Genomic DNA, 249417 nt, shown 5'->3' with positions numbered 1-249417 from the left:
ACATAATACAGGGCTTGGAACCGAAACCGATATTTGTCGGCGATGATTTTTTCGGTTCCAAATATTTTAATTAGATATTAAACTACTTTATATATTTAGGTAATAAATAATAATTGTCAATTCATTAAATTCTGGTGATGTTGTAAATGGATAAGTGTATTTATGATTTTATATTTTTATAATCTAACAGTTCCAGAAAAAGATAAAATATGAGTAGTTACCAAAATAAAAATATATAAGTATAAAGACATAAAGTAGTAAGTAATAACACTAATAACTAATAATTATTATTGTTATTCGTCGCCTCACCGGTTTGTTTGTAAAATCCTATGTTATAACCTCGATAATATAGGCTATAGCATATAATAATAATAGTTAAAAAAATAACAACATAAAATTAATTCCGCTAAACGTAAATTTTACGGAGACAAAACTTGCGGGTATGAAGTCCTTTATAATAAAAATATATAGTGTACAGACTAGTAAACTACATAATATCTAACCCATTAAGACAATTATAATTTTATATAATATTTATGATGTTGATAATCATTTTTTTTTATGAAAAAAAATATACCTCTAAATACCGGTATTTACTGGTACAAAACCAGAACCTTAGTTCTATAATTTTAAGAAATGGAACCGAAACCGGTAACGATTTTTTTTTTTTAGAAGAACCGAATTGGAACCGAAACCGTAAAATTCATAAAGGTACCAAGCCCTGAGTCATAATATACTGTATAATATATATGCAAGGTGATTCTTTTATAATTTAAAAAAAAATTGATGTCTTTGAAAATATTTTTTTACATGTTTCATGTTGTAAAAAATTATATTTTTAAATATTTTTTTTCAAGTTTTTACTTTTTTGAATAACTACATAGAGTTTTAATTTCATATTCCAGAGCAGAATATTTTTTTGAGTATTTTAATACATAAAAATCGAATTTAGGGAGAGTAGTTTATGAGTTATACCTTTTAAGTATTTAAAGTTTTGATGCGCGGAGTGGAGTGTTACCCCGCAAAATGATTGTCCACTACTCCGCTTGCCTACACTTACTTAAATACGTATAAACGTATAATTAAAGAAGAATAAAGGATTTAAAACGTTTCTAAAAATGTGTAAAATTATAAAAAGGAAGAAAAAGATGTTAATATTACTTTAAATCCGGGACAAATCACGTCATTTAAATAGGCTCCAACAACATCGTGGAAAGCAGTTTCGGCCAATTTAAATCTTCGTTCACATTCGAAAATTTTAAAAACATAATTTAATAATAGCATGTAATAATATTAACTAATATTTAAAAAAAAAATATTTTTGCATATTTGTTGTAAATAAAATGCATATTTTAAAATTTTTTACTGCATGGAAATCTTAACCCTACTCATTAGTCATTAGTTACATAATACAACATGATCATCACCCCGACATTATCGGTGACATTATGTAAAAGGTACCTAATATAAAATAATATATATAAAACGCAATAAGGCAAACTTTATTATAGTTGTAATTATAATAAGAATAAAAGATATTTAGATATAGGTATTAATTAAGGTGGGCAAGTTAATGAAAATAATTAACTCAAGTTAAGTTAAGTTAAGAGGACTTAACTCCATTTAAAAAAAGCTAATTAATTTTTTTAAATTAGCATGTAAACCTCAAAAAAAAAAATGAATGTGTCTTTCTATTTTCTTATTTTTAAATTATAAAAAATAATTTTATTGAACTTTTATCATAATGTACACTGCTATACACTTATACTTTCACTTTACTAATAGGTAATTATTATTTTATTAATTTAAATTATACAAAATTATGTTATCAATGAAAATAACAGAAATGATTGTGTATTGTGTTATTATAGTATTGGATTATTTTTATTTTATAGTAATATAATAATATTTACGTGTAAATGAAAAATTTCAAAATGTTCTTAACTTGATTGATTTTTTTTTAAATCAACTGAGAAAACCTAAGTTATTTCAACTGCAAATTAAACTAGTTAAGCTCATTAGTTTATTAGAAAATGAACTAACTAGTTAAGTTAAAAAGTTTTAAAAAAATTAACTTTTTAATTAATTAATGCCCACCTTTGGGTATTATGGCAATTAATTTAATTTGAAAACTAGTAGATGTCGAATCGATAAACTTTTTTTAATCATATCTAAGCCTTCGCGGTGTAGAAAGAGCAGAGGTGATTACTTCTAGTCAAAACTGAACGGTTAATTTTACATTAAAAAAAAAAAAAAAAAAAAAACAATTGATATTAACCAATATTTACCATCTACAATACAAATCTTCTAGACTATATTTATTATTTTACCATTTGTCTTACAAAATGCACTGTAAGATTTACTTGCAAACTATCCCAAAAAAAGACTCCAACATAAAACAATAATTTCTATGCAGAGTATCAGTTAACAGAGTATATAAATAACTTAAAATAAAAATGCAACCAAATCCAATTTTTTAATTAATATTTTTTTTTATAACATAACAAAAATGCATAATTTGTATTAAAATCTATTAGGAAATTGCATGTTTTAAGTTATATATCAGGAGTGGCTTACTTGCAGCTCGCGCGCCGAATGTGGCTCTCGTCATCGTCAGATCCTGCTGCGTCTTATTTATGAGATTAAAATTCACTTATTATAATATAACAATAATAATTAATATTAATTAATATTATTCATTATTAAAATTTAAAATTTTGGGTTCTTGGTAACCATTAATGTTGGCAATGCCTGTTATATATCAAAACTATTTAAACTTTGTTATAAAATTAGAAATAAGTTTAGTAACAAATGGACAATAGTGCTGATTTATAAATTTTATAGGTATAGGTACTGTTGTTATTGTGTATAGGTACATGAATAGATATTGAATTATGATTTGGGAATATTAATATTTGATTGACGATATTATAAAATAATACAAATAATAATAATGATAATAAAAAAAATGTATAATCACAATAATAGTTGACGAGGGAAGTTCTTTAAGCGCATTATTCTTAGGTCTGCATTAGTAGTACCACAAACATCCAACATACTTGTAATACGATGTAAATAAAGAAACAAATGCACAAATGATGCAACCAAAATAACCTGAAAACAACAATAAGATATACGTAACTACAAAACAATTGAACATTCAAAATAAAGACTCCTATATACTTTCGTTGTTTTGATAATGCTTTTGTTATGTTATTAAAGTCTTCATGTAGAATATGTTTCCTAACCCCGTAGACTATATTTCGTGTATAGAGCCTCCAATCAAATCCTTCGAAATTAAAGCGAAACGTCTTGCGATCCTCTTGACTTAGTAACGTCCATAATTTTCTAGTATTACTATTATCGAATTTCCACTCTTTCGTAGTAAACACACTAAGCGTATCCGTCATTTTTTCTGTTTTCGCATACATTTTCAACATTCTAAAAGTATAAATATATTTACAATCATAATTATTTAAAAGTGTTAAGATTTTTGGTAATCCGTGATGGTAAATGATTTGAATAAATAAGTAGATAAGTACTGTAATAAGTCTGACCAAAAAAAAAAAAAAAAATCGCCATGAACTAAGAATTTAAAAATATTGACCAATTAAAAGTCACTACATTATAATAGAAAATAGAAATGGATAAACAAAATCATAAACCATTGTTAACGGAAATCCTGATCTTGAACAGTACGGTTATTAGACACATTACTTACTTTGGATTTTTGCCACAAATAAATAATGACAAATCTACAAGCGCAGAAGGTATTCGGTGTAATAAAAACCTCATAATACTAATGATCCAACGATTTGCTGAAAACACACAACATATATACCATATTGATTGTAACGGAGGCACCTCATAGTAAGTTTCATAAACATAGTCAAGGAACGTGCCCAGAAGTAAGGGACTGTCGAAACTAGACACGTAATTATAGATTTTTGGTTCATTGTTTTTTTCATCACTATTTTTATATCTACAGAAAATCGGAATAAAACGAAGATGATTACGCTGTAAATATATTTCTAAATAAGTAATTATTTTACCTGATGACTGTATCCCACATTACACTAATTAGTGCATTGGCAGAGTAATCAACTGGGACAAAATCTGCTTTTTTATTTATTGAAATTGGTAATGCTCTTAAAAATCCAACGATGACTGAAGTAACTAGAGCGGCTAATCCTTGCATACTATCAAACCAACCTGGTTCTGGTTCAGATTGCGTGCAACCTACTATAATGTTATATCTTCGTTTAATATCTTCAATTAGGAATTTCATACAAAATATATACATTATTAACACATAAAATAAACTGTAGCTAAATATTAAATAGTTAAAAAATACTATTATCAAATATAATTAAACATAAAATTGTTATAAATCCAGAATAATCAAACTTTATTTTAAACATGATATCCTTACCAATTGATGGACGAAATATTGAAATCGGTAATTGTTTTTTTTCCGTTAATATCATGTTTTCTGTGAGTGCTTTAGTGAATGTGTATGTATTAGGCCAATCTTCCAAAACGCTATTTACCACGGAATATTCAAATTAAATATTAGTAAAGTAAAAATAATAAGAAATGAAAAATACAATTTTTTACTTGTCAATATTTTCATCTAATTTAATTAATTGTTTTAATTCTTTGACTGTTATTGGAACGTGATAGAATTCTTCTTTAATTTCATTTCTCGGACAGTGTGAATAAGCGGTTGATACATACACAAAACCCTAACGCAAATAGTACATTACCTAGTCGTGCCATAAGTTCTGTCCCTTATACAAAGGTGTATACTTAATAAATAAAATAAAACAAATATAAAAAAACTGATGTTATTTATTCTTTATTAACTTACTAACTAAAAAAAAATAAATACTATTCAAAATGTCCACCATTTGCATTTATACACTTCTTCAAACGATCTGGCCACTCGTCTATGACAGCACGCACCACTTCTAACGGTATTGAGGCAGCTGATTTTACCAAATCGGCTTTTAATGATTCGATATTTCGATGGGGCTTAGAGCAGGCCTTCTCCTCTAAAATATTCCACAGTCTGTAGTCCAAAGGATTGAGGTCTGGACTTCCCGAGGGCCAATCTTGAGCGGCGATAAATTCAGGTAAATTGACCTCTAACCAGCGTTGTGTGGTTTTTGCTTTATGTGCAGGCGCTGAATCCTGCTGAAAGGTCCAGTTCTTTCCTACAAACAAAGTATCACTTAAAGGCTTCACTACCTTTTCTAAAATATCGTTTTGGTAGTTAACCGCACGTGTTTTGACTCCCTGCTCACAGAAATGCAGTTGAGTAACACCCTCATATGACACTCCCCACCAAACCATCACTGAGGCTGGATGATGTCCTCTTTCTACTCTTTGAATATTTTCAGCAGCTTCCCGAGAGTTGTGAGCATAAACTCTATCATTTTGACGGTTAAATTTTTCTTCTACAGTAAAAATTTTTTCATCTGTAAACAGTATCTGTCTGTGGCCATTTTTTGCGTACCGCTTAAGTAACTTCTTCGCTCTTGTCGTTCTAATTTGACGTAAAGCGTCGGTCAACCGCTGACCGGTGCTTCTTCGATAAGCACCAAGACCAAGGTCTTCTTTAATTATTCGTGACATGGTTCTTGGTGGAATTTTCATTTCTCTAGCCATGATTTTTTGCTTGCGAAGTGGATTTCTACGAATCCTCTGTGCGACAGCTTTGACTGCTGCATTTGTTCTTATTTCACGTGGACGTCCACTTCTTGGCTTGTCATCTATAGTGTTGAACTCGTTGAACCGTTTTATGGTCCGATAAACAAATTTTTTCGTTATTTTCAACAGTTTCAACAAGTTGAAAATCTCTAATGGTGTTTTATTACACTTAAATAACGCAATAACAGCAACACGATTTTCTTTAATACCCCATTCCATGTTTAATACTTGACGTGAACTATCGTACTAACCAAAAATAGTAGATATTACAATTGTTGAAAATTATATTCATAAACAAAGTCATTAGTGTTATCGTAAAATATTAATGGAACAACTGATAAATAGGGACAGAACTTATGGCACGACTAGGTATAAAATGAATCATAAAAGTAATCCATAATATTAAATATTTATATTGATAATAAAAATGTTGGCTTGAAAATAATTATCTACTGTAGAGTAGGTAAGCAAGTGGACACTGTTTTGTTGTATATCAAATTTGGAGTAGGTCACAGTAATGGTTGTGTTAAATTTGACAAGAATACATTAAACGAAAACTAATTTTGAGTTAAAAAGGCCTGTCAGTGTATAAAAGGAAACATTTTATTTATAAAGCAATACAAGTCATTAAATTTACTTTTAAAATAACATTAGATTTTAAACGCTTTGTAAAATGATTAAGTATTTACGATTATCTGTTATTAAGTTAAATAAAAAAAACAATTGGTTTTATCAAAAACTGGATTTACATAAAAATATCTGTATTTCTTCATTTTTTTTAATAATTATTAAAAAATATTGTGAATTTTTTACTTTTAATTTTTAAAGTACCAAATTGATTTAATTTGCTACAATATAAGTAGTCTACCATCATTGTTGAAAACCATTTTTTACAGCCCAATGGCAAAAATTAAGAAAAAAAAATAATAATTATAATTGATGATCTATATTATTATATATTTTCTATTACTTTAAGGTTATTCATGTCCGTTGCTAGTGCTAATATATTTTCTGTTCCTTGAATGTTTATCTTTGTTGCTACTCGAAGAGTTTCATTAAATTTGACGGTAGCAGCACAATGAAAAACAAAATTCACATTTTTTATCAACCAATCACGATTTTCTGTTGAAATTTCTAATAAGTATTCTTCTAAACGTCCATCGATTATTTTTATCTTGGTCATAAAGTCGGGTTTTTCAGTTCTAAGGCCGTCAAATATCTTAAAACATAGAATAATCAATGATAAAATATGGTCTTGTAACATTAGTTATTTTAAAGATTCTATTATATTGTTAGAAAATATTATGTTAACCAAAATAAAATATGTTTAATAGATATTAAATGATATACTGTCAAATCATATGAATTGTTTTAAAATTACATTTAGGTTTTATTGGAGACCAAGAAACAAATTCACAATTATTATCGTATTTAATTGTAAATATTCTTAAACGAAATAAATTGTGTCTATTTTTTGTAACCGCTATAATATAGTATGGTATTAAATTCGATAATGATAAAGTACTTACCTGTTATAATTAATAGTCAGTTATAGATAATATTTATTAATTTAATTTAAAAAAAATTATTATTAAAAACAAAAAATTACTTACAGATTGTTCAAACATATTTTCTGCTCGTTGACTGGCAGTTAAACCATTTTTACCTCTAACAAGAATCGCAATGTTCTTTACGTCACATGTCCTAAGCAATTTTTCTATTAGTATTTTCCCTAGAAACCCCGTACATCCGGTAACGAAAACCGTCCCGTTCTGAAATGTTTCTGTAATACTCATTTAAATTTTTTTTCTAGCTTAATTAAATACAATACTAATATAATCGTTACACTGCAGTCACGCCTCCACACTGTTGATATATCGATTCTAAACTTATTAAATGTGAATTGTTTTTTCTCTTTTATGTATCGCCGTTGAAAATGCCGATTGTTGGTTCTAATGAGTCCCCACTATAAAATATGTAATTTTTACGAGTTTGATTGGAGGTCAACACAGATCCTATAAATGTATTTGTTGTTTCATAGCACTTTATATAATCATATAAATATATTGCTATGTATTTTTATAGTAATTTATTTTACTTTATTTAGTAACATACTATTAACTTTAATTTATAAAGTTATAATATAGCATCTATAATAATAGTTTAAGTTTAAATTACGAATATGATTTAATTAAACACTTATAATTCAAATAGTATTTTTCTGATTGAATTATAATAACACAACAAATTATCTATTATTATACTTAGTGGGGTCAAATACATAAAATATATTATAAATTGAAATAACTTTAGTAGAAATAACTAATATTTATAGTGTAGATAATATCTAAATATTTTATATGATAACATAATGCTGATTTTTATACTAAATATGAACTTATATTAATGCAAATATTACTAAATAATAGAGCTAGTGTCTATCTATAATAATTTAACTGTGATACTTTTGAAATACCGGCTAAATTGAATAAGAATAGTGATTACTCATTGCAATTTAGTGATAGCACGTATACATTATGCTAAGTAATTTAATTTTCTTCATAACATAGTAATATATTATGTAAAAGTTTTAAATCTTTTAAAAAGGAGTTCATACATATTATAATAGTTAAAACGTATGAAAGACTTTGTATTAAATTTTTAAACTTTTTATCGACTTAAAATTATAATTATGAAACGTTTGGTTTCATTAAATAAAACAAAATTAATTTTCTTTTATTGTTGATTCATGGTAACATTCTGGGTGTTCACAAATCAAATCAATGATCAATGGCCAAGAAACATTTACATGCCAAAGGTTTTATGAAGATAAATAAAATATGTGTAACAGGTATTAAATTATATACTGTCAAATCATAAAAATTGTTTTAAAATTATATTTAGGTTTTATTGGAGACCAAGAAACAAATTCACAATTATTATCGTATTTAATTGAAAATATTTTTAAACGAAATAAATTGTGTCTATTTTTTGTAACCGCTATAATATAGTATGGTATTAAATTCGATAATGATAAAGTACTTACCTATTATAATTAATAGTCAGTTATAGATAATATTTATTAATTTAATTTAAAAAAAATTATTATTAAAAACAAAAAATTACTTACAGATTGTTCAAACATATTTTCTGCTCGTTGACTGGCAGTTAAACCATTTTTACCTCTAACAAGAATCGCAATGTTCTTTACGTCACATATCCTAAGAAATTTTTCTGTTAGTATTTTCCCTAGAAACCCCGTACATCCGGTAACGAAAACCGTCCCGTTTTGAAATGTTTCTGTAATACTCATTTAAATTTTTCTTCTAGCTTAATTAAATACAATAATAATATAATCGTTACACTGCAGTCACGCCCCCACACTGTTGATATATCGATTCTAAACTTATTAAACTGGGAATTGATTTTTCTCTTTTATGTATCGCTGTTGAAAATGGCGATTGTTGGTTCTACTGAGCCCCCACTTTAAAATATGTCATTCCTACATGTTTGATTGGAGGTCAACACAGATTCTTTAAATGTATTTATCCTTTCAAAGCACTTTATATAATCATATAAATATATTGCTATGAATTTTTATATTAATTTATTTTACTTAAATTAGTAACAGTAATTTGTTTTTCTTCATAACATAGCAATATATTATGTAAAAGTTTTGAATCTTCAAGAAAAGAGTCCATATATCTTATAATAATTAAATCGTATGATAGACTTGGTAGTAAGTTTTAATTTTTTTTAAATTTCAATTATGAAAAGTTGGGTTTTATTAAATAAAACAAAATTGATTTTCTTATATTGTTCATTCGTGGACATTAGAAATGTCTGTTTTTTTTTTTGTTTTTATTCTATAAATATCAATAAGAAAATATAGCTTGAAAAAATAACAAAAAGTTCCGTATAAGCTGTTATCTATGTTTGTTTTATGTGAAATAAAGTATCACATTTCACAAATATAGTTATCTGTAACTTTAATATCCTATAACAGAGGGGCAGCGTTTCATAAATGTCCTAGTTGCCAAAATTCGAAATACGGCCTTACCTATTTTTTTTTTTAAACTTAGAACATTCAGGAGAAAAATACACACACGAGGGTGTACAAAAAAATTCTTTTAATATTGTCTCTGTATTTTGAGAAAGTATTATTTAAGTTCATAATCTTATTTAATAAAAATTTAGATTATATTGAAATTATAGTTTATAATATTATTATTTTAGTTATTTGTGTATATATATATATATTATATGATTAATTGTATTATTTAACTTTCGGATTTTCTTATGAATTAGATTTGAATAAAATAAGTATGTATGGAATATTTTAAAATTAATATATATGTTAATTAATTCTTGAGTGCAAAAGGATATAAATGTTTTTAAATAAATAGTTTTTAGATTCTAATGTGATAATTGATGTTGAATATTTCCAGCTAATTCGCTTATATCTACTTTCATATTGGATATTGATATTATTAAAACTGTGTATTTTAGTTTTAAAATGGGTTTTTCTATGTCTGTGCCTTTATACCTTTATGGGGCAGGTTCACATTTATGTATCGGTAACGTTAGAAAAGTTAATGATAGTGTTGTTGATTGGTAGATTGGGGGTCTGAGACCAAGTGACTTATGGTATGGTGACAGTAAAGGATTTTGAAGCTGGTAGTTCGTTTAGACCATATAACTATCAATACGAATCACATTTTTTTTTTACGCTCACGACGTCATGGTAACATTCTAGGCGTTCACAAATCAACTGAATGACCACTGACCATGAAACATTTTCATGCCAAAAAAATTAATATGAAGTGATATAGGTACTTACTTATTTTAGTAGTTTCACTTTATATTTTAGGTACTTGTTTAAATTGTATTGCATATAAACTGATTGGTAAGAAAATAAATACTTAAAAAGAATATATCTGTATAAAAAATTTAAATTTTTTTTATTCACGAGTGTTAGTGGTAGTAGGGTTACTAATCGTTTACCTGCGCGTTTACTATAGTAGAAAGATTGAATGTAGAAACCATATTTTACAGAATAATTGTCAAAAATTCACAGTTGAAAGTAAACTTGGGTTTTTATTTCATCCAATTATAATTTTTTTTCAACTGCCTGGTATGAAAAACTTAAAAAAACAAAATATGATTTGAAATGGCAGACGCTTGGGAAATTGTTCTGGTACTGTTTAGACATTCTTTTCATTATAATACTTTGGTAAGCATTTAATACTATTAAAATACGCTTTGAGGATTATCCGTGGTTTTCTGTGGAACAAACTACGTATATACATCTGTGAAAAAATTTTGTTCTAAAAATAACAATCGGAAATTAAAAAGAAGTTTATTCAATCAAAAACTTAACAACTTGTTTTACTGCGTCAAACAATAAATAGCATAATTAATATGATACGTTATATAATATATGAATTTTTTAATAAAATATAAAAAATGTTCTTATTTAATTCTCTTTAAATACAATACAACAAGATTTAATTATTTATAATTTTTTAAAATTTTTTTTTTTACGCTCACTACGTCATAGTAACATTATTAGTGTTCAAAAATCAACGAAATGACTCCTGGCCATAAAAGATTTACTTACCAAAAAAATGTTGACGTAATATTATTTTACCTGTACTTGTTAAAATTGTATTGCAACAAGTATAATTTGAGTAAAAATAATACAAATATAAACAGCAATTTGATGCAATGGTATCGTTCGTATTTTACAAGAGGTAGTGAAATCCGTGAATATCAAAAGTATTCCCAACAACTTTGATATACTCGGCTATACTGACTGCAGTCGTTTATTTGAATACCTTTCGCTCAAAAATACTTTTGGTACGTTCTTTATTATTTGATTGTTAATATAAGTTTCGTGATTTAGATCATTGGTGGACCATTGCTTACTCGGAAGATTTTGTTTCATACTGCAATAACTATAGTTACTTAAGTTAACTATTTACAGTGATACTTGCATATGCGTAAGCTGTATTTGTGCGTATTCAGCGTTTATACAGGATGATTCTTTTTTATCATTAAACACTCATAATTTTGTCAATTATTGACTTTTTTTTCATATTATTTTGTTTCAAACTTTTTTCAGTTTTTAAAATTTTTATTTAATAGTAAAACAACTATTTGGTAACCTATATTTAAAATGTACTTCGTTAATATGGCTATTTTTTTTAATGAATTTTAACGTACATATTATTATTATTATAGTACGTTGAACATTTAGTTCCACTTTAAAGCATTGTATTAATTTATATTTGTGACGATGCAAGTAGGTACCTATACTTCGTATGTGACAAAAATGTGCAGCAAGATAAAAAATGTAAAATAAATATTATTAATTTTGATATATTATTTTTGTTGTTTAAAAATGTATTTACCTACAAATATGTTTAAAACAAATAATCAATATTATAATTTGAAAAACGTAAAGATGTATGTTTTAAATAATCGTAGGAGAGTTAATTTATTAGAAGCAGTAAAAATTGTTTATGAATCCGAAAAATGTATCCTACACCGTAGAATGTTAAAATGTTTTGCTACAAAAAAATAAGCGGTTTATTTGTACAGACCATAATTAAACAAAATGAATGTTAGATGTCATTGAGTGGCAAGCGACTGGCAAAAATGCATTACCTATCGATAAAAACTTATTATGCAAGTCGAATATTTTGCATAGGTATATCTATAGAAAAGTGTATTTAAGTTTAATGAAAACATCGATATAATGCTACTTTGGTCAACTATTCGCAATGTTAAGCTTGAATATTACCGACCACTGTATAATGATGTACAAAAACTATAATTTATTTCTAGAAAAAGATTCATGAGAAATATAATTAAAGATCGTTTTAAAATATTCAAAAACTCTATCAATAAAGAAATAGTGGTCGATCAATTTATATTGAAGCATTTGGATAATCGTGACTATTTTTAAAATCATAAAGTTAAATTTAATTTCGTTATATATACCTATACTTTATTAGCCAAATTGTATTTTTTTTTTTTTGTATAAAAAACCCTCTCGTACTTTTTTTGTTAGGAGTCGAATATTCCCTCCCAGATACTCTATAATCTATTTTCACACCAGATTAGTAATTAACTAATTATATAGTACTAAAACGAAAATTTTTACGCTAAATTAATTTTCGATCAAATTTATTGCTTTATTTATTCTGACAGAAGATACATGAGATTCTTATAAAGTATTTATATTATATTTTTTTATACGTGATGGTATAATTTTTAAAATATTTTAACTTTTTTTTAAATTAATTAAATGCCTGAGAAATGTACGATTTATTTTTAGTTTTTGTTTTAATTGTTGAAAAAAAATATGTGTCAAATTCTTAAAAATGTTATACAGGATCTAAAATGAGATGGGCACTGATAAGGAATTATGTGAGATGCATAGGTAAATCTGTTAAACGAATTCATCATCCACGATGTAGATACGATAAGGTGTTACCACTTTTCTATCACACAATGCAAAAAATGGATGACAAAATGTACGGTAATTCAGGAGTTGGGAAATCTCTCAATGGAATACGCAACTATTTTTCCAAAAAAGGCGAGGTGTGCAAAAAAAAAGGTAATTAAATATTTTAAAATGCAGTTAAATGTAAATATAATTAATATTATATGGAAATAAAATAGGTGGAATATATTATTATTGTATAGATATAAATCAAGCTAATATATTATTATATCAATCATATTATGTTTAACAGGTTAGGTTAGGTTTTTTAACTTAATATAACAATTTTAACAATTCAATTATTGAACATTGATTTGAATAAATAAATACGATTTTCTAATATTAGTTTATTTATTTGTAAATAGCAGTAACAAAATTAGTTACTAAGCAATTCGATGACTAGATAACGATTTATGATTTAGATAAGATAACTTACCACAACATTAGAGTTTGAAAGCTTGTTTATTTATTAGGTTGTGAAAATAAAAATATGTTTACAACAATAAAATATTATGTGCCTGGATGGTTGGGTGTAAAACAAGTTATGCTAGTGAGTCAAAAAGATTAATATTGCAGGATAATGAAAAAAACCCAATTAATACTAAATACCTATTAGAACTATAACTGCAATGTATAATTGAGGGATTTTTTGTGTGTGTAGTGGGAGGGGTAAATATCAACTAATATTTTAATTTTCATATGTTTAAAACTTAATATAACATTAAAATCATAATATACCTTTTTAGCACCTATAAATGTAAAAATAAGAATTGTATTTTAAATTTTAGTTTGAATAAAGTTAGTATGAAATAAAATCATTATGTGACTTTTTGTGTAAGTCGAAATATTCTACTTTATTTGCAAAAAGATAACCAAGGTTCTGCACATAATTTATTACTATATATGTACTGTAGGCTATTGGTATAAATAAAATTCTTAGCATTTCCAAATCGGATGAAAAAAATCATTATCTAATTCGAATTGCGTTGCTTTGGGCATGGCGTTTTCATACTTTCATAGAAATAGTTGAGTTATGTGTATAATTTTTCTGTCGCAGAACTATTTAGTGGGAAATGCAATATTTACATACATATTTAATATTAAAAAATAATACCAGATTTAAGAAAGCTGAAACAGGTCGAAAAAATATGTAAAAGTAAAATAACTAAAATTTCAGACAAAAGTGTGAAATTTGTGTTTGATGGATTTTAATTTAGAAAACAGATTTGAATTTGTATTGTAGTCTTCTAGTTTTCAATCAATTATATTTGAAAAATCGAACACGTACTTAAGTCTTATCTTGTTACTTAATAATTAATTTGAATATCTAAAATTTCTTCGATAGAAACTTGCAAGACTAGATGACAAATTCAAATTTGTTTTCAAAAATAAAATTAATCAACCCCAAACCTCGTAATTTTGTCTGACTCATTTAGAGTTGCCATACTTCCCGATAAATCAGTACTGTCAATAATATTGAGTTATCTATGCCGACGTCCCGACAAAAGACCAAACAATCTCGATTGAAACTGTGTACATTTCGCTTTATTGTATATAAAAATTCATGAGTCATTATGTCTTTCCTATAAAAGTATAAACTACCATCTAAAGAAATGTATAAACATTTTATAAAATGTACTCTAGTAACTTTTACCTCAAATCAATTTTTCTCTAGGGTTATTTTAATCACGCAACATAAATACCATGTGTATATTTTAGATACAGCCCGTCAGAAAGTGTGATTATATGACGTCACACGTATAACGCAACTTATATTTAAAAACGGAAGCGATTATTGTTAGACAATCACATTTAAACCACCAACATTTTTCTTTTAAAACACTATATTTTCACACAGTAAAAAATTAGGTTTTTTTTAGTTGTATAATCTTTTAAGAAATAAAACTTTTAACATACCATTAAACTTATTACATACTAAGGCTTCAAGGATTTACATTGATTATTAGTTTGTCCCTTTAAACATAGATATAATAAAAATAGTATCTACCTATATACTACCGTATGTACCTGTGCAAACTAGAAAAAAAGCAAGGACATGTCAGAAGTGAGTATTTCTGCACCGAGAGGCGAGTTATAACAGAACAGTTGGTTTTAGATTTTAAAAAAAACAATTGATATTACTTTATCGTCTTTATCATCTGAAATATAAAACTACTAAATTATATTTATTATTTTAACCATTCGTCTTACACAATGTACTGTAAGATAAAAGGTTTATTTGTATAAGATCACAAAAAATGCTTAAATAATTAAAGTAAACAAGATTCTATCATAAAACAATGATCTATGTATAGAGTATTGGTTAACAAAGTATATTAATAGTTTAGAACAAAAATACAATCAAATCCATTTTTTAATTAATATATTTTTACTACGCCACAAAATTGCATATTTTGTATTCAAATCTAACAGAAAATTTTCTGTTTTAAGTTATACATACAAACTATTTAAACTTTGTTATACAATTCATTTCGACAGTTAAATATAGATTTTAGTCACAACATAATATATGACTACTTATAAAGTTAGATATAAGTTTAGTAACAAATAGACAATAGTGATGATTTATAAATTGTATATGAATAAGTAATATGATCACAACAATAGTGGATGAGGGAAGTCTTTAAGCGCATTATTCTTAGGTCTACATCAGTAGTACCACAAACATCCAACATACTTTTAATACGATGTAAATAAAGAAACAAATGCACAAATGATGCAACCAAAATAACCTGAAAACAATAATAAGATATACGTAACTACAAAACAATTGAACATTCAAAATAAAGACTCCTATGTACTTTCGTTGTTTTGATAATGCTTTTGTTATGTTATTAAAGTCTTCATGTAGAATATGTTTCCTAACCCCGTAGACTATATTTCGTGTATAGAGCCTCCAATCAAATCCTTCGAAATTAAAGCGAAACGTCTTGCGATCCTCTTGACTTAGTAACGTCCATAATTTTCTAGTATTACTATTATCGAATTTCCACTCTTTCGTAGTAAACACACTAAGCGTATCCGTCATTTTTTCTGTTTTCGCATACATTTTCAACATTCTAAAAGTATAAATATATTTACAATCATAATTATTTAAAAGTGTTAAGATTTTTGGTAATCCGTGATGGTAAATGATTTGAATAAATAAGTAGATAAGTACTGTAATAAGTCTGACCAAAAAAAAAAAAAAAATCGCCATGAACTAAGAATTTAAAAATATTGACCAATTAAAAGTCACTACATTATAATAGAAAATAGAAATGGATAAACAAAATCATAAACCATTGTTAACGGAAATCCTGATCTTGAACAGTACGGTTATTAGACACATTACTTACTTTGGATTTTTGCCACAAATAAATAATGACAAATCTACAAGCGCAGAAGGTATTCGGTGTAATAAAAACCTCATAATACTAATGATCCAACGATTTGCTGAAAACACACAACATATATACCATATTGATTGTAACGGAGGCACCTCATAGTAAGTTTCATAAACATAGTCAAGGAACGTGCCCAGAAGTAAGGGACTGTCGAAACTAGACACGTAATTATAGATTTTTGGTTCATTGTTTTTTTCATTACTATTTTTATATCTACAGAAAATCGGAATAAAACGAAGATGATTACGCTGTAAATATATTTCTAAATAAGTAATTATTTTACCTGATGACTGTATCCCACATTACACTAATTAGTGCATTGGCAGAGTAATCAACTGGGACAAAATCTGCTTTTTTATTTATTGAAATTGGTAATGCTCTTAAAAATCCAACGATGACTGAAGTAACTAGAGCGGCTAATCCTTGCATACTATCAAACCAACCTGGTTCTGGTTCAGATTGCGTGCAACCTACTATAATGTTATATCTTAGTTTAATATCTTCAGTTATGCAACAAAATATATAAATTAGAATAAGCAAATAAAATAAACTAGATCTGATAATTACAAAATAATATCATCTTATATATATAAGTACAGAATTTTCAAACTATAAACATGATATCCTTACCAATTGATGGACGAAATATTGAAATCGGTAATTGTTTTTTGTCCGTTAATATCATATTTTCGGCGAGTGCTTTAGTAAAAGTGTATGTATTAGGCCAATATCCCAAAATGCTATTTATCACGGAATATTTAAATTAAATACTAGAAAAATAAAAATAATAAGAAATGAAAAATACAATTTTTATACTTGTCAATGTTTTCATCTAGTATAATTAATTTTTTCAATTCTTTGACTGTTATTGGAACATGATAGAATTCTTCTTTAATTTCATTTCTCGGATAGTGTGAATAAGCGGTTGATACATACACAAAACCCTAATACAAATAGTACATAATGAATTAAAATTGTAACCCATAATTCACTGTTTTATACTTCCGTATAACAAACTTCTATTTCATGAAATTTTCTGTTTAACGAAATATTTTTAAGAATTATGACCTTCATTGTTAATAAATATGTAATTCTATTTAACGAATTCCTCCATATCACGAATTTTTTTGTTGTTGCTTATTCGATTTTGTTATATGCAAGTTTCACTCTATTAAATATTAATATAAATAATAAAGATGTGGGCTAGTAGATGATGATCTACTGTACATTAGTTAAGCATGTAGATACCGGTTTGTTGTACATCGAATGTCGAGTAAGTCACATTAATGGGTGTGTTAATTAATTTGACTACAATACTTAAAACCATAGGTTATTAACCGGGGATCCATACCATAGACCTCTGTTAATTACTTTGGATTAAATATTCCTTAAATTAACGAAAAAGTGATTAAAACAATATTACTCTTTTATTAATATATATTGGTATAGAATATAGATATTATGATTATACATCGATTTCATTGAATAAACAAAATTAATATCAAAATAATTAATAATAATTATCATTAATGATCTGTAATATTATATATTTTCTACAGCGCATTCAAATTGCGCCCCTAAATAATATTTTGTCCGAGTTGCGTCCGCGGTTTTATCACAGCACATCCGCGTTGCGTCCCCGGTTTTCTCACGATATATACTAGTTGCATCCATGGGTTTTTCAGCAACTGAGAAAAATGTTTGGTGACATACTCGTAGATAATCTCAATTATCGATATCTTATCTGTAAATACCATCTTACAATTTATTGTTGGAAATTAATTTTTTTCATGACAGCATTAGTTATACTTCGAAATTCTATTTATTCAACAATTCATCATAGTTTTATATATTTTTATTTATATTTATTTAACTTTGCAATGGAAAATCATGAAATAATTTAAATGTCCAGTGAAAAAAATAAATTATAATATTGTATTGAGGGATATAAATTTGCTTTTAAAATTTTTATAAATAATAATGTTCTGAGGTGGTCGAGTTTAAAACATTCATTCCAAGTGTTATTTTAAAATTAATGAAAATAAATTTTTTAGTGCTTCAAATCATTAACAAGACGATGACGACAAAAACGTCTTAAATCGTCAAAAAATTAGTAATGAATTGAAGTGTAAAGCTCTCGATGATCCATGTAAAAAGCTATGTAAAATTTTACATAGGAAATTGCGTAAAGGAGATGTAAGTACATTGACTACCACAAACATAAACCGTATAAGGAAAAATATTCATTATGCTTGGTCGAGTATTATTCCAAAATTGCTTACACATTTGGAAGAGTTGCATAAGCACTATAACTAATTTAGGTGAAATAAATATTAACAAGGATGAATCTTTTTTATTAATAAATAACACTGAAAAAAATATTGCAGGATTTTCAACGACGACAAATTTAAAATTTTTAAATGAGTGTACTACTTATACTCTTTTAGTATTTTTTTTTACTTATAGGCAAGACTATATAAATATATAAATATGCGTTTTATAGTTTATTAAAAAAATTGAACGATTTGAATTTAAATTTTTCAGGAAAATTTGTATATTATTAACCAATTAATCAATAATTATTATAGGACTTGGAAGTTGATGAGCTTAAAAACATTAAAAAATGACCTAAAAAAAATGCAAATATGACATAAAAATGACAAAAAGTCATTAAAAATAACCTAAACAAATTATAAATATTTGTTTTAAATTAATAAAAAATATATTTTTTTTAAATTGTGCTCTATTTTACTATAAAATTCTATATACATTTATCAAAGCTTAAGAATTACTCAAAATATGACATAAAAATTACAAAAAAATATCCTTAAAAATTAAATACAATTTTTTTTCACATTTCGAAAATACTACAAAATAATAATAAAATTTAGGTATATAATATTCACTACAACACGACAACGACGACTGTAATCGGTGAGATAAAATCGGATAGGTTCTAATCTTAGTCCGTGATTATTTTAAAGTTCTATGTAAGTTATCGTCATAATGATGAGAAGGGAACCAATGTGAAATCAGTAAAAATTACTAAAAATGTAGAAAAATGACCTAAAAATGTCAAAAAATGACTTAAAAAGTAATAAACACCAAGAAATATAAAATAAAAATTAGTTGTCCAGATTCACATACTAATTAAACACATTTGTAGCTAGAAAAGTATCGTCTAAACGGTTCCAAAAAAAAAAAAAAAAATATGCATCAACTTTCGAGCAACTTGCTGTCGCAAGAAAATCGCGGACGCAACTCGGATATCGCGATGTATATTTTTGTATTGTAGGACGAAATTCGTATTTAACTATTTTTTTTTACCTTAAGGTTATTCATGTCCGTTGCTAGTGCTAATATATTTTCTGTTCCTTGAATGTTTATCTTTGTTGCTACCTGAAGAGTTTCATTAAATTTGACGGTAGCAGCACAATGAAAAACAAAATTCACATTTTTTATCAACCAATCACGATTTTCTGTTGAAATTTCTAATAAGTGTTCTTCTAAATGTCCATCGATTATTTTTATTTTTGTCATAAAGTCGGGTTTTTCAGTTCTAAGGCTATCAAATATCTTAAAACACAGAATAATCAATGATAAAATATGGTCTTGTAATATTAGTTATTTTAAAGATTCTATTATATTGTTAGAAAATATTATGTTAACCAAAATAAAATATGTATAATAGATATTAAATTATATACTGTCGAAATAAATTGTGTTTATTTTTTGTAACCGCTATGTACTATAAACAAAAAATTACTTACAGATTGTTTAAAGATATTTTCTGCTCGTTGACTGGCAGTTAAACTACTTTTACTTCTAACAAGAATCGCAATATTCTTTACGTCACATGTCCTTAGCAATTTTTCTGTTAGTATTTTTCCCAGAAACCCCGTACATCCGGTAACGAAAACCGTCCCGTTCTGAAATGTTTCTGTTATACTCATTTAAATTTTTTTTCTAGTTTAATTAAATATAACAATAATAAATTGTTACACTACAGTCACGCCTTCACTCGGTTCTAAACTTATTAAAACGTGAATCAGCTTTTCTCTTTTATATATCGCTGTTGAAAATGGCGATTTTCGGTTCTATTGAGTCCCCACTATAAAATATGTTTTAATATTACAAGTTTAATAAGAGGTCATCACAGATCCTATAAATGTATTTGTTCTTTCATAGCTCTTTCTATAATCATATAAATATATTGTTGTTGATTTTTAAAGTAATTCATTTTAGTTTAATTAGTCACACACTATTAATTATAATTTATAAATAGTCATACTATAGCAGCTATAATATTAGTTTAAGTTTAAATTACGAAAATGATTTAATTAAACGATTATAATTAATATAGTATGTATTTTGATTGAAAAAAACCTGTGATACTTTTGAAACACCTGCTAATTTAAATTAGGAATAGTGATTACTCATTGAAATTTAGTGATTTTTTTTTTAAAAAACATAGTTATATATTTTGTAGAAGTTTTGAATTTTCAAGAATAGAGTCCATATGTCTTATAATAGTTAAAATGTATTAAAGACTTTGTATTAAATTTTCAAAGTTTTGTTACCGAGTGAAAATTCTAGTTATGAAAAAGTTGGGTTTCATAAAATAAAATAAAATTGATTTTCTTATATTGTTGATTCGTTGACATTAGAAACGTCTGATTTTTTTAGTTTTTATTCTATAAATATTAATAAGAAAATATATGCTAATTTTATAAGCTAGAAAAATAACAAAAAGCTCCCTATAAGCTGTTATATTTGTCTGTTTCATTTGAAATAAAATACCACAAACACAACTATAGTTATTTGTAACTTGAATACCCTGATAGAAGGGGTAGCGTTTCATCAATTTTATAGTTGCCAAAATTCTAAGTACAGCCCTACCTATGTGCGCCCATATCATCGTTGCTGGTGTACACCCGAGTATATTCCTGTTACTTTGGTCCTTGCATTTTTGGCTGTCCTTTGACCCGTAGATTTATGATTACGTATCGTTAATGCGAGAAAAGTTGATGAAGGAAGTTGCAGATTGGTAGATCGGGGGTTTAACACCGAGTAACGTATGTTATGGTGACAGTAAAAAATGTTGGAGTTGGTTGTTCGTTTAAACGAAATTGCTGCTAACACGAATTATTTGGCTACGAACGCGATGATTACTTAAAATGTTTTCAAATATTAAATTACTATAGTCACACATTTTTAACAGTACGACTGTCTAGTTACAAAATATAACGTAATTTTAACTTTTACTGGTTATAAACTATTTTTAGTGTAAATAATTGAAAAAACACACACACAAGTTTAAATGTTAACGTCTCGAGTTACAGTGTTACACGAGTAACATTTTTATTGTTAGACAGTCCTTTTAAAAGGTTGGAAGTATCATTGGTTTTTTTGCTTATTCATTTTTATTACTGTTCAACTTTATAGTTGTAATAAGTTGTTATTTAACTACAGATAAGTGGTATATTTATTACATTTTAATTAGACAGAAATAACAATAGATGGCATCGAGTGACAAATGATAAGCACAACTTTATTACCAAGTGGTAAATACCTTATCTATTGCGTATGCTGAATTTCTTGCAACCTAACCTTGCCACCATATTCTACAAATTGTATTGTACTATTGTCAAAAATTATTAGCACTTACGAGAAATACAATTTTTTTTTATTATATTTGTAAATTTATGATTTGAAATATAATTTTATTTCGTACAGCCATTATAAAATCTGTCAATTATATTTATAATCAAAAATGAAAACATATAACAAAAAAATTCTACTCACAATCTTTTAAATTATAAAAAAAATTCACAGTTTAAAGTAAATTTGGCTTTTATTTCATCTAATTATAATTTTCTTTCAAATGCTAGGTATCACAAACTTAGAAAAATAAAATATGATTTGAAATGGAAGACGGGAAAGTGACCTGATATTACTCGTATTTTAGACATCCTTTTCATTATAGTACTTTGTTAAGCATATAATACAGTTCATTAAAATACGCTTTGTGGATTATCCACGATTTTCTGTGGAACGAACCACGTATATACCAATGTGAAAAAATGTTGAAAAAATTTCAATCGTAAGTTAAAAGGAAGTGTTTTCATTCAAAAAAATCAACAATTTGAAACTGCGTCAAACAATAAATAGTATAATTAATATTATATGCCATATTATGTATGAAATTTTATTTTTTAAATAAAATATAAAAAATGTTCTCATTTAATTTTCTTTAAATACTATATAACAAGATTTAATTAACATTTTTATAAATATTTTTTTTTACGCTCACTACATCATGGTAACATTATCGGTGTTCAAAAATCAACAAAATGACTCCTGATTTCTGGGTATGAAAGATTTACATACCAAAAAAATATTGAGGTTATATTATTTTTATTTTAGGTACTTGTTTAAATTGTATTGCAACAAGTATAATTTGAATAAAAATAACACAAATATAAACAGCAATTTGATGCAATGGTATCGTTCGTATTTTACAAGAGGTAGTGAAATCCGTGAATATCAAAAGTATTCCCAACAACTTTGATATACTCGGCTATACTGACTGCAGTCGTTTATTTGAATACCTTTCGCTCAAAAATACTTTTGGTACGTTCTTTATTATTTGATTGTTAATATAAGTTTCGTGATTTAGATCATTGGTGGACCATTGCTTACTCGGAAGATTTTGTTTCATACTGCAATAACTATAGTTACTTAAGTTAACTATTTACAGTGATACTTGCATATGTGTAAGTTGTATTTGTGCGTATTCAGCGTATATACAGGATGATTCTTTTTTATCATTAAACACTCATAGTTTTGTCAATTATTGACTTTTTTTCATATTATTTTGTTTCATAGTTTTTTTAAATTTTTATTTAATAGTAAAACCACTATCAGGTAACCTAAATTTAAAATGTACTTCATGAATAAGGCTATTTTTTTTTATGAATTTTAAGGTACATATTATTATTTTTTGTTAATGTTTTAGCGATATATAGCATTTAAAAGTTGGGTGGTTTTCGGGTTTTATAATACTTCTTGTTTCTGAAGAACAGTAATCACATGGGCAATAAATAATAATAAATGGTATATATTTTCATATGTATAATAAACTCGTTATCGACTGTCGATGCAGTGATGAACTGTGTGCCTATAAAGTTATTGCTACGTTCAACCATTAATAACCTAAACGTTAAAAACTATAAAAAAAATAGTCCTACTATTTTATGACATTTTAAATGTAGGTTTCCATTTAAAAATTAAAAATTTATGGTAATTTAATTATTAAATATTAAGGTGAAAAAAATAAAAAATTTATACAGTTTTAAAATAGTATAAATCTAAAACTGTTGAAAAAAAAATTTAAAAAGTTAACACTTTGAATTCATGAATGTTCAATGATAAAAGAATCACTCTGTATACTGTATTTATGTGAAATCAGAATTTATTAATATATGTGTATACATATTATTACTATGTTGAAAATCTAGTTCTAGTTTAGATTGGTAATTAACTAATTATATATTACATAGTAATTAACTAATTAAATATTATATACTATATAATGATATATTTTTTTTTTTTAGTTTTGTTTTAATTGCTGAAAAAAAAATTATGTGTCAAATTCTTAAATATTTAATACAGGATTTCAAATGAGATACTATTATATATATATATATATATATTTATTATTAATACCTTTAATCATATATTTTATATGCATTTTTGTGATTTTGACAAAATTTGTCTAAAAATGAACTATTACAAGTATTTTGTTGTAAACATTTATAAAACCTTTAATTTTTATACCCAAGGTTTTTAAAATGTTATTCAATGTTCTTTTTTAATTGTCCAAGTAGGAACTAAAATATTTAAGAAATACATAAACACAATTATGAAGGATTTAAAATTTGAACAACATCACTTAGATTAACGATGAATAACCATGTTAATTATTTTGTTATTAATCAAAAACATTAATCAGGGGGACTTAAAAAACTTTTACATATATTATAGGAGTATAGTTACGATTTTTATTATAGGATATGATATTTTTTATTTATTTTAAGATATACTCTATTTATACTATAAACCTGTTTTCAGTGTTTTACGTTATTTAAAAAAATATATTATTACATTTTGAGTTATAGAAGTTAATATAATATGGTATAAATACACTTTCTAATAATTATATACTTATAATAAACGAAATATTTTCAAAAAATTATATTAATCTACTGTTATACCAAAAGTAAAATAAATGACTTAAATAAAAAACTACATATATATATACAATTTACTGTGTTATACTGTTATACATAATATATACATAATTAAATTCAAATTTAACACACCCATAAAAGCGACTCACTCTATAACTAAAGTACAGCCGAGCGCTATCCATTTGTCTACTTTTTAAACCTTATAAATATATCTATTTCTAATAATATTGATGAGGAAATATATTCAAAAATTATGTTTTGTTGTTTTATTTCTCTGCTCTAGTTTTTATGTATGATTTTCCAACTACATTTAAACAAGTATTATAAGCATCGAGACTAATATCTGTTTTCAATGGTAAAATTAATTTAAATAAAAGATATTATTATTGATAACAGTTATATTAGCTCCTTTTACGTTTGTGAAGAATTATATACTTTAAAATGTAAATTAACTACATAATATTTTTGAGTAAAATTAAATTTATGTATACAAATAATTACTATGAGAAATAGAATTAACAGTTTTAAATGGCCACAAAACCATTGTTTTCATTTACATGTAAAAAACTAAATAATAAAAAATAAACAGAGAAATATAAATTAAATATTTTTATAATAATCTTATACCTATATGGGTCTAAAAGTCTGACGGTTTCTCCACCAATTATGTAACGTGGTTGTATCATTTTGATAAAAATAATAATTTGGATAGAATTTTAAAGTTTCGAGTGTGTCTTTTTTGTTCGTCGATTATTTTTATAGTGTGTACTTAGTATATAATATATATTTATGTCGCATCCATTTCGCTTTCCGTCCAGTTTCATGAAATAGATAGAAATTTCATTCAGTTTACGAAACAGAACTTCTTTTTTTACACATTGCGTAATTACACCATATGGATAACTTTTTACGAAACGGACACAGATTTTTAGTAGTACGGAACTTGTTCCGTAATCTGTAAATACACATGATGAAACTAATAATACGTGTATAATTTTTATTAATAGAAACAACTTGTCGTAATAACCTGTAATAATAATTATAATAATTAAGCATTTCAGGAAACTTTAGATGAGTTTACACTGTAAATTATCAATAAAAAATAAATGAAAAATAATAATAGCGTTGGAAATCAACTTTGTTTTTGCTATTATTTGTAATTTTTGCAAAAATAATGAAAACATCATTGCATCGAGACAACATAGATTAACTGGTTTACAAAAAGTTGCGGAAAAAATGTTAAAGATAAAAACATATTAAATATTTTACTTAAAATTATTATAAAATAATATGAGTTCCATTCAGGGCTTGCGGTGCAGCACGTTTGGGCATTTTTACCTGTTTAGTATTCATAATCCATACAACGTTTGGGCACTCTATATCCCTAAAAAGATACCACGTTTAGGCACTAAAATATAAAATGTATATACCTTTGTTTAAAAAGTATATAAAATATGTACATACATGCATAATATATATATATACAAATATACATATATATCAAAATCATATAGGTAACATATATAGGTAAGTATATACTGTATATTTGTATATACCTTTAATCCAGCGCGACGGTAGTGGCGTGAAGCTAAGTAAAAAAAAAGCGGAGCGGTCACATACATTACATGAGCACGACAATAATAACCGCATTTGGGACTTCCTACAATAATAAATATTATAGTAGAAAGCGATAAAATGCGAAATCACAGACGTTATTGAAAATATCGAAAATCTATTTATCTGTAATTTCTAAAGTTGTATTAATAGTGTAAGTAACAAAATGTAATAGGTACCTATCCATATTTATTTCACCATAAGTCCATATCAGACAATCAGTCCGTAGTCGCTTGTCAAGTGTGTAGTGCCGTAGTTGCTTATGTAAATATTCTTACTATGAACTCCATAGATGATATATTTGTAACAAAAAGAGGAAGACGATGTGTTATAATACAGGGATATAAGCTAAGTGAAAATAAACAATTGAAGGACCGAACTTTTCACTTCAGATTTACAAATCGTCAATGTAACGTAACAGCAACCATTGGTGAGAATCTTGATTTAATAATTTCACAAAAAAATGATCACAATCATCCGGCCACTTCTGAAAATATTTTAAATCGACAAAAAGTAATGTCTACCTTTTAACAAAAGGCCATTGATGATGTGTTTACTAAACCAAATAGAATAATCAGAAAAGTACTTAAAGATCAAACTACTGTTAATATAAGTCATTCAGGTGTGCGTTTATTAAGGAAATCTATGAATGAAGCTAGGTGAAAACTAATATTAACTATTCCTAAATCAATAGACGAGGCTAAGCATCAACTGTTTTCAAATCAAAATTATATAATTGCTAATAATAAAGAACAATTTTGTTTTATGAAAAATAATGAAAGCATACCAATCAATATTCACTTGTTATACAAATTTAGTTATGTTGTGTGAAGTACGTGAAATTTTTGCTGATGGTACTTTTACATATTGTACGTCATATTTTTATCAACTATATACAATCCATATATTACAAAACAATTATTATCTGCCTTTGATTTATTGTTTTTTGAATTCGAAATCAACTGATAAATATAAGAAATGTGGACATTAATAAAAGAACTTTGTAAAAAATTAATTAACAAAGAAATACAAATTAACAAAATACATTTGGATTTTGAAAAAAGTGCACATATTGCAATCGAAGAATCGTTTCCAACTGTACAAATTATTGCGTGCCAATTTCATTTAGGTCAAAGCTGGTATCGTAAAATCCAATAAAATAATTATTTACCTAATTAGTATAAAAATAATACAGAAATAGGTTTATGGCTAAAATATTTGTTTGGTCTAGCATTCTTACCATCTGAACAAGTTGATGATGGTTTTGTTGAGCTCATTTCTATAGCTCCAACGGATAAACATACGTTTACTGATAATATTTTAGAAAATTATATTAATAAAGAGTCTCAATTTCCACCAAATATTTGGGCAGAAACTCCCATAAATAATAGTAGAATAACCAATGGACCCGAAACTTTCCATAAACATTTCAATGCACAATTTTACCATCCGCATCCAAACATACACCATGTAGTAGACGTTCTAACATTCAGGCAGAAACTGCATTAAAAATAAATAGCATAAAAAAAAATCAATTCAATTAAACTAGAAAAGAGGCTGAACTTAAAAGGAAATTTTCGATTGATAATTGGAATGCTTATGAGTTATGACAAAGGAGATATAACACTAATTGAATACTTAAACATTATGGGAATTCGTTATCAAGGAAATAAAATAATAAATAAATATTATAATTACATAATATATTATTATTATTTTTTTTTTTATTAAACTTGATACCTTCATTATTTTGATTAATATAATATTACTATTTTTATTTAACACGAGTATTAATAACTTACGTATTTTTTAAAACTTTGTAGGTACATTATTGTATATTTTTATTACTTATATTACTTTATTATTTACATTACATTATATTACTTATATTATTTTGATTATATGTATATTTGTAAATATATACTATGCATGCATGTACATATTTTATATACTTTTTAAACAAAGGTATATACATTTTACATTTTAGTGCTCAAACGTGGTATCTTTTTAGGGATATAGAGTGCCGAAACGTGTTGTAGCTTGGAAACTTTATGATTTTTTCGGTTCCAATTTGGTTTTTCAAAGAAAAAAAATCGGTACCGATTTCGGTTCCGGTTCTTAAAATTACAGAATTAAGGTTTTGATTCTTTACCAGTAAATATTGGTATTTATAGGTATATTTTTTTCAAAAAGAAAAAAAATTGATTATCAACATCATACATAATATTATCTTAAATTATAGCTTTTTTAATGGGTTAGATATATATGTTTTATATTTTGTTTTAAAAACGTCATAAAAAATTTAAAAAAATAGGTTTTGTTGAAGTTAAACAATAAAAATAAATAATAAAAAATAACATTATTCAATCTGCACTTTATGATTCGATATTTTATAATAAGAATATCAAAAATTAAGAGGATGTAGGACGTCATACCCGCAAGTTATGCCACAGTCTTACAAACGTGAGACATTGCAAATTTGAATTTGCAGAATTAATTTTATGTTGTTAATTATATTATTATTATTATATATATTATATATATAATTTAACAAATGTTGAATTGTCTAGCCTATTATTATAATTTTGAATATCATTCGGTCAGTTACTATAAATTTGTTTATTTTATTTCAGGATTTTTTTAATGATTTTTTTATGACTGCACAAACAATATTATCCTAACTCTTCTGGATTTTAGTAAAGAATTAAACTGAATACAAATATCGCCCATAATACAACCAAGTAACAATTTTCATTACACAATTAATTTTCTCACTGCATAAAATTTAACACTAAAATAAGGTTGTTTTATTTTAACATATTTTTTATATTGTTTTTGTTTGGTTAACATTACAATTTATTAATTGAATTATTTTTAAAATTATATATCTATTTTAGACTTCAAAATATTTTAGTGCTATTCATATTTACCAGCTTTTTCGCTGATTTAGCCCATTAAATCACAAAAAACCATTTTTGGCACCTTGGGTGTTAACACATGTTTCAAATGCATAATATTTTGTTCAAAATTAATATAGGTAAAATAATTATTTTCAAATAATATTTACCATAACTCTATTACCTTAGTTATTTAAATGGCATAAATAGCATTTAATTATAACTGTTTTTTGGATTATAATATTATACAGACCTTAATTATTTATTTTTATATGAGTAGGTGCACTAAACAATTTTCTTTCACCATTATTTGAAACAATATATGTTTCATTCTTAGGTTTTAGTAAAGTAAATTATTGTTTAGTGGGTAATTGCAATTTGCAACGTCGTTCTTTTTTAAAAGTTGCTACAGAATAATATAGTATATATGAATTCACTATTTTCTGACTCTTAGGTTTTAAAATTGTGCATCGAACATACGTTTTCCTTGTTTCTTAAAAAAAATGTTACACAAATAAATATTTTTTGTTTGTTTATTAAATACAACTGAATGTGTACAAATATGGCATTATTATATATTTTTTTTTCATATTTATACCCATTAAAAATACCGGTGATTCAAAAAATTATTGTCTTCTTAAAAAAATAATTGAAAATAGAGTTCACCGACAACAACATTCAATACTCCAAATTATTATTATCCATTCTAAGTACTGCATTTCCGGTTCTTGCTGTTATGCGATGATAAAATGATGGTACATTTAAGTAATTACGGTTGAAGTATGGGTGGCTGAAGAAATACATTTCTGTTTAAAAATGACGAAAAATTGACAAACAATCATGCTGCATAATTTATGACTCACGGTATCAAAATAATAATAATAGAAATACATAAATCATAATAATATTATATGTATGTGTATTATTCTGCAGCTTGTAAATGGTATATTACAAATGACAAATACATTTTATAACATTTGTTTTGAAAATCATCGTGTGTGGCATTACGATGATTTATATTTAAAAAAAAAGAGTATAAATAATTATAATAATACTTTTACCTGTACACAAAACACTTAAGAATTACAATCTTATGATAGTAAAAATAATAGTAATAATAGTAATAATGTATTCGAAAAACGAACGTATTAATAATGCAACGATGATATAATATCGTGTACACATATTATTTAAATAAATATATAATTTTAACATGAAAAAAAATGTAAATAGTTATTATTTAACATATAAATAATAATCATATGTAAATTAATATAAATTCGAGACAAACGGTAAACAAAAACGCGTTCACTGTTCGGCGTGAGTGTGATTCAGTAGGTGCTGGAGTATGATCAGATATAGTTCGCATTGGTGTTTGGTTTCTTCAAAGCCTGTGAACATAGTCTTGTGTCTTAGAGTTTGGCCAGGTCTTTGGTTTTTATTTTATGATTGCGATCAGCATCACAATCGCCATCCGAATCGACTACGTTTGAGCCCGTGACGTTCTTCCGGTTCAGCAGATAATCCAAGTCTTGCGATATTCGGTCAAGAACGTCGTCGTCGTCACTATCATCAACGGAGCCTTCGGACCGTTCGGGTGTCGCCGATAACGATTTGTCGGTCGCTCCGGATATGAATAGCATATGGGGCTGCCGGCATGGTTCCACGTCCACACTGCACACGACGATTGTCGGGGAGTCATCCGCAGTGATGGCATGCTGTTTGACCAGGCCGACTTCAACGCACACGTGAGTAGCCAACATATCAGGTGGTGGTTGTACCACGCACCGGATAGAAGTATCGCTTCCGGCTGGCAGTGGCGGCATCGAAGTCGGTTGCGAGGCATCCACGAAGTCCACCGGCTGCCAGTCGTCTACGATGTCTGCAGAATCGGTAACCGTCGTCTCCAATAATGGTGACCGACTGTTGTTTCGGTACGAACAACAACTCTTATCTCCATTTCCACAGTAACCACCACAACCACTGTCAGTGTCGTGACCATCGGATGACTTTTCGTGACACCCTGCATTATAAAACGGAACACATGATCGATGCAATTTTATAGAAATGTACATAAGTAAATCGTCAGATATAAATTAATGTAACAATAATATATATCGCCATAAAACATCTGTATACCTAACCTACATAGACCAGTAAATTGCAAGAAAATAAAACATAAAGAGATTTAAAAACTGATATCTGAGATCACAATTGGTTTTTAGAAGTTGTAAAATATAATATGTACAATGTTCTGAAATAATATTTTAACCATATTTATATTGATTATATAAAAGTTTTAGAAAAATTTTAACAGTACCTATAAGCATTAATATACTCTGGCTAATGGTTTAGTTAATTAAGAAAAACAAAGTTCCTGACCTGAAGTAATGAAAAAAAATACGCTTCATATAAAATATTAGTATGTTAAATAAACGAGACCAGGAATATTGAAAAAATTATCCTAACAGTCTAAAGGTGTGTAAGACAACTGACAAGGTTAGATTTACTTAATATATTGTTCAGTTTAATAAATTAGAAAGCAATAAACAGTTAAATTTTATTTAGACCAAATTGTATTTAATAGTTGTAAAAGTAAAAACCATTTACTGATGTTTTGATTTTCTGATAATCTAATTCTTTTCATTCTCCCAGAAAAATACTTACAAACAGCTGTAAATTAAATTAAGTGGTGACTCAGAACAAGATACATCGTCCAAATAATGCAGGAGGTGGTAGTTACTAGAAACAGTTCAAAAATAGGAAAAATAGAAAAGTAGTTTAAGGGAATTATATTTTTATAGTTAAATTTGTTATACATACATTTTCGAATTGAAAAAAAATATCGATCTTCATATGAAAATTAAATATGACAATTTAAAAATAAATTATAACTTGAATTGCAAGGGGTGGCGTAAAAAAACAGCCAACAGGTACTAGAGCTTTAAATAATTTCAATAAGAAAATATGTTATACCGATATATATATGTATAAAAAAAAATAAATATTTAGAACTATTAGAAGTATATTATAAAAGGTGTAAAAATCAATGAAGATATTGTTTCAACAAAATTATTATGTGTATTTAAAGCGGACAACGGAAACAAATTGTACCAAAATGTATTCAAATTATATTATAAATATTATATTATTATATTGTAGAGTATATAATGTGTATAATATAGACTGAAGTAAAGGGTTTTACAACAATACAGTACCAACGAATCAGCATATTAACGATATAGTTCTATCATATTTTGATCATCAATATGATTTAGTAGCACAATGAATATCAATAATATGTTATCTTTCAAAGTTATAAACATATTATATATATATATATTTAAGGTAAGGTAGATTATATAACTTACATTTACTATAGTATAGGTACTACATAGTAAATACGTTTTGTAAAAAAAAAAGATAGGTAATATTTCTCAAAGATTACGTAAACGTATTTTGCAATATAAAACATATCAATATTCTATCTATTTAAAAAACCAAATAAGTTTAACATTTTTAAATTATAATACAATAAATTATTAAATCAAATTAAATGCATATAAGAAAATAATGGTTTCAGATATATAAATTTATTACTATGGTTAAGGTATTTTAATTCATTAAATACGTTTCATGTATTAAATATTATATTGGTATACTATACAAATATAATTATAACATTAAAAATGTTTGAAAGTCGCAATAAGACAAAACGAATTTAAGAAAGCCTTTTATTTTTGGTTTGAATATTAATACTACAATAATGCAGCTGACAATAGTATATTTTACTATATTTACAAGTATATTGATTCAAATAGTTATTTAAATATATAAGTTATGAGATATTTTATAGTATTTATGAACTATATTCACATTATTATAATGCATCATACTATTTGAGTTTTATGAATAATTTAAAATATTTAAAGTTTGTATTAAATATATAATTTTCAATTTTGTGTATTTATACTATGAAAAACGTTTGCGATAATAAATCATTCGTCGATTAATTATAAACTTGAGTTGTAATATATTTCCGATACCATTTATAATATTATCAAACTGTAGTTAAATAATATTTAAATAATAATAATAATTAAAAATTAAATGGTGCCTTACATTTGTTGTTCTTATTTAATTTTTCACATTAATCAAAAAAATATTTAAAAATACTTATTAATTTTAATTGTTCGAAATGTCTTCTAAAATGTATTAATTAGGTAAGCTTTGAGCGATCTACGAACAATTACAGAATTATATCGAATATGTTAATTAATAATATTATATAAAATAATAAATTGAATATAAAAAATAATGCATCTAGTTTTATTTTATTAACAAACAATAAATAAAATATAATTAAAATAATTTTATTTATTGAAAATATATTAATTATATTATTCATTTTTTAAAATTAATCAATACTAATTAAAAAAACAATTTAAACAAGACCCGGGAATAAATGTAATATTATATTTTCGCATACAATTAAATATTTAATTTATTTTTTTTTACTACAATTTATTATTATTTTGAATCATCTTGGTTAAGTCAAACCTATAAATCATTACTAATTCTTCTTTAGAATACAAACAGCCCTCACGATCATATAGTTACATAATATGAAGAACGAGAATAAAAATAAACCACAATACCTATACACCGAATTACCATCAATGGTTCTTTCTTCATGTTTACAAGTTATTGTATATAATTATTGGTCTTTTTTAAGCTTATTGTGTTGAATATAAACATGTTGTATAATTATTTAAATGAAAAAATAAATACTAGAAGTAAAATTTATTTACTGTTTATGTTTTATTTTATTTTTTATTTTTTTACTTAATAAAATGCAAAATGTGATTACGACTACTCGTTTTAAATTTAAAATCGTATTTGAAAAGCCTACAGTAGTAATATTTATTATCTATGTTATATTGGTGGATAGTGAATTTAGTTAATTGTTTATAATCTTCTACATGCATACAGGTACTAAATTACCTACATATCGCGTTGATTATTTTACCTGTAATTAAGTCATGACGAAAGGTTACTGACTTTTTTGGCTCGGTATTATTATCAAGTTTTTTTAACGAGCTAGTAAGGTTGCTGACAATCGATACTGGTTTTTCTTGTGTGATAAAATACTCTTGTGGATTATCTGTTATTTCCAGTATATCACTTTTTATTGATTGTTTTATCTCGTAATCTATAGTGTTCTTAGAAAAATCTGAAATTTCAAAATTTTTATTAGACGAAATAATTTAATGTTATAAGTGTTATTAATATACAAATTAATGTCATCATAAGCTGTTTATTTAATTATTGATATTTTCTTATTGTCATGTTATGTATTACAGATCTATTACTTAAATGGCGTTTGTTTAATTTTCATCACGGTTACGTGTACACATCACAGTTGATGATTTATTCAATAATAATATACATTAAATATAAACCCATTTTTTGTGTGACGTTTTACAATAATATATTTAAATTTATCATAATACACACAATGAGATGATTTCAAAGTTATAATATTCACATCTAACGTTTTCGAATTATTATTTATTTCACTCAAAAATATTTTGTTAAACTTGCCTAATATTAAATGGAAAAAAAAATATTATAAATATTAGTACTCTCTATCATTAAAAAAAACGTGTGAATTACTTATACAAATTGACCATGCATTTTTACGCCATTACAATAATTAGCAAGGTCAATCAAGTAGTATCGACAGAGTTTTTAACGACTTATGTGTTGGAAATTAAGTTTACTAAATAGGTACTACTTATCGTTTAAATGATACTTATTTTTCTCTCCAATCTGTATTGATAATCACTATTCATACTTACGATTTAATGGACTTCCGGCAGAATCCGAATGGTTATCATCAAATGATTGTTGCGGTGACGATTTTGATCGGTAAACGGTTCTCAAGTCAAATGGATCTTCCGAGTGCAACACGTAGCAATACAATACGACAAAACCCTAAATTACAGAACACATGGTTAGGTAACAATTTATTATAAAATAAATATATTATATAGTTAAAACCTATTTTTTTATGTTTATTTTCACTTTATTCAATGGTTAAAGGAAAACAACTAATTCATAAACGTAAATATTTTTAGACAAACAGACAACGCTATCTGCCAGTGAATGTACGCAAATTTACAAGGAACGATTAATTTCTTAGATGGAGTACACTTACTTGTATGGCACACGATGAACTGAAAAAATACTTGGTAAAATCTCCCATATAGATTATGTGCAGGATACTGGAAACGGTCGTTACGATGACGGTTAACAGGATAGCTACTGATCTGATTATAAGTCCCATTCTAAGTGTAAACATATTAAATATTACGTACAAGATTATTAAATAGACGTGCTTCAAAGTGAAATGTATTTCATAAAAATAAGGGATTTTGCAATCTATGTACTCTAAATGTGATTAAATGCGTTTTGAAAGGCTATAGAAGAATATATTAAAAACTTTCTTCTTTGAGAATAACATGTTGATATTATGCACCGCGTGTCTTATGTTACATTCATAAAGTTTTGTTTAACATTTTTACGGAGAATTTATGAAGGGAAAACTCGTCTGTATCACTAACATTTAAGCATCAAACGATTTTTCTACACACATATCTAAGTAAAATATTTTTTTAAGCCGGTTTTATGGCTTAATATTTGAAAATTATTAATTTAAATTTTATGAAATTATAGTATGTTATTACATTTTATGTAAAATAACTAAATCAAGGTATTTTAACTTTAAAGTAATATTTTGGGTTATAAAATAAATTAATTATTATTGCTACTATTTAAAATTACATAAGATTAATCAATATATAAGGTTGGGTATGAAAAGACATTTTTTTTTCGATAAGTAGCTGTAACTTATTATAGCTAAAAATTATTCGTAATTATATTAAGATAATGCATTACGTGTGTGGAACGTCTTATTAAATATCAGAAAATAAATGTTTTTATTTAGAATATTTATTTAATATTTTTGTAGGAGCAAAAATTCAACAACATTGGTTTATACCACGGATAGCCAACTTGCGGCTCTCGTCATAGTCAGATACGGCTCGCGTCTTTTTATAACATCACTAATAACATCATACTTATTATTATTATGAATTTTAAGTTTGTTGGTAAATATTTATAAAAATTTATCAAATTATATAAAATGTATTTATAAATATTTTATTTCTTGGTATCATAGTATTTATCTATGTAGCTTGCAAATGCATTCGTATTGGCCACTCATGTATTATATTCATTTTATTTTCAAAGTATGTTTTTTCAATTGTAATATTATTTTAAATTTTTGTATAGGTAATTTTTAGTAATTCTTAAATTTTTATTTTTACGTTTTTTTTGATTATATTATATTCTCTTAAAAATGGATCAAAATTGTTTTATTTTAGATACTTTAAGCTAACAAAAAGTTGTATGGATTTTACAATTTTCTCGTACAAAAAATTCAGAATAGTTTTGAAAACTTACAGTATGATTAACAACTTAAAAAAACAAATTATATGTTTATTTTGAATGTGGTCGAATTTGAAAATATTCTACAATAAATTAATAATGGTACTAAATTATTCTGTAATTGTTTATTTGTCAGTATAAAAATAAACAGAATCTTAATTTTTCAAGAATCTTTATAAACAATTAAGATAATTAAGAATACGAATTTTTAAATTTATTGTTTTGTCATTGCAATAAAATATGCAAATATACCTAGTTATTTTCATTACATCGATTCTTAATAACTAACAGTTTAATTTTTAAAAATCTTGTGGATAATAAAATTTGTAAATTATGAACGAAACAATATGTGGTTTAAATTAATATTATGTTAATAATAAAATATACTACTAAAAGGATTAAGTTTAGTATCTTCAAAGGAAAAAAAATGTTATTATAGTTATAGTGTTTTAATGATTCTATTAATTTTATTGTGTACCTATCAACGCAATGTATAGTTATTTTTAACTGTTTTTTTTAAATATTTGACTTATTAAATTTAATTACTATTTAAGTTAATACAACTCTCTAGAGAAAATTTTAATTATATAATTCTTATTGAATATTTTGTAGTATTTGTTTTAGAATATCATAAATGATGTACTTAGAAGATGATAAAATTATTGTGGCGTAATTTCTTAGAGCATTGACATAGGTATTGCTTTTTTAACCATTTATATAACTAATATTATGTATTAGTATTCAATGATGTCGAAATTTGTACAAAAATAAATTATATCAATATATGTGTATATGTATATATGAATATAAACAAAATATAATAATATATTTTTACTTATTATAATTTTAAACAGCTGCAAATATTACAGTTTGTATTAATTAATATAATTATAAAAAAAAATAATAATAATTATAATCAAACAAAAGACAAAATATTGAGTATTTTAACTTTATAAATAATTTTTTTTTTTATTTTTACTTTTAATTTCTATAATTTTCCAATACGCTATATTACTATCAATACAGATTGATATAAGTAGGGAGTTTTTCAATATTTAAATAAGCAATGTTTGTTAGTTTATCTTTTCAAGTTTTAAGAACATTATGATATATTTATTAAATAAATCTATATTATCTTTAATAAATATACTTATATTCTTATTGATATTATTATTATTTTTTTTTAGTTTAAAACTGTTATTAATATAGAATAAGAAAAAAACGATACGTATAAGTATCATATTGTGACTGTTATTATAATTATTTTTAATAATTTACTTTATACATTTTTACAGTATTTAAACACATTTTAGTTATTTATTATTGTTAATATTTTTTCACCTTTTAACTATGAGTGAAATTACCAATTATATAAGCTATCGACCACAAATAATTTTGAAATGACTCATCAGTATTTGTAGGTTTGTTAAGTATAATGGTTACAATAATGCGTAGGTACTATCCTAATTAAATCTGACTTGTGGAAAATCATCACTTAAGTCGTTAAGTGAAAGTAAATGCGTTACTTGGAAAAGAGAAACTTGATAAATAAAATTACTGACAAATGCGTAATAAAAAAGTACGTTAGAAAAGTCTTACCTTTTTTTCATATTAGCTGGTGTGTTCCGTTGAAGTTTCTGTTTTATAAATTTCAACTTAGGCACGGTGATTGTTAATACTGATAAGTACATAATCATGAGCAGTACGAAGATTATTAAATAAATGTAGATAAATGCAGAGTTCTCCCATGACCACCATGGCCGAATAGGCTTAGCGCCAATAATATTCAAACTTAACATAATACTGAGCACAAATAATACAGGTGTAGCTGAAAAACGTTAAAAAAAGTCAAACATATATAAGTCAAAGATTGATGGTTTCAAAATAAGTATCTGAAAAAAAATCCCTACACGAATATTTGTATCTATGTTGAAATTGTTGACAAACAAAATAATCATAGTTAAAGTAGAATGTAGTTAATATATAAAAAACTAATAGACCAAATTTTATTTGAAAATTAAAATAATGATAGTTTGTTATACAATGTCGACTGAGAGGAATTAAAAATCAAAATAGTCTAAAAGTCCATATATCTTCAATAATATTTTTAATTAGCATGGAATATATTTATGTTTTAATCATATTTTAAAGAAATTTATTTATTCCTTAAGTATTGATATGTTTCTATAAATGTAAAAAATAATATTATATATAAAATAGAAAAATCACAAAATTGGTAAAGGGTCAACCAATTTCAATTTATTTTTTTTTCGTTTCAGAAAAAACATAAATAAAAAAAAAAATTATGAAACACGGCGACGGTTATTGATAAAACGTCAGCTAAATGGATAACGTAGTATTTTAATTATTTAAGATTATAGGATTTATCACCGAATGGAAAACATGAAAAATAAAAAACATCTCGCGTGTTACTTATAGATAAATTATCCTCACTTGTCGCTATGCCAATAATTGGAAGTTTAATATTGGAAAACTGCGGGAAACTAATTATCTCTGTGTAGACGATGAGCAACTGACTCAAGTGTGACGTTATCTCTACTATGGTCACTATTTGCAAGTACAGCGAAAAATATCCATAGTCGTTCTGAAAATGGTAAATTTGTTGTCGTTAAACATATTCAAAACAGAACGTCTTGAAAATAAAAACAGTAATTATTATAATTATAATTATAACGACGATCATTTACATTTTTCGTTGAGTAAAGAAACATGCACATCTGGATTATAATTGCGAAACACAGTTGTATCTTTAAGTACACAATGCACGTCGGGTGTTTAACCCATTGAGTGACCAGCAGCATTAGAGACATCGCCGATTGCACCAGGCAACAAGCACATCCGAACACAATTATCACATCTTGTTTTGAAGTACTTTGACCTCCTTCGTCCTAAGTAAGAGAACAAATAAAAAAAAAACAACATACATTATTCAATTAAATTCTAAACCGTTTTGAATTGCGGACGTTTGTTTTGACAAAAATATAGGTATACGTATAGTGTAACGAAAGTTATGTTCGAAATATTGTAAAAGTTGTGCATATTATTTTTAACACAGTGTTACACAGATAGTGGATTTATTATGAAATTATTTTTAGTAATGAACCGTACTCGCTTTATTGTTGTGATATTCTTGTATAATCAAAATGTAAAATATGTATTTGTGTATTTTAAAAACAAAAAATACATATTTTTACAATATCTATTAAGTGTTATTTTAGAAGTAATATTTGTTTTCATTAATATATTTTCTTTTCAAAGCAAAAGTCTTGTAATTTATTTTGAATGCACTTTTTTTACAATACAAAATAGTTTAACTCATGAAAAATCAAACAAATCCTGAGTTATTTTTTAGTATTTTTTAAGTATTTTGCTGACGATATTATAGCTAATGTATATGTCTAAAAGTAGAGAGACCATATATTCCGTTTAAAACAAGATTGTCCCTTAGGTCCTATTTTAATACCGTTTTATCTATGCTGTTATACTAATAAATATGTACGTAAAAGAAAAAACCCAATACGCAAGAAAAAAACAGTATTTTTATAATTTTGTATTGAGTTATTGTTAAAACTAAAGTTAATAGCTATAATTTTAAAATACAATTTTTATGTAATGAGCATAGAATGAAATAGTTTTCAGTAATAATCATGAGAAATATTACTGTCTATTATTGGTTTATTACTCAGTGTAATATTATAAACCTTTACATTTAAATTTTTAATGTGATGTGATACTATATGTAATACTACATGCGGTAATGTATGTATGTATAGTAAAAGAATTATTTTCATACTTTATTTTTATTTAAACAAAATTTTTAAATTTTTTCAGTAAATTGTTTTCCGTAAAAAAAGTGCGAGATAGAAGAATCTTTATGGATTTTGCATAAATACATTTATATTTGTTTATTATTTTGTATGTTTTCACTTGAAGAATAGGGTTGGTTTATTTGTGTTTATATTGGATGCATTTAATCTATAGATTTAAGAAAGTATAACTTTTATCTTATTAAAAAATAAAGTACCGTATAACAGGCATCTGGTAAACGGAGATTATAACAGTGTATCTTGTTATGTATTTTGTAATTAAAAATGTATTTTAAAAATAAAATAACAGATATTTAAGTTAATGAAAATATCACGACATGGTTATAATTTTATAAGTAAATTATAGTATGTAAAAATAATTAATAAAATACAGCGTACCTATGATAAAATTTCTAAAAAAATAAAAATATAAAAAATTAAAAATTTATTAAGTTTTGTACACATAATATATAGGTACACGCAGCTGTGCTATACCTATTTGTATTCCACATAATTAACTGCATATAATTAACGACCCAACAACTATTCGGTAGGCGAACCCTGTCTAGTTCAGCGTTATAGTGCTGTTTTACGACTTAAGCGTTTGCGGCAATTTTATATGAAATCCGATGACTATTGCCATAGTTTATATTTTCTAATGGTATTATAAATTCTTTTTTTTTTTTTATTTAATTATTTTAATTTATTAAATAATTTACGCCCATGGAGGGGAATGAGTACAATATCTAGTGTAATTTAATACGAATAATATAAATAATACGATATAAAAACATAAGATAAAAATTAATTATTTACTGTCATATATACTGTGTTATATATTTACTGTTTAATTATAAAATTAATAGAACGCTGCTTTAGTTTTGCACTTGTTAATAATTTATTATCTATAAATTAATCAAAATTATGTGAACCTTACAAGAATTTACGATTCGATATTTTTGGGGCTGTACAAGACAATGATTTAATTTATGGTTCGATATAGAAACAACGAACATTACGAGTATTGATTTGTGATGCATATAAAGATAATAATATACATTGCAATACATTTAGATTATCGATGTTGCTGTTCAAAAAATTATATGCACAGAAAATATACCAATAAAATTGCCTCTCGATTTCAACGAATTCATATTGGCTCAGAAATCGGATGACCAGCAAAATTAATTGTTTGTGTGACATAGAGAAGAAAATGGCGTTGCAATCTTAAATTTTTTACACACAAGACTTGATTGTTTAAACAACTGATTGGAGTTTTAGACGGTGTTTTGTCGACGGCGGTCACAAGTCCTTAGCATTTATATTTACAACTACGCGTGCCGTATACCATTATAATATATAATATTATTAGTATAATGCTAATCATATACTGACCAGAGGCATCACTCTGGCGAGTACGGTGAACAGACCGACTGACGGGCAGTGGCAACGGGTAACGTTGGACAATGGTGACCAGACGTTCACTACCCGACAGGACGACATGTCCCACTGGTGATCGGTTAGCCTGGCCGTGGTCACGCACGTTAAGTTCCACGTTCCGTTTACCAGCCACGGCAACGTAAGGTCGAACTCCAACTCAGTCACAATGGTCGGCCAGTATTTGCGTATCCTTTGTCCATCCTGCGCCACGGTGACCGACACCAGTGGTGTCATCACGTTGTACTCGATCTCGCCGTCTTTGCTGAAAACCCAAACACACACATGCACACACACATTACATAGCTGATTAAAATTCCGTTAGTGGTATTATTATAGCATACTAAAAATTATCCAGATCAATTATTTTTCCCACACACACTGTATCCTTGTTATCGACCACTCCTGCAGGATAACAATCTACATTTCATAAATTTACTATCACCAGAGAATGCAAATGTCAAAACTTTACTGCTGAAGGCTGTTACTTTAAGACTCTCTCGACATACCATCGCGCTGACCAATCGTCGAATTATTATTTTTATTCATTCCGCCATTTGAAATTCAATACACAGAAATGGTTTTATTTTCCAACCCATATCACTAATGCTAATCATCGAACGTGACTTATGGCGCGTACGAAATCAAAGTATTATTATACATGACATAAATAACAGTCAAGGGTATAAAAACGGTTAACGTTGGGGTATAGATTTTTTGATTCGGTATTTTTTATAAATAATATAATATAATAATATAAAATTATAAGTAAAAATGCAGGATTTCGAATTTAGTTTAAAAAAAAAAAAAAATGAATGAATAATAATAATAATAATAAAAATAAATAAAATTATGTACACGGAAAATGAATTGGATAAAGCGTACTCGGCATAAATATAATACATTTATATATTTGAAAATAAAATGGAAACTTCCAAAGGAAATGTTTTTTTTTTTGATCTCAACAACTACAATTTAAGTCACGTAATATCTGCACGCAATATTCAAAAATATCCTAATTCCGTTAGCTCTATTTAAAAAATAATATACGTATAGTTATTGAACAAAAACGCAGCATCAAATAATATCATTTTTGTTTACCTTTTGCTTATATAATATTTTCTCGGAAAAAACTCCGACAAATTTTTGAATATCGTGACTCCTACATTGAACGATTTGTTAACCCATTTGTCGATTTGAACGTCGCACATGGAAACGATTACTTTTGGTTGTTGTGAGGACCTAATTATTTGTCTGCAAAAAACATACATCGTACTTGGAATAAAGAAACTATCTCAAGTGATTTAAAAAATAAAATAAAATAAAATTAGCCTTATGTACTTGTCGTAAAACCTGTGCGTTACATTTCTACTATGATTTTTTACTACTTCTGAGGCCGACGCAACATATATATTTTCGATTTGGTTGATGTACTGTTTAGTTCCTTTGTTGGCGAACAAGTAGAACGCTTTCAACAGCGTCCACGTTTCGATCATATCCAGAAGTTGAACAATTTTCTGCCAGATAACAAAAAAAAAAAAACATACATTATTTAATATAATACGAATTCCCACTATATGTAAGTAATGTAAAAACCCGTAGCTGCTACTTAATATTTTGTTTAGTGTAAGAAAAAAAACGTAGAATCATATATATTCATATATTATGTTTTAAAATTATGATTAAAAAACAAAATGAATCAACAAGTTTGCTATCTATGACTCATCAGTTGCAAGAGGTAACCTCACGAAAAATATGATTAAGAAAAAAAAAATTGTGTCCAGAGTTTAAGGTATGATATTTTATTGGTTGCTATGGTAATGTAATTATAGCTACCTACATTCTACCTATATATAAAATATCTTATATAGTAATCGGTTTCTATTTGGGAAATTTAGACATTGTAACGCGAAATTAGTTAGTTAGTTAACGTGTTATTCTACTGTGGATCCAGTTGCTAGGAGCAACACAGGCAGGTATTATAAAGCGAAATCATAACATCATAATTTGAATTTATTTGGATGCCACGGCATTTATAACGGTCTCTTAACTAAATACTATTCATTTTTATTTGTTCAAATTTTATTGCAATTGCTAGTGTAACGCGAAATTGGTCAGAAAAAAACGTGGTAACCAGCCTAAAAATATATATGTATGTTAAAAAATTCTAACAGTAATAATATAATACAATGATAAAATAATACGTTCAGTGCTGAAATACACAAACACTTACCTTTTCATTAACCACCGAATCGTTTTCCAACAACATGCTGAGTATGCTGTCAAAACTATCAGAAGTTTGGTCTAGGTCTGCCAAATCGTACGATTTTTGTAGGTACGACGTGACGGACACAAGGAAATCGATGACAGGCTCGCCCTCACCTGGATACCATTTGGCTGTGGTGTGAAGTTCGTTGTACAGTGAGCTCAACGTTTTCGCGGCCGTCACGTTGACCTTATCATAACCCAACGTTTTTTTACGAAACTGAAAATTAATCGTGTATAATTCCGCTTGAAAATCGCATGATAATAATAATTGATTTAAACATTGTATATATTATAGCATAACATAACAGCTTACCATAGGTGTGTAGCGTGTATACAATATAATATTTCTTAATACAGTTTTGACAATATGCATTCACTACACAGTATATTTTTGTGATTGAATTGAATAAAAAAAAAAGAAAACAGAAAGTGTGTTGTTGAGAGGTTTACTGGAAATGTGACGTACAACGTCAGTGGCGGTGTCGTGAGTATCGCACGCGTTAAGCGCATGTTTTTATTTATTTATTTATTTGTTTGTTTTTTTTTTTTTTGTCTGTTTAACTACAAAAACAGAGGTGATGTAAAAAGCGTATAGTGTTCATCTATCGGAAAAGTTTTTTAATTAAACTGAAAATCCCAGAAACTCGGTCTTTGCAGAGGGATCGTTGTAAACATTTACATAATACTATATTTATACGCACATCCACATACCAGATACAAATCGACGCTACCTTACGACTAAATACGTCGGTGTCTTATTATTTGGGGATTATAAAAATCGACAGTGCGCGCTTTCGAAAAGAATGTGATAAACGGTTTTTGGTTTTGAACGAATAGTAATAACCTAAAAACCTATTCTTATTAGATATTCTAACATAGTGAAACAATAAATTGCGTGAAATCTCTACATATTATATTATAGACAGCGTGTTTCCTTTTAAAGGTAACACGAAAAATTTCAGTTATGTTTCAGTGACCTCAGAATAATATGGAGTTTTTTGGAGAAGATAGAGAATACCCAAACACACATTTTTCTATGATTTTTAAATTTGTATATTTTCCAGTGTGCGTATGCGCAATACAAATTGTATTTTTTAGTCACAGGTTTTTTCAATACTAAATTCAGATATACAGACATTTTTTAAGTCGTTTTGACCTCTTAACCATAACTCGAAAACCTAAATTAACTGAATGACAACGAGAAAATGTTTTAATTTAAATCATTGGATTTTTCGACGATTATCCTATGATTTTACAAATTTCTGGGTAATTTTACATACCTATTCTTTTTCACTTGCATATAATATATTTTTAAATATTAAATAAATTATTTCTAAGACTTTGTTTGATTTGAAGTATACGCGTTTACCTTAAATTTTGTTTTCTGTACTAGGAATAGTTTAAATAAATTGACACAACATTTGTAATTTCTATTATTTATTTAAAAAACGAATTAATACCATTACCTATTTTACGAGTTGTTTAAAATTTAGTCCACCATTACCTATGCATGACTGCAGACGACGCATTACTTCCATTTGGGTAGTTGCTAAAATGTGTTCTCTTTGAATTTCTGCACCAGCATTTTTTGTTTTTATGTTTATATTACGTGGAATCGCACAGAAATTTGTAAAACTATAGGATAATCGTTGAAATATGAAATGATTTAAATTAAAACATATTTTGCTCGTTGTAATTTAGTCAATTTTGGTTTTAGAGCCATCGTTAAGACGTAGAAATTCCTTAAAAAAAATGATCTATCCTAATTGGTATTGAAAATACCTGTTGCTATTTGAAAAAAATGCAAGTTATAATGCGAATGCTCACACTGAATGATATAAATTATTTGGAAATCATCAAAAAATGTGTATTTGGTATTCCCTATCTTCTCCTGAATACCCAATATCAATTTGATGTCACTGGACTGAAAAATTTCGTGTTACCTTTAAAAGAAATACTGTATACTATACAATATATTGTAATAAGAATACTCTTTTGATGCGACTCTTTCTGTTTTATTTTTATCCTGAAGTTTTAATTTAGAGACTGTTAGCTCAGAATGATGAATTTTTTTTCCACGAATTTCAATGATAAAATGGCTGAGAGACACGGCGTTATGAGTAGTTGAAATAGGTACATCATAACTCAGAGGTTATAATAATGCATTAGGTATAATACTTATTAGATTAGATTAGTAGTACATTTTGTTGATATCGCACTTTAAAACGTAAATATAAATTTATTAATATTCTCCGTCATTGCATATTATAAATTCTAGGTAACAAAAGAACTGTATTCGTTGACAACATGACAAAATACTTTGTAGCTCAGCCGCGTTTCGACAGTGATAGTCATAAATTGTTATATTACTCGTATAATGGTATTTACTGAAGGCCAGGTTTGTTCTTGTTAATATAATAAATTATACTTATCAACTTAACACTGGGCTTAAGTTTACGCCTATGTACATGCTCACATACTGCGATCTACTGTCATCATAATGACATTTGTTTTATGATGATAACATATGAGAACCATAATAACATTATAACATATTCATATTAAAATTATTAGGATATTGTAGATTATATTATTAATATTGTATAATATATTGTACAACACGCATGCGTTTTGCGCTTACAATATCTATTTTATAAAATTTTAGTGTGTTTCTGTTCATTATTTACTACACGTATAATAAAACACACTTATCTAGTATACCATATTTGGGTGGTTATTTTTTCGTGGATTTGGTGAACCATCATAAAATTCGAGAAATATTAGCCTTTTAATGTTCTGTTTTTAAATTTTTCTACAAAAATGGGTGCCTTTTTATAACAAACAATATTAAAAACAAAAACTTCTTTTATTTTTTAAAACATTTGACGATAGAATAGAACCAGACTGTTTAACGATATATCTTAAGCACTTATTAATATATACTTACGTTCATAGTAATTTTGCTTAGGTCATCTGGCGCGCACCCCGAGTAGTCAGGTTTCTGCCACTCGGTTCGATTGGCGGCGGTCAGCACGCACGCACGCGACGCGTAACTAGTCGACCTGTTTTTTGGACATTCTGAGGACGCCGATTTCCCGGCACCGGTCAACGGCCACACGCCATCCGCAACGCAATGTGCCATCACGTTCGTGTTGAGAACGTCTACGTACACGGTGGCATTACGCCTGCCCGCCCGGTTAGAAGCTTCGCACCTGTACTCGGCTGACGACTGTAAAATGTTCGTACGACATTAGAAAACCGTATAATAAATACCCCACAGTCGTTCGGATGACGATCACTGTAGTGGTTTGACAGGAAGTAATTTGCGTGTATACGTAGAGAGAATATATATATATAAATATAAATATATTTTAAACACCTTGTTGCGGAAATATATTGACAGTGCGTTAAGTACATAATATATTTATATACATAAACGAAATGTCTATTATACGAAATTAAACAATAATTTTTATTTGAACGCTAAAATAAGGTTCAGATTTTACAATAGATCTAAATGAAATGATTTGGATACATCACCCCAAGGCAAGGTATTTGCGAATGTGAATATTAGTTTCATGATTCATAATATTCTCACCGTTATATTCTTCACGTACAGCACGCTACCTCCGCGGTGTAAGTCTTCCCAGAATACGTTCTTGTCGATTTTCACCAAACGCATATCACTATCTAGCCACGTATTACCAAATTTTGTGAATTCGTTTTTTAAGAAACACATTATCGTCACATTGTCACCCTGCAAGTAACGACCGGTAAGTATAAAAAAAATTAATTTATTAAACTAAATGTGATGGTGTGTGTGTTAAATCACCGGCTTAACCGTAACAGACGGTTTCATTATGACTTCTGGTAGAGGGATTACGGTTAACGCGACTGATTGACATTGTTGGTAAGAATGATCTGACACTTGGCAAGTAAATTTTCCTGAGTCTAAGATATCAGCGTGTTCGATCACCAATATTGAAGACTTATAATCGGGTTTGTCCATTTTCTTGATTTTTGTCCAAATGTTTCTAATAAACAATAAAATACGTATTTCTTCAAAATTGTACTTGGTAAAGTTGACTGTTAGTGTTATAGGATTTATTGAAATCCTTTTACATTGTTAAGTTAATTTTTTAGATTGTATTGTTTTTTGTTATGATTTAAGATAAGTAAATTTAGTTACAATTATTTTTAAATGGAAATAAATTGATTTTTTTTTTAGTATTTTGGTAACTTGAAATATCTAAATTTCAACTGAAGCAGATATTTTTTTAACTATTTACTATCCTAATGTTATTGGTCTCGTATTACGCGTTTTTTGGGTTAAATAATATTTATAAACAGAATTTAAACTTTCGTTATTTAGTATATTATTTAATATGTATAATATAATATGTGTATTCAAATAATTTAAAGTACATACCCGAGTAACAAAACAACAAAAAATGCTGTAAAATAAAAATGAAATTTAAAGTATATCTATATAAAGATTTTTTCGCACACACAAATTATACTGGTCTACAAAACTTTTGTGTAGTGAAATACCATAAAAATCAAATTGTTAAATTGTTTTACAATTAATTATCATGATTCATGGTTATTAGAAATGTATTTTTTTTAACCAAAAAATACATTATATTTTAATATAAAGCAAATTATGTTTATTATATTTCTCGGAGTATCATAGGTTATCTTGGTATATATTTATTGTAATTAACTATATTATAGTCTAAATAAACTATAGAACATATACATGCATAAATGTTCGCATCATTAATTTAAATTTAATCAGTTTTACATAATTATATGTTCTTAAATCATACAATATAAAAAAAAATCCAATTATAAAATGTACCTGGTTGATATTGACGTATTAATTGGGATTCCATCTTTAAACCATTTGAACTGCATATCTGGCGGTCCTTGAGCTATACATGATATAATGAACGGTTCTCCTTCGGGTATGGAATCTCGATTTTTATTCACGTCCATTTTCTACAATAGTCAATGATAGTACAACCCATAAACTAATTTAAAAATAAATTATAAATGTCCACATACATTTAACCACAACGATGGTTCTTGCTGAAAGGATAGCGCCGTTTTTACCAGCGGCACAGTCCCAGATCCGAGAGAACCATTTGCTATCATATGGTTTAATAAGTCTTGTACAATTTTCTGATCCGTTTTACGTGAATAAAATTCAAAATGGACATCTCCAGTTTTTGGTCTAAATTCATTCCAAGATAATAAAATACAATGTTAGTTATTTGATTCAGTACTATAATAATTCTCAAACTGGTGGTAGGAGCAGGTAGTGAACTTTTTTATATACACATATGATAAATTACTTTATACTTAGATGTCGTGAAAAACGGATTATTTATTTTAAGTAGCGTTCACTTCAAAAAAAGTTTAGAATCTAAAATAACAGATTAGGTTAAACACTGTCAGTTTGAACATAATATCACATACTTAAAAACACAATGTATTTTAATAATAAAAATACAAACGGATTGAATTACAATTGAATTATAATATCTGTATGTTGTATAAATACGCATGAAAAACGGTAGTGATTAAGATGATAAGATTATTATTTTTTTTGTTCGATTAAGATAAATGAATATAAAATTATTTCATAGTACAATACGGTATGTTATATGATATTTAATTTTTTTCTGATAAAGGGTTTTAAAACAATATTAAAAAATACATTAGTATGACGAGATATGAACTGATAATATAACAATATTAAATAAATAAACATACAGTTGAGTTACAATGACTGAAACCTGAATAAAAATAAGGATTAATACTAAACAAAAATAGAGGTAGATATTGAATTAATATTTATATATTATTTATAATATATTTTATAAGACCTATTAGTTTATTCGAGTTGTTCAGATTCGAGTTATCGTATTTGCATGGTTTTACCATACAATGTCTGTTAAATAATATAATTATTTGTACTTACAAAATCGATGTTATTCTTAAGTCATATGGTTCATGCGAATTTGTTGGTAATTTCAAGTGTTTTCTGAACTATAAATAAAAACATAAAAAAAAAATAAACAGTTACAAAATTATTTATTGATAGTTATTTAATTTTATTATTTTCAGTACATTTAGGTACTTTAATTCTAACCCATTTGGAACTTAGATAGAATAATAACGTGTTTTCCGGTTGGAATGAGATTATGACCCGGTGGTGTATATATTTACGTCTTATTTCTGATTGGTTGCATGTGTTCCTGAACACGGTGACAATAATTACGCGTATTCTGTTTACTAACAGCAAAGAGCGCAGATGTATTCTCCATCTCTGTCGGATTTGTCCACAAATCAAGTAACACTGACACCGAATTGCCCGTGAACAGAGATAAACTCAAACCAAAATTACCAAAGGGGTGTGTTCGTTTATTTCTAGGCAAAGTCGGGTGATTTAGATAGTATTATATGAGTACGCTTTGTATATTAAGCCATTAGAATTGTTGTGGTGTCTAACAGCTTTAAAAAATTATTTATGTATAAGGAAATCACGCTGAAAAAAAATATAGCGTAGTGTTCGTGTTTCTTAAAAATCTCAGACATTCGAATTACAATTTGTAGAAAATTATTTATGCAAATGCCCTGATAAATATTTAATTTTATAATCTGTATTAAAACAATAAAGAAGTATAAGTGGGACGACGCTGGTAAAAGAAGAGTCTAACGTAAATGGCGGGGACATCCTCTATATGTAAATCGTATTATTATTATATACTTATAGTAAACACAATTCGTGTACATTCAATCATATTGCATAGAAAAAATAAAATATAAGACATACACCGAGCACTAGAGATTAACATACGTAGAATTATGGACTCATATGTTGACATCTATCGGACATGTAATATAACATGATATTAAAGCGATTAATCGTTTGTTTCAGCCTATTTAACGACGTATCATCAGATGTGACTATTTTTCACAAACTTATACTGTATAAATCATTCTTTTGTTGTGAAACACGTTTGGTCATAAATTTGAAAAGTATAGAAAAAGAAAGCGTTATTATTGTTATTATATTTTTTTCTGAAAACTATTCAAAGCGAACAATATATTATACATTATATTTTATTCTCATTTTGTTGGTTCGGAAATAAAACATTTAACTGTTTGTGTTTTTTTTTTTAGTGTATTATATACATATGTTTTGTTTATTTTATTTTATTTGTGTCTTATTGTTTGTTTAACCTTAACAATTTTATTTTAGAATGTTTACTTTCAGTAAAAAGAATATAGATTTTTTGTTGTAACTGATGAATATTAATGTAGTTTTTTATGTGTAAACACAAATTTGCATTTTTTTAAAAATATAATATTATATAAATTCATTTTTGAACATACAGACTAAAATTGGTTAAAATTTGTTTACAAACGTACAAGTGAGATATAACTAAGAGGGGCAAAATTCATTTTTTTAAATTATTTTCATTGTTAAATAATAAAATAAAAAAAACTAACGATTTGCTTTATGGTAAATTCATCGTAATACAGTACGTGTATATTAAAGGAAAAATATTTTATATTATTTGGACTCTTGTACGAAGTCCGTATTGTGTCAATATAGATTAAATTAGATTTTGGTTTAACCCATTTTATCAATACATCTCAACACACGTCTAAATCGCTTAGATGCCATCTCGTGTCATCATTTTTAATATCTTTCTATTTCCTATTTCCTTTACATAGGTTATACATGATAATATATATTCCTTCTGTAACCTTAAAGATAATTTTGTTTATTTATAGAAAAGGTTGGCTATCCTCATGTTCGTTTGAAAGTTTTGTAAAATAAAAATCATGCTATTATGTAAACTTTAGAATTAGAAAACTTACAACTTTACCGGAAATTCTAACAAATAAATCAATAATTTAGAGGGGTGGTGAATCATTAAAATTCCTCGGCTATGTGGTCACTGGGTCGATTGGGTTTTTGTCGGGAGTTTTTCACACCGACGCGATATACTTATAAGCGGTTTTACGGGTTCTATTTATATAATACTGATTTGAAGCACTGCTGGTATAATATGTTTAATACGGGCTACCGATATTATGCGTTGTCTCGATATAAAATAATATTTGATTAATATAATTATTACCGGATAATTCCGGTAAATATGTTTTTGTATCTGCACTGACTATTAAATCATATAATAATTATTATAATTCGTAAAATTGCTAGATAGCTGAATCAATTGATCGAACGGAAAATATAATGTCAAACGTTTCTGGGTTAATGGATTAAACGAGAAATATAGTACACTGTTATATTATAAGTCTTTAAGCCCGGTATCAAATAAAACTACGATAGTTTATAGAATGCAATCAGTACTTAGTACGATGAATATAACAATATAGTTCCCCGAAAATTCTATCCTATATAAAATAATATCGCCGGAAAGAGTTGATGTTTTCAACATTGTATGATATTCAATTGTATATCGGGGAAAAGGCGAAGTGCACAAATTAATATTTTTTTTCAATACACAGGTGATATAGAACGTCGAGAAGGTATTAATAAGTAGTAATATAAATATGGAGTTAAAGCATTAATCCTCAACGAACAATAACTGCATTCTGTAAAATAATTAAAAAAAAATACTAACGGTACTAAATACGATTGATCATCAATTGTATATTTTATGTACATATTGAACAATTTAATAATTATTCCAAGCAAATAAAATCACATTTCTTTTGTTTGATCTAGTTGTGACGTAAAATTAGTTTCACTACTATAATTTGTTAGTTGATTTTGAACTATAATATGATGCTAATAACTATAAAAATAATATTTTAATGAATTCATCTACTTTTATCGAACGCATAATTTATTAGATTATGTAAGGCATAATTGGTATCTTTATACGACTTTACACCATTTTATTTATACATTCATCTTTATTATCATCATATTTACACAAAATAATAAGACCACGATTATTATTTTTTGTGATTTTTTTTTTATTGAAGTTTACAGTTTTGGTTATTATATGTTATTATATAATCGTGTATTCATGTTAACATGTATAAAAAGGTTTTTTCATACCATCGTCACCAGGGACTGATGAAAATTTAGTAACAACAATAATACATTTAGAAGGAAAAGTTTTTTTTACAAGTGTGTATTTTATTAACATTACGTCCCCGTTATTCTATTACATACTTCATATAGTTATATATTTTCTTATATATATTTTTTTCGCCAACTGTAAAATAAATAATATAAGTATTTATTTCTAAACCAATCTTAAAATTAAGAAATATTGATTTGAATAAAAAACATATGATTTAAAAATTCCGTTTACATTTATTTTAGCATTTCTGCTATAAATACAAATATTTATATAAGTTTCAATTTTTACACTAGTAAATACGTTTATTGTCAGTGTTTGCAGAGAATTAAGAATATACTGCAAAATAACTAAAGTAAAATACACGCAATAAAATATATACATGGGATAATTGAAAGAAGTTGCAAATGAAATTTAATAAATACAATATAGAGAACAGTTTAGAAAAATAACACGTCCCACAGATAAAATAATCTTAAATAAATATAAAAAAAAAAAAATTGAAAACTGTGTCACAAAAAAATATCTTGACAATATTTATTCGTCTAAATTAGATAAAAAAATAATATTTTTTTTTTTTATGTAAATTATTTATCTATTAATAATGCAGATCACTGACACTAACTTACCAAGGTGTAATAAAAATAAAAAACTGCGACTTCCCGCTTGACAGTTCACAATAGAAAAGTTGGTTCTCGATAGAAAAATAAAGTCTGCATCGCCGCGGGACACTTTTAAAATGGTACAACAAATCTAAATGCTCGAAAACGAGGCCCCGAAGCATAATTAAGTGTTCTAAAAATCAGAATCTGAATAAATTCGTTATTAAAACGGAGTGATAACAAGGCGGCGAGTAGGCTTGTTTAGTCACCCTGCGTAAGCATAGAATAATAATAATGATTTTATTGCGTCAAAATCATATCGTATACACAGTGTCATCAAGCAACGAAACAAATGTACAATTGAACCGTTTGATAACGCGTTCGATGCAAATGGCTGGTCGGAGTCGTGCTGCGTTACGTTCTTTGTATACGCGCCTGCGCGCATTGAGTAAACGTTCTTAGTTCATATTGCTATGGCATACGACGACATGTAAAATGCTGTGTGCGCACAGGCAGTGTAATGTGTAACCAGACCCCCCTCCCCTACACTCGCGTTTTCAATACGATTACCCGCGCCGTGTGGATCGTCTACAAATATAATAGCGCGCCCGTGAATATATATATATATACAAACCCAATAGTGTTATAGTACGCACGGAAACGACGGGGCGCCGCCGACTGGTTACTGCCATGTATAGAGATACGCTTGGCGACGCACACGCGCGCGGCTGTACCGAAATTGCCTACACGGAGCGCCGGCTAATTGACTGCTCGTGTGTCATTACGGTCAAACTCGTCGATGTACACAAACATAATGGTACCTGGTTTATAACTTATTACAAGACATGTAATGATCATTATAATTTTAAAATGTAAAACAGTACGCGGTATGTGTGGCCGACACGAGACGGGCAATAGTGCGTACGGTACTTATGACATTATTATTAGTGTGTTGTTGTTGTCGTTGTTGTTGTAATAATAATAATAATAATAATAATAATAATAATAATGATATTATCATAAAACGACATTATGCGCCACAATAGGTTTTAATATTTTCGGAAAAAAACACACGTCGCGATGTACTTTGACATGAACAATGATATTATAATTTTTCCACAGTTTTTTAGTAAATAATAATATGTATATTATATTATTGTAAATCATTACAAAACCTATACATTGTTAACAATTATCGTTATACCGATTACGTGGCTAGTTCCATTTTCCGGTATTATTTTCCAAGAATATAACATTTGTAATATCGGTGCAGCCGTTAAGTGGACGTCATATCCGCATTAGTTGTCACCGTCTTACTAACACAATAACGTATATTATCATAACGAATTTGCGTTCAGCAGAACCCATTTTATGTCGTTGTTAGCTTGTTATTGTTATTGGAGTCAATTTACCCTTCATCAAACTTAAAGATAAGAATATTATCTAGAAAATTGCATATGCTTTTTTTTATATCGTCATTTTAATGTGAGTTATAGCTATATTAGCTGAGTAAAATATTACAAGTTGTAATTTACCACTTTAAAACGCTCATAACTCACATTAAAATTATAATATTAATAAAAGCATATGAGATGCCTTAAATAATATTCTTGCTTCAAAGTTTGATAATAGGTAAATTGACTCCAATATTAAAGCTAACAACATAAAATGGGTTCTGCTGAACGCAAATTTGACATGATGTACGGTCACATGTTAGTAAGACGGAGACAACACATGCGGGTACAGTGTCCTGTTAACTATAAATAAATTCCATATGCTATTTATTCAATTCGCATTCGACAATTATTTCGCATTAAAACGAGAATAAAAGTGCACTTATATTTGCATAATTGATTAGAAGAAAAAAATACAATACCTATTGTTAAATACAACTCCAATGAGCAACGATTTTGTTTTCATTTTGCTTTTTTTAATTCCACAGGACACCGCTCGCTGTGTGGTAAATTTAATCTACGAATGTCTGCGTAAATATTTTTTCAAATTTTAAATATTTTAATATATTGTCCGATTTCCGTCTTTTTCAAAAGATTGGCACTTTCATATTGCTATGAAAGTTTTGCCCGAAGAACACAGAGAATAATTATGGAATATAATTAAATTATCGACGGAAATTATATAAGCATTTTAAAATTTTGATAGTAGATGTCCCTTGGGTTCTGAAGTTTTAATTTCTTGGTATAAGATTCAGTAATTTTGTCTTATGAGAAAACCACCGTATAATTAAACTTTCAGTGCTATTTACATTGTTCAAAATTATATTTGATATATTTTAAGAACATAGTATTTTAATATGTTTACAATTAATGAAAATAAATTAATATTTCATAATACTGCTAGCTAACTGTACGTCTATTGCATATACAGTCCGTGTACGAATAAAAGCTGCATGCTCTATACATATATAAAATACATAATACATACATGTACACCTTATGCATACCTACCTACATACATACATACGATATATAAATAAATATAATTAATATACTTTGACAATTAAAAATAATAAACGTTACCGTTAAGGCATGTGCGACTGCATTTATAAGGAGTACTTATACAGTCCTTGTATTTTAATCTAATGGTATGATATTATTCCTTTGTGAAGTCATAAATTTAAGATGTTTAATAATAGTACTGATATTATTTTGCATAGAATATAAAGTTGTAAGCTATGACACATGATATTCACCATTTCCCTAATAAACATGAAACTAAAACAATGTTTCTATCGTCACAATTTAATATTGCCCATAAAAGATACTACTACGCTTATATTTTGTACTCACTAATTGATGATATTATTTTCAAAAATATTTAAAATCATTTTTTATCTAAGATTATGTATAAAAAATAGTTTTAACTTTACTGAAAGAAATTTGCGTAGAAGTAGACAGGGAATAATAATAATAATTGCCATAACATATTATTCTTTTTCCTTACCGTATTTTCTTTCGGTTTGGTAACATGACGGTGTACCACATAAATATGGCCATAGAAAATAAATTGTATACGACTCTTTTGTTGCTACAGTCTTATAGAAAGAACGGAAAGACAGAAACATTAACAAACAACGCGCCATTCGGTCGAAATAATTGAATTGACAGCTGTGGACATAAAAAGAGGAAAACGAAGAATACTGTTAACAGTAATACACTTTAAACGCATTATTCCACATCAATTTAAATATTCAACATTCCTGAAAATATAATATAGGTACATAGTGAGAAGAATGTTTCATATAAATTTGCGGAGATAATAAATTAAATAGACTTACGGTAATCTACAGTGACATAATTAAGAAGCAATTCTCAACGATACAATGTACCCATTATATTATTACGTATACATTGTATCGACGTCTATATATTATTAATATTATACGTAACAACAATATAATATTACGGTTTAGTATAGGCTACCTGTATATTATAGTATTATATATATTACATATTATAGATAGCCGCGGAGACCAATAAATTAATGAATACGAACGCGATATTTCATAATAGATATAGGTATAAACTATATTGTTAAACGTCGATTTGTAGAAGTTGATATTGTTATAATAATAATATATTATTAGGTGTATACAGGTACCATGCGACAACATTCATGATTGAAGTTTCTATGGTCGCAGCATAATTTTTGCTGTGAAAATTTATCTGTGTTTGGAACAATAAAATATGCATAATACACACACACACACACACACTTATAATATATAAAAATAAAACCAATTTCGCCCTGGTAATTATATGATAGATGGTGTGAATATCATTTTAATAATAATACCTTATGCATATGACGTTGCGCGTCTCAGATACGACAATAGACGGAGCACACTCGAGTTTAGTAAAATTAAATCCGTTGCGTCTGACGAGTGAAATTTTAAATTAACGTCACGTAGTTAACCGTAATTACCCCATAGGCTCTCGTCAAGGCCATTTCACGCCAAGTCACTTAATGTCACAGCATTTCATCACCAGAACAGACGAGCTATCAAAATATTTTATCCATGTGAAATAATTTTGACTATTAAGAGTACATGTTGCATTATTAAACGAGCCAGTACGAAGATTTTTTTGTAGTAGCTGGTCGGTAGAGTTGTATTTTTAATGACATTAAAACGTTGGCATTAATGATTATACGTATGAAAACCAAAACGATTATCGTTCTCATTGTCTCGAAAAATAAATAATTATTGATAGTGTTCGGTATTTAAAGTATCTCGAAAAGATAAATCGAATATTTAATATATTTATGGTAATGCAGTTATGAAGTGCACACACCAATGTTTCAACAATTCTATGAATCTGGTTGTCATCCATTTTTTTTTTTTTTTTTTTTATTGTTATATCGTTTGTTAACATTGGACATTGTCGGTGTATTTTTTTTTCCATTATTATTACGCTCGCGGGTATATTATTCACAACAAAAGTGTAAGACTGTAAAGAAAAATTAAGGTTCCTTTAAGGAAAAGTCTAAGTTACGCGTTGGTATCGTAATTCGAGGTTTTACAAAATTTATTGCTGTATGCATGTTTTGCATGGTTTTAAATATATATTTTTTTATCGTTCCGAATCATACATTCAGGGATATTATGATATCGTGAAAGTAAGTTAAGTTTTTTATGTACACATATAGTAGCTATACGTATTTCTCTATATATTTATGTATATAAGTACGTGCGTATACTTAAAGAAACGGACGGACGTGAGAGATCGAAAATCGCCCAGCGGAAAAGACCATAACACGGGCGCGTCATAAATCGGAGACGTAGGATTTTATTTTCCCGGCACGCGTTGACAACATCTAGTAGAGGTATAAAATCGCTGAAGAGTGTGGCCTTGTGTGTGGGGTGGAGTCAGAATCGATGAGACGGAAGGGTCGAATATTGTTATTACTATTCGTGATGTTGAAGTTAAAAGTCGATCTTGAGTGGTCGCTGCTACTTTAGTTCACGATAATGTTCAACGGGTTCATATTTACATAATATAATAGTGTATGCACACCAATACCATATTATTTAAAGAATAACACGTTCATTTAATCACTAGGTTTTTTAGTTTGCTTTTTTGGCAATTAAATTTGATATTTATCGTAAACTTTTAAACTAATAACTGAAAATTTTTCAAAATACCTGCTAACTAATATCTTACGTTCCAAAACGGAGTAGGTATTTGTCTACAAATTGTTTGTGCATATTAGGTATATCAAATATTGTTATTTATACACGTATAAAACGTGAAGTGTATAGGCAGTGGTATGCGGGCTGTCTTTCAAGATTAGGTTAGGTTATAGAATTCTAGCCTACTATACGATATGTAATAGTGAGTTATCCGCAGGTTTGTCGATTACAAATTCGTTTTACAATTTAATGAACAATAATGCAGAAATCGCGCAGCTAGAGAAATGTACGAAAACGTCAGCCGTAGACGGCGATGCAATAATAATTATACTACGTCGTTGGCTGTATTATATAAATTTCTGCTGAAGACCACTGAAACGATATCAATTTATTTATGCGGACCGATATAGGATTCCGCACACAACGCTACGCCGTTTAAACATTCATTTTCTGCTCACGTCCAAAAAACGTACAACGTCCGTAGGTGGTATACATTATATTATTATTACAGTATTTGCTATACATATATTTAGAAGCATTATAACATATTCGTATATGGACCTGCGACGGCAGCAGATTTTCTCGCCACCGTTGAAATTATTAACAACGTCGGACAAAAGGGAATCCGGCGGCGGGCGCAGGTACAAGCGAGTTTGTTTGTTTCATTACGTAAGCATTGTCGACGACGACAATATTTTGCCAAGACGATATAATTAAAAATAAATACGTTTTAAACATTTAAACGCGGCGGACGTTGTTTATTCGGGAACAGGCGGTCAGTTCGCGATGGTCACTAATTTTCCCGACGAGTGGAAGTATAAATACCACACGAAATCGGATGCGCGCGTAAACGTACCGAAACATACCGATTCAAAGGCAATACAGACATACCAGTATTATACGGTGTATACCTACTGTATAATAATATGTTTATTATAATAGTACGTTAATAGCGTATTTATATACAAATAAATAACAAGCTCGTTTAAAGTTCAGTGTAAAATTGAAATCAGTAAAGCCCAAGAATATACGCTATATTATATTATCGTATAGATCTAATGTTTTTTCGGAAATACTATACTACTTGACAGTCGTGCCGGTTCGGTAATCTTCCAACGTGATATCGTATATTTATCTATAATTTCGTTGGCTGATATTAGAAATATTTGGAAAATCGTGTTCTGTAGGTTCAGGATCCCGCTAGAATAAACTTATCGTATTAAACGGGAATTTAAGTATTTCACCTGCACATATTTCTACATTATATTTTGCTGTTACACAAATCACGTTTTTACATTATTATAGATAATTATATTAGGTATGTGTATTTATTAAATCGAAATTAGCGACCACAGTTTGAAATCAATCATTTAATTTTTAAATTTAAGTAAATTTAATTTAATATTTTTAAGTCACATATTTAATATTAATCATTTTTCATCTATGTGAAAATACGATAATTACTGGTTATATCATAATCACCACAATACGCATATATTTAATTTTTGAAAGTTCAAATTAATTTTTTTTTTTTAGCCTTTGCCAAATGCTATACTGACTTACATACACAATTATGTCAGTAACACACCAATTATTATTTCGAAAGACTTCTAAAGGTTAAAAATATACTTTACCGAATAATACGAATGAGCAATTCATAATTACCCATGCTCGTGAATATGTATTGCTGAAATTGGAATAATTTATTATGTTTTGGTTCGTAGAAACCGATTTTAAATATAAATTTCAAAATAACAAAATTAAACATATTATTATTTAATTATCAGAACTATATATTTTTAATGCAGAGTGTTCATTTTTCTCCGGCGTTAACAACTTAACTGTAATTACCCTTATTCGAATAAAATTATCTTCAAATGGATGCAAATTTTGTATTAATTAATTCACTGTACATTTTTGAAATCAATATTTAAATTAATAAATATAACATCTTACATAGTTAAATGGAGAATAATAATACATGTCTACACACAATAAATTAAAATGTACAATGTTGTACCTTAATCGATTATAATGTTGCGTAGTTATTTCAATTCATGTATACTTTCTTTTCTTTAAAGTTTAAACTACCATCGTTGTAAATATTTTTAAATTCATTCGATTTATCGTCAAAATTAACAAATACGATATTATATATACACTTAAAACAGTCAATAAATAAATAGTTACATTTTAATAAACTATAAAAATCTTCTAAACATTAAAACAAAGTTAAAACCTATGGAGAACTAGGATATTGTATATAGGTCTAAATTACAATACTTTATTATGGAAATCTAATTTTATTAATATTCGTTAGACCTGAAGACTCATAAATTTAGTTTTATGTTTATCACTTAGTCGATTTAATAATAATCATAGTTTAACTAAACTTACGTCTGATGTTAATGAGAAACAAACATGCAGTTTTGGCGAAGTTGAAATACCAATATTTTCAATCGATAACCAAAGAATAAATTATATATGAGTGTTGCATTTTTAAAATATAAATTTAACACGGACGAACGAATAGTATAAATGTATTCATAGATTAAATATATGTGTATAAATTGTAAATATTTTTAATTACTAATTGATTGTTAAATTATAATTATTTATTACTTTTTACGTGGCGTGAAAATGACTCTAAAATATAACGAAATAATTTGTTTTTAATTAATTTAACGAATTCAAATTCCAATCAAAATTTACCGTTTTACTAGAAAGATTCATTATAAGACGCTGCTTTTGAATTTTCATAGCTATGTATTTATTAAAGACATTACAAATTAATTCTGTTTGATCAGTTTATTCGTCGTTTAGTAATTAAATTTACCATTTTTTCTTCGTGTTTTGGTTCAATAATTGATTATAATTTATAATTGTAGATGAAAATATTTATTATAAATATTTAGATCCAAACAAAAGAAACAACTGCACTAATATACGTTATAATAGCAGTCGGTATGTTATTTACATAATACTCTGAGGAATGTAGAATTTCTAAAAGCTATTATAATACATCTATTGGAATATCTATAAATGTGTATAAATATATTTTAATGATATAAAATAATCCTAAAGGTATGGTAGTTATAAGAACACCACATTTTGGGTAATTTTATCGGTGTCGCGGACATTAACTCGTAACCGTACTCATGTTGGCCCCCGGTGCTCTATATTCATATTCATAAGATAATTATAATATACTATGCGTCCACATTTTATATACGTAGGTGCTTATAATAATAATACCACATTTAACAGTAGGTACAATATAATAACAATACACATTAGTCCTATAGTCAAGATCGATTAATATCGATTGCACGTGTATTAAAATAAAATATAATATGTTTAAAATAGCTGCGCCGATAAACCATTTTTTATCTTTATTTTTAAGTTGCGAAATTAGAGTGGGACGTTGACATGAAAACCGGACATTAAAGATTAAATTATAACGTTTATTATTAACTAGTCAAACAGTCGCAGTACTAGTATATCGAGATATTTAAGTGAAACGTACAATTTTTTATTTTGATTAAAGAAATACTTATTACGATATTATTGTGATTTCGTTGTGCATTATTGTTTTAGTAAATACGTTAAGAACATAACGCTAGTTCTACGATTGCACTAAGCTTCTAAAACAGCAATGTAACAGGTCAAGCCAATCATAATCGGATACCAGGGGGTTTTGTTGTTAATTTCTGAGTTTACATAGAACAACCACTAAGAGCCTCTGAATTCTATTACAGCCACTTAACCGGGACGTATGTTTTGTACATCGGTTTATACAACATAAAAGCACCTTTTGCGGTGCATTACCGAGCTACCGATTTTTCACTATATCCAAACTATTATATAAGATAACATTACTATCGTATCGTGTACAGTATTTTATCCAAAAAATTAATTGCGGTTTGACGTAGTTCGTTATTGATCATAGTTATTGATCGCACCATCACTGACCGACCATTTATGTGCGTGTCGTTTATATTAGTGATTTTCTTAGGTTTGTTATATCCTCAAAATGTAAAAAATGTAAATGTTAGTTTTTTATTTAATATTTAATTATTAACTTTTAGTTTTTAAAACGAAGACCAACATATTGTTTAGAAGAAGAATTCTAACGAAAAACTTGATGAAAAAATAATAAATAGTAATAATATTTTACTTATTACTTTATAAACACTTACTTATAAATAAGTAATTGTTAGTTAAAATGTTATCATATAATAATAATAGTAATGGTTTTTCGCACAGAAAAATAATAAATAGGCATATATGATGCAATTTTAAATGTTTTAATTGTTCTATAGAAAATGTTGATATTAATAGAATTGTTCTATATGTATAGTTTTTCTCCATCGGATTAAATATAATACATAATATACAGGATACAGGGTATTTTTTTTATCAAACAACCCTCATTATTTCAAAATTTATAAACGTTTTTGAAAATATTTGTTTTATATAATTCCCAGTTCAAAAAAACAACATTTTTTTGAAAAAATTATATTTTTATTATTTATTTTATAATTTATCAGTTTTTATTTTTTTGGATGACAAAATATATTTTTAATTTCTTATTATAAAGCAGAATATTTTTTAGTGTATTTCGATACACAAAAATTGAAATTTAGACAAGTACTCGTAGTTATAAGTTATAAGTATTTAAAGCTTAAATGAGCTAAATAGTAGATCAAAATTCTAAGGTATTTTCTCATACGGCCATACCACTCCAAAAATTTAAATGCTATTAACTCATGAACTACTCGTCTGATAAAAAATATTAAAAATATATAATTTTTTTTTAAGCGAACGTTGTTTCATTTTAACTGAAAATAATGTAAAAAAATATATTTTTAAAAAGTAAATAGATTTAAAATTAATGAGTGTTGTTTAATAAACGAATTACTTCGTATTTATAGATATGGGTAGAATTCGATTAACTCAGTTAAACGTTCATTTGAAGCTATTGAGCGTGGCCCGTGATCACGTGATCATATTATCTCCAAGTAGCTTTTGGCAGCGCACGCACGGCCGACTGTTCAAAACCCGCTAAATATAAACGGGTGTTTTGATGCCACCGCATTATTTGGCGATATTTCCGTGTCGGTAAATGAATCTAAATGAGCTGTAATACAATGTACATTACTATTATATAACCCTACCAACTGGCAGATGACTTCGGTGTTGATCGGCCATGTTGATAGAATCCAATAAGATTAAGTGTATTACTCAGGTAGCCTAATTCATAAAATATATGCATCCATTTTATTTATTATAATTACCTGTCTATTCATTAAGCCCTTTCGTTGACAAGACACCAAATTTTGTTGTGTTTATATCGATCAACGGATTATTTAAATGGGGAGCGAAATCGGTTATTTTATAATTTATACTGCAAGTAATAAAATACATATACTTATACAATACAATTTATAGTTTATTTTTGTACTTAAGTTTCTTTTCGTAAATTGTATTGTGCTCACATAATAGTCCTTCTTCTATTATTCTTTAGAATAGAATTCTTGGAAATTATTCATTTGATCATATTTGAATTTTATTTTTAAGACAAGGTTAGTTGTATATACAAATACTTATCATTATTATCAAAGCCTATTTAAATAAAAAGTTTGTTTAAATAAGATAATAACTATTATTATTTAGATACAATAATTATAAATTATCATCATTCAGTTCTATTGAACGCCAATAATATATAATTACAATGCGAGTCGGATAATATTAGTCACGCATCTGCTCGGAAAGTAGGAACGGACCAAATCCCATATTATGTTTGTGTCAAATTTCGTCGCATTTATAATTCATTAACGCTCGATTATATAATTTCATTTATATTATCAAACTGCTATATAAATACTATTTTTTATCGTATAAAATATTCTTTGTTTATAAAATCCAAATGATGAATCGCATATAATATTGCGGTGACTAAAATACAAGATTGATAAAAAAATATCTAAGGTTTAATAATATCACCCAGTACAACATAAGGGTGTATATAAGAAACCAGAATAATTTAGCAGAAAACCTGATCTTAGATATCCATAAAACGTCCGTCCTACGCAATTTTCTTTTAAAACGATATACCTACTGACTGTATCAAATATTTTAAACATTATTTATATTCATTGTACATTAAGATGCAAACAAATAAATAAACTACTTATTGCTAACATTTTAAAGACAAATAAAATTATAGGACCCAATTCATTTTTTTTTTAAATTTTCTATTACGTATTACTACGGCAAACTACTTAGCTCAGTGTTTGGAATGAGGTTTATTAAGTTTTAAAAACTACAAAATTAATTTTAACTTAATCAGGATTCTTGAAAATTATTTAATGCCTGTATATTAAACAAAAACAATATTATACGATTTATTATTAAACATTTTTGTAAATATTAATCGTTACATTTAATTTTTTTTTTCAAACAAATCAAAATAACCATTCCCTTGTCCGGCTTTTCGACAAGGAATTTAAAAGGATTCAATTTAAAAAAGTCCAGAATGAAATTAGCTACATGTTCTATTTACGAAACATACGTATATTGATGTTCATGGAAATAATGCCGTTACGGTGCAACCAAAAGATTCATCGCTAAATCCATGTCTATTATTACTCATGCCGTCTTTTTAAATGGCAATCTTACCTCCTTCAATTTCAAAAATAGTGTTACAAGTAGCTGTGTATACATCACGTTTACACAACGCTAGTAAATTGAATTGGTATTTTATGTTTACAGTGAAAATAGTAACAAAAATGTTCTCAACCAATAAATAAATAAGTAATAAGAATAGTACCGTTTTTTATCAGTGTTGTTGTTGTTGTTTTTTTTTAAAAGTAATTTAGTTAGTAAGTATACTTATTTATGGAATGTAAAAATTATGTTTTAAAAAATTATTTTCGTTTAAATCATAATACCGTAATAATAGTATTAAATAATTAAAAATAATAATGACAATAATAATACAATAATAATTTTATTTGTTTACAAAACGTTTTGTAATACGGTAATTTCTGTATTTTAGAATAATGCATTCATCGAAAACATCAAGTTAATATTTTCAAAGAAAGTTAAAAAAAAAATTAAAATTATATGAATAAGTTTACTATATTGATAAATTTCAGAGTAACTAATGAAAGCACAGGAATGGAACAATAAGGGGAACAATACAGGAAGAATAGCGGGCAACGCCTTCGTCTTAAACCAATTTAAGATTCAATTATAATGACATGTTCACTACAATGCCCTATCCCGCTTTTGTTATTGCTTATTATTGTTGTATGATATTATTGTCTCCAACATTTAGAGTAAATAAAATGTATACAACACGCCGCGCAGGTTTGGACGCAACTACGTGAATAAGACGGTCTATTGGTGCTACGATGAAAGTGTATATTATAATATGTATGGGAATTGTGTATTCAGTGTAGTGATATCATATAAAATTAATAGAAATGTGATTATCTGCACAAATTTTAATCGTTGGAATTATATAAATAAAATACACAACATAATACTCATTGCGTTTAAGGTATAAAATTGGAATGTTTAAATGGTAAATACGCGTGATTAATTTTACACGAAAAGGTTTCATCATTTTAATGATCATAGACATTATTTGAAGTTTTAATCCAATATTATGAAGTTAGCTCGATATAGCTTTAAAATGTTTAATTTTGAATTTTCAATGGGTGAAAAAAAATCAAAGTATAATTCAATTATTCAACTAGATGTTTGAACATAAAAAAAAAAATTAATTATTGTACATTTCACTCGTTTCAGTAAAAATTTTAACAAGATTTTCGATAATTCTTAACCAAAAGATAGTGAGAGAGAGGGAAGGAGGGAGAATAAAATATAAACTTAAATTTAAAATTAATGATAATTTTTAGGTCACTGAATATTTATCTAATTTTGTGTTTTAATATATTGTCCATTTAGCTACTATTCTTATAGAAAGATTTAACGAATACTTTAAATAGTGAATGTCCACATGCTAATAAAAATCTTTATATTATGTAAACCAATAATTCATACTTCAAAAAATATTATAAACCCTGTATTAATAATTAAGAAATACATGATAAACAAAATTGGGAAACTTGTTCTGCTGTAATGGATGTTACATTTTAATTTACCTACAAAAAAAAAAAATATTAATACAATTAAGTATATTTTATTATATAATATTTATATTCCTATTAGTAATTTTATTATACTATTAATAATGCGTACGGTTGATTGAGTTAACTTTTGAAGAAAACATCGCATTTGTTATATTCCCAATTATTATAATAGTATAATATTTATATTAAATATATTATTGTTATTAAAATTTAAATTAACATCGACTGACTGGAGTAATAGTGTGAATAGTTTGCAAACAGAGCATGAACAGCTTAAAATTAAAGTAAATATTTTGAATATATTATTGTGTATCAAGTCTCCATGAATAATATTTTTAAAATTAGAACAAAAAATAAAAATAAAAACAAACATTGTTATTTTTTGTTTGAAAACCCAATTTTGTCGTAATTTGAAATGTTTTTATATATATATACATATATTGTTAAACAAATATTAGTGTGTAAAGTAAATAATAACATACCTAGCGGGGAATAGTTTCAAGTCGTAGTATTTTATTAATATATATTTTATGTATTAAATTAAATACCCATAAATCATATGCAAATATTTCATTAGAATATGCCATACGTACATGATTTCCATTAAGCATTCCAATTTACTCAAGTGTTGTAGATATTTTCACCCGTTTCATCTTAAGCCTTTAAATGTATTTAATAGATGACTAATTATTGAGTTTAAAATTAATTGACTTTGTCGATAAGAAATACATTCTATTAAAGTCAACTTTAGCACGTTAATCGTAATATAATTTATATATATATATATATATATATATATATATATATATATATATATATATATAATATAATATAACTCCATTAGACGCTTATCCTATAAATTTAATTTCTGAATATGAAATTATTAATATGGTGGCATAATAATGAAAACCAAGAGAGATGCTAAATAAAATGAAGATATTACGCACTAGTTTTACCGCACGGATTTGTCGGTGTATACTCATGAATAAAAATATAGAAAAAATAAAAAGTTAATAAATAAAATCAACAACAATAGTATTATTATTTCATTGTCAATTTTTTGATACATTTTTTCAATTAATGGATAGTTTATAAACAAACAAGTTTATTTACGAAAAATAATATTTTTAGTTTTATCACTGATAGGATTCAAAATTATTCGATAGTTATAGGGTCTCTATTTTAGGATAATTTTATATATAATTGGCCATATGAAAAACATTATGTATATAGTGATATTCCAATATTCTTTAATGTGTGATTTTGGGCTCTTTTTATAGTGATTGCAAAAGACAATTTAACTGTAAATTGGAGACTTTACATTTAAATGGTAAATCGGTAGGAATCATTGAGATTTAAAAACTCTTTTTTCCAGCCCAGTTGGAATTATAATTTCAATAATATTGTTTTGTAAAGATTTATACTAATAAACATGCTGATTAGATATTATGTAATAATGTAATATGAGTTCAGACTATACAATTTAATTTATTTGAAGGTAAAGTTTAAGGAGCGAAAAAATTGAGAAATTTTTGCGGATATTCAAAAGAATCTTAAAAAAAGATAATAATATATACACATGATTCACCATCCAATTTTTGAAGAATAATTTTACTTAGGTATTTATTTTAGTAACAATCACATGTATGGTTGTATTCATTAACGGATATTATGATATTATGATAAGATGAATGAAGCTCATAAACTCTTTCTCAAATTCCACTTAAACCGTATAGCACAATATGTCAATATCAACTACATTTTTAATTTTGATCTCTATCAAATAATAATACATTAAAATCATTGATTAAGAGACTATTTTATTGACTTGTGTATTGTTTTTGAAGAAATCGATCAGAGTTAATTAATTTTAAATTGTTCAACTTATTGATCTACAGTCAATATCATATTTTTAATTTTATATAAGATGATTATATTATACATAATATAATTAATTAATCTAGAAATAATTTAAATATTTTCTATCATAGCATTATACAGCAATTCATTGAAGCCTCGTTTTAAATTTGGAATCATATTTGATATTGCAGATGTTCGATAAAAAAAAAAAATTATTAGCTCCGTAACTAATGTAAATTAACAACAATTATTTTCATTATTCTTTTTTTATCTGAGCACTTGTTTAAAAAGGCTGATAGAGGAGATAACAACGGATGCAATTGATATAAAAACTCCAGGAGATTCACAGAGATGAGAATGCGAAAATTCTAAAAATTGGTTTAGTATATTCTCGGGTTAGCGCAAACAAAATACAAGTTGATTAATACTGTTTATAATAGACTTATAAAATAATAAGTATGATAAGTATAATAAAATGTTACGATTTCAAAAATTATTTTCGTTATTATGTATAAATTAACGGATATCTATAATAATATAATAGTTATACAATATATTAGGCCCTATGTAATAATGATAATATTTTTATACGTATCAAAAAATGTTGACTAGCAGTTTGTTCTAATTTGAATATAGTAATTCATTACTTTAATGTTTTAAATTATATTATACATGTATATACAAAACATAAATATATAAATACTTTTTTTAGATGTCCTGTACATGGTATTAAATTTTTTTTTGGTTTCATTTATAAATAATATAATAAAGCAAAAAGAGAGTAATAAATGGGTTAACTAAAAAACTTAAAAATTTTAGAAATAACAAATAAACACAAATTTTAGAAATGAATTATTTACTAAAAATAAGCTGTTTAATAGGAATACATTCTGATAAAAAGTTATTACTATAACACAAGTTATTAAAATTAAGATCCAAACTACAAATTTTTAAATAAATTATTAACATTCATATCTATTTGAAAACATAATTAAATTCACGAGTATGAATAAATTTAATCTTTCACCAACTTGTTATTTTCATAGATAATTTTCAAGAATTACAGGTATGTGTGTATTATATAAATAGTAATTGACTACGAAAATAAATTTTTTTCGTATAATTTAATTACATTTTATCATTTAATTTTAGCTACAAACATTTAAATTAATTCACAGTAAAACATAAAAAAAAAATCAGGGTAAAGTAGTTGGGAAAGTAGCTGACAGGTCACATATGAACTTTTATCTTTTCCTAAGGGAACTCAACACATCTCTGAGTCACGCTTACTATAATTCATGGAGGTTTTTAAAACATCAGGAGGTAAATAACAGACAGAATAGTGAGAGGGACGATACGTTATATTGTCACGGACTTGTGCGTGTGTATATATACTATATAATAATATAACATTTATACGTTGTACCTATTACGAAAATCGTGTCTAGGAATTTGGGGCTTGAAAAATAATTAAATGAATCGCCAAATTGAAAAAAAAAAGTACAGATTTTAATCAAGTTTGATGATATTGTCTGACGTTTTGGTCGGAATTGACAGTTATAAATTACAACGTAATTATTCAATTTAATTATGGTCGTAGTATAAAAAATATAGTTGTGGGCAAATAAATATTAAACAATATATATATATACTAGGTACTAGCATACCTATATCAAACAGTGCCCAGTGGGTAACAATAACGTTATTGGCACATCTTATAGACCATTTTCGCCTAAAGATATTATTATTCCTTCGAATGAATTGACACTGAAATGAATGACAGCCCATCATTGTACCTCAGTCGGAGTTTTTCAAGTTATTTGGCATTTTATTCACATCATCATAGGATCAATCACATATCGAGTACAGACGTCCAGACATAAGGCATTGTTCGCGACCATCGGTGCGGTATAGTCATCAAGAACTATTCTAAATAAAATCTTACTTTTTTTCTGTCTCACGCCGAAACCATTTCAATTGCCATTGATAAATAATTGGTAGCGTGTGTGAACTATCTATTATATAACATATTTGACTCCAAAACTTTTGAAACTACATATAAAGGAAATTCACTGTGATTTAAAAGAATTTTTTTTGAAAGTGACATGCAATTATAAAAGGACACGAGTAGGAGTGAATTTATTATTTTTGTCTACAAATTAAAATAGTAATAAAATATAACGTTTTATGATTGATTTCTAGTTTTACATATAACTTTAGAAATACATTATTTTTAAATTTAATCGAAAAACTACTTCAATTATTTGATGTATTCTGTTTGTTTTTTTTATAAAAACTATAAATATTTTTGCACAAAATAAAAATATGTTTAATGTAATATTATTTCTTTCAACTATGCTTTAAGCATTCTAACGAAATATATTACTATATTTTTAATTGTATAAATTATAGTATCATGATCACGAAATTGATATTTTTAATATTCATACATTTTCAGATATTATTGAGTTTTACATATAAAATAGAAGAATGTATCTTAATTGCTTTTATAAAAAAAAAAAAAAAATATGGTTTTTACCCATTGGGAATCAGATTAATACACAACAATTGTTAATCGTTAAGTTTTTTTTTATTAGTTTGAATACATTTCGAAAAGTATTTAGGACGTTATAATACGGTATAAAAGATAGAACGGTCATCAGTAAGAGTTTGAATATACACTCAATATAGTATTTAATGGCGCAGTGATTGTACAACTGTTGGATGGACGATTGATATCAATTATGTCTGAAAAACATATATTCCTAAAATACGTACGTAAATAATAAAAATGCTATTAATTATGAAATAAAACATAAAAATAAATCCATTTGAATATTTTTTTAATCTATCACAGCGTGTTTTATGCATAACACACTTTATTAAAAATAGAAAAAAAAATCGTGTTCAACGCGCGAATGGCGACGAAAGGTATTGGACACGATGGACGGAGACGAATGACGGTTTTGGGTCAGTGAGTGGACGATGTGCTGATGCGGATGGCAGTTAGGTTGGGCGCATAGCTGGAGGTTTATGGACGTGTAATTCACTCGGGTCCAAATGCGCCCGTTGGCAAGACTACTGATTTATTCATCGAAATCGTGGACTCGGGTAAAACCGGCAGTAAAACCAACACTAGGTGGTGGCGTAGAGTTCACTGGTACAATCGGATATCTTAACTCATATTATACGTATAATATAAGGGTAAGTAAAATAATAGCACTAGCTATATTTTTTTTAAATATAACAAACAGTCCGCCCCAGTCGCACTCGTTGTATCTTCTTAGATTTTTGTGTACCAAGAATGATAAATTTGGCGTTACTTGTGTGGTAAAAAAAAAAAAACATAAACAGTAAAACGCTCATCCGGTGACGGCGGCGGATGAAACAATAATATTTTGTTTAAGTATTTGCGCGTACATAAAAATAAAAAACATGATAATTATACAGGGACTGATTTAAAACACAAACATATTTATAGGACTACACCTATTTCTAGGTAAGTATTTTGGCTATAAAAAGGTATTATCACTGCATCTCGAAAATGATTTTTAATGTTACAGTAAAATATGCAGCCGGCCTGCGTATATTTTCCGCTAAACTGCTCGTATTATTCACTGCACTTTTCACTCTATTGTAAATTACAATTTGTAATATCATATTTAAAATATATTCCAATAATATATATTATACACATACATTGGTAGAATGTTAAGTTTTTTTTTTTTTAATCATTATTATTTTAAAAGAAGGTTCATTTTAGAAACTCTAAATCACGAAATGTATGTAAGCCCGGTAACAAATTTTATTACGTTAACGAAGAATACGATAATGTTTACGTTTGATTAATACGCGTATTAAATTATTACATCGAGTTCCATTTGTAATGTGATCACAGGTTTATAGAATAAACAATTTATTCGATTCAAAAAAGAAAAACCCGAACCAAATCTAATGTTGCTAGTGTTAAACTGAATTTCTATTAAAATCACTAATAATGCTGGATAATTGAAACACTTTTATGAATTTTTTTTTATCAATCTTCAAACTGATTTAAGCTATTAAATCAATTTTATTTTTGAACTAATAAGTGTATCAGTGCTATACGTCATATTATTGGGTTTTTGACAAAAGTCAATATCATTCAGTTTATTTTTTGTGTTTAAAATGTTTTTCTTAAATTTCGGGAAAACGGAAAGATTTATTAAAAAAAAAAAAATATTTATTTAAACGTTTTAAAATTAGAAAAATGTATGCAAAAAGAAACCGCATAAACTGTAAAAATATTTTCATCTGCTTTAAACAAAATTTAAGAAAATCGCAAGTAAATTGTTATTTATAAAGAACAAAATGTTTATAAAATATCACGTATATGAGGTTTAATTTCAGACTAATAAAAATATCAAACTAGAAGACACTTAAATCTAAAATTGATAGTACTTTTCTTTATTTTAATGTATTTTTTATGTTTTTAAGTATATAATGTATTCTATATATGTATATATATATATTTTTTTTTAAATATAAAAATAGTTTATGGAATCAACCAGTCAATAGAATCAAAACGACTATGTGTATACATAATACTTACTGTGGTTATAAAAAACGTTTTACAACGAACCATCCGTTCGATCGAGTTTTGAAGAGTCGTTTATGAAGTTATTGTTTATTTTTTGAATATGACACGTGTCTCATTATTTATAATCGAGTTTCTTATTTTATAAAAAACTTTCTGATTATCAAATCAATGTCGTTTTTTCAGATATTTCAATAGCTTTTGATAAAGTTGATTATAATATACTTATTTTTTAATTCTACGCCATTGACATCTGAATCTATTTCTGTCATGGATTTTGTCAGACATAATAGGAAGCACATTTTTAAGAATAAAAATGCTTAAATTAATAAATTATTTTAGGAGTATTTTAAGGTTTTCATTCGGTTTTCATTCTATTGTTAACAAATCATTTAAATTTCTTAAACTCAAACAATTGTAATTTTACGATAGAATAAAATTTTATGGTATAATTACATTTTAATTAAAAGTATATTTTTGACTATTTTAGTTGATTGATGTGAAATTAATAAATTACTTACTATAAAATACTAAAAAATTAACAATATTCTTTTGCACCATGTATACAATAATTTTGATCTAATATTTATATCGATTTTTTTCTTTTAATAAACATTTCTTACAAAATTCATTCTTATACAATTGTCATATATAAACCAAATTATTATATTATTATTATACTATCACTCAATTTTCTGGTTTTAATTAACTTTCTTCTTTTTAATTGTTATTTAATTATTTTTATTTTATCACACTATATTATTTTAGTATCAAATATACATTGATGATTTTTATTCTTTTGGAAGTAGTAATTATGATTAACTATATTTATTTATAAAATGTATAACTAAATGTATGCCTATTAATAAATTAAAAAATATTCAAACTAATTTAATTTATATAATAATGCTATTTATTTAATAAAAAGTAATAGGTACATAAGTTATACTATTTTTGTAATTCTGAATTCATATGAAATTTTCAAATTTACAGCCACAATAATTGAATTTAAGTTATTATCTCTAGAATTATATTCGATCAAATTAAATTAATAGTATATATTCATCATCCATGCATAATAACTAATAAGAATATCAAACATATGTAGGATTCAAATAATATTAGTTACAGACAATAACATGTTTTTCGTATTATTTATAATTAAAATACAATGAAAGTATATAATAATATTATTTATAATTAACAAACGTAAGTTTTACTATCTATGTTCATTAATTCAACGGTTAAAAAAAAAGACCAAAATAAATAGACGAATGTATGACTATATGAGTAACTAAATTATACACAACATTAAAAAATAGCTAGTAATAGTCCGTACTATGTATATAAAATATCGGGGGAAATTATGATTCCAAAAAAGTTTTTCTTAAACTTAAGTTTCAATTCTTATAGATTTGTAGGTACATTTGAAACGACTGTGTTCAAAAATTGACACAATACGGTTGAAAAGTAAAACTTGTTAAGCCGAAAAATATTATTTTCAATTCTAAATGTGGTTTTTTGATCATAAATAATACCATAATTTATAAAATATACCAGAAACCTTCTTTATATATATATTATGTATAATATGTAGTATTACATTATGGTATACATTGTGAACGTAATTTATAGGACCAAAGTAAAAATAACTTTAGCCTTGTCACATTTTTCCTCCTTCTACGTTTATCAATTTAAATAATATAACTTCACACACGTTCTCAAAATATAATTCATCTGCTGAAAAAAACACTAGAATACGATATAAACAATGTTATTATTTAACATAGATTTAAGTTTTTGAGCGGAACGATGAAAGTATAATTGTAAAATGAAGCTTGTTTTCTTAAAAATTGTATTTTATATTCACATTACTGGGGTCCGGAAGTTGTAGAAGTCATAGTATATTATATTTTTGATTTATAGTAGACCGAGCAGAAATTGTTTCCATACAATATGTCTTAAAAATCAAACATTTTAAATGCGTATTATACATACATCGTCAACTTCATTCATTTCAAAAAAAAGTGCATACCGCATAGGTACTACATATTTCTCGTGTACAAATTGGTTATTTGTGAAAATATTTAATTTTTTCTAAAATATATTTTATTTAATGATTTGGGTATTTTAGTGTAATTTTTGAATACTTTGAGAACGAAAATATAATTTTATTTATTCTACTATTAGACATTGATAATAATTTTTAAATTTAATAATTAATATCAGCTCCTATTTCCCATTTTTAACGTATTATTATAAAATTTCAAAAATGTATGTAAAAAAAATGTTAATCAAAAATAGCTTATTTACTAAACATTTTTGCATATTTAATCTTTTTTGGGGGTATATTTAATTTTGGCATAATTACACCCGACTACTAGTCACATAATTTGAAATAATACAAACGTTTCAATTTTTGAATTTACTGTAAATTTCTTGTAGCAAGTATGACCTATAACGACCTATGTGAAAGGAGTGACGGAAATAGAAATCAAACTTTCCAAATAAATTTTGAACTAATGAGAAAAAACAAAAAAAAAATACATGGAAAACGAGAATACACAAAATTATTTGCAGTTCCAGTTTATGTATATAATCTAAAAATAAATATTCGTAGATACTTGGCATTTTTAATAAATATTTAAATTCAATTTTTCTAAACATTATATAATTTAAAAATATATTGGCTTTTTATTTTTTACTATTTATAGATAATTGAAATTATAGTTATTTTTTTTTTGCATAAATTAAATATATAAATGAAAAATTTTAAATTTAAATGTTGACAAAATCGTGAAAAATGTTAATTATTTTTTAAACACTGAATATTTACGGCACTGTTGAAAAGTCACATAAATCATCAAGCGTTTATATTTTTTTTAACGGTTTCAACGTAGAATATAAAAAAATGAAGTTTTTTATTTAACACCTATTTTGTCGGAAATAATAATATTCATTGGTACTTTTTTATGGCTCAGTCAAACACCAAAATGACCACTTGATACAAAAATTCCCTCTTTTTTTCAAAAAAAATTGTGTGTTTTTCAACGACAACACCAGACGACACATAGTAAATTAATGATTTTGGAGAGATGCTCACTAATTTACTCTCCTCCATAGTTGAGGTCATTACCATAATATATATAATATAAAAGGATATAATTTAAAGTTAAACACTTATTTTCTTAAAAAGTATGAACGATTTTGAAAATATTTCCTTACATAATTTAATTTAATTACAAGACAACATAATATAAAATATAAATATATATTGAATCAGAAATCAATAATATGAATAACTCTGAAATATTTATTAATAGTAGAAGGTAATTAGGATGGTCATATAATTCCATACGACATTGGTATTATCCAACTAATGGGAAATATTATGTATTTGATAGCTTACAGATAGTATTATGGATTATAAATTAATCTACAGATAAATCTATAAACTTTTAATTAATATAGACTACGAGTTTATAATAATTATTTAGATAATATTCGATGTATAAGTATTTAGGTTGGTGATAAAATAAAAATACAACTAACGAATATTTAGTATTATTTTATTCTAATGTTGAATATTTTAATTATTACGCATGATAGGAAGAAATGTGGATAAAATAAAACGTAAATAAACTGACACTATTATAAAATATAAATGCGTTTAATGCATTTCATTGGATTGTGGCCTAACGACTCTACACTGTCAAATAGTGGCAATTTATGCTAGAAACGGAGAAAAAAATACAAGAGAGACATACAGCATTTTCCCCTCCTTGAATAATTTTCGTACTGACGTCAGTGCTTATTTAAAGTTTTTTCATCTAACTCACACCACAAGCATATTTATTTGAATAGTACCATTACGTCGAATATGTTCGTATTTTGAGACTTAAAACAAATAAAAGAAAAATAAAGTTTTTATTAACTGTATTCCTGCAACGAGGATCTGTCATTAAGCTACCTTGAAAATGGACCCATTTGAAAACAAATGTCCAATAATATTCAAATGGGAGCAAAATTGTATGCCAACTGATATTAAACAGAATGTAGAAGCGGCCTAATTGTGTTTAGGTAGCAAAAAAGAACAGAATTGATTATTTCGTTTCAGTGGTTAATATAATATTAAATAGAACTCACGAGATAAATAACAAAAATTATTTTTATATAATTTATAAAATGTGTTTAAATGATCTTGTTTTCGACAAGATTTGCATCATAAATATTCCAATAACGCGTTGACCGAAAACTAACTGTATAAGCAGTAAGCACGTATACATTTACATTTATTTCAAATAGAATAGAAAATGAATCAAATCGAAAACGTTATGTGACAATCTTCAAATAACTCCACACATAAAAAGGAAATTAGGTATTTAATTTATATTATGTGCTGATTATATCGTATAGTCGAGATTTTTTGTTTCTTTTACATATCTACATAAATTATTCAAAGTAAGATGGTAAGTATAAAATCAGTATAATATCTGGTAGTATGATGTATGCTTACATATTATTATAACGAACTTAATATGTTATCAATTTAAAGACGACGTGTATTTTCGAAAAAAAAATATCTTACACAATACTTCGAATTTAATAAAATAAAACTGAATTTCAAATAAATAATTAATTACATTTAAGTGTTTAAAGTGTATACGAGTGGTAAGTTATAAATTCATATTATACACATATTATTATTAGTTATCTATAATCACTTGGAAGTTTTTTTTAAATTTATCACAGCCTTTTAATAAAAAAAAATTTAAACAAAACATGCTTGCTTGTGAAGTACTGAAGTGAGCGAGACAAGTTAATGTGACTCTCCGCACTTTCAGAATATCCAGTACGGCCAATGAGTACTATGAGTACTCATAAAGAACAATGGCATATTACTCGAGTTGTGAACAATTTTAAATTTTAAGTGATATAATAGTTGAAGTAGATTTATTAAAATAATTGAAATTTTTATTTTTATTTAACAGTATTTCATGGAACACGTCATATTAGCAACTTAAAATAGATTTAGTTTTAAAATTGCACTATTTTTTAAAATTTTAAAATTAAACATCAATTAAATGTACATAGATTTATTGCTCTTATAAATTATTAAAATATATCTTAAATAAGTAAAAAAAAAGTGTATACAGTGGTGTTTAAAGTAATTTGAATTCTAGACATGGGCGTTCCCAGGGGAGGGGGCAAGATGGAACACTTTCCCCCTAGAATAAACATAATTAAGTACTATAAATGTACTATAAATAAATTGTAAATATAAAATTTATAAAAAAAATCTTCATTCATTTTTAAATTAATTATGCTCTCTAGAAAAATGTCTGTGAGTGCCCATGATTCTAGAAGTACATTTGATAAACTATATTATAGACTCTTTTTAAGATTTATTAAAAATATTTAAATATTAAAGATAATATTATATTTTTTTTACTCTAAGGTGTATTTAGTATACCAATAATTATGTAACTATAAATGTTACTTAATACACAAATGTAGGAATTTCAAACGATTTTACAATAACACACTTATACTAAGAAAACATATAACATTTCATGCTTGAAACAAAGTAATTAATTTAATAAAACGGTGGACTCTTTAAACATGTTATATTTATTTGGTAGAGATTTTAGCAAATATTTTTACATACAGAATAAAAGGATATATTTCTAATGTTAATAAAAAGCCCCAGGTAATCTGTTTAACCTTTTGAAACGTTTTCAGTGCACTCGAGTGGTTTAAGTTTCATTTTTAGCCTAAAGCAAATAGACTATCATATGTATGTACGTCCTAATATAAACTGAATGTGCTCTAATGAAATTAAAGTAATACTTTTAATTAATTTACACGTTTGTATGCCATTTTTAAATCATCAAAAAACATTTTTATTTGCGGAATTCTATTCAAATGCTAAACACTTACTTTAACTTCCAATATTATTTTATTTAGCATATATACGTAAACTTATTATACTGCATAAATAAAAGTAAATGTATTGTGTTGTTGAATAATAAATAATAACCTAACCCTTCTCGTAATATTTTATTCGCCATTCAAAAAGATTTATAATGTGTACAAATGTATTCAAGCAAACCTGATGAACGTATAAGAACCATAGAGAACAAACCAATGTTTCGACTATAATTACTATAATATTTTATACATATCAAAATAAATTACGAATAATTATTCTACAATTACACAATAATCGGTCTTAATATTATAATTTATAGGATATTTTCATCATAATATAATACGAGTATGATAAGAGATAATTATCAATGTATTTTGTAACGATGTACGATGTTCTATAATAAATTATTTTAAGATGTATATGAAACAAAAAAAATCCCAGGATAAACTTGGTTTCATATTTTTAATATATGTCTAGTTTTTCAGTATCAAAACATTTTTTTTTTTAAATACGTAAATCGGTTGACGTTATTTTGTGCACATGTCTCAAGAAAAATACCAATAAAGTTTATTTTAACTGAAATAACTGACATATTATGTATATCTTTTTAGAAACGACCAAATTAAATGGGTTAAACAATCTGCTCTATATTCTCGGCATTGTTTAAAATGTGTTGTTTTACATTTTTTTTTATTGTATTTCAAATGTTGTGCTGTTTTGTTAAATTATTACCATATTACCAAAAGATTTCATTAGGCAGTTATTTTATACACAAATGCGTCAACAATAATTAACATAACTACATGCACCTTTACAATATTAAGAGAACATTATATATATTATAAAGCTACATATTTATCAATCAACCACAGACGTGTAGAATGTATGGACATTTTAAAACTGACTACAAACTTTTCGATAGTATATTAAGAAAGTAATTCAACTTTAAATGTCTATTTAAATTCAGTCGTATATAATCTAACACTTTAGTTTAAATGAATCTAAAAAGAATCTTAATAATGAAAGTCTTTAAAAAGTTTTGATTTTATTTTTGTTAAAATACAATATTCGACAATATGATAGCAATACAATAGTGGATTTTCATTTGAATACAGGTACCTAAATAAAATAAAAACGATAGTATTTAAATTGTAAAATTCAATTTTTTTTTCTTTACAAAAACAGCAATGTTATTTAAAAAATCTCCACAACAGTCCGTGTTTGTAAAACAAGTTAAAAATAATTTAAGTTGGTAAATAATAAAATACAATTTTTAATTTTACATATATTATATTATATTTAATAACTATATAATCATAATCGTTGATAACTTATAGTTATATTGTTTTATACTCAGTTTTGTAAAGTATTCAAAAAAAAAATATTTAAAATATATTTAGAATCTATTTTCTGTACTTTTTATTTATAATTTATTCCAAATCTTTTTCTAAACTCAAAAATAGTATTAAATTTCTAACCAATCAAATTGTAATAAATTTAATTGTATTATTTTAACAAGCACATTAGTTTCTAACCATTCTAAAATTATTTTAAGGATATTGGAATACGTATATTAAATTTTATTTCTTGAAAAGTATTCAAATACGTATACCAAATATATTTCCATTTTTAATGCAATTATTAAAATATAAAATAAAAATATTTCTTACGAGATAGGTAATAGTACAACCAATAACTTAAGAAATTAATAATGTAGAGTTTTTATAAATTACATTTAATTGATTGTAATAAACAAGAGTCAAATATCCAACGCAATGATGTAATATTTTCAATAATTCCTTGAATACGGAAGTGCTTAGAAATAGATACAGAATATGTCAAGGGTTCCTTAGGCTATTTCTGTAGTATTATTTTTACACAGCGTTATAATAGGGAAAAAGGTGTTAACAGTGTTATATTCACTCAACTCACAATTAATTAGTCGTCGGTGGAGAAGACGAAGGTAACAGTTTTAATATGGTGTTAAGTGACCTAGTGGTCATTGTCGGTTCTTCAAATGCACATGCCAAAAAAAGTTATTCTGGCCAGACTCTGGTGTTTGTCTGTAATAAATCATTCCAGTTGTTGTGAAGTTGATTGTGTGCAAAAGAAATTGCGACAAAAGCACTTGGTGGAAATTATTATTGTTCAACATTGTCCTTTTACTTATTATGCAGGATTTTTTTTTTTACTTTGCTTCAACACATTATGAAAATGTATCTAAATATTATATTACTATACTGCATTATTAGAATTCGGTAAAACAAAAAGAAACTGAAATTATAAATAAGTAGTTACAGATATATTATAAGTTTATCTAAGGGAAATAATTTCACTTCGCTTTTGATTGCATGTTAAGATAGTGTACGACTTATAAATAAATTATATTTTTTTAATATGTAATAGTTTATAAAATATAATGAACTTAATACTTGAACCATAATATTATAATATAATATGGCGGCGTCAAAAATATATTTAATCATAATTTTAACGTTCAGTAAATTGTTAAGCTCTGAGAACTTTAATACACACTGTATTATAGTAAATAAAGTGAAGATTTATGATTTCATGATGAGTGTTGTTAAAGTCATGTCAAAAATTAAATTTTTAATGAAAAAAAGGTAAAATTAATAGAAAAAAATATATATTTTTTAATTTTTTTTAGTAAATATACAATAATTTTTCTAAAAATAAAAATATTCTTACAAAATGGGTTTTTCTATAATACAAAATTGTTTTATTTCTATTCGACACATTGGAACATTTTTGATAAATTAAAATATTATGTTAATCACGAAAATTTCTATTCAAATTGAAGTTCGACAAAGATCTCAAATTAAAACTGTAATTAAAAGCATTCTGTATTTTAAATTATTAAGCAGCGGGTATTACGATGAGAAAAAAAATAGTTTTAACAGTGTCAACTCCAGTTCTCATCAGTAGCACTTTTGATCCTATCACAACCCACTAAGTAAAATAAAAAATGAATTTTGATTAGGTATAGTGTGCTAAAATAATGTTATTTTATGGGTACCGACTAAAATTTAATATATTTACCAACTACAATTTTATCGATGTTTTGTAGAAAATAAATTAGTTGATCATTAAAATTGTAGATACACTATATCTATGGTAAATTAATCATATAATTATTTGATTATAATGTTATTGATTTACCAATTTTTAATTAAAATTAACAAATATTGATGTTATAGTTGGTATAATTATGATAATTAGTGATATATAATATTGTTAAGTACAAGATATATTTTGAAATAATTTTTCATTTAAACCGTAAAAAACGTTTTTCTTCTAAACTCAAGATACAAAAGCGTAATTGGCGCTACAAGTTTAATCCAAAACAGATTAAATAATTCTTTTTTATTTAATTTGGTCGATTTTTCAATAAATGCATTATTTTGTTAAGTGTATTGACATGGGATTACAATCATTTATACAAATCTTAATTGATTTTTTTTTCAATTTAATTTAATGTAAAGCTTTCTAAAGTCTTTCGGTGGAATATATTTTTAATGAGATCTATTTATTATAATTTCGAGTTTTCAACATATTTTCATTCTTACATTATGCAGATCACACTTTCCCATATACGAAGAGGAGGTTATAATCATATACAGTAATCCCATTTATTGTACTTTGTATTGTACGAATAACCCTTTTGTTTTACATACACAGCTAACCAAAACAATTTTGTACATTTAACAATAACGATGTTAAGCACATTTTTTATATACATTTTTGTTCGGTTTTCCAAATAATCTTTAAAATAAATTAATAATATCATAATTAAATTATTCTTTAGATATATTTGTAAGACAATGTTATACACAATATAATATATTATATGATCATTATGTTTGTTACAGGCATGTATGATAGGCGTTATATCAATTAAGCTTATTATTAAAATGTTTCCAATCATCATACATTTTCGTGGACATGTAAAATGTATTTGATAATATTTGAAATATTTTCAATTAGATGTTAAATGATACAAATATTATTTTGAATAAACACATAATTATCAATAATACCCAAAAATATATTATTATGGATTTGTTATTAAATTATTTAAACAATTATATTTTATTATAAAAAATATATTTTCATATAAAATAATTTTTCTTTGAATGGCTAATACAAATTCATATAAATATATGATTTGTTTGATGTTTGACAATTATTATTAAGCAAAGATACAAATATAATATATTATAGTATTATACTGTACGACCAAAATGCTATTTATTTTTGTTATGCTTTCAAGATTCCAATCTTAAGACAATCTCCTCAGTATGTATCTGAAAGCGCCATTGTCAGAAAACACGACATAACACCCATCGGAGATATTGTAGGTACTATGGAAAGGCGTAAAGATGGTAATAAACTAATAACAAACAACTGTTTGGAAAATGGCAGGAATAGATAATGGGTTTTTTTCCCGGGTCTAACTTCAGGTCTTCTACGGGAAATACATCTACAATCGATCCCGGCACGGCGTATAAACACTATACGTGCTTATTTTTTATAAAACTTCGGGTTACATCACTGTTTTTGGAGAATTCAAAAGAATTGAGACACCCTGAATACCAGGGATGTTAAAGTAGTAGTTTTTATAAAGGAAAAAAAAAACAAAGATTTACAATAACTATTCTAACGTGTCATTGTATCAGTGATATACAATAATATTGATGTTAATACAACAAGCAGGCAGAAATAGGCTTTTTTTTAGTTTTTTTTCGATAGAATAGTCATATTGATACAATTTTCATTGTCGAAAAATATAAAAATGTAATACAGCGGATCCTCAAACGCTGTTCTTGTACCGTTTAAAACTATCAAAAATATATTTATGATTTTTTTTTTAATAAGTGTTGTAAAAAATTTCAAAATTACAACAAATTGAATATTATTTCATAATTAAAAATAACACAAGTTTTATCATTTAACACGAACTAAAATTCTTGTTTTTCATTAGTGCTTATAGTTGAAATTTTGTTGTAATGTTTTAAAGATTCGTCTTGATGAATAGAACAATATGAATATCATTATTACCTAAACACAATGATATTTAAAAAATATTTACACTATAGTTTTATACTATGTATACAACAAATCAATCTACATTCTACAGTGTATAAATTATATGAAAAGTTTTTGACAAAAGTTAGTTTTACCATTTATAATAAAATTAATATTATAATAATAACCTACGGATTTAAGAAAATACTAATTATATTTAAATGCAATATAACATAAGCTATTCTTCGATAAACATGCTGGTTCGTCCGTTTTTTCGTTATTTTTTTTATATACAAAGATTTAACATTCAATTCATATTTAATATAATATCGTCCACTATAGTGATTATAGTATACTCAATGCCAAAGTACACTTGAAAACTACTACTAAAAGAGCGACCTTTTTTTAGTGCAAATATTTACTGTATAGGTATATCTACTATTATGTATAGTATAAATATGTAGGCGCAGGAATTATGGTAGCAAAACGATTAAAACTGTCGACAAACTACGAAGAAAAAGGGCGGGTTGTACGCAGGAAAATGTTCACGTGCCTTTTAATTATTTTATCTTGTTATGTGCTCATATTTCAAATGTTATACGTTCATATACTCACTATAATGATAATACGTTACTTCGAGGTAATATAAAATAAACCTATTCATATTTACATTATATTATATTAAAATATATATTTAAAGATAAATATGCGGCGAAATCCAAAAACAAATATTACGCTATAAATAGTTACGTTATACAATTTGCTCATTTATTAATACTTATAAGATACAGAATACTCAGGTTTTATAATTTTATAATACATTTTTTCAGTACCGCATTATGAGAGAATAAAGTGATGTATGTAAGTGTATAAGTGAAAGAAAAAAATATTTTTCAAAAAAGATAAATCTCATATAGGTACTTAATTACAGTTGGATGCTTTTGCTTGAATAGGATTCAATTCTATAGATAACATATAGTTACAAAATAATTAAATTATACACTACTATACGTATTGAAATTTATTTTTCGTTTAATTAAGATTCAAAATGTTTGGACTAAAATTATTCAGGAAATATAACTGTAAGTAAAATAAATTAGTTAATTAACTCGAAATTAATTATTTTTATCATATATACGTATTAAAATGTATTGGTACTTACACATAATATTAAAATCGAATTATATATTTAAATTTATTGAAGACTATGCATGCGGAATAATAACTTATTATGCATCGTAACAAAAAAATTATCAAAATATAGTCTTTTATTATATTAACTTATGGCCTAAAAGTTTCGCCATATTTGAGATTTTGTGGTACACAAATTGGATGTTTAATCGTAGTATCAATCGTATAATTATTAAAGGTTTGTTTTGTCATCTATTTGGTGATACTTTTTTTATAAAAAAAAAAAATAATAAATAAATAAATACTATTAAATTTTATTATTTAAATTACAAATTCTGTTTTTTTAAATCAAAGTATGTGCACATTTTTAATTTATTTTAAAATACGTTTTGTAAGATAATAATATTTAAAATAATAATAATATATTTATCTATAAGTGAATAAAAAAAAAATAGGCTAAACTCATCATTCGTCAATGTAATTTCTGGTAAATTTATATTACCTCATAATACGAAAATATTGTTAGGATACTGTAGAACAAAAGATTCCATCATTGCAAAAATATAAGTGTTATACATATCAGTAGCACATTTTGTTGAGCGATAAATACTACAAAATAATTAGTTATAAATTTTAAAGAAAATTTACGTAAATGCTTTTAACAATACTTTGGATAAATTAATATGAATTTCCAAAAAGATACTTGCAATAGCATCGTAATTACAAACCCACCACTTTATAAATGTGAGCTAGAGAGAAAGAAAAAATCTACAGGATTTTAAAATAATAATTTATTGTGATAAGGAATAGTATCAAAATTAAATTACTGACCTCAACTATGTTTACATTACAATTCTAGGAGTTGTGATCACTTGAGACATATTTATATTATTATTTGCAGTAAATTTATATTTAAGAACGCTAGCAGTTATTTAACGAATAAGTAAAACACTAAGTTAAATAACGATATAAAGTACTCGAGTATAGATACAGTGTATATGGTAGAACTGCCCAGAGATCGATCGAAGCTCACAACACATTTAGATCTATTAAGATATCCAGTGAATTTAATTGTACTTACCAACGTATTTCGATTCTGAGTTAATATTGGTACAATACACAGTATTAGTTGCAAGTCCCGGAAGACAAGGCAAGAGTTTAGCAACATTAATGTGGTTCAACTTGTCTTGAATCTTAAGTGTGAGAGATAAATTTTAGCTCATCAACAACAATAGATAGACTATATGCAGCATTGACAGAATAGCCTAATGGAAGAGCATTATTAAAACCAGATTTGTCGTTATTAATACAACCATTAGTTCATTACTGAGATTCGCCTCTATAAGTACAATTATAGTAATAATTTCAATAAGTACACTTTTGTAAAATTTCATAAGCTCATTAGCCAAAATATCCATTACAAAGACGATTATTATAATAACAACAACAAATAATTATAATAATCTTTTTAATCACTTGACACGCGGTATATAAACGCATGCTGTGAATTCAACGATAGCAATAAGCTGTATGATGTCACTATATATTGGTACCTTATTTATAAAGTATTACCGGTATTATAAAATAACAGCCGATGAATTTGTAATTGCGATGTAGCAGAAAACAGATATTGATAACAATTATAATTTATGTAAAAACAGCAAAAGTTTGACGGACCACAAAACTGAATGTATGCTGAAATAACTAAAGTATCTAAAATTGGAGGTTGAGTTCGATTATTTAACACAATACTAAAATAAAATAAGAATACGTATTTAACATTGATGAACATAAATAGTTAGAGTAATTTATTCAATGTTAAACAATATTGTTTTTAAAGTTATTTAAAATATGCCACGCAGTTTTGTACAAATATAAATAATAAACAGCATAATATCTATTAAACAGTATCTTCTATATATAAAGATACAGACAAATAATAATAAATTAAATAATGTATTATTGGCTTATGCGTCTTAAAAAATAAAAAAATAATGTGTAGAATACTGATAATTTGAAGCTTTTGTAAATTATTTCACTTTCATTGCTTTTTAGAAACTTCAAACCCATTCTATGTACAGCGATACCCCCCGGAGACATAATACGAGATATGGATTCGAAATGCTGGTTTATCGATATCGAAAGCTAATTGGATAGAGATGCACGGTGGCTACCCAAGAGGTTTTCGCAATAATTCAACGAAACAGACAGGTATCGGACAAATTACCCCCACCCCTAAAAGAAACCATTTCATTTGTCAGCTATAATTCAATTTTAACCCTCCTTTTTAAATTCATTTTTTGTCAATGATATTCTTTAAGTTCTATTATATTGATATGGAAACCACTATAATAGAGCAATGTTTCAATAAAGTAATTTCATCGGTATAGCAATTTTATACATATATTATATAACTGAGCATTGACATGATAAATTGTACATGGTTAGTCAGAAAAATGATGTATTATTGTATTAATATCAAATAATCCACACATATCATATTAATATTCAATTATAATTTTTTAAAGAATAATGAATTCAGGAAAATATTTCAGTAGATAGCAATTTATGGTCAATATATTTTAATGGTAATGACCTATCTCAATGAAATAGATGTATTCTAACATAATCAAACTATTCTAATTCTTAATTTTTATTTTGAACTATTTTGTGGCATCAGTTAAAAATATAATTTTTGTTTAGTTAACTAAATTGTCATTAGTACATTTATAAAAATATGTATATATGAATTCAAACACAAAATACAATGCAAACCAAGTATTTTCTAATTAAAAATAAATGTATACTAAGATAGCATAATATAGTTTATTTTTTAAAGTAGGTTATTATAATAATATTAAGCTAGTAGAGTTAAAAATGGTAATATAAACCTGAGTGAATAAACAATAACTGTTTACATTTATGATTAAATTAAATTTTACAAAATTACTTATTTTACAAAATTACGAGTATTACTTATAAGCTTTTATAATATACCGAACACTAAATGTTTTATCTAAATAAAATTAAAAAAAATAAAATAATATAGGTACAAAGTTTTTCATTGATGAGATTAAATACTAACTTACAATAATCAGTTAATTTCTTCATATTTATTAAAAAATAATAAACGAATACTTTTTATATTGAGTGTTTTCGACATTATTATAAAAGCTACATCAGTTCTTCTATAATTTATATTATTATCAGAACAAAGTTTCCAAAAAAAGGTTAGCTGGTTCATCACTCTACAGAAATAAAGAACAAACCACCAAGAGCTTTTTGCTGAACAATTGATACTTGAAGAATAGGTTACTGTTACAAAAGTTATAATGTAAGATAAAAAATAAATAGCGATTGACCCAGAACAAGCTAGAGATTTTGTATAAATAATTTGGTGTTTGGACCGTTATTTCTTCAATATTAAGGTCTGTGGAAAATGGAAATATCTTCAAACATATAAGCAATACATTTAATTATTATATTAACGAACTTAAATTATTTTGATTTGCATGGTTCAAGGATGATTTAAATACTCCTAATTTAAAGTATACTTGACCTATTAGATGTATTTGACAAATTATCAAACTGACGATTTCGCTGAGGTGATAAAATAAATTAGTTCAATACAGACAACGTTCAATATCAGACGTATAAGACAACGTGCGAAGTTTATATTATTAGAAAAGTATTTTATAACCACATAGCTTTAATTATGTATTTTATAATTAATTGAAAAATTAAAGGTTTTTGTATTGATATTTAGAATACTGGACAGTGATATAAAAATCCATCCAAAAATTGAAAGCATTTAATATAATATTTTTATATACGAATATGTCATAAATAGATGTTATCCCCGAATTTCTTAATTATTCCTTTCAACTTACTTTTGTGAAACTATGCCAATGTACAGAAACGCTGAATTTAATTATTGAGCTCGTAAAATCTTATAAACTCGACAGAAGCGTTACCACATTCTATTACGATTTGTTTGATATTTTTAATTACTTAGTAAAATTTCATACACTATGTATTATGTTGTACTTGTGTTTTTTAAGTTATCAAAAATAAATGAGGCGTTTCTGTGCATAATATACACATTATTTCATATCTTCCTACCTATTTGTTTGTTATTAAATATAATAATATTATGTTTACATTAGTAGTGATAAATATATATATATTATAACTTGTATTTACCTTTTATAATTTAATTTTTTATCATTACAGCCATTACTAATATACAATTAGATATATAATTGTATTTAGTTTATCTATAAAATAACTTACAAGAGAAATAAAAACAAAATTTTAACTGTCCACGTTTTTCTAAAATACCATAGTCGTTTTGTTCCTAATAAAATGAAACGAATTTAAAGCTTACACTATTGCCATGAAGATGAATGGTTAGCGAACATGGTTTCCAAAAAGGTGTGCAGTTAATAATAAACAGGGTTTAATATAGTAGATTTATTGTGCACATACGTGGATTATTTTTGAGCATTATTGTATGAATCCATCAATACATACGTCGTTTGAAATTAATTGGTTTTAAGAAATTTCTTTTCTTTTATGTAGAATATTAAACTTTAAATGTGATTTAAGAGTTATAAAAATTATTTTACAAAGTATAAATTACGTAAATATTAGAATAGTTAAATTGAAAACTTATTGACGCCAAACTTTAGATTTTTTTTTTAATATTAAAATAAATAAATAAAATGATTTTTCTAAGAATTAAATCCAGATTATTTTTATTTCTATCTATCTATATAATATGGAAGTAAAATAAATGATAATAAGGTCAGTACTTACAAAGAAACACGTTTCATAAATCGATATATAAATAATAATAATAATAATATCTTAATATCAAATACTTGATTGGTAGGTATCATCATTTCAAAATAAAAATTATTTAGAGCATGTTAACATTATAGCTGTCTTATAATGGTGTGAAACATAAAAAAATTAGTTTCTTTTAGAATGTATAAATAATCTAATGAATTTAATGCTATAGAGAGACTCAAATAAACAGTAATAATAATTAGAAGATGAATTTTAACATAAAAAAAAATATTTAATTAGATTAAAATATAAAATATATATTATAATAAGATATAAATATTCATTTATGACTTTTTAAAAACCAAAATTATGTTACTCATTTTGGTCACAATATACACAAAAAACTTCACTTTCAATTGTCATAAAATAAATTAAATAAAATACCTAGTTAATTCAATACAATCTACTGAAGAATAAACGTTCATTAGACTTAATATTCATTATTTTTAAACGAAAAAATACAAGTAGCCACTTGTTTAATTCCATTGGAAACATAATATATACCATTCTATATTTGTTGTGCTTTCAACAAAATGGAACTAAACAATCCTGAAAATTCACAAGTCATTAAGCTTTTGATGCTCAAGTAAAATAAAACATATATAAAGGATTGCACAAACATTTTTCTATTTAAAAATAATATATATATATATATATATATATATATATATCACAATACATATTATAATGTTTAAGTTGTATAAAATAAAATGGAGTTTTCGTGTTAATTTATGTTGTAATATATTTTTTTATTTTTAGTCAGAAACAATTAGAAACACATAAACTAAATATTTTTAGAAACAAAATATATTTTAATATGAAAACTTATAAGCTTTCTATAAATTATTAATAGTTTCGAATAAGATATTATATTTTACAAGGTAAATGTATTTACACCAACTAATTATTAATTTGAACTCATTAGCTTCAATTCAATGTAATATTTTATAAATTATTTCTATTTTTTAAATTCGTTAATTATAAATGTCTACTAATTTAAAACTTTAAGAGATTTAGTTTCAAACACAGTGCACGGCAGTCTTTCAAATAAATAGTTTAAATATTATATGCGTAACATAATATTATGTGATATTACAATTAAACATTTAAGTACAAATATTGATGGTGCAAATTAATAATTTATAAATTTAGCTATATATATATATAATTTAAAGTCTAAAAAATTATTTGTCTTTAGATTTTAATATTCATAAAATATGTTCGATTAAATTTCTATAGATCTATTGATCGTTTTTAGTGCTTTACCAATCATCGTGTCAAATATACTGTGAGGTTTTTTTTAATCAATTAAGTAGAATAATTATTTAGACTCGTATTATTTGTTTACAAATATCTAGCTATAAATAGTTGACTGCATTGTTTAATATATATTTACCTGTGAATAATATAATCATTTTTTTTTTGTGTGTGACAATCTGAAATCATCATTTGATTTTAAATTATATGATGTTATTAAATATTAATTCGCCTATATAAAATACAATACACCTAAACTGATTTTGTTGGAACATTAAACAAGCTTATTATTAAATAATATATGATTTTAAGTTATTAATTATATTATTAATGGATAAAATATTAGTTAAAATTATGGTTAATAATTTAAGCATTATTTTACCGTACGAGCAATGTTCTTTTATGTACTTAAAAATCAACGGTAAAATGTAATTTAAATTTTTAGTAGAATTATACAACTATTAATTATAGTAATATATTGATTATTCAATAAAATATATTTTTTTTAAAACCAAACTTCAATCATGGAAAAATAAAAAACTAATGGGAAATTATACAAATACTGAAGTTTAATATTATTTTAATTCTTAAATATCTCAAGTCCTCTAGAAAGCCAATTGACTGTCGGAAACGGATACATTTAAATTGTTATGATAATATGACCTGATCATTATTTCCTCTAATAATTGTATTATAATAGGGTACAGTATTTATTTAGCAAAATAAAAAATCTATTTTTAACATTTTTCGTGTCTCTTTGATTTTTTTTAGAGAACCAATTTAAATATATTTTTATCTGAATATGTTATATACAGGATATATCAGAACGTTAAATAAATATTTATTAGATATGATACAAACAAAGTTAGTTTATAAAAATCATTGTTGAATATTAGTGACAAAATATATTTCTGAATAATTAATACATAATTATGCAAAAATTGATTTATATAGGAAATAACACATCTATAAAAACATGTTATAAACTATACAATTATTATTAATATAATGAAAAACAATAGTTGTGATAAGCATGGTAGAGTTTTCGTCTGATAAGTTGTCAATCATTAAATTACGAAACTACTACTAATACATAACTATAATGTTTTGGCCGTAATGATAAGTGGTATTTGTATATATTATTGTATATAATAAATGAAATATAATTTACGTGATTTTTTTCACGGAGCCTAAGAATTTAATCGTAATTTTTTTGGAACATTTTCTGACAAGATCGATTTTATATTCAGTTTATACGAATTTGATATGGACTTTCAATCGTTTTTGCTTTTTATTATTATTATTTCATCGACTGCCTAATGCTTGTCGAAGTAAAATGTCACTGGGTCAATCGAACTGCTTAAAAAAATATATCAGTGACAATTCTCAATAGTTGACATCAATACTCTTTATCATTTGCTATCATAAGCATTTTAGCCGAAAAAAAATATGAAATAACATATTGACATATATATCAAAAATATATTACTGCTACTAAATAGTAATTAACTCAGTGGCTTACAATTAAATAGGTAGAATACCAAATAAATATGTGTAATATGGCATAATTACACTTGAGATAAGATTGTTTGACATTTATATTATTATATTACAGTATTTAATTTTATTATAATTTCCATGTTTAGTTGTTCTATGAATATCAAATATTTGTTTTCATTTATTTGCCCTAATAATCATTAATTAGATACATACTGACAATTATCCATAAATAAAATTGATCATTACTAATAATAATGTGATAGTATAACATCAACTTATACATATATACCTAACCATGAATAATAATACAAATAATTCAAAAATGTAATGTTCAAACTGATAACTGCACTTAATTATAGGTAGTTAAAACTTACTATGAGATAAACTATTTCATGTATTTAATAAATCGAAATAATATTATGTAATGTTTTTTTACAGCGAAAATAATCATTATTTTCATAAGTTTTTGAAATACATTTGACCGACCTGACAATGATATATTTTAAAGATTTTTCTATTTAAACTTGAATAAATTCTATTTTATATCCAATTTTAGTAAATATAACATTGTCGAAGGCAACAAAAACGACGGTATGCTTTCCAAATAACCAGCGTTGGTAATTAAGGAGCGGCGTTCGCTTCAAGGCGTCCCGTCCTCTCGCTTTTTCCGATTTAATTACATTTTGGTTCACAGCTTTAAAACAGATCCAAATTTCAAATGCTTAATGAACTTCCCTTTTGTTTTATAGAATCCTTAAGATTTACCGTCCTTTTTGCTCTTATTTTTTTTTCTATATCATTGTTCGTTGTACATAATGTACAATGTGCAGTGTGAGTATGAACTGTAAATAAAGACCAAAATGCGTTTCATTTTTATCAGGAGCATGAGGGTTAATCACAAAAAATATTTACGACGTATTCGACTAAATGATTACAGTTGAACTGAATTGAACAATTTGAACCATCGTAATCATTTACGATTTTATAAAATATTTTTAATTGGATTAATTTCCAGCCATATCTAGCTTTTGTAGTAACACATTAGCTTATTCTATTCGTTTGAATATGTGATTAAATTATAAATTATAAATTTAATAGTATAACTATTATATACGTGATGAAATAAGAACTTACATATTTTAGAATTTTTAGTTGTAAGTGTTCATTGATGTTTTCGTTTAAAATAGCTGATATGTTCACTAATTTGATAGCAGCGTGATAACGTACGGAATCTGGAATAAATAAAAAAACTTTAGTTTATTAATTATAAAAGTATTAAATTACACAGTAAATCTATCATCATATTGATTTCTGTATAATTTATATCTGTGATAATTATTAAGTTGATTACATTAGAAATTCAACAATGAAGTAAAATGTTGGTTTGTAGAAATAAAACCATTTCAACTAAGAAAATTAGGAAACTTTTTATGCTGTATAATAGGTACCTAATATAATAATTACCTCTTAGTAAAATAAGTCACTGTAATGAATTTGTTAATTTTTAATTCAATAATAATTCATTTTATAAGTAAAACGATTCTGAGTGAAGACACTGGAGACACACTGATAGACCACCATATCAATTCCCGAAATACACGAGGCTAGTTTTTCAAGCTAGGATAATAAAGTAGGTAATACTAGTAAGCTAGAAAGCTAGTAATTTTAACTTCGTGTAAACAGAGCTAGCTTTGTTTTTAAGCTAGAAAGCTAGTGAATATTCTAGTAAGCTAGCATACCAAACCAGGCTTTGCGTTCTATTTTTTGTTTTAGCTAGCTCCTTCCAACCCAGGAGAGTAAGCCAGGATAGGCGCTGGGAAAAGCTAGCTTGCTACCCTAGCTTGAATACCTAGCCTCGTGTATTCCGGGCATAATTCTAAAAATATTTATTTAAATACTTATATTGGTATTAGTAATTTTTTTTTTTTTTATTCATAAAATAGAGGGTTGAAATAACTTTAACATACTATAAATCACATAGTTATGTTAAATAAATATAATAATAGTTATTAAAATATTATTTTTTCACATAATATAACTAGCTGTTATTCTTATAAGTCAATCCCCCATACCGCTAGACGGCGTGAATAGGTCCATGATATTTATATACATTTAAATTAATTTAAATATTTTGGGAAATTTTATTGTGTGTAGTATATAATAATATTGTTAATGGAGAAACATTTTAAGTTCCTACGAATAATATTTTTCGAAATACAACAAAATAGTTATAATCGTTATTTTTCGTTTAAATACCTATTTAATTTCGTAAAAATGTTATTTTTAAATGCAATGATCCATCATAATTAATAATATTTCTAAAACAAAAGTTAAGTCATACTATTTTCTAAGCCACTAACAAACGTAACACGTAACTTATAGCAACAAAATCTATTTTACTATTTAGTTAATTTTATCTTATTGATTTCTTACAATAACTATTGAAAATAAAAAACGTTATAAGTAAAAAAAATCAATATAATATGGTATTTTAGATTCCTAGTCATTCAACTATTTTATATGATAGATATCATTATATAAATTATAAAATAAGTAAAATTAAAAAAAACAAAACATATTTGTGGTTTAACCTCATTTAAAGTATGTTAAAACTAAATAGAGTTGGGAAAGATTATCGATATTTCTTAGGTGACAGATTCTTGAAAATTCAAATTTAATACCTTATGCTGCTATACTTTTTTGTGAATTCAGAAGTTGTAAAATGTAAAAAAAATAAAGTATACTAATACTGTTTTACTTGATATTGTCTTATTAATATAGAACTTCGATCAAATCGTAATTCGTTTTGATGTTTAAAGCTGTCAATCGATCACAATACATTTTGACAAATCCAAAACATACCACAACTCGGCAAATCCTCAATATTTTAAATTATTTTTAATTTATGCATTGGTTTAACTATATTTTAAGTGGCTATATATTAGATCAATATAGGATAATACAATTTTAATTACATACCATCTTATATTAATTATTTAAAAAAAATAGTGCCAGGATAATACAGAATATATAGTGTATAACATATCATAGGTCAAATTTAAAAGTAATTTTAATAAAATATTGTCATATATTCATGATAAACCATATATATAAAAATATGCTAAATAATATAAGAACACTATGCTTGTAAACTTTGAACAGAAGTGTTCTACATATTTATGTATGATTTTTACTAATATGGTATTTAAAGTGGAAATATATCGTATTATACTTGTAGCCTGTATAAAAACTTAACATTTATTTATCAAGATATTTAGATTATATTTTATAAAACAACTGAATATATTTTGAATAAATGGTTTTTAAGTTTTTATATTTTTTTTTTATCTGGCTTAAATAATATAGAAAATGTAATTTAAGAAAATACATATAAAACATGGTAAAGCACTTTAGGTCATAACAACTATATAATAAGTCAGTTACAGAATAATTTTTAAATAAAAGGATAGCTATAAAGTTAGAACAACTTCAAAGAAAGATTATACAAGTCCCTAGTCGATCAACTTCTCAGTAATATTAAAATACTTACAAACACACAACTTTAAACGTTTTACAAGAATTCTTTACATTAAATCCTATAAATTAATATTAGGTACAGCTCAAACATTATTGTTTTATAAAGCATTTTTTTTTTATTTATACAACAATGTAGGAATAATATATTATGCAAAATAAGTTGAAAAATAAAACGTCATATGGCGTAGGTCCTATATGGCGAATCACTATTTGCTAACAGATTTTTTTACCAGCTACGTATACGTTGATCCTATTAATTTAATTGAAGTGACTTAAAAAACCAATCTAACAACTTCGTGATTAGTTACTTACAAATTAATTTCTTTAATAGTTATAAATAGCTTGATTATTTTTTAATTTGTTTTAATAAATAACTTACATATTATTTTGATTATACTAATATTACTCATATTTTGTATACGTAATGCGTATAATAATGTATATTATATTATACATAATGTCATTCGTACTTCAGGTACACCGACTTATAATATGTTAATTACATATAATGATTCAATTCGTTTAGTACGAAAACTACCTATGTCTACCGTTATTGTTATGTGCACTTCACGGTAGCTCTTTATAGGATCTAAGAGGGCTTCGGTCTACCCAACAGTTATCTCGGGAAAATAAACAGCTATATAACGTCATGCTCATTGTTTTTAGATGATAAACACGTATGCTTTCGGCGTACATATCTCTAAATATTCTCTAGTTGGTGCATTCCATGGTACCACATAAAATGTAATTAAAACTAATGGAGAAACTTTCATGAGCCTCTTAGCCATCTATGTCATTGCGATAATATATAATATGCTAAAATCGACCTTAGTGGTAAGACAGTGTATTATATGATATAAAAAATGGCGATAAAAACCAGATGCCAGAATCACCAATTACAATAATGATGATCATACGATAAAACGCTAGAAGTGAGTATACTTAAACGGTTATCAATAATATTATATATGCATTCCAATGCCTAAAGATAAATTAAAATCAAATATAAATTAGTTATAATTAAATTTACGACTATCAAGATTTGTGAGTCTCGCGTTGAATATCTTTAGCAAAATAATGTTTTTGGAAATTTTCGTTAACAACTCATACACTTAAGTACCTACTTAACAAATTAATGATAGTTAATTGTTCGTATTGTATAATATTCGTTAATTATTGTTTAAATACTAGCAATTGGGACTTCCATCGATAACAACAACAAATTAATGTGAACATAAGAAATGGAGTGTGTCCCTTATGTATAAATTAATATATTGGTACTTCAATAATCAATATTTAATAAAGATATACTCTTATACAATCACCTTTTTATGTCTAGTTCTAACACATAATTTTTCTTAAGACTTGAATTTATAATTTGTTTATTGAATGATTTTTTTTACAGTGGTTGTTGAATATAAATTGGTCTTTGTGACAATTTGATAGATTGAATATAATAGATCATTTTAATTTATCAGTTTACATTTTTGGAAAGATTCAGTAAAAAATAAATAAATAAATAAACTTTTTTAGCAATAGTATTTTATTGTTATTACAAAGTTAAACATTTTATAATAAAAAACAATCGAAAATAAAAATAACAAGCATAAATAAAATTTATGCTATCCTTCCAATTTAATATATACATTAAGCTTTTTCGTTTTTTTGATAGTTATTGACTTATTATGAGTTAATTGATATGAAAGGAAGTTGAACTGATTGATATATCGTAAATATATTTATTTATTTTTGCAATATTGTTGATTATAATATATTCAATTGAACCATCTAATAATGTGGATCTATTACAGAGTTTTTAATATTTCTAGATCATTATTATCAATTATTATTACAATATAAAAATTATTTTATGTAAATACTATACGGTATTTATTTAGTTTTTATTTCAGTAGACTTGATAAAAATTTTTAGTTTTAAAATTATATTTTTTTAAATGTATAATTTAATGTTTTTCAATATTTTATAGTTTTTTTTTTAAATACATTTGATGTATATAACGTTTTTTAATTGTTTATTTCGATTAGAACATAGAATTCGTAAATATCTCATTTGGTGGAAACGGATATTAGTGAAAAAGGGCAAGATAGGCAAACTTTTAATAGGACCTTGAATCTCCTCTTTGTTTAGTCACTGATTAATTATAATTTTAGGATCAATAAAATGAGTCATTTGTATGTTTTGCAGGGTTTGATATGCTCGTACACAGACTACGCCGGTGAACTTTAATTGTCACACATCTACATACGTATCTAAAACGGCCACTGTAATATGGCTAAACTTTAGAACTAAGACTTATATTACAATACAAATGGACGAATTTTTTTTAAGTTACTACCAGTTTAATCAGATTAATTCAAATAGAACATAATATATTGAAAGTAATAACCTAACTTCATTTGATTTTTTTCAAATTAGAATTTATCATCGTTTAATTGTAGAATATTATAATATTAAATTATACACGAATAATATGTATAATGTTATAATATTGTTCCTATACGCTAGAATGTTCCCTATGTAATATAAGCCCAGAATTCTTTAGATTTTTTAAAAACTGTGAGCATTCTTATTACACTCTTCAGTAATTTATGAATTAAAAAATAACTCGTGAACTCATATGAACCCCATTGCTATTTTTTACTTAATTATATCAAAGTTAAAATCTCTTCCATGTGGTCTGACTTTGAAAATAATAGAACAAATCAGCTTGCTTCGTTGATGAATATATTTTCAATTAATTGCTTTTTACTATTATGGCATTAATAATCATTGAAGAAGAATACAATTAACTTATCAACGCAAAAAAAGATAGTAATTTTCAATATTTGAGTCAATAATTTTAAATAACATTTCGTATGCTTTTAAAACATTACTCTTACTATTAATTAAATATATTCATTAAAAAATAAATCTACAATCTATAAGTATTAAATATTAATAACAAGTAGATTTTATAAATAAATGCACGTTTAAAAAACAGATATGTAAAAATAGTTATTCAACATGGAAACATTAAGCTTGTGAAATTAAAAAAAAAAAATAGTTTATTATTAATTTTTATTTAAACATATTTTGTTCATTCCCAGTGGATACAAAATAAACACCTTATTTTTGTACGTTTCGGATACTTGTACATTACTGAAACTCGTTGTATGTTACAAGTCTAAACAGACGAGAACTCGGTGGTCCCATTCCACAAGTGCATAATATAGGTGATGCATCAATAATATTGTGACATATAACAAAGACGTATGTGTTGCATAAAAAAATGTTTAACAAAACATATCAGAAATAAAAATTATATTGCGTTTCATTCAGTATCGTGTACGACACTACAAAATATTCAACCTTTCTATAAACTACAAATAAATATACTTTCGTTGAAAATGAATTCAAAATATTCATACTAGGTATCAGTGAAATCTTGCAATTTTTATACTAATTGGGTAGATGTGATATGAAGTAGATAGGTAACCATAACTACGTAATATTTACCTATATATTATAATAAATATGAATTACATTTAGGTACATTTAGTGATTTAGCCACTACAAACTTAATATTACAATATTTATTATACTTGTAGTTGTTGTATCTTAGGAGCTACAAGAATTTCAAAATTTGAATAAAAAGTTGCTCTTTTTAAGATGTTCTCGAATATAATATGTTCTCTCCTCTTGAATACCTTTGAGAGCAACACTTATATTATTCGTTAATTTGTACTGTACTAGTAAGTACTGTAAAATTTAAAAATTTAAATGTTTTTAACCACTATATTGCTTTGTTTAAAATATTAAATATTGCTAGTATAACTATATATTATTTATATTTTTGTTAAAAAAATAATCGAAATTGGTGGTTTTAAAAATTAAGTCCATAAATAATAAATTATTATCATAGCTATCAGAAAAATGTCAAAATGTATTAAATTTTATTTAATATATTATCAGTAACATTGATTATACCCAAATTGTATGTATAATTGAGAGGAGGTGTTGCATGAATATGTTAAGGCAGGTTGAATGTTAAAACTTTCATCTGTAACACGATTACGCACCGATCTTTTTTTACTAGATAAAATCACAACACGATTGTGCCTTAAATTATATTCGTATGTTTTATGTGTAATTTATATTATACAACATTATAATGAAATGTTATTTTATTATACTATATAATTATACAATACATATCTTCTAGAATTTGTATATACATGCATTCAATAACTAATTATTAATTAAAATAACAATTTTTCCTCCCAATAAGTTAGGACTGATAACAAATTATTATCGTCGACTTTTTTAAAAATTGTTTTTTTTTTCTTTTAATTTTTGTTTTAAATGATATATATATATATATATATATATAATCCAAATACCACTGAATCACTAGTTATAATGATCGCTGTATCTCAAAAACTACTCAACGTACGCACTTAAAATTTGGAATAGTGGTAACTCAAATACTTTCACCGTGCAATAAGAAATAATTTTAAAAATGTCGTGTCTAAGTGAATTTATTAATAATTGTTCACCGACACAATACGCATTGTTGTGCACGGCGGCCCGCAGGTTTCCAGCTACATGTAAAACCTATCCTTTTTGTCTGTCAATTATGTGTTTGATACCGTCGTGTAGATATAAATTGTTCCGAAGAGTTTATCGATAAAATTAATATCACACATCGCGCGTACACCACGGTCAATGATATATTGTGGCGTACAGTGTACACCAATACTCCTGTTATAAAAATAAAATGCACACTGATAACATAAACCAATACACATACGAATTTTACTAACGTTATCTCTTCGACCGTTGCCTTGCCGTGGTTAGGTTCGGACGCGTTTGACATCCTTTATATATATATATATATATATATATATATAAAAGAATAGGCTTTTTTTATGTTCCGATTTATGTGACGACGCTATTTAACTTTTTTCCAATTTGTTTTCACATAGTTGTTGAAAATGCCCTCCTGAGTGTCACCATGTCGTCTAATTTTTCATTTTATTTTGTCCGTGAGGAGGGAGAGAGGAGTTTGTATTTAAAGGTTACGGTTTTTTGGATATCTCACACGGACAATTATACGTAGCATTTTCTATAGTTAGAAGACCAGACCATTGATGTGTTTATGCAACACAAAATAAAACGCCGAATGTGGTATATCAAGATATTTTGGTCATTTTAAATATACATAAGTTAAGTTAAATTATAAAAATTATAATTATAATTATACCTTGAATAATTTCTAAATATTATTATTATTTTGTATTTTTAATTCAGCTACTACTACTACTACTACTACTACTACTATTTAGTACTTAATTAGTTATAAATTTTTTTCTCCTTTAAAACACAACTATAAGTGTTGATTTAAGAATTTCATTTAACGAAAGTAAAAACTGCACGTATGCGAAGTCGGGTAATTCAGCAAGTATAGTATATTGTAAATAGCATTATAGTTAAGAGAGTCAATATTTTTTTATGCACTCTATCATTTTTCGTACAATCGTGTTGTGATATTATCAGGTATAATGATATCTCATAAAATATTTCAAACAATACCTTGAAATGAAAAATAAAATAATATCAAAAACAATTTATGGGTGAGTATTTTGCAAATTTCTTTAACTCTCATTAAATTAATCTGGATGATTAAATGTAATTCTTTTTACTACATTTTTGACAAACAATGAAACACAAACATGGTTTTCCAAAGTTAACAAAATAGAAATAAACTTTTATACAAGTTTCCTAAGAGCAATTTATATAATCTATACTTATGCATATCACAGATGTGTATAAATCTATTTAGATTTTAGAAGACTATTTGTAGAGATAAGATAAGCGTGTAAATTCAAACTCTACGAACATGTTAATAAGTACCTGTTTTCCACAGGTACGTAATTTATTAGACTTAAATAATATATTAGGTATTCTTAATTAAAGTTATACAGTATAACTTATTTGGTATTCAAATATACATTTAATTCAGTTAAATGCAAGAACATCGAGACATATATTGTTGTATGATATAAACTATTTATGTATTATTTATAGTACTTATTTATATATAGTGTAATATTGATATCAACCTGAATATCTAAATAATTATTTGTTTATAAGACCAAATATTAAATAGAATTATATACTTTTACGACTAAAACTTAAAATACGACACAAAACTACTAAATGTGTTATTATATTTAAATATTTAAATCCAATCTATAGATAAATTATATGGCAATGTTATATCCAAAGAAAAATACTTGAAAAAAAAATGAGCGGAGACATTAGAAATAATATACGATTTTTATGTTTATTCTGTAGTATAGAAAACCAAATCCACATTATACACATAAAAAAAAAAACCAAGAAATTTCTAGTATGATTTTTAATTTAATAGTTATGTCATTCCCCAGCGTAATAATTAATTTTCGCTATAATCTTATTTGTTTAATGTTTTGTAGATTTACTTAAGTAAAATATCACTTCCCATGAAAAGTATCAACCAATGTTCTGGATACTATTATTGAAATTCAACTTGTATATAATACATTGTATATAAGCGAAAAATGTAGTAATTTTTAGTTTTTCAAATTATAATTCTCCCTCCCCCCATTTGTTTTTAAATTACAAATTAAAAACTATAAAGTATAAACTATCATGTTTAAGAAATTCATGACATAAAGCATGTGTCTAATATATTAGTATATGGTCATTGAGATGTAAATTGTAAATATATTTTATAGATTAAATTAAGCCAATGTACTTTTCCAATCCTATGCCAATTGGAATATTTTATGTGTGTATGTTAATAGACAAAGTTTTTTTTATTGTAGAATAAATTGTTTTTATTGTTTAAAGCGATGTACACAATCGTATTTACATTATATTTTATATACTATTTATATGTAATATATATACATATATATATACATATTTTACAAAATATTTTTTCAAAAAAAAAAAAAAATCTCGAAAACCTTTTTTCTGTACCGTATAATGGGACTCGTGTGATTTGACGAAGAGAATAAATAACATGCAAAGAACAAAGAGTTGCACGAATACATGTAATTTTATATTACCATAATACAACCAATCACAAACGGAAACAAGATAATAATATATTATATAAACGTGTGCAGACTTTGGTCACAGGGTATGTGGTTGATAGAATGTGCTCTTCAAACATATATATGTCTATATTTATTTCCTTAAAAATATTTATGATAACCATTTTTACTATCACTGCTTTTAAATGTAGAAAATAAAAGGTTATTAACATTTTTTTTTTTTTTTTTGTATTACGTTGAAGAATAAAAACTTATATTATTTAATAAATTATGTTGATTGAAAATAATAATTTTATAATTCTTATCATCGCATCACTTGGTTAAATCGTAAACATAGATCGCACACACAAATTTTATTATTTTTTCTTTCTATAAAGTGTTATTTTGGAGCTTTATTCGTATTATGCCCTTTAAAATAAGTGTCTGACACAGCCCACAGAGTGTGCAATCATATACCCCATGCACATACCTATGATAACATATACACTACATTAGCTAAAAAAAAAATCGTCGAATATCTACTTCTTTCTCAAAATGCATAGCCAAATCATCGAGTTAAAATATTACAAATCAAAATTTTCAAAAAACTTATTATTGTAAACCCATTATTTTACGTACTTATTTTACACTCGAATACGATATATGTTTCACACCATTACATTATTATAATGTACACGATTATATTATATATCCACATACGTGAGTCATCTTACATTTGTGCTATATATTATCATACAGTCTTAACACACAGGTATTATTATTTTTGATTACTTTATGAAATGTACAATAATAACTTACTACATACAGGTATGCGAACATTGTTTAGGTTCATCGCTTGCTGTATGTACTGTATAGTACAAATAGTAATATATAATAGTAAAGTAGTAGTAAAGTAATATATTAAGTTATATTGAAATTTAATTGTAATAAACTTACGTTCATTTGTACTCGGTCTAACTTTGTATCTTGTCTGATATTATCAAAATAAAAATCCTTTCAAATTTCTAGTTTGTTATAAATCTATTACTTATACTCAAGCAATACTTGAGATGAACAACATTATTGTATACCCGTTATGTAACATCGGTATTGAGTTTTAATATTCATGTAAATGGTTTATGTAATAGCAACGTTATATTTAATTTATATTTTGTATGATATTATATTATACTAATTGGTAATACATTTTGTAATTATGTTTAATGGTTTTATTAAAAATAGATAAATAAATTACCTATACAGTTTTGTTAGAAATAAAGGCTTATAAGCCGTTTTCTATCAGAATCATCATTTTAATATACAATGATTCTTTTCTGTATATTATAAGTATAGGACATCCGTTACAGTAACCCATAGAGTGTCCGATATTGTCGATATTGACTTTCACATTTTTTTTTCATATTCAACGATAATATAATTTGGAATAGATTCGGCGCACCCCGTTAAGCTGTCCCCGGATACTATAGACTTTTGACCCATCTTCTCATGGCTTGCGATGCAGATGAATACATTCCGTATCCCTGTGATTATCTTCTAGCATAACCCTTATCTGTTGTATTCCTACTACAATAGGTATAACAGGACAGTACGTTTTCATAACACTTGATTTTTTTCCTGTCGCCCGTTTTTATACCTTTTTACACTTATAAGTTATAAATTATTATGTATAATGTTACGAGAATCTTCACCATATAATACTATACTTCGACACTATATGATTCATTTTTATTTCAACTATGAATAATTTACCATACTGAAAAAATCTAAAAATAGTTCAATTTGTTATTCACCCATCCTTGATGTGCTTTCGATATAACTACCGAAAACAGACAAGACGGCAATTCTGCGGGTCTTTGAAGTCGGTTCAGTTTAATGCCCACTTATTCTCCGCCGGATACAGCATTGTGTATAAAAAATGTTTTCTTTTCTTTTTATTTGAACCTGTATATAGCAATCAGCATCAGTATCACACATTACTATGAAAAATATTCACCATGATTTGTACGATGGTTGGAAAATCGGAAATATATTGGGTGTTACGATCGTGTTTTTTTAAACACGTCAGAGGATAGATTGCTGAATTTTGATCTTTTTAGATAATCAACACAAATATAACTTTTTAGTCAATTAACTTAACATTCCTAACAAGATCTCCTAAACGGCAAATACCCAAATCACTATAGCTTTCATCGCCGTTTGACAGTTCAATTGGGATTATTTTAAAAATAACGTATTAAACATGCTTTCAACATGATAACATCAATTATTCTACACTTAAGTATTAGCACTATTTTGTTTTCCATGAATATCATATTTTAAACAGTTATGGAAATTTACGTGCCTAAATAGTTTATATTTTTATTTAACCGAGACGCACTAATTTTTTAGTTGACGTTTGTATTTTTATAACTATATTGAAAAAATAATAGATTACAAACAATGCAAATGTTTGTAAAAGAGTTTTTTGTGTTAAAAATATAAAACAAATTTAAAAACTCCTTATATTAGAATTAAATTCTATTCGTTATAAATAAATATAATATTTAAAGGGCCTTAAAGGTAATACAATATTTATTTACTTTAAAAGTACTAAAAATATAATTTATAACATTATTTCTATTTAAATATATTTTATTTGTTGATAGACTTATTCAACGGTATATTTTCTTCATTTGCTTTTTGTTTCTATAATTCACTCGATTGCGCAAAATTATTTTTCATATTTTTCAATAACAAAAAAACATTTTAAATTAAAGTTTATTTATTTGATTTCTATATTAGAGATAACATTTTCAAATATTTCTAGAATAGGCATTTATTTAATATATGCATCGGTATGAGATAATTTGCATTATAGTAAATATGTAGTGATATTCAATTAAATTCATTTGTTATTACTATTGTAACAACGTGCACACGTGCAATTTGAGAAATGACTAGAATTAGTATTAGTTTATTCAAATTGATTTATTGAAAATATAAATAATAATAAATGCTCATTTTATTGAATTGTTTTAGTAAGATATCTTAATGGGGTATACTTTCAATTTTATTATGTATGATGCATACATATTGGTAATAATTTGGTTCATTTTAAACAACTGTATTCTTTGACTGAAATCTATCATATCGTAAATTAAATACAATGTATAATGTATTAATTATATTTTTCATTAAATTGTATATTGAAATGTTTAAAATTTGTACTAAAAATATACCTATTATAAATTATATATATCAGGGATGGGCAACTGGCGGCTCGCGTACTATTTTTACTGGCTCGGTGGCCCGTGCTACATTTCAAATAACTTAATAAAAATATAAAATGTTAGGATTTTTCTGGATTTTATTTTATTACATTTATAAAACCAACATAATGTTTATTGTAAACGTAGATATGAATTCTTATCTAATATTGAACTATAAAATATGTCAGTTGTAAATTTTATTATCCTTTTTTTTTGCTTTCTATGGTCTCTGGTCAGCTAGATTTTCACTTTCGAAAAAATTGGCCTTTTAGTAGCATTGAGTTACCTATCCCTGATATATTTTATACGAAGTGGATTCTATTAAAGCTAAAATAAATTATATAAAACAATATTTTTGAAAAGAAATAACATATATATTAATATTTTTTATTTTTCTTCGTGTTATCATAACATTTTAATAAAGAATTCCAAAAAAAATAATATTTTCTTTGAGTTTTTAATACTAATGTGTAAATCACATTTTAAATAAGTAGTTAATAATAAATACTTAATTTAAAGGTATTCAAAGTATATGCGAGCAAAGTTTTGGACTAAGAGTTTGCGGGATGCACTGCTGTGAATATAAATTATTAATCAAAATTAAATTGTTGAATAATATTTTCCATTTAGAAAAATATTTTGCTTTGTAATATGAAATTAAAAATATAGCTAACATTAAGAAAGTATAATCTTAAACAATTATAGCAACAAAAATAATAAAATAATATTTTTCAAAAGATGTTTCATAATGATTTCAAATCATGTTAGAATGTATTTTTAAAATAATTAGTGTTTTCTTTTAAAATATTCTATTTGTATACAAATAGATACATACATTTATCTGAACTTGATATAAGTTGGATTGATAAGTTTCCCGTTTTGTGTTTACAATAGAGTATTATTCAATTACTCGGTGACGTAAAATATATGCATTCATTTTTTTTTTTTTTTTTTTTAAGTGGTCTGTCTATAATATTGAGTCTGCAACGTACACGCATTTTAATCTATTTAACCAGTTAAAGTGTACATTTCTTTAATTTCGCAAAACTGTGTGTACAATTTTTTTTTTAATTAATCTTATACTGCAGAGAAACTTGTTAACAAGTAGACTATGATTTTATGTGTAATTTAACGCAGTTTTTGTACTGTATCTGGGACCAGCTGGGTCATGTCAGGTCCTCGATTTTAAAATGTATAAGTAATAATTAAATTAAATTTTTTGCATAAGATTTGACTATTACAGCTATGAAACTTGGCTAGACAACGTTTGCAATCGTGATTGATTTTTGACGTTTACGCGTTCAAACAATAAATTACAGTCAGATTAATTACGTACAAATGGTATAATATCAAACATTCTTGCAGCGTAGGTTTACTTAAAATATTCGGTAATTAGAAGGATTAAGTCTTATATTATTAACGAATACTACTAGTTACACCCTATTAACAACCAAGTATACCCAAACAGCATCGTACTAAATATAACTACATAGGTACACAATATGTGTTCATGAAACTAATAATTAAAGACTATAGTGATTTGAACGCCTAACAATGTATTGATTTAACACACGCCTCCGCTCCACGACTGAGTTTACAGTATTCTAGCATAATAATATGAAAGTATCATGTTGTTAAGTATAATAATACGGGTATTTTCGAACAGTAAAGAAGGTTACCAGTGTTAACATTGATTATAAATACTATAATATTTAATAAAAATAAAAATGAAAATATGTATATTCATGTATGCCACTGCAAATGCATATATATATATATATATATATATTTTTTTTTTTTAAGTTACCAGAAACTTTATTATTGTAATGAAATTAATGGTTTACTTGTGTATTGCTATAACTATATTTTTACTAAAATATTAAAACAATATGAATTCAATTAATTTGGAACTATCGTTGTAAAATATAGCACAGTTTTAGAGTTCTAAATTCTAGATTCTTAAAATATATTGTAATGCAAAATTACAGCACAAAAATTAACATTATAAATACGATACATTATACTCTGTCAATCTGTGTATACTTCCATATTCTTCATAAGTTATACACCTATTAAAATTAGAGTGAAATTTAAATCAATATGTGGAATCTCCCGGAAAAAATACAATTATAATTTAATTAGATAATAAAAAATAATATGTTAATCATATGATGTATCTGGCATTATTCTATGAATATCTTGTATACCATTCTTGTACATAAATATATAAACACAATTTATTATTAATAAACCAGTGAATAATTAATATTGTTTACGCTATATTTTACTAAGAAATTATATAAATATGATTTAAGTAAATATATTGTTTAGAATAAGATATCGATATAATTATTGAATAAATATTAAACTTATACTTTTTTCAGAAAATTTTATGAAGCTTATGGAAAATCCGACTAGACGTCTTGAACGTAGCACAAAGTTTCAACACTTAACACGTAAGATTAAAAGATAAGTGATTTAATAATAACTTTTCTGGGGATATTCTATACGCCATAGAATTTTATTAATATAACAAAAGTATAGATTGTAATATTATTCAAATAATTTTTCTAATATGACATAATTACATAAATAAAATCACATTTTCATGAAAAATGTAATTTTGCTAATTATTATTTTTTAAATTATTTTACGGTAAAATCAACTTTTATAGTTTTAAAAAATTGTGGAGGTAAATTTATGTCTTAACTTTAAAACACATTTACAAATTATACTAATAATTGATTAAAGTGAAATTTTTAAACTTCGTGTGATTACCTATTATTGGTCAGGTGCGAATGCAGGAGAGGATTTGGGTGTTTAAACTTCCTTCGAAATATCAGAAACAAAAAATAAATTACTTGAGCTACAAATGAATAGTATGATATTTATGTTCATTTTTTACCCCCCCCCCCCCCACACACACACACACACCAAAACAAAAAAAAATTTCCTGCGTTCTCGCCTGCTATTGGCTATTTCTCACGTAATGAGTATATATATTTACTATTATTTGTAAACGTATAAACGCAAATAATTGTAGTCACAAAATATGATTTCTTATCGTTACAAGATTATATTAGGGAATATTATTTGTATATACTGTTATAAAAAAATCAGGCAAGTAGGTACCGCTTTGCTGTACATTAGGTGTATATTAGTAGTTCACATGAGCGTATTCAATCTGAATTAAATTATATACCTATCATTGTATACGAAAAACAATTCTGATTGGAGATGTCAGTCTATATAAACTATTTATATATATATATACATAACCATTAAAGTAATTTATTTTATTTTTAATATTATGATAGGTTGATAATGATTTCTTTCTGAAAATATTTAATTTATTGTAATATTAGTATTTAATTATTATTGTTACAATAATTTATATTTATACCGAGACGTGAATATGCTGATAACTAATAAACGGCTATATATGGTACATTTAAAAGTGCTGTGCTACGGAACTTCTCACATATAGCAACCCCATTTCTCTTCTCCTAGAATTGGATTTCATAACTTGGTTACGGCCTCGCGTTTGTGTCTTTTTGGAAAGCTATTACTAATGACTTACTAGTACTATACTTGTTAGATAAGTAAAAACCAAGTTATTTTTAATATTTTTACATTACAGCTTAATGCTATTCTATTATACGTTATTACGTTATTATTCTGAATTCTATATTTGCATATTATAATTCGTGGTTATTGTGAAATAATAACATATTTCTTGATAATTCTTAGAATATGTCGCTTGTTACAGGGATTGCAATACTTTAAATTTAAATTTTAAACACACATTTCATGTATTATAGGTTATTTTGATAAAAATAAATTATTTTTTGATATTGTTTTGTAGTTAAGCGTTCATTCTATATTACTCTGTCGCGTGGTTTTATAGTGTTGATAGAAAGCAGTTCTATTACATTGTATATACGGTAAAAATAATACCTATTTATATTATATATATATAATATAATATTGTTTAATATTCAATTTTCACGTGGAGCATTATGTCTATAAGGTAGGCTTTAAAATGATGTGGGTATTTGAAATATATGTTGTGTTATGTTCATACTAGTGCCGTTGAAATTTTAGGCGGAGCATTGAACCGAGGTACTTTGATCTTGAAAGAGCCCTGCAAATTACCTGATAATGTGACCAAAAATATTTAATATAACGAAAAAAAATAAAACAATGTGAGATGATGAATAATAGAATGATCTTTTTAGTTATTATGTAGGTAGAGTGTAGTCGCGTAGACGGTAGTAGTTACATGTTATAGTGTCGTTAGTATGAGACGCGAGTTCGACCTAACCTAGTACAATAATTAGTATTAAGAATACTAGCAAGATGCTAGATGTAATATCTAGACCAATTTGCATCGGGACACACAAATATCAAGTTACGGCACTGGCTTCATACTAAAAATATTTTTGTTTCAAGTTCCTCAAATTATGTATACTATTAGATAATGTCAGAAGACTTGCAATAAAATTTATTGAATTTTCCAATAAAAAAAAAAAAAAAAAATAATATATTTGCAAATTCTAAAAATAAATTTGTAATTTGCAAAATATTAGGACAATTTTCGAATAAATCGGACAAACTAGGAGGCAAACTTTGAAGAAACCACCCCCCCCCATTTTAGATAATCAAAGTAATATTACTCTCTCGGAAGGTGATAGCATACAAAAAAAATTTCATCATTATAAAACAAATTCTTAAGCATTCATCACTCTACTCAGAATCTAAAATAGGTATTAAGCTAGATAGTAAATATTAATACTGCGAAATTAAACTACAAACATTATAATAAAAATAAAAATAAATGCTATATATATATTATATTTATTCTTCGAATATAAGACTTTGCATATCAAAGAAAACGATATATGCTACTAAAATTACGAGTAAAACAAGATGCCGATAAAGTAAATTCCATTATGCCAAATGAAATTCTTAGTAGATTTTTGCAATCGTTATATTTATTGGAAATTTCAGACGAGTGTTTGGTTGACAGACAGAAAATACACAAATTGAATTTTAATAATAAACCCTTGTGTAGTCCTGCATGGCTGCATTGTATATGTTTCTGCAGTGCAATAACTAAAATCTAAAAAGAACTAACTGACAAGTAGTAAAAAATTGAGTTTAATTTCAAAATGAAATTTTAGAAAACATCAAAATATAATAATTAATGTTATATACAATTGGTTTGTTATTATTTAATATGTTTTTTTCTAATTTTATAAACTACTGATTTGAATAGATTAAATCCCATACATTTATATTTTTCGTATAATAAAAAAAAAAATAATAAAATAATATTACTATTACTATAGCGACAATTATATGCGTTCGCCTACACGTCTCGTTGGGGCGCCTTCGAGAACGTTGCGTTATCCGTTGAATGTGTGCGAGAATATTCTTTATTACCCTGTGGCGGTTATATAAGAGTCCTTTGATTGAGAAAGTGTGGTAATATGAACAGACAATACAAGTTCAGCAGCAATTTTATAACAGATATTTCATTATAAAAGTGTACCTAAGTATAGTGTTTTTAATTGTTTTCGTATCATTTTTTTTTTAATTATCATTTTATAGCTGAAATAAAAAAAAAAATAATAATAATATAATAATAATAAAAAAGAGAATATTGATTTATTTACTTGGTTTCTATGTATCAAATCATTATTAATTATTATTATATGTTGTCGTTTAAAAATTAAATTGTACCTATTTATAAACCGAAGAAAAAAAAATTATAAAGTGTTAATCGTAAAAAGTACAGTTTCAGTTGTATTTTGATTGGTCAATATATATATATTAAGTTGTTAAAAGTTTAAAACTAATAATATTGATTTAAGTACGTGCATTTTAATAAATGATAAATATTAGACGTAAATATAGTATGATCAACGATAATTTATAGAAGGTACACAACAAAATTCATATTCCATAACTAAATTCAATAATAGCATTATTCAACACAATTGGATGTTGGTTTAACTATTTTTGTTTTTTAGAGTTACAAATCAGTTAAGTATAAAATAGAATTAAAGTAATATATATATACATATAAATCAATAATTACAGTGTAATCGATACATTTATTTCAATCTTAAGGCTATAATCATAAACTATGAACTTTTACACCTCGTAAAAGTTATAAATGGCCGTTAGTTGTCTTTATGTGTTACTCTAATAGTAAAGAATCGATTCAATGTATACTTTTGTGGTTTATCAGCAAATTGTCAGGTTTTTTGATTAGAAAAAAAATCCATTTTATAAACGATGTTGTTATCCGAACGCTGTTAAACACGTATATTATTCGTATATTAAAAATACGACATTTTAATTATATAGTGATTATGACTCTATAAGAAGTTTAGAGGTCTTACAAATCGGCTATTTTATAAAGTAATATTTTATGAGTTATACCATTGATTAGTGGTTTATTATAAAATAATAAAATATGTACCCTAAATCACAGATAAAGTTATCATATATTTATGTGAACGATTTATAGTATCATATTGGCTACTGTATAGATAAATGCGCCTAGTGCGCCAGGTGTGTTGGTTTCGATTTTTGCACAGTATTAATACTATTGTTTCCAGTGGTAATAATAATAGGGGTAAAGCGAGCCGGTCAAATTAAGATTTATCTACGAGTATAAGTACATCGATATCGCGTCTTATTAGTTACACTACGATAAGTCGTTGTACAATTAGTTTGTCTGTAAATAAAACTTGTCGAAATCAAATTGTAATAATGTTGTTGATCAAGAAGCGCATAATGGAAAATTGTAAACAGAGAATTTTGGTTCGGATGCATATATTTGTTATAATTTAATTGAGGTCAGTTGAGGTTTTTGTGCAACCGTGTATGAATATTCAAAAAGATAAGCAGTGAATAGATTTAAATACGAAAATGCTAAGTAGGACTTAGGTGTTATATGTATACGTGTATTACGTATAAATAGGTTATACTTGTATTTAAAATATTTATGTCCGCAAAATAAATTCTATTATCAATAAAAAATATATATAACAAATGATTACAATAATATAATTGTGAAGTGTCCACGCACATATTAATTGAAAAACGCGAATTATTTATTCGAATTGTGGTGTTATATTTATTACAGGTCCGCGGACACATGCGAGGGGATAAATGACAGTGATTACGATGACCCTATAATATGAAATATGAATTGTTAATTAATATTCGCGATATTATAATATTTATAATATACTAACGATATATTATAAATACGATAAAATGTAGCACGTACTTTGTGCCAAGTCAAACGGAATACCTATGTAATTGAATTGCCGTCGAGGTTTACCAGCGATGTATTTGTTTCAAGACCCTCGATCATGCAATGTGGCAAGCCGGATGTTTTGATACTACCCGGATAATAACAAAGTAAGTTTTTGTATAACGTTTAATGAAAATACTTATTTTTATTAGTTTTGAACAACGAAACATTGTTAAAAAATACTATTATAACGTTGTCTTTTCTTACAGTACTTAGGTATTTTGATGTGTCGTCGAAAACGATGCAGTCAAACGATGTTGTTGTTTTTTTTTATTATTATTATCACCATTAACGCCGAATTTCATAGGTAACATAAAAGCTAGTTGGTCAAAATTAAACTAGATAATAACATGTTGACATTTTAACGACACATTCGAATACATTAAAAAATTCAACGGTAAAAAATACTCTATACTATTGTAATATAATATAGGCTTATAAGTTATAACTCATCAGTACTTTTTTCAGCTGTTACCAGTTGAAGTCTATGCATTTTGTTTTTGTCAAAATTTACTTCAAATACTGCACATATGGTGGTCGTAAGAAATATTCTTACATAATTGACATTACTGAATTTAAAAGTTAAAGTTAAGTTATTTTTAACTGGGTTACATAACCAGTTACTTTTTTTTTTTAAATAAACTTCTAACTCAATGAATTTAATTTTGGTTTTTTTTTTTATTATGTAATTGCCTTAATCTCTTTAATCAGGTAGTTAGTTTCATAGTCACATTGAGTTAGGTACATTTTTGTTCTCAATGTAAGCTCCTTAATAATATTCAATGTATAATGTATAATATTTAAATAATATTTTTGTAAAAATTATGATTTGCAAAAAAAAGCAAGAAATAATTGGTAGTATGGCAGATATTTTTTTTATACGTTATTATAATATTATTACGCAGTATAAATACAAAATGATAGACTTTCAAAGGGTCAAATATTCTAATTCTGAAATTCAAACGGCATCAAAACAACGCACATAGAGTAAACTATACATATTTCAAAAGAAAATTACAATATTACCCAGACATACAAATACATTTATAGAGAAAAATATGTCAATGTTATTAAAAATGTAGAAATACTTATTCAAGAAAATGAAAAAGTTGATACTAAATACATAAATACACTTATAATCGTGGCTGTGAGTAAAATACACTTTCATAAATTAAAATATATACTATATTTAGTTTTTATAATACTTACATTTTAAACATTTTTAAAAAAGACAAAAATTAAAATAAATAAAATAAAAATTACTTTTTTTATAGTGACCATTAAATATAAGTATAGAAGGAATCAAATTGTTTTTTATCCAGTGCACAAATTGTCTAAATGTGGATATAGGTTTACAATATTTATCTATAATTGTAGTGATATGAAAAAACGTCTGCCTGTAAAAAATGTTATCAAACAGTAAAAATGTTTCAATTAAAAAAAAAATTAATGTACCACATCAAGACCACGTGATATAATAATAACCTTATTGTAAACCGCCAAACATGGAGTATAAAGTATACTGCGGTAATTAACGAATCGTACCGGTGCACAGACAACATGACAGCATAATACGCATCGAAAACTTACAAATAACATAACAATAATAAATACAGCAACTTTACACATAATATGTAAATCCAAAATACGCCTATTTACCGTGTCCGCCCGAAAAGCGTAAAAGACTTATGTAATGTATATTGTATGTACATATATATATATATATTATATGCGTCGTAACTAATGGATAAAGTTTCTGATTGTTTGGACACCAAAGACATACGAAAGTGGAGTGTGGTGGATATGAACAGTGCTATAGGTTATGGTAACACGGAATTAAGGGTGACGCGCAAGTGGCAATTCATGGCGATAGGTTGGCAGGAGGAGTAATACATTATATATATTTATGTGCGTGTTGAACAGGAGACTGTTTCATTAAGAAAAGCCCATATAGCCTGATGCTGTGACCGCTGGTCCGTTATGGCGGCGATTGTCCGGGAGGTTAAACACCACAGCCGGCAAAAGTGGCGTGGCGGGCCAGTGGTGGGAGGTAGAGGGATCGCCAAAACTTTTCGTATATTTGTAGTGCGCGCATACACGCGATTGTATGTCTCGTGTAATATGTGTTTGCAAACATGACAAATTCCCGTCTCTCGTCCATTCGACGTCGTTTCCTGCTCGCAAAAGCAAGTCCTAAACAAACGGATGTCTAATATAATGCTTGCACACATATACATGTATAATATGTATACGGTGCACTAACATTATTTATAAATGATTAACGGTGCAATTAATCGGCCACTAAAAGTTCTGAGCGATTGTCGCGGTGGGAATTATGTGATAATTATTGCAGTCGCCAGCGCATTATGAGATTATATACAGGGTGATTAAAACAATTTGTTCATCTCTATTTTAAGTCCTTATTAGAGAGATAATTATACATTCACATTGGTTATAAAACGATGAATGTTTGAGTGATTTTTTTTTTACTGAAGATACATTATTAGCCAAACAACTGTTTCAATGTTCACTGTTGAGGGTGATTTCTGGTATCCAAATTATAAATAATATACGAGTAGTTGATACGTCAAGGGAATCAAATGTAAAAATTCTCAGAACTTTTGTAAATAATTGTAAAATAAAAAAAAAATAAAAAAAATAACAATGGGTATGGAATATTTCACAGTACCAGTTTTCATTGTAATTTATATAGAACATTATGTAAATACTAAATACCCGTAATTTAATATTAAATAATATATTAACATATATATATACATATACACATTTTGAAGGTTTTCATAATGTTTAATAATCAAAAAATAACCATGTGCAAAAATACAAATAATATCAATAAAACATGATGCAATAATTACTTTTTAAATAATTAAATCAAAAAAACACAAATAATTGAACTATACACTAATTGTATGTCTAGTTTAAAAATTAAATGTAAAAAGGAATTAATACTTCTAATTTTATCAAATATCCCACTCATAATCTTTGTTTAGGAGAGTCATTAAAAAAAAAAAAATTAAAATAAAAAAATCTGCTGCTTATTCGAAGTTTTACTTAATTTGACTTCCGTTTATGATGATTGAAAACTAGATTATAATAAAGCAAAATATACACCGGGCATTATATCAGTGAATAGATATCATATTGCTACATATTAGTTTTTATAGTTATTGAAATGGCCAACACATAATTGATAATTTTGTACAGCAATTAAACTTAATTAATTTGAGTGCAGTTTTTGTTTCTTTTCTTTTTTATATTATAATATATTAAATGAAATAAAAAATAAAAAATAAAATAAATATACCCACCAGAAAAGAAAAAAGAAAAGAAAATATGATGGTTGAAAAAACTTAAGTTTGGATAACATGGGTATTTACTAATTGGTCATAAAAGGAAGTAAACAACTTAAAAAAAAAAAATAATGCATATAATAAATAAAAGAATAAATACAATATTTATGTAAGTAGCATACAATGTAATTTGTCAAAAACAAAATAAATAATGTTAAAATGTTAAAATGTTTATTATAAAAATTATATATTTCTTGTAATAATGACCAACTATTTTTTTAATAAATTAAAATACATTTCAAATTGTATTATAATTATTTTATTTATTCTATAATCGGTATTTTAAATTGTGTATATTATATATTAAGGGTAAATGGTCAACACTCAGATTATACTAAAGCAAGGTTAACTGTTAAACTAATATTTGTGAGTACCTCATATAAAAAAAATGTAAATAATGTTTTTTTCAGGTTCGAATAATACGGGGATAAAAAATATAGTTACAATATTAAATTTACTAACCATATAAACGTTGGACTTGTTATTTTAGATTCTGAATGGAGTAAAAAATGTAATGATTTTTCAATGATGCATGTTTTTTTTTTAATTTTTTTTTATTTTTTGTGACTGTCATCACAATTTGGAGTAGAAATAATGCTTTGATTTTTGACTTCAGTTTTTCTTTGAAAAGGAAAGTTCATTTAGTAGGTACTTTGGAGGGGGGAGGTCAAAAGTAAAAAATTACCAGTAGTTTTCAAAAGCGTCAGGAAAAACACTAAAAAAGTAACGAAAAAATGGGAATTTTTACGCGTAATCAGTTTTTGATAAAATCGATTTTTTTATTTTGCCGTAACTCAAAAACGATTCATTGTAAATACTTAAAATGTTCACTAAATGCATATTAGCGTTATATATTCATGATTAAATTTTTAAAATACGAGTATTTTGACTTTTTTAAGCTATTTATAGACAATTTAAATCTTCAATTTTTTTAAGTTTTTTTTTTAAAATGTCGATAAAAAATTTGACTAATCAAAAAATCTTTAAAATTTAATACAAGGTTTATTATAAGTTATACTTATCGAAGATAAAAAAAAAAATTAAAAATCGTTAGTCACAATTTTTTTTTATAAGCATTTAAAGTTCAAATGTTTACATAATATGTCAAAATCACGAAAATTTAAATGGAATTTGAAGATGAAAATTCAAAAAACTGTTGTGATTTATACCTAAGATTAAACTAAATTAAAAAAAAAAAAAGTTGATTAACAATAATACTGTTAGTTATAATGAATATTTAATATTAAAATAATTACCCTTTATAAATTATTAATAATAGTGGAATAGAGTATCTATCGTTTGTTTAAATAAAAAATAACCGTTATACGTGTTTCTAACTACAAACAATGGTTGTTATTTATTATAAGAACATTTAAATTATATCGATTATTTCGATAAATATACGTCACATTATAATATTATTATCAGTTTGGTCGATTAATTTTTACATTGGTAAAAAATGACTAAGTATTATACAAACAAACAACACTCTTAGAACGATAAGGTATAAATTGTTAAATTAATGGTCATCAAGCAAAATATAGAAGACAATTATTACCGAATGATTACTTTTTGATTTGTTTTAATTAATAAATACTGAGCACATTTAAATGATAAGGTATTTTTAATTAAAATATATTTTTTTATAATTTAACTATAGTTAATTAAAAATAATTGATTTGGTGCAAAATTATTTTTATTTTATATTTTTTGTTGTAATTTTATAAACTATATTCAACATTTAAAAATTAATTACCATACTTAATTTTTAGCTTTAGAAATAAAATAAATTAATAATATTATTAAAATACTTTTGAAGTTTATAAATCAGTTGTTAATGTTTATACCATTATTTGTGTGTACTTACGATCGAAATGGAAATAATAAAATATATTTTAAGTTTTAACAATACCTTATTAATAATCAATATGAAATCTAACACTGTTAAGAAACATAATAAAATAAAATCTTAAACAGCTATAATAATATAAAATATGAAAAAAAAGCTTGACGGTATTGTAAAAGAAGTGGAACAAATACGTATATATGTATTGTGTAAAAACATTATCAAACGTATTTATTTGCTAGATTCAAAATTGTCAGTGTTTTCATCGAGTTTTACCTATTAATAATAATAATAATAAAAGCTATCCATCTTGTATCGTAAATCAATCCGTTGTGGTGTGGAAGGGAATCAGGAAACACAAATGATTATTTTACATAATAGTTTATAATATATAATATATATATATTGTAAATTATACATGTGTGTGTGTATGTACAATAGATAATTTAACAAAAAGAAAATTATATAAATTATATACTTATTATACATTAAATAATATACAAGTACGAATTAAAACCTATTAAGTTATTTTAAATATCAAATATAATATTATCATAATCAGTTATAATATTAATTATTCAACAAAATAATATAATTAATTGGCTATGACGAAAATTAACTCTTTATATTCGTTTTGATAGTTTAAATTTTAAATTCCACTTTAAAAAAGTAAACTTTATGGCGACCACGAGTCCACGACTATAAAAAATATATTACACACGACAATGGTTATGTATTTATGTCAGTCACGAATCACTATATACTTAATTAAAAATATATTCAAATATTTGGTAATTAAATGTATAATAATATATCCTTTTACAATATCTACTAAGCATACCTAATAACAAGGCCATTTAATATATTTTTATTTAAAAAATTAATTTTTGTAGTATCTTTTCTAAACCTTGAATAACTCAATATGTTGTATTTTTGAGTTATATACTTATATCACTATTATTTCAATAGCGCTATACCTATATATATATATCACAGCACGTCAGTTCTGACGACTTGCCATTGAAAGGTTTTACAACATAAATGTTTGTATAAATATATACCGATACCAACTAAGTAAATACACTAGTGCAGTTAAGATATAATTATGCCATAAAGATTTTACGAATAATGCAATATTATATGTTTATACGGAATGTCGTTTACGGATTGCACGATGACATTGATGACATTATAATTGACGAATTGAAACGGAAAAATGTATATAATCGTGTTGTGTTTTGATTAGTTGTAATTCAGGGTTGTCCATTTGTGTTTAAACTTCAAATTATGAAAGACAGAACACGCAGTACTGCATAATACATTAATACATATTATAGAAGGTATACGTATAACCGTGTAGGTTATGCACAGTCGCGTATAATATTATTACGTATAGCAAGTACAGAAAACATTTTAAATTAATATCTCTTCAGTTTATTTTAAAAACATAGAAAAATAAACTTGTTGCTTAATAAGTGCATAATGCATGCATTTGAACATTTTAATTTAAAAATATTAAAAAAAAAAAAAGAGTTTTACACACATGCACTATTGCAGTTTACTAATTATATTTTATTAAGCACACCGATCGACTAATAGCGAGGCCTAGGACGTAAACTCACAAGTATTCTCCCACACTAAGTGCGCGGCCCTAGACATTTATGGGATCAGCTGGCAATGAATACAACACATTTTGATAACGAGCAATGCGCTCGTCGAGTGCCAATGTGCAGCGCCGTTAATGTCGTATTGTTATTTTCGTCACACGGTTGTGTTGGCCGTTTTTCGTGTGTAATTTTCTGTATGATAATATTGAGGCAAAACTATAGGGAAAAATGCCACCGTCATCAGTAGTATAAAGTATAACGCATTAAAGCGCATTGTAAAAACAATTAGAATATCTGTGAAACCAAAGAATTGCACTACAATCTGGATTTCTAAGTACTCTGGCACATGGAATATCAATACATTTCGTTTAATCGTACATGTATATTTATATAATATTGTATATACATAATATCCATAATTTTATATACTATTACGTAAAAAAAATACAATTCATCTGTAAACCTACACAATTTAACAAGTCAAGTAAATAAAGTTTTATGAAGAATTTAGACGAAATAAGATTCTCAAAAATAAATACTATCTTGACCAGACTATATACTATATATAGTTTAATGCAGTTAAATTATTTGGGTCAATTTATTTTTTCACCAAATTAAGTTGATAGCAATCCCATTCATTAAGTACTGAAATATTTGTATTACTTAAGTTACACTATTATTTATGTATAAATGTATATTATAGTGTTTAGTCTACAACCCTTGTGGGTATACGACATTACCGTTTACAAATTAATTAATGACTACATGAACTCATGAAGTATTTTTATTACTAGTAGAAAATATGTTATATATTGCGTTATTACAGAGAAAATATGACTAAATGTAATGTGTTTCAATAATCCAGCCGATATAACAGGTAAACAGAAACATATAGACTGAAAAAAAAATTAGAAATTTGGCTTTAAACTATTTTTCACGATTATCAAACAATAGATACAACACACATTTTTAAAATGTCGAAAGAATCAAAATTCGTCATAAGGATTTTAATTAATAATATATTTAAAATTAGTAGATAAGACGCTCTAATTTTGTACAGACAAACAATATATAACGATATTAAGATAAAACTTCGTATCCATTATGTGTTCACTTAGAAAAAAGTTTTATATTTTAAGAATATATTATTAGAACGCTTCCTATCCGTATAGTGAAAGAAACACATTGCGTCTTTTTCTTAAAGAATATAACTATTGAAAATGTAGGGTGTGTACATTTTTTGAAAATATAACAAAATAAACGGGAATTAGCTGTATTGTGTTTCAAAGGGTACTTCATTACATAGTAGTTCACTATGGAAGCCGTGTTAAATTTGAATTAAATAATAAACTAATACATAAATACGGAAACGATTCTTAGCGTGAATTATAGAAGGTATTAGCTTTAATTCTAAGAATATTTCATTTTAATAATTATATTTATTTATGGTATTATTAATAGATAATTATTTTTTATTAGAAATATGGAATTTCGAACATATTTTTGCAAAAAATATATTACGTGATTTTAGTTTTTCCGGGTTATTTTAAAAAAATTCTATTATGTTCCTATTTTTACCTACTATAGTTCAAATCAATTGTAATTTACTATAATAAATTATTCCCAAAGTTAAAAATCAAAAATTTTTTACTGTTCTTGAAGTTATGTCAGATGCAAATAAAAACACAGATTATTGTAAATCCAATATTTTTTTTATTTCACCAATAAACTAAATTGTTATAGTTATTGTAAATACAGAGTTATTCTAGGTGATATAATGCATTTTTACAGTAATATTATTTGGTACATTATAATTGGTTTATAATTTTACAATGTTAAAAAATTGGATTATTTTCAACGTAATATTTTGAACTTTAAAATTCAAAGCAACAATACAATTTAATAATCGATTAATTAATATAAAAATACCGAAAACAATTTTATTATTTACACCAATAGATTTATGCGACAGAAAACTTTTAAAAACCTAAATATATTATATCAGGTAAAAGCGACGAATTAAATTCAAATATTGCTAAATAAAGAATTTTTTAGTTTAAATTAAATTAAAATCAATTAATTTTTTTTTTCAATCAACTATAGCCGAAGCATTGATTTTTTTATTTAATTTACATTTTATAATTACAAATTATATTGTTGCAAAAAGTAAGTATGACACATATTTATAATTTATAAATTATAAATATCTATTATTATCTGTTATTATTAATAATATATTATATGTGGAGTATATGATGCAGTATTTTTTTATGAGGATATATCGTAGATATCAATTATTAAAAAAGTGGGCATGTGGGTATCGCTCTGCTGTAGTAGAGATGGAGAGTAGGTCACTGGTCACTATAATGGATGTGTTAAATTTGAATGCAATGGCGGGTACCATTGTAAACGAAAAACGATTCTGAACGGAGATGATTTGTCAGTCAATGATAATTAGTTGGATATATTATATTATTACTTATATTTAAATTGTAATATATTGTTATTTTACGTGATTACGTAAAAAATTAAATTTCATACGCTCATAAAATGTTTTCTATATTGACTCTGGAATTTTTTTTACAGTTACTTGAAGGAAAACTTATGAATAACCTTGTATTGGATTTTTGAACCTTAAGTATAAATCACAAAAATTTTATGAATTTTCAACTTCAAAATTCCATGCCAATTTTTGCGATTTTGATATATTTTGTAAACATTTGAACTCTAAATGCTTATAAACAAAAATTGTGACTAACGATTTTTGATTTTTTTTTACTATGATTAATAAAGCGTGTATTAAATTTTAAAGATTTTTTGAAAAACCAAATTTTTTTTATCGGCATTTTAAGAAAAAAAACTTAGAAAAGTCGAAAATTTCAATTGTCTATAAGTAGCTTAAAAAAGGTCAAAATATTTTGAAACTTTAATCGTAAATAGATAACCATAATATAAGTATTTGGTGAAAATTTCAAGTATTTACAATGGTTCGTTTTTAAGTTACAGTAAAATCAAAAAATCGATTTTGTCGAAAAGTGGTTATGCGTAAAAATTCCCGTTTTCCGTTATTTTTCCCGGCACTTTTGAAAACTACTGGAAATTTTTTACTTTTGACCCCCCCCCCCCAAGTACCAACTAAATGAATTTTTCTATTCAAAGAGGGGCTGAAGTCAAAAATCAAAGTATTATTACTAATCCAAAACATGATGTCAGACACAAAAAAAAAATAAAAATAAAACGCACATCATTGTAAAATCAATAAATTCATCACTCCGTTTAGAATCTAAAAAATTATCACTATGAAATTATATTTCAAAATATTAAATTAATTAATTATAACAATATGATGACTTACCTATGGGCGTTGAGTGATTTTTGTACAGGTTACAAGAGCATGGACTATCTGTAGTTGTATCGATAACGTCTTTATTAATATTGCATTGCTGTATGCAAATGCTAGATGAACCGCATTCTAAAAAAAAAAAAAACATAAAAAATATAACTTTATCTTTAAAATTATGTTGAAAATGACTAATACAAGTCAAATTATATATGATATTATATAAATGTATAATTCGTATACAATTTTCAGGAAAGAATTATAATACATTTTGGTAATTGATAACTAAAATGTGATTTTAATTAATTTTATCACCTAGGTATAAAATAAAAATAAATAACTGAAATAATTTATGTGAAAATATTATTTATAAAGTAGGTTTGTATTTAAAGAACCTAATACCTAATAATTAATGAATCTCGCTTAACATTATCAAAACACTAATAATCGTAAATTTTACTAAATGTATATTCGATAAATTATGTATTACGTATATATAATAGGTAATTATTTGTTATCAATTTCTATTGAACACTAAATTCTTAAGTTTTAATAAATTAGATTATGGTTACTGTCTCACTAAATCGAAAATAGTTCTAAAGTAAATTAATTCAATACGACTGAGTCTATATTATATTTCTTTGATAGATTGAAATTTTAGATTTCATAACAATTAGAGGTTAAAATAATAACTCCGTACTTTAATTACTAATAACAAACCGTAAATGTATAGATAATAAATTAACAAAGTAATTATTTAATTGAAAAATAACAAACAAAAAAAGTTGATACCTGAGTAAAAATACGATAAAAATAAAATTTATTGAAGTTCAAAAATATCAATACTTATATATTTTTTTGAAATGTAAATAAAGTGAATAAAGTTTATTAGTTTTTACAGTGAAACGTAAAGGAGGTCGTGGAATTGAATTCCTGATATAGTAAATGAAAAAAGAAAACTGAAATTCATGATGGTATACCCGTTTCAACAAAATCTCGATCATTTTTCGATAAATTGAATTGCGTTAGTAATGGGTTTCTGATCATTACTTTTTAAATTTAAAATACTTATCAATAATAATAATAAAAAAAAAAATAGTGACTTGGTTTGAAATGAGCTATCAGCAAAGCTAAACGAGTATTTAATACAATTCGAAGTATTAACTCGAATATATATTTATTTGATCACGTATAATTTTATAATACATTATATTGTTTTATTAAACTTTATAATATTAAGTTATAATTATAATAGTTGAAGACACAAACTTTAATCTTTATCATAATATAATCAATACTATCCATAATAATATTATAAATGCAAAAAAAACTGTTTCGTTTTAACGACTAAGCCACTGAACCAATTTTGATGATAATTTATGTGGAGATTACTTGAACCCTCTGAAAAAAACATACTAGGTTACTTTTTTACATAAAAAAAACATCATTTTATAAATAGGTGAAACTAAATAACTACTGTATTGTGATTGAAAGCCAACTGTGAGGATAAAAATTTAAAATTTGCTAGGCTAAAATATTATTAACTGTGATTATTTATTGTAGTTGTGGATATATAATTTAAAATTAAAAGTATATGTTTATAATGTGCTGGGAAATCTTGTCTATAATTTATATAACTAAGAAGAGTAGTTATGCAGGAAAATTATTTTATTAAACAACATTTGTTATTTTAAAATCTAAAATTGTTTTTAACCTAACTATAAATGTTTAAAAGTCATAAACTACTTATCAACATTTCGACTTTTTTATGTATTAAAGTACTCTTAAAACCATTCTGCTTCAGAATATAAAATTAAAAAAGTAAAATCTTTAAAATTATAACAATAAAAAGTATTTTTAAATATTATTATTAAAAAAATATGTATTATTTTAGTTTGACTAGAAAATATGTAAAAAAAAAAATATATTTACGAAAATGATAATAGATTTTGAAATAACGAGTATTGAACAATAAATAAATCAACAAGTATAGACAAATTTAAGATATATGGTCTTACATTTTTATATGAGCGCAAATATTCGAGGTTTAAATGATGGATGATCTTAATAAGATTATAGTTTAATATAAAATTGTTTAAAACATACCATCAAGTGTTTGGACTTAAAAATGTTTTGAATTAAATTCTCTACTAACAAGTTTATTGTTTTTTAGTAGGAAAAAAGTAAGCTGAATAAATATTTGTTGAAATATGACATACTATCAAAGCGATATTTATAGTTTTTATATAGTCGTTTTGCTAAGCTATAGTGGTAATATATATATATATATATAATAGCTAAATATTTTGTTAAAAATAAATACAATACTTTTTTTTTTTATTGCGAACTAACCATTGTGGTTTAGGCAATATCATATTTGTGGCAACTAAATTATTAAATCATGGAATATTTAATTTGTTATTAGTTTTATTTATTCTTCAAGAAGACAACGGATTTCACTAAACATGTTATTGTGGGAATCCAAAACTTGTACATAAAATGATTTAAAACAATTTGAATTAATTGGTTTTAGTACAATATTATGGTATGAAATAAATATTTTAACATATAATTAGATATTATTATTATTTTTATCTAACCAAATATTTTATATTACAGCTAGTTAGAAATGTGTAAATTAAGTAGAAAATATTCCTTTTTACTAATGATTTATAACTAATTATTAATAAACCATTCATTTCAAATAACATTTTTATGAATTGAAATTCTCAAAAAATATTTTGATTCAAAACATAAAATTAAAAATGTATAATGTAATTCAAAAAATAAACACTCGAAAAAAATTCTAACAATAAAACAAAGTAAGAAATATAATAATTGTTTCAACATTTTTCTGTTATGATTCTGAAAATTATTTAAAAAATAAATATAAATTTTTATTTTAGGTATTCATTTTTTTATTACACAATCTATAAAAAAAAAAAAAAAAACATTTATAAATATTATTAAAATTTTATTTATACCCAAAAGTATTCATATTTTTTTTAAATAATGCGTATGAAATATTAGAAAAGTCAACAAATATTATGTACGGATTCAAGATTGTTGGTATAAATGCATTGTCAAATAAAACATAAATTGTATTAAAGTGATAAAATATATAGTACTGACAATAAAAATTAAAATATTATGCAAAATTACATTTACACAACAATGTATAGATATACTAGTACATACAGCGTTTAACATACTATTATACAATCTGTCAGGAAAAAAAATGATTGTTGATGGATTATAAAAGCAAAACAATTTGAATTATGAACTAAATAAAATTCCGGGTAAAACCTACGTAGGTAAATCATGACTATATTATTATACCAATGAGTTTGTATAAAAAAAATAAAGTGGAGATGAAATTATTATAAATATTTTTATGAGTTTTATCTTATAATGGTTTTGATTGTAAACAGTCTGCTATTATCTATACAGAAAATAGAATTGATAAATCTTACATTTAATAACTAAAATGAGTCTAAAATTATATATTAAGTCGACAAAAACCGTTAGATCGTAGTAATATTGCTAATATTGCTTTGGTATTGCTTGCATTTATTAAGTTTTGACATTTTCATGAACATGCAGGATCACTTAATAAACTATAACAGGTTATAGAGTAAGGATATTTATGTTAAATACTCAAAATATTGGAAAGCACCTAGAATCATAACTGCTAACAGTGCTAACATTTTATATTTTTGTCCTCTTTGGTAATCACATGTTGCGTGATAGTTACAACTATGTAGTTACTACACTACATAGTGGTAGGTATTCATAAAATATATGCAATATATTGATACAGTAAACACACGTTATTTTTTTATTTACGTATGATAGTTAATCAACCTAAAAACACAACTATTTTACATTCCATTACATATATAGAAATCATACCACTACACATCCTAGTTCCTTTTAATAAGTACTTATTTTTATTCAAATTTAAGGTAGATAACCTAATGGTAGACAATTAAAATAATATTATTAAGTATCAAATAGATCTTAAATTAATACAATAAAGAAATCTAAAATAATATGTACAATAGAATTAAGTAGGGACATTATTAATATATGTAGAAATATGGTTTTACATTAGCGATCTACTTCGTCATTACTGGGACACTGTATAAGCTGATTAACAACTTAGTTAGTGATGTATACTGGTATAGACAAATGATTTGCTTTACATAAAACAAAAGTAATACAGCTAAGGAGATACAAGAAATATATACTACCTAGTTGTAACTTACTTAGAACACTCAAATTGGCTTAAAATGATCTGTCAGCTTGCTGGAAAAGGGTAGTTTTAGAGATAACGAGAACATGAGAATAATCATGTAGTAGATATAAGTGATCAATTTTTAATATTTATCCAAAAAAAAATGCAATCATAAATATTGTACACGATTTACAAGATAAATACGATTATCAGTATGTGGATCCCATAATACAGTTGCATACCTACGACAGAACAGTAGAGCACAGTACAAAGACTAAAAAGGTGCCACTAATTTATTCTGAGTACAAACAAGTCAAACGTAACAGAAACCTTTTAGTGAGTTGCAATATATTGCTTATACATATGAATGATTATAATATGATAATATTATATTGTATTAAAAACATTTCTTAAGTCACTAGCTGTATATATATATAATATATTGTATTGTTACATGAATACGATATATTTTACATAACCTGTAAGGAAAATGCGTAAGCAGTTCTCCAAATCTCAGCCATCAGCGATAAAATATAAACAATATTACTCATATTTATAATATTATTATTATATACCGTATAAAATGTTTTAGAATTGCAAGCTTGATAAATGTATATTTATTATTTTAATGAAAACACGTTAATATTATACAATTTCTTATTAAATCAAAATATCATCTTTACATTTCTCCAAATAGATCTTAATTTTTACTAGAAATGTAAATTGCTTTAGTATTTAGTATATTTTTTTGTATCCACGAATAAACGTGTTCATGCAATTAAATAATTGTTCATGCGTGTTAACAAAAACGATGAACATTATTTATTCAGTTATATACAATATTACGCCAAAACATAAATATGAACATACGCGAGCAATTAATTGAAATTTCACGAGTAGAGCCGCCTTAAAACTTGAGTAGCACAATGTAGTGATACATAAATTTATATTTATATCAAATTGATAATGATATTTAATTTAAAAATCTTTTGACATGGAAAATTAAGTTTTATCTTAAGGTCATTCAGACATGATAAATGTTCTTGAAGTTTTTGAATTAATTTCATTATTTTAAACAAAAACTAATTTAATTTGTGCGAATATTTTAACAACTTAGATACAAACGAATATTTGATAAATATATCAAACATATAGATGTAATATGAACACTTATATATTGTAGGTACATGTATACAAAATAAATTAAAACTAAGCAAAATTTCCTTTGAGCAATTTATCTTTTAAATATATATTGTTCGTATTTTAAAACGTGTAACCAAGTAAATTTATGTATTACGAGTGAAAAAAATTGATATATCATAGCATTACGTTTTTATATTCCGTATACGGTACATTTAGAAATGAGATAACAAATATTATTATATACCTACGTGAAACAAAATAAAAAACACCTCGATTTAACCTGTTAAACTATGTATATGAATTTGAGACACATCGTTTCGCGAACAAAAAAAATAAACTATCCAATTCCCAAGGGCTCACCGATAACAACAAACAATTACACGCAACTTATTGTTCCTAATCTTAATCGTATAATATATTAATAACAGTAATAATCGATAAACAGTTTGGAACCTAAAATCTGTTAGGGAATTTTGAAGGAATAAATCCAAACAATGATTAGTAAAAATGGTTTTTAAGCTTATAAAACACTTTTTCAGTTTATTCCCAAGAGTATAATCTACACCCGTGTGACCAATTTAAGTTTTATTATCGATCTGTGGTTTCCGTATGTGGTCTAAAATTACGTCAAAAAAAAAAAAAAAACCAAACATACTTTTTCAATATTATAAGCTTGTTGTTGATCTATCAAAAACGATATATTATATGATTTTATGTATATTAAATATAACGATTAAACGATAAGTCACAATAAATATATTTCAATTCAAAATCATGCTTGATAACTTTAAACAAAGACTCAAAAATAACTGAAATAAAAACCATTTAAAAACCAGAAACTAACAACAACCAATGAGGTCTCATTAATGGGAAATTTCTTCGCCGTGAAAAGTGTAAATATTTATATAATGTAAGATAAACCTACCATCAGTTTTGATTGCCTGTAGATTTAAAACCACTTTTAATAAAAAATAATAATAATAAATTATATTAAATACCTACGTAAATTACTAAAAAAATAACAGTTTATATTTAACGTTTTAATTCCACATAATTCAGATTATTAAATCAAACTTATCAATAAAATTAATACATTGTTTATATTGAATTTATATTTTAGAGGAATTAATTATTTTATGGGATTGTTTTGTTTTTTACAACCTAAATAAAAAAAATCGTATTTTCCGTCCAAATACACTATTAAAAATATTCATTTTTATAAAATAAATATGTATTTCATTATTTTCTGATAGATAATTGTTTTTAAATTGTATGTGTTTTAAAATAACCCGATATACACATATCATTAAATAAATAAAAGACAAAAATATATTATTATTAATATAATATTATTTTGCAAATATAATTTTAAATTAAAATTTCGATGAGCTATTATTTCAGTTCGATGTTTATCAATACTAAATTTACTGTAGTATCCCAAGTATAAATCACAATCTCTTAACTTTTTCTGAAACTATTTGTCTATTATAATATGTACTTCGAAGTTCTACGCCATGTTTCTTATGAAAAAAGCAAGTTTTGAGAAATAATACTAGAATTTTACGTAATTTTAACTGAATAGATTGTAACTAAATTTAAAAACTTTCTGCCACATAAAATTACATAGGTACTCTTTAAGAAACTAAAACTAGTCATCAAATCCAAGTATATAAGACTTATCTCATAATATATAATATTTTCTTAATCCCAACTCCTATAATTTTCCTTACAGCTTACTTATCCATACTTTTTACATAGATGGGTAGTTAATAAAATTACATCATAAGTATTCAATAAACATTGATATTATATAGAGCTTAAAATATAAATATTTAAATGAACTTGCAACATTGTGCAATGGTAATAAATAATATTCTAAGATTGAAACGATAGAAAAATAACTAATAACAAATACAAAATTACAGGGATTCCAATAGTTTCTCATAATAAATTAAACGTATTATTATAATTCAGGTAAACATAGATTAATTTTATTCCTATAATTATAACGAAATAACTAGTAATACCCAGTCTATTGATATTATGAAATTATTGTATTCATTTGATACAAACTTTTAAGTAAAACAATACTTAGATAACGTCATTATATATTATTTATAATTTTTGTTTTGTTATTAAAAAGTAGATACTGTGTATGTACACACTACTTATTAACAATCTAAAAGTTCAAATGAGAATAATGAATTAATAAATCGTATATAATATTAAAAATATTAACTTTTAAAAATAAACATTTATAAACACATTACCTATTATATTTCACTTACGAATTTATCATATATTTTAAATTTTTAAAAATAACTTATTATAATTTATGTATATTAAAGGATTTATAAGGAATATAACATGTTATAACTCTAGTTTAAAATATTTAAAATCTAGATAGAAGTTAACGGGGAATACGTGTATACGGTAAATTATAGTAATACAAATTAAATATGTAAATTTACAAAATTATTGTACTTCAATTTTTCTTCATAAAATTATAATCGTTATCAAATTATATACTCAAAAATAAATGGATCATAAAATAGTATACACTTTAAATCAAATATGGTTCATACCTAAATTAACTATTTAAATATGTCTCAAAAAAAGTGATATCTCTAGTGTTATACGAAATGTAAAATTAGATTCCATTTTTTATTGTAATAAAAATGAATCGTTATTTATGCAGTGCCAAAAAAAAAAAAAATAATATTAAAACTAACTTGTTTCTTTTCGTATATTTTTTAATTAAAAATTACATATATTTTGACATTCTACATCACCATTCCCACCACATTTAACCCATCTCAACAGGAACTAATATAATTAAGAATATACTAGAATAAAGGAAATTAACTACGCATAGTATATTTTGTAAATCATACAACACATAAATAACCTTCGTTAGTGTTTTGTTTTTTACGTGACATAAATAATACAATCTAACTCAAAAATCCTCGTTTGCAGATAATAAATAAGAGACTAGGATTTATAAAGGCTGAAATAAAAATATATGTATGAATACATTTTAAAATACTTTGATAAGCGCTTAATTATATTTGCCATACTACCAACTTTCAATTTTTTTTTTAAAGTAAGAGGAAACTTATAGTATCTACTCATTATAACATCTCAATTAAAACAAAACAATAATAAAAATAGTTAATCATTAAATTATAAATATTTTTTAATCGATATTATTATTAGTATTGAAAGTAAAATAATTGTAGTTTAATAAAAACATTTTTTAAGTACTACTATTGTTACAAATTACAATAACAGCTTCGGGGAAGTGGCATATGTATCCAAATTAACTTCAAATGAATTTTAGTAGCCCTACTACGACCTTAATTGGCTTGGTCCTTCAGGGTATAAGGGATTACCATGGGTCAAACAACTCCACATCATAAAGCAACGATGTTAAGGAACTAATACAAAAGTCTCGAAAAACAGACAAAGTAGGATTAACGAATAGAATCAGGAACAGATTATGGGATTTTAAGATCGCAGTATGTTCCATACTCAGTTTCTTTTGAACAGGCGAATGCCAAAATAGGTTAGGTATTGCAAGCTATAACTTAACAATAGCAGTGCTCCGGGAAATGAGATGAGCCGGCATTGAACAAGTTATTTTTGTTGGCCTAACCTTTTTCTATCATAAATTTAAATAAAAAAGGATGATGGAACAAGATTTGTAATGCTTATAAAAAATGTCGTGGAAAGTGTAATCGAATTCAACTCCACACCGGAACGTAAAAGTACTATAAAACTAAAAATTGTGCCTATTAACGTACAATTAGTTAACACAAGTTGAATTCAGTGATTATATATTTAAAAAAATGGAAACTTTTAAATACTTCAGAGTGAATTAAAAGTTAAAACCAAAGTAAAGATTGTAACATATAAATCATTAATAGAATACCGAAGGCAGAAAGCAAAATATTGTTCTAAAATAATTTAAATCAAAGTATTCTCAAAGCTAGTAAGAATAAGGCTTTACACAGCACTAATATAACCAAAGTTTTCTTTGGTATATGGTGTAGAATATGGTTATCAAAAAAATAATATGAAACAAAAATTGATAAAAGCAAAATAATAAAAAAAGTATGATTAATTTAATTATGCTAGAATAGTTGGTAACAAAGTATCAATAGAGGACATAAAAAAATAAAATATATAAATATATATTATATGTATAATTTTATATAGATAATTTTAAAATAATACATAATTTAAATTATTATATTTATAATTTCACTTATACTATGAGTTACTAAGAGTATTATTTAAGCTTAATAAATTTATAAACTAATACGATTACGAAATAAATCAAGTTATTACGATAGGAGTATTTTATAGTTTTAAAGTAAAAAAAAATCCATCATCTTTTATTTTTCTTAATTATTTTGCATAGTACAAATTTAGGTTTAATGTTTTTTTATTTAGTTTTAAAAGTTGGATATTTTCGGTCTTAATATGTATTCTGTCATTCAAAATATTATTGAGTATTTAATGGGGAAAAAACATGGTTTTAAAAATTATTATAGAAAATTCTTAATAGTACCTAAATTACATCTTGTATAGGCTAAATCCATTTTGAAAAATGCAGTTATCCTAGTTATGCTTAGGATAGCAGTATATATTATATTATAGCCATAATATTATCGCAGTATTATAATGTTACCACTTTAACAAAAACAAATACGCATACGTACACTAATTCTAAGCAGATGTCGTAACTACTGTTTATAGTGCGTCACAACGTTCACGACGTTTCAAACGTCCACGCGCTATGCTTTTGCGTACAGCATAAAATGTAATATTAAACAACATAATGATAGTGACATATATAATACATATGTGATATAATACTTTGGTTAACTTACCAGCAGTGACGTTGACCACGGGTACTTCACATTTTCCGCCCGTGAATCCGGCAGGACAATTGCATATCGCGATCGACCGACCGACATGTCTGAAAGAACACACACGTTATAAACGTTTTAGAGAATCCCATTAATTAAACTTTACGACTATTTGTTTAGCAGCATAGGCCCTGTCAACGGTTTACACAGCTCGTTTATCACTATTATACATATACATATATTATATGAAAAGTGTATGTGTGTGTGTGTGTGTGTGCATCAAGCAGCTTCTACTTTCCCAAATAATACAATTCGTTAAGTTTTTGAGCATTTTATTATTATTGTTATTAAATTATAATATTCCAACCCTACATTTTTGAATTTTTACCCTTCGAGTCTAGTCGTTGCTTCTCACAACTGGAATATACTGACAGTCAAGTAAATTATATATATTATTACATTATAATATGAAGTGATTTTTTTAAGGGTTGACATTATATTAATTATTTAATTAGCACTTTTGAAACTAAAAATAAAATGATACTAAATTTATGTAAAAAAAAATATTACCAAGAAAGGTCATACTTTTTAAGAATACGTGTGTTTAATTTTAAAAACATCAGGTACTATGTGCACTATAAAATAATATAAGTACTCCCATAATTGTAGACTCCGAGTTCTAAGAAAAAGTGCTCCTTATCAGTGATCGCTCCATTGGGTACCGTCTGGCGTTGTTGTTGGAAAACGCTTAAAAAAAAGATTTTTATATCAAGTGGTCGTGTTGGTATTTGATGGCGCCATCAAAAAAGTACGAATGAATATTATTATTACCAACAAAATAGTTAGAACTATATAAAAAACATAGTTTTTTTTTTTATCCATCAAAACTATTAAAATAATAAATAACAACATTTAAGCGCCCAATGATTTATGTGACTTGTCAACAGCGTCGTAAATACTAAGCATTTAAAAAAGCCAAAGTTTTGGATAATTCCCTCAACGACCGAATTCTGCTTCACTGAATGCTTAGAGCTCTGATTTCAGTCCACTATCGCAAAGCACATTGTCCAAAAACATTTTAAACCATCAATTGTGGTTTAAATCCATCGTGCGCGTGGACCCTATTTAAAGTACGTTAAAAATTAAAAAAAAAACCAACACACTACTTTATTCATGTGAATGTGTGATTACGGTTTGTATTTAATCATTGGATCATAATTTACTATACTAATATAGTATTAAATTAATGAGGATCAATATTGGCATGATATTATTGAATTATTAATTATTATTTTAAATGTTTTGCTAAATATTAATATTATATTTTAAATCACTATCGTATTTAAATTTTTATCAGCCGTTTATACAGTACATGCATTCATTATTGTACATATTTTCATTATTGACTGTTTTGACAGAGTCTTTAATATATATTTTTTATAATCATTATACTATAATACGTTTACAAATCGAAAAAATATCATACCAAATATTAAATAATAATAACAGTTTTCTGATATATTTTATTGAATTCTTTGGATACTATATAATACATTAACTGAAAATTATTATGCTAAAAACATAACTATAATATGTATGTTTCATTAGTGGTATGGAATACGGTCTTATATAGCTGTATTTTAGGATACAACAATTTGATTTAGGTATAATTATAGTTTATAAGTATAAGACTATTGATATAATAAATTTAATTAATAATATGTTATAATTGGTTTTTGATAATTTGTATTATTAAATTTAAACACACAGACTCGAGATTAAGACATTTTAAAAATAAAAAATAAATTTACTTGAAAGTTACCAATACCATTTTTTACATCGAATAACATTATGCATATCAAATAATATTATACGTTATTCATAGTAACTACAAGTTATTCAAATAATTATTTTTTTTAAATAAGTAAAAATATATTTAGTTGTTCTATTGTATAAAATGTCATCAAAGTTTTAACTAGATATATTTATAAAAAAAATACGTGTTTATATATATATGTGTTTATACGTTTATATTTTTAAATTATATTAGAAAAAAAGTACGAGGTAAGAATAATTGTGTTTATAAGCTTTTTGCTTTCAAGCAAACATTTTCCAATGTATAAAACATTATACATAAATAAAACTAAACAATTTTAACAATCTATAGATATTAAGTATCTTAATTTCCACTTTTTAAATTTTTTTTTGATTTTTTTCAGATTTTTTTGAAAAATATTAGGAATAACTAAAAAAACTTTTTTTTATTAAGTTAAATATTTTTACTGTTCAAAAATTGATTATAGACACAAAATTAAATTATCATATAAACCAATACAAAACCAATATATCCATTAGTCCAGAATCAGAAAAAAAACAGTTTTTTGTAAATAGTATAAACAAAGTTTTATCATTTAAAATGTTATTTTTTTTTTTTAATTTGTGTAATATAAACTTGTATCATTCTTATATTATATTTACCCTGGTTATAGAAACCGTGATCAATAAACAAAATATATATTTGTACATTTCATAGAAATAATTACAATTCCTTTTTTTTTTTAACTTTGATGTATAAAATTTTCAAACACATTCCACCCCTTTACATCGCTCCAATTAGAATCTAACACACATTTAAATCCAATAGCTCTATGCCTAACTCAAATCAAAATTTAAAATATTGAAACGCGAATCGATAATAATTAACACTTTATTAATTTCTATCTGTTCTTAAAAAAATTTTACAATATAATACATAATATGTATGTTATAAACTTAATATTTTTTCACTTGCCTATATAGAAACCGATTGTTAGAGAGTATTTGATTCCTATGACACCATCACCATCAATTAACTTTTTGATTTAATTTTTTTTTAGAGGATTGTATTGATTAAACGATTAAAGTAATGATAATAATTTGTAATAATATACTCGTACGTAAGTAATTAGCTGTAATAATGTAAATGTAAATAATGAACAAATTTTCAAAGTGAAATTATAAAATTAATTACATAAAGTATTTACTTAATTCATACAAATATTATAGAAATCTTTATGTAGAAAAATGTAATGTATTTTTTTTTTTGATACGTTATATTATAAGCAAGCTAATAACTGTATGTTCAATGTTCATGTATTATTCTTCATGTGCTTTATCCTCGAACAGATATCCAATGTTTTTGTCTATGTGTGTAATGGTACTGATTTTTATTTTCCGACAGTGAAAAATGTTATAAGTCTTTGATGCATAACCTTGTATGAGATAAAATTAATCTAACGTAACCAACAGTACTTACCGTCGAACCTTTCACATATTTTATCTTCTGTAAAAACTGATATTACATTTTTTGAATATTATATTTTTTATAAAAATGAATCTTTTGAACCAAATTCATTAGTCATATATTTAAAATCGATAAAAAAAAAATAACAATAATATATAAATAAATTAAAAAATATTGGGTATTAAAAAAGCCAATATGACCGTGTTTTTTTTTTTAGAAATAATCGTTCATATACTTAATTAACTAAATTAAAATTAAAGTTTTAAAAAGAGCCTTATTTTTTTTTTTTTTTATTAAGTCATCATAAATTACATAGAATACAAATAATTTCAGATATTTTACATAATTATCTATCTCTTTTAAGCTATTAGCTTGTGTTAGAGATAGAGAGTAATATTAATAATTAAAAACATAATTTATATTATGTAATTAGCAAACTTAAGTGATGAATACGTTTGAAATTCAAATAATATTAACAATAGAAAAATTTTTAAAAATGAAATAATTTTACATATTAAATATAACGAAACATATATTATGAAGGTCTTAGATTAACTGAGAAAATAACCAATGATTTACAATTTTTTTAATATTAAATTTGGAACAGTGAATATTTTTTTATGTTGGCATGGCATACAGTTAAAATATACAGGCCCTAGATAATTTATAAAAGATTGACTAAAAGATTTGTAAAAATATCTAACAGGTATATTGTATTTTATATTTTATCTTTTACAATCCAACAGTTTGTAATCTTTATTTTGACTGAACCTTTTAAAAGTGAACAAAATGGCAATTTTTTTATAGAGAAATCTAATCGGTAAAACTCCTAACTCCTTATAATTTTGATTTGTAGAACCTTGCAGGGAGTACTTATATTTTAGCAAATTCTTATTATGTCATTCTGGTTTATTTAAAATTTGTTTAAAACAGTATCGCCCAATCCCCCCCATACTAACATTCCGTATTGGAATATTGATTGATATAAAGCAAAATAAATAACTCGCATTCTTTGCTTGGGCACTAAACCTTTTAATTTATGAAATGTATATGTTATTGAGCGTAATTTCCCAACTAGGTTTGAGTGTGAAGATTCCATCGTAAGTTTTAATCAAATATGATACCTAAATATCGGGTATTATTTATTTCTTTTATAACTATACATTTACTTACATTATTATAGCTGCTACCATCGACACATCTATGGATTGTTATGGGATTAAGATTTGGAAAACTTTTATAAATCGAGAACGTCATAAACATGGTTTTTTATTCATTAAGTGTTAAATTTCTGTCGCATAGACATTGATAAAATTTGTTTAACCCAACAGTCGCTTTTTTATGAACCCCATCCCATGACTTGTCGGAAAAGAGTAGGTATGTATCATCTGCATATTAAACAACTAATCCATCAAGACATAAATCACTAACCAAATTTATGTATAATAAAAATAGAATCGGAGCTAATACACTTCCTTGAGGGACTCCATATTCAACAACACCTTCTTGTCCTATTATATTATTTATTATAACCATTTGTATTTGATTTTTTAGATAACTTTCAAACCGTTTTAAACTGAGATTATTAATATAAACATTTGGCAATATCTGTAGTAAGATTTTGTGATTCACAGTATCAAATGCTTTTTTTAAGTCCAAGAATACAGCAATTACCTTGTTACTACTATCTAACTCATCTGGGTCGTATTAAATAAGGCATTCTCAGTGCCAATACCTGGTCTAAATCCATATTGATTTCTTGATAACAGTTTTTTTTTCTCTAGGAATGAGATCAATCAAATTTTAATTATTTATTCAAATATTTTAGCAAAATTACTTAACAATGATATTGGCCTATAATTATTTAGATTTTTGCGGTCTCCAGCTTTAAAAATTGATTTAATCACTGCTATTTTAAGATTATCTAGAAAAATACTTTGTTGTATGCATAAGTTATATATATACTAGTGAGTTGACAATAAGTACAATAATACATTTTAATAATTTAATTGTTATTTTATCTATACCTGCAGCTGTATCATCTTTGCATTTATTAACTATATTAATAACATCGATGTTTGCTATTTTTTTAGAGAAAGACAATCGAAAGAAAATTCATTTCCATTTAAGACACAATTATTCGTAGAAAAATTAGAGCTCTCAGCTAATTTCTTCCCCATATTGATGAAAAATGTATTAAAAATATTTGACACCTCCTTCGGATCATTATTAACATCGTATTTCTGTTCACTATGGATTATAGTTTTAATGTCATCTTTGTTATTAATTTTAGAGCAAGAAATTTCATTTATAAGATTCTAGGTTAATTTAGGACTATCTGAAACTATCTTATACTTCAATAAATTGTTTGAAATGTTTGAATATCTTAGATTTTGGTTGCTAGATGTATTCAAGTATTCAAACACTAGAATATCAAAATCCCAGTAGGAAATGTATTGTTATATAAATAATAATACAGTTTTATAAGTTCTTTGAAACAATATACGTTTTATACGAGAAATATATAAGAAATTATTACACGTTCAGTGTCAACGTTTAAAGTTAACAATATTTTATTCGCATTATTATACAAAATAAACTGATAGAAAACATTATCTGTTTATCTATCAGTGAATAGTCAGTACTAGCAATTGCACGATTAGTTTTTGTTATGTCCTACAAATAGTTGTGGAAATTAATTTCGCGATATGATTTGCATGTGTCGACTAAAGGTCGTACAAAAGCCGAAGGGAATAGGGTCGAAACGGGACAAAACCTAGAAGAGAACAAACATAAATGCTTGCTCAGGTGAATATTTCCACCATCCTTCGTCATCATTTCCAGGTTATTGTAGGAAAAACGATAGGCAAGCACGATTATCGTAGGACCCAGTGGAAGGAAAACAAGATGATGTTATAAATGAGCGTTCATTTATAAATCCATCCACCGCGTCATGTCTGTCGCCATATTATGTAAGATAAGCACAGTAATATTAATCTAATAAGAAAATTTAAATTGTATTTTTCCAAATATTATCTAAACCGCTAGGTATGAACAGGCATAAAGACGTGATTTTCTTATGTTATTCACATTGGTTTTGATGCACAAGTGATAAACACGCGAGTAATATGATATAAAATATGTTATATTATTATGAACAAAGAAGATGGTTTTTGAGTGAAATTGGGAATCATAAAGACTTCTGCTGCTGTATACTATATTACGAGTATATAAAAAATAATAAATTGTGATAGAAGTTAAATTTTGTTAAACAGGTTCTCGATAATTGAACATCAAAAAAAAAAAAACAAAATAAATGTAAAACTTTTTGACATGAATGACTAATAAGCATATAAATGTCTTCAAACTTTTCCAAGACACTTTTAGATTGTGAGTGTAAGATAGGAACTATATCAGTTTAACAACAATGTGCTTCAGTTTTTTTGGAAACACTTTTTAGACCATTGAAATTACTCTAAAAGTATTATGTAAGGGTTTTTTATTCGATTAAAAAAATTGAATATATAGACATTTTGTTTCGTAGAAATTAGTAAATGAAAAGTAATATTATGGAAAATATTTCCATAGAGACGTAACTTGTATTTAAATAATATTAAATCTATTGAATTTCGTGTTTTTTAGGATACAACAAAATGTTATTTAAAAATAATATATTTTTTTCTCATTTGTTATTTGTGCAAATGTGTATACGGTCTTAAATAGATCACATATGTATACACATGTGCGTATTCCTACAGTGTCCGCATACCAATGTATATTGCAACAAGACTATGGAACTGCCAATTTAAAAAAAAATATATTGGTTCATGTATAACTAATCATATTAATAGTGGTTGCTATTGGTATTGTGTCCCTCTAGATTACTCCATTCTACTCATGAATATATGCATATTACAGTATTAGTACATTAACAAGCACTATCTACTATTATTTATTTATTATTTGTTAAAATAAGAGTAATTGTATGAGTATTGTATTAAAAATAATTATATAACATTAAAAAAGTATATCGTATAGGATAAAAATTATTGATTTCAATAAATATGAATATATATATAAGTTCGCTTAATGATAATTTGTATTGAAAATATGTATTTTTAAATCAGAGAATCAAATTTCTTATTATATCCATTTATTAAAAATATAAATGATTTTCTAGGTGCTACATTTATTTAATATGTAATATATTTCACAAAAATAAATAATTATGTTTAGAAAATGTCATATTGACGTGTATTAATTTATTATTATTGAACATTCGTTTTAGCATCATAAATTCATAACTTACTATGTTTTTTTTTTTATTGTCCTTATTTATACAGTTTTCTTACGTTACGTATGTTATAGCATAAATATAAATTTCTCCTAAATTAAAAAAGTAATTAAGAAAATATTACATGAATCTAGGAAATTATATTTATGCATATAAATCATACATTATATTTATGCAAGTATTGCAGTTTTTAACATTTTATGACACCTTAAAAATGATCAAGAATGTTACATAAGTCTACACTTTATCCTAGTCTTGTAGCTGGTGTCAAGTATTAGGTTAGCTTTAATCTTTTAATTTTGAAGCATAACAATTTTAGAAATGATTCGTGTTATGGTCTACAACATTTTTATTTTTACAGATCATATACAGAATATTAAAATCACAAATAACATTCGTACAAAAATAAATAAATAAATAAATATTTAAAACCTCTAAAAATAATTGTTATACGACTTTTGCATAAAAAAAAAATATATATATTATCAAAACATGAAAAATATAAAATTATTTGACAATCAATATTTTTGATTTTCCTGAATTATTTATTGTACATATAAAATATACATTAAGTAAAATATTATAACTCGTTTTTACAAGAATCACTGGAAAAATTTTTTTTTTAATTATTAATTATGTTAAATCAATGTTACTGAACCGTAAAAACAATTTTTGTGCTATTAAATAATGTAGAAAGAGAATTCATGAGTAAAAAAGCAATAACAAATATGAAAATATATTAATAAAACAGCTTTATATTATTATTTTTTGACACTCGTAAAATTATGCATTTTGTAGTTTTGAATAACAATAAATATTTGAAATAAAATTTACAATTCAGTGAACAAGCTCTCCAATAGTTCCAATAAGTTGTTACGATGCTTCAGAATCAATATCAATTAAAACTATATGAGTTCATTATGAAGCAGTAGAACTAGCAATCTTCTAGTGATATTTATGGTAACAAAAAACTTAGTTATTTTGTGATATTGGTGTACTTTTGTAATTTATTTTCACTTTACTTTTTTTTAGCAACGAATTTAAAATATAATACAAACATTTAAAACTTTTAGAAATTATACGTATATGATTAAACACTAACAACTTTTTTTTTTCTACATAACCTATTGATTTTTTAACCTTTTTTTCAATTTTGGTAAAAATTATTTAATTAATTTGTAACACCTAGGCACATAAATCAAATAAAAGTAGTTATTTTTTTATTAATTAATAAAACTTAAGTGTCTGTTGCAAATAGTACCAAAAAAAAACCAAAAATATTCTATTGAGAATATTAACAGTTGATAAGAATACAAATAAAATAAAACTAAAATGAAAAAATAAATAAGAAAGTTTCTACCTTTAAACTTCTAATACAAGTTTTTAAAAAAGTGAATCGACTTATCGTATTGGAAAAAAACAACAAATGTAGGTACCTAAATAAATAAACAAGATTACGAACAAGTTAAAACATTTTTTTACCAGTTTGAAGCTTCATGATCTCACTTTTACATTAGAAAAATATAAATATACATCTAATACATATTTTATTATATAAAAATATATTGTTATACAGTATTTTTACAGCATACCATCGAATAATTTAGTACTTTTCAATCAAAAACTATACTCTACACCTTAAGCGAATTTTTTCGTATAAATTATAACTAAATAAACTAAAAATCAAATAATTTTTTAATGTAATGTTATTTTTTTGATTAATCTGTGTGAATTGTATACAAACATTAAAATACAAGTACACAGAGTATTGACTAAAAAGTATGAATGCTTAAAAAACAAATAATCATGGGATTATAACTACTTATTTGTAACATACAAGGAAAATAATAAAATATAATAGTTTTTTAATCATTTTTTAAGCATGTACTTATAATATTTAGGAATTCAAACAATTTATTTTACATTTAAATGTAAACAAACATCAATGATTATTAATGAATAACATGTCTATAATAACAGTCATTATTAAGTAATAATTATTGATTTTAATTGTTATTATTATTATTTTTTTTTTTTTTGTAAACGAACCAATTTTCGAAAAAACTTAAATAATATTATATAACTAGGTGAAATTTACCTGCAAACTCCACCATTTTCACAGGAATCTGTATTGTTCATCTTACAAATCGGGCCATAACCACAATCTCCACCAGAAAATCCGGGAAAACATGAGCATTCGTATTCTCTGAAATTAAAATTAAAACATTTAGTAAACTGTGTTTATACATTTTACATTTTATAATTTACATATTATAATATTCAGTCTAGGAAATTAATATATTTAAATAATATGTGAAAGATAATACAATTCACTAATTAATTTTAATTTGGACAAAATGTATGTTTTGATTTTGTTTTAAACCATTAAATATTGGAAATGTCTTATTTTAATTTTCTAAAATTTAACGTTACCAGTGTGAATGCATAGAATATTTATTATACAATTTTCAACATAGTTGGAAGTTAAATTTTAAGTGATTGTCAGTTTTATATTTTATTTGGTATGAACTTGAGTTCTGTACATAATAATAACATGAATTCAAATCTGATTACGAATTTTAAGTGGACATTAACTTATTTTAATAATAATATCTATCGCCCAGTTTTTAATAATTATACAATATTGTATTTCACAATGCATTTTAAAATGTTTAAAAAAGTAATATGAACTTCTAAAACTTAAATTAAATGTATTAATTGTATAGAATATTAATTTAAAATAAATCTAACTAAACTGTGGTCCGGCCGCTCACATTTCTATAACAATAAGTTACATTACCTTTACCATTATATGGCAGTATTAAGACCCCAAAGACAAATCGATTTGTGCATATTAATGAGAAATATACAATTCAAATAGTACCAAACTCCTATTGGTTATTTCGTATAAACATCTACCCGATATCAAACTTAATTTTTATTATAACTTAAAAAAACAAAATAATTCACATGTTTGGTATTGATTATAATAATAAAGACACATCGAGTCAAAGATTCATGATACATGTTTATCTACTAGACATTGTTACAAGAAAATTTTTTAAAGAAAAACTATTTGATCAGTATTTTATATCAATAATAATGTATACAAAATCAATATGTTTTTGAGTTAATAAATGTTTACAATCAAAATAAATTTCCTGTTAGTATACATATGTAGTAAGTTCACAATGGAAATTAATATGTAATAATTATGTGAGCGACCATAAGCATTCTAGTTACTCGACTTGATGTGTGGGTAGGTACAATCTGTTCATATGCAATTATAGCCTATAGGTAGGTACTCATCTATAAACTAATGTGGAGTATATTTACATGGTTACTGATTGCTATAGAAATATATACCTTCACCCTATAAAATACACATTCATCAAAAATGTTTTATAAATTAAAATTCCTACTATATTACATTTGAGCGTTTGTCTTTTAATATGAATAATGTAAATTCAAATTACTAATAATATAGATCAAGTAGTTACTGGTATTTTTAACCAAAATAATAATATAAAAATAATATGACGGTATTTATATAATTATTTATAATAAATATCGAAGCAATGAAATAACATTAATAATACGATTATTTATACAAAGTAAAATTATAAAAATTATTTTATATTATGACTTGTAACAATAACTCGGTAGGTTTAAAAATAATATAAATACCGAAATAAATATTTGTAATAAAAGGACTATACACAAATATTATAAAAAAGTACAAGCTTGTTGTAAAATATTACATCATACCAGAGAGTATTGTACTTAATTTTTATAATGTAAATACATTCATATTTCTGTGACTGTTTCTTTTGTTATTAAATAAAATAAATATGCAGATCAATGGATCATCTGATGTTAAGATGTGTGATAGAACGAGTCAGTATTTTTTTTTCTAATCATAAAATCTATCACGAGTGATAATAAAATAATAAAAATAAATGTTCATTTGTTAAAGGAACCATCTAATAACCAAACATAACATAAATATAAACATTAATTTATAAAATTAAATTAATAACATTAAATTATTTATAGGTACCTATCATACATAAATTGTTTTTTTTTTTGTTAAAATAATGTATCTATATGTAGATTCAAGTATTAATATCTTGTAGAAATATCCCCTAATTTTAAATAACTTTATTAGTGCATTATATATGTATAATTGTATTTCAAATTTAAATTTGTACTCAAATATATTAATTTATTTATATTTATGTAACCTGCTCATTTTTCCATCTAATTCAGGTTTTTAAAATTATTAAATTAATACATTGTCTATATTGATTTTAACTATCTAATTTAAAAATAATTTGACTTTAAATTCGCTTTAAATTATATACTTTCTAAATAAAAATAGTACACATAACTTAATTTTTCAGGAAATAGTGGCTTTTATCTTATTTTTATTTTATTATATTTTTTTCCTTTTGAGTAATTTATCATTCTAACCAACCATTATCTTGCTCGGATAAAATACTTGATGCACAATGCTTGAAATTCAATAAATGTTCGCATAATATAAGTCAACTCAATTTGTTAAATTCGCTATAATGATGTTTATCTATTACAATAAATTTAAAAAGCATAATCTTTTTAAATAAAAGTAGAAAATTTGTGTTATCAGATACATATTAGGCTCTTGAGTTTTATAAGGATAAAATTCACTTCTACAGGTAACTAATTTTGGATTTTTTTATTTTTGATTAGGTGTGTGACATATTTTGTGACACCACTAGTACGGGCAGAGGTTTTTGGTGATTTTTATAAAAGTACCTTCATATCCACATACTTGAAATTTCTCATTGGGTTTTAGGTGAGTTTCTTGAAACAAAAAAAAAATATTGATTGAATATTGTATTTTGCACGTCGAATGTCGGTGAAATATTTAAGAAGGCCATTGATATTTTATTGAATTATTTGTTAAGTATCGAGAGTATGATTTTTCATTTTAGTGAAATATTTGGGTATCTTGATGAGGGAATACTTGAAATAATATATTTGAGAATTTCATTTTGTATCATTTATTTGTGAACTAATACCTTAACTAGATTCATTATTGATATTATATCTATGTTAACGATTTCATAGAGTGAATAAATGTTAATATGTTAATTTATTTAATAGGAGATTGTTCTAGTATGTATTTGAATTGAAGAAAGTTAATTGGGGTGTCTTGGTTGTTGGAAAAAAAAATGTTTAATAGGTTTCAATGCTTCGCACTTCTATTTTCTTATGATCTCGCGTTTGTATTTTTGGTTAATTTGAGCTTTGAGGAGTTTATTTTTCAAAGTTGTTAAGATGATATGTTGAATATTGGTCTTTTTATTTGGATTATAAATGTGATATTGGGACAAATATGTTCTCGATAGGCGTCTGTGGTGTGAATATAATTTTATTGAGAATCATTACTTTTGTTAATTTAAGTGTGATTTGATTTTTTTAGTATAGGAGTTTGTTTTAAATCAGAGTTGTGATTCTTTCTGTTTATGGGGTTCACTATAATTTTTATGGATTATATATTTATATTTAATTGTTGCGTGAAGTACTAATTGTGAAGAAGTTGGAATCTTAGCTTGAGAAGGAGTTTTTATTATGTTCTATCGTGTTTTTACAGTGGACTTGTACCTTTACTTAAACAACATGCAAGTATTTTAAATAAAAATAAAATACGATAATCGGCATCTTCAAAATTAATTAATAATAAGCCAAGTATTTTTTTTTTGGTTTCTAAAATGTATAATGTATGATAAATCTTATGTAGAGAAGCCAGCTTTTAAGAAGAAGATTGGCGTAAATATATTTATGCCTATGATATATTTTAATGCATCAGTAATATAATTGATGTGAAATAGTAGGAGCTACATTCAAAAAGATAATACGCTTTTTGATTTTAAAATCTACGTATATCAATATTGTGATCATCAACTATATTTTCCGTATGCCGATTAAAGATGTTATTAACTATATTAATATTGGTAAAATAGACAAATGGTTGTTTGAAATTTATGAGACAAATTTTTTGTTTAAAGTATTTGTAATCAGTCAAAACAGTTTAATGAATTCAATTAGTGAAATACCTTCGATTGTGTTAAAAATAATAGCCTTTTTTTAGTAAAAAATAGGTTTAGTGTAGTTTCGGAAAAACATTTTGTGACATTGTGACATTATCATTTATTTGGTTATTGTTATTGGTGGTTGAAGTATGCGTGTTTTTTGGATCGTGATTGATTTGTAACTGGTTTCTAATGAGTTGTGTAAGTTTTTTTGGTTTTTTTCGACATTGCGTTATTAGACGAAACGATATTTAACGTCTTAAATAGAAATGCGTGGTTTTTGGAGATGATTTGTCTCGCCCATTGTATTAGTTTGCGTCATAATTATACCGATAATGTGTTATTGTAGTGTACCTATTAGTACAATATGATATACATTACCGATAAGCGGCGACATAACGATTCATCTGTTGTGCAATACTGTACTGCTATCGGGAGCTATAATATATTATTATGGGGCTCGATAGTTAAATAAATGTGTGGTTTTAACGATATCCGAATACGTTCTAACTCGTATTTTATATTATACGATATACCTAGAGATTTGGTATCACTACTGATGTAAGATTGATCATAAAGATGTATTTAAGGCCACCACCAATCAGTATCAGTCGGAGATATGTAATAATTATATAATAATCATGGTCAGGTATAGTTAAGGTACCTATTTATTATATATGTTGCGGTCAAAGTGTATAAACAGTCGTTGTAGTACAATACCCAATTTCATTGGACATTTTGGAAAATTATTTTACTATTATACAAAATTACCAAAATACAGTGAGCAATTATTATGAAAAAGCTATAAAACAGTTTTTGTTTACAATAAATCATGTATAAATGATTTATAACTATTTGTTTCTTTATGCAATGCATGTTATAAAAATAGCATACATTCCAATTTTAATTAAACTATTGTTTTGTTATACTATTGACATAATATAAATAAAAACTTTTTCTTATTGTTCCATTTAATTTTGCAACTTAGGCTATCGTGGCATTTAAATATACCATAGTACACAGTTTTCCTCCAGCACTAAATTTACATTTATTTGATTTATATTATTGTTTACAGTTACACCTGCATATCCTTGACTATCAAGATTGAAATTATCTAGCCATTCCTCTTAATGATTTAAAATATCCATTTGCATTCCATGAATTGCATTCATTTTTCAGTTTTTCACATTAGTTACTTGTATTAATAGTTGTTGAAGCTTAATTTCAATAGTAAGTATACCAATTTCATAATTATTGTTTTTTACTGAAAAAAAACGAGGTTTCATTTATTATTTGATAAAGATTTAACTCATTATTATTGTTATCAGATATAATGACTCCTAAAATGGATCGCAAATCATTCCTTGTTTTATTAAAATTATTTCAACATCCTTCACAAATTTAATTTTTAGAATAATTTTTCATTTTTAAAGCTTGGATTTTCAACTTTATGTAATGATTTACTTCTTTTTTTTAAATTATTGTCTCTATTTTGATTGTATAACTTCAGCTGGTATGTTTGTGTGGTTTAAGTAAAACATATTCCGTTACATAATTTTGATAAACGACAATAAATATATTATTACCATCAGGTTGAACTTGCATGTCAATCAAATTTATTTGAAAATGAGAATAGATCTCTAAAGAAATTATTGGTTTATAACTAGACCTATTTTTAAAGTATTACCTTTTCTATGCGGCACATCTGAGTTGCGTCCCCCCGGCATAGGCGCAACTAGGGTTAAAATTCTAAGGAGGCAACAGGTAGCTCACAAAACTATGAAATTAAAAGATCCAATAGGGGGCATCCCACTGTCCCTATACATACAATCACAACACATTTTACAACAATCTGTTTTTTATGTATATGACATAATCGTCAGCTATGTAGGCCGATAATGAAAATAGTATACTCTATTACTCAACATTTTATACACCAACCAAGTTCTAAAATTGAGTGCAGTATCAAACGTCACACTCTATGTGCAGTAACTAATATTTAAAAGTGAGCAGTATTTTTTTGTATTTTATAAATTTTAATTTCGTTAATATTAATATTAATATTATTTTAGAATAATAAATAATTTATAATATATAATTACAATTTTTAACCACACCATTTATAAAAATGTCAGTCCTCAGTCTGTAAAAGAAGGAAAAAAAATTTGTATATTATTAATCAATTAATCAATTATTAACCAAGACGCAACTCGTACATGTCGCGAGAAAATCGCGGACACAACTCGGATATCGCGATGTATATTTTTGTATTATGGGACGTAATTCGTATGCAGCCTTTCTATGACATAATTAATACAGATTTAAATGTGTCATTAAAGATTATAATATAATATCATATTAATAATTTATTATATTTTGCATTCAATTCATGTTTCATTTAGTTTCTACTTCCGTGACTAGTTTGTAAATACATGTTATGTATTATTTTATGTAATTCTTTGTTATATTTATTATATTATGGCGCTTTAATAATTTAAAATCGTGTATTTTTAATTTTCTTCCACTTTTTAATTGTTTAACTAATATAATATTTGGTTTTATTTACCTCTTTTAAATATATATTATTTGGATTTTTGCTTTCGAAATTATATTATATTTTCATCTAATTTTAAATCACCTATTTTAAGTATTAAGTAAAATTATTATACGAATATCTACGATATCCAAAATAACAATACGTGTAAAATACCACAAATCTGTTAAATGATGTAATTTCAACTGATTTTAAATTCTATACTATATCTCGAGTTTAGATTTTCGTTGGAATACACTCTGATAAAGTTGTCACGAGGCAGCAAGTTATTTTTATCTGCGCTACATTATTACAGATATCGAAATCAAACACTGTATCGGCTATTAAAATGCAGTCATTACTTATATTCTACCAGTGTGAAGTGAATGCACTTACATATAATAATAATAATAATAAAAATATGTGAACACTTAATAGGTAATAGTCGGAACATTTATTTCTTTGTAAGACGAACTAAAAAATTTACATTGTCCACAGACAGTTAGGCACTGTACACAATGACCAGCTATTGTATTACAATGTCCGGGCAATGTAACCAATTTAAAAAGCAGATTTAGCTTTGCCCAAATATAATGAGCATTGTGCAAAATGCCCGGAAACTATACTACAATTTCCGAATTATTCACTTTGACCGTAACGTATGTATAATAATTTAATATAGTGGTGCGTGGGGGTGGAAGGCTGGTTCAGTTGAAAATCTATTTCGGAGAGAAAAAAAAACACTAGACAGTTCAATTATCTACCGAAAGGGTGTGTTTGACAGATTGTTCGACGCGTGGTGCACTGCCGTAAACGGCGAGCCAAATTTGAAACGTTCCAACACCGCGTGTACAGAAGACGCTCCGACTTCCGATTTCACAACTGTTGAAATAAAACGCAACTCTCCAAATCTTAAGTTCCATTATATTATGTTTACGCGTGTGATTATTGTTTGGAGCGCTGTGCGTTGCTAACGAGGCCACTAAATTAATAATATTGCATCCTCGGCTAGGGAATCAAGCGGACAGAAAATAAAAGGCGGAATCCGCCGTGGTCCTAACGTTAATAACGCAATGAAAACAATAAAAATATACGGATTCTTGTTCGCCGCCACTATTTCCGGTTGAACGAACAAATGACTAAAAAAAGAAGAAAAAAAAACACAAGAGCAATTAAACGGGACGGGTTCTTTTTATTATATTATTTATCCCAGAACACACACATAGCCTACAGATACGGAAAAATAATATCATCTTGAAAACTTGACCTTTTTATTATACCTACGTAATAATATATACTTATGTCTCTACCCTTATGTACCTATATACTCGTACATTCGAAAACTCCATAAAAATAAAGAGGAGCTTGGTCACGTGTAAAAAAGGAAGACCGACGGAAAAGCTATTAGCCAGTGCGGACGGAGAGGGAAAACAATTTGTCGCCGTTGGAATTGTTCTAACATAAAAACATCGTATCGTACATATCACTTAAATATATATATATGTGTGTGTGTGTGTGTGTGTGTGTGTGTGTGTGTGTAAATATTATGCACGCGCGTGTTTGCGAGTATAATGTTTGTTTGTCTGCTGTCCAAAACGCAATAGAAGCAATAGAATAGATTTTTGAACCGGACGAAAGACGACCGTTACGTATATGCAAAATCGTGCCTCAGGGAGCTTTACGAAACGGCCTTTGCAGAATATATACTGATGGATGGCCACGGCCCGCTAGAAGTTTACTGACAGTATGGTACACGGTCGTGTTTGGACTCAAGCCATCACCATATATTATAAGAGGCGCTTTTTTTCTTGCTAGAATTGAACATACAATTAACTATTATTGTGGTAATCGTGTAATAATAATAAAAAAAAAAAAAACACAATTATTACGTGATTCGTCTGATTCATTTAATGTCTCGAATTACATAGTTTTTATTTTTAGAGTTAATATTTAAATTGATTACAATAGAACTATTGAGGGAACACTTTTTTCAACTGTTTCAGTAGACCAAAATGCTTGTTCATTTTCGGGCGCTCTCAATGGTTATCAGTGTCGTTGATTTTATTTTTATGTATATGAGACATTATATTTAAAGAAGCAAGTAAACGTAATTTACTTTGAGTTTGAAAAAAGTTTGATTTGATTGATTTATTTCATGAATCAGCTCGGAATTGTTGAGCAACTCTTATCTTTTATACGATCTTATTGGAACGCTCGCAAAAAGTTTATTAATCTACTTGATAAAACATTAAAAAATATCGGGTATTACCAAGCGCATACCTACATCGATAAAACAATTATTTTAATTTTTTTTTTTTAACAATTTCATAAATACCGTTTATTCAGTAATTTATTAATATTCAACTAGTATTTTAATTTTTTTCCGAAAAAAAAATTTTATTATGGCCTGGATGGGTTCTTAATAAACTTTCTATGTATGTTAATTTGATTTAATTTTCAAATTTATATTGTTTTCATACTTAGTAAAGCGCTACGCATGCTTGCGACTTTATTAGGCAACATTGATTTAACTTTGACAGTCTTTAATGGCTTTTTGCAATTTACAGCAATACAGTCTTAATATAGACTTTTTAGAATACGATACTGTAACTTAGTTGCCTTATACTATAAAGGAAACTTGATTAAGTCCAAACCCGATTTTTGAGTTTAAGTATTGTTTATCCACCTCCTAATAGTTACAGTCGAGGTTAGAGTAATATTATTATAATGGAATACTTCGGTTTAAATATTTGTCTGAACATTGTTAGATCTTCGTTTCATTTGTTGATTGATTGAGAGAGTCTTTAGTGCATTCCGCTTGTTAGAACAATTCTGTATTTCTGTTATTGTTAATATCAGTAACTACTACAGGAATCGTTTTACCTACCAGTAAGACAGAGTATTTTTGCAAAAAAATTATCCTTTGTCCTTTAACAAGGATGATGTCCATAGAACCTAGCTTTAACAGCGGTTCCCAAACTTATACGACCACGACACCCTTGAGAAATAGTTTATGTTTCGTGAAATCCCCTTTTTAAATAATATAAAATAATAATTTTCAATAATATAAATCTAACCTTAGGTTTCCGTGGGCCACACTTTAGGAAACGCTGGTCTATAACAATCTATAATTTTCAGCACCCGTTGCATACCATGCTAAGGCCATCTACAATTAATGTATTACAATACAGTTAAAATATATTCATAACATTATCAATTAAAATAATTTTAATTTTAAATATATTTTTTTAGTTGTAGGCCGATGGTAATTATTGCTGAATATTTTCGGGGAAAGTGGGCTATTAAATAAGTTTATTAAATATTCATTAAAACTTAATTTAATCAGAAACCATACAAAATATAAATATAAACGAAAAATGTACCAAACTGTATACAAATTATTTTACTATAGAAGAAAAACAAATACAAATATTCAACAATAGTCAAATAATATAATAAACTATTCTAATTTTGTTCATGATAACCATGTTCATAATTGAAAATCTAACTAAATTTTTTTATATTTATAAATATATATTATATATTATATTGTATATACATATATATATTTTTTTTTTGTGAAGTTAAGTGATATAATATTACGTTATGTTAGTCAGCATAATTTTGATTATACTTTCATGATCGAACGGTGTGTTTGACAATTTATATTACATAAATAATACTGTATATAATAATAATAATAATGTATATTATATATACCATGGGCACTATTTATTGTTACTCAAAGTAATATCTTATTTTTAATAATAGGTAAGTACGCACATAGAAATAATTTGATTTTAATATAATGTTCTTAATTTTATTTATGTATACAAGTAGTTCTAAAAATGTTTTATAAAAATTATAATGAACGTTTGTTTATTTTTATTTAAATATATATTAAAAAAATATTATTTTAAGAAAAAAATAAATCATTATATTATTTTATCTTGTGTGAACCATCACTGATCTCTAATCTACAGTTTATTTAAAATGTTAATTAGCTTTAAAGCTATATTTTAATTTAATAAAAATATATATACATATATGTATTATACACAGTTTTAATTTACAAAAAAGTTAAATTAAATTCATAAATTCAACCAAGGACCTATTTATTTCATCTATTAATTACAAATATATATTTAGTTATATAGTTAGCCGCATAGTTATTTAATTAAAAAATTGTACACTCATTGAGTATACTTGTTGAGTGTTACTCAAACAGTAATTCATAACTAATTACTTTATATTATATTTATATAACTAACAACCACAATAAGTTTTAAAATACAATTTTAATAATATTATTCATATTAATTAAGTTAAAATAATTTAATATGTTAGTGTTGAAATCATTTTTGTTTAACTAGGTAACGTCATAATGATTACCATAATCAATATTTAAAAAGAAAAATCTTTAAGTTTTAAGATAAAAGTGAAAATAAATTCATAAATGCTTGTATAAAGTAGTTCCCAATTATTGATAGCGTACAATCTAAAAAATTCTGTTTTTCATAAATTTTACTTTAAAAAAAAAATGCCTTAGCTTAATAATTAAAAAAAAAATAAACAAAATATAAAGGAAGTAAACATGTATTTAATAATATTTACTGTACATTAATTGATGTTTTGCATCATGACATCACAAAGGAGGTTGCGGTCGAATATGCTTCATCAATTTATTTCATGACCAATAACTACAATTAATTGTAAAACCATTCCGAGGACCCTACAACTGGTCAAAGTAGTGCATGCTAATAAGTTACGCCAATGAGTCAATCAAGTACCTATAAATTTAATTTTGTTTAATTTATTTTCAATATTAGTCTTAATGTCAATAAATATTTTTTTACTAATTTTTTTCGATGTATACCACAATGATTATTTTTGTATATTTTTAAAAGTTATGATCAATATACTAAACGATTGAGGTAGAATTAAATATGTAATGGCCGCCTCTGGTGTTTGTAAATACAAATTCAAATGTGGTATAAAGCTTTCATTGAGTATGTTTAAAGATTGTTTTTTGAAACTTGTACTTGATATTCAGTTGAATTTAGAAGGTTTTATTTATGTGTAAATTTAAATGTTAAGTATTAGTTATGAAATATAAAATTATTTCGTATCAAATTAACTAACATCTTTACCAAATTGCATATTTTGTAAACAAAAATTTACTAGGGACCTACATAACGAAATAGTAAGATTCAGATTTATGAATAATTATTGTGACGAGTATTATATAGTTTGTATACATTTTATCAATTTCACTATTATTGTTTTTTTATTAACATCAAATTATTAAACAATTAAGTAGATAAGGTATTTTTATAATATGAAAAATTGTTACTGAAAATGATTGTGCATAATATACAACTTACTAATACTTAAACTGTGAAAAAATTTTTTAAAAAAAATTTATGGAATATCGAAAAATATTTAGATTTAATAAACATAATATTTTGTAGCAATTATTAAAACACATCTGCAATATTTATTTTATTTTATATTACCAAAATAAATAATTCCTAAAGTTGTACATTTTTAATATAATAATATTATGTTATACCTATTGTGAAGTGTTTTAATTTATAAATATATAAATTTATACTTAACTTTAAGAAATCACGATTACAATGAAGATTGAAACAATTTTATTGTTCCTAAAGTAACAATCATACTATCAGACTTAAAACACACACAAATCATCGTAAAAACAATAAATTCACTGATCTACTCACAATTGAAAATTACCGATTTTACAACAATGTCGTTTATATAAACTTAGCAGATTTCATATTATAATATTGATTTTATTTTTATTGTAATGTTTTGTGCAATAGTATGGCTTTAAATTGTAACTACTAAAACATATCAATACATTATAGAAAAATACTAATTTTTTTTTAAAACAACTAATGTGGTAAAAACGTTGCAAGATAATTAGGTAAAAAACATGATGCTACTTTTAGCAAAAACTTTTCAAAATTTCCAGATAGTTTGTTCTCGCATGGTAATGACCATTTCACAAAAAAAGAATAACATACAGAAACTAGAATATTAAATCTATTTTTCATTTTTTTTATTATAATATATTCGTTAATAAGAATTATCTCTATTTAAAATATTGTAATAATATACGATTGATAAACTATTATGTAGAAGCAATATAAATTTCATTGGCGTTATTTTTAATAACGTTCGGAATACTTATACAATGTAATTGATTCTAGATATTTACCATATTATAAGAAGAAATGATTCTTAATTTATGTATAAAAATAAAATATGGATAATATAAACAATAAACTCGTAGTGAAGTCAAAAATTTTTAAAAATATTACAATTTTGTCATAATCACAAGAAAACTCGTAGTAGTATTGTTATGAAAAGTTAATTAAAGATCACTTTTACATAACTTTGAAGTAATTCATTTTCAATAATCGAACAGGCGTACGTTAGCCTAACAGCAAGACTTAGCATATAGTATAAAGGGTTCCTCCTCATGAAGCTTTTAGAGTAAGCCATTACAATAATTTATTATTTATCACTTAGAATAATTATCATCAAAATATGAAGGGATTAGCATAATTTTATTAATATGAGATGTAGAATTGTAGAGTATTCGAATATTTATTTGTACCCAACCTAACCTTGTTATTTAATCTAATATTGATACTCAATAAAACAGTATAGGCCACATAACAAAAATGTAAGCTATAATATTACAACCTATACTACCTATAAATGTTTTGAAATATTTTATTTGTATAAAATAATACACGGTACTTTTAACTTTTACTGTATAATAATATTAATAATACGTATTATTATTGAATACAATACATGGTACCTACTGGGCTACAGCTGAAATATATAAACAATAGGAAGACCTAACGATTTATTTAAATTAATGAGTTACTGGGTTAAATTTTAACAATGAACCATAGCCCGTGGTTCAACATTTTAAGCAATAAACCTCGACAGTATTTTGTCACATATAACTTTCTGGGAACGAGAAAAAAATAGCAAAACGAACACTCAAAATAACATTTAATTATTGTCAGATTCGTATGCTAGATATTTGTTGTTTACACCTTCCTTTCGGCCTTATTGCCGTGTAAACTTCTCATTTGATCACCACCATTAAATAATCCTCTCACATACAACTTTTGCTTCCATGTTATAAACAACGTGATACTATCAAATAGTAGAATATACAAACAGGTCATGGACGGCAAAAGTTTTGTCACCTATAATAATACGTTCACTAATTTTCATTTATAGAGGTGAAAAGAAAAAATTATCGGGAAAATGATAACATGGCAGTTACACCTGAATTTCCTCTCATGTATATACTTTTTTCATACGCACTCATACACAATGTTAGATTCCTAGTAAAAAAAAAACCTATTAAATCTCTGTAGGTTTTGTGAAAATGTCAGCCTTTGAAGTGTAGATGAGTCATTTATGTACAACAGATCGTCCAAAGATAGCAGAATGACTTTTGATTCAGCTCGTTAACCAACAAAAGAAGCAAGTTGAGATAGGTCCTAACTCGCGCATTGTCCAATTACAGTACCTGCAGCATTTGGTAACCAAAGAGCGAATCAGAATCTGAAATTGCAATTCTATTTAGACTATTTTAGATAAACATCAATAATACTATCCAATGCTCCTTACATACAGATAGATAATCAAAAATATTTACATGCAGATCATGTATAATATAAGTAAATATAAAATGATATATTAAACACATACACTTTGAATAGATATTTGTAAAAATAATTGTGCACGTAAATAGTCAAACGTATTCAATAAAATACAATATACTTCACGGTTTTTACTATAATGGAAAAACAAAACGTATGTTAGTTAATAAAAGATTCATACAGATGATAGTTATATAAACTACAGAACTATAATCTCCTTGAATAATTAGTAAACAAAATTATTTTTACCTTTTTTATATGATTTTAGACGAGTGCGTATTTTGGTAAATAACATTATTAGTCACTTCTAAAAAATAAATAACTGTTTAGCTTAAATACAAATATTTATAAAATATTACTTTTACACTAAATTAAGTATAAAAACGAATATAATGTATTGAATGATAATTTACAGAATTATAACAACATAATGAAATAAATTGTTCGTAAATTTTGTTAGGATAAAAATAAGTTTTTTGAAATAAAAATATTTAAAAAAAACATTTAGCTATTATCAGATTGGAATTATACAATAATTATGTTGTATGAATATATAAATTTTTCATTCAGCCACAAAAAAATGCATTCTTTAGAACATTCAAACTAATACATACACTACATTATTAACTTACATAATTACAATATATTTTTTTTTTCAAAATATTATAAAATAATATTTATATTTTTTTCTTAATAGATTTTAATGAAATTTTTTAACACATATTAAAAATAATATCAACCAGTATATTTGATTTTATATTAAATATTATTTGCTTTTATTATAAAATACATAAAATAATAATATCAAAAAATTTTTCTGCTGTATAGTAGGTTTTATGTTGATTTGTCATTATTGAAAAGGTTATTATATTGGATGTGTACAATTTAGATCGAATGATAAATCATTTAACGAGTGGTAATGGTGTGTCAGATTCTATTCTTATTTAACGAATATAATATAAGTATACACAAATAATCGTCAAATTACATGAATATTGGAGTAGATCGTATCCACTGTTCATATATTTTATGCATGTATATTATATTTTGACTCGTGTCATTTTACCGAAAATTTGTGGAAATGTGGCAAACAACAAATATCAAGTACCAAATACTCGTACAAGTACTTTGTTCCCATTACAAGGTGTTTATTTGTCAAATACACGAGTTTTGAGAAATATGCTAAAGGATAATAATATTTCGAATTCCAATATTATATTATATATTTATAACTTTGTAAGTAATTTATTTTATTATCAATAATATAGTATTTTGAGTTAATTTTACTTGAAAAACTAATACATAATAGTGTGTTGTGATTAATATTTTATAAGTCAATACATACAATATACCTTAAGACGTTGTAAATAGTTTCGTGGTTTAATTATTTAAAATTAGTCAAAATATATTAAAAATTTCATATCGTGAAAAGAATATAATAATATATGTGATTTTCATCACAAAAGTTAAAAACCTAAACAATTTTTTTTTTAAATTACGACAAACAGACTAAAATTGTTAAGAGAATAATAATTATTTGTCATACATAAATATCCAATGTTTAATTTTAAATTCCTAGAAAAAAAAAGTTTTGAGGGGAATAAAATAGTATATTATTCCATTATTCTCATACCATTTTTATCATACAATTACATTTCTAATATTTTTAGTGTTCTAAAAAATGAAAAAAAAGAATGTTCATGGTAAGAACCCCCCCTTAATTTACAGATGGTACTTTTACAAAGTAAAATAGCAAGATTTGTTAATTCAATTTTAAAACCATATACTATACAATGAACACTAATTAGAAATTATTATTTTCAAGTACCGTGATAACATTATTTGGGTTGAATTAAAACTAAATATAAATAAACATTTCTTTATTTTTAGCTATATTTTAATCTTTATGGTTTAAAGCCGTGTTTAATATTTAGTCCAGTATATAATGAAATTATCTACAACACCAAAAAGACAGCCTTGTCTTATATAATATATTATATTTATATAAATTAAGTCTGTTTCGGATTTTGTCGCTATAAATGAACTTAATTGATATTATCAGTAAATAAACTGTTCGAATAACTATACCAAGTTATTTAATATATTTAATATATTAATAAGTATTCTGACCAGGGGTATTGACGAAACAAAAACTTGTAAAAATCTAGATCAAAATATAAAAATTGCAGAAATTTGTACTATATAGGTACCTATTGGTCTCCTATATTTTAATTTAAAAATCGTCAAAAAAATCTGCAAAAACTTACTTAATTTTAGAAGTTATTAAATAATAACCATCATATCTGTCTATATTATATTTTAAAAAAATGATTGAATAACATGAAAATGTCTAAAACTACCTACATTAATTGATGTATATGTGTAAAAATTAAATTTTTTTTGTAAATTAGAAACTTTTAACTTTCTATACAATAAAATATATATATTTTTTTAAATTTTTACGACAAAAACATAATATTTATTATTCTTTAATAGTATTAGGTACTATTGACTTATATAATAATATTTCTAAACACAGATTACTCATTATTAGTAAAACTTAATTAGATAATAATATTAAAAAAACAAATGTGATCAGTATAATAGTATTTAAATACATAAATGTATGTACGTCAATAATATTTATTTTTAAATTAGTAAAACACTTGACTTGTATTAAGAGCGTTGTTTATAAGGTTAACAAAAGAATAAAACGATTCACTGAGAAAAAAAAATATTATATAATAATATGGCTGTCGAGAATAAAAATATATAGGTTCGTATACACTCGTCTTCGATATTACACAAAACAAACTTTTAACGAGAGTTGAAGGTGTACGAACGTCAGTAGACATCGATTCTGTTTGAATACGTTTTACACGCCGTATGGAGTAAGTACATATACATCATCTACCCATAGTGTAATATATTCTATATTGACGACAACGACGGACGACTATTTTAAAAGGTTTGCTAGGGCCAGGTACCGTGAAGGCGTGAAGTGTGTAGCCGACCATTCGATATAACGCCTTTTATCCTACCACCAATAACTGACGAGCGATGACATACGTGCGATAAAGATATTTTAAATTCTCTTTTGTTTATCTAACGTATGCTTTCACGGCAAAACTACAGAATATTTTATCGCATTGACATATCATTTTTATGCGAATGCAGTGAGTAGGTCGTGATTATAATAACCTGGTAATATTATGTATTACCGGGTTATTAATAATATGTTATCACTTTACGGGTAATGCGGTAGCATGGCTAGATAGACTTCAATTAAAACGTGCGAAGTTCGAGCCCATGAAATAATTATTTTTCCTCAAACAATTTTTTATATTTGTTTGTATTTCAAAAAAAAATAAGTAATAATAACATTATATATACTTGAAATTTTCATCAAATAAACAGTAGATTCTCGTTGTGTTGAATCTCAGAGAAAACATGTAAAAGTCTGAAATACCAAAAATATCGAGATATCGAGTTTATTAAAATTCTTAAAAAAATTTATAAATAATTTGAATGTTTAAATTCTTTAGTTTGAATACTTAAAGTTCTAATACTACATACAACATGAATATCAACTATAATAATAATAACTACAATATTAAATAAATAATTTTTTTTTTAATTTGTCATTACAGTTTGTTAAATATTACTTTTGTTTTTGTAAGATTATAAAAATTAATTGTAAGGACATTTAATTTACACTTATTTTCCATTTCACTATATTGTATAATCTATATGAATGACTACAATTATTGACCACCTACGTGCGAAATCACAATCACTATACTGAATGTACTATTTAATTTTTTTGTTCTTACGGTAATAAAAATATTATTTGTGTATTCGAGATAACAAAAAACGATTAATTTTATTTCGACTTATTGATAGCAAAACGCTATTAAGTGTAAAGCTAGTTTCAAGAGGATTAAAATATAGTTTGAGATAGCGATGTTCGACATAATAAGAATTTACTGTATTATCATTTTATTTATGATAACATTTTCAATCTTTTTTTAGTTTTTTTCTTGAGTACAAAATTTCACATATATTGATATCTTAAAACTGTATTAAAATACTAAAAAAACATTGACACATTTTTTTATATGCATTTAAAGTTAAAATTTAGACAAAATTCGTAAAAATCGTAAAAAAAATGCAAATTATTGTGTAGTTATTAATTCATATGCACTTTATTTTTTATATTTAAATTTTTAAATTAAGTAAATTTCATAAGTAGTAAGTATAATGGAAATGTAATATCTAAAAAAAATATTTAATGATACTTATTTTTTATAGACATTTTAAGTTCAAATTTGAATGTAATTACTTAGTTAAACAATAAATAACTTATGTTATTTTTTTTGATTTATAACATAATGTTAAAAATTAAAAATTTAAAAACTATATTCATGGGTATTTAAAGCTTTTAAATATATTATATTATAATGAATTTGACTATACACAATTTTCATTGTTTTTGATTTATTTTAAGATATTATCTATTTTTATAATCTATTTTTACAGACAATTGTTATTACATATTGAATTATATAGGACAAAACAATATAGATATATTATGTTATTAATAATAACTTATTATAATGATTAAATATCAATGATATGATAAATGCAATATTTTCAGAAAAAAATTAAATTAATCTACCGTTGCACTAAAAGTGGAATAAATTATCTTAATGGCAATATCAAAGAAATATATCATGGAATATAGTTTGTGATATAGGCTGACATACTGTCTCCGCTCAGAATCGTTTTTCGTATACAATGAGTTATATCATTAGTATACCACACAAAACCTATTGTACAGTAGAGCGGTACTTACTTGCCTACTATTTTTTTTTTTTATTATTATTTGTAATTTGTTTTAGATAACAATATTTATCATTTTAAAGAGTATTAATATTAGTTATTCTCTATGGCGTATATTAAATTGTATTTTGTTTATGTTTATGTCACGACCAGTACAATTATTATGTAATTAAATGTTTTCAGTTACCTTAATAATGCGAGTTGTAAAATTGATTGAATAATTTAGTTTGGACATGTAAGTGGTGTATTTTATTTGTATACAAAGTGCATAGTGCACTATAATCAATAATCATCAATGCAAGCTCCACGAGCGTGTATTAAATTAAGATGTACGAGCATGGTTATATTTCATAAATAATACTATTATGCAGTTCAAAAATAATTCATAATATTATTATAATATTATTGAAATTAAAAAAAAAAAAAAAATTAATAGGTATGTTTCAAGGAAAAAAATGCTCCATAGATATAAATAGTAGTATATATAAGACCTTTTAACTATATAAAAATAATGTTGGTCGTTATTTAGTTTAAATAAAGTACCTGTTTGTTTGTATTACAGAATATCTACTTGATTCATTATTGACTGTGTGATACTATCTAACATATATATTATTATACATGTAAATAATGTAATTATAATATACCTTATGGGTCTTTAAAATATATATTAGTATCTTAACATCATATGGTCATTAGTTAAACAGATGATCAGTTGTTTTTTTCTTATAATTATAATACATAAAAAAAATATAGATATTCTTTAAGTGCATTTCGTATAATATATGAACATATATATTACATATTTGACTGTATTATGTTACATAAAAATTGATTAACTTTTGATTACAAACGACCAACCATTTTGTAGTGATCACACGGTGTACACACGCAATAAGTTAAGTATAAATAAAAACATTTAAAAAAATTGTTCCAAAACGTCGACTGTATTTGCTTTTATAAGGATACGAATTCACGTGCTGTGCCCTCGCAAGCTCTTATATCGAAAACCAACAGCTTATTATATATCATTGCGGTACTCACGTGAGGTCGGCGTTGCCCAGACAGTTGCCCGAGTACGAGCAATGGTACAGACTGCACACGTCGCTGCGCTCGTTTCCGATGGGCCTCATCTCGTACGTGATGTTGAAACCGTACACGTCCATCAGGTCGTCGTGCACCCGTATGTGGTTACCCTGCAACCGGTCCAGCTGGAACCGGATGACCAGGTACGGTAACGTGGACAGCATCGACTGGCCGTACTGCGTGATGTGCGACTTGTTGAACACCTCGCGCACGGTGACGAAGCCAAAGTCGACGGGATACTGCGAGTACTCGGTGATTGTCAGCCCGTCGGTGACGTACAGCTGCGTGAAGTACACCTCGATCATGGAGTCGGCGGCGGCGGCGTCCGCTTGGATCACCCACTCGCACTCGATGGGCACCGGAAACGGGCCGGGGAATTTCGGCGTGGTGATCACTCCCTTGGTACCGACCAGCGGCTGATAGGGCGGCGTGCCGCACCGATGCACCGTGCCTGTGACGCCGTCGTCGCCACCGCCGTCAAACTCGTTGCCCGCCACCACCGTCGGAGCGGCCACGCAGAGCACAGCCATCAGCGCGGTGGACAGCAAGGACGCGCGTACGCACCGCCGCGACGCGGCCGCGGCTGTCTTGTGTTCGCCGCGCGAAACCATCACGCTACCATATCGACCGTGGCCGACTTCATCGCCCCGGCGAGCCGGCTCCGTCGGTGATCCGTCCACAAAGCCGTGCCGGTGTGCTTCGCGTGGTCGGCCAGTAGCGATGGCCGCGGCCGACGTCCCACTCGTTTTCGTCGCAAATGACGTACACTCAAAACAACCGTTTCCGCCGCCGCCGTCGTTGCGGCCATTTCCCGCTTCCTGTGAACAAATACACCGATACTATATTAGGTCGGTGTTGCAGTGGTAAGTGGCGTTGAGCGTAACTCTGAGGAATAAAGGATTGAAGACACCCTTAAGGACATACGTTTATTACACGTTTTAATAGTGATGCCAGAAGTTAATTAAAGAAAAAAAAACGAGTGTCGATCAACTCGATATTTTCTTTGATACGTGGTTATAACATTGAACCATAGATATGTTAGGTTTAGTATTATAAATACAAAAAAAAAATAGTATAACGACAACTATATAAAGCATACAAAGTGTTAATAATTAATATGATTTAATTAAAAACAAAAGTGTACATACTATGTCGCTATAGTAATGTTATCGTATTATTTAATGGTTGATAAGTGAAACTTAAGCACTGTAATGAAAACTAAATCTGTAAATTACTTAATAATATTATTTCCGTTATTAGGAAAAAACATTGAAACATATATCATATTATATGTATTTAAAATTGTGTTTAAAAATAATTAGGTTACTATAGTAACGTTATTATATTAATTATCAATGGCTATAGATAACCTTACGAGAATCCCAATTAAAAAATTATACTAATAATAACAGTGGGTATCGTGCAAATGAAAAAAAAATTGGTTGCGTTTTTTTCTACAAGTTTTATATCAATGAATGACAAATATGTTGAACCAATGTGATGTTGGTCAATTTATGTTAACGAGTAACGATACGTGAAAATATTTTTATTTTATTGTACAAATTTACATTAAATAAAAAAAAAAAAATAATAAAAATAATCGTATCATGTCATATCTAAATAATAAAGTTGGCAATTATAAAAGTATGGAAATCGATGCAGCTACCAGTCATAACATTATAATATGTAGGTAGTATAAAAAAAGTGGTGCATTCCGAATAAACTCAATATTTGTGTCACCGTAGATTTATGAAAGATTATTTTCCTCAAAACACATTGATGGATGAAGTTAATGCTGCTTGTGTTGCATAAAACATTTGAATCTAACAAAATACGCAACTGTTATAAAAATATAATATAAAGAGCCAACCGTGTAAGTATAACATGGTAATATAAATAATGGACAGTGTTGAGAGTTATTCAAATGCTGTTTTAAATAATAATCAGGGTTGAAAATTCGATGATTTTGCATAATTTTATCGACAAATTTAATTCGAAATTCGAAATAAGTGAGATGTAAATTTGATTCTTGTGATATTATATGTCTATAAATACAAAATATGATTTCACATATTTTTCCATATTTTAAATCTTAATGTGTATAGATTATACACGAATATTTTTTTTTTATGTTTTTATTGAGTTGGTATTCCGAGGAAATATGAAAGATTTAACAATTATTTGATAATTTTAAAATAATCTTATATGGTATTGAACCATTGTTACTTTATCGGACAACCAAATTTGTAACAAAATTATTATGGAGAGAAATTATATATATATTATTTGTTGGTAAGCTAAAAACGGTGATGACGTCAGAATTTAGTTTCATAGTTATTAAAATTAATAAAGTTTTATTTTTTACGATATTATTTTAAACAGTATAGCAGGTAATCTTCTTAATGTCTAAAAATGTTTAATTGAGGCACAATGGGAAATATAGTGTAGATTCAAAGCTGAATAGTTCTACATTTTTTTTTTTTGCACATTTTATTAAATTTCTCAACTTATTTTCTTCTACTCTTGCTTGGAATGTTTAAATTTAAAAAAAATTCTCGATTTCTGTACAAAACGACATCATATTAAGAAAAAAAAAATTAAATTAAATGTTTAAGAAATTTTGAATAATTTGAATTCTAGGCTTCCCATAGGCCACGTTATTCAATATTTTATTTTTGGTTGATGACGTTTACATTGTTTTATGGTTGTATTGAATTTTAACGTTAAAGTTACCTATTACCTAATAATAATAAATCCGATATTTCTTTTGAAAACGTATAAAATATTCCTAGGAATATAGACTGACAGACCATCTCCGCTTAGAAGCGTTTTTTGTGTGTTATTATAATTTATCATAAATTTGACATTTACCAACTGAATAGGTTCACTTAAAATTTAATTTACACCCGAGCTACTACCCTGGTGTTTTTTCATTAAGTTTATTATGCATAATTTTACGTACTTGAAAATGTTAATACATATTTTCCTGTATTTTAATCTATACATGTGTTAAATACAAAAACATGACGTGTAATTGGTTTTTAGTACAAACGAATTCACAGCTAAAATATTAATTAACATATATACGCTATATAATCAAAATTATGCAAAAATATCCACATGAATATCGTGAAAATAATAAAAATAATACAAAATATTAAAAGTAGGTATCCAACAGATTTTGATACAACATATTTATGATACTTTTTTTTTAAGAACACGCATAAATCCGAATAATAATTAATTTCGTGTGATATTTTTCATATATACTTCAAAGATTTATTTTGTAAGAAGAATAAATAAATGTTTTTATTATAATTCAAGAAAAATATATCACCTGCAGTATGGATATAGGCCATTATAAGTTATAAATTAATAACTATAAATTACTATACAAAATATTATGTTATACATTGATTCAAATACCATTACATTATTATCGTCCAGTTAACTTATTTACTAAGGCATAAACCAGATGACATCATATTATTATAAACACATATATTATAACCCACACGCTAAAAGGTATGATTATGTAATAAAAATCAGGCAATTAACAATACCAAGATGTTAAGACCAGTGTAAGCGGACTATGTTTCAGCGAAGATAAAATATCCAAATCAATTATCACCAAAAATGAATTGGTCACCTAGTATACCAAAAACTATTAAAAAATCATAGTACAATTACCATAGTCACCAGTATAAGCTACTAATATTCTTGATATGGCCATACAATATAAGGGAATCCTTCACAAAAACTTGTCAGACGATTTAGACTATTTAGAGAATGACCAGTATGGGTTAGTTAACGGGTACAGTTAAGGATACAGACTGGGGATACTTGATACAAGCCATAAAATTACTTGTTAGGTCTTAAATATTAATTTATAAGGTCATAAAACCGCTCAATACACATCGAACTATATAAAATAATTGTAACTTTTGTTTTGAAAATATTAATTTAACATAACTAGACAAACATAATAAGTGTTCATATTTACGTCGAAACTATAGGATCGTACTAAATATATATTATTATATTATACAAGTATGACGTGTTTTCTAAGCGACACCAACAACGACATAACTGCAGTAGCCCGTACGGGGATAAGCATTTTTTTTTCGATTGTTTACGTTTGGTCCGTATCGGATAGGCGAAAAATCCGTTTACTCGTGACCTGCACGAACAAGTCTATCCCCGCGATTCGTAGTTTCACACGAACTACACGCGCGTACGTATAACAATAATTCTTCTCAACGATTGTGACAGTCCGATCGATTGTTACAGCTACAGCGCAGCACAGACGTTTACCGACAATAAATTATAAATTATAATATCGTTCGTTGTGTTAAGTATTATGATTAGGTATTTGTATGGCGTAGGTCAGACGCATAACATAAATATATAGCGTTTTATAGCATGTTTTTAGAAAAAAAATAGACCAAATTACTTATTGACCCAAATTAATTTATTGTATCGAAAAAATTTTCGACATTTTTCATACCATTATTATCTGGATTCCAAATATAAAATGACGTAACTACGTAACATAACATTTTTTTTTTATTACAACAATATGCCTTTGGCTTACAATTTACTTTTATTTTACGCAATATGATGTGCCCACCCATAGAAAATATATTTTCACCAAATTCTATTGCATACTCATTTAGAATTTAAGTTATTGAACAATTGAAATTTTCAAATATTATATAGATACAAATTAAGTTAAATTTTTTTAGTTTCGGCACGCGTGCTATTCACTAGGTAGGATTTATAGGAAAAAAACAGAGGAGTGAATTATTGAAGGTGAATCTAAATGTATACTATCAATATTAATAATAAATAGCAAAGTATTTTGCAATACATATCATTACCATTTCGATTATCTAATGTTTATCACATTTTTTAGTTATGGTATAATACAAATAAATACTAGATTACCAGAAACTATTGATAACTTGGTCCAATGGTATAACCAGAAAGGAGTTTCCAATATTCGCACTGTTGTATAAAATTAACTTGATTTCTGATATTCACACATAAAATTATTCAAAGCATAAAACCACGCGTTAACACTCATAAATCGCGACTGCCGACACTCTCACTTTCAACGGTGTTATGTTTTTGACATTCTGCTGACTCGAGTTATTTTTTTCATTGGTTAAGTTTTTATAAATATTGTTATAATAGCTCTACTATAATATTATCTAAGATTCATAAATAATAAAACATACATTATTTCTATTGTGATCTCAGCTTATGATGGTATCATTGACCTAATAAATGATTTAACTAAAATTATGATATTTACAGCATTATTAATATATTATGATAAATATATGTATAATATATTACTTATATACTGGTTGATTCTTTTATCAAACAACACTTATTTTTAAAATTATATTTTTATCCATATATGTTTTTAAGATTTTAACCTTTTGACCATTAATACACATTTCAAATATCATATTTTGAAGCACAATATTTTTCATAATATTTCGATCATAAAAATCAAAATTCAGACAAATAGTTTATTAATTTATAATATTTAAAGCTTTGTTGAGCGAAGTGGAGTGGAATGGGGTAACCCGCAAAATACCTATACTTTAAATACTTATAACTCATAAATAAACTAATCGTCCAAATTTTGATATGTATGAATCGAAATATTCGAAATATTCTAAAAGTATTTTGATTCGAAATAAGGAATTTATAATAATGTACATCAGTGTTCAAAAGGGTTCAATATTTAAAAAAATACAATTATATATTTTTTTAAAGAATGTTTTTTTTCGATTAACGTAAAAAAAATATATTTTCAAAAACATTAATAGATTTTGAAATAACTATCGTTCGTTAAAAGAGTCACTCTGTCCATATCAAGTTTAATGGAACAACTAATACGCCTTAACATAAATAAAATAGCATAAGACAAATTATTGCTATCAAAAATTATCGTTGTGTTCATTGTCTAATATAAATTTACCTGACTTCTTAAAAATATGCAAGAATATTAGTACATTATATTATATTAAAATATCAAAATTCATAAAAATAATTATACTAAAATGGATTTTTATTTTCAATGTAAATTTAATAAAATAAATTTATATAATAATGACTGTAATAAATTATATTTCACAAAAAAAAGTTGCAATTAAGACCGAACCTTAAAAATATTATTCGGTGCAATATTACCAATTTTTGGTACATGATGCAATATTATATTCAACGACTTAACGATTTACAACCGAGCGATTATCTTAGATTCCATCAATTATTCACATTAAACTACTGAGTAGGCACTTGTTCTGCAAAATATTCATTTTTAACAAACACGCAACCACTACAAACACTATTTATTTGTATTAAGTTACTATACAACAGCCTTCAAACTTTTCATCCTAATAGAACACCACGTACATAGTAACCCGTGAGCGATAACAATACTATTGGTACGCGCAACAAACCTGGAAATTGAGAAAGATAAAGAAACCCAAATCGTCTGCTGAAGAAACTTTATAGTGAAAAGCCGATTGCACAATTCACCATCATTTTGAAAGCGACAAAAATCTATTCACGTATTTGTTCTATTCATGATTCGACTATATCATGTACAATAAGCAACAATCAATGCTTTATAATAATATAAATATATATACAAGTATAATATGTAGCGGTATAAGATTAGAACATATCCGAAATAAAGTGTAAAAATAAAATGGTATTTCTTACATTCAAAAAAATAATAGTATCTATCTAATCTGATATTTTGGCATTTGATTGGAAGAATTTCAAAACACGTCTTGAAATGTTTACTTATTCAGTATTTTACATTTGCCTATCACTACATAATTTAGCAAATATTTATTTTATTTTTAACAGCCAATTAAAAAAAAAAAAAATATTTTAAAAATAACGAAACAAAGTGTAATTTGATTTGAAAAATATTTCCTATAATAAAATTCTCATAAAATTTAATTTAATTTTTATTTTACGAGCACTTGCGTTTAAACTATCAAAATACTACAAAAATACGGTAAATAAAAAATATATTAAAATCATTTTTTTTTTTTTATTCGTTATTATTGATCTTGTCTCTATAAAATAATAACATTATGTAATGAAAAATAGATTGTTAAATATAAAGTGAAGACATTTTTTTTTTTAGTTTTATAAGACGTGTGCATTACAGAAATATTCAAACGTAATTTTATTATTATTTATATTTAACAAGTTTTAAACTACAAATTAACAAAATGTTCATTAAAATATTACTAATTCACCTATGAGCACTGATATTCAAAAAATAAGATAGACGAAGATTTAGTTAAAAATGTATAAATTAATGTGGAACTAAACAAAGTTTGATAAATTACGAAATATTTATTTTATTAGTAACATAATAATATTAATATTATGCTTTTAACTATGCACAAATGCGATTATATCGAAGTATTATAGTAGCAAAAACTATTGGTCACTTTTTCAAGAAAATAATTGCTAGATGTTTTAAATATATAGCTTGAATAGTTTTAAAGAAATTATACTTTAACTTTATGATAATTATAGGTAGTATGAATAGAGGGTTTTTCTCCCAAGAATTACTTTTTAGACATTAATATTTTATCCTACTCGTTAAATATTTTTGAGAACACCTGAACACCCAGGTATGCTTAGTAATATAGAGAATTTATAGGAGAATATATTATTACCGCACTTAAATTTAAAATTCATTTTTTTTTTTAAATATGTATCTATATTTATCAATTAAAACATATACACTATTTAAATTAATACTTAAGAAGAATTAAATTGTAAGTTCCATGCACATTTTTAGAAAAAATGTATTGAAATTATTGGAAAATTGTATGATATTGATGATTTAAAAAGAAACAAAACTAAGTATCCGCTTTACTATACAAAGGGCATTGAGGATTTCTTATCATGGAGTAAGTCACTGTTATGTATATGTTAATTTTTAATAAACTGGTAAATCGTCATTAAATACGAAAAATAGATCTGAACGGCGTTGATCGAACAGTTTATATTACTAATAGTAATTTACTATATAAATATTTAATAAAATATTCATATTTTTATTTAGTTAATTAATTTTGTTATTAGTAATACGGTTCGTTAAATTAATTTTAGACGAAACCGTTGCAATAGTTTTATAAAAATTTGAATTCAAAAGATTTATAAAAAAAGAATAATTTTTATTTATATATATATTTTTTTAAATTTTTCGGTTAAGATGTAGACTATTATAATACTTATATATTATCTTATAGATATTTTTAGAAAAAAAGCAAAAATGTCAAATTTAAATAGGTTAATTAAGTCAAAATATTTCGTAATGTATAGCTTTGTACATAAACGTTTGGTGAAAATTCAAGTATTTACAGTTATTTGTTTTTGAGTTATACTTTTCGAATTGTGGTACACAAGTAGTTCTCCTCCTAAATGTATGATTTTTGTTTTTTTTTTTTCGATTTTGACCGATTATTTTGAACAATTTTACAAATTTTTCTACTGCTAGAACACTATCTTTAAATAAAAATATGCAATCAATGTAAAATGTATACAATACTTATTAGAATCTGAAATTGGTGATTTATAAATATTCCTGGTTAGGTTTTTTCCCTCTCTCCAACACCTGAAAAGTGTAGCTGGGTTTTATTTTCTACCAGTAACCATTCTCGAGTTGAAGATTTTTTTTTTACTGTAAAAAATTTCTTCAAGTGCAAAAAAAAAAGTATAGCATTGTAAAACGTACACATTTTTTGCTGATAATGTAAAATTATTGGAATGACTGAAATTTATAAAAATATATTACAATTAATTTTGCATTTGAAAAAAATTTAGAGCCTTGTAAAATATATTCAATAAAATATGATTGCTAAAACGGATGTGCCTACATAAAAACGTTATGCTACAATAGCGTATAATATTATTTGAAACGTTTCAAATAATATACAATTTATACTATATCTGACGCTAGCTGGATAATAGTCGTCGCTGCATTTTGCAACAAAAAAGTGCATACATTTTACGCACACGCTCACACACACACACACACACACACACACACACACATATATGAAACATGTCCAGAGCAGATTAAGGAATTTCTATAGTTTTGGTTGTGTTAAGCCTTTGACTTACCACAACGACACGCGTAATAGTTCTCCAAACTGTAGGTGTCTTTTCACCCCAACATCGCACCTGACAGACAAATTTAAATCACCTATAAACCACATGGTGTGAACCTTTGACGATGGAAATACGGCAGTTCGGGGGCAGAAAATATCGTTTCTGAAAACGTGTCACTGGATACGGAGGGGAATAGAAAAAAAACTAGAAACTGTAAATCATATTTTTCTACGGTCTGTTCTATCCGGTTGCCGTGTTTCACATCCCTCGTATTACAATGACCATTCAAAGGGATGAATCGACCAGTGTGCGCCAAAAGTGGTTTCCACTCGAGTGGCGGTAGTTTAAATAGATTTTTTCAAAAGCTTTATTTCAAAACTTGGTCGAAATCATAACGCTAGCGGTTGATCGGAGACACCATACTAGAACGATTTGATACAGAAATATTTATGATATGTAGACCTAATACACAGCCATATATACATATGTCATCTATAGATATAATATTCACGAATAACGCTTAAAAATGTGCGTTTTTTTTTACAAAGTTGTTGTTATTTATTCGTTTGAACTAAATAATGTCTATAAACAGCACGAATAAGGCATTTATATACGCCTATACATATATATTTCTAGTAAACTATATTTGTGAAACGTTTAGACGAGTTTAATCCTCTCAACATTTTCCATATATGCGTATTCATAAATGGAAAACGTAAAAATTTTCATATAGTTTATTTTAGGAATTAAACTACGTTATTAATAGTATTTTTGTGAGAATAGAAAAGCAAGCTTATTATGTTTATTTATCAATTGGAATTTATTCAAATACAGTTGTAGAACAATCACAGACTTAAGTATATATAACTAGTTGCTAGTTCTCGAATGGGTGACCACCTTGACATTTTAGCAACACACATGCTATGTCATGACCTAACCATAATTGTTAAGGTAAATACTAAATTTTATCCTAGATGTATCTATTCTATCACACAAATATTATGTTGTGGGCGATAATTTTCTTTTAATGATTATTTATGAATAAAAAACATAATATTTATATATATATATATATATATATATATATATATATATATATTAAAAATAAAAAAAACCGTTTAGAAATCGAAGTAATAAGTAATAACATACAAATATTATAGTACCTATTTAATAATGTATTTATGTAAATAAACTAATTATAACTATAATATTATTTTAAACAAATTCTGTTATTTTGTCATCTTCAATGTTTATATAACATACTAACAAAGTTATTATTAATAAATGTATTTTAATATCAGTAATAGGTACGGTAGAACCTCGATTATCCGAACCAATTGGGACCGCACCTAGTTTGAATATGCAAAAGTTCGGATATTAAAAATTAAAAAAAATTTTTTTTAAAACACAGTTAAATATTTTATAATATGTACATACATATTTATTATCATTAATATTTTATTACATTATTTGAAATACATGACATACATAACGAACGTATAATGTTTGTTATATTATTTTGATAAAATCATCGATTTTTATTTGACGATGAGCTGCAACGCGCTTTTTTGCAGCCAAATCGCGGACACGAGTTTTAATGTTCGGACAACAGAGGGTTCGTATAACGGAGGTTCGGATAATCGAGGTTCTACTGTACAAGTATTATTTTATTATTTTTGTAAAAACAAAATATATTTACTTTTCGTGTTCACTAATATACGTAAAAATAAATTATTCATTTGTCTATTATAACTTTGCATAAACAGTATCAAATAATCGAAACTAAAAATGTATAGCCCGATCAATGAACATAATATAATGTCATTAACAATGAAATCAATGTGCAAACAAAAACACTGTTATTGTACGTTAATCGATTGAAGTAGTTTAGGCTCTTTTTTTTTTCTCTCTTTTTTATTCTATAAATTATGTAAATGCTTATAATATTGTATTATTGATGAATTAAATTTTCGATGAATTGAATATGTAATTGAATTATGATTGGCTACTGGATAAAATATACGATAAGACATAATAGGATGTAATAATAATACATAACATTTATGTTATACCTGAAAGAATATAATATAATATGATATACATTTATATACTATATACTATAATATGTAACAGTTAAAGATCTGGGGAAATGAGGAGTGTTATATAATGCAGTTATTAACGATGGCGGATGTTTGCTTTTTTTCTTTTCGAAGGTTAGGTAAGTAATTTTTTGATAGAACAAGTAGTATTTAAAAAGTAAATTTAAACAGTTTTGCTATGTTGTCAAAGAATAAACTTAAACATTTTTATTTAAGTAAAAATAAAGAGTAAGCAAGCCCGATTTTAATTCAATCATATTTACTCTGTATTAGAGATATCAGAAATAAAGTCAATTCTTTAAAACATTTTTACTATATTATTTATCTATAATATGAATTTAGGATTGAATTGTATTATTTGTATTGTAATTGAAAAGTTTATATATCACGATAATATCACAAATAAAACATACCTAATTAATATGTAATATTATTTTATCAATGAAGAACGAAACAGCTTTATAATTTTTATAAAAAAACAAAGCGTCTTAGAATGAATAGACATTATAGTGATTAAAACTACCAATTAAAATAAATATTTATAGAATAATGATTTACGATTGTCGGACATTAGCAATTTTACGATATAATATGTTATATAATATTTAACATTATAAGCTATTATACTGCATAATAAAGATATCGTTTTTGTTACTACATGGTTTCAACTTAATTTAGAACAGAACTTACCACTGTAATATTACATTAAAAGTACTTTATTTTAAACGATATTTAGTGACGGACACGTACACGCGTAAACATAGTTCAATCGATACTATAGATATATCCAATGAATACAATTATAACCATGAACATAGTCAAAATAACACTAATAAGTTATAACTAATACTACCAAATAAATGGGGTCCATTAAAATTCTAAAATAAATTGACTTTATATTATGCATCATCAATTTAAAAATTTAAATTATGGATTCAAAAGAGTCTTTTATAAATTAAAAATCGTTGATAAAGGCATAGTTATTTTTAATTTTTATGGTAGCAAGTACCTAATTGGCTTCAAGTTTAAATTTTAAATGCAATTAACGTGTATACATTACATTGTATACTATACTATACAATTTAATATATCTATATTATATGTAAGTATTCTATTGACATTAGAATATAAGTAAACAACACTTAGGTCTGTAAAAAATATTCATTTAATATTTATTCTTCTTTTAGAGGATTCTTTCACTGTCAAAATTAACAATTTATTGTACTCAATATTTTTAAATTTAAATATACTTAAGAAGTATATGATATAGAACTCAACGAGATTAAACCAAAACATACACACACATGCACACACCTATATATACCAATTATTTCTTAGTTGTGTGAATTAGTGAAAAAAGTATAAACTGTTGAGTCATTTATATGTTATTGTTTTTAACTATAAAAAAATACTTTTGTAGAATAAGAGCTGAGTTTATTTTATCATTTTTCAAGTGAGATACAATCAAAATATACATCAATATTGTTTAAAATGTACCTTTTGTTATGTATATAAACTGTAGTAGAAATGCTCAGTTAAATTTATTATTTTTAAAATAATTTTAGTTTTGAGGGATATATTTTAACGAATGTAAGTGAATTTTTAAGAAAAACGATGGTATGTGCATAAATAACGGCCCAAAATAAATCAACAAGTCACAATATAAAGGAAATCGGTGGTTTGGAAAAAAGACTGTATCGACCTTATCCTACTTGTCAAGTACAAAATAAAAATGTATAGCTAAATACCCCCGGGAAATCGTCGGTAGTCTGTGACAATTGAACTTACTTTCTTCTACTGGTTTACAATAAATCCACAAGTATATTTACAATGAGGCTATACATATCTATTATTCTACTCATAAAGTTTTTGGTGCTCCGAATACCAATAAAAGTTGAAACTTGATTTGCATCGAAATAAATACATCGTAACAACTAACAAGTTATAGACGAACATCAATACTAAATATTGAACTTATGACTTATATGTATGTATTTATTAAAAATAAATTATCCATCTAAAACTAAACAAAGTTTTTCATAATTTATACTTTTGAAATAACAAGTTTCAATTATAATTACTCTTTAAAATAAATCCAAGATGTTGTTCATAGTTTATTTGACATTTAAATCATAGTACCTATTTCATTAACTTTAATTATTATTAAAAGATATTATAAAAATAAATATCTATATTGAATACTTTTAATAATTCTAATAGTTTTAGAAGTTAATGATAAATAATTAATATATATATATATATAATATAATTATAACATTTATAACAGTAACAGCATGAACTTATATTACAGCGTACCTTAAGATATTGTAGTTTATTTGAAATGTAGTATACTAAATAACACAATAACAAAAAAAACAGTAAATATGAAAAATATTAGAAAAAAAAATACATAATAAAATACAAAACCAAATACAAAATACTTTTTTAAGAATCGATATTATTCAATAACACAGTACTTATGAACGTAATCTCATGCCAATTTGTATAGCTATGCTGCTACATTTACAAACTTATATAACTAAATATCATTATTGGATTAAACTTTATCGTAGGTGTATAGGATGTTCTTCAAAATGGATAAAATAAGCTCTTTATTAATTAGAATGTAAAGACTAACGATTTTGTGTAAAATTATGTTTTTAGTGTATTATAAAGGAAACTCAAAGTAAATAAGTCGGCAGACAACGCTATGGGGCTGCTAACTATCTATATTCTATATAATATATTACTGCATGTCATACAACTATAAAAGTGACGTACACCGCGCGTCTTTGTTAGTTTGCTATTATTTATCGAATTCATAAATTATAAATATGCTTCACAATTTTAAATTATTCGTGTAAAACTGGAGTATTATTTAACTTTTTAGAAGTTTATTTATTACAATATGGATTTTTGTGGTATTTATTTTCTAGTTAGTGAAAATCACATAATTATCATTGTCTTTTACATATTTATAAACAGAAAATATCAAACTTTTTTCGATATCAGAAAAAATTAATGATTTTTAAATAAAAAATAAAAGCGGTATCAATCTAGATCTAACTATTTGTATTATTATTATCTTAATATTAAATAATTAATGATTTTACAATTAAAATTTAGAATTTAGAATTTAGTTGATATGTAATAACCAGTCAGTTTTTCTAACATAATAATAATGTTTGTAATATATATTATGTGTGCATGTGGTTACACTACTATGTATAGTAGTTACATATAAAAACAATGTGTGAACAATAAAATATATTTGAAGCAAGATAAATTAAATCAATAATTTACCAAAATAATCTAGAGATTTACAATTTGATCATACTTGGCATAAACTAATAAAAATCATAATTTCTCTACAACAAACAGAATTCTGTTAACTGTATAGATTAATATATTATATAAAAATAAACAAATAATGTAAATAATTGTTAATAATTATTAGTTACCCATTTTTGTTAATGATTTAAAATATACAATATTTAATGTATATTAATTGTAAATAGAATCCAAAATAAAGTTAATATTTACATAACTAATTTTGTATAAAATTAACTACGATTATAAAACGAATAAATATAACGAACAATATTATATGAAAAGCGAGGACTTGAATTTAATTTTAAAAAATATTTTATTTTTTATCTTCTTCATTAAAGAACTCTCATTAAACATAATGAAAAATTATATAATTTTATTTTACACTTACAGTTTCTTAAATCACTGGGTAAATCTAAATTATCTTTCATAGATTCGTTTAAAATACATTAAAAATATCATTGTAACAATTAATATACAAGTACCTTCCTATATACAAATACTCTTTATTATGTGTTCATTATTCATAAAACAAAATTATTTTGTTGAATAATACACTTTATAATATATAGCTATTCATATTGTTTTTTTATTAATAATTAAATTCAATCGTTACCATTACTATCAAACCTTGTTGATATAAATGTAATAAGTATTAGAAGATAAAGCCATAGGGCTTATGGTGATAATTGAAATAATATTAAATATCTGTTAGATTTCACTTTTAATTTACAAGAAGTTATTGTCTCGATTGTCTAAATGTATTCATAGATAAATCACATTAAAAAAAATCGATATTGGGAAGCTTACAAAAATTCTAAATGCAATTAGTGCATGCATTTACATAATATATAGCATTGAAACAGAGATTGTAAACTTGAAACAGTTACTTCATATTATATTGAACTAAATATTTATAAAAATATTTTTGCTTAACATTGTCGTTTACATTGGATAACAATTGTACAAAAATTGTACGATGTTACAAAAGACTACTAGGTAAAACAAATCTAAAATTTGGAATCTTTTCTTATATATTTTTTTCCATTATTGGTTTAATAATTTCTATTCATTCTACGTTACTTAATACTTATAATTTATAAATGTTTGTGTTCCTACTGTATATGGTTCGTATTATTTGCACATGGCATGTAAAACATCCTGATTGATATATTGCATTCAGGTGATTACGTGACTGTATGTTCTTATCCCTTCGTGGACTTGTTGGATAAAACGAGTGAGCGCATAGGAAATATATATTGATGGACGAACGTAACACAAACGCGGACACAGTTACATATGAATTGATACAAATATATCATTATTCATTACCAATTGAATTAAATACTTTAAAAACGCCCTATCAATATAGGTGTGTATATTATAATAGATGTACCTACAAAGAAAAAAAAATTATTTTAATAAATAATAACACACATTCTAACGACAGAAATATTCACTTATTTTTTTTTATTTCAGCAACCAGGCTTAAAAAGGTTAAAAATCATGATCTCCAATGGCCTTTTTAGAACACCAAATAATAATCAATAATTAAATTTTAATTAGATGTATGACGTAAAATTACCTCGGTTATATGAATATACAGTTGCGTGTAGCGTAAGTATAGTTTAGTAAGCTGACATTTTTCTGACCAAGTTATCATAAATTGGTTATTACAGTAACAATTCACGCTGATAATTTATGAATGATCGTATTTGTGAAAGCAAAATATTCAGTACATTTTGTCAGTCTAATGAAACCAAAAAGAAAATTTATGATTTCAGTCAACGATTTTAGTACCTTTGTCAAACGTTTGTTCAATGATAATTAAACTGACTTAGGAGTCAAAAAATCATAAACTAAATAAACTTAATTATCATGGTGTCAATATTATAATCATATTGCATTGGATGGTGCAAAATAAGATCTTTACCATAACTGGTGGCCTAATAAGTACACTGATTATGCTTCACGCAACTTGTGGTCTTTAGTAAGACGTCTTTATATATTGTATGATCGATAGAATACTAATATTTATGTCCCTAAACTGATTTATTATCATTACCTTATATATGGCATTCGACGGAATCAAACGCCATATTGTCCGGAACGATATAAACCATGAAAACGACCCTTGTGTACATGTAAACCATTCTTCACATTGTCAGCAAGCTTCTTGATGGTTCAAAAATAACACATTTTTTCGGTAATAATCAATGTTACAACTTACAAGAGATAAGGTGATTTAAAGCGGAAATTAAGGTGTCTTAAAAATGTTCTAAAAAAACATCACACCCGAATGTGTCTCTGTCGTCTTACATATATACAACAGCAAATTTGCGTTCAATAGATTCCTTTATATGTTGTTAATTTTATATGTGTATTCAGAGTTAAATATTAGAACTTTATCAGTAATTTAGTGTTGGATTTTATTCAATATTTAAATTTTTAAATAAATTGTGATTTTATAAAGTATTACAAATTTAAAATGTGAATGTCTAGCTTAAAACTTAAAATAATGAAAATAATTAACTTAACATCACTAATAATGTTCTAAACATTAACTTTGATAATAGGTACCTAAACTCCCTCTAATATTAAAGTTAACAACTTACAACGGGTTTTATTGAATGCAAATTTGCTACGTTGTATGTATGTAAGACAAAGACAAAACGCGCGGGTACTATACTCTTAAGGTATAGATTATTAAAAACTGAGGCTGTCCTGTTATTGATTCGACAGTAGAAAAAAGTCAGACAGTTAAAAGATAAATAAACGGGAGATGGAAGTGGATTCAGATTAAAATCGTAGTACGAGTATCTGAAAAAGTTTCGAATTTAGTCAATATTCAGTAAGACAGAAACCCGAAGAAAAAATGTAATGTGATAAGCTCACACCATGTAGGTATTCACTTGACAGCAACAGAATCCAAGAAAATTACAAAATTATGCTGTATTTTGATAGTATAGGGCCAGGAAATAGACATGGTTGAGGATGAAACGGACGAGACAGTAAATAAAACAAAATTAGCACTACGTGAAAAAAGTGTATTAATCTAAGACAAAAACACTGCAGGACGTGAGCTCTTTTCTCATCTACTACCTATATATTACTTTTATTATACTATGCAGATTATATTATACAATTGTTGATATTGTTGATATTTCTAACACTAGACCATTCGATAACGCCAACAGTTAGCAGATATTGTTGCCCTTGATATCACATAACATGGACGAAAAGACTGCGTTTAACCATACTACAGTAACTACGACAACTTGATCGATACGTCGTACGTACAGCGCTGTACAATAAGCAAAGAAACATCATGTGCTCATGTGCGACAAATTCAATAATTTACAATATCGCCACTCACGGTAGATGATGAACCCTAATATCCATAGAATATGGCGTACATCCGCCAACACAAAACCATCGCAACACATACGACGAAAACACAATACGACGTGCGAATAACGACACAATATAGAAATAACTGACAGGCGAAAATAGTGTGTAGAATAAAATGAAAGGCGAACGGTTAGAAACATACTTTAACGATAAAAACACGAGTATGTAAAAGTAGGCGACGGCCGTAACTTTGGGGAAGCGTCTGACACGTTTTATACTGCGCCAACCAAGCGAACGGACTGAATGGCGTCTCGCGCGCGTTGTTCTTATAATACTAGTAAACTTTATGTAAGTAGCTAAAACCGAAATTATATTATATATTAAAATTGATTCCTTCTATAGTAAAAAATATTAATTGCGAATAGATGGCCCAATTTTTTGACATTTTTAACGAAAAACCTTTTTCTAATAAATGCATAATGTTACATATTATATTTTTATATACCTACAACTGTTATAAATTAAGTTAACGCGTTAAAATTGGTATTAATTAATACTTCAACAATTGAAAATCAATCATTATACATATTTTACCCAAGTATAAAGTGTAAGTTATTATTTTCCAAAGCAGAACATAATTTTTTTAATAGAAATGTCTTTAATATGAATTCATTACATATTACAATTAGATGAGATATGCCAAAAGTAAAAACAGTTTGAATAAAAATTTCCAAACTCAGTCGGAACTTCAATAACATTTATTTTATCCTGTAAACCGAAGACCTTTGGTCGCCGAGAACGAGAAACCGCACAGACCTAAGGAGATAAATCAGTCAGTGACCTTCACAAGATGAATGTACAGCAGAAGATCACGTGTACATCGACTATTATAATTGTAATATAATAATATGTACTACGTACATAAAGTAAATGCTCTTAAAAAAAAACACGTTTCTGACTCAGAAAACATTTCAAAATATTTTACTTAGAATATTGTTTAGTTACACTAAACTAATATATATATATATAATGTATGTATATACGAGATAAACATATACTTATCCAGCCAAAGATATGAAATACATAACACAATGTGCATAATGTGTAAAATGGTTTATAAAAAGGTAAAAGCCAAAAAACAGAAAGCATTGCACTAGCACAAATACTGACCACTGTAGGATGTACGCTTTTTAGGTCTTTACAATATAAATTAATGAACAAAAATGTTTTGACCACAAAATTTCTGCACATTCTAAACTAAACAGTTCGAATAGTTCAGACATATTATAGTCATTGACCGCAAAGATTTTTGGTTTTAAGCCAAACGCAATGTGTTGGAGTAAAATAATTGTATTAAAAGTTTTCCCTTAAAATTCGAAATGCACTATAAATTACAAAAAGTGGTTTTTCTTTTATTTATAATTTTCAAGGCAAGCATGCGCGTATAAATATATATGATTTTATTTCTACATATAATTTTCACTAACATGTCTTAATATAAATATATTTTTAGTTTACAGTAAATGAATAAACAAATATAGTCAATAGTCATACAATTTCAAAAAAAATTAATATTTTTGATGTATATATAATATATACAATTCAATATGATAAAATATATTATGAGTTACATTTTTATTTTAATAAAATATCAAAGTAGGTATATAAAGTATATTATTATACTTTGTAATAAGTGTTTGAAAGGATTAATTCACCAAAACGTATTTAAAGTATTTTATGTACTTAAATAAATTAATAAATAAATAGGTGCTTACTTTTTTCAGGTTTCTTCAACAGTTCTCAATTTATATTTCAATTAAATACTAGCTTAATCTGAATACAAGCAATCTGAAAAATTAAGTTAAACAAAATATTAGTGATATGAGTATAATAGATATATTGAAAATAAATGTTTAATATTTTGAGTATAATAATTCATGAAAATATACAAAGGAAACGATATATTTTATATGTGGGATCGCCGTTGTTAAAAGAAAAAAATATAATCAAGAGGTTTAGAATTTAATACCATTTAAGTAAAATTCTTATTTTTTGGAAGAAAAATAAATTAAACTATGTTATATTACTGTATACATTACATTTAACAACCACTAATTTAAAATACAAATAATAATTATTAAACAAGTTAAAATAAATATTTTAAAAATCAAACCCAAATGAAAAATGTAATTTAATAATAAAATACAATATTTAATTTATAAAATAAGATTACAAACATAAATTGAAAAACTAAATAAAAATGTTTAATATTAAAAGTAATTATTAATGATATTTATTATTTGGAGAAATACGTAACTCATGATATATTATATCTATATTCGATAATAATTATACATTTTAATCGTGAATTGAAACCATATATTTTTTCCAAAAAAATAACAATAGAGCAAAAAAAATATTCTTTATTGGGGATTATTAGTAAATTATTTTTTGCTTATTCAACAAATATGGTAGGAAAAGTGGTAGGTAGTAAGCAAAGAGTACAAACCATTGAGAAAATTATAATTTTTAAGTTACAATAAATGGTATTTATATATAATTTTTTTTCATTTTGAATATAGTAAAATCAATCCGTGTGTTTCTTTTCACTAATAATTTTTCTTTACAAAAACATACAATACATAATAAATATATACCTAAAATCTAAATAAAGAATATATTTACTAATTTAAGCTTAATCTTGTGTTTGGGATGAAGATTTTTTATCGAATGAATTACAAAATATTATTATTATAAAAAAAGGAGAAGAGTTTTTTTATAAATATATAGTAGAAATTAATTCAATTGACAGTATAAAAAACAAGTATAGTAGTAAAAAATAATTATGAATGACTGAATTATTCTATTTATATTTATTAATAACAATTTTATTATTGTTTAGGTACTATCTAGTTAATAAAATATTACTTTAATATCATATAATGTGGTTTCTAACTAAGATATTTATACTTAAAAAATCCACGTATAAACTATATTTGAATGTTGTCTAAATACCGTGGACCATTTAAATTTAATGCCTGGATCACTGGTGGAGAAATATGTGAGGTCATAAAATCACCAAGATTAAAAACCTGGAGATATTGTACCCTAACAATATCATTGACATAAGATACTACAAACATGTGAATGATTCTGTATGATCACGGCTAGTATAATATATTGGTGAGATTATACGTATTCAAGAAGATATGGAATAAAGGACTAAAAAGTGATTTCTATTGGTGTATAAAAAAGTATCATATAAAAGGTTATGGTATCATTATTTTAAATTAAAAAATGTGACGACTTGGCATCGTTTCTAAAATTATCTCTGTTTAACTGTGTAAATAATATAACTAAATTCAAAACTGGTAAATCATTTAAAATATCTTCCAAAAAACTTACCATGAATACATTTTATTACAGTCTATAGATAATTTATATAACTGTATAAACATAAGTATAGTTAAGGCTTTGTGTTTGAGGATATTGAGTTTCACTAAAATTATTTTTTTATACACTAGGTAATGACTTTTTTTTTTATAAATATCTTAACATGCCTATTTATGATACATATTATATTAGGTTTATTTCCGCTGATCCCACTCCTGTACAATAGTTATGTCTTATATACGTCTTATATATTGCCTTTTGATAAGTTCTAGTATTCTACATTTAAAATGTGAAATTTAACATTTTGCCAAACATATAAATATATCTGTTTAAACTTTAAATACCTTTAAATAAGAAATTAATTAATAAAATATATAACAAGTCTTCCCAAAAAACTTGTATTATTATAAATGTATACAATAATAAAAATGTATAATATGTAGAAGAAAATCGAAAAAATAAATTTAAAATAATTGCAACATTTTATTAAGCTATCATAGTTTAAAAATAATGTACCAAAAAAATGCCATATTACGCAATTTTATAAAAATACTAAAATAATTATACACATCAAACAAAGCTCTAAGCCATTCCATTTAATCTGATTAATATTGTTATAGATATATAGTAAAACAATTTTAACTTTATATAAATATGCATCAACATTATAAAATAGATATTGTTTTATAAATATATATATATATATATATATATATATATATATATATATATATAGTATACAGTTGATTTAACTGTAAATAGCGCAAAAAAAAAACTAATAAAAATTTATATTTGTAAATATAATTAATGTGAGATAGTCTGCTATAAATTATATGATTAATATGAACAAAATATTAAATATTATGTCAATAGTGAATCAAATTACTTTATAATATAGACAGATATTAAACATCTTAAATCATTTACACTAAGTTTATTCTTATAGCTTATACCAAAACGTACTTTAATTCTTGTATAAAGGAACCTATTTTAAACATACATCTTATCAAAGGAAACTCTTGTTCTACTGTGCGAGATCAACATTGCTCTTCGAACTTCAGTTAAACTTCCATTTTAACCTCTACTTAAGTAATTGGCGCATAACTGTATAGCTTTATCTTTACTTTGTTGAATGAAAAACAACAATATTTAATAATAAAACGCATATTATAATAGTAAGTATAATATAAATTAATACATCTAGTATTAGTATTTATAATATTATTAAATAATAATGAAATAATTGGCTGTATTCCATATAACCCACATTGTACTATTTTAAAATTTCTGAAAAAAAAAAAAATGTTTTTTCTATACATTTAATTATCTAGGTATATTAATTTTTTTTTTTATAATTTTTCATACTTTCAACTTCAGAAATTTGTAATTTTATCATTGAAACATTTAAAGGATAAAAAGTCAAAATTAAACGTAAATGATTTAAAGGTAATTCTGTGTCATATAAATAATATATGATAATTATTAACTTTAAAATATTTTAACTAAAAAAGAAATAGTAACACAATAAACAAATTTAGTATAGTTTAACGCTAAAAAGGAAGTAAACAGTTTTAGTACATTAAATCTGCTGAGCTGAAAGAGAGAATTCAAGTTTTCAAAATTGTACTTGCTTGTGTGAGTAAATAACACAGTTTAGTTTCACACTACTATGACATTTAAACAAACAAAGGAACAAAACACGACTAAATGCGCTCGGCGCAAAGCTACTGTAAGTAGTACCTATTGTTCTCTATGTACTTAAATTAAAACAAGATAACACACACTAGACATATAAAATAATGTAACTACATCTTTAGAATGTTATAGACTAAGTTTTGGTAGTAACAACTTTCTAAAAGAGATTAACGATATGTTCCTATATATTAATGATCAAAAATAAAATTTTATATGAACATGCGTGTTAGATTTAATGAAAAAGGAAACATTTCATATTTTTAAAACGATTTGAAAAATTGTAGGTTAAAAGTAATTTAATTAAACATCTACATAAAAGGAAATTAGTAACTAATACGATTTAACAAATCATTTTACATTAGTCATTAAAAGTTATTAAAAGAATAATACGATGTTACAAACGAATTAAAAGATTTATGTGAGCTTTGAATGTTTATTCAAAGAACATGTACGTAGTTTGATTTAAATTTCTCGTAGTTCGAATCATAAAACACATTATAGTACAAAATAAAATGGAATACAAAATAATTATTATTATGTATAAATTTATGTCGAGAATACACGAGATAAAAATAAAAAATAAAATGTATTCAATAATGCAGTTTCACAATAATAATAAGTTATATAATTAATAATAATAACAATATTATAATAATATTAAAATTAATACATTCATATACATAAGACAGTAATACTGTAAACATCTTAAGAAGACGTTTAATTTACGAATTAGAAAACTAATGTTATTATTCAAATTAGGTATTAAATATAACATATTATTATTATAGTTAATAGTTGTTATAAAGTAGGCTCAGTAGTTATTTATTTATTTATTATACACCATAAGAGATTTGCTCGATTAAAATATAATTTAAATTAGGAGATTTAATTACACCGAGGTACAAGGAAAAAATATAAAAAAAAAGATTTAAAATATAAATGATGGAATGAAAAGGAATAGATAAAAAATATATTGTGTGGGAATTAAAGACAGTGGTACAAATGTTGACAGTCCGTAGAAATTCAAGAGCATTAACTACCAACAATTTTTATCAATTAATTTACGCGTAAAAATCAAATGTGCTTGATCTCACTTATCCACTAACATAAATTTGTTGAACTTTTTAAGCACCGGCGAATAGTTATGTGGAGGACAATCAATTTGTAGGATATAAGCTGCATATTTTAAGAATTTCCGCTTCACAGGCTCGACTTTGTACTGGTCACTAATCCTATTAAGAATCTATACTACCGCTACGCCATATTCTAAGTGAGAATGCACAAACGAGCAGTAAAGAGCTTTAATAAATACATACAATTTCTTATCTTGAGTTAGTACATTAGTCTCGCTCTTTTACCTAATTGTTAGCCGTAATATATACAATTCCAAATCATGTCCAATTTGTAGAAAATATAATGGACAAAAACGGTTTACATTAATCAAGAATTAAAATATTTATAGAAAAATATTTTGGCTAATGAAATAATTAGTAACAAAATATAACTAGAAATATTATACAGGGAAAATTTGAATGGAATAAAAACTGCTATATATTATATTATATACCTAATTATTGATTCAATTAATCCTCAATAAAATAGTTTGAATTTCATTTGAACGATTTCTGAAAAATATTTATATTACAGTTCATGGTTTATTAAATTTGAATAAAAACCATTTTGTTAAAATTTAAACTTCAAACAAGCATCCAAAATTGATGAGTAATTATGTTAACTATATTTATATTCCAGTACCTAACGACATTTTAAGCAATTTGTAAGATATTTTCATGTTGTAGGTATTATAATACGTATTTTAAAAATTATACTATGAAAATGCTAATATGAATATAAAAATGTCTTGTCTTTGCAGTTATTTTTATATAAAAATAATCTAATTTTTCAAAAACGTATGTTTAGTAGATATTTCCGTTGTTCATTATTGTTCGCTTTTATTCAAAAAAATTATCTGTGAATATTCTACATTAGACCATCCAAGTTTGAGAACGAACTAAGTACCTATATCTTATTTTCTACTAAAAACCACTTTTAATTTTTAAGATTGGAGTATTTTTTTTCTATAAATATCCATATTACTATAAAAGATGAAAAAAACTTATCTTTATAAAACTAATTTATTCATTGTGCTACTCAGATACTAAAGTAGTTTAATTTACTTAATATAATCATTTTTTGATAAGAATCAAATAACTACCTTTATGATACAACATAGTAAGTTTATTTTGTTTATATTTTGTACATGGTGATTCTTTTATCATTAAACACTCATTATTTCATCAAGTATTGACTTTTTTTATTTTTTTATTTAAAATATTTTGTTACATGCTTTTCTCAAACTGTATAAAAATTTTATTTTTTCACCCTTTTATTTAATATTGAACCGCTATCAAATTTTGATTTTTAAATAGAAATCTATATTTAAAATTTAAGTTAAAACGTCAGTTTTTGGTTTTTATAATACTTTTTATTTCATATTATATAATAAACTCCCTATCGACTATCGACGCAGTAAAGTACTTACCAAGGCCTCACAGCTATAATAGCCTGTAGGACAAACACCTAAAATCCTCAAACCAGCCAACTTTGAGCAGCTATAATAACTCGTTAACAGTTAAATGAAAAATAATTATTTTAACGTTAAAATACATAAAAAAATAAATAGCCTTACTATTTTATAACATTTTAAATATAGAAACACGAGAAACACAGAAAATGTGTTTTTTGCTAAATATAGCGAATTGATATACTAGAGCGGTGATAATCCTAAAAACGTATTTTAATTTTCCGTTAAGTCTTCTGAGATTGAATTTCCCGCATTTTTTTATTTTATCACCTTAGATCCTAAACAAATAGTTTATTTAAAAAAATTAAAAATTGTCATATTTTAATTTTTAAAGAATTTTTAATCAAAAATGTTAAAAGTTGATCTCAAGTATTATACTCAACTAAAAATGTAAGTGTTCAGTAATATAATCACTTTATTATATCAATTAATACATTTGAAAAACAAAAAATATACATTTATACGTTTAATATGTGTTAGTCAAAGACAGAAATAAGTCTGTTCGACTCCCCACTTAATCATAATATATATATAATAATATTATAATAAAGAAAACATTTGGTAGGTACTTTTTAGTTTTATAATAGTTAGCACAGTGTTTCTTATTAATTTAGGTAGTAATTCAACGTTAATTATCCATATAATAATAGTATAAAATATTAGTATTGATATATTTAATGTAAATAAATAATTATATTAATTTTTACATTATTCCAAAGGTTAAAATGAAAAATATGAAAATAATTTAAATTTTTTTTTAATTGATGCTAATCAGTAATCTCTATTCAGTTTTAAAATTATATACGTATCTTGTTCATTTATTTACCGTAAATAAATCATAATAATTGAATATTCAAACATAAAAAATGCTGAATTAAAAATATAAAATTCAATGTAATAATAAATCGATAATAAAAGGTACACTAAATAAATTTAAGCGATGAAGTATTTTACGAAAAATTATACAAACAAATAATACAAATTAAACAAATAAACTAATGTAAAATATTATGGTATTGTGAAGAAACGTTTAATTTATTATTAAGTTATAGGATCATATGATTTTATTTTTTATCGGTTCTATAGTACCAAATATTTGTTTAAGTTTGCAAACAATATAACTGATCAACTGAAAAAGAAAATAAAATAGTAAATAAAATGATTTACATGGTCTTTCGAATAATGTTCTATGCATTTCTATAATGTTGTATTAAAATCTATTGATAGTTAATTAATTTATATATTTATATAAATGCATAAAATATTGATGCAATTATAAAGAACTTTGAAAAGGAAATGTTGGGATTATGTTTAAAATTATTTATTTAGAAAATTATTATTAAAATCATTATTTTAATTTCAATATATTTAAAAAAATAAATGTATTAATTTAATATTAAAATTTTATATAAAAATAGCAATAAATACAAGAACCCATGGACTTGTAAGTTTTTATATCATAATAATTTTAATTGATTTTATTTTAAATTTAAATTTAAAAATATTTTTTATACCTAAGTGTTTAGGTTTACTTTTTAAATAATAATAATTTATATACCTATTCATACTAACTTTTATTTTAGGTACCTTTTAAGTATCTTATTATTTACTACCATTCAATTTTGAATTTAAAAAAATATACTTGATAGTTTTCACGTAGCTTCCTAATTGTATCCTAATTTTTAGACTACTAAAATAAGGTGAATAGGTTTGACTAGTTTTAAAACAATTGGTTTCTATGAGTAAATAACTATCAAATAAAGGATCGGGTCTAAATTAGCAGTTAGGGATTACCGAAATTCCATACGATTAGAGCGCTGCACTTTTCTTAATATATATCAGTAGTCATCTTAGTTTGGGCACATGAGCTGAATATCATATCCACTTCAATGGTTCGGAGAAGTTACTATCCTTTTGACCGTATAAACTATAGTGGCTGAGGCTCTGACAATGTATTAATAATATTAACAAATATATATATTTTTTTTTTACAATAGCTTATAATATTTTAACTTGTAAATAAAATATATACTTATTATAGTTTGTTTTTATTATTACGAGTAAGTATTATAGTATGTTTAGAAATCATTTAAAAATTCATACAGCCCTGGGTTACAGTAATTTGTTATCAAACATTTAATACCAACTTATATCTATATTTTTTCTACAACCACCAGTCTACATGCTACAGAAAACAACTCGATACCACACGTGCCTACCTATAATAATAAAATAAATTCATAGAAAAGTCGCACCGCCCATGGCACCTGAGGGACCACACTGGACCAGTTGAGAATTGTTTATTTATCGTAATTTGATTTACCGAATAATAAGTTGCATATGAATCATATTATGTGAATTATTATTCTGAACATGAAACACTACACACAAATTACACACTATGTATAAATATAATTTATTTTACTCTTTCATGTTTAATGTATTAGAATTTCCATGTTTAACCTGTGTTACAAATTGTAATATATGCACTAATGCACCTAGACCTAACTATTAAACATAGAGATTTATTTATTAACCAATATTTGTGGCACATTCGTCTATCCACTACTGAGTGCAGGATATATTTTTTTTTCTAATTATATTTAATGAGATTATGCTTCTGAGCCATCGGCTGGTTCCGAAATTATTATTATTCTATTGGTATGTTAGTTTAAATTCTGAACAGAATCAAAACGTATAGGTTTTGAATTGATAGGTTTCATAAAAATCTTTTTACGTGTTTTTTTATTAATCATTCGAGATATAATTATTATAAAAATTATTGGAATTCTATAATTTTGACTCTATAAAGTATTAACCATACCAAATTCATCATTAGTAACTACCAGCAATGTACAAAAATATGGTATATTTTTTTCGAAAAATATTTCAGACTCAACAAATAAAAATAAAAACAAACTTTATTTCGTGTTTTGCACACAATATTAAAACGTGGAACATATGAATCAATCTATATAATACACATATTGTCTATTTGTAAGTACGTATGACAAACAATTGTGTTTGAATAAAAATATAACTAAATTCAGAATTTGGATTTAAATTTTGAATAATTTTATGTTTATTTTAATTAAATTACAAATTTGTAATAATAAGTACATTATACGTATACTAAATTTAGTTTTAGAATATTTTTTAATATAAACTATAAAGTGCTATTAGTTAATTGGATAAATCAATGATTGTTTATATGTAAAAAAATGAATTAATCTCTTAATTTTGATCAATCTTTGACTTTAATATATACATAATATATTTGAACTTGCATAAGGCAAACATTATAGTAACAAATGTTTTTCAATTAAAACTTCCATTTTAACAATACTCAAAACCACGCCCAATTTAAAATGTCGATTGTCGGGTATCCATTTCGAGAGATTATATTTTATTATCTATAAGAAATACTCGGCATCACGTCTTGTAGATTTTAATGCAAACGATGTCTTTTAACGTTTCTTCCGGGCACTACTATTGGACATTTTATTTAAAATCTTTTATTTCCAGATAAATGTTTTCATTCTTGCAAATACATTACGGTTTTGGATATTGAACCAAAGTTCTAATCCATGATGAATTGTTTTATTCTAGTGTTAGGCCAATAGGAGAAAGAAAAATAAAGTCTCCAATATTATTTTACGTCATATTGATTTCAAATTTATAGAAGCTATCAGAAAATATTAATGAAATAGTGATTAATGATTGAAAATCACAACTAAACTTAGGCTAAACATCGATGTAATTACCTAGTTGTCAACTACAATTATTACAAAATGTATGCACTGAATCTACTTTCATGAAATACATAAGTATCTGTGTCATGCTGTATTATTAATATTGATCGTTATTATTATAAAATTAACTAGATAGTCATAAACATTAACTAATGACGAATGTAAACTCGACAAGATTTATAAAATTAAAAATGATAATATCTATGAGTGTATTAATTATAAAACACATATTAACTATTATATATATAATAATTAAACACAATATGGTACATTTTTAAGATTCTACATTCATTACTTTGAAAATATTTTTTCTTGGGGTTTTTTAATGACGTTATTTCCAAATATTTTTGAACAAATATACTTATATATATATGATTTAATTTTTATCTTTATTATTATAAATATTTTTTTTTTTTTTAATAAAAATACACAATTTTAATTAAATACTCCATAATGATATATTTTAATTTTAAAATTTTAAATTTCAATTTCAGTAGATACGTCAAATTAAATTTTTTACTAGGAGTTAATTAATTATAAGAATCAATAGTAAGATGATACAAGTAAAATGGCACATGAGAACACCACTAAACGTTGATATATATTTTTTTAAATTTAAAAACTTATAAGTTATAACTAATGAACTAATCGTTTAAAAATAAATTTGTATATATCGAAATTCTCTGAATTATACATTGATTTGGAATATAAAATTTAAAAATAAAGATTTTCATCAAAAAATTTAATATTTCAATAGAATGTAGAAATATACTGTTTTTTTAAAAATATATTGTTTTTCAACGATATAGAATAATTTAAAAATAATAATTATAGACGCTAAAAGTAATCACCTTATTTGTATTAGTATTTTAAGTATTTACAATATTATTTGTACAATTCAACAACAACACATTCAAATAATTAACTTCTATCTGACAATAAATATCTAAAAATATATCATTGATAGACTAGCTAAAATTGAACATAACCATTATTTCAATCATACCTAATATATATCTGTATAGTAATATAATAACTTTATTAATTTTAAATACTAAATTAAAAATGCTATACATTATTTCAAATAATGTACACGTGAATTTAAACTAAGATAGTTGTAAAAAAAATCTTTTAGTAACATCAAAGTAATGTTTATAAGTTATAATAAACAAAAACAATTATTCATTGTTAGATTTATTTTCATTAGCAAAAATAAACGTCATTCCAAATGTGAATAAAAAATACATTAACAAGATAAAAGTGATAAGTATTGAATAATAACCCAGTGAATAAAAAATGATAAATTATAACGATTACCGTTACTGCATCAATGGTTTACAGAAGATAATAAAAAATTTATTAGGTAATATTTTACATAAAAGAAACCATTTTTTCCATAAAAGAAAAATCCTCAAGTGCCATGATTTAACCTCTTTGGGATAAATGTGTATACAGCCTATGAAGATTTGGACACTCGTGTTAATGTATGTTAATATTATATTATCATATCTAAATTTAAATTCAAAGTAAAACAAGTTATTTTTGATTTTAAAACACATATTTTTGATGAAAAAAAATTCCAAAATTTAAATATAGCCGATTTATCTTTATTTAAAACCTTTTAAACTACGAGTGTGAAAACAATGAAAGTCTAAAATATCAATAATTTTTTATTGCATACATATTATTTCCTGCAATTTGAACACACATAATTTTGATACCCTACAAAAGAAAAAATACTATCAGTAACAATTTATTCAATTCATTAATACTATTTAATATACAATATTCCGTATACTTACCTAAAATATAATAGCTATATAATTTTTAATTTCTAATATCATAAATTATAAGTATATTTTAAAACAAACATACTTATATATAATGAGTTAAATCAAAATTAACTTTAAAATTTTTTTGGAAAATTTGACACCGTCTAGTGAAATATTTGGATATAATGATTAAACCATGATAAAATATGATACGAGAACACAATTTATTATAAATATGAAAAAATGTTAAAAAATATACATACAATTTAAAACAATACAAGCAAATAATATTGAGTCATAATTCAGCGCAAATTGTTATATAACCAATATTCCTAATATATATATATAAAAAAAAAAACATTTTTAAACTATTAAAAAGCATATCTTCCTGCTCTAACTAGAAAAGCAATAAATACTAATATCTGTTGTTATATTATAATTGACTATATAAATTAATATATATTTTTGATAGTTTAAGCATCGATCATAGAATATCACATCAAAAATAATCTAAAACACATTCGACAGTTTAAAATATATATAAATAGAACCATTTGGAAAATTATACTGAGTCTATTAAATTTTAATATTAAAATTTGGTGAAAATGTAGTCTTTGTAGTCAATTTTTAGTTGCAAGAAAAACACACACACAACAAAAAACAAAAATGGATTTGCGTAAAAATGCCCATTTTTACATATTACTTTCAAAAGTATAATGACTCTCATATACTTAAGTATTGAAAAACTTAAGTGTCCAATAAAATAAAATTGTCTATCATTAAGCATTCTCAAAATAGAAGTATTTTTACTGCTCTTTAATGTTAAAATAAAAATAAAACAATAGGACTATTTTGTATTTCGGTGAATGTATTTAATATTGCACTCAAGATATTGTGTTGACCTTAATCACATAACATGAAAATTCTAGTTAATAGACCCACCTTAAACCACAAAATTAGTTTCTTTTGATGGACAAGATACTAGTAGTTGTGTTAGAATAAGATATTTACATTAATTTGTTTAATGTATTTTATTCTAGAAGGTATGCGCTCAATGTACACACGATGCGAGACGTTAAAAAAATTGTATAAATACATTATAGTTCACATTATTATTTATTTCAAATCACACAAACACCTGGTGTAACGTTTGTGAACAGAGACGACACCATTGAGAATTGCTTATTAAAAATTAATAACTTTGTGTTAATCTAATATCTGCTACACATAATACTATTGTAATCACCTCTTCGTTCCAACGTACAATATAAAAATAACTTTTATTTCAAAACCAGTTTTTCAAAAACAGGTACCTAAATTGCAATTTTTTTTAAACACTATTCGTGTTGATTAGATTTAAAAATTAACTATAATAATCAAATCATAAAAATAATACCGTCAAGTAAATATATTAGTGAAATGTGAAAATATAATTAAATGGTTTGATTGGACTCCAAAATAATTAAAAAAAGTTTGTTCTGTAAATTAAGAAAATGCTTAAAAATATTTTTTTAATATTACATTTATTTATTAAACTATATTACATTATTGTTTCCTGGTTTTCTGAATAATAATAATATACAAATTGTTTTAATGGAAAAACTAATTAAATTGAAAAAGATTTTTAAATAAATGCGCAGTATTGTGATCTTTTTAAATTTCTACCATTATTAATATAATTCGTTTAGTCGTCTAAAAATATGATTACGATCTTATTTAAAAAAAGCAATCCAATTAAAATAAAAAATCTCTAGTCAGGCAAATACAATGATATATATATTTTATTTAATAGCCCCTTGTTAATTTATTGTAATATATGTTCTGCCGATATTCTATACATTGCAGAATGTAGAATAATATACCTAAATATTTTGATGTAAATGTTATTTTTAAAAAGGAGATGGTTTTAATACTTCAGGATTTTCTAGATTAATTAATTATAAAATGTTTATAAATTTACTATACGTTTTAAATACAAATACGTTTAATCAAATTAAAAAAGTGAGCAAAAAAAACGACGTTTTAGGATTATTCAATATCACGCATGGGAATCGTGAATCTCTTATGTATTGAGTGTTTGAAGTATGGCACATATAACTTTGGTTTTAGGATAAATGGTTACTATTTACTGGTAGATTATAGATTAAATTAAATTTTACCAAAACAAATTATAAGTCTTGGACTAATTTAACAAAAAAAAATTGTTTATCTGGATAGTATGATTAATAACTTATAAATAATGCTGTCGTTGCCGTATATCTACACTCACTCATTAAAATGTATTTTTGATGGTTTGTTGGTATATAATATACATGTACAGAATTCGAAGAAAATCATATATTCAATTAATTAAATTCAACTTCACCAAGTAAAAAATGTAATGTTTGAAAATAACTTAATTTTAAAGTAAATATAAAAATATAAATAATTGCCACTTATAGGATATTATAACATATTTAAATCTGTTTATTTATTTTTTTTTTTAATAAAAAAACAGTTTTTAAATTAGATACGTTTTTCTGTTCTTTAACTAATTTATAACATAAATATTCTTAAAATATATATATTGTTTTTATTTTTAAAATATATATGTATATAATATATTATATATTATAATTTCTAGAAATATTTTGTAAATAAGTGGCAACTAACGTAATGCGATAATATTATCAAATAAAATGTTTTGTGTAGGTATCAACATTTATTAATATAAAATGTATTGATTTATTAATATATAACACTAAAGATTATTAACAATGAATATGAACATATTTCATGTAAATTATCTTCATTTTTCAAATCAAGGTACGTTATTATAATAACTCCAGTTTATTTATAAATGATCTACAATGACAATATATGTATCATTTTTATTATGGAAATGAAAATAGTGATCTAAAAAAAAAATCATTAATATGATATTGCGTAATACATGCAAAGGAAATGCCCTCCCATTTGTTGGATACCTAACCGTTTATATAAAATATTCATGACATTTTTTTTAAAATTACCAAGTTAAATTATTAGATTATATTACAATATGATATTAAATTATGCAACTAAATTGTTTACTATTTTTATACTATAGGATTAAAACTAATCAGATATTTACAACAAATATGATTACTAGTATTAATAATATTAAATACAAATATTAGTATATAAATGTATAAAGTTTGTATAGCCATATTGTTGATTATCAACGGATCAAATAAACTATAAGGTATACGAGTGTAAAAGCCCAATAATTGGACAAAATTATTTTGCTAATGCGCCCTATTATTTATAATATATTTTGTTTATAAGTGTTGGATTCTATATGCAATCATATATATTATATACTTGCATTTTTTTCTATTATTTATCAAATATTTTTTGACAACTTCTATAATAGTATAGTTTGTACACGATAGAATAAAAAATGTAAATACTTATTTGTATAATAACAATAATGTATAATAAAATATTATTAATAATTAAATTTATGTATATCATTATATACGAGGTAAATCTTTTATTATAGCGAAAAAAATAGTTATCTAAAATCTTACGACCTAAGATAACAAATCCATTTAAACATTCAACCCTAATTGGTATTAACGACATTAAAACAAGTTCTACATAGCTCTACATGGTAATTTGAATATTTTAAAATACAAATTGTATTGACATGACACACTTTAGTTTAGATCTTGATATATGCTTGATAAAGCAAGTAAATTTTTAATAAAACATATTTTCAATAGTAGAATAATCAAATCAACATGTGGATACTAGTAATTTATAACTAATATATATATAAAGGAATAATTATATTAATTATGAAAATAATATAATACATAGTAAAATGTAATAAAACTTTTTTTTAGAAAAATCGATTTATTTAAAATAATTTACATAATTTTTAGTACAATTTCAATATTTTCAATGAGTAATTATGATATAGCTTATTTGTTTATAACATTGGATAATAATTATAACGTCGAAGAGTATAAAAAAATAAAGATTACATTTTTAACTTCACCATGATAAATACGAGTAGGTATGATAATAACAATCTGTAAAAATAAACTAAGAGATGACATAATTTTTATACATTTTTAGACATTTCTTTATTATGACTTGTTAAACTATCTCAAACTTTTTAGTTTTGCCTATGAATAAGTATCTACTGAAACGTCTGGAACACATAGTATATTTCTGATATCCTTAGTTTCAAACTATACTTTAGTATCTAAATGTACTTTATATACTTGCTTCATAATAAACACATTTTAAATAAATACTTTTAACTTATACAAAATGTCTAGTACACATTAGAATGTTATAATTTGACATAATCTATAATGACTATATTATTACAATGTGCGACAGAAATAAAAATATATTTAATATAGATAATAATCGATGTGGTATCCATTTTTACTTAAATGCATCACAGTTTAAATTTTGTCTTAATAATGTAAAGAAGAAAATATAGGAGATACATATTATGATGTTCAGTTTTATAATCAAGAGACGCACTATATATATCTAATACTTATAATTATATGCAAATAACTATACAAATAAAGAAAACTATTGCTATTATAGATATATTAATTACACATTGGAATGTGATCCGGTAAAATTGGAGCTATGACTCAATTTTGGCATCAAATAACTCAAAAATATTAAATAATTTATTAATAGTTTGTAAAATCTTTCGTTTATTTATCATTTTTTTCTTGAAATACTGAACATTTTAAAAATTTCTTGTTTATATGAAATTTTTAAATTTTAACCTATTGGGATGCTTGCAGTAATAAAAGGCATGTCCAAATATATTATTATTAAAACCCAATATGCTTAATTTATAAAGAGCTTTATTCAGTGTACCTAATTAATCCAATCAGAGATAATGTAATACCAGTTATACACAAAATATAATTTCGTACACTTAAAAATAATGAAAAATAATTATTTTGAAAGTTATGACTTTGAAAATTAGAATTTATTTAATTTTATATACAACTATTTAATTTAAATTAAAAGCTAAAGAAATCTAAAATAAAAAAATATGTTTTTTAAAAGAAGTTTAAAATGGTTTCATAGTAATATAGAAAAAAAAACGGTAATAACAAGCCATACATTAATTCAAAGCTGAAATCTACTTTATAAGTTTAAGAAAAACAATACTTTTATAAAACTTTAAGTGTTATTAACTCAGAAGTGTTAATTAACTAAAGTATTTGAAAAGTTTCAAAGTACATGCCAAAAGTATAAAATATTATAACCCAACCTTAAATTATTCATATAATAAAAATCAAAAGATTATACACATTATATTACGGTAAAAGTGCAAATACCTGTAAAACCGAGAATTTACAGGTAAATCCTAGGTTTTACCGACTGCGGTTGGTGAATGTCCAACATTTTTTATCAATTATGTGATATAAATAACAATAATTATTATTTAAGTTTATTAGGTACTACTTAATAGTAATAACAATTGCTCAACAGTCTATCAAATATTGTTTAGTTATTTATTGTTTAGTGTGTAATTAAGTAATATCCTTAATGTGTATTTATTAGGTTAATAATACAATTATTTTATACGTATTTTCATACGGATATCAATATATCACTGTATTTAATTATACTCAAAATAATAATTATTAATAATATTTAATTAAATTAAATAGCACAATTTATTTTAAGTTAGGTATTTAAAAAAAAACGATTGAATAATTTAGTATTACATTTATACATATTTTTTAATAACCAATAGTAGCCAAGCTACACAAATAAATAATTGTAATAACTGTAAAATTTAATAACAATATAAATTTGTTGTCAAAATATATGATAACTAATAATAATATTAATTTCGAATGTGTATATCCGTCTAAAATAATAGTAAGTAGTAGCTAATATAATACCTAATATAAGCAATTTCAAACAACAAATGTTGGTTGTTTTATCTTAAAATTTATCAAATCTCAATTATAAAAATCCCAACTACAAAATCACCAAAATATTTTGTGTCCTAGGTCTTACCACTATTCATATTTTAACCGTAACATATATATATACATATATATATATGTGTGTGTGTGTGTGTGTGTGTGTGTGTGTGTATTCGTTAGGTTGTATTCGTTGTAATAAATATTGAATGACATTAATAAAACTAGAATCCCTATATTAAATTAAAATAATTTAATAAAAGAAAAAAAGAAAATATAGTAAGATAATGGAGTATAATAGTATATACATTTTACCTATATTGTGTATATGATAGGTATCAGAATTGAACGGTATAATGTTATAAAAACTACTTTATACTTTATACCAAATTAACATATCATTTATTCTGTTGAGCTTGTATTATTAACATTCGACTGTATGACAAGCAATGATGCAAGTGCACGTGAAACTATTTGTTATTCTTAATAATCTAATACTCCTCAGTATGAACATATCAGTATGTACAGCATGTACATCACACAACAAGCTGTAATAAAAATTCCTACCCTCAGAGCTACCATACTATGTAATGTTAAGAAATTATTTTGTTTGAATACGTTTATAACAAAATTATTTCTTGAAATTGAAAAAAAAAACAAGAAGTAATAATACACTAATATTGACAATTGAGTAATCATAATTTTTTTTTGGGATATTTATAATGCATGTGTAGTAAATTTCTAAAATGATAAGGTCAAATAATGTCAATAAATATATGTTAAAAGTCACTAATACAGGAATTTTTATAATTATGCTTTGGTATATTTTTTAATATGGTATATAATTTTACTTTAATATCAATAAAAAACAATAGATTATAACATAATAATTTGGATAACATTATCACAATTTATAATACTATATTTTTAATGGTACTTTAAATATACTATTTTAAATTGTTTTTTCGAGAAATTAAAATTCAGCAATTCGTTGTATTTAAAAATGTAAATACTTAAGTGTATAAAATAGGTTATACATGTGTTTTTGTGTATCAATAATATATAACACGATGTGCTAATGCATAATATTATTATTATATGTCAAGTGTTTCAACCATAAACAAATAGCATTTAAAACGTATATTATAAAAAAAAATCAAACTTATATTACTTATAAACAAAAAAAAAATCGTTACAGAAGTATAGTATTAAAAATAAACTTCTAATATATTTTTTATCTATTATGATATATATATATAATATTATAAAATGTATATCAAGTAAATCAATTGTAGTTTACGCACTAAATTAGACTTGTGTGAATATACTACTTTCCGATATCCAGATCAGATTTATAATGTTCAAGTTATATGCGTAACTTCAAAACAATATACATAAAACTTTAAGTATAAAAAAAATAACAATTACATCAAGATAACAGTTTTTTTAATTATTTATCTCAGATTTTATGTTTAAATAAAATAAATAAATCTTATCCGAAAATCCAGAACCAATGAGAAATGTTTCAAATATAGTTTTGCTAGGACCACGTATTTGTCGTCCACCCGTAATCACGTAACAACAACTTAATTTACATGCTAACGACTGCGAAGTCATTTAAGCTTGTGGTATAACGAACAAAAACGATAATTGTCTCAAGAGTAAATTAATAGTTCTTCATTCTAAAATGGAAATATGTTGGTTAAATCTATGTGTAGACATTATAATCTTATATCGTGTTTTATAAACAGTTATAAATTCTAAAACGTTAACGGAACTATATTATGATCCATTGACTACCAAACCTACCAAAGTTACATTTTATTTTATTTTTTGACGTGTGTATGTCTTAATTTGCTGATGGTGCATCGGAAATTTGTAATTTTTTTTCATATGTACATAATGTTTTTCATCAGTTTCTATGTTAAAATTCTTTGTTATTATAATAATTTTATGAATAAAAGTTAATGATAGACACAATTATTATGTTTTTGAATTCCTTACAATTAAAAAGACATAATATTCATGATACGATTCTTTTACCGACCAGATATGAGTTAGCAGACTTAATAACACTATCGTCATCAGTAAGCTTTATTTTTCGAAATATATCATTACTATTTTCGTATTCACGAATACTAAAATCAATACTAATAATACGAATACGAACAAGTAACACAAATAAGGGTTAAATTACAAATTTATGAATGCGACAAATTAATTGAAATTTATAAGTACGTGCTGGTTAAAAACAAATTAAATCTGTTAATTTAATTACAAAATAAATATTATAAATTATAAATCAAATATTTAAATAAAATAAAAACATATAAAAGTTTTCTAAATAATTTATAGAACTTAAGAACATTGAATAACATAAGTTAGGTAAACAACGATTTTTAATGTATATTTTAAGATGAAGTAAGATAATTCCTGGGAAAATCCGTGTATGATTAAACTCGTGTATATTATAATATTATGATTCAATTTTTGCGAAATAAACTAATTTTGACCTTGTATTAAATTTTATAAGTGAAAGAAAATTGTTTATGAAAATAAAATAAAATGTAGGAAAAAAGTTTTTAAAGTAAATGTAAATATAATGTAAAAATAATATAAAAAGCTTGTCAAAAAACATGTGACTGGTGAGTGGTGACACATATAAACCAGTACTATTATATAACTTCTAACAAATGTAACATATTTTATTAAAAACAAACTTTCATAATAATGGGTAACTAATAACGATATTACGTTATTTAATCTTTAGTGAATAAACATTCTATACTAAAAAAATAATTTAATATCGTCTAGAACTTAGCTTTCATTAATATTCAATATTTTTGATTACAATTATTATAATAAACAAAAATAAATTTAATTTCAACCAATTAAACAGCTCACTACTATGTAATAATATTGTATAATAATAAACAGAAAACAAAAACACTAATAATAGTATTAACGATGTAAATCCAAAATTATGATTAGATTCATAATAAAAATTAATAGCAACTGGAAATTGTATTATAAAAACAATGAACGAGTTATATATGCTTTATTCTAAATTGATTGCATTATATTTAATAACGATACTATAAAGTCTGTTTAATTAAATTTTATTGTAAATATCAGAAAATCTGTCTTCATGTTAAGTTTAAAGCAATTATTACTCACAATCTGTAATTTAATCAAACGCCATAAATTGAAATAAATATACTTTATTTAATGATATGCATAATATTAATACTTTTTATGTAAAAAAACAATGAACTAACATTTAACTAACACAGAGTCTTATAAAACAAAAACTGAAAGCTGATATGCTATATAGTACATTTTGAGTTAAGGTAATCATCATTAAAAAGTCAATAGAATATATGTATTCAATTTTAATTCAATGATAAATCATTATACGTATACAAAAGACAATTCTGAGCAGAGACTAATTTAGCTTCTATTTCTGAACATATTAATTATAACTATACATATCTATTGAAGTTATTTATTTTACTATTAGTATTACGGAAGGTTAATTTTATCTTAGCTAAAAACATTGCATTAATATACTATTAATATTAATTTATTATAATAGTATATATTTATATCACACATTATTTTTGTTAAATAAAAATTTAATAACGCGTACCGTTCTACATGAATAAGTGCATGGTGAAAATAGTTCAAATTATTTCATACATTTTGAAAATGTCTTCGAGTATAGACCATATTGTAATAATAACTAAAAGTTTCAAGTTTCTACAGTTAATATTTTTTTAATAATAACATAAAATCGTTACTAGATGGTAAGCTGGATGATAAATGTATTATTAAAAAGATTTATGATATTTTTATTTTAAAACTGTTGAACTATTTACAGATATTTGAAATGATACCATTTTTACGCGTGTGTGATATACCGATTGCTTAATTTTCGATACTAAATAAGTATTAGACATTACATTATGTCGTCCAGAATACAATAAGCACTTTTTTTCTGCACAGCTGATGGAAATATAACTGTCTTTATTAGATGCATATTATACATAAACGTATCATTATAATTTTTCTAATACATCAAAAACTGAATCTGGTTAGTGAGTTTCTCCCGTGATATTTAATAAAAAAATTTAGGTAATCTATATACCGGTAACGCCTAAAATTTATTCGTTAAAGGTTACCGTCAGACACTAACAATCAATACAATAGTCCTAACAATATCTAACAAAACATAATTACTACTGCCGTTGTATAGTAGTATCGCTAAGAAACAGATAAGTAGCAAAAAATATGTGTTAACCATTTAGGATGACAATTTCAGCCTTAAACTAAATGCAGCCTTTACTTGTGCAAGTGACTGAAATAGTTCATTTCCCGACCTTGTCCAAAGTATCAATGTATTATAATTAAGTTTATTTTTTATAATCAATTTAAAATAATGAAAATTATAAAAAAAAATTGTATGCATATTTGAAGTGAAAGTGTTAATAAACTTAATTTAAATTACGAACATTTAGAAAATAATTTTTATTTAATTATTTAGTTAATTTTATATTAAATTTAAATTCAAGACATTGATTGTATTGAACTATTCAAAAAAGTGGTACACTTTGGATCTACTATAAAGGTAACGAATTACTTTTTTTCGTTTTAACACCCAATTTCGGAAAATTAGAACTGTCTACAAAAAAAAAAAAAAAAGATGGGTTAAAAGTATACTTTAGGACTTATAATTTATGAAGAACCTTATATTATGTATTTAAACTTGTACACAACACTCGAATAAGATGAAAAAAAAAATGTCTATAGCTTATAAACACTGTAAATTAAATATTCCAAATTTTTAATAGTATATATTATAATATAAATATAATATAAAATGAAAATATAAGTAAATTATTAAATCTCACTAGTTCCTAAAATGAATGCATATTATAACAATATCATAAGAATAGTTTGAGAATTATTATAGCATAATACGTTTAAATAGCTAATTTCTAATACATTTGAACATCAAACACTCATAAAAAAAATTGTGATTCTACGCTAAACATTTTTTACTTTTATAAGAACAAAGTTTAATGCACTTTGTATTAAATTTTGAAGTTTTATGATTTACAAACAAACATTTTATCAACATAAATCAAATAAATTAATTTGTCATCAAAACTATTTCCTCATATTTGTAATTATCTTTTGATGATTAGTTTAAGATGGTAATTGTTTATTTAATCAAACTTCTAAAAATCTATTTTATACAAAAAAAAAAAAACACTCAAAGTGAAATATTAAAGCATTTTTACTTAACCTAAAGTGCTAAAGTGGCTAGAAGTGATAACACTATAATAGTCACACAAACAAAATTCACACACCATTGTAACGTAAGTACATACGTTGCTCTACTTAGAAACAAAAATATTGTAAAAACGTTAAAATATTAATTTTTATCTATCATAATTTGACGTGTAAGTTTATGACAATAAGAAATATGCGTAAAACTCGCAAAACTATTGTCTGGCACTGTCTTTAAAATCTACAAAAATAATACATGAAAAACCTTTTAAGTTTTATTGATACATGTGTTATATATATATATATATATATATATATATATTATGCATTATATAAAATAATATTGTGTATTATATATTATGTATAATGCCCAGTACTTATCGTGATATAAAACATAATATATACAGTATATTCCCATTAAATATACACTTTATTAAAATAATTAAATGTCAAATTTTGCTATTATTAGTTAACTAAAAATGGGTAAATATCTCATGTTGCGGACATGATTGCTAATGAGTACATGTATAAATAGTTTTATAAAATAAAAATGTTATAAACATCAAGATAATTTTGTTCTATAAATCGCATGGGCTTTAAAGTTAGCTCATATCACTAAAACTGATGAAAAAATAGCTACTTATCTAAAAAAAAAAAATATTACACATTGGATAAAAAAAAATATATAGGAAATGGAAAGTTTTGCACTATTAAATTTGAAAGCAGTTAAGATTTTGATCTCGAAAAAATGTTTTTGACACACAAACGATCGAATAACTTAAAAGGTCATCCATCCTTATAGCCATCAAAGAATATGTGACCCAAGTCTAAAACTATAAATCGTTAGGATATTATTTTCTTAGAATAAACTTTTTCCCATTAAATAATATCTTAAAACATAAAAATCTCTAGGGTATCATGTTTACTCTTTACTTAAACAAAATATTTTATTTATTTGTTAATGTATAAATAATACTTAATATTCATCAATATTTCAATTTTTCGAGTAAAAACATGTTTATTGTACTATATAATTATTATAAAAATAAAAATAACTAAGCAATGATCTGAAATAAAAAAAATTTAAAATATATTATCTGAAATCATAAAGTATGTGTAACCTATCTCGTATTTGTACAATTTTTGAAAAATACAAAATTATACTTATGGTTGTATACGTAAATAATAATCAAAATATATACAGTTGGCTGTAATTTTTCCAAAAATACTCTTAAAAAAAGATTAAAAATAAGCCAAGCCCAAAAATCCTGCCACAAAAATGCACTTCTTTTAATATTTACAAACATTTTCCACTTCGTTCGCCTTCTTTCTTTGCTTATAATTCACTTTTATCTGCATTTTTCAGAGACATTACTATTAAATGTTTGGTGGCTGTTTTTTTTGTCATAATATTTTAAGTTTAAAAGTGTGATTCACAACTAGGGTATTTATATTCTTCTATAATATACATAATAAATATATAAATAACACATCAAGTCACCAAACTGACCAATACGAACTAGTTTTGGTTATTTTACTAAATTTATAATAATAATCTTATAACTAGCTTCTTAATACGCATGTTAAAGCAGTCTCGTTTTATTGCTCAAATGCTAACCTGTGTACTTACTATTTGCAGATTATCGGTAAAGTAAAATAAATTATATTTCGATTTTATTTCAAAATAATCTAATTGTTTAAGATACAACTTATCTAGTCTTATCAAACTTAGTATCAACATAATTTTGAAATCCACCTTTTGATATTTAAATTTGTCAATAACATACCGTATTAGATAAGTACAACGTATTACAATAATACGATCACATAAAATAAGCTTGTTTGAATTATTTAATTTTCTATTTTATACACTTCGAAAATTTTAAAAATTATAATCATGAGCGTTTTTTAATTAATTATTATTATTATTTCATTTAAACTATCAAAATTAAAAATATAGTAAATCTATTAAATTCAAATTATCTCTAAACGAATAGTAGCTAAGCACACATGATAGTAATGTCGTCATCGAACAGATTGGTATACACTTTAAATGTAAAATTAAAAAGAGGAACAAAATACATTAACATGTTCAGAAATTATGACTTTAGTATTTAATAGATGTCATTATAATATGGATTACAATAATAAAATATTAAATAATATTATTATTTAGTTATTATAAAACTAATCATTACCTATACAACTGTTCAAGTAAAATTTCAAAATTAAGACATAACTAGTTAATAAATCTAACGCCCCGATTACTCAAGACATATGATAAACATACAAACAGATGAAAACTATTTCAAACTACATTTTAACAAAATAAAAGTTTAATACAGGGCTCTATCGTATATTGTGCAAAGTCAAGAATGTACTGTAAACAATGTAAACCATGATTTTGACATTAATGTTAGGTATGAGGTATCGAAATAAAATAATATTAATACAATTATTATCAAATATTTTTTATTTTTATAAAGATAAATAACATAGTTTTAATCTTCGGCTTATAAACCAAGTTAAACAAATAACACCTAAGAGTGAAATTAAAATTATTTAGTGTTGTTAGTTACTATAGTACCTATTCAATAAGGTCATTAATATTTCCCCATAAAATATAAAGCAATAAAGAATCAATTACAACGTGCAATTATAAATTTAAAAAAAAAAAAAAATAATATTTTATTTTATGTATTTTTACGTAAGGTATGCATAGTCCAGTTGATTAATAGTAATTAAGGTGTTTTGTTAATATATTATTTTTAGATACATTAAACTTAATCTAACATTAATCCTTAATATTCATTTCTTGATATTTAATCAGCTTTAGACAGTTTAGTGCGATTTAATAGTTAATTATAAAGTAGCTTTAAAAAATTAAGTAAAATAATAAACTAGGTATTAAACTCCACCTAAATAACATATTAATCGTGTATAATTAGATATTTTTCTGTAATTCATAAGACGATCAATTGACTAAATTACTAGTTTTTTTCAGGTGTTTAAAATTTAAATTCGAGATTGAACCATTTAAATGACTCTAAGTGCTTTAATACAAATATTATTTACTTATTGTCATTGTGCCATTATAATTTACGTATATAATAAGGATATGGAATTATATATATAAATAGTTTTCAAATTGTATATCCATAGAAATTGCTCCAACTAAAAACATGACAGATGAGTTTAAATTATTTTGTATTCGTTTTTTTTTCTAATCTAGTATAGTATGGAAATCTGTGATTCATTTCAGTAAAATTTATATCAATAGATTTTTTGAGTACTATATGCTATTTTTTTTTATCAAGGAGTTCGATTACATGAAACGCTGCATACACGCGAATGTTCTACGAAAATTGAAATTTTTGTTTATCTTTGGTTATCGGTCTAGTTTTTATTTAAATAGCACTCATAATTTCGATTAAATATTATAATACTTAACACTAAATTACCAATTTTTTCTTATAAAAAACATACATAATTAGTTATCACATAGGAACTTTTTAACAAATTGTAATATTTTGTAATTTTAACAATAAACTATACATATTAATAATAATTTTGTTAATTGAATTCGATTAAACAAGTGAGATTTAAATACATAACAAACGTATTTTATAAAATATTTGGATGAAAATAAAAACAATATGTTCCATTTGTTCAAGTATATATATATATACTTGAACAAATCATGTCTACTATATATATCTCAAGCTAATATTGTGTGTAAGATTGTTGACAAATGTAATATATTACTGGCAAAATAATGTGTTATCATAATTCTTTGTTAAAAACAGTATGACCAGGTGTTTGTTGAAAAGTGCCTACATCCTTCAGTTACGGATACCTTTTAACATAATATGAATATTTCAAAATAATTGTATATAAACAGAGATGATACGCTTGAGGGGTTTTCAACACAAAACAATGTGTATACATAAGAAGATAAATAATTCACGATACAACTATTTTGCTAAAATGTGTGACAAGAGGACGTCATACCTGCATATGTTGTTTATTTTTTACTTATGCATAACATAGGTAGGTATCAACAATTTCCTTTTAACAGTTCCGATTTTGTGTTGTTGGTTTAAAAATTAGGGTAAATTATTAGCAAACTTAGAGGTAAGAATATTATTAGTGTTCTTTCGTTAGACTTATACGATATTTTAATTTATAAGCAAGTTTTAAGTATGTACAATATTCAAGCTTAAAAATACTCATAACTGACTTAAAAATTAAAATACCATTAAAAATAAACGATAGAACACAGAAAACGTTTTTACTTTTATATTAATGATTCAATTCACTCTAATATTAAAGTTAACCACACAAAATTGAAGCTGTTAACACACATTTTAATATTTTTACTGTAGGAAGACAGAGAATCATAAATTCGCATACAATATTCACCTATATCCCATTTAACAAATTCCAATTCATATTATACAAAATTACATTCATTTATTTATTGCATATTGCAATACCCCATACTATAATGAAATAGCTATTTTTGGTTTTCTGAATTTTATTTAATCTATAAAAGTTTTCACTATTATCCAAAACCGATAACTGACATCATACACAGCTTTCAATTTAACACTTTTATATAAAGTCGGTTTGCTTTTCAAAATAGATAATTTTGAAAAAAAAATTTAAATAAAAAAAAAAATTCACCAATTAGGTTGATTTAAATAATACAGTAAATTCACTATTGTCTATTATAGTATTACATTTTTTATTGAGATTATTATAATATTTTAATAATATAACATAAATTATTTAGAAATAATTTAATTTAAGTTATTATACATAGACTATATAATATAATAAGATATTTAATGTATAGTTATATTTTTCTTTCAGAAAATAACAAAATAAAATATGTTTAATACTCGTATTTTATACTCAACCATTTTCTATTAGGAATACAAGATTCTGGTATAATTAATGATTTAAAACATTTTTTTTTACTGCCATTGTCTTCTTAAAATGTGTGTATACTATTATATTTTTTATTTACTAAACTATTATGAAAACTTGTTAAATTTAATATCTTAAAATTTGATCAGTTGTTGATATAAATTTAATAGTTAATAATAAAAAATGATACAATTAACGAAACTATAACAATAAACATCTCCATCCTAATTTAACATTAATAAATTTTAATCATTATTGAAACATGAAAATGTATAGGTATATCCAACTAACGCGATCATTCATAAATCGTAATACGCATCTATCAATAATAATAATTATTATATTTATAAAACGTCAACCTACACCAGTGAATTACTTTCCAATACATTACAGTATTACACATTTAATTGTGCTTTATATAAAACAAAAACAAATATCATTGGTAACTATGAAGACATTAACGACCGTTTTTAATTAACACATTATCAATCTTTCATTAAAATCTTCTCGAAACAATTCAAAAAAATGTAGTTTCTCATAATGCAGAATATCAATGATATTATTTACCACTCTAGTTGTTAGATATATGACTTATTTATAATAATCATTCAGTATAGTTACTGTATTTCTAATATCTAAATGATAAATGACCACTTTCATAAAATTAAGGTTTTGAACAAATTTGGATTTCAATACAAATATATTTTTCATAGAACTTAATAGAAATAAAATTGTATATTAAATAAATATCTATGATATATTGATATTAGATTAAATAAATAAATAACAATGTAAACGTAATCCACCATACTTAAAGTATTAATTTTCATTGTGAAATTATATTTGATTTACTAATATATTGCTATATATTATATCCAAGAAATATATTATTAATATAAAATTAAATAAATAAACAAAATAATATACTAATTGAATTATCAATTAAAATATTTAAAATGCAATTATATCAATAGGAAAATGAAAAACGATAAAGTTGTCATTTACTTTATTCTGACGTTATCAGTAATATAAATTATACATACACAAGGTAAATAAAATTTTATAAAAAAATAATATACTATATATAAACACATATTCAGTTAAAACAAGTAATACAAAAGTTATATAATATGACCCTATTATATACATTGAAAGATGGTCCCAGATGGTATACTTTGGAATCGAGTTGGTAATTTATACCAATATGTACTTATATCTTTGTACTATAATGTACCTTGCATAACAAAGAGTAGTTGAAAATTTTTACTAAATTCTACTATTTAATAAGAAATATAATTTAACAATTTAAAACAATTTTAACTTACACTTTTTAATTTATATAAGAATATTAAAAATATTAATAAATACATATTTTTTGACTGAATAACTTAAATTTTCTATAGCAACTGAATATTTGAGGAACTAAAGTTCATTGTCAAATTTAATATCGGATAACAAAATAGAAAGACAAGGGTTATTTTGTTATCAATGCCCTAAAGACCTTTCAAGTTGATTGCGTCAATATAACCTTAAGTATAAATTGGGAACGAAATTAAGGTATTTGTAAAATAAATTTGTCTATCTAGGATCAAAACTTTATTTAGGTATTTGTTGTATAGACTAAATTTAGAAAACTTAAATATGATGTAAACATAAGATATTGCTTAAATATTTTTATATAAAGGACCTTATTATTTTAAACTTTCTACATTTTATATTAATAAATATAAAGTTCCAAAGTTAGGTCCATTTATATAAAAATATAAATCAACATTTTTTATCAGTTTCATCTATAATAATGTTTTTGGAACTAATATCCGATTATGATGGGCATAACATTTATAACATTTCATCAGCATTTTATCGATCGTTTAAATAATTTTTTATATATATGTCATAACATTTTCATAAAATAATATTGTCATAATACTTTAATAATTTAAAAAACATTTTGTATTGTTAAAACTTTGATTAGATTATGAATTTGCAATTTGCATTTAATAATACGAATACATGAACGATAAATGTATCTTTTACTTCTAAAAGAAAAAAATTAATATATTATATATATATATATATATACATAGACAGGCATGGAAGTACACGCGTAATGGCCCCGACTAGAATGACGAATGGTATCCAGACATTTATCATGTTTCATACAAATACACGCAGTTAGAAAAAAATTGCCTGACAAGGGTCACAATATTTTATTTTATTTCAATAAGGATATACACTTTTTAATATATAAATGGCAACTATTTTACTATGTCTCCTATAATACATTTTTGAGTTTTCTGTTTAGGAAATGGAAGTAAGACATTTAAAGGAGGCAAGATTTTCAAAAAGTATCAATAAATTAGATTTTTCTCAAATTATAATCATTATTTATAAAAAAAAAGAAGTATTCAATTTCAAAATTATTTTATGGATATTTTAAGTTATTTTAAATTTAATTATTGTACCTAGTATCTGAACTATATCTAATTTACTAACACATACTTTATACAATAAATATTTAAATAAACTTAATAAATTATATTCTAAAGATTTCTACGTAAATGTTATAAATAATATAGTAGCTTATAGAGAATTAATATTATAATTTTTAAAATATATTTTATTAAAATTGTTATTTTTACACAATTTCTCATTATATACTATGTATATTATAAACTAATATTATTAACACTAAACTTATAAAAAAAAAGATCTATGATAAAATAAAAAACGAAGAAAAACTGTTTAATATATCGGGTACTATTGAAATATTATTAATATTGTCTGAAAAAAAAAAACTACAATATTTATTGATGATGTTTGTATTTTTTTTTTGTCTGAAAACCTAAAGTATTAAATATCTAAATTAAAGCCACATATTATAATAATATTTATGATTTTATCCACATAAAAAATTGCGATGGGGAATAGATAATTATATAAAAATTGCTAGAAAGTTGTTCAAATAATAAACCTAATTAAACATTTTGAATTGAAGACTTTTAAAATTGTTTTATTTTTTGTGCTTTGTTATATGCCGGGTTTGTTTTAGTAAATTCCCTGAGGCCTACTGGCTACTATATAGCAAATATTAATTTATCCGCCTCCTATCTTAACATCAAAACTTACAGAACTATATGAATACTTAATGTAAACTACAAATTCAAATTTTAAAATATTTACATAAGTTACTTAAGTTGACTATATCAGATTTTTAAGCACCTAACTAAAAATATTTTCAATTATAATGCTTATACTTATAAATATGTAGGCTTTTGCATACAAATAGTTTTTCAAAATTAAAGTTAAATAATGATATGGATTTAACATATACACAGAGACACTATGTGAGTGTAATATTTTGATAGTGGATAAAAAAGTACAGGGTAAAATAACCAACAATTAAAATAAAAGATCCAAATTAAATTAACATTTAATATATTTGGTTTTGTGAAATGTACCATTTTTTTTCTTTGCCACTATGATAGTATATAAATGCGTATAAATGTAGATTTATTAAACCCTGAATTTATTCCTTGAACTGCTTGAAGCAGAATACTGGATTCTTCCTTGTATTACGCTACCATGTATTATTATTTCTTTTACAGCACATATTTTATAATTTTAAATAAAATACAAATTGTAAAAATTTTTTACTCTCAAAAAAAAAAAAATATATATATACATAACCTATATTACTTTATAACCTTAAATTACTACTAATAAAAAAAAAAAAATAAAAAATAATAAGTTAAACTACTTATTTGATACCGGCTATACAATGTAAGCAAACAATATGCTAGGTATCCTATATATTTTTTTAATTTACATTTCCTCGAATTCCATTAATAAGTATATTAATATTTATAATAATATTGTTTACTTTTCATATCATTTCAATAGGTTAGGTTAAATTTAAAAATTAAAAAAATTGGTATGTTTACGAATTAGTATATTATGCATATTGTATGCTATATAATTTTAATAATTTACTATTCGAAATAAAATATATGTATCAAAAGTCCATCTACATTATTTATTATAACTTTTACAATGCTTATTCATATGATGTTATTTTATTTACTATCATGTATATGTGTTTCTTATAATAATTAATTTTATAATGAATACCTACATAAAAGTGATAACCATTTAAAAACATTAATCAAATATTTTAAAATTATAATTAATTATTGATAATTTAATATACATTTATTTTCAAAATTAATCTTTTTTAAATCAACATTGTTATATTTTTTTAAACTTAATAAATAATATAAATTTATATTTATTAGTGAATAATTTTTCGAAAACAAATTACTATGAGGAAGACAGTACATTTAGTTTACCAATAGTCAATAATTATGTAAAATTATTAATTGTTCTATAACTTTTGTTATTAAACATACGGAATTAGATCAATGTCATACATTGTTTTTGAAAATACAAAAAAAAAAGTAAGCTTAAAATTAGGCAACATGCCAAACGTTCATTTGCACAATATTTCTGATGCCAAAAACTATGATTTTCAAAAAACACGTCATTCTACGTTGATGGGTAAACAATTAAAATAAATAATTAAATATCATAGTTGAAATAATTAACTTGACGATTTTAATAAAATGTAAGAAATGGTTATAACAAAAAATCGAATTAATTGTGATCAATATAATATATATGACATTAATACAGATTAACTAGTAACTAATATACTACAATGTAGGTATTACCATTTACCATGGATTAATGTAGTAAACGTATAAGGACTATTACAACTCTAAAATACAAATCAACTGATCACCATAATTCTGCATTTAACTACTCAGATTTTCATTGCATAATCCATAAGTCTAACTGCCAAATCTATACGGGTTCTGTCTGTCTAAAGTAGATATTTTAATCTAATGTTTTACTGTGGTATATCATTCGTCATTCTAAATTCTAAGGTTAAATTTGCAAGTGAAGAAACGCTCTTAAAAAAATAAGTGAGAATTCAAGTAGACTTTTTACATTACATGTATTGCATTATTTTGCGTATTCATGAAACTATTAATTATATGTTTAGTTGAGTAGGGTTTTTCTACTAATCTAGCAAAATTCTATGAAAAAAAAATTATAATAGGTAACATCTACGATAATAGATACGGTTATTTTTATTATAGTTTGCATAAATATATTGCATAAACGTCTATAATATAGACATTATATTATAATGTGTACATTTGAAAAAAAAATGTGAAAATAGAAAATGTAATATAGAATAGCGTGGGAATATTTAACAGAACACTATGCAGTCCAAATTCCATTGAAATAGTTTTATTTTATTTTTAAGTCATCAGCAAATATTTTTTTTTAAACTTGTATTTTATTAATTTTAAATAAAATAATGTTAATGTAAAGGAATTAATGTAATTCGATGAATTACTGGATGTCACATAAAAGTATTCTGATAAATGTTGGATATTTACCCATACAATATTTTGTCGGAAAAAGAATTTATTTTTCAACGTTGCAACTTTTTCATATATATTTATATATATTTTCAAATCACCATGTGTGACTCTTCTTTCTGTAATATTTGTATAAGCTTGACGTGCATGTCATATAATATATTGATACATTAAATCAATTAAGACAAATATTGTAAAATAATATTATGTGCAATAAATTGGAAATAGACAAATTATAGTTAATTGTTACGTAATTATTTGTGATAATACAAAATGTATAATAAATTCAACATATTATTTAATATTAAATAATTAAAGTTTATTTTATGTGCTTAACAAATTGAAAAATATATAATTAATTTTTAATTTTATAAACTATTACTTTTTTAAATAATAAGAACCATGGTTTTTTAAGATTATTATTAAATATGATATTAGTAAATTTCATTGCGTTTCTGTATACTGAGTGTAATCTACTTTTTTATGTTTATTGTATTTTATTGACCATTTCAAGTATTTTTTTAAATAATTATATAAATTATAATTTAAACGAAAATAAAAATGTATATTCCAACAATATATTTTACCATATTTGTATAATTGAAATTTGGAATATTATATTGTCTATTCCTAACATATGAAATATTTTGTAGCGTAAACTCTAAATGATGGTGCTGATTTAATGAGAAAAAAAATTATAGCGTGAGACAGAGGCACAATTTAATAAATATAGTGTAAGACGTTATATATTTTTATAAGCACACTGTTTGTTAAAAAAAGTATTTAATAGGAAACTAAACACAAAAATGTGTCGAGAATAGTAAAATGGCCAAGTGATGGATAGGAGGTCAAACAGGATATTCAATCAGATGCAGTTATGTCCTGACGTAGTTCTATATAATATTACCTTAGCTATTTTTCTTGCTTTATACAGCGTGTATAAACAAAATAGAAACGTGTAAAGTACGAAGAACAATAAAATATTTTGATTCGAGGTTTGCTATTGATGTAAGGTTACATTTTGTGGACAATAGCAGATGTTGATGTGAACAATTATTTCAAAAATATGAATAATTTGTTATTTTTGGTTTTTGTCTAATATTTTTTTCAAAATGGTTTAGAATTTTTATCAGATAAATATCCCGCTTCGGCTTTAATTAATCAAGAGTCGATTTTTAAGTAACTATATGTACGTACCCAATACGACTATACATCTATTGGCTCACACAATTTCAGTGTTAGTAGTGTTACCTAGCAGGAATAATTCAATAGCAACTCATTATTTAGACATAGATATTATACGAAACAATATTCTTCATTAATCTAGTTATACTAAAATAATATTTATATTATTATTATTATTATTATAATTTATATTAATAAATTATAAACAGTGTACATATAATATATATTAAAGAAGTGACACAATTTTTCGATAAAAAAAGTACCGTACTTTTTATTCTATTAATAGTTTTTAACAGAAGAAACACTAAAAACAAAAATCTATAACATATTTTGAAATAGATAGTATAAGTGTTAAATTACTCAGTGGTCATTAATATAGATGATTTCATATTGATTTTGAGAACGATGTTATGTGATATTATTATCTTTATCCATCGAACACGTAGTATAAGAAAATAATTCTACTGGACTTAAGTTCTGAAATAGTGAGTTTTAAATTAAAAATATGACTATTGAGAATTCATCGGCAATCGTCTAGTATTTATTTATTTATTTTCCTTTTTATTTACTATACATATGAAAAAAAATTATATTTAGAAATAAGTTCTTAAAGATTATATTTTATTATTTCTATATTTCTAGTTTAAACATTTTTTTTTTTTTATAAATAAATAACATTTTATGAAATATTTTGATTATTTAAATAATAAACTAACTTTTTCAAGAAAAATGTTTTCGAAGTCAAAATTCTCAAATGAAATATGGCTTTTTTTCATTAAAAATTAAAATCAATTTTTCAACGTGGACGGTAAATCAATGTAATACAACTCACTTACTGTCAACAAGTTTAAAATAATCTTTAATGAACCGATGAAAGAACTTTGTTTTATAGTGATTTTTATTAGAAAGGGATACAATTTTAATTTAAAATTTAAAAAAACTAAAAAAATTCACTATAATTTGAACACTTTATTTTTTATTATGCATACCTATTAAAATGTAAGATGAAACATTTAATTACATTGAATAAATAATGAAAAAGTTAATTTAATATTATTACAAATTTCTAATATTCATATTATACAAGAAGTATATACATACAGGATATATATACAGGATGATTCTTTTATTATTAAACGCTCATTATTACAAAAAGTGTTGACTTTTCAATTTTTTTTTTTAAATATTTAGTTTCATGCTTTTCCAAAACTATATAATATTAGTATTTTATTCACCCTTATATTTAATAGCGAAATCACTATCAACTTTTGATATTCAAATAACAATCTATATTTAAAATTTGATAATTTGGTTAGGCTATTTTTTTATGAATTTTAACGTTAACATTATTATTTTTCATTTAGTCGTTAATGAGTTATAGCTGCTCAAAGTTGGGTGTTATGAGGTATGAGATATTCGTCCTACAGATTATTATAGCTGTGAGGCATTGGTAGCAACAGATATAAAGTCCATCATTGCGTCCATAGCCGATAACGGGTTTATTATATGTGAATATATGAAACAAGAAGTATTATAAAAACCGAAAACCGCCAAATTTTAAAAGTTATATCTCGCTAAAAAAATTAACGAAAAATAATAATTTGAACATGAAATAATTCGAAAAAAACTGCGAATTATTTAATACGATAGTGTCATAGTGCGATAGTGGTATCATTGTATCAAACATGTGGCCCGCGTGCTCGTACGGCTGGCAAGCGGGTTTTTTCGAAACCAGAAAAAATATTAAAAATCAGGAAATTGATGAAATTAAAATGTTAAAACGTCAATATTTTCAGAAAAAAAATCTACAAAATGGGTATCTTCAATTTTTTTTTAAATAATTAAATAAAAAAAATATATTTTTTAACTTTTTTACCAAAACATAAAAATAAATTAAACATGAAATATTTGTAGTTCTTGTTCTTGTGAATCTTATTAAAAATCTAGAATTATGATATCTCCATTACTTCAGGAGATATCACAATGGGTAAATCCTCGCGTAACACTCTGTATACGGAGACTTATAAAATAAAAAAATATATATTGTGCAAGTTAAGATACAGGTAATTGATTGAATTGATTTTGATGTTATAAGAGTGAATAATTTCTGGTAATGTATTTTATTAATTATAATATAATTGTCATAAAAAATATATTTTTCAAAATCCAATTAAAAACTAAATGTTTAATAATAAGAAAGTAAAAGGATTTTTAAAAAGACTTAATCGGAATTTAAATATAATATGAGAGAAGAAAAATAAATACAACTTCAAACAATTCATACATTATTTTGATGCTGCGTATACATGTAATAGAATATAATAATAAATAAAGTAGATATGTCTAATATAATACTTCATTTGTAAAAAAAAAATGTATGTGTTGAATCTAAGGAAGTAACCATAACCATTGGTAAGTGCTACAATTTATTTGTATGACGTATTCTTTGAACGAAATATAAAGAGTATCTGAAATTAAATATTTAAAATACCTGATAATGATTTTTACTTTAGAAAATTTAAATTATAGTTGTAGTTATTAAAAGTGCATAAGTATGCACAATCTTTCTTGAAAATATTGTATTTATGTATTAAATTAATAAACAACATATAAAATACAAAAAATGTAAGCTTATAATATAATATCAGCTATATTATACAAATTGTTGAAAAAAACCATTTTAAAATGACTATTTTTCAATTCAGATTTTTAAGATAAACCTTCAATAATTACAGAAACCTGTATCATACTTTATAGTTTTTTATAATTATATTATCATATTATTTATAAAAAAAATACATTTTTAATTTTACAAAAAAAAAAATATTTTTGGTAAGAAAATGGAAATTACATATTTTATTTGAATTGAATAGAAAAGAAGAAATTGTTTCTTGAAATAAATAAAATTAGAAAATTAGCTTATTCAATATACATCTTTTAGTTATACATTTTATAAATATGTTTTATCATAATAGAGTATGAAGTGCATGTAAAATATATTATATTAAATGTATTATAGGTATATAATATAATATAACCATTACCATATATTTCAATTATACATTTGATGAACATAATTAAAATTTGTTAGACTCTATAAAGTCTAAATACGCATTTAGCCATACAAATAACAAATATGTATACATTTAAATTGTAATTTTTAAGATTTATAGGAAATAAACTTATAGATAAATTAAAAACTGAGTATAACGGAATAGCCATATATATACGTATTATTAATAACCTACTATCAAAAATCTCCGCTAAAAAGATCGTTTTTACAAATGTTGGAAAAACTTTTTCCAGCCAAATTAAACAGTAGGGTTAAATAAAAGTTAAAAACATTTATTAGTTTACGAATACAGATGGAGGATTTTTAAATTTTGAGTCAACCGATGAACGATTTGGTTTTACAATAATGTGTGTGTTTTTGTGTATATCTGACGTCACCTTTAGGATCAGAATAAATTATTAATAAATTTTATTTAGTCGATATTTTATGGGATCATAAGTAAAAATCTTAATACTTTATAAAATAACAGGAAATACAAAGGAAAGCAAAAATGTGTATAGAGAATAAGTATTAAAAATAATCAATTTTTTTTTTATTTTGGTTTAACTCAACAACAAAATTTTCTTATATACTTGACATTTTTACCAAATATATTTTATTTTAGTATTTTCTGTGTATTGTTAAATTTTTATAGTTGTGCTGTATAAAAATATTTGACACATTTTTTTCTATTATTATGTTGTTCATAGGTTTAGATATTTAACGCAGTTTCTAACAAGTAGGTTATATTTAACAAAAATTATATTAATTTAAATTCGTATTCGATTAAGTAAAATAAAGAATAATGATTTTAGTTATTTTTTAGTAATTTAATAATATTATTTATGGATACTTGAAACTTTCAACATACATTTAATTTTTATATGCAATGCCTTTTTACAAAAAATAATTCAACTTACTGTATTGCTAAATAGTAAAATTAATTACTTTAATAACTATAAATATAGGTATCATAAAATATACTTAGGAATACATATTATAATACGCTAACTTCTTAGCTAAGAATCTTTTTTTCATATGGAATGATTTATTATTGAATTTCATTTTAATATTTATGTATTACAGTGACTTATTCCTCGATGACTAAGTTCACTTGACTCTCCGTTTTTTTCAATACATACAATAATGGTAAATTATTTAAAATTTACAAAAAAATAGTGTTAATTCATATTGGGGAATAAACCAAGTTTGAACAGAGTGGAAGTTAAGTGAAATATCTGAAAAAAACCGGTTGTTTTTACAAGACGTAAATGTGTAATCTAAATTCAAAAATACTCCGGATATAGTGCGTACTGCAGTTAAAATGATAATATATGAAGTGGAAAATCATTTACAATTTAAGAATCTATTAACATATTTTATTCATTATATTACGTATATTTTGTATATTACCATACAGAGAGTCCACAATATTTGGTTAAATAATGTGGTAATGGCCGAGTTTCCTCATACGGGTAATTGAACAAATTAGATCGTGTGACATATTTTAGTCAACAATAACGTTTAATAACTTAATCATAAATATATTATAATATATTTCTATACATGCAAGATTATAAGATATAAGCTATTAACACTATATATTTTTTGCAAATATATCACTATAATTAAAAAATAAATAAATAATAATTATTATTCATAACTTCTAACCTTTACCTGAACCTTTACCTCGTAACATTGTCCACAAATATCAAAATAAATTAGACCTCGTACTAAATATTTTAATGAAACATTCAATCATTATTCTGATCAATATGTAAAGATATAACCTGTGTTTTGACTAATGGTAAAATACACAGTCATCAAACAATGTTTTGGGTATTCCGGTATTTGGGAATTGTGCCTTATTTAATCCTAAGCAACTTTTATTTGCTATCCTTAGTAAACTTTATTTTTATCCATGACGAATTCTCATTATGACATTTTTTTATAAGTGCTCACCTTACATAAATATAACAAAGAAAAAGTTTGACTAATTGTTTGGGTTCATACTCATATAGATAATTCTAATCAAGAAAATTAGGTGTCAATACAATAGGTTTTTAGTAAATGATGATCAACAATAATTTTATTGGAAAGAGAACTCATTGATTTCGATGAAACATCCTATTTTAAAAATATATATTGACATAACTGGCTGCTTTTAATACCCAATGTTTATATCATTTACATATCGACTTCGACGATTACTGTTTGTACTATGTACCAGTAATCTACTAGTACTGTAGATAGTAAGATACCAATGAGTTTTAAATATATGGAAAGAGTAAAAGCCATATATTAGTTTTAAACTGCATGTATATTCTATTTTATTTTTATAATTTATAAATAACATAAATCATAATGTTAAGTATTAATATAGTGATCCACTCTCTCACTCACGAAAATTATGTAAAGGTGAGGTAAGACGAGTACATAAAGTAAAATGGGAAACTATATTCCACCAATTCAGTTGTTATTGTACTTAATTAGTCATTGGAATACTTTATAGAAGCAAGTTAGATGCATTTTGATGAGCAATAAGTGACAACTGATAATATGATAAAATAGAAATGTTTTTCTATTATCCTCTCTTGAGTTATTTAGTAAAAATGTCTAAACTATTTAAAGATAAGAATAACAAATTAATTCTTAATGAGTTATCTAAGTAGAGGTTAGGTTATTAGAAGTTACTTTTGTAATTATTTTAGAAGTTATTTATTATTTTTATTTTTATTTAAACACACGTTTGTTTTATAATTATTTGTTATTTTGTATGTTAGAAAAATGTACTAATATAGAATCAGGTATTAGAAGAATGTGTCAGGAATCTATATTCTATTCTATTTTTCAACAAAATTAAAATTTAGAGTCATTAACTTATATTTAGTATTTAATATATAATATCTAAATTATGTTTTATTTAAAAATTCAACATAGTAGATACAAGAAATTATATATTAAGAGTTTCGTTTTACCCCCAGGTTCCTTTACAACACATCACTATTACATCCAAGCCAATAGTCAAATAAGTAGTCAAAAAATAAAACAGGTGGATACAGATCGTGATTTAATAAAAATTATTAGGTAATATCGTCATTCACTGAGTGACGATGGCATAAATCGGTAATTAATTAATTCTTACTATAAAAATGTTTATTTTAACCTTGTAACAATAATATTAACAAACATTATTGTCCAATAATAATTTTTATCATGGAATAATATTACTTAGTTAAAAATTATTAGTTAATTACTTAACTTATAATAAACTTTGTATATATTATAGATGATAATTGTTATGTATATTATAATAGTATAACCTGTATAATTATGATCTTTATCACGAATCATGATATATCGAATGTAAACAGATAACGCAATCCGAAGCGTAACGAAAAATATAGCAAAACCACACGACCGTAGTCAAAGCACAAAGGCTCTACATGCATGCACTTAACGCATAACATAAATAAAAATAAAAATAAAAATATTTACGTTTGTATTCAAGCAGTCGTTAAGTCGTTGCAGTGTACGTTCGTTAACCAGAAGGTGTCGAGAAAAAAAAAAGACCGTACGCAAACGAGACGTGAGAAAAGACTTACACAACACGTGGTACACACTCACAACACGCCGTCGGATGACTGAAGCTTATAAATAAACAATCCGAAGGCGGCACGATTTTTTGCAACTACGTTACCTACACAATATAATATAGTAAAATGAGTATTTTATATATCATTTTATCTCACTACTCGTTAACGACGACGAGAGTCTATTGAGTCCAATTTAGACAAGTGAAACTTTCGTGAGGGAGAAAACGACCAAAAATAAAAATACACCGGTAACAACGTGTTTTCAAAACATCGGTGGTAACGTAAGTGCACGAATACGACTCGGACGGAAGACACGATGCACGCGCGACGACCGGACGAGGCCAACTGAAACGTCTGAAACAACGCTGTCGCCGTCGCCCCGCGCCCGTCGGCTACCAACACTGATGCTGCCGCCGCCGCCGCCGCCACCGCCGCCTAAGGAGAACCTCCTCGCACCGCGCGCCGAGTGTCCGGTTCATCGGCTGCGGCGACGGCATGCCAACAACGCGGTGATCCCCACTACCCCATCACCGTTAACCGAATCAAGGATGGTCGGGGTTGTTCGTCGTCGTCGACGCAGTTGTTGTCGTAGAACCGATCGACAGGAGAATACCTCCTCAACGTTTGAGAGAAAAAAAACACTGAGCACCAACCGACATCGTTTCTAAAACTTGGGGAGAAATACACCGAAACAAAGAGGTGCGTCCCGAACGACGGTATTCAGGTTAGGCATGTCTGGAAAACTAGAATATTTTGTCTGCGCAAGATATTGTTTTCAAATATACGGGGTATTTCGTTAGAAATCTCATATATATTTTTAACTTATTTAATCAAATCCGGCTTACCGCGTAGGTAACAAAAAATCTTTTATTTCTGATATCAAGACTTTACGAAAGTAAAATTTAAAACTACACCAATAAATCAAACTAGATACTTCGGCACATCAAAAGTAATAGAACAGTTAATAATATTTCACATTTTGTTTAATACTATATGACATTATTATAACATGCATTATTATTAAGTATCAGGTATTATAATATAGTAAGTATATGTATATGTATATAAATTAAATACCTACCATTACCTGAAAAATAATAATTTAAAGAAATATGCTCCCAAGAACTGATGATTCATACATATTATTGTTTATTAAAATATTATTAATAATTAATTTATAAATAGACTGAGTATTAAAATATTAAATTGCTGTGGCTTTTATGAGTATTTAAAAAGTTTTTATTTTATATTAACAGTTATTATATACTATGCTATTAATTAAATACATATTATGAAAAGTGTATACTAACTGTTTATGTATGATACCTATTTTAATATTCTATACATTTATTTTTTATATAACACTGCAGGACTCGTAATGATACGAAAGGGATCGGATAATATTTATAGTTTCATTTGCATGTTTTTTTTTTTAAACGCTCCAATTTTAAACTGAAATAAATATACTACAAATCAATAACTATACATACTAGGGCCAAAATAATACTAAATAAAGACTTTATTATAATAGATATTGAAAGTTTAATTATTTTCTAGATTGGATATTTTTTTTTTATTTAAGCACATACATTATAATACTTCATATCCACAATACCTTTACTTTTTTGGCTTTTTCAATTTCAACATAATATTTTGAATCTACGTATGCAATAATTAATAAAATTTCCAACGAAGAAACAGATTACACATATTCCAGGACAAAATTAATTTTACTGAGAAAGCTTTTGTTGACAATTCTAAAATTAATTGTAAAAAATTGGTATAAATCATGGTAAATTTAAAGGGTAAGAAAGCTGGAAAATTTCAAAAGTGTTGATAGTATGTACGGGTGGTTATCTTTATGTTGTGTCTAAAGTTACATTTTGGAGCAGTAAAATATTTTTTATTTTATATTGATTTTTTATTTTTTTCCGATGGTAATTGGCAATTACAAATTAGTAACATTATACAATTAATATTATTATATACGTAATGTATAAGTTTATAACAACTACAAGAAACCTGTTGAGTAGTTTATGAGAAACATTTTAAAGAATTTAGTTTAAAAATTAAAACACAAAACGAGATATGTGTAATATTGAATACTCAGTATGATAAAATGAAAATATAACTTTTCAAATCAAGTCAGAAAAGGGCAAAAAGTATGAACATCATAATAGTGCAGAAAAAGTTTATAATTCAAAAATAATGGATGCATCAACTATTTCAATAAAATAATATACGTGTATTGACATTTGACATCTCCCAACACCGTCTTTAGGGTCATAAATTATATTTTATAAGCGACAACAATGCACGTATAATTTGATGAAACTTAAATTTTTTTAACTACATTTTGTTATATTTAAATTGAGCCTATGGTTAAAAGAGGAACTAATGAAATAGGTTTATACTCATTTACATTTTTAGGTAAAATTTGAGCTGAAAAAAATCGTGTAATTATGTATAGTGATTGTTGTGGAAGTCAGAACAAAAATAGCATAATCATGGATATGTATCTAAACTTTTTAAAGAAGTGTGAATCTATTTCAGTAATGGACTATAAATTCATGGTTCCTGGACATTCCAGAATATAGTGAGATTCGTATCATGCCATTATTGAAAAAGGTACTTGACTTCAATAAATCATCCTTGTGATTGGTCACAGTTAATACAGTAGACAAGGAAAGATAAGTTTAAGGTCAATTATATGAAGCAAAGCAACGTATTATATGATTTCCAATCTTTAAAAAACAAAGTAAACAATTACAAATAGAAATACTCAAATAGTTTGTAAAAAAAAAATTTGCATATTTGAATGATATGATTCCGTATATTACGTGGAATTTTATTGCATATAAATCCGGGTCCTGCTTAAAACTGTTAGTTTTTAAAATTTATTGTTTTCCTTTTTGTAATATATATATAATTAATTTTTTTTTAATAATATAAAAATGTTCATATATTTATCAAGCTGATTTAATGAAATGTATTTATAATTCATAAGCTTATTGATTTATTAAATTTAGGTAGTATAAAGTGTGTTATAGTTTTATTTCTTGGACATGTTTTATATAGATTTTTTTTTATTAAATGATGGTGTGTTATTAATTTTGAATTTTACATTTAAATTAAATTAATAAAAATAAATTCTTTCAATCATGGTTCTCAAAAAAATACATAATTATTAAAAAAAATAGTAAGTATGTCTTATTTCAAAAGGCATAAGTCCCATGAAAGCACATGCAGTAGGTCATAAGTCATTAGTGCTCACAAAAAATAAATAAAAATGAAATGTATCGAATAGAAAAATAGTAATAAATATACTAAACATGATTATGAGTACAAAATCTAAGAATATTAAAAAGACAAAAAGTGAGAAAGATTTAATTATGTGTTCCTGAAAAATAGAAATTTTAGATTTGAGCCCTTTCTCATAAAAAACACGCAAATTAGATAAAATCAGATAATTTATAAATAAATTTATTATTATTTTTTTTTTTCAATTCAAAAAGTATAAACCGCAAGGGTTAGAAACTTATCGCCATTAAGTAATATAATGTTATAATTATTGCAATGCACGAAGTTTCCACTTAAATTCTCTATATTATATATTATGTACTTACAATGATTTATCATTGAATTCAATTTAACAAATTTACTACAGTGATCTATTAAATTACATAGTATACTTAAAAATCTACTATATTATGTAGTTTTGGAAGTTTAAAATGTTTTATATTATGTAAGCAAGAAACATTAAATTTTTTAACATAAAAACATAAAATATTATACATTTATAGATTGATACTGACAAAGTGTCATCAATGAGTGGCTTCCTCATTCAAATTGTTCATGTTTTCTTTTTTTTTTCACATAGCTCATACTCGTATTGTGCCTACTGGTACAAATTGTGTGTAACTTATAACAAAAAAAAAATAGATTGAGTACCATAGTTAACTTATTACTATCATTTGGTATACAAGTATATAATGATATTTCAATGTAAGTGTTCTGTATTTCTATAGTATAATATTGTATCATTTAAACATTTTCATATTATGTTTTTTTTTTCAATATAAATATATTAAATTCTTTTGAAATATTACAGAAAACCATCACTAATGATACATTTTTGAAAAAAAAAAATAGTTTTATTAAAATAATTTATGAAATATTAAGTAATTTTATATTGCATGGAATTTATATATACCAACTTTATATATATATATCAGAACGTGTTCTTCATTTCATATACTTAAAACATAATTATGAAATTGTATAGCGTATTGGATATTGGCTGTAGAAAAAACAAAACGATTACTTACCAATAATTACAAATATTTATTAAAACATACTACAATATAAACTTAATGCACAACTTGAAAAAGAAGAATAAAAAAATAATCCAACATTCATAAACCTTGGAGTTCCGCTGTTATAATATTGATATATACTTAGATATGAAAAAAATTAATTTTATTCTACAAAAAATTGTAAAATAATAATTTGGGAAACTACCTAAGAACCGCAACCACCTGATCTCTCAATTGGCTTCAAAAACTCTTCCTGACAACCCCACACGACGTCTCAATCGCAACTGGTGCAGAGATCTTCTTAACCTGTAAAATATATTTATAGTACCCATACAAATTTTATTTCATTGTAAAATGTAACTCGACTGCGAGCCTTCCTTCACGTTACTCAAAGCCTTTTTTTTTTATATTTGTTATTATACCTTATCATATTTACTTATTGTATATAATGTACAAATTTTAAATTTTCAATAAACGCCATTTAAAATAAAAAAACATAATAAATTAAAAACTTATATAATTTACCAAAAGTTTGATTTTCGTACATACTCGTATAATATATACATGTATTTATATCAATAATGATTTATTTTAAAATAATAAATTAGAACATGGAAATTGAAAGTATATAAGTCATAATTTATATATAGCTATAAAAACATAAATACGTTTTTCTGATTAAATTTACAGTGGGAGAATCTTTTAATCCGAATATTATTGAGCATTAATATTGTTTCTCTCATCATCTCATGTATTGAAGGTATCAATGTTTTTTAATTTCTCTTCCATAAATAAACTCAATCTTATTGATCTAATTAAAGCATTTACGGAGTGCGTTATATTTTATATGAAAAGATTAGAATAAATAAATAAATAATATATCAATCCCACTCATTGTATAATATGTTCTATATAATATAGTAAGATCATAAGTTCTAGGTAGTTCTATATAGTAATAGGAGTTTACCAAACATATTAATTATTTTAACCTTGCATTACAAAATCACTACATGTTTCTCAATATTTTTTAGTAATAATTGTCAGTGTAATAATAAATAATAATCTTATGTTTGTTCTTATACCCACGTGAAAATGACAACGGCGCCCACTAACGATATTATTGTACGCCGAAATAATAATACTAAAAACAATATATATTTTCACTTTCCGTTTACTTTATAAAAATTGTTCAGTTAAAAATAATTTTACTGTAATACATTAGATAAATACACATTATAGATTATTTTCTATTCAGCGAAAAATCAATAAATTACTAGAAATTAATCGAACAATCCTAATAAAATAAGCGAAGAAATACACTTATACCATAATATCAGAGTACCCATAAACAACGCAAACTAATTAATACTTATTTTTAATTCAGTAGGTTAGTGGGTAAAGACTGATGATGAGGAAATGAACGGCAATGGCTGAAGTTGTAAGATTAGTGACAAATAGAAAATATGAATCACATTTAACTACTTTCCTTCTAAGTATAACAATGGTATGGACGGCGGTTTAAATAGCATTTTTACTTAGGATATAGATCAATAATACAATTTTAAAATATTATCTTGATGGATTTTAGTAAGATTCTGGACTAGCTCGTAGCAAAGATCAAGAAGACCACATACTTGTATTTTACGATACTCACAGTAGATAACTGCAATATTTTCCATTAGTCAGATTTATGAATCGTTTTAACTATTTTTCTTAACGTCTTTACCGTTGAATTGGTTAACCTTTGGAATTTTTTTGTTTTTAACGTTTTTTTAGTGTACATACATTGTTGTTTAGTGTGACAAAATTCCAACTGCGAATCTTGATCCATATACCAGTTGTTTTCATGCCAGGTTTGGCATTTGCGTATTATAGTATATAGTGGTGTCCTGTAGCAAACGAGACTTGACCACCTCCGACCCGACAACACGTGCTGCCAGTTTTCCGAGGATTATGTGAATGCACAAAACCATCTACGTATGTTATTCCCAGGATCCTAGTTGTAGGTATAGAAAGTTTCATACACTTCTCTGCATTGAGAAATAAAAATGTATTGTGCGTATTTAATAAATATTATAATATGGATAGGTTTGGAAGATCCGATGAGAATCTTTGTACAATAAACGTAATGTGCATATAAATATAATATTTTATCATGTATTATCGTGCATTATCGCATAGGTTTATTTATAAGCTGCCTACGTCTATTCAGATTTTGGTGTAATCAAACATCGTAATGTAAATTTGTAGGTATAAGCGTGTACAATGTTCGCATAATACTATATTATTATAATTTATAGTCTGCAGTGCAGCTGCTTCAAACGTAGCTGGTATCCTGACGAACATCAAACGATATTTGGATAGATTGTTACGCAAGTTCATCCGGAAGTCGCTTGGACTAACTCCACGGCATTTTTAGTAAAAAAAAAAAAGTGTATACTTTTAAATATCATGAAATATGCGTTTATATAGATTGTAGGTATTAAGTACATACATGTACATTATATGTTTATATTTATTACATAGCTATAAGGCTATATTACGCATACATATATTTTTAGGATAATATAATAGTTGATTTAGAGTATTATATCAATATTAGATAATATATTAATATAGTTCCGTTATTATTTTTTACGAGTAGGTAAATAACACTCATTATTTGGAACCATCAATCGTATTTTAGATTATTATTAATGCCTAAAAAAGTTAACATATTGGCATTTAAAATAATATACAAATATTGGTACCCAGATAACATAATATAGCTACAATCAAAACAACGTTAGTTTAACAATCTATAAATAGTTAGGGATACAAAACTGAGTTAAACATTAAAATTCATAAAATTAGCGTATAATTCCTATAATTAAACTGATATAGGATGGAAAATGGAAGTAGACGACTTAAAATGACATAATAATTATTATAATAATATGGTTGAATAAATTTAAATAGTTTAAATATATCTCAATTATTGTGTTCAAGAAGTTATTATTTATGTTCAAAACATAGTAAAATGAAGATGTTTTTAGAAATGAAGAATAAATTATCGTAAAAAAAATATAATATGCATATGAGTATTTGACGTTTTGTTGTTTTTAAAATATTATGATGTAATAAAAACTAAAAATATTGACGTTTAGTTATGTAAAAATGTTATTCTTATACATTATCACAAAAATTATTGGTAATGATAATATCGCATTTGATAGATCCGATAATTTTTTTTTAATTATCGTATAGCTATTCACAATGTTTGAAAAAAAAATTATTGAAATATCCATCTTATTTGAAATTCATTGGATTCTTCTTAATTAATCGTCGCAAAATTTACTGGAAATATTGTATTTTTAGCTACGGCGGAATTAAACTCACCCCAGAGAAACACTCGTTGGGACATTTGTTCTAAGTATTTCTTTCGTCACCCCTATCCCCAAAAACCACCTATTAATACCACTTGCCACCTCATACATACTATTTATACATTATTTTTTCATTTTTAAACTTAAAAATCAACCAAGTACTTAACATTCGTTGCGTTCAATGAAACCTTTCCACAAGCAACAAGTTCATAGTTATTATTGTCACGTTTTTACTTAAAAGTATTACGATTGTTATTAAGAAATTTCTTCGGTAAAATAACAAATTTGTTTACTTTTATTCATTAATTATTTTTTTTAATAGACTCGATACAATAAACAATTGTATATAATATTACGATCTGCTGAAAATCTCAAAAAAAATTGCAAAATATATCTATTTATTACAATATTGTGTTAACCTATAATGTACATCATTGTTTTATTGATGCCTATTAGAAATTTAAATTCTTTTGAAGTAAATTAAATTTATTTATAGCATCTTAAATTGAATTAAAAATATTGAAATGTTCTAGGAAAAACCACAAATTTAGATATTTTAGTTTTGTATAGAGTGAGGAATGTTTTTGGACAAATCATAATAATTTTGAATAATTAATTTTTTTGCTAAAATTGTTTTAGCTTATAATCATCATATTACAAGGTTATCTTAACCTATTATATCACAACTATAAATTAATAATTATATACAATTATCAATTAATTCCAATGAACTTACTCAAATAAATATTTTTTTTAGACTTAAATTTAAAATGATCCATATACACTAACAAGCTTAGCCAAAAATATTTTTTAGAATGTGTTGTAAATTTTGATGCCATAATGGAGGATGGAATGGATAATATTATTATATTATTATTTATACATTTTTATCAGTGGAATTTTTTCCTGGATCCATTAAGTCTTCACCATTTTATAGTTTGGGAATAATTATTTTTATTGTCTAATAAATACTTAAATAATTAATTTTAGATTCTGAACGAGCGATGTAATGATTTTACGACGATGGGTTATTTTTTCTGTATGTTATATCCTTATGGAATAGTATAATTTTTCAATCTTCAATTTTGAAAGTTGTTTCTAGTAGCTAATGGGATATAATTGGTATTTTGAATAAATAAAAGTAATATATTATTGCCAGTAGTTTTCAAAATAATTAGATGAAACAAAAATTGTACGCAAAATAAAATTTCATTGAAATAAAAAAAAAAATCACTTATGCTTTAATGAGCATTTATTCAAAATTCGAATTGTACATGGTTCAACTGAAGAGATTTGCATATCTTAGAATTTATGTTGATCGTAAAAATATAGGATAGTAAAAATCCAAAATCCAAACATTTACTATAGCATAATATAATCAATATTCATCAAATAAGAAGATTGATGTATTGTCGAGTTTCAAACCCAAAATAATTTTAATAAATTATAAGTATAATATATTGAAATGTTACTTACGTTTCGCTTAAAATAATATAATATAGTGTACAACCATATTTATTCATGAATCAACGTTTTTAAATGTATATTTTACTGTTAAATATTATTAATTATGTATGTTATACAATTATATACACAACAGTGTTTGAAAAGGATATTCAATAGGCTTATTAGGTATTATTTAAGGTTTTCATCAAATTCGTTCACTATTTATGTGTAACAACCTATATCCACATATATTATTTATTATCATTAAACAATTCTAGGTTGTTTTGGGATTAAAATCCTATGCACATGGGACATTAATGAGAAAGGTTCACGACTAAAATGACCCAAGTGACCTTTTTAAATATTTTGTAAAATAACGAAAAGAATGAACAATATGCGTGAACATATTTATGTGGCTGGAGTTAACAGCTATGGACAATTAATGAATGAGAGAGAAAGAGGGGTAGTTCGAACATTTAAAATTTAAATGTACTTACCCTAAAATTTATATTTTTTAAATAACCTTTATGACAATGGTGGTTATGGTCCTTTATTAAGAGAGTAAGTTATCACATATATGAGATTCGAACTTTTATTTTTTACACGTCACATTTTTATTTGTATTTATATATTTCTGTGTGCATTTTTTTTCCAAGAATTATATTAAATGTGCAGACCACAGAATTAAATTTCAAAGAAAAACCAGATATTTACACTTATATGGGTTTAGGTAAAATACAAATTATAAAATACACACATGTAAATAACATATTTAAAAATTATTGACTTACATTTTTAGTAATTTAAAAAAAATGATTATATAAAAAGAATAACTGTTTAAAATCACTACAAATACGAGTATAATATGATAAAACACAAAAAAAATAAAATGTAATTAAAGTAAAGCCTTTTGTTTATTTCTATAAATTAATCATTAATATTAAACATTTAGTTATAAAATTCTTATCTTCACTAAACATAAGCTTTTTGAACAACACATCGTTGAGAAAAATTATGGTTCTCACTTGCGCAGCAGCTTTTGAGCGATAAAAAAAACTAACATTTTAAAAAAAAAAATAGATGCAATGATATTGCATAACAAAGGTATAAGTTATGTTGGCTAAATGATTTGTTTACAATGCCGCATCCTTAAGTTTAATATCAATGTAATTGATCCAAATACAACTATAAGATAAATTTGACTTTTGTTATACCTATAAAATAGGTGAAAATTAAATCAATCAAAATTAATTTATTAATTCAATTTTAGTGTCCAAATTATTTAACTATTGTCACTGTTCGATATTTTCTTTTATTCCAAAGAAATATATTCTAATCTTAAAATTAGTTTACTTAGTTTAATAAAATCTTAATTATACTTGTTTATATTATACCCATATATTAAAATGTCTATTTCTGTGCATAATCGGTTATAAATTAATAATTATTATACTTATTAGAAGCACAAAAAAAAATTTAATATAATTTAATATAAGTAAACCTAAATAATAGTATTATGGTATAATATGATGTTCTAAATAAATTATTATTTATACGAGGTAGGTTTGATAATTATATTGTTTAAATTCGATAGTCGTTCAAGTTTACCACGAGCAAAAAAATATATACGTCACCATTATCATCAATATTTATTTATTTAATACATTGATGGTAGGTATTAATTTATAATATTATTGTACCCATTATGATAATGTTTCTAAGAGTTTAAAATGAGTTGATTTAGTTTTTCTATGGGTACTAAGTATAACATACAAATCCATCTCATAAATTAATTTTTGTAACTGACCCTTGGCATAGAGTGTTTTTTTTTTTTTTTGTAACTCATTACATAATTGAATCTATTCTAAGGGTTCTATTGTCTAGATAATATAAACGTACATGATTGATTACATAATAATAAATAATATATTATATTATAATAGCTGAATTTATTGTATAGTGTTATGGTATTTCGTTTATAATTGATATTTTTTAAATTAATGTATTATAAATAATTACTTAGCAAAGTTAATATCATCGTTTAATTGTATAAATGTACTTATAAATATTGTCTTGCAAGTTACAAAAATAAAATCAAATAAAAATTATCGTTCGGTGCCGAATAATTATCATTTGATGTCTGATACAATATAATGGAGTACCTTTTCTAAGTCTTTCGTTGATCTCGAACTTTGAATTTAAATATTAAATTCATACTTAAATATTATATCATACACATTGTTTATGAGTACAAAAAAAACAAAATGGACGAAACCGATTATATATTTTCATGAATATCGTAATATTACTTGGCAGAATATACAAAACACTTTTTTACCGATTACAAGTTTTTATTATAACAGGATACATATAAATACCGGAAAGTCTTATCTTATCTATACACTCCCTCTAATTATTAATTTAATAATGGTTACCGACCATATTTACTATAAAAAATTTAATAACTCCTCACACACTGAATACAAACACTTATCACTTACTCATTTTATATCTACCCATCACTGTTCTATCATGCGTTGTCAACAAAAAATAATCTTTATTCTTTAGTTCTTATTTAGTTATTCATCTCATATCTACCTTAGACGTTAGACGAGGCTAATAATTTTTAAAATTATTACGATAAATAAAAAGGTATAGACTACCTATAATATAATTTATGGAATCTAAAAATAAATAAATGTCTTTATTATGTAACTAAATTTAACTAAAACTAATTAGATCATTAGGATATACTTTAGTTATCCGAAGTCTATATAAAATATAAAAATATATATTAGTATAACTAAGATCTAATTTATCAATTATATACTTAAAAACACAATTTATTTGATCCGGCCTAATATATTAATAATTTCGTATATTTTTAGTTGGCTTATTTGGTTGTTAGACGCATTATACCTACTTATTATACTTATCGATGCAGTTTGCAAAGCTCTTTTTATAGGCCAGCCCTGTTTTATATTATGCTTATATACATAAGTATTGATTTTATTATTATATAAAATTATCTAATATCTTCTTACAATTTAGTTTTTCACAGCAATTTACAAGTGTTTTTGATTAATTTAATTCTATTCTTGTGAAGTATTTTAATATATTTTATTATAGCCGCGAAGCATACGTCATTCACTACACACGTGTTATAAATCGTTTTATGCTCCATCTAATATGTTTTAAATAGCTTTTTATTTTATATCATTGTACCTACGTGAGATGAAAAACTACAATTTTTTTTTTTAAAAACAAGCTTCAACTTTCCTCTTAACATTCAAAAAACAACAATTATAATACCAAATTAAATTACAATTATTGGTGACGCCTCAGACTGTCGGCCTGTCGGTAGTAATTAATTGGCATTTACAATGCAATCGTAAAAACCACCTATCAACAAAACAATCAACGTTTAGTCTAACTAAATCTCAAAATAACGCTGGATAAGGTAAACAGTGATGTATTTAACTCGTCAGTCGAAATAGAGGATAACTTTATACCTCTAGAGACAAGGAATAAACCTAAATAAAACCATTCATTTTCCGATACTCCAGAACCAAAGAAAACTAAATCAGTTTTTATAACGGTTAACAGATTCTAGCCGCTCGTTACAGAAAATGACAAAAACAAAAATACCACACATGACTCTCAGGAAAACGTTGTTGAAACTATTGATGATGCTTAAAGTACAAAAACTTAACTTCTGCCACAAATATTCGTCCAAAACGTACTAGAATTTTCTAACTTTGCAACCAAAATGTTTTCTTAAAATCGTTAACAAGCGATTTAAAAATACAAACTATAAAACCCGATTCATATCGGGAAACAATACATTAACTAAAACATATAAACCTCAAAAGGATACATTTTCCACGTAGTAATCTGGAACCTACGCCCATCGGCACTGGCAATCGAAATCTGAATAGCCACTAAAAAAATAGTAAAAAAATAGTATAAAAATAATAATAACTTTAGCTATATTAACAAAGACATTTTTATGCCTGACCGTTCACATCAGTTTAAGAACTGACTAGGAAGCTAAAATTATATTTGATAGCTCTACATGAACATATTATACTGAATATCAGGTAAAAACCATGTTATTAGCGTGTCATGTGGAACTATGGTTTACATTATGGCCAAAACAATGAACTTGATGTGTTGAGTTCAACAGATGACATACTAAACGGTGATCATATATATTATAACAAAAAAACACGAGATAATTGACTCGGTAGCAGCACAGAGAGTAGTGCACAAACCATAGCGATGCGTTTAAGTCGGTGGCAGCTAATTGCGTACATTTCACGATGGCAAAGGGGTAGTTGGACATTTGACATAAGATGCAAAAAGGTACTATTAAATTGTCTTCGTAATAAATTCACATAAACTGTGTGATTAAGTTAATACTGCGATAAGAAGGAAAAAATAAAATATTATAATCATCATGAAATAGTTTAAAATAGTCAACTAATCCCACGTTATTATTAATAACTCACTATGACTAATTTTACCAAAATAATACTATATTTAATTCGAAGAATAACAAGAAAACTCTAAACACGGAGTATACAGTTACGCAGAATACGGGGACGGTGTATTAATACCTTAAAAATATTCATGGAAATCGTTTAGTAGGTATGTATAGAATTTTTAAGCAACGTACACACCAAGGTGGACGTTGCAGAACAGGCGTCGAAAGCGCATTTTTATATTTATAAATTTTTTTTTTCACTGTACTACTATGGGATAGTTTCAAGCTGTGTCCTGTAATGGAAATATGTTTATTTTAGTATACTTCTATCATTATTCGAAAAAGGATCGTTAAACAATCATGTGTTTATGGATTTAATATAGAAGAATAATACGTCGTCGAAACAGTTGTGGTAATTATTGTGTTAGTTCACTGCAGTTAATATTTATTATATACCCGAGGAAAGATAATTTACTACTCTTTAACTTGCTCCATAAATAATGACACGGTATGCAGCAATTTTAAAATTATTTTTATAAATAACAATTAAATAATTTAACGATCAATTCATGTAACCTTTATTGATAATAATATAACGGTAGTTAATATTTTTGTACCTACGATATTTTATTTCAGAGGAGAAAAAATTAATAATTATTAGTAATTATTAGTAGTTATTAGTAATATTTATTTTGGTACCATCTGGCAAACTGAAAGAAAAATTTGAAGTAATTTCAATTTTTACAAGACAAATCAATTTTTGATTTATTACTTACGTCGATTGTTTCTGGTGATGGAGTAATCCTATTGTTTTCAGATAATGATTAATTTTATTGACTTAGTGATAAAATCCTTGTAAATAAGGTTTATCGTTGATAGAATCGTTGTAATATAATGATTTTAATTGTTATAATTGAACTGTTGACCATGATATCTAATCATGATAATACTGAGATGTTGAGTTTAAATTGTATGGCGAGAGGTGACAGATCCGCTTGAACCAAAGGTACACACACACATGATGACAAAGTACGACAGCTACCACCTAAAACATATACTTAATAAAAAAAATGGACAAACAAAATAAAATGTCAGAACAACATGATACCATGGAGTGTCGGGGCAAAGCACAGCGTGCAATGTTGCCAAGTCACTGATAGCTGCATCCCGTATTTATATTGCGCATTTGTATTGTCGTACGATTAGTGTCAGTCTAACAAACTGAGAGTTGTCAAATATTACAGTTTGAATAGTTGGTAAAATAAATTTTATTTAAAATGGTTCAGTATAATATATTTTCTGTTATTACTAGTTTGATATCTTGCTTACACTTAATAATGTTTCATTATAATATGATATTATAATGCAGCAAAATATAATGTAATACAATAAAAAATAAAAAAATATATGATATAATATACAGTATATACTATACATAACAGTTAACAGAGTATTAACATTTGGTTAATTTATATAGTTTTCAGTCGTACAAATTTGAAAGGGATTCGCTGCCTTCCACGAGAAATAGGTTTTGTTGTAATTGAGGTCGATTATGTCTATATTTTGTTTTCGTGACTACGTTGTAGTAGGTACTGAACTTCTTCTGGAGTTTTAAATTAAAGTTTTTGATCTGGGTTTCGATCTAATTGTGTAACAGGGATTAAACATTTTGAAAACTTTTGTAGATATGTTGCTAAAATTAAATTAAAGAGATGGAATTATTCAAAATAATGTTTAATTTATTATACAATGGATTGGTTTTTAATAATTCACACATAGCTAAGACAAAATAATATGGATGGATACACATTTAAAAAATTAAATATTTTGGCTGCATATAAAGTATAATATCGACAAGGTGCATAGTGCATTTATGTACACTTAAAAGTGTTAATGCTAAAAAGGTATAAAAAAAATAAAACATAATTAATGGCAAAACTATTTTACACATTTTTGATTTTTGAAATTTAGCAATAACTATTATAGTTTAACAAAAATAATATTTTTTTTCTTAAATATTAGAAATTTGAGTCGTATATATCATTTCATATTATTTATTCATATTTGAATCCCAATATATTTATTTCAATGATATTTTGCAATTTTGCATTATAGTTGATAAATTATTTGATATAGTGGTATACAGTATACTATATCGAAAATGCTGTTTATAATAGTATGCTAACATCATTAAATGACAAAATAAGTATGCACTAGTTCATCATATTTACCTCATATAAACTTACTACCTATTTTGTAGATTTATTAGGTGCTACACCAATCACTTCTTACATTTCTATTTTCTTGTAGTAACTATACTGTATCTCCTAATATATCATTATATTATATTGATACTAACTTAACTCTACATATTGATAAGGAATCTTTCGATTATATTCGTTTATAATTTACTCTTAACAATTTACTCATGTATTGAAAAGTATGCTTAATAAGTGCTTAACTAGTCTCCGCTCACCTGTAATACTACCTACATACTCGTATGTTAAATACAAAACTAATGGTTATACGCCTACAATTATTGTGAATTTAATAATAATAACAAAATTATTTGGATAAAGTATAATATTCATTATTTGAATATTTATATCATTTATATTTTCATAACTTTAATTTTTAAGGAAACTATGAATATTTAAATTAATTACTACGATATTAAAAAATTAAAATACTAAAAAAAAAATGTTTAAATAATTAAGTTGTGTTGCTTTAAAATAAACAGTCAGTTATAAAATAAGATAGGTACGCCAAGAGCAGTTTCTCTACAGATAGTTAGCGTATATGCAACAAACAGAGATACAAAATGTTGACAAACTTGATTTCCTCCTAATTGTCTGTAATTTTCTATTTAAATGTAAAATGTATTTTCCGTGACATTTTGTACATGATATGTAGAACACTAAAACAACAAAAGTATTCATTACGTGATTTTAATGCATACGCGTGTACTGTGTAGTTAATTAATTATCAATAAACATTACATTCTTTATCAATGTGTTTATAATTTGCATTTAATAGTAAAATGTGTTAACCTTTTTAAAGTTGGTTGTATAAAATAGTATTAATCTATACAATCAAAATATATTGTCAGTATATTTGAAAAATAATTTCTCTGATCAATCTTATTTTAAACCTCGCTAATATATGTTTCCTCAAACATATTTAACGGTTGTAAATAATTATAAACACGCTGATAAAAATATTGGAAAATATTGAGAAAATTAAAAATTAACAACTTCAAATTACCAATATTAACTTAGATTTTTTAATCGTTTCGAGTTATATTTGTAACTTTTTCAACATTTCTCACACTCAGAAGAGTGTAAATGATTGTAAAAAAAATATAGTAAAAACATAATTTTCATACAACAGGTTAGGTTAGGTAACAAATCAAATTTATTGTATTGTTTAATGACAATTTTAAGGAGTATGTCAGGTATCTGATTTATTATCAACTAAATAATAAATTTTAAATATTATTCTAATGCCTATAGATTAATTTTTTGATATATAATATTATCACCAACTTTTGTAGATAAAAATAATCTACAGTGTAAAATCAATATTTTCTATAGATAATAAGGGTTAAAATATAGTAGGTATTTTGTAAAACCCTTGTTACTCAATATGCTTTATACTTAATTTACCATTAGTTAGATTTTTAAATAAAACAATATATATAACTATATTATAGTTATAACTATTAATTGGTTAATGTATAATGTATTTTTTCAAATGAATTTCAATAAATTAACAGACAAATAATTAAATAAATAAATTATTTATTTAAGAATTTAATACTTAGGTACACGTATCTATAAAAATATATTATAAAAAAATTATTTTAGATAGAAATATAGAAATTGTATCTAAATAATATAAATAAACTTAATTTTTGCTTATTAAACTGTTATATCAAGAATATAAAAACTATATATACCTTTAGGTATATACTAATAAAACTATTATTGTATTAATCATAATTTTTAATTTGATTTAAATTATTTGAATAATAAACATTATTATAAACTATTAAATTTGTATGTTATAAATATTATTTAATAAAAAATTTATTTTACTTTTTACATCGAGTATGATAGGCACTATACAATTTTATATAAATAATTTAAAAATCTGCAGGAGAAAATGTGTACAATTAATAATATATATATATATATATATATATATAAACTATCTAATTCGTTATTTTTAATTATGCGCCGTTGTTTTTGCTGCACTTCAATTTCCCATCAACCAGTAACCGCCAGTTTTAAAAAAGTCGTGTTTATGTTTAATAAAGTTTTTGCATTTTAATGATACTTCATCAAATCACTCAATTATTTCATTAAAATCTCATTAAAAACTCAGCAATTTAAATAGATCAAACAAAGACCGAACCCGATTACATACACCTTCTCCATTACAAATACCGTAATGATTTAGAAAAACTGCGTCATCGGAAACACAATACGATTGAGTGTACGGACGTATTTGAATGATATCGAACAAATGCCACCACTGGGCTATAGGTAGTATTTATACGTACTGTTATTTTCTCATCCTTTCACTCCCTCTCGTTCATTTTCCCTCCTACTAACCATTTCTCGTTTTTACTCTCTCTCACAAAAACACACATCACTCTTTCTTTTTCTTACATACATATCCATTACTCTCTTTCTTGCGTTACTCACTATTCACGGTCATGATCAGGGACATATTATGTTAGAATACCTATTATGCAAGAAACCGGTTTTCATAATATACAAAATGTCTCAAAACTACCATGTTGGTTCTCTTTAGCCACTATTTTACGAAAACGTTATATTAAACACCAAATATAAAAATAAACATTAAATATTTTTTTTTAGTTATAACGTGGTTAAAATAATTAAATCAATATCGAATCACATGGATAATAGTTTAACATAATAAATATAGCCTATACATTAAAGTAATGATTTGTGAAATTTTTATTTTAAGAAATAAGCTAGAAAAGTATTATGAACAATTGATGTAATGGGTACTCTGTATGTGGCTATCGGTGAAATGTGTAACGAATGTTAACGAATATTAGTATTGGACACACAATAGAGGAATTTTGTATAATATTATAATACGAGTACACAGAAACTACAATATTATGTTGTGTTATAGTGTTAAACGTTCAAAATATTGCTCGTTGTTATTTTTTTCGTAAAATAATTGTTCAATTGATTTTTATTAGAAACAATTTAAAAACATATGACTGGTATGCGCATGTAAAAATTCCTGAGAGAAACTTTTGGGGTTTTTTTTATTTATATATTTAATATAGTATTATACATATTAAGACTTCTGATATTAAATAACTTATTCGAACATTTTGTCTCAATAAACGGATTATAATAATATTTTAGACTATAGTATATATTTTAATTATTTTATATTAATTAATAACCAACTAACGAATATACTACGTGAATTATTTAAACGAGGGATTCAATTTGAAATTAACGAAATAAAACTACGAGTATGATTTACTAAAAGGGTAATTTTATCTTTTTCTTGGCATTTACTATGTAATATATTATATTTACGGTGTATCCAAATAGTGACATCAATAATTTCATGAACTGAATGTCAAAATACTGAAATCTGTCCAGATCGTGAATTTTGACAAAAGTACATTATATGTCCATCTATTTCATAAGAATGGGCAGCAATATCTATATTGTACATTTTGTGTAATTATTATAAGTTTATAAGTTATTTAAATTATATCATATTTTGTTTTAATAAACCGTACTTTTCCATATAAACGAAGATAATAATGTTATACCCGTGCTCTGTATTGTATGAGAGATATATCAAATTAAATTTTGGTAATTCTATATTCGATATCAAACGAATGTTTCTTTATCGAATACTTATATAACTTCTAAGTTATTAAACAAATAACATTTAGCAAGTGCTTGTCTGCTATTTATATAATGTAGACACTTATTTATGTAGTTTATGCGAGGATTTATTATTGTACATAGCAATTTTAAATAAAAATATTAGACATAAAATAAATGCAATTTTTGAAAAGCCTGGATTAAATAGGTGGTATATTTATTGATCAATCGACTAATTGGATGTAGTCATTATAAAGTTTATTTTGGAATGACTCGAAAATTAGACTATATATTTTCCATCTGATCTGTGTAGAATTTTCAGTGCGTGAAATTATTAAAAAAATGTAGGAGAGTAAGGATTATACTCATGTAAGGCACAACTTCTTACAAATCAAGTAGATGTACATATATTTTTTTTAAATTTATCATGCATGCTATGTAACAGTATAATATTATGTCACCAACCGTCGTGAAAAAAAAATAAATAATAAAGTAGACAAATGTATGATTCATAACTTAAAATTAATTTTTTATTATTCTTCTTCCTCTTCTTCTCAGCCTACCGGTCCATTAACTATAAACATTAATTATTATATTATTATTTATTATTATCAATCTTATTCGTACTTAATAAGTATAGCTTATTTAAAATAAAAATATAATATATTATTGTTAAATAACCTATAATAAATATTAAATACACAAAGTGTATGATATAGACATTTTCCATTTAGTAAAATAGATATCCATATAATCATAATTCAAAATTAACGATCTGAACATCCAGTTCATGAAATGAGCTATTTAATTATGTGAATGCGACATAATAATATATAATGTTTATCTGTATTCGGTGTAGACAGTTCATCCATATTGATACATACAGTACACATTGAACTCAAACATTCCAAGATCGCAGTGTGCACTTAGGGGTAAGATGTACGTTTATTCACGGTATATACTATGTATATATATATATAAATAATATATAATGAAGAATATAATATGTTCAGTCTGGAGGTTTCAAGGTGAACAAACTCGTGGTAGGTGCATTGCACGCAGCCGGTGTTTCATTTGCGTTGCACAAATATTACGTATAATAATATAATGTATTACAGAGTTGTAAAAATGCTCTTGATTTATATGATTAGACGATGATAAAAAATAATAATACGATATTGCGATATATCGTTGGCTTCAATTCTGTTTCTACCTATATAATGTATAATATGTAGATGCCAAGCATTGTTTTATCAACTGTGTATTGTCATATTATTGTGTAACAATGTGCTGTTCATGTTACGACGACTAAAACGGAACACGTCAATAGCGTGCTTACAAACTTTTCAAACACGCAGTAAATTTACATTAATAATAGATAAAAATGTACAATAATCTAGACCACATTTGTATCGGTAATTAAACAATAGACTACGCTATACAGAAAAGCTAAGCAAAATCAGTTCAGTTTAAATGTTCAGGCAGCGAATTTTATGATGTAAAACTATCACGGAAAGCAAGTCGTGATACCAATAGCTGCAATTTAACACAAATATGCGCTAAAACGAGAATTCCATATATCTATATTTTCTCATCAAATAAAATATTTTATATATCATCGGTATATTAAACGGAGATACACGACAATAATAGTGCATCTGGTTATGCATATTAATGCATCCTTCTTTAATATTTGGACACAGCTAAAATTAAAAAAGTACATTTCTTAGACTATGTCCACATTCTGAAATCTACTTGGTTAGGTTAGCTACCAAAATCCTAACTTTAAAATACCACCTGAAATACTAGACGTAGAAACAAAAACAAAAAATACAGACCTTGTATTGTTTTAGAGAAATGTTTATTGGATAGCGTGAATGCTACATCTATTTAAGAATATCTACGTAGAGTTGACCTTCCGATACTATCCAATAGATTCGAAAAACGGGCAATTATGTTGCAAATTAATTGTAATTAATTTTAAATTAGTTTTTTAGAATTTGCATACACAATATACATGTATCATTAAAATATTACAACTTAGTTAAGAACTATTTCGGGACTTGGAAGCAACATTCTCGCTACATTTGCAACTAATTGAAAATCAATATTATTTTCTTGGTAAACCAAATTAATTTGAAATTATTTGAATTTAGTTTGTAAATAATATTGACCAATTGTTTTGATTGGGACTAACTTCGTGTGTATATTATTGCTCTCCACAATTTAAAATTCTTAAGTTTTAAGTAATTATCAGTTTTTGTATAGTTAATATAACTATTCTAATAACAGTGATAATAATACAAGAAATAATAATAAGTGTATTGGCATTTATTATATTTTTTTCTTGGTAAAATCGGCCGCTATAGAACTATCCATTAATTTTTACTAATAATTAATATACACTAATAATAAAAATCGGTAAAATAACCACCCGAGTATTGATGCAAGATTACGTTATTGTTACATGTATCATATAATAAACGACAACGATATGTGAGTGTGTGTGTGTGTGACACACCGGCTGATGATGATCGTGAAATTCAAAATATTCCTCCATATTTATATTCACGGGTAGGTACTTAAAATTAAATTGATTTCTTAAGATGACCCGTCTACGTGAATATCTGACCATTCGTGGCTTATGTATTATACTTATACATATACATACATACGTACATAATAAAAGCATAGAATACGCACTTACCAAAACGCATTGTGCTGATATTAAATCACGGTAAACAGGTAAACTATAAGCTAGGTTAAATATTCCATACAAATGTATGGGTTTATAATACCCACGCTAAATTGATTTACGTCCGGTTAGCATATTTGAACTCAGAAATAGTTGATTAAATATAAACAATATATATAGAATACAATTATAATGAAAATCAAGTATCTATCTGTGAAAAAACAAACTTTTGAAAAACCCAAGTAAATAAATTTTGATGAAGGTAATGTGAAATAAGTTCATTTTGATAATAGCTAAAATTAATGTATACATGTTCATCACACAAATAAAATAATAATTAAATAATTATCCTAGTATTATAATGCACTCATCGTTCTGTTTAGAATCTTATAATACTCGTATATAAAAATAATTAAAAATAATATATTATTAAAATTATCTACAACTTACCTGGAAAAATCACTCTACTGACTACCTACTGTAAATAGATGATTTTGAGTATAACTCAGTATTGATTAGGTCGATTTTGAGTGAATATTTACAACTATTTATTTTTCACCAGCTTATATACCATAAGTCCAAATGATATTTCATAGTTTATTTATATAACCTATAAGTTCATTTTTTTTATTTAAATAATACATTTATATTAATATTTAATATATTTGTGGTTATTTTTCAGAAAACATTATACGGAATTCCGTTATATTTGAAATTCTAAGAATTAATAATTCTTGAATTACAGCATAATAACTATAGTTATTGGGGTAAAAAATCTTTTTTTCTCGTTTAAATAACTAATTTAATCTAAATTAGAAAATGCCTATGTTTCAAAGGTCTACAATTGTATTTATATATTTCCAATAATTTTAAGACGATGTAAGAAAAATGTACGATGAACCTATTTTAAGAATTTTGTCAAAAATTTAATTTAGAACGCATTTAAGGCATATTATTAGTATATATTTTCGATACTTGATAATTGCTGTATTGTGAAAAAAATACGAGGAAGCTTGTATTACATTTTTAAAATTTTCGACTTAAACATTTTTTAAGCAGTGTATAATCAAAATAAAAAAATGTACATTTCACCTATAAATTGCTTAAAAAAATCCAAAATATTTTGAAAATGTATCTATAAAATGCTAATACAAATATTAATTGATGAATATTTTAAGTATCTACGGTTACTCATTATTACATTTTATAATAAAATATCAATATCGATTTTGAAGATAACTGGTACCTATTTCATAAATATTCTTGTTTCTATATTTTTTCATATAGTTTTTTTGCGATAGTTTCCAAGACATTTTTACCTTATACTTTATAGTATCAATTAAATTATATTTTCTACCTTTGACCATCCTCAATATTAAAGATAAAAGTTTAGCTGGTAATTAAAATTCTAGTTATTTTCTTTAAATCTTTCATATTTCATGATTTAGTATTCCAGACTACAGTGCTTATTTGTATTATTTTTTTTTTTTTTAACTTAACTAAACATAATT

At 25.0% G+C, this 249417-nt stretch overlaps 3 protein-coding genes across 6 annotated transcripts; all 3 read right to left on the bottom strand.

Moving 5' to 3' along the window:
* Window positions 1–2574: 2574 nt before the first annotated feature.
* LOC113551710 (fatty acyl-CoA reductase wat-like) lies at window positions 2575–8874 on the bottom strand. 3 transcript variants are annotated; one of them, XM_026954115.1, is made up of 9 exons: window positions 7539–7618; window positions 7326–7484; window positions 6683–6931; window positions 4618–4745; window positions 4433–4542; window positions 4053–4242; window positions 3722–3982; window positions 3184–3441; window positions 2575–3114 (listed from the first exon to the last, which is right to left on the bottom strand). In XM_026954115.1, exons 2-9 carry the CDS (start codon window positions 7338–7340, stop codon window positions 3021–3023), a joined length of 1305 nt encoding a protein of 434 aa, XP_026809916.1. In that variant the 5' UTR covers window positions 7341–7484; window positions 7539–7618; the 3' UTR covers window positions 2575–3020. The 3 variants fall into 3 exon arrangements, with proteins under 3 accessions (XP_026809916.1, XP_026809917.1, XP_026809914.1); XM_026954116.1 differs by lacking the exons at window positions 7326–7484; window positions 7539–7618 and adding an exon at window positions 8843–8874; XM_026954113.1 differs by lacking the exon at window positions 7539–7618 and having other exon boundaries at window positions 7326–7530.
* Window positions 8875–15721: 6847 nt separating this feature from the next.
* Window positions 15722–20637, bottom strand: LOC113553394 (fatty acyl-CoA reductase wat-like). The gene is made up of 8 exons (XM_026956708.1): window positions 20400–20637; window positions 19957–20205; window positions 17446–17573; window positions 17260–17369; window positions 16913–17102; window positions 16582–16842; window positions 16045–16302; window positions 15722–15975 (listed from the first exon to the last, which is right to left on the bottom strand). The coding sequence occupies exons 1-8, from the start codon at window positions 20580–20582 to the stop codon at window positions 15888–15890; spliced, it is 1467 nt and encodes a 488-aa protein (XP_026812509.1). The 5' UTR covers window positions 20583–20637; the 3' UTR covers window positions 15722–15887.
* A 9651-nt stretch (window positions 20638–30288) lies between these two features.
* On the bottom strand, window positions 30289–226038 carry LOC113554004. 2 transcript variants are annotated; one of them, XM_026957630.1, is made up of 24 exons: window positions 225607–226038; window positions 184832–184904; window positions 165070–165929; window positions 144954–145061; window positions 135300–135388; window positions 125040–125156; window positions 94774–94871; window positions 50423–50490; window positions 49504–49672; window positions 49298–49437; window positions 48269–48470; window positions 48035–48193; window positions 47384–47665; window positions 44402–44653; window positions 43510–43685; window positions 43270–43422; window positions 42127–42433; window positions 39613–39813; window positions 39359–39509; window positions 38504–38732; window positions 35613–35742; window positions 35254–35389; window positions 34422–34625; window positions 30289–31415 (listed from the first exon to the last, which is right to left on the bottom strand). In XM_026957630.1, exons 3-24 carry the CDS (start codon window positions 165720–165722, stop codon window positions 30805–30807), a joined length of 4635 nt encoding a protein of 1544 aa, XP_026813431.1. In that variant the 5' UTR covers window positions 165723–165929; window positions 184832–184904; window positions 225607–226038; the 3' UTR covers window positions 30289–30804. The 2 variants fall into 2 exon arrangements, with proteins under 2 accessions (XP_026813431.1, XP_026813432.1); XM_026957631.1 differs by lacking the exon at window positions 184832–184904.
* Between the last annotated feature and the right edge of the window lie 23379 nt (window positions 226039–249417).

Source organism: Rhopalosiphum maidis, chromosome 2, assembly GCF_003676215.2.
Source record: "Rhopalosiphum maidis isolate BTI-1 chromosome 2, ASM367621v3, whole genome shotgun sequence".
NCBI lineage: Eukaryota > Metazoa > Arthropoda > Insecta > Hemiptera > Aphididae > Rhopalosiphum > Rhopalosiphum maidis.
Note: the sequence above shows the minus strand (reverse complement) of the source record. Positions and strands in the feature narration are given on the sequence as shown.

Bases quoted from the DNA above. Each gene is read 5' to 3' on its own strand.
- LOC113551710 (XM_026954113.1), bottom strand. From the start codon at position 7,508: ATGAGTATTACAGAAACATTTCAGAACGGGACGGTTTTCGTTACCGGA. The intron at 3,983-4,052 runs GTAAAATAATTA...GATTTTCTGTAG, and splicing joins ATGTGGGATACAGTCATCAG to ATATAAAAATAGTGATGAAA. The intron at 3,115-3,183 runs GTATATAGGAGT...TGTTGTTTTCAG, and splicing joins GCATTATCAAAACAACGAAA to GTTATTTTGGTTGCATCATT.
- LOC113553394 (XM_026956708.1), bottom strand. From the start codon at position 20,582: ATGAGTATAACAGAAACATTTCAGAACGGGACGGTTTTCGTTACCGGA. The intron at 20,206-20,399 runs GTAAGTAATTTT...CTGTGTTTTAAG, and splicing joins AAAATATCTTTAAACAATCT to ATATTTGATAGCCTTAGAAC. The intron at 17,574-19,956 runs GTAAAAAAAAAT...TATTTGTATTAG, and splicing joins CGGACATGAATAACCTTAAG to GGTTTTGTGTATGTATCAAC.
- LOC113554004 (XM_026957630.1), bottom strand. From the start codon at position 165,722: ATGGTTTCGCGCGGCGAACACAAGACAGCCGCGGCCGCGTCGCGGCGG. The intron at 145,062-165,069 runs GTGAGTACCGCA...TTTTAATTTCAG, and splicing joins CTGGGCAACGCCGACCTCAC to AGAATACGAATGCTCATGTT. The intron at 44,654-47,383 runs GTAAGTATATAT...ATTAATTTTCAG, and splicing joins TAAGCAAAATTACTATGAAC to TTTCGTAAAAAAACGTTGGG.